This window comes from Bos mutus, chromosome 2 (assembly GCF_027580195.1).
Source record: "Bos mutus isolate GX-2022 chromosome 2, NWIPB_WYAK_1.1, whole genome shotgun sequence".
NCBI classification, from domain to species: Eukaryota; Metazoa; Chordata; class Mammalia; order Artiodactyla; family Bovidae; genus Bos; species Bos mutus.
The window spans coordinates 44,321,443-44,541,596 of record NC_091618.1 but is presented as its reverse complement, the minus strand read 5'-3'; the positions used below and the strand labels follow the sequence as shown (position 1 = coordinate 44,541,596).

General features: G+C 35.8%; 2 protein-coding genes across 7 annotated transcripts; both read left to right on the top strand.

The window, feature by feature from the left end:
- Positions 1–4,620: 4,620 nt before the first annotated feature.
- On the top strand, positions 4,621–167,850 carry NBEAL1 (neurobeachin like 1). Of its 6 annotated transcripts, none has more exons than XM_070387932.1 (57): positions 4,678–4,772; positions 5,084–5,314; positions 5,636–5,916; positions 26,577–26,668; positions 31,635–31,796; positions 40,873–40,954; positions 41,516–41,643; positions 48,152–48,234; positions 52,218–52,303; positions 54,934–55,240; positions 56,869–56,975; positions 63,708–63,794; positions 66,417–66,500; positions 68,346–68,444; positions 68,536–69,116; positions 70,013–70,145; positions 70,755–70,874; positions 71,824–72,127; positions 74,835–74,920; positions 75,707–75,796; positions 78,827–78,995; positions 79,423–79,556; positions 80,009–80,168; positions 80,272–80,374; positions 80,867–81,023; positions 82,340–82,498; positions 84,132–84,291; positions 86,959–87,047; positions 90,409–90,984; positions 91,322–91,497; positions 92,329–92,482; positions 92,772–92,900; positions 99,103–99,408; positions 99,507–99,656; positions 104,089–104,246; positions 108,521–108,645; positions 112,319–112,445; positions 118,198–118,346; positions 118,962–119,095; positions 121,439–121,540; positions 125,053–125,148; positions 125,545–125,669; positions 128,109–128,249; positions 131,213–131,343; positions 134,188–134,297; positions 138,785–138,902; positions 141,659–141,756; positions 144,268–144,384; positions 147,071–147,160; positions 148,483–148,592; positions 149,037–149,209; positions 150,221–150,315; positions 153,408–153,524; positions 153,896–154,057; positions 155,065–155,213; positions 157,803–157,938; positions 160,579–167,850. In XM_070387932.1, exons 3-57 carry the CDS (start codon positions 5,866–5,868, stop codon positions 160,678–160,680), a joined length of 8,169 nt encoding a protein of 2,722 aa, XP_070244033.1. In that variant the 5' UTR covers positions 4,678–4,772; positions 5,084–5,314; positions 5,636–5,865; the 3' UTR covers positions 160,681–167,850. The 6 variants fall into 6 exon arrangements, with proteins under 6 accessions (XP_070244038.1, XP_070244033.1, XP_070244056.1 ...); XM_070387955.1 differs by having other exon boundaries at positions 4,701–4,772; positions 5,242–5,314; XM_070387943.1 differs by having other exon boundaries at positions 4,754–4,772; positions 5,197–5,314.
- Positions 167,851–172,702: 4,852 nt separating this feature from the next.
- On the top strand, positions 172,703–216,888 carry CYP20A1 (cytochrome P450 family 20 subfamily A member 1). The gene is made up of 13 exons (XM_005904264.3): positions 172,703–173,064; positions 178,167–178,216; positions 178,829–178,995; positions 180,284–180,426; positions 193,580–193,747; positions 197,789–197,867; positions 200,190–200,305; positions 201,142–201,196; positions 204,065–204,185; positions 208,511–208,622; positions 209,703–209,767; positions 216,367–216,456; positions 216,631–216,888. The coding sequence occupies exons 1-13, from the start codon at positions 172,993–172,995 to the stop codon at positions 216,779–216,781; spliced, it is 1,389 nt and encodes a 462-aa protein (XP_005904326.1). The 5' UTR covers positions 172,703–172,992; the 3' UTR covers positions 216,782–216,888.
- Positions 216,889–220,154: the final 3,266 nt, after the last annotated feature.

The window sequence follows — 220,154 nt, the reverse complement described above, 5'->3', positions numbered from 1 at the left end:
GTCAGATGCTGCTAAGCATTCTTCAATGCACAGGAAAGCTCCCTAGGACAAAAAAGTACCTAGTACAAAATGTCAATAGTGCTGAGGCTGAGAAAATTTGCTCCAAACACATCAAGCTATGGACTCTGAAAAGGCAGCACACGATAGTCAAAAACAGCCTAGAATTAAGGAGTTCTGGGTTCTAGTTCTGTCAGCCATATGCAGTATGTTGCAGGGCTCGTCAACTCCTCCAGACCTCAATTTATTTTTAATATCATTTGACTTATTTCTCTATCCTCTGTGTTTTCTACAATGCAAATTAACTCTAGAGCTGCACTGTCCAACAGTAGCCACTAGCTACTTGTGACTAAGTTAAAAATAAACAAAAAATTCATTTCTCAGTTGCACAAGTCCCATTTCAATTGGTCAATGGCTGCATGTGGCCAGTGGCTACTGTACTAAATAGCACAGATGTAGAACATTTCCATCCTGGTGGAGATTTCTGTTGGACAGTGCTTGTCTACAGGCTTGGTTTGATCAGATTCAGGCCTTAATTTTTTAATATTTAAAATGAAGATATTGAATTACATGATCTCTAATGGTAACTTCCAGTTTTCTAGTTCTGTGATTCTAAAGGACAATACAATAATTCTCTTATTCTGAGTGAATAAAGTAATCAACTTTAATAAAAGAATTGTAAATGGGTGGAAAATTCTAGAAAAACCCATATTTCATGTATTTATGTACACCCATGTTCCAGTCAATGTAATCAGAATTAGAGTGTTTACATTAGCATGCCTGATCATAGTTTAGACAACTGTGTGGTACCTACTGAAAAGGTATGGGATAGGACTTCTAGTTTTTGGTTTAGCATGTAAGTATCTTGAAAACTGTCACTCCATCCTAACAACAGTAAACAATTGAACAAACTGAAAAACAATAATTCTTCCTAGCTCCGTGAGAGATGAGAGGTCACAGGGCAAACCATTACTTGCAAAACTGCAGTGACAGGTGAGTACAGAGAATCCCAAGTTACCAGAAGAGAAACCCTTAGCAGAATCCTCCATAGCAGTCCATACTGGGTTGGGGAAACTTGCCTGTAATTAACAAACCTCTGGAGGCTGAGTGGACAAGTCTGAGCATTAAAGGAGGTTCCAGCCATTGAGGCCCCAGCCTCCACTTTTATGAATTTTATTGCTAGGAGCTCAATGAGGTTGTCACAGTAAATACTGGAGAAAACTCTCATGTTGCTGGCAGAGGGAGGGTGAGAATAACCATTCTCAAATAACCAAAGGTCTGCCATCAGAGAAACTGTTTTACCAGAGCTGAAATTATTGGGGTTTTATCAGAGCCTAACTGATCTAGGGGATGTGAAATACCCAACTTTAGTACACTCTAGCCATCCTGTCCCTCTTAAGGGGCAGGGGAGTGACAAAGCACTTGTGAGGTACACAAGTCATAGACCTAAAAGACTGAGACCTAATCACAGGACTATAGAAAGCTTGCCCTCCTCTAATACAACACCATCATATTACTAAAGGTTTATTTATTGCAGTTCCTTTGCTCAGTATATCATGTCTGGCTATCATAAAATTACAGAGCATGTTGTTGTTTAGTTGCTCAGTCATGTCTTACTCTTCAGCCCCATGGACCGCAGCATGCCAGGCTTCCCTGTCCTTTACCATCTTCCGGAGTCTGCTCATATTAATGTCCACTGAGTTGGTGGTCCCATCCAACCATCTCATTACAGAGCATACTAAAAGGGAAAAAAATCACAATTTGAAGAGACCAAGCAAGCAACAGAACCAGACTTACATATGGCAAGAATGTTGAGAATTATCATACAGAAAAATTTAAATGGTTATGATGAATATGCTAACAGCTGTAGGAAATAAACAGCATGCAAGAAGAGAAGGTCAATGTAAACAGAGATGGAAATTCTAAGAACAAAGAAATGCTCCAAATCAAAAACATTGTAATAGAAAAGAAGCAGCCTTTGATGAACTCATTATTAGACTGACACAGCTGAAAAAAGCATCTTTGAGCTTGAGATATGTCAGAAGAAACTTCCAAGATGGAAAAACAAAAAGGAAAAAAGACTGAAAAAAAATAGAATATTTAAGAACTGTGGGACAACTATAAAAGATATGTGTATAATGGGAATACTAGAAACAAATGAAAGAAAGGAACAGAAGTAATATTTGAAGCAATAAATATTGAGAAATTTCCCAAAGTAGTGACAGACAAGATTTGGGAATCTCAAAGGACACCAAGCAAGATAAGTGCCAAAGGCTATACCTAGGCATATCATATTCACAGTTAGAAAATCAAAGAAAAATCTTGAAAGAAGTCAGAAGGGGGTGGGGGGGGAATCACTTTTCCTATAGAGGAACAGAGACAGAAACTTAAATCTGACTTATCTTCAGGAGTCATTCAAGCAAGTAGAGTGGAGTGAAATATTTAAAGTGCTGAGAGAAAACATGCACCTAGAATTCTGTACCCCATGAAATTACTCTTCAAAAGTGAAGGCGAAATAATTGGGGGTGGGGCACACAGCATGGCATGCAGGATTCTTAGTTCTCTGACCAGGGATAGAACAAGTGCCCCCAGCATTGGAACCGTGGAGTCCTAACCACCAGACTGATAGGGAATTTCCTGTAAAGACTTTCTTTGACAAAAAAAAAAAAAAAAAAAATTGAGGGAAATGGTTGCTAGTAGATCTGTCTTGCAAGGAATAGTAAAAGAAGTTCTTCAGAGAGAAGGGAAACAGTGCATCAATAGATTATATACTTGGAAACGAAAGGAAGAGCATCAGAGAAAAAATAAGTGAAAGTGCTTATTTTTTATTTTTTTAGGCCACACTGTGTGGCTTGTGGGATCTTAGTTCCCTGACTAAGGATGTAACCTGTGCCCCCTGCATTGGAAGCACAGAGTCTTAACCACTAGACCCAGGGGAGTCCCAAATAAGTGAAAGTAAAATTAAAATTTGTATTTTTCTTGATAGTTCAAAATAATATGTTCAACAGTGTATGCTTATGTATACTAAAGAGCCTCTTGATGAGGGTGAAAGAGGAGAGTGAAAAACTGGCTTAAAACTCAACACTGAAAAAATTAAGATCATGGCATCTGGTCCTGTCCCTAGTGTTATTTGCTCAGTTGTGTCTGACTCTTTGTGACTCCATAGACTGTGGCCCTCCAGCTCCTCTGTCCATGGAATTCTCCAGGCAAGAATATTGGAGTGGGTTGCCATTTTTTCTCCAGGGGATCTTCCCAACCCAGGGATTGAACCTGGATCTCCAGCATTGCAGGCAGATTTTTTACCATCTGAGCCACCAGGGAAGCCCCCACTTCATGGCAAATATAAGGGGGAAAAGTAGAAGCAGTGACAGATTTTATTTTCTTTACTGCAGATGGTGACTGCAGCCGTTGGTTGTTTTTTGGAAGGAAAGCTATGACAAACCTAGACAGCATATTAAAAAGCAAAGACATCACTTTGCCAACAAAGATCCATATAGTCAAATATATGGTTTTTCCAACAGTCATGTACAAATGTGAGAACTGGACCATAAAGAAGGCTGAGCATCAGAAGAATTGATGCTTTTAAATTGTGGTGTTGGAGAAGATTCTTGAGAGCCCCTTGGATAGCAAGGAGATCAACCCAGTCAATCCTAAAGGAAACCGGCCCTAATTACTCCTTGGAAGGGCTGATGCTGAAGCTGAAGGAAGCTCCAATACTTTCGTCAGCTGATGCGAAGAGCGGACCCATTAGAAAAGACCCTGATGCTGGGAAAGATCCAGGGCAGGAGGAGAAGGGGGCGACAGAGGGTGAGATGGATGGATGGTGTCACTGACTCAATGGACATGAGTTTGAGCAAACTCCAGGAGATGGTAAAGGACAGAAAACCTGGCAATGCTGCAGTGCATGGGGTCGCAAAGTCAGACACGACTCAGCGACTGAACAACAGCCACTACCAATCTCATGCGTCTTCCCCTCTCCTTTAAACCCCTCCAAACCCCATCCCGCGCAAAGTTATCTACCTATCTCTAGTGAATGCTGCCGTTTTCCTTTTGTTTCTTTTCTTCTAAGAGCAATACCCTTTTTGAAGCCTTAGTAGTTTTGCACTTGACACTCAGCGACAGCGAAAGTTTGACACGGGGTGGCACGAGGCTTTGGCACAAACACGATTAATGGAAAGGATTTTTGGGGGGTGTGGGAGCAGGTGTATGTTCTCACGACACACTGCCCTGACCAATCCCCTTTTTACAAACATAAATCAAAATGAAATCCCTTCAGTTATCACCGTAGGGTTCCCTGCCCTCAGATGACTCCCGGAAATGACGCCGACAGCCTTACGCTCCGTCTGCCAGTCGGCAGCAGCGGCGGGCCGTAGACGTAAGCACGTCTGTCCTCCAACGCGTCCAGCTCAGGGAAGTCTAGAGAGCTCCGCCGGGGACCGCCGCCGGGTCTTCAGGAGCCGGGTCGACTGAGGCTGCGCAGGTATGCAGGGGCGAGGCATCAGATAATCCCGCCCCTTCCAGCCTTTGCGGCCAATGAGCAGCTAGTGACCCGGGACGGGTAAAGCCTTAAAGGCCGGAATGATTAGCCGAAAGCGCAGTCCCGCCCCTGGCTCCTCCCAGCCCTCGCGCCCCGCCTAGACCCGTCACCGCCCCGCCTCCGTCTCCCGCCCGCCTGCCTAGCAGCGGGGTGACACGGGGCTTTGGCTTGAGAAGGGGGCGAGGGAAGCGAGTTAGACGTCGGCTTGGCGGCAGCGGCGGCGGCACAACCCCCCAATGTGAGCGCGGTGTTGGGTAGCGGGTCATAGGGAAACGAGGGCCGCGTGGCAGAAATGGGAGGGCCCCGGGTGCTTGGTGGCGAACGCGCTCTAGAGTGAGGGGCTGCCGAGAGGGGGCGAGGTTGACCGGGGCGTGTCCCTGTGCGGTCGGGAGGGCGTGGATAGCGGCTCGGGGGACGCCCTGCTCTTCTTGTCTCCTTTCCAAAGCTTCTCTTGGCAGCTTGGCACAAATTAAGTTTGCCTCCCTTTCGGTTGGCTGGGCGGCGAGGTGGAAATTTAAAGATCCCCAAAACACTTGGAGGCTTTCCCAGGGTGTTTTCCTTGCTGGTGCGTTTGTGCTCCTTTCTTCTGGCTGGATGGAGAGGTAGAGAGGCTAGGTGGGCTGGTCGACCTTTGCTGTCTGAGGATTGTTCAAACAAACCAGGAATTCTTCACCCTCCTCCCCACGCCCTGCCCTGCAAAACAACAGCAAACATTCCCAACAAGTTTTAAGAAGCCGACTGTAAAATTCTGAGGGATTCTATGTCTGCAATGTGTCTGTAGTAAGTTGTGCTCTTTCTTAAGTTTACAGAAAGTCTATGAGTGGCATTTTTGCTGCTTATTATCATTGGACAATTTTTTTTTGTTATAAGTACTCATCTTTGAGTTCTGTCCAAGGGGATTCTGACTTTATGTTGATATGAAATATTGCATTAGTTGTGATGTTTTCCTGAAACGAGTTTCTGTGAAATTCAGTCAGTTGTTAAAGCTTAGCCAGTTGTTCGTGGATGTGAGGTAGATAAATTTCTAGTTCAGATAAACCTGCAGTTACTATTATAGCCTCTTTTTAAAACAAATCCTTGGCATGTTTTTCTCTTTCACAGATTTTTATAATTATCCAACGACCACTGATGAAGATAGGTTGGAGTAACTGCTGAAACTGAATTTTGTTGACCAGAAGGCAGTCCATTTGTTCCACTTCTTTTTGTTTTCCTTACTGCTTTGAGCTTTACTGTAACGGCTGAAAAACTTGGAAAATAAAATGAACACTCTATGGTCTTGAACTTTTTTTTTTTTTTGGAGGAAAAATTAAAGTGCCAGAGTGAAAGCCAGAATGGCATCTAGAGAGAGACTCTTTGAACTTTGGATGCTTTATTGTTCAAAGGTAACTGCTTTCCTTTTTTATTTCTAATTTTAAAATACTTATAAAATTTTGTGACTTGCCTTATCAGCAATTTATTTAATTGATAATGGCATATTTATTCCCAGTATTGACTTTAAGAACACGAACTTTTCTTTTTTCCACTTCATCAGATTTGAACACAAACACAGTATTGGCATGCTATTGAAAACTGTAGGGTGTGGTTTTAATTTGACTTCAGTGATCCTAATTTACTTATGTAAATTTAAGTAAACTTAAGTAAAATTATGACCTTTGAGAAAAGTAAAATATTTGTACTTTTGTTTGTGCTAGTTTTTCCTCCCACACTTCGGAGTAAAAATAGAGATATTTTTATGAGAAGAGAATTAAGCATTTTTCTCATAATTAACCTCTTAAAAGGTTATTATATAAAAAGGCTATTGATTTGAAGTGGTTACTGTAAGCTTGCCCTGATGTTGGCACCATTGTCTCCCTTGATCCTCACAATAATTTTGGGAAATGTGTATTGTAATTACCCACTGCGCCCCCACTTTTTTTTTTTTTTTTTTTTTTATTAATGAGAACTGATGCAGAATTTAAAGAGGTTAGTGAGAAGCAGCCCCTTCTGCTTCTGAATATAGCTGGTAAGTCAGCACTGCCGATTCAAGTCTGTGCTCTTATCTATTATGACTCCTCAGTATTTTTACTTTAGTTGCTCAAAAATTATTTTTTCTCTCTTCATCTTTATGTGAAGTTTTACATGTTAGTTTTGATTGCATGTTATTAGAGGAGAAGGGTACTGCTTTAAAACATGTTTTTCAAGTGAGGAGCTACATTACTACTTTGAAGATATTGGCATGTGTTAGAGTAACATCTCTAATTCATTACTTAAATTACTTTAGGTCTCTGTGAAGGTCTCAGCTTCTGTTTCTGCATAATCCCTTAGGGCTCCCTTTCAATACTTTGAGCTCTTTAAAGAACAAGTTATTCTTTAACAGATGATCTCAATTATCTTAATATTAAATATTAGAGCTCACTCTGGAATTTTCTGTGACTTCCTGGTTTGGTATTTCTTACTGAAGGACATATACTTGAAATATTTAATATGGATTTTTGAAATAGTTTTTAGTCTTGTGTAATTTAATGCCAGAAATGAATTTTTAAAAATAGGCCACTCTTCCAATAAAAAAGGAATCCAATTCATTACTTTTGAAAATAGTCACTAACACATGTCAGCCGAAAGTTAAAATGTGTTTTACATTTTGGTATGTGTGCCCAGTAGTTTGAAAATGACTCCTTTAAAAATCCATCAAACTTAATAGGTTTTACACTTTAAGAATGACAAAAAAGTAAATGGAGTTACACTGTCTTACTAATTAGTCATGTTGTTTCTAGGTCGAGTTCATGTTTTATTCAAGGGACACTGTGCTTATTGAAAAGATAGTGCAATTTTGTTGACATACGCAGAATTTTGTTTTTAATGACTTAACATAAATGTGAATCCTTACTATATTATGAGAATGTTTGAGTAAATATTGAAGCCCCTTCGTGGTCAAATTTTGAAACTTATGCTTGGGCTGGAAGATCAATCCCATTTTTATATTTAAGATTTAAATCACTTGTGCTCTTAATAAGATTATGATTTTTTCAGCTGTTTTCATAAATCATTATTTAAAGTAATGATTTTATGTTTCAACAATTCATGAATAAGCTCTTATAAGCCAGACAACAACTGTCTTTTCGTTCAACACCTTGAATTCAAGTAGCTTCCAAATATGCATCATAGATTTAAGCCTTTTGCTTGCTAGTGAGGATGATTCCCTAATACCCAGTTCTTTGTGGTACTATCTTCTAGCCTCACCGCTCTCACTCTAGCACACAGCCCTTCAAACCACCTGGCTTTCTCTTTTTCTCTTGACTAACATTTAAGACTTTCTTTTTACACCTTTGATGGGTTTTCTGACTGCTTCAGGACTGCTCAGATCTTCTTTTAACTTGGCTTGGACTTAGACCCCTTTTTGGGCTTGCAGTTGTGGTGTCTAGTTTTGGCTCTGCTGCTTTGTTTTGCGACCTTGCTCAGGACTTATCTCTTTGGGTTCAGTTCTCTTATTTGTCAAGTAGTACTGTGTATACAAGGAGAATTCTTGTCTAACTCACTGTATGATTTTCAAATGATTTTCATTTGTTTTGACCTCTGGGACAAGGAGCTTTTTTAAATCCCTTTTCTGTGGATTATCATGTGATACTTTGTAGTTCATCTTTCTTTTTTAAACTTTTATTATGGGAAATTTCAAACCAGCACAAATAGAGAGGATACTGTAGTGAACACTTTGGTATCTGTTACTATGCTTCAATAACTATCAGTTCATATTCAATGATGTTTCAGCTATAACCCTTCCCTAACCCTTCTCCCCACCCCTGAATTATTTTAAAGGAAATCTTAGACAACGTATCTGATCCATCAATTTTTCTTAAATTTTTTAATTGAAGGACAATTGCTTTACTGAATTTTGTGGTTTTCTGTCATACATCAACAAGAATCAGCCATGGGTACACCTATGTCCCCTCCACCCCCAGCCTCCTTCTCTTCTCCCTTCCCATCCCACCCACCCTTCAGCCTGTCACAGAGCCCCTGTTTGAGGTCCCTGAGTCATAGAGCAAATTCCTATTGGCTATCTCTTTTACATATGGTATTGTAAATTTCCATGTTACTCTCTCCATACATCTCCCCTTGATCCGTAAATATTTAAAAATATATCTGTAAAGTAAGAACTCCTCTTAAAAACATAATCTCAATATAATTCTTTAAATTATCAAATATCTGGTCAGTTTTCAAACTTTCCTAAGCTTCATAAGTGTTATTTCCCTACTGTTTGACATAGTATTTAAACAAAACATGCTTGTATTTTGCTGAAAATTTATCTGTGAAGTCTTAATCTGTAGGTTCCCCCTCACCACACTTTTTATCCCTACTATTTGTTTGTTGAAGAAACCAGGTTTTGACATTAATTTTGCTGAAAATTTATCTGTGAAGTCTTAATCTGTAGGTTCCCCCTCACCACACTTTTTATCCCTACTATTTGTTTGTTGAAGAAACCAGGTTTTGACATTAAAATTTCCTCAGTTGGGTTTTGCACGTTGAATTCCCTTGAGTTTAATTGTTGGGCTTCCTTTGTGGCTCAGCTGGTAAAGAATCCGCCTGCAATGTGGGAGACCTAGGTTCAGTCCCTGGTTTGGGAAGATCCCCTGGAGAAGGGAATGGCTACCCACTCCAGTATTCTGGCCTGGAGAATTCCATGGACTGTACAGTCCATGGGGTTGCAAAGAGGCGGACAAAACTGAACAACTTTCACTTAATTGTTGCATCTGCTGGTGTTTGTGCACTGGCAGATCAGGAGGCTTCGTTGATTCACATTCTTTTTGGTGTGGGGAGGCTAGTATAATTCATGAGTATCTTGGCCATCAGTGACTTTTGCCTATACACATTAATTATTTCAGTAGGAGTGTGAAAAAACTATGATATCCCAATTTTATCTTTTATTTATTAGTAGAACATATATAGAAAAATGTCTCCTCATCAATTATTTGATGACAGTTCCTTAAAGGGAAGTCAGGCAGAATAAATGTTTGATTCTTTCTCTTTGTTTTCAGAATAATGCCTTGATTACTAGCATCCTCCCAAGGTGACCAGTTAATTTTCTTAACTATCAAGTTCATCTTAATGAGTAAAATTTAAACACTGTCTTCTGTTTTGCTGCCCTAGTTGGTATTCCATTCATATTAAACACTGTACACATACCTGACTAAAGAAGACTTTGAAGATTTATGAAGGTCTGCTTCAGGGCAGTATGTATGGTTAAGACATCTTCCCTGTTTGCCACACTGCAAACCTTGGCACAGATATTCCATGGTGTATTTGCAGTAAATGAATATTAAGATGCTGTCATACTGTTCTGTCTAAAGTGATGTATTAAAGGTTGCCATTGAGCATTATCTCCAGGCCAGAATACTTGAGTGGGTAGCCTTTCCCTTCTCCAGGGTATCTTCCCAACTCAGGGATCAAACCCAGGTCTCCCGCATTGTATGTGGATTCTTTAACAGCTGAGCCACAAGGGAAACCCAACAATACCTGAGTGGGTAGCCTATCCCTTCTCCAGGGGATGGTTCTGACGCAGGAATTGAACCAGGGTCTCCTGCATTGGCAGGTGGATTCTTTATCAATTGAGCTATTAGGGAAGCCCCAAAAGAACCTCATGAAAGTTTTATAGATGTTTAAATAGGACTTTTATCAGAAAGAACCATTGGGTAAATACTGCTTGGTCAAAGGAATACTAAAGAGATGTATAAAGATGTCTTCTTCCCATTAGTCTAGATTCAGTTGCAAGCCTAAATCCTAGTATTAAAGTTTTTAAAGTAGAATTAAGATAAATCCAGTGTTTGCCAGGTGGGTCTCACATATTAAACTCAATATTTCAGAAAAATTTGGCTAAAACACTTTGTAATTTGTTTTTTTTTTAACTAAAGTTTTCAGGTCTAACTTTTCACTTTCTCTTTCTAGGAATAGGATTTGATTGTTAAAAACATGCATCTTCCTTGCAGGTTATTTATTAACCTCATGTAGTTGTTTTTATATAATCGAGGCAGGATGATTTCTGATTACCCGACATGCCTGTTCTGTATAGAATCTTGCCCCAGTGTATAAGACTAGTAATTCAGTTATGTAGTCTGAACTTTTCTTGTCTCCAAACAGGCATCCCCACCCAGGGTCAAGGATTTCATCAACAATGCATTTCATATAGCTCTTGTAAGTTAAACATTAACTTGGAAACAGGTTTACTCTTGTTCCTGGATTTTAGTTGAGTGGTTAAGTACTTCTTGTCTGAGCATATTTTTCTGAAGTGTAGAAAGCAGCTTTATTTTTTAATATCTAAAGATTTTAGTTTATTTTATCTGTGTTAGGCACCCTCTTATTCCCTGTATCTTTTGACATTATTTCTTTCCTTAATGTGCTTATGGTAAGAGAGATGGTGCTGAGAACAATTTTGGTGTGTACATTATCATGCAACTTTTTGGAATTCATACATTGGGGAACAAGCATGTATGTATCCCTGTCACAACTGTTCCCCTTAGAGGGCCTAAGGATATATTTCTGTTCAACGTTTATTCTTTTGGAAGTCCTTCAGTTGGTCACCAAGTATGCAGAAGAGAAACTGAGTTCTCAGATTCTTTGATAAAGTTGGTTTTGGTCTATGTAGTGGAAAGTATCAACTGTATTAACTCAGTAAAAAGATACAAAGTGAGTAAAAAACATATGTTGAAAAGTGGCAATGTGAGTTGAAATTTCATGGTTCATTTTTGTCACTGGCCTTTTTTTTTTTTCCCCGAGATTCAATTTACACTGAAAAATTCTGTGAAACTTCAGAATTAGAGCCAAGATTTAGTCCCAGTTCTCTTTCTGATTTTAAGGACCCAGATCAGGTTATGTAATTTCTTTATGTTTCAGTTTTTTCGTCTGTCAAATGGAAAATAAAGCTATTGTGCATATCTTCCAAAGTTGTTGAGAACAAAACAAATTGACTGTATTTAAATGCATTTTAAGGGTAAGAAATATAAAATATCATCTTTATTAGTATTTAAAGAACACATATATGATCATGTGAGTATGTGTATCAAGATTACTTCCATTTTGTCTTTATATTGTATAATGATAGTGGGAAATATTCTCTTGTTTTAACCAGTAGTGATGAATGTGCTCATGAATGTCTAAATTTTTAATCTGTATTTATATTTGCTTTCAAGCTTAGTGCTTAATTATCCTAATAATGCTTCAGGATTTTTTTTTTTTTTTTTTTTACTCTAAACCAAGTTTGTTTTGGATCTTGGTGATGCTCCATTTCCTGCTGTTGCTCTTTGTCCTGCTAAATCTGGAATATGACTGAAATAGATAGTTTTGCAGTGAGCTCAGAGTAAACTTCCTTTTCAGAATAAAAGTTTTGCTTCATAAGGAAGGTAGAATTTAGAGGTATTTTATTTAGATAAAAAGGCAAATACCTCTTTTGATACATAGTTTTTGGAAAAAACAGATGAATGAATACTCTTCTAAATCAGAAAATTATAATTTATTTTTACAGGTTTAGTTATAATCATAAGTGAAGCTTTTGGCAGGATGTACCATATACATCAACCCTTATAATTTAGCTCATTTTTAATAAGTCTCTGGTATGTGCAAAATGTAGATAGAAATAGCTCTTAATTTTCTATGGCTTAATAAATGACTTTATATATAAGGAAAGTGTTGTTGTTTGACTGAGGCAAAACAAAATCATCAGCTTAGTAGTATTCGTTATCAATTGCATGTTTATTTTAGGAAGTTAGATGTGAAAGAAAGTAAGAAATGAGTACTTTTTGTTAATAGAGTTGCCCTTAGGAAAGGAATATTACTAGTTTTGTAGTTTGACTTGTGAACTTACACACTACACTAAAAAGTTGTTAAGATGCATGAAAATTTATTCTTTTCTTTTGAATACCATAATTTAAGTTTCCCTGGTAGAAGGTTGAATTGATAGCCTGTCAATGTGTAGATGTGGAGGAAGAGGGAAAAGAAAGAGCCTAAAATAATTTTCAGGTTTTACAAACTTAGTACTTGGTCATCCCATTCAGCAAGTTGACTAGGTTTTCAGGTGAACATGTGAATTTGCAGTGCCTGAGGGATGTCTAAGTAGAGAAACACCCCCACAAAATGGAGTTTAGAAGGTGATCTATGCTGGAAATAAAGATCTGAGAGTTGTCACAGTGGCAGTTATTGAAGAGTTACTTGAGAGTAAGAAGAAAAGAGGATCAGAGTCAGGGAGTCCTGATGAACATTATCATTTAAGAGGAGGATAGAGGAAGAAAAGTTAGGAGTTGGAATGGGAGGAGAACCAGGAATGAGTGGTTGCCTCTGAAAGTAGAGTAGTCAGTAGTATCCAATTCCACATAGCTTTGAAGTAAAGCATTATGGAGCATGTATTGGATTCCACAGTTAAGAGATTATTGGTGGCTTTAGCAAAGCAGTTCTAAAAAGAATGGAGAAAAAAGATGTTAAAAATACAAGTCCCTATTTTAAGTTGAATTCAACAGAATTAAAATTATGACAGACTGCCATTAAAGTTGTAAATGTTTACTCTTGATTTTTGTACTCTTCTACCTTTCAAACTTATTCTTAACTACATCTAAGGAATATCAGCATTTGCTTTGAATTTATGTATTTTGACTTATGTATTTTATGTAATTACTTATGTAATTTATGTGTTTTACCAGATTTAGACTGGTAAAATTACTCTTTGGTTGAACCAAAGCATTAACTGGTCCATGCATTTCACAGAGAAGTCATTCAAGCATTTCAAAACAGTTTGCCTCTTTAAAAAAAATAAGTGGTTTTGTTTGATGCATTTAATTTAACTACTACATAATCTTTCCTGATAATAAACATTAGAATAGTAGGAAAGATATGTACTGTTTCAGCTTATGCTGTCACTGTGAGGTGAGTTTATACTTTTTTAGTGAATAATTTTGACTTAGAATTTTTCTCAAAATATAAATTTAATTTTAAAATATAAAATTTCATTTTTCTAATAACTTCATTTGAAGGATAAAAATATATAGACTTTCTAATTTTGGTTATGCTCTAAGAAGAGTAGTAAAGATGTTTTACTGAGTTTTAAATTTTTTTAAGAAAAATTTAGTAAAATGCAGATATGCACAAAGTAAAAATTTCATTATTGAGAAATTTTTAGAGTACTTTTATGCATGTGATTGAAATCTATGTAAATTAGTTAGATTTGCTACTACAAAACATTAAGATACTAAATTTGAAAAACTTCTATCTGATGTGAAATTTGAACATTGTTTTAAGCTTCTAAGCCCCATTTAAAAAGTGTCAAAGTTATATTTATTTAATGCCTATGTAGCGATATCCTTTTCCTTTCTAAAGAATTTATTTTAGTCCAATTTAGCTAGTTTTATTGGATGCCTGGGACTTCCCTGTAGCTCAAACAGTAAAAAATCTGCCTGCAGTGCAGGGGACCCGGTTTGATCCCTGGGTAAGGAAGATCCTCTGGAGAAGGGAATGGCAGTCCTCTTCAGTACTTTTGCCTGGAGAATCCTATGGACAGAGAAGCCTAACAGGCAATAGTGTGTGGGATCACAAAGAGTCAGACACGGCTAAGTGACTAACACACACACAGTTATTTACTGTCATTTTATTTCTTGAATTTTATATTTTTCCTGTTTTCAGAAATTTGGTCATTTAAAAAAAGTAAATTATTTTTTTAGAGCAGTTTCAGGTTCACAGCAAATTGAACAGGAAGTTCCTATGTATCCCTTGTACATATATGTACAACCTTCCCTGTTATTGACATCCCACACCATAGTGGTAAATGACCACTTGACTGACTCCTGAAAACACTTGAATCAGGAATGTTTTTACCTGTTCACTCTGTGTGAAACTCCAAGAAGAACACAAAAAGTTAACAGGACATACCTAATATTCCAGCATTTAAGAGGTTGGTCTTTACAAGCTCTGCTAATATTAAATGATAATTTTCTATACTCTATTGATCAAATGTAGCATTTCATTAACCCTGCGTGTGGGTAGCTCAGTGGTAAAGAATCTGCCTGCCAATGCAAGAGACACTGGTTCGATCCTGGATTGGAAAGATCCGCTGGAGGAGGAAATGGAAACCTACTTCAATATTCTTGCCTGGAAAATTCCACGACAGAGAAACTGGTGGGCAATAGTTCATGGGGTTGCAAAGAGTTGGACATGACTGAGCATGCACACACAAATGAATAGTTACTTAAAATCTAAGAAATATCTAAAGTAAAAATTTACATCTTTCTCACTCGGGGTAAAGAGATGGGAATACTAGACCACCTGACCTGCCTCTTGAGAAATCTGTATGCAGGTCAGGATGCAACAGTTAGAACTGGACATGGAACAACAGACTGGTTTCAAATCTGTAAAGGAGTACGTCAAGGCTGTATATTATCACCCAACTTAATTAACTTATATGCAGCGTACATCATGAGAAATGCTGAGCTGGATGAAGCACAAGCTGGAATCAAGATTGCCAGGAGAAATATCAATAAACTCAGATATGCAGATGACACCGCCCTTATGGCAGAAAGTGAAGAGGAACTAAAGAGCCTCTTGATGAACATGAAAGAAGAGAGTGAAAAAGTTGGCTTAAAGCTCAACATTCAGAAAACAAAGATCATGGCATCTGGTCCCATCTCTTCATGTCAGATAGATGGGGAAACAGTGGAAACAGTGTCAGACTTTATTTTTTGGGGCTCTGAAATCACTGCAGGTGGTGATTGCAGCCATGCAATTAAAAGATGCTTACTCCTTGGAAGGAAAGTTATGACCAACCTAGATAGCATATTCAAAAGCAGAGACATTACTTTGCCAACAAAGGACCATCTAGTCAAGGCTATGGTTTTTCCAGTGGTCATGTATGGATGTGACAGTTGGACTGTGAACAAAGCTGAGTGCCAAAGAATTGATGCTTTTGAACTGTGGTGTTGGAGAAGACTTTTGAGAGTCCTTTGGACTGTAAGGAGATCCAGCCAGTCCATCCTAAAGGAGATCAGTCCTGGGTGTTCTTTGGAGGGACTGATGCTGAAGCTGAAAGTCCAATACTGTGGCCACCTCATGCGAAGTGTTGACTCATTGGAAAAGACCCTGATGCTGGGAGGTATTGGGGGCAGGAGAAGGGGACGACAGAGGATGAGATGGCTGGATGGCATCACTGACTCGATGGACATGAGTTTGAGTGAACTCCGGGAGTTGATGATAGACAGGGAGGCCTGGCGTGCTGCGATTCATGGTGTCGCAAAGAGTCCGACACGTCTTAGCAACTGAACTGAGGGGTTGGTATATTCTAGCTTATTTTTTATGCACAGGCCTCTTTTAGAATATAGCTTCTTTTGTTTGTGCTAAAATGGCTTCACACGACTGAGCAACTGAACTGAAAATCACTGCAAATGGTGACTGCAGCCGTGAAATAAAAAGACGCTTACACCTTGGAAGAAAAGTTATAACCAACCTAGACAGAATATTAAAAAACAGAGATGTTACTTTGCCAACAAAGGTCTGTCTAGTCAAAGCTATGGTTTTTCCAGTAGTCATGTATGCATATGAGAGTTGGAGTATAAAAAAAGCTGAGTGCCAAAGAATTGATGCTTTTGAACTGTGGTGTTGCAGAAGACTGTTGAGAGTCCCTTGGACAGCAAGGAAATCCAACCAGTCCATCCTAAAAGAAATCAGTCCTGAATATTCATTGGAAGGACTGATGCTGAAGCTGAAGCTCTAGTACTTTGGCCACTTGATGCAAAGAACTGACTCATTTGAAAACACTCTGATGCTGGGAAAGATTGAGGGCGGGAGGAGAAGGGGATGACAGAGAATGAGATGGTTGGATGGCATCATCAACTCAGTGAACATGAGTTTGAGTAAACTCCGGGAATTGATGATGGACAGGGATGCCTGGCGTGCTGCAGTCTATGGGGTTGCAAAGAGTCCGACACATCTGAGCAACTGAACTGAGGGGTTGGTATATTCTAGCTTATTTTTATGCACAGGCCTCTTTTAGAATATAGCTTCTTTTGTTTGTGCTAAAATGGCTTCCAAATCTTTCCTGGATGTAACTGGCTTTTTATCAGAATTTCCATCAAAATTTTGTATCTTTCATCTGTTTGATTGACTGTGACTTCATCTGAAGTCATGCTTTTCCAGTTGGAGTCAGTTTTCCTCTTAGATTGTAGATTGTGAGATCTAAGGAAGATGAATGAAGTCATCAGTGATCGCTTAGTTGAAGAGGTAGTATTTGATCAAGGTTTGATATTGAAACTGCTAGTGAAGTTTGCTCAGTTGTGTCCAACTCTGTATGACCCCATGGACTATACAGTCCATGGAATTCTCCAGGCCAGAATACTAGAGTGAGTAGCCTTTCCCTTCTCCAGGGAATCTTCCCAACCCAGGGACTGAACCCAGGTCTCCCACATTGCAGGCAGCTGATTCTTTACCAGCTGAGCCACAAGGGAAGCCCTAGAATACTAGAGTGGGTAGCCTGTCTCTTCTCCGGCAGATCTTCTTGACCCGGGAATTAAACCAGGATCTCCTGCTTTGGGGGCGGATTCTTTACCAACTGAGCTATGAGGGAAGCCCTAGTATTTTAATAGTCACAGAGGATATTCCAGACACACAAGGCATGACCAAAAGTACAAAGGAAAAGTGATCTTAATATAGATTTGCATCATTAATGTCATGTTGTACCCTGCTGCTCTGTTTTTGTGCATATCTCTACTGAATAGCTCCATTTTGCTACCTAATTTAGTATAATTTTTTGAAGATATTTTGAACAGCAGTTAATCTCAACATCAGCAGCAGTTGATGTTGGAGTATCAACCATGCACATACATCTAGTGAAAGAAGATCAGCGTGAACACCTGTGACTAGGGTTGCACAGGCTATGACAATTATGTCATAACAGCAGCCTTCCTGAGAGCAACTGTAAGATGCATTTTGATTTCAAAGATGCCAAAGTATAAAAAATTATGTTTTAGAATCAGAGAAATATAGTATACAAGTGACCTAGCACTTTTAAAAATGAATGTCTAGAAATAGAAAAGAAGATCCCAATATTGATAAAGACCAATAAAAAGGATATGAGTTTAGATAGCTGAAGAGAATTAGAGAGTTGGAATGAAGATCACAAGAATTCTTTTAGAATATATCCTAGAAAGTCAAGGAGTTGGAAAATATGGAAGACTGAATAATAATATGAGAAGATTTGACACATATTTAATTGGTCTCAAAAGAAGAGTAAAGAAAGCATGAAATGAATGTTAGTATTTGAAGAGATTGCAGGTGAGAGCTTTCCAGGATTGATGAAAGTCTAGTGAAACCCACAGAGAACGATTAAAGCAAATTCCATACCAATATACATCATAGTGAAACCCTAGTGGTTCTGCAGAAAACCAAAGCAAAAGAAAGAAAGCTTAAAAGCTACCAGAGGAAAAAAGAACTGTCTTCAAAGGGATTACAAGTTAACACCTGATTTTTCAATAATAATGATTGTGAGGAGAGGACAATGGATTGATATCTTTAAAGGAAAGACTAATGTAGAATTTCCAACCAAGTGATGTTTCTTCAAAGAGGAAAGTGAAATAAAGCCATTTTCAGCAAAACAAAAACAGTTCAATTCATCAAGAAAATATAACAATTCTTGGTACTATTGTTGTTTAGTTGCTAAGTCGTATTGGACTCTTTTGGGACCCCATGGACTGTAGCCTGCCTGGCTCATCTGTCCATAGGGTTTCCCAGGCAAGAATACTGAAAAGTGAAAAAGTGGAAGTGTTAAGTCCCTCAGCTGTGTCTGACTCTTTGCGACCCCATGGACTATAACCCACCAGGATCCTCTGTCCACAGGATTCTCTGGGCAAGAATACTGGAGTGGGTTGCCATTCCCTCCTCCAGGGGATTTTCCTACCCAGGGATTGAACCTGGGTCTCCCACATTGCAGGCAAATTCTTTGTGTTTTTTAAAATTTATTGATTTTTTAATTGAAGGATAATTGCTTTACAGAATTTTGTTTTCTGTCAAACCTCAACATAAATCAGCCATAGGTATACATACATATATCCCCTCCCTTTTGAACCTCTCTCCCATCTCCCTCCCATCCCACCCCTCTAGGTTGATACAGAGCCCCTATTTGAGTTTCCTGAGCCATATAGCAAATTCCTGTTGGCTATCTATTTTACATATGGTAATGTAAGTTTCCATGTTACTCTTTCCATACATCTCACCCTCTCCTCCCCTCTCCCCATGTCCACAAGTCTATGTTTGTTTCTCCATTGCTGCACTGTAAATAAATTCGTCAGTACCATTTTTCTAGAAAACATATGTATGCATTAGGCGGGCTGAATCTTTACTGTCTAAGCCACCAGGGAAGCAAGAATACTAGAGTGGGTTGCCATTTCCTTCTCCAGGACATCTTCTTGACCCAGGGATTGAACCTGCATGTCTTGCATCTCCCGCATTGCGGGTGGATTCTTTTCCGCTGAGCCACCAGGGAAGCACAGGAAACTGCAACAATTTTAAATTCATGTGCACCTCATAACATAGTCTCTAAAACAAGCATTGACAGCACTAGAGAGGAATAAACATATGACAGTCATGATAGGTTTTTTTTAACTTAACATAGGTTAGTAGTTTTTAAAAACATATTTTTCTCAGTAATTGATAGAATGAACAGACCAGAAAAAAAAATCAGTGAAGATACTGAAGACTTAAACAATGTATGTTTTATGTTAGTTGCTCAGTCTTGTCCAACTTTTTGGGATCCCATGGACTGTAGCCCACCTGGCTCCTCTGTGGAATTCTGGCAAGAATACTGAGGTGGGTTGCCATTTCCTTCTCCAGGGGATCTTCCCGACCCAGGGATTGATCCTTGGTCTCCCGCATTACAGGCAGATTCTTTACTGTCTGATCTACCAGGGATTGAAACAGTAGAGTTGACAAATTAAAAGGGACTTACGTAGAACATTATACCCATACATTCCTTTCAAGTACACATATTTACAAAAATGATGATATGACAGAACTTAAAGCAAGTTTCATCAAATTTCAGATTATTGAAATAATAGAATATGTTTTCTAATGAGAATGTAGTTAAGGGAGAAATGCAGCTAAGGAACAAATTGCAAAAGTATTTTTTAAAAAGTCATACAGTTTAAAACAAAGGTTTGATTAAAGAATAAGAAATAAAGGAAAATTGGAATTTTTGTGGGGGAGAACTGAATGATAAAATTACACATTTAGATCCTTTTGGGAAGTACCTACAGCATTACCTGGGAAAATTTGTGGCTATAAATGTGTTAGAGAAAAAAGCTAAAATGAAATGAACTAGTCATTTGTGGTAGCCAAGCCTTCAAGATCCCACCTTGTCATATGCGTGCCCTTTTACAGTCCTCCTACATTGTATTGGTTTGTCTATGATGTGTAGAATTTTTTGTTGTTGTTAATTTATTTATTTTTTAATTGAAGGATAATTGCTTTACAGAAGTGTGTTGTTTTCTGTCAAACATCAGCATGAATCAGCCATAGGTATACATATGTCCCCTCCCTCTCGAACCTCCCTCACATCTCTGTCCCATCCCACCCCTCGTCATTGTTACAGAGCCCCTGTTTCAGTTCCGAGTGATACAGCAAATTCCCATTGGCTGTCTACTTTATATATGGTAGTGTAAGTTTCCATGTTACTCTATCCCAATGCGTAGAATTTGGCAAAAGTGATGGTATATCGTTTCTGAAATTAGAAAAGACACTGTTTTTTCTACTGTTTCCATCTCAGTTGCTCTCTTTTTCCCTGTATCATTTGCTCTCTGGGAAACAAGCTGCTGTGTTATAAGTAGCCCTGTGTAGAACCCTATGTGAACAACCGAAACCTGGCCAACCACCACCTGAGTGAAGTTGAAAGTAGCTTCTCCAGCCAGTCAGTCTTTGGTGTGATTGCACTCTGGTTTCTATCTTCATCACAGGTTTGGGAGAAATGCTGAGCCAGAACCACCCAGCTAAGCTGTTTTTCAATTCTTGGCCCTAAAAATCTGAGATAATACTTGTTGTTCAAGCTCCTAAATTTAATTTGTTATGCAGGAATACATTAATATTATAGATAAATTTTCCATTTCAAGAAGACAATGAAAGAATAAAATAAGCCCAAAGTAGAGTGAAGGAAATTATAAGGTGTTTTTTTTTTTATGTAAAATTATGAACTTTATTATGTTTATTTTTCAGTTTTTCAGGGAGGTGTGCATAAGTAAGAAGATCAACAAACATTAAGGAATGATTAACTTTAATAAAAAATTATCCATTATTTAACACCTTGGCATGAGTAGCATAAACACAATCTGTATCTGGATATAATTTTAATTAAGAATCTGGAAGTGAGATCGGAGAAGGCAATGGCACCCCACTGCAGTATTCTTGCCTGGAAAATCCCATGGACGAGGAGCCTTGTGGGCTTCAGTCCATGGGGTCGCTAAGAGTCGGACATGACTAAGCGACTTCACTTTCACTTTTCACTTTCATGCATTGGAGAAGGAAATGGCAACCCACTCCAGTGTTCTTGCCTGGAGAATCCCAGGGACAGGGGAGCCTGGTGGGCTGCCGTCAATGGGGTCGCACAGAGTCGGACACGACTGAAGCGACTTAGCAGCAGCAGCAGCAAGTGAGATTGAAAGTAAATCAATAATAGCTCTTCATTCTGCAAATCTTTCTAGTAGTCCTGGTGATATCATAGGGGAATTATAAGGTTTATTATAGAAATTACTCATAATAAAATACTGAATCTAGGAAAAGATAATCAGTAGTTCCAACATCACAGAAGAGATAACTAGATATATATCTTCTGAAGGACATATATAACATACCTGTGTTGTATTTTTTGCCAGAAAACCCCTAAATCTGACAATCTCTAGATTTACTACTTCACAGAAAATACAGAGGACTGAGAAACATGTTAAATGACAGTCAGCAAAATCTCTAATGTGAGAAATATTAAATCACAAATGGCATAGTGTCTTCAGCAAATAAATTAGACAAAAAAGAAGTGTAATAGAAACCCATAGGTTTAAAAAGACTTAAAACATATACCAACAAATTGCAATATATGGACTTTCTTTGGGTCCTGACTTTATCAGACAGTTAAGAAAGGCATTTCTGAGCAAGTCAGGAAAATCTGAACATCAATGGGTGTTAAAGGGCTATTAATTTTTTCAGATTGATAGTATTGTCATATTTTAAAAGATGTATTTTATGGTTATGTATTGAAGTATTTGTGGTTGAAATATGATGTCTGGATTTGCTTAAAAGTAATTCATTAGAGGACGGGAATATAGGTGAAATATATGTGTGTATCTAAAAGTTTATAAAACTTAAAAGAATATATGTGTGTGCTTGTGCTCAGTCATGTCCGACTCTTTGCACCCCATGGACTATAACCTGCCAGGCTTCTCTGTTGATGGGATTTTCCAAGCAAGAATACTGGAATTGGATGCCATATCCTTCTCCAGGGGACTTTCCTCATCCAGGGATTGAACCCATGTCTCCTTCATTGTTCGTGGATTCTTTAACCACTGAGCCATCAGGGCTTGAAAGAATGTTAAAACCCAACTATTGTTATGTGGAGAAAGGAAGGTGTTCCCTCTATTCTTACCTGTAACCCTATCCCATAAGAACTTGGTGAAAGTACATGGCTCTCATAATCCTATTACTACTAAAGCTTCCCAGCAGTGGAGTGGATGTTATGAAAAAGTAAAAATTTCTCATGCTTGAATGTAATTTAAGTCATCACATTCAGCTAGTGGTCACTGCATTGGACAGTACCTCTCTAAGTGTTTAGATGTCATCCTCTGGTAATGAGGAGCCTTTGAATGTATTTGAGCAGAAGAGAAGATTATATTTAAATTGAACAAATCCCGTTAGTAGCTGTGTGTCCACTGGGAGAAATTGAAACTACAGAGACCTGTGGGGATCTACATAACAGTCCAAAATGAACAATTATTTTAATGGCAGATGATTGGATGGATATTTGAGTATAAAATCAATAAACTTGATTCTCAGTTATTTTATAATTGCTTATTTTATGACATTGGATCATGACCAACTTGATAGCAGAATCTGTGTCTTAATAATGGTAGCTGACATGTTTTGAGCATTTGCTAAATGTCAGGTATTGCCAAATGCCTTATATGTATTATCTCATTCGGTGCTTTCAACAGTGCTATAAAGAGAGTATTATCTTCATTTTATAAATCCAGAACAGATCAGAGAAATGAAGTTACCTGCTCACAGTCACACAGATAGTAAATGCAAACGGATGTGAAAGGAAAAGAATACAATTAAGATCATGTGGCACTGGGGATCATGAAATATTTAAGTATGCGTATGGGTAGCTTAGAACATTCTTGTTTGGGAGTGTTACCTAATTTAGGCACATAATAGGTTATAAAAATAACTATACTTAGCCTATACTATGTGCTAGGCATTGTTCTAAGCCGTTGACACTTACTAGGTTATTTCATTTTCACAACCCTGTAAAGAAAGGTGCTATGATTATCTTCATTTTTACAGAAGAAACTTGTGCATACGTAGAGTGACTTGTTCAAGAAAGTGCAGAGCGGGGATTAGTGTCCATTTAATTTGACCTCAGTGCTTCTGCAGTACTTAATACATTTGTGTTTTGTGTTAATAAATATTGTGCAACTGGGTAGATAGACCCTACTGTGTTATTTTATTGTACCACACTCTCATAACCATGAAAATGCCTAAGCTTGAGATTTAATTAATATTGTTTCTGGATGTGTGGACTTTTTTCCTTTTATGACCTTTGGCAGTTCAGTATAGATCATTTTAAGGGTTTTCTCAGGCTGTGTCGGATGTGGCTTTTATATGTGTTAAAATTGTTTATGGACCTGAATGTACTGATCCTGACTCAGTTCCTCTTTTCCTCTTTTTGCTCACAAAGCCAAAGCTCCATTTTATTCCTGCTCACAATTCAAAAATAGTGTAGTGTAGTGGAGAGGACACAGTTGGATTCATATATCTTTGCATTTTAATCCCTGCACTATCAATGACTAGCTGTATGACCATGGATAAGTTATATATCCTTAGAACTTTGCTTTTCTAACCTGTAAAATGAGAAAAATGAAACCCTCTCTCAGTGGTTGTAAGGAGTAAATGGGATACTGTATATTTTTAAAATAGCTGATGTAGTACTTGGACAGTCTTTTGGTGGGTTTCCCTGGTTGGTCAGTGGTAAAGAAGCTGCTTGCCAATGCAGGAGACTCAGGTTCTGTTGGAGAAGGAAAGGACCACCCACTCTAGTATTTGCTTGGGAATCCTATGGATAGAGGAGCCTGGCGGGATACAGTGAATGGGGTAGCAGAGAGCTGAATACAACTTAGTGACTAAATGACAACAATAGTACTTGGTACATTGCAAAATCTGAAAAGATTGTAACCGCTTCACTTCTTACTAAGTAAAACATTTCCAGGTTTAAATACCATTTCTTTCCTTATAGTTAGTTGTTCACTTCCTAAGAGAACTCTGTACTTAGCAAACACTTGATAGCCCTGACTTTCAGACTTTGAACTAGATACTGTAGAGTTTCTAAATAATCTATAAGGAGAAATACATTAATTCTTTATGGCATTATGAGCTGTTCTGTGTTGAACTTTTACACGGTTTATTAAAACTGCTCTGTTAAGAAAGAACTTCTTAATAGAGGCAGACTCCAGCTACTTGTATTTCTGGAGTCTTATCCTGAATGTTTGAATGAATGGATGATGTGCTGATTGGAAATGAAAAAAAACAAGTAATGAAATCCTTGAGAAGATTTCTCACAAGAGGTAGTTCTTTTTCTGAAGTATTTCCATCTTCTCAGTGATGATGTGGATTATAACAATTTATGATCTGATTTTGGAACAGTGTATTAATAGAAAAACAAATACACAAAAGGTCAGCTGTCTGCATATTCTGGGAACATTCTTTTAGGAATTCTCATTTGTGTGTAATGCTTTTATTTTAGGGAAATAAATTACTTGAGTTCTTGTTATCCAAGAGCAGTGCCTAACAAATGATAAATAAAACTCCTGAGGGTCATGTTTAAATTGACTGGAGTAAAAAAGTGTTAAGAACATGAAGGAAACATTTTGAGCACCATTTTTAATGATGCAATTTATATTTAAAAGAATTTATGAGGAATCATGGTTTTTTCCAAATCATCTTTGAGATATAACTTACCACAAAATGCACAGATTTTAAGTGTCAAATTTGATGAGTTTTGGTGCAGCAAACATTTGTGTAACTGCTGCCTAATAAAACAAATAGAAAATTTCTATTACCTGGGAAGATTTCCTCCATGCCCTTTTGTAGTCAGTCCTCTGAAAGACAGTCAGTGATCTAATTTCTGTCACCATAGGCTGCTCTAGAACTTTTATAATTGAAATCACAGTTTCAATATGCTTTAATGCCTGGCATGTTGCTCAGCATGTTTTTGAAATTTCTAACTGTTGTCATATCAGTGGTTTATTCATTGTTATTGTAAGCTAGCATTCCATTGTGTGACTATACCACAATTTATTAATTAACCTGTTGATGGAATTTTGGTTTATTTCCAGCTTAGGATTATTAAAAATAAATCTTCTATGAACATTTTGGTACAAGTGTTTTTTGTTTTTGTTTCTGCTTTTCTCTTGAGAGGAATGACTGGGCCATGTGGTAAATTTATGTTTAAAAGAAACTGCTAAACTGTTTTCCAAGTGATTGTACCATTTTATACTCCCACCAGAAATGTGAGTTCCAGTTATTCCACATTTTTACCAATACTTGATTTGGACAGTCTTTTAAATTTTAACCTTTTTAGTGGGTGTGTGATGGTATTCCATTTCATTTTAATTTGCATTTCCCTGGATAACTAGTGATATTGTAAATGTTTTTGCATGCTACTTGGCCATTTGTGTATTCTCTTTTGTGAAACATCTGAACCTTTTGCCCGTATTTAAATTGAGTTGTCCTTTTTATATTGATTCATCAGAGTTCTTTTTATATTCTTGGTACAAGTCTTTTGTCACATGTATGTACTGAGAATATTTTCAGCTGATATATGGCTTGCCTTCTCCTTTTCTTAATGGTGTGTTCTAATAAATAAAAGTTTTAAATTTTGAATAAGAACAATTATTATTTTTTCTTTTTTTTGGTTTGTGATTTTTGTGTTCAAGCTGAAAGATCTTTATGTGCCCCAAAGTTGCAAAAGGTATTCTCCTATATTTTCTTTTAGAAGATCTTTTAGTTTTTATGTTTAGGTTAATGACCCATCTCCAATTTTATTTTATTTATGTTTTTTATATTTTTCATTAATTCATTGGGTAAGTATTTGTTGAGTGCCAGGAACTGTTTCAGGCACTTGGTATCCGTTGGTAAACAGAAGAGTCACTTGTGGTGAGCCTTTAGATAGGCCCTATGATTGTGAAGTCCACAGTCTAGGGGCACTGACAGGTAATGAATAAATTCTAGAGTATGGGGGAAGGTGAGAAAGCACCATGAAGTGGGTCAACAGAATAGCGTATAAGGTAAATGTTGACTTGTAAGGCTTGTAATTTTAGGAAAACATGGTCAGAAGGCTTCTGATTTTAAGAAAGGGTAGTAAAATTTGGCTTCATTGAGAATAAGCCATTTAAAGAATGACTTGAAGAAGATGCAGGGGTTAGCCATTCAGCTATCTGGGAGAAGAGTGTTCTAGATAGAGAAAACAGCCATTGCAAAGGCCTCAGATGGGAACATGTCTGGCTTGTCCCAGTAACAGTCAGGAAGCCAGTACAGTACAGGGTGATGGAGAGGGCAACTTGTGTAGAATCTAACAGAGTATTGTTAAGACCGTAGCTCTTTGTGTGAGTCACATGGGATCATTATACTTAAATACACATTTTAAAACAGCTCCTATGTCTTCCTGAGTATCATTTAGAGATTTCATATTATTACTTCTTTAGATTATCAGTTTATATGTGCTCAATAGGAGTTAAAACCTTTTTGAAAAAAGACTCCTGACATACTTAATCTTACGATGATTTTCTTATTTCAGAAAGATCCAGATTACCTGAAGCTGTGGTTGGACAGTTTTGTTTCTAGCTATGAACAATTCTTAGATGTTGACTTTGAAAAGCTGCCTACCAGGTATGTAGAAACACTTGGTTTCCTACCCTTGGGTGAATTTGTTAATTCTTGTCATAAAAACCTCATTGATGACATATTAAAAGGATGGCAATTATACGACACACATGCCCCTCCTGCATAACCCTGCTTTCCTAGCAGACATTTCTGATTGATCACAGTCATCTTTCTTGCTGCCTTCTTTGCTTTGTTAAGGCACTGGCAACCGAGTGTCCTGCAGTTCGTTTCAGTTCTGATATTACCCAGAATTAGTGCTATATGCCACGAGTTAAGGGCAAATTCCTCTGAGAGACTGTCCTCACTTCAGTCATTATTAGCAAGTCTACGGAGAAGGCGATGGCACCCCACTCCTGTACTCTTGTCTGGAAAATCCCATGGATGGAGGAGCCTGGTGGGCTGCAGTCCATGGGGTAGTACAGAGTCGGACACGACTGAGTGACTTCACTTCCACTTTTCACTTTCATGCATTAGAGAAGGAAATGGCAAACCACTCCAGTGTTCTTGCCTGGAGAATCCCAGGGACAGGGGAGCCTGTTGGGTGGCCGTCTATGGGGTTGCACAGAGTCGGACACGACTGAAGTGACTTAGCAGCAGCAGCAGGGAGACCTTGACACTTCTGACCAACGGGCTACACATTTGGAGGTTGTCATGACTCCCTCACGTTCAGTAAGTTTGCTACAGTGACTTAGAAATCTCACTGAAAGTCCTGTATTTAGGATTACTGTATTATTATGAAGGATACACATAGGAACAGGGCTAGGGTCTGGGAGGGCCTGGATGCAGGGCTTTTTGCTGTCTCCCTGTGAAGTCAGGCTGTGTTGCTCTCCCTGAGCATCAGTGTGTTCAAAGAAGGAAGCTTTTTGAGCTTTGGTTTTCCAGAGTTTTGTTGGGTCTTATTACATCATTGACTGTTCGATCGACCTTAGTCTGTACTTCCTCTCCCCTCTCAGAAAGTTGGGGGGTGAGTCATTCAGATATGCCCAGCCCCTTTTTTGAAACTATCTAAGGGTCCACTGTGTGTCACTCCATTCATTTGCCTAAAATTTCTCTGCTATATGACAGGCATTGTAGTTGAAACTTATTTTTCCTGGCCTATAGTAGGGCCCTGGAAAACACCTTGAAGTAGGTCAAGTTTTCAGATTTTTAAAAACTGGATTTGAAAATCATAACATAGGGGAAAAACTAAAATCTTGGAGAAATGTATAAGTGAAAGTACAAATATTTTCTCCCATTCTTCTGCCTGCCACCATTTCCATAGTCTCACAGTTCCCAGGCCCACTTCCTTGATAAACTTTGTATTGTGTCTCAAGTCATCTTGTGGACCTAATCCTTGTTAGGCAGGAGAGGTTAGGTTGGCTGTGGTTAAAAGCTGGAGCAATGAGGAGATACTTTTAGCCACAAAAGGAAGTCAGTTTGTAGAGATGTATTTAGAGGGGAGGGGAGAAATGGCTGGTGGTTGATGATGAAAAAGATTATCTGGAGAATTGAGACTTTCCTGGTGGTCCTAGCTTCCCAGGTAGCGCAGTGGTAAATAAGCCGCCTGCCAATGCAGCAGCTGCAGGAGATGGAGTTCCATACCCAGGTTGGAAGATCCCCTGGACTCCAGTATTCTTGTCTGGAAAATTCCATGGATAGAAGAGCCTGTCGGGCTACAGTCCACGGGGTTGCAAAGAGTTAGACGTGAGTGAGCAGGCTGGTGGTTCAGTGGTTAAGGCCCCATGCTTCCACTGAAGGTGGTGGAGTTGTGATCCTTAGTTTCCAGGGAACAAAGATCCTGCATGACCTGCTGTGCAATCCTCACATTCCCCCGAAAAAAAGAGAATCTGGAAAATTAAAAATCTTCAGGAAGGAAAATGTTTGCAGTTTGGGGTAGAGAGAGGTAGGCACTGAGAGTGTGGCCCAGGTGAGTTGAATTTGGAGAATCAAATTGGAGCCAGATCATGAAATGCCGTGAATGTACTCCTCATCGACTTTGATTTTTTGTTATGGAAGATACAAGACTCTAGTAAGGAATTTTTTGTGTAAGAGTATCATGATCAAGTTTTTTTTTAAGTCATTTAGGTGTTTTTATGGAGGTTGGATTGGGAAGGGTTGAGATTGAAGGCAAAAAGCCCCATTAAGAGGTGATTTAATAATTCAGAGAAAGAAAATCATTTGAGTTTTTGGACCAAAGCATTGAACTTAAGAAATGATGTGGTTATGCCCAAAAAGCGCAAGTGCTTTACTGTTTATAAATGCAATTTCAGAGTTCTTCCCCATTAGATTATTTGTTACAAGTTTATAAAGGCTGAAAAATCAGTATTAAATTTTAACTCAAAATAAGATTATGTATTATTGATTCCTACTCATAAAAGAGTATTCTTTTAGTTTATATTACATGCATGCATGCATGCTCAGTTACTCAGTTGTGTCCAACCCTTTAAGACCCCATGGACTGTAGCCTGCCAGGCTCCTCTGTCCATGGGATATTCCAGGCAAGAATACTGGAGTGAGTTGCTATTTCTTTCTCCATGAGATCCTCCCAACCCAGGGATCGAACCTGGGTCTCCTTCATTGCAAGCAGATTCTTTACCATCTGAGCCACCAGGGAAATGAACCACCATTTATACTTAGAAGTGCTTTTGTTATCAAAACTTACAGCTCACTTTAAATCATGAATGTAAGAGTTTTTATGGAATCAGGATTTTGGCCTTTGAATGCTTGGTGTTTTGTGAGATGCACTTGTTATCATCCATCTGTTGTAAATGTCTCCTTTCTTCAGAGGTTATTTCTAAAAACAGTACGTAGAGTTATATTGCCACTACATTTAAAGTAAGATGAAGAATGCCAATAGTGTTTTTACTTGCGATTTAGTTTATTTAAAATTATTTTTCATATCTTTGTCAGAATATGGATTTAGATTTTGCTAGTAGTAAATTTTCCATTTTTCAAGTGAATAGTATATGTCAGATGTATAAAACTAGTTGTCATCTTAAAGCAGCTCACAGATAATCCTCATTTAAAGTATACTGACTTTATAAAATTTCCATGTTAGAGAATTCATAATACAAAGCAAGAGTTGCTTTTACCAGATTACAAAGCCTTGAAATTTAAGCTGGACTTTTTCCTGTGTTAGAACAATTGGCAGCTGTTTACAGGAGACATTGAGTAGGCGAACAGAGGAGTGGAAAAGATTTCTGGAGTTTGGGAAATTTCAGCAAAAGGAGCTTAGAATTTTGGCAAGAAAGTCTTAGAGGTGGGAACATACTTCTAAACTCTGAAATCTTTATCACATTAGGCCAAAAATTCCAACTTGGATTATAAACCATGTTCTAATTTTATGAGCGTCAGTTAAGAAAAAAGATTACTCTTTTAGAAGCTGATATTGTTTTCTGCCTAGGAAAATAAAAACATATGTAAATAGAAAAAGGGACAACTAAGGACAAAAGGAACTAGTTTTAAATAACTAGAATGAAATATTGGGAAATCTGATGTCGTCTTTCTTGCTGACTTACATTTTTGGAAAAGTGAGGAGGAATAGTTTTGCTTAGTCTTGAAAATCAGTTTTATTTAAATATTTGTTATTTTGAAGTTGCTCTGTTTTTTCTAATCACCTTTTTTAGCTTTTCAGAAAAAGTTAAATATAAAAATGAGTGTTTGTTTTGCCATCTGTAAATAAGAGAGAATTAAAGAATCCAAAGTTGCAAGTGAAATGATGCCCAGACTAAAACGAAGCATATTCTATAACACAGTTGTAGAATTAGGCAACCTTGGTGGTCTGCTTTGTGATTTGTATTTATTTTATAAAACACTTTATTAATTTATATTGTAGGGTGGTTCAGGAAGAGGCTAATATTTATCATGTGTTATTTATGTGACTGCTGCTGAGGTGCTTCAGATTTTTCTATCTACAATGAATGCCTTTTACTCAATGTAAAAATAGTACTAATACTTCATGTTAAGCATTATCTGAAAAAGAGACCATTATAAAGTATAATTGTCATTTAATCATATAAGTTCTTCACAGTGCTTCTTTATGATTTGAGCATTTTCCTAATAGAGATAGGAAAATTAGTATAATGACTTATGAAAAGATTCTTAGGCTTTAGAAATGTGTATTTAAAATGCATTACATTTTTAGAGTTCTTCACCTATTTTAAAGTGGAAAATGCACATTGACTACTTGGTTTCAGAGCCCAGTGAAATAGGACAGATATCTGATATTACAGTTTCATAGAGATATTACAGTTTCAGAGATGAGATTAAATGAATGCTTTATGTTACAAAGGTGGAATTTAGCATTCAGGCTTCTGACACTGAATCTAGGGGATTTTAATGTGAGAGGCACATGTAAGGAGTCACTTATATCTCGTGTTGGTTTTTGCCCTGTAGAATCAAATAGTTTTACACAGAAACCGCTTGTCACAAAATATTGATATATCACTTGAAAAGAGTCTTCTATTGATGTTTGTGCTTGGAGTTCTACATTCATCTCTTTCTCCTTTCCTCTTGCTAGTTATCTTCTCTCCCTCTTCTGATCAGATGGCTTAGGGAACCTTTAGGTAGGTGAATATTGTTTATTTAGTGAAGCAGTTAACAGATTAAACTAGTTATGGGTACTTCTTTTTTATTTGCTAGTTACTGTTTCTTTTTGAATTGGTATAGACACATATTTTATTTCTAAGTAATAGAAGGTGAACTAATATATTTTAAGTATGTTCTTTAAAAGTAGCACAGTTGAGAATACTAAATAGCATCTTTTTCTCTCTTTTCAGTAAGCCTCCTCTGAAGTGTTACTAATCACTCTGCTCTAACAGTCTTCTAAAATATCACTAATCATTTGGTGGTACCTTGCAGAGAGGAGGCACAGAATATGGGATCTAGAGGAGCTTCTTTAGGACTTGAACTGAAAATGTAGTTCCTTTAAAGTGCCAGAGATTTTCATCCTGTATTTAAACACACTTCTTATTTTGTTCCCTTTCTATTGTAGGGTGGATGATGTGCCTCCTGGAATATCTCTGCTTCCTGATAATATTCTGCAGGTTCTGAGGATCCAGCTTCTACAGTGTGTTCAGAAAATGGCTGATGGGTTAGAGGAAGAACAGCAAGCCTTGTCAATTTTGCTTGTCAAGTTCTTCATTATTCTTTGCAGGTATCTGGTGCAAATAATTTCTGTTTTAAATAATTAATAGCAAACTAATAATGTATTTATTGGTTATTAATGATGTTTGTTGTTCATGTGGTTAATAGCAAACTAATAATGCATTTATTGGTTATTAATGATGTTTGTTGTTCATGTGGAGTTCTTAAGGATGAGTGCAGCTTTTGAAGTAGATTTGTAGTTTGTTATTATATTGGAAAGCCTTTTAGTATACCTACGTAGAGAGATTCAGCCAAGATTAAAGAATAAGTGCTTTAGAGTTAAGACAACGACAAGAGTTGTTACTTAAGAATTTCTTGCACTAGTATTTTCTCTATGGTCCTCACCTGTAAACATGTACATACACATTTTTATACTATGCATTGCGATTTGAAAATGTATTTTTCTAGTCTTTCATTTTATAATTTAACCAAAGAAAGTATAATTATTCCATAGCTTATATTTCCAGATTTATAGATGATTGGGTCTATGGTACTTAAATTTGGTGTGTATAAATAACAATTGGGAAGCTTACTAGAAATGCAGAGTTTGAGCCTTATGTATGGAAATTCGGATCTAAAAGAGCTCATGCATTCTGATTTTCACCTATTCCATGTTAATCTGCATATAAAAATTTGAGAGCCATTGGGTTAGGAACATCATATGCTTCTTAAAATCTGTCTTCTTGTTCTTAGAGGAAGAACTTTTAGTCTTTTACCGTTAGTCTGATATTTGCTGTGAAATTATATATAGATTTTATTAAGTCGAGACAGTTTCCTTTTATTCCTAATTTGCAGAGTGTTGTTCTCAGGAAAGATTGTTGAATTTTCTCAAATGCTTTTTGTGCAGTTAAAATGCTTTTTAATTGAGATGATCAGGTGGATTTTTTTCCCTTTATTCTGTTGATGAAGCATATTACATTGGTCAGGTTTCATATGTTGAACCATCCTTTCATTTCAGGAATGAATTCCACTTAGTCATGGTATGTAATCCTTTTAATATGCTGTTGAATTCTCCTTACTGGAATTTTGTTGAAGTTCTTTGCATTAATGTTTATAAGGATTTTGGTCTGTAGTTTCCTCGGAATCTCTTGTCTGATTTGGTATCATGGTAATACTGGTATCATATAATGATTTATAAAGTGTTTCTTCTTCACTTTTTGGAAAGACGTTGAGAAGGATTGGCATCAGTTCTTCTTTAAATGTTTTGTAGAATTTGCCAGTGAAAATATCAGGTCTAGGGCTGCTTTGTTGAGAGAGTTTTGACTGCTGATTCAGTATCCTTATTAGTCAAAGATCTGTTCAGATTATTTATTTCATCACGGTTTAGTCTTGGGAGGTTTTGTGTTTCTAGGAATTTCTCCATTTCATCTATGTTATTAAATCTGTTGTACAGTCCTTCATAATACTGTAATAATTATTTTTATTTCTTTATAATCAGTACTGTATATCTTTTTATTTCTTTAATCAGTCACGTCCAACTCTTTGCAACCCCATGGACTGTAGCCCACCAGACTCCTCCATCCATGGAATTTTCTAGGCAAGAGTACTGGAGTGGGTTACCATTTCCTTCTCCAGGGGATCTTCCTGAACCAGGGATCAAACCCAGGTCTCCCGCATTGCAGAAGCAGATGCTTTACCATCTGAGCCACCAGGGAATCCCAATTGGAGAAGGTAATGGCAAACCACTTCAGTATTCCTGCCTTGAGAACCCCATGAACAGTATGAAAAGGCAAAAAGATAGGACACTGAAAGATGAACTCCCCAGGTCGTTAGGTGCCCAGTATGCTACTGGAGATCAGTGGAGAAATAGCTCCAGAAAAAATGAAGAGATGGAGCCAAAGCAAAAAAGTACCCAGTTGTGGATGGGACTGGTGATGGAAACAAGGTCCGATGCTGTAAAGAACAATATTACATAGGAACCTGGAATGTTAGGTCCATGAATCAAGGCAAATTGGAAGTGATCAAACAGGAGATGGCAAGAGTGAATGTCGACATTCTAGGAATCAGCGAGCAAAAATGGACTGGAATGGGTGAATTTAACTCAGATGACCATTATATCTACTACTGTGGGCAAGAATCCCTTAGAAGAAATGGAGTAGCCATCATGGTCAACAAAAGAGTCCGAAATGCAGTACTTGGATGCTGTCTCAAAAACGACAGAATGATCTCTGTTTGTTTCCAAGACAAACCATTCAATATCATGGAAATCCAAGAAAAGCAAGAGAGTTCCAGAAAAACATCTATTTCTGCTTTATTGACTATGCCAAAGCCTTTGACTGTGTGGATCACAATAAACTGTGGAAAATTCTTAAAGAGATGGGAATACCAGACCACCTGACCTGCCTCTTGAGAAATCTGAATGCAGGTCAGGAAGCAACTGTTAGAACTGGACCTGAAACAACAGACTGGTTCCAAATAGGAAAAGGAGTATGTCAAGGCTGTATATTGTCACCCTGCTTATTTAACTTATATGCAGAATACATCATGAGAAATGCTGGGCTGGATGAAGCACAAGCTGGAATCAAGATTGCCAGGAAAAATATCAAAAACCTCAGATATGCAGACGACACCACCCTTCTGGCAGAAAGTGAAGAGGAACTAAAAAGCCTCTTGATGAAAGTGAAAGAGGAGAGTGAAAAAGTTGGCTTAAAGCTCAACATTCAGAAAACTAAGATCATGGCATCTGGTCCCATCACTTCATGACAAATAGATGGAGAAACAGTGGAAACAGTGGCAGACTTTATTTTTTTGGGCTCCAAAATCACTACAGTTGGAAGAAAAGTTATGACCAACCTAGACAGCATATTAAAAAGCAGACACCTTACTTTGTCAACAAAGGTCTGTCTAGTCAAGGTTACGGTTTTTTCAGTAGTCATGTATGGATGTGAGAATTGGAGTATAAAAAAACCTGAGCGCCGAAGAATTGATGCTTTTGAACTGTGGTGTTGGAGAAAACTCTTGAGAGTCCCTCGGACAGTAAGGAGATCCAACCTGTCCATCCTAAGGGAAATCAGTCCTGAATGTTCATTGGACAGACTGATGTTGAAGCTGAAACTGCAATAGTTTGGCCACCTGATGCGAAGAGCTGGCTCATTTGAAAAGACCCTGATGCTGGGAAAGATTGAAGGCAATAAGAGAAGGGGATGACAGAAGATGGGATGGTTGGATGGCATCACAGATTCAATGGATATGAGTTTGAGTAAACTCTGGGAGTTGACGATGGACAGAAATGCGTGGCATGCTGCAATCCATGGGGTCGCAAAGAGTCAGACACTACTGAGCGACTTAATTGAACCGAATCAGGAGTAATGTCCACACTTTCTTTTCATAATCTGTCTTTTTTTTTTCCTTTGTCTGTCTTGCTAAAGATTTGTTAATATCTTTAAAGAACTAATTTTTGTTTCATTAATTTTCTCTGTTTTTAAGAATTTTTTGGTCTCTGCTCCGATCTTTATTGTTTCGTCTTTCTGCTAGCTTTGGGTTTAGTTTGTTCTCTCTTCTTGATTCCTTAAGTTAGGCAATTGAGTAGTTGGTTTCTTTTCTTTAGTGTAAGCACTTAATACCTATAACATTTTCCCTTTCACCACTTTCACTACCTCTCATAGGCTTTCATAAGTCGTATTTTTCTTTTCATTTATCTCAAGTATTTTCTAATTTCCCTCTTGGTGTCTTCTTCGATCCATTGATTGTTTAAAAGTCTTTTGGTTAATTTCCACAGTTTTGAGAATTTTTCAGTTTTCATTTTGATTTTAGCTTCATCCTGTTGTGGTTAGAGAAGATGCTTTGTATGATATCTGCCATTTTAAATCTGTTGAGACTTAATTTGTAACCTAACATAGTGTCTATCCTGTAAAATGTTCCAAGTGCACTTGTGAAGAATGTTCTATTGTTATTAGCTAGAGTGATCTGTGTATGTTTGTTAGATCTGTGGTTTACTGTGTTAATTAAATCCTCTGTTTCTTTACTTATCTTTTGTCTAGTTGGTTTTATTCATTATTGTGGAGGAGATATTGAATTCTCCAGCTATTATGGGAGAAATATATTTCTCTCTTCAGTTCTGTCAGTATTTGCTTCATATATTTTGATGGCCTCTCATTAGATATGTAAATATTTATAATTGTTGTATCTTCTTGCTAGTATTATACCTTTGTTATATTGCCTGTGCCTGCATGCTACGTGGTGTCTGACTCTTTGTGACTCTCTGAACTGTAGCCCACCAGGCTTCTCTGTCCATGACGTTTTCCAGGCAAGAATACTGAAGCAGGTTGCCATTTCCTTTTCCAGGAAATCTTCCTGACTCAGGGATCAAACCATGTCCCCTGTGTTTCCTGCATTGCAGGAGGATTCTTTACTCACTGAGCCAGCAGGGAAGCCCCTTGTTACATATATAATGTTATATATACCTTTATTATATTATGCTTTTTAAAGTATATAATGTCCTTGTCTCTTGTAACCTTTTTTTGACTTAAAGCATGTTGTATCTGATATTCATAGGTCAACCTCTGCTCTCTTTGAGTTATTCTTTGCATGGAGTATCTTTTTCTCTGCTTTCACTTTCAACCTGTTTGTTTCCTTGGACCTCAAGTAGGTAATATATAGTTGGATCATGTGTTTGTGTCAATTCTGCCAATCTTTGTCTTTGATTGGAAACTTTAATCCATTTACATTGAAAGTAACATTTCTGTTATTGTGCTATTTGTTTACTTTATGCCTTCAAACAAGATTTTGTGCCTTATTTCTTAATTACTGTCTTCCTTGACATTTTGTATCAAATGTTTAAATTCCTTTGTCATATTCTATTGTATATTCAGTTCAGTTGCTCAGTCGTGTCTGACTCTTTACAACTCCATGAACCATAGCAGACCAGGCCTCCCTATCCATCACCGACTCCCGCAGTTTACCCAAACTCATGTCCATTAAGTTGGTGATGCCATCCAACCATCTCATCCTCTGTCGTCCCCTTCTTATGCCTTCAATCTTTCCCAACATTAGGGTCTTTTCAAATGAGTCAGCTCTTCCCATCAGGTGGCCAAAATATTGGCGTTTCAGCTTCAACATCAGTCTTTCCAATGAACAACTAGGACTGATTTCCTTTAGGATGGACTGATTGGATCTCCTTGCAGTCCAAGGGACTCTCAAGAGTCTTCTCCAACACCACAGTTCAAAAGCATCAATTCTTCGGCGCTCAGTTTTCTTTATAGTCTTAACTCTCACATCCATACATGACTGCTGGAAAAGCCATAACCTTGACTAGACAGACCTTTGTTGACAAAGTAATGTCTGCTTTTTAATATGCTGTCTAGGTTGGTCATAACTTTCCTTCCAAGGAATAAGTGTCTTTTAATCTCATGGCTGCAGTTACCATCTGCAGTGATTTTAGAGCCCAAAAAATAAAGTCAGCCACTGTTTCCACTGTTTCCCCATCTATTTGCCAGGAAGTGATGGGACCAGATGCCACTATCTTAGTTTTCTGAATGTTGAGCTTTAAGCCAACTTTTTTACTCTCCTTTTTAACTTTCATCAAGAGGCTCTCTAGTTCTTTACTTTCTGCCATAAGGGTGGTGTCATCTGCATATCTGAGTTTATTGATATTTCTCCTGGCATATTCAATAGATATTTTCTTTTTGATCACCATTGGTATTACGTTTAACATTCTAAAGTTATCACACTCTAATTTGAATTTATACCACTCTAATGTCAATAACATACAGAAACTCTGCTCTTTTATGGCTCTCTCCCTACTCCTTTTGGTTTTGGTATCACAAAATTACATTTATACAGTGTTTTCCCCAAAGCATAAGCTAGTAATTATTTTAAATGTGTTAGTCTTGTAAATTATATAAAAATAAAATTTGGAGTTACAAACCAAAGTTACAGTAATTCTAGGTTTTACATGAACAGTATTTTTTTTCTTTAAATATGACCTCTTAAAATATATAAAAACAAAGAATGCAATTACAAATCATTGTTACAATAATTTTCTCTTTTATAATTGCCCACATATTTACCTTCATTAATATCTTTATTTTTTCATACAACTTTGAGTTGCTGTGTAGTGTCCTTAATTTGCACCTTGCAGGACACTGTTGAGCATTTTTTGCATGGTCGACCTAGTTGGCACAGACTCCATTACCTTTTATTTTCTAGAAATGTCTTTGTTTCTCCCTTACTTTTGAAGCAGTTTGTCAGATATTGGGTTGTTGGTTGATAGTTTTTTCTTTTAGCATTTTGAATATATTCTCTCACTGTCTTCTGACCTAAATTTGTTATTAGAAATCTGCTGATAATTGTATTGAAGATATCTTATATGTGATGAATTACTCCTCTCTTCCTGCTTTAAAGATTCTCTCTATGTCCTTTGAGAATTTGATGATAACTTTGTGTGTCTCAGTGTGGGTGTCTGTGAGTTCACCTTATTTAGAGTTTATTAAGCTTCTTGGCTGTTTATTTTCATGTCTTTCATCAAATTGGGAATGTTTTCACCCACTATTTCTTCAAGTATTCTCTGTTCCCCCTTTTCTTTCTCTTCTTTTTATGCAAATATTTTTATTTCTGTTATTTAGACTTGTTAGTTTCCAGTGTGCTATCTTCAGGTTCCCTGAGTCTTTCTTCTGCCTCTTCAAATCTGTCCTTGGATTCCTCTAGTATATTTTTCATTGTAATCGTTGTACTTTTCGGCACCAAAATTTCTTTTGGCTTCTTTTTAGTTTTTTAAATCTCTTTATTGATATTTCCATTTTGTTTACATATTAACTTCTTGATTTTCTCCACGCCTACCTTGAATACTTCGAGTGTCTTGAAGACAGTTAATTTGAAGTTTTTGTCCAATAAGTCTTTTTCACGAAGTTTCTGTTGATTTCTTTTTTTCTCTTAACTGGGCCATAGTTCTCTAGTTCTTTGTATACCTTCTGATTTTCTTGTTAATTGAATGCAGGACATTGAATCTAATAATGTAATGCTGAAAATCAGATTTACCTTCCTTCCAGTGGTTTACTGCTTTTTGTTGTTACTTTTGTTTATTGCTTTTATAATATTTTTTTTATTACAGATTGTCTTTGTGCTGAGAATCAACCTGAGTTGTAAACCTGAGGTCTGCTCAAATCTATTATGATTTTCCCTCAGCATATGTGGTCACTCTCTAATTTTCCCCATTTATGCCATCATTTTTGAATATCCTGGTCTTTAATATCTGTCTCCCAAAAGGGGAAAAAAATTAAAAAGATGAAGATGGGAAGGGAAATGACCCATTAAGTCCCGTGGAAATTATGTTGCCCATAGAGGGAAGAGTAATAACTGTCGGGGTAGGTGCAATAGCAGTGGCTGCCTGTCTGTTTCTGTGCACCTTTATAATCAGACGCAGCAGTCGGTGATCAGAGCACAGATCTCCAATATTTGGAGGACAGGGTCCTTTTTGCCCATAATGGTTCCTGTAAGCTTGCTTCCAAGCTGCTTCTGGAACATATGCACAGCTGTTTACCACATGTCTGGGATGGGGATTGGTAGCTGCTGCTGTGCTAATAGCTGAAATTTAAATTAATGTCCATAATGTAGGACATTAATTGCAATTTACCATCCAAATCTTCATCTGGAAGTTGCCAGCCTTCATTAGAGGCTCAAGGTTTCCAAAATACTTACATCAAACTGATTTTGACAGTGTATCTGTTTCTAGGTGGGGAGACAGATTCCTTGTGCTTCCTACTTGGCTGTCTTCCCAGAATCCTCCACAGGGGCTTTGAATGTTACCTCTGCCTTTACTCTCTGCTTTCTCAAAGATGTCCTGCCATTCTGACTTCTTAAGAAGTCTATTAATTCAGTTAATTTTTCCTGTTCTTTTAGCATCTACTGAATTTTAAGATACAGAGTATTTTTCAAGGTCACAATGTCTCAGAACTTAATAGAGTTTTTTGTCTTAATAGAATTTTTTTTTAATATGTAAAGAAAAACACTGCCAAGGTTAGGTAGAGTACACTTTAGCATTTTATGTGTCATGGGAAAAAAAAGTGCAAGTTTTAGTTGCTCAGTTGTGACCCTCTGGGCTGTAGCCCACCAGGCTCCTCTGTCCATGGAATTGTCCAGGCAAGAATACTGGAGTGGGTAGCCATTCCCTTGTCCAGCGGCTCTTCCCGACTCAGGGATTGAACCTGGGTCTCCTGCATTGCAGGTGGATTCTTTACCAGCTGAGCCACCAGGGAAGCCCTTTATGTGCTATACCTTGATCTTGTTAAAAATGGAATAAAAATGAGGGTCAAATTTTAACTGAATGCCATGCCCTTGTTAATCCATTGCTTTTACACAAGGCATGTACTCTGCTCTCTTGGAGTATGTATAGATATCCACCCTTCTCTCAGGCTTTTTAATACAATTGAAGAGATATATTATGAGTCTAAAGAAAGTGAAAGAAAGTGAAGTCGCTCAGTCGTGTCCGACTCTTTGCGACCCCATGGACTGTAGCCTACCAGGGCTCCTCCATTGATGGGATTTTTCAGGCAAGAATACTGGAGTGGGTTGCCATTTCCTTCTCCAGGAGATCTTCCTGACCCAGGGATTGAACCCAGGCCTCCCGCAATGTAGGCAGACGCTTTACCATCTGAGCCACCAGGGATGAGTCCAAAAGGGGAACCCAATTTCAGAAAGCAAGATGATAACTGTAAAACTACACAAAATGTCTTGTAAAGGCAATGAATGATATGTAAAAAAACCAAGCTAAGAATCTACAGAAGAAAATAGCAACTAATCTGGAAAGAAATAATGCACAATGTATCTATTTGCTAATGTTTGAGTTGTAAGAACATTAATGACTTTTACTCTTTCTACTTTGTGATATTTTCCAATTTTTCACAATAAGCAAATGCTAATTAACATGTATTTCTTATTCTCTATTTATAGTAGTTAAATAGTGCTTGAGGTGTGTTTTGCATTCTCAGTGGGAAAGCAATTATATAATCAAATTGATTTTGTTTTAATGAATATTATTTGTACTTCATTTGCCAACAAGTGTTCTGAAAATCAGTCTGAATATGAGCATGCATTTTTCTCACCATTCATATGCAGTAAATATATGGCTATTCTTTTTTTTTCTCTCACAGAAATCTATCTAATGTAGAAGAAATTGGGACCTGCTCATATATCAACCATGTTATCACTATGACAACACTCTATATTCAGCAAGTAGGTGTGAATTAATATATTTCTTTTTGTTGCTTTACTGAGAGTAATTAGTTTTTACTTTTTAAAATTTAGTAAAGTTAAATGTTTTCAGAGGAGGTATTAATTGAGAAGATCATTAAATTATCATTGGGTACATTATTGCAGGCATCTTATGCATATTATCTAAAAGTAGAAAAACAGTTATTAATACATTTTGTTATTTTAATTTAAAAATTGAAACATTTTGTAAGTGGCTTTTTAAAATGGCACAGTTTGTCATTTTATGTTTTTATTATTTATTCATCAAATAGCCCTCTTACTGAAAGCATCTTCATTTTTGGAAAAATGTTTGGCTGACAATTTGAAACCTTTCCTAGGAAATATTTAAAATTTGAGTGGTTATATGTAGTCCATATGATTAACTGACCTTCTGCAGATTCAAGTGGAACTTAGACTTATTTGAATAAAAATTATCTGTTATTATTAGATGACTGAAACACATTTATCTCTTAATGATATTGCACAGTATGTCATATGGCTTAATATTTTTAAGTGCATATAATTTTATATTTAAATTCTCAGTTAAAAAGCAAAAAAAAAGAGAAGGAATTGGCAGATCAGACATCTATTGAAGAATTTGTGATCCATGCATTGGCATTTTGTGAAAGTTTATATGATCCATATCGGAATTGGAGGCAACGGATTTCAGGGTATGTTTTATAAATCATAGTGTTCATTTGCACACTTAATGTCCTAGTGAATGTAATTCTTCAAAGCAGGTCTCGTTCTCTGTGAAAGCAACTGGTAAGTTGTGTTTGAGGCTCCATCTCTATCTCTGAAATAGAGAAGTACATTAGAGGTAATGAATTAGTGGTAAATGCCACTTCTGGATAATTAATTTACTCTGATCTTTTATTTTGTGATGCAATTGAATGCTAATAATCTGTGGTAAAAAATCTCAGAGCACAGTAACATCAAGTAGAGTATACATATTTTTCAAGGAAATTTCTTTTTATAAAAGCATATTTCATAATTTGTAAATGAATTTTAATAATGTTTTATGTATTAATGTTTATTTTAAATTGTGGACCTTGTGTCAGCCAAGGTCTAGTTAGGAAAACAGAAACCAGTGCTTTAAAAGAGAGAATATAGCAAAAGGAAAATTTTAAGTAGGTATTAGTGAAGTCGCTCAGTCGTGTCCAACTCTTTGCAACCCCATGGACTGTAGCCTGCCAGGCTTCTCAGTCCATGGGATTTTCCAGGGAAGAGCACTGGAGTGGGTTGCCATTTCCTTCTCCAGGGGATTTTCCTGGCCCAGGGATCAAACCCAGGTCTCCTGCATTATAGGCAGACGCTTTACCCTCTGAGCCTCCAGGGAAGCCAGGTATTAGAGGATTCAAAGAGCAAAAGGGGGGATACTAGTGTAATATAGAAATAGTGGCTTTAGGAAGCAGCTACTTCCCTGGGGCTGTGGGAACAAAGGGAAGAGTTTGGAGTTATCAGGAACTAGAAGTTTCAGAGAAGGGGTCCTGCAGTTCCTGGGTATGAGATTTCTGAGGAAAGAGCCCTAAGCCAGTGCTGATATCACTGAGCAGCCATGAAGAGCTTGTTCTGGGATTGCCGAAAATAAGCTGAAGACAGAAACCAACTGTGAATGCCATAGTTAAGAACTGTTGGCTGGTGAAAAAAAGAAAAGCAATAAAGAATCATTCCCCTTTCAACCATTCAGTCTTCCAGTCTCCATTTAGTACCAAGTGTTGATGAAACCAAGACTGAGGTACCTGGAGAAAAAGAAATATAGTTTGTAGCATGCGTATCCTGCATCACAAAGCAGATGAAATGTGGAATGATGGATTGGTAGCTTAGCAACAAAGGCATAATTACCAGTACACAGCTCAAAGAGTATAAAAAACTCAGATGACTTTCTTACCTTTGGGAAAAGAACAGGTATATTGTCACCTACAGTCAGATCTCTTTTTTCAATCTCCCTGTCTGCTGTACTTTCAATCTGAAGATGTTTTATATTCAGTGTAATTTGTCTTATTTATAAGCAATTCCTACTTCCTACAACATTTCGTTACTAGAATGTTTTGATTTTTTTTAAATAGGATTTTCAGGATTTCCAGGGTATGATACCCTCACTTTGAATAGCCACTGTTGAATAGTGGTTAAGAATTAATAACTGAAAAAAAAAAAAAAAAGAGTTAATAACTGAGAGAACATGTATATAGACTATGTGGTAGTACTTTGTATGTTCTATATAGTAATATTTTATTGAAATAACACATCTTTTAGCTAAAGCAAGAAGAGTCTAATAGAAATAATAGGAACAAATATTCCAGCTATTAAATATAACTGGCTTCCCAGGTAACTCAGTGGTAAAGAATCCACTTGCCAATTCAGGAGATGCAAGAGACACTGGTTCGATCCCCTGGGTCAGGGAGATCCCCTGGAGGAGGACGTGGCAACCCACTCCAATATTCTTGCCTGGAAAATTCCATAGATAGAGGAGCCTGGCAGGCTATAGTTTATGGGGTTGCAGAGTCAGAAATGACTGAATGACTTATCACTGCCATTAAATATAATGATCCTATCCACTTACACATTTGCTTTCCTTTATATGTTGAAATAAGTTGTCTTTAGTCATAAACCATGGAGGAAGAAAGGAATTCATAAGTCTGTACCAGTGATTGATCGATAAAGATTGGGAGAGAGAGAAAAATAAGGGAGTAGAGAGGGCTCTTGCTTCCATTAGAAGGTCAAATGACAATTAGGAATGTACAGGGGATGCTGATGTTTGAAAAGAATCAACATTTTGGACACATTATAGGAAAGTTAGGAATCCAAATCTACGGTGGTGAAAGTTTGGTAAGGAACATGGGTTTTGCATAATTTTAAAATGTTTCTCTACAGAATTACTTTCTTGTTGCAAAGTATAAATTAGTAATTATTTTGTATAGTACTGGATAGTACAGTGACTGGATAATCAAAATTAACGTCATCATTCAGAATCAGGTGGACACCCTGTGCCTACAGCTGTGATACTCTAAGAAGGACCCATCGTTGCATGTATAATATTCCAGCTAAGAATGCATAATCTGAATCTTAATTGTATGGAAACATCAAGCAAACTCCAAAGGGACAACATTTTAGTGAATAAAAGGAAGAGTTAGGAGACAGCATTCTTTAAAAGTATCATAGAGAAAAGCTGTGGAAATGTTTCAGATTAAAGAAGGTAAAAGAGGTGTGACTGCCAAATGCAATGCCTGACCCTGGATAGGAAACTGTACTTAGGGACGAGAAGGTGGGAATGCTTTAGAACACTGTTAGGTCAGTTGACATATTGGATTATAATAGTAGTTTCAATAAATGTATAACGTTAATGCTAAGTGTATTGAGATTTATAACAGTACTGTAATATTATATGTGACAGTATCCCTATTCCTAGGAATTATTCACTATCAAGTATTTAGAGGTAAAAGGGCATAATATTCATAATTTCCCTTAAATGTTCTGCAAAATTATAGGTCTCAATATGTGTACATATATAAATACACATCGGAGAAGGCAATGGCACCCCACTCCAGTACTCTTGCCTGGAAAATCCCATGGATCGAGGAGTCTGATAGGCTGTGGTCCATGGGGTCGCTAAGAGTCGGACGTGACTGAGCGACTTCACTTTCACTTTTCACTTTCACGCATTGGAGAAGGAAATGGCAACCCACTCCAGTGTTCTTGCCTGGAAAATCCCAGGGGCAGGGGAGCCTGGTGGGCTGCCGTCTGTGGGGTCACACAGAGTCGGACACGACTGAAGCGACTTAGCAGCAGCAGCATAAACACACACATATATAAATATATGTGCATATATATTTTGGGGGAAGAGTAAGCAAATTATAAAGCATTTAGGATAAGATTTTAAACAATGACCCTGAGTAAGCGCTTCTTGAAGTTCTTTATACTATTTTTATTCTGGCAGCTTTTGCCAGAGTTTAAATTTATTTCCGGATAAAAAGTTTAAAAATTGAGAATAAAAAACTTATGTTCTAGGTATGATGGGAACACAAAAAAAGCATAGAAAAATTGACCAGGGGACATAAACTTTAGAAAACTGAGATGCAAACAAACATTTTGCATCCCTCTCAGCAACCTGTTGCTGTGTATTGGCATCAGCTAGGTGCTAAATGCTTGGCCAGATACCAGTTAATAATGGAGCAACCAAATATACTATGTTTTAAAAATGATACATTATTAGCTGTTCTGTTTCAACCTGTTGAAAGCATGCAGTGTAAATTACTTATGCTCTGATACCTGTTATGATATAATTGTTTTCTCCTCTTTTAATTAAGCTTATTAAATTTTACCACAAGTATAATGGAAATTATTTATGTTTGTATGTCACATCTAATACAGGGCCTTTAGAATGAGTCATTAATCACAGATCACAAGAGTATATTTTTATTGTGTTAATCAAATGAGAATCTTTATTGTTTGCAGTACAGGATCTTTGGATAGGATATATATTCTATTAGTTAATATCATAATTAATAATGTGCAAAATGTAAATAATATTGTGGAAAAGCCTAACTGAAGCTAAATCAGATTTCATCCTTTTAAAATTAATTTTTCTACAACATGACTGATTTTTTATTTTTTTTATAGTTTGACTCAGTTTTTTATTTGAAACTAGTAATATTTGTATTGTTTAAAGACATGCACTAAAAACCCTGGTAAGGTCTTAATTAAACAGGAAGATCCAGTGATGTTCCAAGATGTTATGTTTGTAAATACAGAAGTATGATAATTCCTAAGCCCTCTGGAAAATGGAAATAGGCATAGATTTGGAAAACAGTGCAGTAACAAATGGTGTCTGATATGATTTCTAGTGAATCTCGATATTAGAGCTGAATCTTAGAACTTTTTATTCGATTAGTACTGAGTCCTATCCTGTTTGTCTTATTCTATGGTCAGTTGGCTTTTCTTACTTTACAGTTACAAGGAAAATAATTTCAATAACATAATGGAGTATTGTTCAGATTGTTAAGAAGAAGGCAGCTTAATGTAGTGCTTTATCAGTAATTCATATTTAAATATATGGGATTTCTTTGTAGTTGTCCTCCAAATATTTTCTATTTTGTTGGCTCTAACAGTGTTAAAAGCATGTTCAGGGGATGAGAAAAAAAGTATGTATATATATTTTTCTAATTTTTCAACAAGCCACCAGTTGCTGATGTATCATCATAACAGTAACCTTTGTTCCCTAAACCCCATATCCACCATGCCCATCTAAGATACACTTATTTTGTGTTGAATTAAAATGTTCTTGGTAAAAGCACATGCTGTTTGTGTTGGTCTTACCAAAGTCAGTAGAAATATTTCAGCCATCAAAACTACTGGAATTGTGATTCCAGCCCTCTAGATCAGTATCCTTCATTGTGAAGGAAGCCAGTAGTATGGAGTCTGTGTGTCCAAATAAAATTTCAGAAAGTGCCACAAAATAGCTTGATTTTAGTCGTGCTGTATAAACTACTGCCTTAGGTGTCAACTGGAAAGGTCAGTTTTCATTCCAATCCCAAAGAAAGGCAATGCCAGGTAATGCTCAAACTACCGCACAATTGTATTCATCTCACACGCTAGTAAAGTAATGCTCAAAATTCTCCACGCCAGGCTTCAGCAATATGTGAACCGTGAACTTCCAGATGTTCAAGCTGGTTTTAGAAAAGGCAGAGGAACCAGAGATCATATTACCAACATCCGCTGGATCATGGAAAAAGCAAGAGAGTTCCAGGAAAACATCTATTTCTGCTTTATTGACTATGCCAAAGTCTTTGACTGTGTGGATCACAATAAACTGTGGAAAATTCTGAAAGAGATGGGAATACCAGACCACCTGGTCTGCCTTTTGAGAAATTTGTATGCAGGTCAGGAAGCAACAGTTAGAACTGGACATGGAACAACAGACTGGTTCCAAATAGGAAAAGGAGTACATCAAGGCTGTATATTGTCACCCTGTTTATTTAACTTATATGCAGAGTACATCATGAGAAACGCTGGACTGGAAGAAACACAAACTGGAATCAAGATTGCCGGGAGAAATATTAATAACCTCAGATATGCAGATGACACCACCCTTCTGGCAGAAAGTGAAGAGGAACTCAAAAGCCTCTTGATGAAAGTGAAAGTGGAGAGTGAAAAAGTTGGCTTAAAGCTCAACATTCAGAAAATGAAGATCATGGCATCCGGTCCCACCACTTCATGGGGAATAAATGGGGAAACAGTGGAAACAGGGTCAGACTTTATTTTTCTGGGCTCCAAAATCACTACAGATGGTGACTGCAGTCATGAAATTAAAAGACGCTTACTCCTTGGAAGGAAAGTTATGACCAACCTAGATAGCATATTCAAAAGCAGAGACATTACTTTGCCAACAAAGGTTCGTCTAGTCAAGGCTATGGTTTTTCCCATGGTCATGTATGAATGTGAGAGTTGGACTGTGAAGAAGGCTGAGCGCCGAAGAATTGATGGTTTTGAACTGTGGTGTTGGAGAAGACTCTTGAGAGTCCCTTGGACTGCAAGGAGATCCAACCAGTCCATTCTGAAGGAGATCAGCCCTGGGATTTCTTTGGAAGGAATGATGCTAAAGCTGAAACTCCAGTACTTTGGCCACCTCATGCGAAGAGTTGACTTATTGGAAAAGACTCTGATGCTGGGAGGGACTGGGGGCAGGAGGAGAAGGGGACGACAGAGGATTAGAGGGCTGGATGGCATCACTGACTCGATGGACGTGAGTCTCAGTGAACTCCGGGAGTTGGTGATGGACAGGGAGGCCTGGTGTGCTGCGATTCATGGGGTCGCAAAGAGTCGGACACGACTGAGCGACTGATCTGATCTGATCTGATCTACTAAATTCTTTTACAGATTGGAAATTTTAAAAGGCTAGTTCCTTTTTCTATTTCCAGTTGTTATAAGACTTTTAATGTGGCTGCTATGTTTCACCAGTAACTGTTGTAAATTTTTTTGCACAATTCAAAAGAAAAAATCCTTTCAGTTGGTGAGCATTTAAATTATTGGCTAGACTTCCCTTTCAAGCTTATTCCAATTCTGGTGGTGTATTTTTAATATACAAATGAAAAGCAAAGTATTGTTTATCATTGTTTTTGCAATTGTGCCTTCTCCATTTGCCCATGTTGTAATATGCCATTAACTTCTTTTTAATGGTAGACGAATCTTTAGTACTGTGGAAAAGAGCAGACAGAAATATAAACCAGCTTCTCTCACAGTGGAGTTCGTCCCTTTCTTTTATCGTAAGTAACAGCTCTAATTTCTCTTGCTTTGATTCTGATGTTACTCTGATCATTCCTTATTCTTATTCTGATTCTGACCTTGTTTCAGCTTGTGTATTTATAAGATAAAGATTCTAAGAACCTGTTACTAGAGAAGTTGATTGTTATTTTGCTGTCATTATTCCTCTTGGTTTTATTTAATTTACTGTTCTCTGAGTGTTTTTATTTTGAGAAGAGCTGAATGTTTTAAAGACAGTAGTATATTTTGGAACTTCAGAACTTTTACTGAAAATAATCTTGAGAGAATTGGTTCCTATTTGTATGATCTATATGGACTCTAGTTTTCTTTCTTTAAAAAAATGATTATGCTGTATTTCAAGAATATAGAACATTTTGCAGAATGTAATAGCAACCTCCTGTGTTTCCCACTCAAATTTGTCAGATTTTAACATTTTGCCATTTTACCACATTTTTGTTCACCTTTTCCCCCTCTAAGAAATAAGACAGAAATAGTCCCTTGTAGGGCAATTAATCCTGCCTAAAATGTCTTCCCTCATGGCACAGACAGTAAAGAGTCTGCCTACAATGCAAGAGACCCAGGTTCGATCCCTGGGTTGGGGAGATCCCCTGGAGAAGGAAACGGCAACCCACTCCAGTATTCTTCCTGGAAAATCCCATGGTTGCGGGAGTCTGGTGGGCTTCAGTGCATGGGGTTGCAGACTCAGGCGCAACTGAGCAGATAACACAAAATGTACATAAAGACATTTGGTTCTATGCAGTTGGAAAGAGTCAGACATGACTTAGTGACTAAACAACAGCAAAATGTCCGTAAGACATTTGGCTATGCCAAAAGGTCCTTGAAATTTAGTCCTATCCAAAATGAGCATATTTGGTTCGTGCTGAATAGTTTTGGGTAGGACCAAATATCAAGGAGCTTTTGGCATGGACCAAATATCTTATGGACATTTTGCACCGGACCAAAGGTCTGCTTATCAATTAGTTCTTTGATTGCTTGGTGAAGATGAATGCAATACTTTGCTTGACCACCAGTAGTGATACTGGTTTTAGCTAGATAAGCAAGCTCATGTGTCCACACCGGGAAAGCCAGCATTCCAGGGAAACAGTGTAGGCATTTCTTTTCAGAAGGAGATCTCACAGCATTACTAGGGCTTTTCTTGGATTTTCCAAGTCAGGATATGAAACCAAACTGATGGGTGTGTGAGCCACCCTGGCTTTGAAGTGCAGTATCCCATAGAAGACATTTATACCATTATACCCGTGAATGTAACGTCTAAATCCTAGGAAAGGAAATGCCTAAATTATAATTTACACTGAAATCAGGGAAGCCCAGGGTTATAAGTTCCCATCAGGTTATTTATAGTCATCATAATCTTTCTAGATCAAGGGGCATTTTTACCATGAACAGTGTTGCCTGGTAACACGTTTGTCACGCATTGACTATCTACATTTGTCATATTTCCAGTGATTGAATTCTTGGTGCATTTTCTAATAGAGAAGGAAGAAGAGTTTTTCTTACCCTGCATAGAGTGAATATCTTATTTTTCAATACTTTTTCATTTAATATTTTTGCACTCATTGATGATACTTGCAGTTATTTCATTCAGGGTTGCAATATTATCTTCAGATCTCCATTCTTATACTTCCATAAGTTGTTATATTCTGTAAAAAGAATTTTCCCTCATCCATTGGAGATAAATTACAATTATTCCTAAAAAGGCTGCATAAAGTACTTAAATCTTTCTCTTTTACTGTTTTCAAAATGAGTTCAAATAATACTTAAGTGGGACAAAGGTTTTATTTCTCCCTTTTTTATGTATCACTGTGGACTCAGTCTTTTATTTACTCAGCATTTTAGAATCAGTTATAGGTTTTTTTTTAAAATACTTATTTTTATTTCTTTGGGTGTTCCGGGTCTTAGTTGCAGCACGTGGGATCTTTGACTTTTGTTGCACACCCAGGATCTTAGTTGCACCATGTAAAATCTAGTTTCTGACCCCAGATTTGAACCCTGGGCTACCTGCATTGGGAATGCAGAGTCTTAGTTACAGGACCACCAAGGAAGTCCCTCAGTTGTAGTTTTTGATGGTAAAATTATTCTAAACTTGATCACTGAGAATATTTTCTCCTAGAATGTTTATCTTTTCATTTGAGTCTTTTGAAACATAGAAATTTTAAATATGAGTGGAATCTAATTTATAAAATTTTTCTGATGATCTGTGGTTTTTGTGTCTTCCCAAAGAAATCTTACTAATTACCTCAAGGTCATGAAGATTTTCTCTTATGTTTTCTTCTATTAGGTCAGTTACCTGTTTTAAGTTGGTATTTTGTATCTAGCCTAAGGTTTCTCATTATTGTTCCAGCAATATTTGTTGAAGAAACTGTTCTTTTCTTCTTTTGAATTACCTTGGCACATTTGTCAGAAATTGGTTGACAGTAAAACATGGGTTGACTTCTGGCTTCTCCTTTTTTTTCCGTGTGTCTGCCTTTATGCTGTTTCTACACTGTACTGATTATTGTGAGTTGATACCAAGTCTTGAAGTCATTAAAACCTCCAGCTTTATTCTTCTTTCTCAAGGTGTTTCTGCTATTCTGGTTCCTTTGCATTTTAATATATGTTTTAGAATCTGTTTTTCAGTATTGTTACAAAAAAGCTTGCTGGGATTTTGATTGAGATTGTATTGAATCTCTGGGACTATTTGAGGAGAATTGCCACTTTAAGAATATTTAGACTTCCAACTCATGAGTCTGATGTATCTCATCAATTATTTGTATGTTACTTATTTTTTCAGTCAATTTTACATAGTTTTCAGCATGTAGATTGTGCACGTATTTGGTTAATTTATCCCAAAATATCTATCTCAAGTGTAGATGTACAGTCTGTAAAATAAACTATTGCAGATTTTTAAAAAAGTTGTATTTTCATGTCTCTTTCTATCCATGGTAATATTCTTTGCCTTGCCTTGATAATATTTCTTGCCTGTTTTGTCAGTGTCAGTATATTGCTGACACTCCAACAGTCTTATGATTAGAATTTACATAGTGTATCTTTTTTTACACCCTCTCTCTGTGTTTCCTGGCTGAATAGAACTCTGTCATGTGTGTGAAATCTCACAGTTCGGTTTACAACCTCTTGTAGGTTTTTGGCTGTCTGGTGGGATTTCATGGTTTAAATTAGGATTGGTACTTGGACTCAAAATGAGCCCTTTGCATATTTCTGGATTGCTTTTTCTGTATAGCTTCCTTCATTTTAGTACTGCTTTATGAATTCCGGTTTCCTAGGCCTCCCCCAACTTGTAATCTGTCTCCTATCTCTGGAAATAGCCATGTTCTTTTAGGGTTCCCCCTTTCTGTACATTTGTTCAGAAAATGTCTATAAACCGGAAACTGAGGTGATCCTTGAGTTCACTTTCAATTTCTAGAACCAAAAAAATCTCTAAAACCTATTTTGCCAAATTTTGTAGTAATTTATAGCAGGAAACCTTGTATAGTGAAATTATTCCAACATAGCTGAGATGTCTTAATGTTTTAAATTTATCAATACCTTTTAACTGAAAATTGTTTCTTTTTGGAATGTTTTTTGTGTCTAAAATTGGAAATCATTCTCGTGTTATAATCTTTCTTTGTGTATAGTGATGTATGTGAAAGGATATTTATTACTGGATTGTTAGCAGTATCAAAAGAAAGTGAAAAAGCATAAATGTTTATCAGTAGAGAACTAGTTAAGTAAATTAAGGTATGTCATTGTAGTGGAATGCTCTCTAGTCATAAAAATGAATAAGGCAGATGTATATGTTAAGATTGATGGTTTCTCTTTTTTTTCTATGAAAAATGCATATTAACCTTGCTTTTTAATAAATTTCAGCCTTTCACAAATAATTTTTAATATTTCCATTCAAACATTCCTTAGAAATCAATCAGTTGAAAGAAATCTTATGTGGTTATTTGAGAAATCTTATGTAGTTATTTGTGTATTGTATTCACAGAGTGTTTTCAAGAAAGTGAACATCTCAAGGAGAGTCTTAAGTGTTGCTTATTGCATCTCTTTGGAGCCATAGTAGCTGGTGGGCAGGTGAGGAACATGTTGAAAGTTAATCTGTAAAATGACGGTAAATACTACAAACAGTTTGCCATGGGTTATTTAATGAAGTCTTTGTCTTTTTGCAATTTAATGAACAAATATTTTTCTGAAGTTAAATCTTGTTTAAAACTAATTTACTTAGTTTTATTTATGAATTTCAAAAAAAACTCAAGAAATAATATTAGCATTAACTATAAAAGTACTGCATAAATAGTTAGATTTAACAGTTTTGGGTATATGAAGTTCTTAGCTGTATTGACTTTCAGCTTCCAGTTTTTGCTTTAGAATATAGAGGATAGTCATCTCTGATAGTTCACTTGATGAAATCAGACTTTCATTTCCTAGGACATATGAATTTAGTCACTTTTCTGTCTACTTATAATTATTAAGGGCATACATACATGGTTTATATTCATTTTTTCAACCACTCAACTTTTTAAAATTATTTACAGTAAAGAAGTTTGAGTAACGTTTATTTTTTTCAGTTGAATGTCTTAACAGCTGTGGTAAACTCTGAGTCTAACTGCTAGTTGAAAACAGGTTATAGTTCAGAAGGAACATTCTACTTGTTTTATTTAACCACAAATTTAGATCAGAGGTTTCTGACACATTTTGTACCACATACCCTTTGGCAGTCTGATATAGCCTCTTGTCAGAATGTTTTCACATACCTGAAAGAAAATACACACCATCACAAAGGAAACTATACTGAAATGCAGTTACTAAAATATTAATAAAACAAGTCTGTTACATAGTAATGGGCTTCTTTATAACATATCAAATTAAAAAATACAGCAGCAAGTCTAGTGACTAATGTAATTTCGAAGAAGAGATGAGCATAATTGATGTTTAAAGATACTGTAACTGTAATATATGAAAATTATATGATTTCTACTGATGACAAAATCATGGGTATTGCTAATAATACTGTTTGGATTTCCTAGTGGGTCACCTTGCCCCCTCCTCTTCACTCTCGTAGAAGATAAAGAGTCTCCGTTGTGAGAGGAATGGTGACCAGAATCTTATTTTTCACTTTATCTGCTTTTTCACTTTCCTTTATTAGCTAATATCCGTCTTTTGCTTCAGTTCGTCCCCATTTCCATCATTTCTCCACTACTAAGAATTAGTAAGTGTACAGGAACAAAATTGGAAATGGCATTCTTTTTGACTAGTGGAGAAGTTGGTTGGAGCCCATACCCTTTTTGAACAAATCCAGACTTGTTAATGCCTCCGGGTAATTGAACCTTAAGAGACTTCCAGTAATTAAAACTCACATGGAAATCAAATGGATATTTAAAGGCCAGTTTATTATTTTATATACTGAAAATAACTCAAAATCCTATAATTGGATCATAGCTATAATTACAACTATATTGAAATCATAAGACTGTTGAATATAGCCTCAGTACAGGGGTATTTAGATAAATTGAGGATCTAAAAGACATAATAATACCTTTATCATAAGGAGTTGAACATTTAAAGTCCAATGATTGGTCTCCCTTTCCTCAGCATCTTGCCTGGCTTCCTGCAAGCATATTTATGCTGTTTCATGCTATGTTAAGAGCAAGGGCTCTGGAGCCAGAGTTAATTCTACGTCATTTCTAACTATTTGTATGACCTTGGATAAACTATTTATGTGTGTTTTAGTTTCTTTATTTATAATGTGTAAATAACAACACACAAGGACCAAATGACTCATTATATATGTAAAGTACTTAACAAAGTGCTTGTGATTATAAGCACGAAGTATATCATGGGTGTATCAGATTTATAACTCCTTAAAAGTGAAAGTGAAAGTCATTCAGTCCTGTCCCAACTCTTTGCCACCCCATGGACTGTAGCCCCCCAGGCTCCTCTGTCCATGGGGATTCTCCAGGCAAGGATACTGGAGTGGGTTGCCATGCCCTATAGCAGTAAGTAGTAAAGTTCTAACAGCTTTAATTAGAAGTTTACCTTTTTCTCTCATTAAAAAGAAAAAAGCAGTAAACAGTCCAGAATGAATTTGGTGGCTTTAGGAGATCTTCGGGGACTTGGGTTCCTTTTTAATGTCAATATGTTATCCTTACTGTTATGTCTTATGCTACAAAATAGCTTCTGGAGTTCTGGCCATCGTGTCTGCGCTTTGGACACAAAGATAGGGGGTTAGTGAAGAAGGAGACAAATGGCAGGTGCCAATTACCTTTGAAGGAGATATTGAAAAGCTGACAGCATCTCATTTGCAAAACTCCATCAGATAGCTGCACAGTTGCAAAAGGTGAAAAGGCCAAGAGCCAAGGATCCTTCCCTCTTTTATTTGTAAAGTGATATCCTCTTCCTGGTCTACTGGCATGTATTCGTGACCAAGGACTACCCCTAGCTACAAGGGAGGGTGATGAGGAAGTTTTCTATATGAGCAGATTACTCTGAATAAAATTAGAATTCTATTAGTAGTGAAGAAAAGACTTAATATGTGTAATACACCAGCAGTGTCTGTCAGAGTATCCATGTAAAAAATTTGTAATGTTGGTTTTTAAAGAAAAAACTGTCTGCAGATATATTAAAGTCTCTTTGTTTTTGAAAATGTATAGCACTTCAGTTAGGTTTGGATTTCATTTTTTTTTTTTTTGTCTCTCATGTTTCAGAAGAATGCTTTGCAAGCAATTTCTCCAGCCACCATGGAAGTTCTTATGAGAGTTTTGGCTGACTGTGATTCTTGGGAGGATGGAAATCCTGAAGAAGTGGGTAGGAAGGTAGAACTTACTCTGAAGTGCCTTACAGAAGTAGTGCATATCCTTCTCACTAGTAGCTCCGATCAGCGTCAGGTGGAAACCAGCACTATTCTGGAGAACTATTTTAAATTGCTAAATTCAGATCATTCAGCTTTACCTAATCAAAGGAGGTCCAGACAGTGGGAAAACCGGTTCATAGCTCTTCAGATCAAAATGCTGAGTGAGTATTAGATGAAGTTTATTCTGTTTGGTTTTCTTTGAATCTACTTGTTTTACATTTATATTCTCCATTTTCATTTAGAATTCACGACCATTGTATAGAAAATAGTGAATGTTTAATTCAGACTTTGTGTGACTGTTTATAGATTTTGACTTTAAAATAATGTGGAATTGATTTGTCTTTCACGTATTTGCTTTAGCAGTGACAAAATTGAGCCGTTATATTCTCTTTTGAAAGTTGTAATCCTCTCAAAGCATCAGTGTTAAAAAAAAAGAAAATCAACTGTGATTTTGAAATTTTAGAAGTAAATTTTCAGGAAGTGCCATTTGTACATTTCTAACCTACAGCAAGGGGTCATATGTAATCAGTTTTGTATGTGCTTCTCTAAGATCTCTATGGCCATTGCTTCAGCATGGCCCTCCTCTTGAGAGTTTCTGGTTTCTTGTTTTGTTTTGATTCCTCAGATCCTCTGTGTGTGTGTCTTGCTTTTCTTTCTCTTTCTTTGTGTTGGTTGTTCTGTGTCCCTCTGTGCTTCTCTCTCCCCCTCCATTGCTTCCTCACCCAATTTCTTTCCCTCTCCTTCTCTCTGCTCCCTGCAGACTCCTTAACCAATATATGTGGTTTCTTTTTGTATTCTTATTAGATGAATAGGTATACTAATATTATTAACTGAGAGTTCTTTTTTATGGAAATAAAATATTTTCATTATAGCTAAACTAGAAAATTCAGAGAAGTTAAAAGGAAAAGGTTTTTATATGCTGCCATCTGACGTAACCAACACTAATGGTTTGTTGTATAACTTTAGAGACTTTAAAAATTGTGTGGGTATGTGTGGTGTCCAATTTAAAAAATACTGGACATCAAAATCTTAGTGAAACTTAATGATTCATTACAACAGTGTTTTGTATATAGATTCACCTTATATAGTTTGTATTCTATGTTATAAAATATAGTGTTTTAAAATTATAAATTTGAAGTTTATAAGGAAATTTGAGTCTCTATTGAATGGACTTCTTTTTTGTTACGAACTTTCATATTACCTATGTCAAATTCCCCTTGATTTCCAAGTGAGGACATTGTTTTTGGTAGGAAATAGGACCAAAGCATCATCACAAATAGATTAATTACGTAACTCTCATTTTCATGATGGCTATATGTTAATTTTATGCTGTATAAATGAAACTGTGTTGCCAAATATAATCAGGTGTTACTTATTCATAGCAAGTTGGGAACCACAGTTTGTTACACTTAAATTAATGGAAGAACACCTAAGTAAATCTCTGAAAAATATTTATAACTCATATATGCAAAAATAAATACTTTTTATAATAAAGTATAAAAATGTTCACTTTTCTTATGAAGAAATAAGTGCGTGAGTGAGAGTGAAAGTCGCTCAGTCGTGTCCTACTCTTTGCAATTCTCTAGGCCAGAATACTGGAGTCAGTAGCCTTTCCCTTCTCTAGAGAAGTACAGGATTTGTTTTCTACTCCACCTCCTTATTATTTCCTATTAATTTACATCTATTTGTCAGCTGAAATGCCTAAGTTAAATATACAGCTAGAGTGAATGTTTCTGTGATCCCAAATATTCCACTTTATTAATGGACGATTTTGTTTTTATTTTCCTAGATACCATCACAGCCATGTTAGACTGCACAGATAGACCTGTTCTTCAGGCTATTTTTCTTAACAGTAACTGCTTTGAACATCTCATACGACTGCTACAGAACTGCAAGGTATTTTTCTGTTATTACTATTATTATTGTCTTTAATTTTAAGCTATTATTTTATGTTTTGATTTTATCTCGAACATACTATAACCATAGCTAAATTTGTGGTAAATGCACATAACATAAAATTTACCATCTTAATCATTTTTTAAGTATATCATTCAGTGGTATTAAATACATTCTCATTGATGTTGCAACCATTACCACCATCCATTCCCCATAACTTTTCATCTTGTAAAACTGAAATTCTGTATCCATTAAACAATTTCACATTCTCCTGTCCTTTCAGCCCCTGGCAACTACTACAGTTTCTGTCTCTATAATTTTAACTACTCTTAAGTACCTCATATAGGTGGAATTATGCAGTGTTTGATTTTTATAACTGGCTTATTTCATTCAGCATAATACCTCAAGATTCATCCATGTTGTAGCATATTGCAGAATTTCCTTTCCTTTTAAGACTGAAGAGTAACTCATTGTATGGATATATATATATATATGCCACATATTATTTATTCAGTCATCTGTTGATGGACTCTTGAGTTGATCTTACCTTTTGGCTATCATGGATAATGTTGCTGTGAACATGAGTATTACAAATATCTCTTCCAGACCCTACTTTAAATTCTTTTCGGCATATGTTCAGAGTGGGCTTGCTAGATCACATAGTAATGAAACTTTTGATTTGTTGAGGTGCCTTACTGTTTTCCATAGTGGCAGCACCATTTTATGTTCCTGGCAACAATGTACAAGAATCCAGTTTCTCCCATATTCTCATCAACATTTGTTTTCTCCTTCCTCCTCCTCATTCTCCTCCTTTTCTTCTTCCTCTTCTTCCTCGCTTTTATTTTTGATAATAGCCGTCCTAATGGGTGTGAGGTGGTATCATCTCATTGTAGTCTGATTTGCTTTTCTCTAATGATTAGTGATACTGAGCATCTTTTCATGTGCTTATTGGCCATTTATATTGTCTTTAGAAAAATGTGAGGTTCTTGGTGCATTTCTAATTTTTTTTTTAGCTTTTTTGTTGTTAAGTTTTAAAATCTTTTTTTTTGTTACACTTATTAAAATTTGGTATGAGCATTTGATAAGCATATGTTTTTATACTTTTGTTTCATTTAAGATTATTTCATTAGCATTTTCTGGAGAAGGCAATGGCACCCCACTCCAGTACTCTTACCTGGAGAATCTCATGGACAGAGGAGCCTGGTAGGCTATAGTCCATGGGGTCACAAAGAGTCGGACACGACTGAAGCGACTTAGCAGCAGTAGCAGCAGCAGCATTAGCATTTTCATTTGTTATGATTTTAATATTTATATATTATTATATTAAGTGAATATATGACTTACTTAAATATTCCCTATTAGTTAAGTATAGTATTAGTTAAGTATATAGATATTTAACTTGTTTCCAGTTTTGTTTGCTATTACATAATTCTTTAAAATTTCATGGGACAGAATTCTATTTCTAGTACACTATTAGATCAAAGAGCATACATTTTTTAAAGCAGGGAGCACTGTATGGGAAAAACTTGTAAGTGGAAAATGTAGAAAAGTAGAAAAACAAGAATACTATTAGGGTTCTTGATGTATACCTCCAATTTGCTTATTTTTAAAAGTTTTTACTGATTTACACTTGTAGCAGATTTGCATATGAGTACATAATAACTGATATCTCTGATTATTATATATTTGCATAAATATCAAGATGCCACCAAAAACCTTTTAGAGAGCTTCGTGAAAATCCTTTGAAAATAAAACTACTTCATAGAGCTTTTACTTTCTATTTGAGGTATTCCTTTCATGAATTCCCTGTTGAAAAATACTAGGGGTTCATTCTGATTTTGTGAGAATATTCCAGAATAAAAATTTTAACGTCAGCTCCTTGAATTTTTCCACACAGTTAGGAGAGTATCTTTGAAAGCATTATGTCACTATGTTGCTTAACTTACAGTAAAACTATAAAGAATAGCATAAAATAGTAAACAATATATTGATAAAATAAGTCAGAATGAATACTTACGAAGTCAACACAAGTACCAAATTACCACTGAAGCGTCAAGATTTCTCTGTCCACCTTTTAAAAATCATTCTTGGGGAAGAAATCCGAGGGAGGTGAAAGCAACATAAGAGAAATATTTGTAAAACCTTCTCTGTGTTGTAAAAATGCAGTGTGGCTTTATGAATTATAATGATAACTTCAGTGATAGACAAGATCTCACATGTGTAGAGAAACTGTTAATCACATACTACAGAAGGATGAATCACTAGGATAAAATAATTTCTACTAAAATTTTTGGTATGCATTTATACAGTATGTGAAACTAAGATATAATTTTTAAAAATCTCTGTCATATGGTCAGCAGTACCTTTTTTTTAAGAATACAAAACTGTTTGTTTGACATAGCTGTCATGACAACAAGCTAATATTTACTCTTTCTACCATGTTAGAAGTCAAGGTTTCTTATAATTTAGATCTTGAAACTTGCTGATGGTCATAATGTTTTAAAATTTAATTATTTGACGGGCTTTCCTGGTGGCTCAGTGATAAAGAACCCTCTTGCAAGTGCAGGAAACACTGGTGTGATCCTTGATCCACATGCCGTGAAGCAGCTAAGGCCATTTGCTACACTCTTGGGCCTGTGAGTTGCAATTATCGAAGTCCACAGGCCCTAGAGTCCATGCTCCCTAGAGTCCGTGCTCCATAACAGGAGAAGCCACTGCAGTGAAAAACCCACACATTGCAACAATAGAGTAGCCTCTGCTCTCCACAAATAGAGAAAAAGCCTGTGCAGCAATGAAGACCCAGCACAGCCAAAATAAAAAATAAGTAAATAAATAAAATTTAATTATTTTATGCCATTTGGGCTTCCCTGATAGTTCAGTTGGTAAAGAATCTGCCTGCAGTGCAGGAGACCCTGGTTCTATTCCTGGGTCGGGAAGATCCCCTGGAGAAAGGATAGGCTCAGTTCAGTTCAGTCGCTCAGTCGTGTCTGACTTTTTTGCAACCCCATGGACTGCAGCATGCCAGGCTTCCCTGTCCATCACCAACTCCTGGAGTGTGCTCAAATTTTGGGTACCTATTCCAGTATTCTTAGGCTTTTCTTGTGGCTCAGCTCGTAAAGAATCCACCTGCAATGTGGGAGACCTGGGTTCAATCCCTGGGTTGGGAAGATCCCTTGGAGAAGGGAAAGGCTACCCACTCCAGTATTCTGGCCTGGAGAATTCCATGGACTGTATAGTCCATGGGGTCACAAAGAGTCGGACACGACTGACTGACTTTCAGTTTCACTTTGATGCTATTTATCACACATTTTGCTTTTGAGAAGAAACCCATTTTGGAGAGGAAAGCTAGGTTTTGGGACCTGAGCCTTTTGTCCTGGCAGTATTCTGTATTTGTGGAATATTCTAGTCAGAATCCCTGTAAATTCCTCACTAAACATTAGAGTTATTAAGTTTTTAAAAAAATTTTGTAAAAAGTAAATGGCTCATAGCTTCATTGAGTTAACCAAGCCCCTTCACCATGATAAGGCTATAATCCATGATGTATTGGGATATAGTCAATTGACAGTGTTGTGATAGTTTAAGGTGAAGAGCAAAAGGACTCAGCCATACATATACACGTATCCATTCTCCCCTAAATTCCTCTCCCATTCAGGCTGCCTCGTAACATTGAGCAAGGTTCAGTGCGCTCTACAGTAGGTCCTTGTTGGTTATCCATTTTAAATATAGCAGGGTATACATGTCTATCCCCAAAGGACTCATTAAGTTTTAAAAACAAAGGAGAACCTTGGAAATAAACTGTCCCAACTCTCTTATTATACAAATAAGGAAATATGTCCTAAGAGATTAACTGACCAGCCCAGGGTTAATGCTAATATATGATGGAGGTAGGATTTCTTACACAGGTATTCTGACCCTAAGCTCATTGTTATATGTGGTTTTTTAACTGTATTATTTGTACTTAAAGCCACTGTTTAGTCAGTAGAAGAATGTTTTCTGTGTATTAGGTATAAGAGAATTACAGGTTTTGTTCACTGTATATACAAACATTTGGTGGAGATAGGTGATATGATTTATGAATGTATAAAAATGTTTGACATATTGTGAAAACTTAAGTTCCTAAATGTGTAATAGGATGCTACAGATGTCTGATTTCTGTTAAAATTTTTTTTAAAAATAAGGAATGAATCATTTATTCTTTTATATAATAATACAGAATCAAGACAGTTGTCATCTAAATATTCATACCCATTTGAAGCATTGCCAACTAAAGTTTAAAGTATCATAAACAATTCATGAATTACATGGAAATCTTTAGGCTTTCTGCTGAAGTTTCTATGCTTTCTTTTTGCTCTTCTTGCGTGACATTCACCAACCAGTTTAAATACGCATTAATTTCCTTGAATATTTGTGTAAAAACTTTTGAGTTTCATCATACTATAGCATATTTTAAATATAGTTCCAAGGAATCATATATTTACTTTTGCCTAGAAAATCCCATGGACGGAGGAGCCTGGTAGGCTGCAGTCCACGGGGTCACTAAGAGTCGGACACGACTGAGCGACTTCACTTTCACTTTTCACTTTCATGCATTGGAGAAGGAAATGGCAACCCACTCCAGGGTTCTTGCCTGGAGAATCCCAGGGATGGGAAGCCTGGTGGGCTGCCGTCTATGGGTCGCACAGAGTTGGACACAACTGAAGCAACTTAGCAGCAGCAGCAGCAGCATGATGAACTTTAAATATTTAAGCATTATTTTGTTTTACTATATTAAATTTTGAAAGGGGAGATATGCTTTGAGTTAATGAAAAATTTTTTAAAGCTGTCCAAAAATATTTAAATTAATGTGAAGAAAATAACGGCAAGTTTTTAGCAGCAAAGAGGATTCAAAACCATTATGTTGACTTCAGTACTTTGCTGCTGCTGCTGCTAAGTCACTTCAGTTGTGTCCGACTCTGTGTGACCCCATAGACAGCAGCCCACCAGGCTCCCCGTCCCTGGGATTCTCCAGGCAAGAACACTGGAGTGGGTTGCCATTTCCTTCTCCATCAGTACTTTGCTAGTTGAAATCATTTTTTTAAAATATACATATGTATATAAAGTTTCATTTGAGGACTTAAAATTCTGGAAAGCTTTTGATGTTGTGGCCTTGCTCATCTAATTTGTTTTCTTTACTTTTTTCTCTTTCTTCTTTATATCTACTCTTTAAAATCAACTACCATAGAAATTCATCATCATGACAGTCTTAGTAGAAATGAGAATTTAGGAGAGGAACAACAAAAGAATACCTTATGGAAAAGAGTGTTAGGAATGAATAGACAGAATGGTAAAGTTGAAAGCCTGACTTTGGGAAGCACACCTCTGGACACACATTGCCATAGTGACTTTTGACATTGAACAAGTTTCTTTTTATTTTTTAAAATATAGATTTTTATTTACTTTGTAGAAAAATACAGTGTGGAGGTTTCAGAGGAAAAAGAAATATAAAAATATATTTTAAATATTTTTTACAATGCATATATATGTGCATAATATTTAAATTACTACAAAATATAATAACAATATTTATGTGTATATTTTTAATGTAGATGTATTTTCCTTTACAAAATTGGAATACTATGAGTGTTATTTTATTCTGCTTTTAAATATTTTATATCATGAGTCTTTCCATAGTCCATCATGTATTTTTTGAAAGATTACTTTTAATGACTGTAAATATTTCAACCCAGCAGTTCTCAAATCATGAGATCCCCAGGATCATTTTAGGGAGTCTTCGAAGTCTGATCTTAACCAAGTTTCTTTTTGAGGCTAATTTTCTTATTGAACTTTAACCAAAACAACATTATAAATGTCTGAATGCAGAAGCAAATAGGAGAGTTCATTTGTTTTCTCTTAAGCCAGACATTTAAAAAATGTGCAAAAAAATGTAAAAGCAGTGCCATCCTTATCAAAGCATATTTTGGAAAACAGTTATTTTTCATAAATATGTAATTTATAGATACTCCTAATCCCTGTTTCTAGTATACAAGATAGTATAAATTATGCTCAACTCTTGATAATTTGGGAGAGTACTGCTGTAAATTTTTAAAAATTTATTTTTAATTGGAAGATAATTGCTTTTACAGTGTTGTGTTGGTTTCTGCCATACATCAACATGAATCAACCCTGAGTTTTGAGAATATTGCTATAAAATTTTAAACAAAAATATGTGGTCATATAAATTTGGGAAATGCTACACACTGACCTCCCTTGTCAAAGTACATATTAGCATATTTGAGACTCTAAGAAGTATTGCTAGAAAGACCCCTTTTTTAAAGTTAAATAGTAATTCACAAGCATGCATGGCTACAGAACCATTACTACACATTATTTACTACAGTATCTTTAGTCTGTCTCAGTAGCAGTTTCCTTCTTTTCTGAGTCATTCTCTGCTGATTCTCGAAGAATTCAAGAACATTAACTAAGTATTCCTAATAATTATTTAATTATTGCTGTTGTTTCTTATTTTAGTAACTTTGAGTTTCAGAGAGGAATCAATAATAATTAATTATGTAGCATATGTTAGTTGGTCATTGAAAAAATGGATAGTTGATTGTCATTTTAAAGTGGTATACTTCATGAGTGGCTTCCTGGATTTATTTTCAAGAGACATGGCAATCCATTTAAGCTTCGCTTCTACTTATAGGTAACAATTTAATTTTCTTTCTCCATTATTCTTATCTCTGTTTTTAACAGCTATTTTTAAATGCTAACAGTAAGGTGGCAGACAAGAACGAGAAAGACCTTGCCAACAAATTACTGACAGAAATGAATGAGGACCAGGTATCTACAAAGCCTGCATCTTGTATCAGCTGAAGACCAAAATCAGTCAATGGGAGCACCTGTTCCTGTACTTTTCTTCTTATGTTTTAAAGTACACAAACCTTATCTATTTCTAATCTTGAGTAATTATTTTTGAAAATTATTTTAGAAATTAAAAATTGCTTCTATCTAAAAGATAAATATATTGAGATCTTGCTGAGGGATATGAACAGTCAACAGTATCCCATGCATGTATGTGTATTTTCTTTTCATTTTGAGACATAAAGTACAGGAATGGGATCCCAGTTTCAATGCTGTCCACCTGGTGATGACTCCGTATTTTGGGGGCTTCATTTTCTAAGCATTGTGGTGTATTGGGATCTAGGGCTTTGTTCGTGAATATGTTTGATCAATTTTAATATCTTGATTCTTTGCCTCTTGTTGATAAATAATGATTATAATTCAATGGACAACCCAAATCTTGGAGGAAGGGAAGAAGATGCCCAACTCTTTGAGTCATAATTTAGCATATTTTTCTTTTCTAAAAATTCAGCTCTATGTAGGTATCAGACAGAAATATAAAATTCATCTCGGTTTTAATTATGCATTATGTAATGTAGTTTGGAAAAATCTACCTATAAAAATTGCTTTCTTGTCTTTCCTAGAATGTCTGAGAGAGCTTACATACCCGATGTCTTTTATTAACATTATCTTAATGACCAGATGTATACACAGATCTACGGTATAAAAAGAGCCATGATAATCTATTATTTTTTCTTCTGGATGTGAAATATCAATTACAATCTGCTCTTCTGTATTTCTCTAACAGTTATAGTTATCTTTTTTAGAGGTTTACAATTAGTATTCCTGATTAAGGCACTGTGTGCCTAGTTCTCTTCTATAGAGTCTAGAAAAAATCTTAGTTGTATGAAATTCTTTGTGCTAGTAGTTTTCACACTTAGTTGTATGCAGAATGTTTAATGACTATGATATTTATTATACCTGTTACATGTTTTTTTTGTATAATAGTGTTTAATAAACAAACAACATCCACAAAAGTCAAAATACCAGCTTTAAATAGCTTGCCTGAAAGTGCTAGAGGTTAGCTTACAGTGACAAAGATCTAATCCTTGCCCTTTTATTCACATCATTTTTAGTGGGAGGAAAAGAGGGGAATTCTATTTGTGGGATAATGAGTTTCCAGTCATAGTAATATGTTACCCAAAAGTAGATTTTGTGGACTGGTAATTTTTACAACTTTCTAGTCCTCAAACTTGGAGAAGGCAATGGCACCCCACTCCAGTACTCTTGCCTGGAAAATCCCATGGGCGGAGGAGCCTGGTAGGCTGCAGTCCATGGGGTCGCTAAGAGTCGGACACGACTGAGCGACTTCACTTTCACTTTTCACTTTCATGCATTGGAGAAGGAAATGGCAACCTACTCCAGTGTTCTTGCCTGGAGAATCCCAGGAACGGGGGAGCCTGGTAGGCTGCCATCTATGGGGATCGCACAGAGTTGGACACGACTGAAGTGACTTAGCAGCAGCAGCAGCAGTCCTCAAACTATGCTTTGGTGGTCAACTAAGTCCAATGATTAACATTCATATTCAGTTTTTTTTTATATCATTGATATTCTATTTTGGTTTTGTTTTCATTTTGCTCTGAATGCACTACCCTGAAATTTAATACATCTCTTCTTATAGAGGCTTCCCTGATAGCTTAGTTGGTAAAGAATCCATCTGCAATGCAGGAGACCATGGTTCGATTACTGGGTCGGGAAGATCCCCTGGAGAAAGGATAGTCTACCCACTCCAGTATTCTTGGGCTTCCCTTGTGGCTCAGCTTGTAAAGAATCCGCCTGCAGTGCTGGAGGCCTGGATTCGATCCCTGGGTTGGGAACATCCCCTGGAGAAGGGAAAGGCTATCCACTCCAGTATTCTGGCCTGGAGAATTCCATGGACTGCATAGTCCATGGGGTTGCAAAGAGTCAGATGTGATTGAGTGACTTTCACTTTCTTCTTTTTGATGAAGCTTAAACAGACAAAATGGAGATGGTATTTATTTATTTTTCCTTACAGCTTTTGGCATTAAAGATTGCCATCTAAAAACATGACAGTGCTTATAGACACACACTTCATTTTCTGTTCTGCCTCAAATTCTGTTTTTTATGTACAAATAGATGTACATTGTTGTTTGCAAATGTGATTGATAGATTGGTATAGGCGTATACCAATTCATTTATAAGACTGTTTTATACACCTTATTATATATGCTAATGAAATTTTAACCTAGGAAGTTTCAAGGAAAATTAAGACATATCATGATAGCCTTCCCTCCCTTCCTTTTGAGATTGTCCATTACTTTTAAACAGCATGTATGAAGCTTGGTGTTTTTTTTCCCTTCCCAAAGCATTTTAATGTAATGAGTGAATGTAGCCTTATTCTCTTTGACACATGGCTTATTTTCTGTCAAGTATGTAACTCGTCTTACAGGTTTTGCTGTTTCAGAAATCCATTTCATTGGAAGAGGAATGTATTGCATGTTAAATAATTATTTTTTTTCAGGTTTTCAGAGAAAAGGTTTCCTAACAATATAAATCTTGAATACATTTGTTAATTTCTTTCTTTTTTTCCTTTTCTGGTAGGTGTTTCAGGGACAGTTGGACTGTTTGGCTGTATCAGCTATTCAGGCTTTGACAGCAGTAATGAACAAATCTCCAGCTGCTAAGGTAAAACATAAGTCCTCAAGCTCTAAAAGGTTGTCTTAGATATACCAGTTTTCACTATGTAATTCCCAAAGTAATATATGAAGTATATAATACATATATTTTCACATATAAAATGAAATAGTTCACACAATATCTCATTTTTGCATAAGAATCACTTTGCTGATAATTTAAAAGGCAGATACCTATGGGCAGTGCTTTTATTCACTGAGGACTGACTGCAAGCTCTGGAGCTTTACAGCATCAGTCAGTGATTGGGAAGAGAGCAGTGGGGTTAAAATGTTGAAAGCATAATTTTAATTGATTATTTGATTAATGCCTTTACAGACTTAAAATTTATATTCTAATTTTTGTTTATTAATAAAGTAATCACCCTTTGACTATTTGGTCAGTTTATGACTGCCTACAGTTTGAACACTTTTCATATGTGAATAGACCTATCAATTTGGGACTTGATTTTCCAGATGGCCTTGGAAATTCTGCTTCTTTGTTTGTAGTCACTGATCCTCAGAATTTTCTTTCCTTTTTCATTCACTACCACTGACTCTGCCCTGCAGCCCACTTACACTGATTTTGTGCTAGTAGTTTTCCCACTGAGTACTTTTAAGGATTAGTGGCATCTTCTATGTAAAATGGTAAGCAGAGTGCCAGGCACATGGTAAGTGCTTAATAAGTATAAATGTCTGTTTTTATTTTCACCATTTTACTTTCTTTTCTGCCACCTCTTATATATTTCATTCTTCTTAGAATCAGAAATGAATGATCCCTTGTTCCCTAAGCCATGCTTTGAGTCATATTTCTTACATTCCATTGGTTTTTGTTTGAAGACTAACTTTGTCCTGTAAGTGTTACTATAAATAACTCATGGTTAAATTACTACTGAATAGGTTTTGGCAACTATTAAGGCTGGCATGGGAATCTAATCTCCATTTATAATAGTTACTTAAGGGAAGAATTATTTTTAAGTTCTAAGTAATTGGTTTATGAGTATAATGGATTGCCTATACTGTATTATAAAATTTAAATCTGAAATGATGTCAAAGTCTTTTTTAAATATAATTTTTAAAACTATGTTATGCATTTCATGGTTTAAAATTGAAAGATTATTTTTTAAAATGCCTTTGGCAAAGAGATTTTCCTCCTGTCTTTGGCCCACAGTCAATGAATTCTCCTTTCTAGAGACTACTAACCAGTCATGCTTGTTTTGTTGAAATCTTTTGATTTTATGAAAAGTGTATATATTTTTGCCTAACTTACTGAACCAATTTATTATTGATAGGTTTTTTGGTTGTCTTTACATTTTACTTTATGACTTTGGGTGCCCACTAATTCAAAAATGCATGTGATTTAGAGCTTATTAAATTGAACTTCGTGCTCCAGATATTTCAGACCATTTAGATACAAAGAACAGAGAGAAAACCATACCCAGTGTTTTTCTGGCCACTACTCAAAATTGCCAGGAATCTTTAAAATAGTTCTTTGAGGCTGCTGACTCCTGTTATCCCTAAAATCTCCTCATTTTTTTCTCCATTTTTATTTTGACTTCAAGTAGTACTGTACTAATAACAAAGCACGTGAGGAAAATAAAGGGATCTGCAAGTAATAGAACAGTTTTATAACAATTTTTTCAATTCCAATTGTTTTACATATTTTATAACATTGTATTCCAGAAGGTATATGGAATCTTGATATTTAAGATGAAGACATCTGACTTAAGAAAACAGAAATACTGAACTCATGATCTTTTTAATATTATTAACTTAAATGAATATTATTCAACATCTTTAATATTTTAACAAATTCATTCTTAGAAAATCTGCTTTGATGTATTAATTTCTTCTCCCTTAGGAAGTATTTAAAGAACGAATTGGTTATACACATATGTTTGAAGTATTAAAATCACTGGGTCAGCCACCACTGGAGCTACTTAAAGAACTTATGAATATGGTGAGATTTTTTTTAGCTTTATTAAAAGAAGTTCCATTTTCTTTGTATCAAAGATGGTGTCTAATTTTTTGTTTCTTATGTTGCTTTACAGGCTGTAGAGGGTGACCACACTTCAGTGGGTATTTTGGGCATTAGTAATGTCCAGCCTCTCTTGCTTCTTATCCAGTGGCTTCCAGAGCTAGAATCCCATGACCTGCAAATCTTCATCTCAGATTGGCTGAAAAAAATTTGTTGTATTAACAGGCAGAGTCGAACTACTTGTGTCAACGCAAACATGGGAATTAGAATCATCGAAGCCCTTAATTCCCATTCTTGCCTCCATCGAACTTGTGCTGAGAACTTGATCGCTCTCCATGGTTCCTTGGGGAGTCAGTCAGTGAGCTCAGAAGAAATCCGCCAACTACTAAGATTGCTAAGAGTGGATGAATCTGAATCTGTTCACCCCTATACCACTCCTGTAACTCGAGCAATCCTGACAATGGCCCGAAAACAAAGTCTAGAGAGTGCTCTTCAGTATTTTAATTTGTCACATAGTATGGCAGGAATTTCTGTGCCTTCCATACAGAAATGGCCAGGGTCTGCCTTTTCTTTCAATGCTTGGTTTTGCTTAGATCAGGATCAGTTGACTCTTGGCAACGCTAACAAAGGAGGAAAAAGAAAACAATTATACAGGTACTGGTAAAAGTTATGGAATATAAATGGATCCTGTCCTAACAATATCTGCTGTGATTCTTCAATAGGAAAATGCTTTTCAAAGCTTCTACTTTTTATATGTACAACAATTTATCTGAAGCCTCTCCTTAGGATGTACACAGTTTAATTTTAAGCTTATTTCATAGTAATAATTGTACATTCAAACATTTTGCTAGTTCTGAAGCTAATTTGGACACAAAGTTCCTTCTTAAAATTATTGTAAAAGTGGAGGAAAAAGTAATAGTAAACTTGAAAGTGATTGGTGATTTCTCTGTTCAATTGAGGATGCTACTATACCTTTATATGAAGGACCTGAAAAACTATGTGCTTTCAAACTTGTTATTTCAGTAACTAATAATTTTTACTATGCCTTGTGATTTTTTTTTGGAAAGTTATACTTTTCTAAGAATTTGTCCATTTCTTCCAAGTTGTCCATTTTATTGACATGTAATTGCTCATAGGAGTTTCTTACAATCTTTTGTATTTCTGTGTTGTCTGTTGTAATATCTCCATTTTCATTTCTAATTTTATTGATTTGATTCTTCTCCCTTCCCTTGTGATTTTTTAAAGACCTTTATTCATGCTTTCTGAATCTTATTTGGAAGAATTTTGAAGATTTTAAAATTTATAGTTTTGTTAGCAATTGCTAATGGCATTCTGTGTCTAAGGCTACTTTTTATAATTAACTAAACCTGTGCCTAAGAAAGATTTAAAAATCATCTCTGAGGCAAGGTGGAATTGATGAGGTACGACAATAGAATGTCAGCTACAGTGTTTTGATAAAGGTATTCATGAGGAAGTTATGGTGTGTACCCCAGTGATGATAAAACTGGACAGCTGATTTCAAAAGTTCTGATAATACGTATTTTTGTTAGCTTTTTTACAGGAAGTGGTATGGGTTTTGAAGCTTTTATTACCCATTCAGGTATGTTGGTTGTGGCAGTGTGCACGAAAAGAGAATATGCGACAGTTATGCTTCCTGACCACAGTTTCTGTGATTCCCTCTGGGTAAGACTTTAGGGCATCACATTTAACTTCTTGGTTCTTTCCTTTAAAAAACACATTTTATGCATGTACATCAGGTGTTGTCATCTAGTTTTTGAGAGTTCATCTTAAATTTTACTTATACAGGAGTTAATACCATTTTTTATAATAATTATAATTTCAGCAGTAATAATTTTTCTGCTAAAAAATTACATTGAAATGTTACAATTTCTTTCAAGTTTTCTATAATCAAATTTGATTTTGAATTTCAATTTTAAATGAGAACAGAGGTTGTTAAAAATAATGCATTTCCATTGCTTTTCTTAAAAAATAAAAGGCTTCTCATTAGAAAAAATTATTCTAAAGAATACACACAGACTTGGAAAATGCAGAAAAGGTACTATGTTATAGTTGTGTATAGATTTTTTAGAATATTGAGAAGTGCTTTTATAGTACTTCAAGCAAAATTGTTATTTACTGTAACAACATCATTTTAATCAAAATTTAGTTATGCTTAAACTTACTCTTCTACTGTTCACACAAACTAGTTATGTAGTAATACTCTGAAAACATTTGTCATCCCAAGGACTTAATGCAATTTTTACTTTTTAAGTATATGTTTTACTTTACCAGCACAACATAACCATTGTTCACATGCCTGGAAAAAGGCCCTTTGGTCAGAGCCTTGTGTATATCTATGACAATGGACAGCAGAAGGTCTCTGCCCCGCTGAGATTTCCTGCCATGAATGAAGTAAGCACATCTAACCTACTCTTTATGCAACCAGTTGATTGTGAACTCTTGAACATTTTTCCAACTTAATATGTAAGGTTCTATTTATTCTAAATATGTGCCTCTAAGTTTTTGTATTTTCTATATACTAAGATACAATAAGTAATAATTCTATTTGCCTGTCATCAGTAGATGAAGTCAGACTAACGTATAATAAAGAAAAACAAGGACGAAACACATGTAATTAATGCTTAGAAGAAAAAAAGGCTCATGACAGGATAACCAAAGAAATTGACTAGACCAGGCTGAAGGATTGTTTAATAAAGCTCTCCAAGTATATGAAATAATTAGATGGTTATGATGGACTCTTTGCCATCAATGAATTTAAAACAGTGAAGAAACTTTAGATTTTTATATTGTAGTTAGGTAGAATTTATTTACTGAGAAGATTCTTATAGAACATTATAAAAGTTCTTTGAGAATTTTTGGATATTTTTGAAAGGGCCTTTTCTGAAGATAGTGGAATGGATTAGGTTATTTCCCAAGTCCTTCTAGGATTCCAGTAATTTCTTGTTGTTGTTTATGTCAGTGATCACTTCAGGATAACCTGTAATTAGCAGTATTAAACTGATGTGTAATTCTTTGTTTATAAATTTTAAGGGAGAAAGGTGGTTTTCTCTATTTTAGAATACAGCAAAAAATATTTTAAAAATACATTCATTAATATTCAAAATTTACAAAAGGATGTAAAGTGAGTTTTAAAAGTAATGCATCCAAATTCCACAGGCCAAATGTAACATCTGTAATGTTGTCTTATGTATACACACGCACACACATCATGATCCAGTAAAAATAAACCTTTGTTTTTTAGTGTGGTGCTAAATTTTATGTAGTTTCATTTTAAATATGAGGATGAAGTTTTACTTAAAATGTGTAATTTATTAAGTTTGTTTGCTTCTTAATATTTTAGCCTTTTATTTCTTGCTGCATTGGTTCGGCTGGGCAAAGAACCACCACTCCTCCACCATCCCAAATCCCAGATCCACCTTTTTCTTCTCCTATTACTCCTCATCGGACATCATTTGGTGGAATTTTGTCTTCAGCCTCCTGGGGAGGGACAACTGAAAAATCAAAATTGATTACCAAATTGATATCGGCTGGAACCCAAGACAGTGAATGGGGATGCCCCACATCTCTGGAGGGTCAGCTGGGGTCTGTTATCATCTTCTATGAAGCACTGCAGCCTCCTCAGGTGAAGGCATTATATTTAGCAGGTGAGCATGTGCCATCATACTGCCTAATTAAATTGAAATAGTTTTTTTCTATTGCCTATATTTATTCTGGAGAATATATTTGATCTGAAGAGTGTACAGTTGGCCCTTGAACAACTCTAGGATTAGGGGTGCCGACCTTTCATGCAGTTAGAAATCCAGCTATAACTTAGAATTGATCCTCTGTATATGTGGTTCCTTTGTGTGTGTGGTTTTGTATTGTAGATACAGAATTGTAGTACTGTAGTATTTACTACTGAAAACAATCGCGTTCAAACCCATATTATTTAAGGGTCAATTGTCCTTGTTTTGATTAAAGCTGAAAGGGAAAGAGAAGCCTATCGCACACCATACATTCATTCCCTTTGGCTTTATTGTGATTTTGACAATATAACGTAATGTTAAGGTATGCAATGTGCTGATTTGATACACATACATTGCAAAATGATTACCATAATAAAGTTAGTTAACATCTTCATCTCCTTCCATAATTACCATTTTTTAAGTGTGTTAATAACATTTAAGATTTACTCTCTTAACAACTTTCAAGTATATTGTACATCATAATTAATTACAGTGCACTTATTAGCAGCAGCAGCAGCAGTGGTAAAGAACCGCCTGCCAATGCAGGAGACTTAAGATATGCAGGTTTTATACCTGGGTCGGGAAGATCCCTTCTTGGAGGAGGACATGGCAACCCACTCAACTATTCTTGCCTTGAAAATCCCATGGACAGAGGAGTCTGGCAGTCTGCAGTCTATAGAGTCGCAAAGAGTAGGACATGACTGAAGCGACTTAGCATGCACGTACCTTTTTTGGTAGGCATAAATAAAGCAGACATTGGGAAATATTTCAGAGATCATCAGTAATACTGTTTGTATTATTCTGTTAGGTCTGCCATAACAAAATACCACAGACTGGATGTTTAAACACTGTTTTCTCACATTTCTAGAAGCTAGAATTCTAAGATCAGGTTTCGTCTGGCTTGGTTTCCTGAGAAGCCTCTATTCCTGGCTTGTAGGTGTCTGCCTTCTTGCTGTATCCTCACAGGGAGTATTTCCTCTTTTTATAACGGGCTCTATTAAATTAGGGTCTGACTCTTAGGGCGTCATTTGGCCTTAGTTACCCCTTAAAGTCCCTATCTTCAAATGCGGTCACATTGTGAAATTTTGGGCAGGAGGCGCATAATACAATCTATGGTACTGCCAGTACTTTTGACAGATTTTAGTACATTGATGAAACAAAATATAAGTCTGTCTGTATAAGAAATCACATAATTGATTCTAAAATCATGAGTCTTATTCAAGACTTGTCATTTTTTATAATTTATATCATAATAATCTGAAGAATTCATGAAGGCATTAGAATAAGGAGTCCTTTGATAAAATTACAAGCTGTTTTCGTTTTGGCCATTTTTTTCTTTTGGCTCTGATTTTAAAGATAAGTGCTGGTTGTTATTGGATCATAACTGTTTTCAAAATTATGTCTGTATTTTAGTAGAATGTTTAGGAGTTAAGCCTACAACTAGTTATGTGTATTAAATCAACAAATTAGCTTAGTATTTGTCAAAATATCTTTTTAGATTACATGGGGTTTTGAGATGAATGTCTCTGTCCACACTTAAACAGTTTGTATTAGAACCTTGTCATTATTTTAAAACTCATCAAAACATTTGAAGTTGATCTTTAATTTAAATAAATTCCAAGTTAATAATAAATCATTTAGTGTAGTCCTAACAGCTATATAGCTTAGATTTTGCTCTTAGTTTTTCTTACATCAAATTTTATTCCTATGAATAATAATTGTTTTATAGTATTCATTAAATAGTAATGTTTTATAGTAATCATTAAAAATGAGTATTTTTAATGGCTACATGATATTTCACTGAATTCACTATGTATGATTTAGATTGTTTATAATTTTCATATTGATAAAAGCATCAAATATTAAATATGATGAACTATTTTACCAATTTTTTTTCATGCTTTGGTGGATTTGCTTATGATAAGTTCCCAGGATAAATATTTAAAGTGGGTGAATATTTTTATGGCTCTTAATTCCATTTTACCTAATCAGTTTCCGTAAGGAATATACCAATTGACAATGTCTACCAGTAACAAAATCTACCAGACTCACCACTGCTGCATTAAGATGGAATGATTAATATTGTTTTCTCTATTTTTTGTGTAAAATGTAACCTTATTGTTTTTAATTTATTTTTTAATTGGAGAAAAATTGCTTTAGAATGTTGTATTGGTTTTGGAACCTTGTTTTAACTTTTTTTTTTTATTTTGTTAGTAAAGTCAATAATCTTTTTTTATTTGTAATTCTTATTCCACTCATTTGTTATTCCATTTCTATAATAACTATTCACATTATTGATTGGTTGTTTTGCCATTTTATCTTACAGTTTTGAATGTTTTACTTTCAATAAATATATAAGCTTTGTTATATTTTATATTAGTTTTTGATGCTATATAAAATTTCTTTTCTGTAGTAGACATTGATCAACCCTTTCCTGCAACTTTACTTGTATTGGATAAATTGGAGGTGATATAAAAATAAAGTACATTTTGGCTAGTGTGTTTTAACTGTATTATATAAGAAGTTTGAAACGGCTAATTAAAAATTTCTTTCTGATTACACACAACTGAGGAGGCCATATATATTCAATGATACGTGTGTGTTTGTGTGTGTGTATAATTTTTAGGTCCAAACTGTTTAAGCCCTTGGAAATTTCAAGAGTCTGACATGGCTGACCTGCCTGGTAACGTCCTTCTTCACTACACTGCAAAGGTCAGAGTAAATGTGTGGACTGTTCATGTAGCTATAACTATGTTGTGAACTAAAATTCCATTTTTATTCCTTTTGTCATTTCAATGGGTAATTGAGAAGAAGGGGCTTGAATTATCATTAAAAATTATAAATTTTTAAAAGAAAATAGGGAGCAGTAAAAATTATGTTGCAGCTCTCAACTAGGGTTCAGATGTTATGTCATTCCAGTATTATAAATGGGAATGCTTGTAGTGGGAATTTGTACTAATGAATCAACTTAAATGTGAAGTTCCCTGCTTTATAAACCTTAATGGAAATTAACAGATAACTTTAGCAGTTTCGAAAGTTGCAGAAAAACCTAATTTGAATATAACTAAAATTGTTGGTAATATAAGGGAAAATAGTGTCTTATGTCAGTGGTTTAACTTTCCTGTCATTATAATTTTTTGTACTAATGGGACTAAGATGTTGAATTTTTAAAAAAAGTAAAATATCTGTTTTGCACATACTGGTTTAGAATAGAAAGAATTTTAACTTATATGATTAGTGAATGATAAGTTCTGGCTCAAACTTATCTGTCAGATGACAAGCAGAAATGACCTGCATTTTATGAGTGAGTGTGTTAGAATCTAGTCCTTGATTCTTTTAAAAGACAGAGAATAGTAACACTAAACTTAATATTGTAGGCATCTTATCATTGAGTATACTATATACCTTTTAAAATTATGATGAAATATTCCATATATAAAGTTATGTTTTGTCTTAATTGTGCTTAGCTGTTTGCCATTCTTTTTCTTTTATTTTTAGGCCTGCAAAAATGCGATCTGTCTTGATTTATCTACTAATTGTTTCCATGGAAGGTTAACAGGAAACAAAGTAGTAAACTGGGACATTAAGGTAAGTTAATGGTGAACATTGGGCAGCATATTATCTAAGTGGACTGATCCTTTAAAAACATTTGTCTTTTGAGCAGCCCCAGATTGATCTGAGTAAATCCAGTTTAAAATATCTGCAGGTGAACAGTTTGAAGGATAGACAAATAAGTAGTTGAATGACTATTTAATTTTTTTGTAACTTAGTTATCTTTTTAAGTTATGCTGTCAGTTTTCATAAGAAAAATATGCTGCCCTCATTAATTGCTCCACTTTTAAGATATTTAATCCCTAAAACTATGTAACAGATTTCAAACCCTCAGAGACTTCACTGATTATCCCTTTTCTCCTATATCATACACTTCTTGTCTAGTCTCCTGTCCATCAGCTTTAAACAAACTTAGATTGTTCTTCTCTGAGGTTAAAGAGTAATTTTCCCTCTTCTCCAACACACTGTCTAGCTGTCACATCTGGTTTGCCTTTTTCCTGTGCCTCATATTTATGTCTCATCTGGATATATTTTTGCTTCTGTCTAAAGGCCTCTACTTATTTCCAAGTACTCTTCTTCTCATGAGTACTTGTACCAGTTTTTATTATTTCACTCATCATGAATAGTTTAACGATTTGCTTGCTTGATTCTCCAGTAGTCCTTAAGAACTTCAAAGGAGGGACCACTGCTTTTTCCACCAGTGCCTGGCGCCTGGGATATACAATAAGATCATTGACTGAGTGATTATAAATTAGTAAAGATTATTTGGGCTAATGTGAAAGTCAGAGACATCCTGTTTCTAAAATATAGAATTTCTTTAAAAGATATATTAAATAGAAACTATAGCCTAAGTACAATAAAAATAAAAGACATTTATGTTGGAACTTGCTGGTAAATCAGCAAAGAAAATAAAACCCTTTTATCTTCTAGTCATTTAATACCAATCATATAAGCTTATTGTTTCAATGAATAGAAATCATTAGGATAATTCTGCCTGGGCTAAAATGAATCCATCAATTTGTATTATTCTCATGGTATTCATGTGATATAAAGCTTTTTTCTCTTTGAGATAACACTTATTCTTACCTGTTAACATAGTAAGATTTATGACAGTTTGCCAGTTTATAAGTTACTTTTGATGACCTATAAGATTGATTTTATAAGGCCAGTTCTATGAATTACTTATATAGAGAAAGCTGATTATCTGTCATACATTATACTTGAAATTCAAAGCAGTCTTTGAGCCTTGAATATAGCTATGCAGAAGTCAAAAAGAAACAATTATCAAGAAAAAGACTATTGCTTTTTTATACTGCAGCAAAATCAAAGAAAAAAAAATTTAAATGACAACTGGAAAAAAATGCTTTCCATCCAAAATTCTAGTTTACTGATTACAAAGCCCTTAAAAATCAATATGAAAAACAAGCAAAGACTAGGAAGAAGTTGTTTACAGACTTAAGCTATGTATACATGGCAGTTCAGAACATTTTAGCAGTCTAATCTTATATAGCACCCCCTGTATGTCAGGCACTAAGCACTTTTCGTGTGTTAGCTTACCTCATCCTTGTAACAACTTTACAGAGTGGAAATTAATATTATCTTTATCTTACAGATGTGGAAACTGAGTCCTGGGAAATAACTTGTCTAAGATATTGAATATATCTGAATATATTTTGCTATCCACAATAGTCACTTTGAACTTAGGTTGAAGCCACTGACTCTACTTTTTTGTAAACTTAGAGGAGTCAGTCATATTTATAATGCAAATACATTCTGTTTTTTCATGACTTATTCTCCTGTTTGTTATGCCTTATTGCCTTGTGACAGTTGTTACTTCTTACATCATTAATGATAATGACATGTACTTAGAGGGTCATGTTTGGATTGCCTGTCTTTTGAATTTGTAAACTTTGGAAAACAGAGGTGCATTAAAAATGGTCTGGCCTGGCTAATAAACACAGGAAAAGATGTTCAGTATCACTTTTTATTAAGAGAATTGCAAATCAAAACTGCAATGAAATATCACCTCACACCAGTCAGAATGGCCATCATCAAAAAACCCGCAAACAAGTGCTAGAGAGGGTGTGGAGAAAAGGGAACCTTCTTGCACTGTTGGTGAGAATGTAAATGGATATAGCCAGTATGGAAAACAGTATGGAAATTCCTTAAAAAACTAAAAATAAAACTACCATACAACCCAGCAATCCTACCACTAGGCATATACCCTGAGGAAACCAAAACTGAAAAAGACACACGCACTCCAGTGTTCATGGCAGCACTGTTTACAGTAGCTAGGATGTGGAAGCATCCTAGATGTGCATTGACAGATGAATGGATAAACAAGCTGTTGGAATTTTACTTAGACATAAAAAGGAACACATTTGAGTCAGTTCTAATGAGATGGATGAACTAGAGCCTATTATACAGAGGGAAGTAAGTTAGAAAGAGAAAAACAAATATTGTATATTAATGCATATATATGGAATCTAGGAAGATGATATGATGAACCTATTTGCAGGGCAGCAGTGGAGACACAGACATAGAAAACAGATTTACGGACATGGAGTGGGAGAGGAAGGAGAGATGGATGAATGGAGACAGTGGCATGGAAACATATACACTACCATATGTAAAATAGATAGCCAATGGGAATTTGCTGTATGAAACGGAACTCAAACTGGGGGTGTGTAACAACCTAGAGGGGTGGCAAGGTGTGGGAGGTGGGAGGGGTGTTGAAGAAGGAGGGGCATATGTGTACCATGTGTGCCTAAGACAGATTAATGTTGATGCATGGAATAAACCAATGCAATATTGTAAAGCAATTTTTCTTCAATTAAATATAAATTTTAAAAAATCTGGCTTTGTCTCTCTTGAGTATTCATTATGGTGACCCTTGAGGCTGCCCTTAAAGCATATATATGCCCATACAAGGTTCCTTTAGCTTAGGCTGTTGTACACCTTGCTTAAAACTTTAGCAAATTATAACCTGATACATGCTGAATAGGTATTAAATGATAAAATTGCCCATGCATCTTAAGATTAATCAACTGTGGTTTCCTCTTTCAGGATGTTATAAATTGCATAGGTGGATTAAATGTACTCTTTCCTCTATTGGAACAAATCAGCCACTTTGGTGAAGGACAGATTCCTGAAGGATTGAATGAAAGCACAGTTTCTGAGTTGATAACACCTGTAGAAGGAGATTGGGTGGTATTGACCTCCACAAAGGCATCAGGTATTTAGCTGAATTAATGTGAAATGGTCATTGAGAAATGTGAGAATTAATTGGAAATGCCTTGCTACCATTTGTAGCTGAAGTGGTCCATTCCTAATTTTCCTAATGGAGTTCAGAAGATTCATAATACTTTGTTCAAAACACTTAGGATGTTGACTGTACTCTTGACTATCCTTAGTTTGTACTGTTAGCAGAAATCTGACAACACTATTAAATTTATGGTAGAGAAAATATTTACATGTGTATTTAAATGTATAATATGCAGTCACTGTTTTCTGTGATATTTATGTTCTGCAAGTGACCTTTAGGATGCAAATTCCTGAGCCCAATTCCTTGTTTGTTACAATATGCATTATGATGTAGAGCATCTGATATAAAAGTGATTAGAGTAATTATGATAATTAATGACTTGTTCACAATCCCACAGAGTCAAGACTCGAGAGAAATTTAATTGCAACATTTATCTTGATTGTGAAACACTTTATTCAAAGACATCCTATTAACCAGGACAACCTTATTCACTCCCATGGAGTTGCTGTTCTTGGAGCCTTACTTCAGAAGGTGAGCTAGTCTAATATTCTGCAGATATTTCTGATGATTGTAATTACCAGTTAGTATTGAGACTTTTTCTTTCCAGTAGATAAATATATTTTAAAACTTATACTATCATAACTTATATTAGTGAATATAATTTATTTCACAAGCAGCTTTTAAAAATTTCTATGAAATCACCTTATATAAGAACTACTTATCTTACATATAACAGTGTATAATCTTTGATATTCAGGACCTTATGTGTTAACTTTGGTATTTGGGTTATTTGATCATTTAAAGACTATTTTAGGAGTATGTTCTAGAGTTATATCAGAAAAATGGATGTTTAAATTGTTTATATTTTTCTAACCAAAATTTTTATATTTAGTAGATGTTCTGAATTAATCATTTCAAATTATAGCTTAATGACAATTGTTTAAACTGAACTTTACAAGAACCTTCTTCTGTTTGGATTTCAGGTGCCTAGTGCTTTGATGGATGTTAATGTATTGATGGCAATTCAGTTACTCATTGAACAGGTATCATTAGAGAAAAATATGCAGCTCCTGCAACAAATGTATCAGTATTTACTCTTTGACTTCCGTATTTGGAACCGTGGAGATTTTCCCTTTCGAATTGGTAAGCTCAGGCTGTCGGATAAAATTTTATAGTTGCTTTAGAAATTTATTACCACCTATGTGACTTTTATTTTAGGTATATAAGAGTAAACTTTCTATTTTAGGTCACATACAGTATCTTTCTACCATCATCAAAGACAGCAGGAGAGTTTTCCGAAAGAAGTATGGTGTACAATTTCTCCTGGATACACTTAGGATTTATTATGGGTACGATGTCCTTCTTCTCAGTTTGATAATGTGTCTGTTACTTGGTTGGAGCACTTAGATTGTTATATTTTCTAGAAGTTCTGATGCCTTTAACTTCAGAGAGCCAGGACATTGTGAAGGTTAAAATGATGAACAAGGGATCACATACAAGGGCAACTTGCTCAACTTTTCTGTGCTAAGGTTTTCTGCTTTGTGACAAGAACTGTATGATTTCCTATGTTTATTTTGAGGATTAAATTAAATGAAAAATTAATGTGTAAAGCACTTAAAATTGTGTCTGCTACATAATACATAAACTATTTTTAACAATTTATATCTTTATTATTGCAACTCCTAACTTAAAAAGGTTTTTCTTAAAAAGAAGCCAAAGATACTATGAATTCTAATAGTTACATGCAAACATCTTTTAAACTATGGATTCTTTTATATATAAAAGTACAAAGATGTAAAAGTTAAAAATTTCAGTTGTTTCTTGTTTATTTTCTGTTTTAGGAATGATTGTAAATATAATGAGCTGTCTCCCGATGATATTCGAACAATAAGGACTTCTTTGTATGGACTAATTAAATATTTTCTGAGCAAAGGCGGAACTCATGAAGAGATACAAAGTATTATGGGTTACATAGCTGCTATCAATGAAGAAGAACAGGTATTATGCTCTTGATAAACCTGTTAGTTTTAATAATTAAGTTGCTGTATCATAGGCTATGTATTGTATGTTTAACTATTAACAAAAGTTACTAGGTAGATTTCTCACATAAATTTTAGTATTTAATAGGTTCATAAAAATTTTACATAAAGAGTAAATTATAACTATTTCTATTTTTAAATTCTTTCACATACACTATTCATTTATACCTCAGAGCTACCCTTTAAGACAGTGGTTCTCAATATATGGACCCACTTACCTGAGAATGTTTTAGAAATCCAAATATATGTCCAAATCAAGCCCTCAAGGTGATTCTGATGTATGGTAGAATTTGACCACTGACATAAAATATGCAGACCAGTGATTACTCTTCCCATGTGTACATTTGAAAATATGTGCTCAGAGAGATTAGGTGACTCAACTTAAAAAGTCACACAGCTGATAAACCTGGAACTATATAACCATAGGTGTTTTTGTTGCTGTCTCTGTGTTCTTTTGTTATTATACCACTCTCAACACCAAATCTGAGCAGCCTTAATTTATGTTGACTGAAGAATTTTTTCCTCTATCATGAAATATGCATTGTGTAATTAGTGGTTATATGACTTTGTAGTTGGTATTATATAGATAAATTAACTTAGGCTATTTCCTTATAAGGTTGAACTACTTCAAAAGCTTCTCATTATTTAGAATAATGAATAATCATCTTATTTCATGATTGCTGTATTGTCACCTATGCTATGATTCATTGCTAATAATATTTTCTTGATCAATTTAGTCAAACATTTATTACATACTTAACTATATATTTATTGAATACTTACTATACATATACATAGAATAATACTAGGTATTGTAGGTATTTAATGATGAAAGAATTATCATTCTTGTTTTTAGCCTAATGAAGGCAGGGATTGATAAGAAAGGTTTATAAGTAATTATGAAAATAAAAAAGCATGATAATATCTGTAAGAGAAATGTGAAGTAACATGAGATTTCCATAGGAGAGTGTTAGATGTTGAGGAACCAGGCAAGACTTTTGTGGAAGAGATAGCTGTATGGAAGAGAAAGACTTTATGGAAGAGAAAGGTTCAGCAGATGAATGTGGGTAGTGAGAGGATGTGCAAAAGGAAATGGAATAAAACAAAAGCATAATGAAGGAAAAGGCAAGGCAGGTTCAGAAGACTTCTGATAATCTAGTTAAGCTAAAACATTAGAGGATATTGAATTTAGTTAAGTAACTGTGGTTTATGACTTTTATTTGTGTTTCTGTATATGAATGTGGTTATTTGTTTTCTGTTGCTTAATTTTAAAAGCTTCTTGGAATTTTGGACATACTCTTCAGTCTCCTACGTACCAGCCCAAATAGAGGTCAGCTTTTCTTACTGCTGTTTGAACCTGGAAATGCTGACATACTTTATGCCTTACTCTTAAATCAGAAGTACTCTGACAAACTAAGAGAAATCATTTTTAAGGTACAAACATGTCTTAAGCATCTTTATATTTGGGGACATTTGTGGGTATATGAATTTACTTGGAACATATCCATTCTATGAATGTTAATTCTTTTTTCACATCCCTACTTCTAATTTTAAATTGTTCGGTTTGTTTTGATATATATTTTTAATGTTTTTGCTGTTTGTGTATTTAAAAACTATATTATTATAATCTGATTAGTAATTTCAGTGGAAAATCCACTTTGTCATACTCAATAGAAAAACTCTTAACTCCTTTTGACTTCCAGTGGGTCTGTGTAGCCCATCATACTAAGCTTATTTAGCACCCACTATTTATCAAGCACTAAGCCCATTTTGTGGCTCAGACAGTAAAGCGTCTGCCTACAATGTGGGAGACCTGGGTTCAATCCCTGGGTTGGGAAGATCTTCTGGAGAAGGAAATGACAACCCACTCCAGTATTACTGCCTGGAAAATCCCATGAACGGAGAAGCCTGGTAGGCTATAGTCCGTGGGGTCACAAAGAGTCAGACACAACTGAGCAACTTCACTTTTACTTCTTTAAGCCCATTTTATGTATAGTTTATATAGTCCTTGCAGCAACTTTATGAAGTAGATATTATTATTATCATGTTACAGATGAAACTGAAGTCGAAAAATTAGTAACTTGTTAAAGGATGTAGGACATGTTTTATTAAGCTTTCCAGAATATCCCAGACTTTGAACTTGGACTGAAGCCACCCTCTCCACCTTTTTGGTTAACTACAATTTAAAAAGTCAGTCATATTTCTACTGCAAATGCATTTTTTTCATCCTTTGTTATGCCAAATTGCCTGTGACAGTTGTTTCCCCTACATCATTAGTGTGACATAAAGTCTACTTGTGGGGTTATGTTTGGATTGCCTTAATATGGAATTCCTAAATTTTGGAAAACAAAAGTACATTAATGATGGTCTGACATAGTCTCTCCTGAGTATTGGTTATGATGACCAATTTAAAGAAGCTATTCTTTAAAGCATGCACCCATACACGGTTCCTATATGGAGATTTAATGTCATTTCTTCAAAAATGGCCCCGCAGAGGTTGTTCATGATACTCTTTTGCCAAGATTACCCTTTCATAAAAGCTTTCAGTATGTCATTTTGTAAAATTATTGATTTACCTTCAAGATGTTTGAGGTTACTAATTTATTCTTCCATTTTAACATATGGATGAGGTGTTTCACAGTATTTCCTTGTTGTTGAAAATTATTTTGACAACTATCACATAAATAGATTACTAGATTGATCTAGAAGTATCTTTCTTATATTTCAGAGCACACGTTTGTTCTTCTTGCAAGCTACAGGATTTTTTCCCTCTACACTTTAGGCCATTAAAAGAAAATTTTAAATTATTTCTTTTATCTACTAAGAAATTGATATAAATCAGGGTTTGAAACATATTAATTATTCAAATGCAGTTGCTTTTAAGTTCATTTTTTAATTATAGCAAGATATGGAATAGTCTTCCCTATTAGTGCCATTTTTAAAAAATTCTTGAGGAATAAAATGATGCTTCAAAAACATTGTACACTAATATTTATTCAATGTTAACCTAAGTGACAACAGTTCTTAGTTTTCTATATTGAGATGAATATATTACCATTGTGCCCAGGTTATGGAACAGATGTTGAAATGCACAAATGTTTATGAACGAAGTAAACAACGTATTCGACTCAGAGAAGTTGGCTACTCAGGATTTGGACTCCTTCTTAATGAAGCACCTGTTAATACTTCTCTCATTAAAAGTCTCACCAATCAAATTATAAATACAGGTATGACCAAGGCTAAAAATACTGATGTATAGAAATGTTCTTCATCATCATATAATTCTACTTGATGGCTCTAAATTTTTTTTCTTCAGAAGGTTCTTTCCCCCTCTTTCCTCAGGTTGCTTTTAAAATTACCTGTTACTTGATTCAGCAAGGCTTTCATCGGATACTGTTTCAAATATACCTTTGTTGTTTTTCCCCAGAGCATAGCATGGAACCTTACTTGGCATGCCTTCAGTAGATGTTTATTGACTGAGTGATAAGCAAATAATTGACTATGTAAAAAGAAAAGGACATTAGAGAAAACGTGTACAAGATATTGTTTTTCTTTACAGAGCTTAAAATCTTAAAGGAAAAATGAAAACTAATTTTAGATATTCTTTTTTGTTTTTGATTTTTCTTTTATAAACCTTTGTGTTAGTACTTACTACAAACTATGGAATTTATATCAGATGCTAGAGATTCAGAAAGAGCTAAGATAAGCTTCTTTGTCTTGAGTGGTTTATCATTTTATTGATAAGACATATACATAAGAAGGTAATACAAGTATAACATCCAAGCAGTTTGGACAGTATGTTTAGGCAATCAAACAACAGCTATTTTGGGTTTACTGAGGAAGATGTTGAACGTTCTAAAACTATTGTCTTTGTAAAATTTAAACATATCTGTGATTCTTAACCAAAATGAAACAGTTATTTCGGCATTTATGTGACTATTATGTATCATTCTTTTTTTGAGAAAGCAGAACGCTGGAGGCATCATACTTTGGGATTTCAAACTATACTACAAAGTTGTAGTAATCAAAAGAGTGTGCTCCAGTATGCATAAAAATAGTCACACAAAAAAGTGAAACAGAATCAAGAGCCCAGAAATAAAACTACGCATGTACAGTAAACTAGTATTTGATAAGGGATCCCTGAACTCAATGGAGGGAAGATAGTCTCTTCAATAAACGTGGTTGGGAAAACTGAATATCCATTTATAAAAGAATGAGAATGGACCCATACACCACCCACAAAAATTAACTCATGTAGATTAAAGGGTTAAGTGTAAGAATTGAACTGTAAAAATACTAGAAGAAAACATAGGGGAAAAGCTGTTTGACCTTTGTTTTGGCAATGATTTTTTGCGTAAGACAACAAAAGTAATAAAAATCAAAATAAACCATGGGATTAGATCAAACCAGAAAACTTCTGCATAACAAAAGGAACCGTCAACAAAAGGAAAAGTCTTTTATACAAAAAGTATATACATACAGTCTATAGTATAGGAGAAAATGTTTATAAATCAAATCTTATAAGGAGTTAATATCTAAAATATATAAGGAAATCATACAACTCAATAGCAAAAAATCCAATTAAAATATGAGCAAAGGATGTGAATAGACATTTTTCCAAAGAAGATATACAAATGGCCAACAAATACATGAAAATATACTCAACATCCTTAATTCTAAGGGAAATGAAAATCAAAAACACAGTGAGATATCACCTCCCACCTGTTAGTTTGGCTGTTACCAAAAAGAGAAGAGATAAAAAGTGCTGGTGGTGAGGATATGGAGAAAAGGGAACCCTTGTGTGCTGTTGGTGGGAATGTGTTATAAATTGGTGCAGCCACTACTGTTGGTTTTCAGTCTCTTAATTGTGTCTAACTCCCTGCAGCCCCATAGACTGCAGCATGCCAGGCTCCTCTGCCCACTCTCTCCTGGATTTTGCTCAAATTCATGTCCAAATTCATGCCAGTGGACATGAGTTCATTAAATTTGAGCTGACTGTCCATTGAATTCACATCTAGTCAGCTCAGATTCAACGGATATGAATTCGCAGCCACTTTGGAAGGTTCTTAAAAAATTAAAAATAGAACTACCACATGATTCAGCAGTTCTTCTTCTGGGTATATATCTAAAGGAAATGAAATCATATCTCAAAGAGGTATGATCTGCACCGCTATGTTTATTATACCATCATTCTTGATGGTCAAGATACAGAAACAACCTAAGTGTCCATTGACAGATAAATCAGTAACAAAAGTCAGGCATGTATATATGTGTGAATATTGGCCATATAAAAGAAGGAAATCCTGCCATTTGCAACAACATGGAAAAGCCTAGAAGGCAATCTGGTAAGTGAAGTAAGTCAGGCAAAGAAGGACAAATGCCATGTGATCTCACTTAACCTATGGCGGGGGGAAAGTGAGAAACAGGGTAGACGAATGGTTGCCAGAGCTGGGGCAGTGAGGGAAATGGGTAAAGGTGCAAAGAGTGAAAACTTTCAGTTGTAAATTAAGTATGTTTTGTGGATCTAAGTTATAACATGGTGACTGTAGTTAACAATACAGTGTTGTGTATTTGTAAGTTGCTAAGACCTTAAATGTCCTCACCACAAAAAGAAATATGGTAACTATGTGAGATAATGGATGTGTTAAATAACTTTATTGTATAATCATTTCCCTATATATATATATATAAAATCATTGTGTTTTGCACCTTAAACCATGTTTTTATGTCAGTTATATCTTAATAAAGTTGGGGGTAAAAGGCATGTTTGTTGACAACAGGAAAAAAGTATAAATGAAATGAATATGTCAGCTTATATATAACTATTAACACATATCTTTCTTGTTTTTTCTCTAGTACTTAATTTTAACTGTTTTTTTTTTTTTCTATCGTAGATCCTGCTATTAATTTCAAAGATCTGTTATCTGTGGTATATATATCTCACAGAGCCTATATAAATGTCAGGGTGGTCATCTGCAGAAAGGTTAGTAAACTTTAAAAATATACTCTAAGAATTTCAGTATTATTGTGAATAACCTTTAGATTAAGTATTTTTCACCAGATATAAGTTCTAATATCTTTTATATGACATAATGTTATAGTTTACTTTTTTGAAGTGAATTAGGGGAGCCTAGTGGGCTGCTGTCTATGGGGTCACACAGTCGGACACGACTGAAGTGACTTAGCAGCAGCAGCAACTTTATGTAATAATAAGAAATATAGCATACAAATTTGTTCTTCTTCACCATACATGAGCTCCTGGAAATAATGCCCTTCCCAGAGTCAAAAATACATTCCCAGAGCGTATTTTCTGTATTAAGATCCTTCAGTTGTGACCTTTTCTAATTCATATACCATATTTTAGAGTTTCTGAATCTTTTGACCTTTATGGAAAGGGTTTTCTGTAGTTTATGAGTGTATTCCAACAATGATTTGCCTTCAGTCCACTTATTTAACCTTTAAGTTGATGAATGGTTATCCCATGTGTTTCTTCCTGCTTAAAACCTTTTCTACTGGCAACCAATGACCAGTCTGGTATTTAATTTGCTTCCTTGCTTTTCTTTTAAATTTTGTTCCCTAATTATGTCACAGTACTTTTCCGCCAGTAAATCTGGATATATATTTCTCCTTTTTTCTTTAATTTTTATTTTATTTATTATTTATTGATTGATTGCACTGGATCTTTGTTGCTCCACGCAGGTGTTCTCTAGTTTTGGTGAGCAAAAGGCTTCTCTTTGTTGTGGTGCGCGGGCTTCTCACTGCAGTGGCTTCTCTTGTTGTAGAGCGAGGGCTCTAGGTGCTTGGGGTTCAGTACTTGTGGCATGCAGACTCAGCAGTTGCAGCTCACGGGCTCTAGACATGATGAGCTCAGTAGTTGTGGTGCACAGGCTTAATTGCCCTGCAGCGTGTGGAATGTTCCTGGACTAGGGATCAAACCCATGTCTCCTGCATTGGCAGGTGGATTCTTATCCACTGTACCACAGGAAAGTTCCCATGTTTCTCTTTAACAGCTGCATAGTTTTTTATTCTATGACTGTTCTATGAAGTATAGTCTGGTTTCCTATTGATGGACATTTTAGATTGTTTCCTGTTTTACATGTTAACAAACTTCTGTTAGGAGCTTTTTTTTTTAACACAGATATTTACCTGTCTGTGGTAATACATATGTAGGACATAATTCATGAAATGTAATAGCTCTTCAAAGAGTTTTCATATTTTACATATTAATGGATTTTGCTATATTTTTCTTGAAGCAAGAAAAATGTAAATTTATCTTTTCCTCTCAGTGTGCAATTAGAAACCTCTCCCAGTGCAGCCTAGTTTTTATTCATTAGGTGTTTATAAAATAGCTGCACAATAAGTCTTATTTCATGGAAACTTTAAAATCATGAAAAGTTTTCTTTGCCCACCAAGATTTAGTATGTTTAAAGCTGACAGTTTGCACTGACAGAGGCATAGTAGCTCACTGATTGACAGCATTAAGTGAGGAAAGATACTTAACATGTCATTGTAACTCACTTTGACCCAACTGCTTTCTGTGCCAGCATCAGTGTACATAAGAACCATTAATTTTGAAGTCCACACTGATATAATTCATCTCCTGCTATGAAATTTGTCAGAGTTAGAAATTCTGATAAAGAGATACTGTATAAACACTGGGAGCTGAGTTCTTTCCATCTACTTAGAAGTTAATTTGCTTTGCGATTTAAATCTTAAAGATCCTAACAGCATTTCTTATAAATTTTTTTTTATTTTTTAAATAATTTTTTGAAATACAGTTGATTTACAATGTTGTATTTCTGCTATACAGCAAAGTGAATCAGTTATACATATATCCACTTTTAAATATTCTTTTCCCATATAGATCATTACAGAGTACTAAGTAGAGTTCTTTATGCTCTATGGTTGGGCTTTGCTCTTCCCCAGTACCCTTCCTATTCTCTACCAGAAGGCAGTGTGGTGTAGTGGGGAGCACTTGGGTTCTGGGGCCAGACCACTTTTAACAGCATTTCTGATACAGTGTTTGAAATTTTTTTTTTTATCCAAAAAATATGAAGTCATTTGGGATTCTAGAGATCATACACATTGTCAAGTCAATATCTACTCTTTAATTTCAGTTTCTTATTCTAGCTAAATAGCAGCATCCATCTCATTGGAAATAGTTTTCTGGAATTAAAGTTCAGTTTTTGTTTGTTTGCACCATATAGTTAATGAAAAAAAAATGTTTTTGCAAAAGCAACCCATTAACTTTGCTTTGGGGGGGAAATAATATGGGACATTATTCTTTGTGTACTTAGGGTCTTTCAAAGTTTCTTGTGTGTTCTAATGATTCCCCAAACCCTAGTGTTAGAACCGGAGAAGGCAATGGCACCCCACTCCAGTACTCTTGCCTGGAAAATCCCATGGACAGAGGAGCCTGGTAGGCTGCAGTGCATGAGGTCGCTAAAAGTCGGACACGACTGAGTGACTTCACTTTCACTTTTCACTTTCATGCCTTGGAGAAGGAAATGGCAACCCACTCCAGTGTTCTTGCCTGGAGAATCCCAGGGACAGAGGAGCCTGGTAGGAGGCCGTCTCTGGGGTTGCACAGAGTCGGACACGACTGAAGTGACAGCAGCAGCAGCAGCAGTGTCAGAACTGTGCGTGGTACATAGTTGTTGTTCATTTCTAAGTCATGTCTGACTCTCTGTGACTCTGTGGACTGCAGCACGCCAGGCTTCCCTGTCCTTCACCGTCTCCTGGAGCTTGCTCAAACTCATGTCCACTGAGTCGGTGATGCCATCCAACCATCTCATCCTCTGTTGTCACCTTCTCCTCCTGCCTTCAATCTTTCCCAGCATCAGGGTCTTTTCCAGTGAGTCAGCTCTTGGCAGTAGGTAGCCAAAGTCTCGGAACTATCCAGTACTTTGGCACATAGTTGATGTTCAGTATTTGCTAAACAAATATAGTAGGCTCATGGAGAGTATTTAGTTGAGAGGATATAACTTTATTACATTTTATATATGCCTTAAATCAGTTTATATTTTTTCTCTGACCAAATTAAGTTAGTAACATGAGTATGTTGGTATGTGCAGGATTATTTTATCTTTTTTCTTTTTTATCTTTCAGCAAATATTTGAATATATCCCTACTCTAGATATACAATGACTCATACTCAGATTAGTTGCGAACGCAGTGTCTGCCCTCCAAATAGTCTGTAATCTAGTTAAGAACATAATCTGTTGAAAATGTATCCTCCAAAGTTTTTATTAAATTACTTTGTCATGAAATAACTGAAACTGTTTCTGATGTAAAGTACCATTTTTACCTTTTGACAAATTTTTGCATTCTTAATCTCTTTGCAGATGCTACAGATTTTGCAGTCCCAGCCAGATGCAGCACATCAGATATCTCAACAAGTGGGCTGGCAAGACACCTTAGTTAAGCTTTTTTTAAAAGCAAATTTTGAAAATGGAAATACTCTTCATAAGCACAATAGGGCTATTATAGTGAAAGACAATGATAAAAATATATCAGTGGAAGATATGAAGAGGAACTTTGACGAAAAGACAGATGAAGAAAAAATTGCCTCTTTTGTCTCAGCTCATGTGTCTTCAGATGAGTGGAGTTTGGAGGATAGACATTCTCTAGACTCAAACATGCCATTATTTCAAGAAGATAGCTCGATGGGAGAATTATCTTTCAAATCAGAGAATCAAGAAGAATTCTGGCATAATAACCCTTCACCTCTGAGTTTAGATCTCAGTGGAATTGATTCATGTGAACTGAGTGATGGTGGAAGTCAAATGCCAGACAGCCTGCCTAGCACTCCTTCCCCAGTAGAGTCCATGAAGCCGTTTCCTGTACAGCCTGACAAAGAAAGCAGCGTCACAAATGATGTGGGTTTTAGTGATGACTTCTCTTTACTTGAAAACAAAGAGGTAAGATGCCTTATTTGTCCAAATGTGTTTTTATTTTTATATGTCTAACCGCAGAAATGTGTAATTGTTAATAGCTTCATATATTATTCATGTTCCAAGTCTCATGATTGAAGGTATTAGACACCTAGAAGTCCCACAGTGGTGAGTGTCTTGAGAGCAAAGCCAGTGTCTTATTTCTCTTTACATCTCTGGGGCCTTCCTAGTAAAGTTCTAGGTTCATCCAGACACCTTAAAAATATGTTAAATGATTATAATCTATAAACCTGATAGTTCTGTTTATGTGTTTTTAACAACCCTTCCCTCCAATAATTTAATATTATATTTATCTTTTTTATAGAGATGTGAGGAGGAGCTTATTCAGTTACTGACCAATATTTTGAGCTGTATAATGTGTAAGGGACTAGAAAAGTCTGATGATGATACTTGGATTGAACGGGGACAAGTGTTTTCAGCACTAACTAAACCAGGAATATCCAGTGAGCTACTTCGACCATCAGATGAAATAAAACTAGTGTAAGCATTCCGTTAGTGATATCCCCTCTGCTTTTGAAAGTGGGCAGGAATCTAAAATATTTGTTATTGAACATTTATTCCGTATTCACTGGGTAGGGAGAGAGAAAAGGGGAAGCTTTGTGCTCAGCCCTTTTCCTGTCTGTTGCCATTCTAGTGGGATCTAGAGAGAAATACAAAGCAAACTCCAATGTGAAGAGATTTAAATCTTACATTAATTTGGTTTGAGGTGATTATACACTCATTGTTTCAGTTGTTTCCTGTAGTGTCTAAGGACTTGGTGCTTTGTGTTCTATAGTCTAGCCCAGGTTTGAGTGCTTCCATGCTAAAGGAAGGGAGTAGTGTTTCCATGAAAATTACTCCTCTAAAGCTTTGAGTTCCAGGCATATGGTAGGACACTGTAACAGCAGCATACTGCAACAGAATTACTTCCTTGTTTTTGCACAGAGCTAGATTCTGTGTAAGGCATAAGGCTTTCTTCCCTAACATTTCCAAATTCAGCTTTAAAAGAAACTTTTAAATATCTCATGGCCAGAATGTCAATTATTTTCATAGCTTTTTTTTTTTTTTAAAGGTCAAGTAAAACCGGTAACTTTTACTCTGCCTTTTAGTATTAGGTTATATTTAAGATAGATACTCCAGAGATGAAAAAGTGGTTTCATTGTTACTAAAATCCATCCACAATGTCTTATGATACCTGCCAGTGAGAGTTTATCTTTGGAAATACACTCCTGTTAATAAATAGCTGGCTTTGCTGTTGCTGTTTTCTTTTCAATTTTTAATGACCTGTTATTTTTATAAGTATAAAGTGGTTTTACTTTGCTTTATACCTAGTTTGCTACAGAAGATGTTAGAATGGGCCGTCACAGAAAACAGAGAAGCAAAAATGAATCCAGTAACTGCTGAAAATGCTTTCCGACTCACACTGATCATACAGGACTTCCTGCAATCAGAGGGACTAGTCAATTCGAACATGTGGACTGAGAAGGTGCATAACATCTCTTTGAAATCATTTTTTTTTGGTAGTGAGAGACTTTATTCAAAGAAAGAAATTTTATATCCTCACTCAGCATTAATATTTAATCAGATGCAATAAATAATGGATAAACATAGTTACAGATTTTAACTATTGCTAGGATAATTCTTTTGTTTTTTACCAGCTGAATATTGAATCAGCCTTGAAATATTTATGATTTGTATTACTTTTGGGGGAAGCTCATCATAGATAGATTTAAAAATGGGAATATTTTTATTTCTCAATTTTTCCTTTGTGTTAGCTTTTAGAGGATTTGATGCTGCTCTTCGACAGTCTGTCAGTTTGGTATTCTGAAAGTCCAGTAGGGGTGAAACTCTCTCAGATTCAAATCCAATTGCTGCTTGGCTTCATTGGAAAGGGTAATTTGCAGGTTTGTCGCTTCTTTTACATTATTTTATATACTTACATGCAACATATGAATTTGTATAATAACTTAATGGCAATTATGTTTTCAGCACTTTAACTTTTTAGTTTCAAAAATACCATGATTTAACTCTGCTTTCCATTTTGTAGGATTAGAAACAAGCTTGAGAGGCAGCTGGTCAGTTATTTTTTCTCTGATGTTTGTGACTCTGTATAATTTATGGTTTTCTTTTAGAGCATTAATACATAGCTTATATTAGAGGGCGTTACTCACATCATCTGTATTTAGGTAGATTTAAATACAGTATAGCCTGCATAGACTTTTTGTACATGTGCAGTTTAGAGCTTGCATTTTTTTTGTTTGTTTTGATTTGTTTTGTTTTGTTTTTCTTTTTTTTATTGAAGGATAATTGGTTTACAGAATTTTGTTGTTTTCTGTCAACCCTCAACATGAATCAGCCATAGGTATACATATATCCCCTCCCTTTTGAATCTCCCTCCCACCTCCCTCCCTATCCCACCCGTCTAGGTTGATACAGAGCCCCTGTTTGAATTTCCTGAACCATACAGTAAATTCCCGTTGGCTATCTATTTTACATACGGTAATGTAAATTTTCGTGTTACTCTTTCCATACATCTCACCCTCTCCTCCCCTCTCCCCATGTCCATAAGTCTATTCTCTATATCTGTTTCTCCACTGTTGCCCTGTAAATAAATTTTTCTGTACCGTTTTTTGAGATTGTGTATATGTGGGTTAGAATATGATGTTTATCTTTCTCTTTCTGACTTACTTCACTCTGTGTAATAGGTTCTAGGTTCATCCACCTCATCAGAACTGACTCAAATGCATTCCTTTTTATGGCTGAATATTCCGTTGTGCATATATACCACAGCTTCTTTATCCATTCATTTGTCAATGGACATCTAGGTTGCTTCCATATTCTGGCTATTTCAATTGTGTCTTTTTCAATTAGGGCTTGCATTTTTGAGAAAATTATTTTTTAAATTGCTCCTGTCAAAATCTTTTTCTATACTAACACACGACTTCAGTTTTACATTTTTTCATTTTTTTCATTTATTAAGCACTTAGTGAAGACTAAGTGTTAGCTTTGTGCTACGTTTCTGTAATGAAGGTAAGTCAAAGATGGACACACAGAATATTTATTGTTTCTGTTTTAAATTAAAATGTTAAAGGTTAGAGAAGTTCCATGCAGATTTTAGTCTGTCATCTTTCCGTTTACTTGGTTGTTTGTGATTACCTGGGTTGAATTAGTCATGACATGTGTTCCATGGCTATTTCAGTTCAGTTCAGTACATTCACTTAGCTGTGTCCGGCTCTTTGTGACCCCATGAACTGCCTGCAGCACACCAGGCTTCCCTGTCCATCACCAACTCCTGGAGCTTGCTCAAACTCATGTCCATCAAATTGGTGATGCCATCCAATCATCTCATCCTCTGTTGTCCCCTTCTCCTCCTGCCCTCAATCTTGCCCAGCATCAGGGTCTTTTCCAGTGAGTCACTTCTTCATATCAGGTGGCCAAAGGATTGGAGTTTCCGCTTCAGCATCAGTCCTTCCAATGAACATTCAGGACTGATTTCACTGGATGGACTGGTTGAATCTCCTTGCTGTCCAAGGGACTCTCAAGAATCTTCTCCAACACCACAGTTCAAAAGCATCAATTCTTCAGCACTCAGCTTTCTTCACAGTCCAGCTCTCACATCCATACATGAGCACTGAAAAACCATAGCCTTGACAAGACGGACCTTTGTGGGCAAAGTAATGTCTCTGCTTTTCAATATGCTATCTAGGTTGGTCAAAACTTTCCTTCCAAGGAGTAAGCATCTTTTAATTTCATGGCTGCAGTCACCATCTGCAGTGATTTTGGAGCCCAAAAAAATAAAGTCTGACACTGTTTCCACTGTTTCCCCATCTATTTCCCATGAAGTGATGGGACCAGATGCCATGATGTTCGTTTTCTGAATGTTGAGCTTTTAAGCCAACTTTTTCACTCTCCTCTTTCACTTTCATCAAGAGGCTTTTTAGTTCCTTTTCACTTTCTGCCATAAGGGTGGTGTCATCTGCATATCTGAGCTTATTGATATTTCTCCCGGCAATCTTGATTCCAGCTTGTGCTATCGCTAGTTTGTTTCCTCCTGTCGCATAAGAGAGATAAAAACGTTGTGACACTTGCAGGCTATTTCTTCCGTTTGGAGACCCCTGTCCTTCCTGCCTGTTACCCTCTCAGTTTCAGTGTCTGCCCTCTGATGCCCTCTTGCAACACCTACTGTCTTACCTGGGTTTCTCTTACCTTGGACGTGGGTTATCTCTTCACGGCTGCTCCAGCAAAGCGCAGCCGCTGCCCTTACCTTGGACGAGGGGTATCTCCTCACGGCCGCCCCTGCTGACCTTGAACGTGGAGTAGCTCCTCTCAGCCCTCCTGCGCCCGTGCAGCCACCACTCCTTGGACGTGGGGTTGCTCCTCTCGGCTTCTGCCCCTGACCTTGGGCGTGGGTAAGCTCCTCTCCGCCACTCCTGCGCCTTCGCAGCCTGGCGCTCTCGGCTGCTGCCCCTGACCTCGGAAATGAGCCTGCTGGCTGTTAAAGCCCTTGGAGCCAGCATACTGGGTAGCTAATTGTTTTAGATGTTAGGACTCTGTTTTTTCCCAGTGATAATCACCCTCAGTGTTTTTCTCCTTGGTGAGATATCCAAGGAGAAATAACATGTGTGTTATAATATGTTCACCATTAAATATCCATTGCCTGTCCCATAGTAGGACTCTATGGGAGTCATATTAAATAAATACCTATTAAAGAAATGAAGAGTTGTAGCACCTACAGCTTAGACTTGATTCTATCAACCAGTGGTTAGTGATCTAGAACATTTCTCTCTAGCTGCTTGTTTAATTTCACTCTCTCAGGCTAAAAGCTGATTTCCCTGAAATCAGGTCATGTATGTTAAAAGATTGGGAAAGGAACCCCTTCCCTCATAGGGGTTTAAGCAGAATTGCCTGCAAAATGAAGCTGGCCAGCAAATTTGTTTTATTTGGCTCATTTATATTATTTAGTTCCCAGCATTTAATTATCAGGAGATTTCACATAAATGCCAAAATTTCCCAGCATGTCTTTAAAGCAGGACCAAGTAGCTGTTCATTTCTTTAGATGCTGCATATGGTCACCATTTTGTCTGGGTTTCTTCTCCCTCAGTGGTCTTAGCTCATCTAATGGTTCTCTTCACTAGCTGCACGTGAAGTCACCTAGAGGAGCTTTCTAAAAATTCCTTTGTGTGCTTTGTGTGGGGCGCCACTCAGTAATTAAGCAAGGAACTAGGGCATTGGTGTTTCTGTCATTTCTCAGGTAACCATAATATAGTACTCTTTATAATGTGAGGGCAGGGGGACCATATCTATGTGTGTGGGGGGTTGGGCAGTGGTATGTAAATCATTGTATTCACTAAAAGTGTCTTTATACTTTTTTTTTTTTTTAAACTTTACAATATTGTATTAGTTTTGCCAAATATCAAAATGAATCCGCCACAGGTATACCTGTGTTCCCCATCCTGAACCCACCTCCCTCCTCCCTCCCCATACCCTCCCTCTGGGTCGTCCCAGTGCACCAGCCCCAAGCATCCAGTATCGTGCATCGAACCTGGACTGGTGACTCGTTTCATACATGATATTATACATGTTTCAATGCCATTCTCCCAAATCTCCCCACTTTCTCCCTCTCCCACAGAGTCCACTTTAAATAAACATATAAACTTATAGTTATGTAATACTGTGACACTAGTTAAAAGTAGAGCACTGAATATTGAACTTTTTATGTAAACAGTGTTTTTAAAAACATGTAGCAAATAAGTCTAGAATATTAGCATTGGTGTTTCCCGGAAAATGAGATTTTATGACCTTTTGTCTCACATTTGTTGCCTTCTATCGGGTTTACGCTGCTTTAGTCAGATTCAAAGAGTAAAGTGAAGGGGTTTGGGGGAAACCTGAGGAGGGTAGAGATGCTTCACAAGTAGAAGCTTAAGTTAAAAGTAGAAAAGTTAAAATTTGAACCATCTTAGAGGTTATTTCCTCAAATGCTGTTTGCTTCTATAAGTCTTCTTTTACGGGAAGACTGCTTGAGATCCCTTATTGTTGCCTTGGCTTTCGAAGACCTGTGCATACAACTCAGATGAGTTTTCGGCACGCTTAATTCTTGAAGTCATGTTGGTTTCTAATACTTCCTTTTTTTCCCTCTTGCTTTTCTTTATTTTGAAAGTATTTTGATCCAAGATTGGGATATAGGTAAAGGGAAAAGGAGGCGCCTTTTTTTTTTTTTTTATCATTTGTCTTGTTATGGTTTTAAGACCTATATCTTTCTCTAGTCTCAATGAAAGGAGGCCCCTTTGTGACCTAATTTACCTTTCTGCAATGAAGTTTGAGGCCAGAGCTTAAGAGTAATATAGAGTATTACTTTGTGTGAGTTTGTGCCCTAAATGTGTATTTACCTTGGGGACTCTTCTTCCCAGGTGGCTCATTGGTAAAGAATCTGGCTACCAATGTAGATCCAAGAGTGTGAGATTTGATCCCTGGGTTGGGAAGATCTTGTGGAGAAGGAAATGGCAACCCACTCCAATATCCTTGCCTGGAGAATCCCATGAAGAGAGGAGCCTGGTGGGCTACAGTCCATGGGGTTGCAAAGAGGTGGACACAGCTTAGAGACTGAGCATGCATGCATGTGTCCTAAATGTGTATTTTCTTTGGGACCTTAACTTGGTATCCTATGTACTGTTCTTTATCTGTAAGAATGCTTGTAATTCCAAATAACAGAAATGTCAATACAAGATGAAGATTCATGTAGTTGAAAATTCCATTGTTAAGATGAGTTCAAGGCATGATTCAGTCAAGGCTCCGGTTGCATTTTTTTGCTGTTCTTGTAGCATTGCTTTCCATCCTGTGCCAGCTTGTTTTAAACTGGCTGCCGTTACCATCACAGAACGGCTGCCAGCAGAAGCTAAGGCTGCATGCTTGCTTGTCTATATTCAGAGAAAGAGAGTGGTTCTTCCTATAGTCCTAGTTGGTAGACATTTCTTCATGGATCTCTTGTGAATACAGACAGTGGATGCCTTTGTGATAAACTGTCTTTTTGACGATGCATGTATAGTAAACAGCTTGAGAAGACAGAGATCATATCTCCCTCCAGACTAAAAGGCAGGTCTTTTTTACTGTCCAGTGTGATAAAGATAGTATCTCCCTCCACGGCAATGTTCAGGCACCTTTTACTACCCAGGGTAGAAGATTTGGATTCCCTTTGCTTGGGGCTCCTCTCTTATAATGCAGCTGTTGCGTGTGCAGGCATCATCTCCTAATCATTTCTCACCATGGAATTAGTTTGGGAAACAGGGCAAATCCTGATATTCTGCTGCTGCTGCTGCTGCTGCTGCTAAGTTGTATCAGTCATGTCCGACTCTGTGCAACCCCATAGATGGCAGCCCATCAGGCTCCTCTATCCCAGGGATTCTCCAGGCAAGAACACTGGAGTGGGTCGTCATTTTCTTCTCCAGTGCATGAAAGTGAAAAGTGAAAATGAAGTCGCTCAGTTGTGTCCTACTCTTCACGACCCCATGGACTGTAGCCTACCAGGCTCCTCCATCCATGGGATTCTCCAGGCAAGAGTACTGGAGTGGGATGCCATTGCCTTCTCTGCCTGATATTCTGGTTATTGCTAATGCTGTAGATCATTGTTTCTGTTCCAGGAGTCTCATTCTTCTGCCTGCGTCTGTGAAACTGTGGTAAACTAACTTGTTAGCTTGAAGGTGAGGTAGTATCCAAGTCCTTTCACCGTTCTTTACAGTTACTGTATAAAAGTTCTGTCATTGCACTAATAAAGCTATACCTGACCTGAATGAATCTTTGTGACAAATAAAATGACATGAGTTGACTGAGAGATGAGTTACCTGAATCAGTCACTGTAGCAAGGGGTTGGATATTCTGTTTGGCTTATATCTTTTAGGGCCTAAGTTGGAACTAGAGATGGAATCATCCCCCACTTCTTACAAACTATAAGAAGGAGTAGAGTGGATGTTGGGGTGATTAATTGTCAACTTTTAACTTTTCTGTGTATTCCATGGGTTACTTTTATAATTTATTTTAAAAAACAACTTTCAAGAAGAGCCAAAGAACTTTGCTATCACTAAATATCTGCTTTATTTTACTGTTTTCCTCCAGGTTTGTGCAATGGCATCTGCTAAACTAAACACCCTTCTTCAGACCAAAGTGATTGAAAATCAGGATGAAGCATGTTACATTTTAGGGAAGCTGGAACATGTTCTAAGTCAGTCAATCAAGGAACAGACTGAAATATATTCATTTCTGATTCCCCTTGTCCGTACCCTAGTTTCTAAAATTTATGAACTTCTCTTCATGAACTTGCATCTGCCTTCTTTACCTTTGACTAATGGTAGCGCTTCATTTTTTGAAGATTTTCAAGAATATTGCAGTTCAAATGAATGGCAAGTTTACATTGAAAAATATGTAAGTTTTCTCTTTATTGAGTGAGGTTTTTGTCTACTAAAGTATCATTTTTATGGAAGCATATAGTAAATTTTGTGTATATATATTTTTTTTATAAGATTGTACCTTATATGAAGAAATATGAAACCCATACGTTTTATGATAGTCATGAGAGCATGGCACTTTATTGGAAGGATTGTTATGAAGCCTTAATGGTGAATATGCATAAGCGAGACCGGGACGGGGGAGAAAGCAAGCTCAAGTTTCAGGTAAAAATTATTAGATGTTTTAATATTTGGTTTTTTATGTTGATTTCAAGCAGTTAATGTTCAAATGAGAGTAATAACAAGCCTGAACTTTGAAAACAAACAGTATTTCTTACTGTTTGTGAGAAAATTATTTCAGAATTAGAAGAAAAAAACTGAAAAGTAGCAATTTAAAAATTAATATCAAAATGTTCTAAGCACAGTGATTATGTAAAATGTCTATTAAGCTGATAAGGTATCTCTAAGGAGGCTGAGTATATACCAGTGCTTAGAGGGTAATTTATAACACAAAGTACTTATACTAAAAAAGGAGAAAGACCTCAAATTAATAGGTTCTTTCCATCCTAAGAAACTTGAAAAAGTAAGGTAATCTACTGTTATTTTTTTTTCGCCTGTGCTGCACCTCTTGTAGGATCTCAGTTGCCCCACCAGGGACTTAATCCCCACCATCACAGTGAAAGCACCGAGTCCTAACCCGTGGACCAGCAAGGAATTCCCTACATTAGTTTTTAAATAAGAAATTATTAAAGAGCATAAAGTAATGAAAATGAAATCAGAAAAGCAATAGAGAAAGCCAATGAGACCAAAATCTGCTTCTTTAAAATATCAGTAAAATTGATAGACTTGTAGCCAAATTGAGGGGGGAAAAAAGGGGAAACAGTACTCCTACCAGAAATTAATCACCACTGACCTCACCGACATCAACATGCTAATTGGATTATTGCAGCCAATCTGTGCGCATAAATAAGATGCTTTAAATTTAATTGATCAGTTTTTTCACAAATACAAATTTCCAAAAATAATTCAATAATAAGTAGATAACCTGGATAGTCCTCTATCTCTTAAAGAAATTGAATTTATAGTTAAATAGCTTCCCTTGTGGCTCATCTGGTAAAGAATCCGCCAGCAATGCAGGAGACCTGGGTTTGATCCCTGGGTTGGGAAGATCCCCTGGAGAAGGGAATGGCTATCCACTCCAGTATTCTGGCCCGGAGAATTCCATGGTCTGTATAGTCCATGAAGTCGCAAAGAGCTGGACACGACTGAGCAACTTTCACTTCACTTCATCTTCCAAAACAGAAAACTCTAGACCCAGATGGTTTCACTGGCAAATTTTACCAAATATTTAATAGAGAAATTAGACGAGTTCTTCAGAGTCTGTTTAGAAAATAGAAAAGTGGCATAACTTCCCACCTCATTATATAACGGCAATATTACTCTCACATTGAAACCATACAAAAACAGTATAAGACAACGGAAGACAGTATCCCTTTTGAAACATAGATATAAACCAAATCTAGCAATGTATAATAAAATAACATCACGACTGGGATAGTTTATCTTATAAATGCAAGGCTGATTTCAACATTTGATAATCATTTGATAATCAGTCATATTAATAAACTTATCAAAAAAAGGCACATGATCATATCCGTAGATGCAACATTTGGCAGAATTCATCATCCATTTATGATCAGGTTTTAGCAAACTAGGAATAGAAGGGAAGACCCAAATCTCTACAAAAATCCTACAACTAGCTTCATATTTAATGATGAAGAACTGAGTGTTTTGCCCATTAAGGGTGAAATGTTCACTTCCATGCTTCTTTGTATTGTACTGTGAGAAGTAGCAAATTCAGTAAGAATAGAAAAAGAAATAAAAGACATATTGGGAAAGAAGAAATAAAACTATTTACGGATCTCATGATTGTCTGTGATCAATATACAAAATTTAATCATATTTCTATACAGTAGCAATGAGCAATTGGAAACTGAAATTTAAAAAAAAATACTATTTACAGTAAGACTAAAAAGAATAAGGTAGTTAGATACCAGTCTAACAAAATATGTACAGAATATATATGCTAAAAACTGAAAAACACAGATGAAACAAAGAAGATCAAATAAAAATAAAGCTTTATTTCATAACTTAAGCATAAAAAGAAACATTTTTAATCCACTACTACTAACATTTTGCTGTGTTATCTTTCCTGTGTTTTTATGTATATATTTGGTTTAAGTGAAATGATAGTTTCATTTGCTACTACTTTAACTTAAAATGTGTCATGAGTATTTTCCCATGCCATTAAATGGCTAATATTCTGTAATGTTATATATTAGAAAATTTAAACTTATTTCCTGGTTTTAGAAATTTCCTAATTTACGAATTTTTTCTTTATTATGGCTATTACTGATCATCTCTCTAGTCATATTTTTGTGTTTATCCAGAATGACTTCCCTAGAATAAGTGGAATTACTGGTGCATAGCAATTATGATCAGAGAAGGCAATGGCACCCCACTCCAGTACTCTTGCCTGGGAAATCCCATGGACGGAGAAGTCTAGTAGGCTGTAGTCCATGAGGTCGCTAGGAGTCAGGCACGACTGAGCAACTTCACTTTCACTTTTCACTTTCATGCATTGGAGAAGGAAATGGCAACCCACTCCAGTATTCTTGCCTGGAGAATCCCAGGGACAGAGGAGCTTAGTGGGCTGCCGTCTATGGGGTCGCACAGAGTCAGACACGACTGAAGCGACTTAGCAGCAGTAGCAGCAGCAGCAATTATGATAATAATTATTATTATATTTCCCTCATAGAAGTTCTACCAGTTATTATTCCAACCATTCTTTTCTCTGTAATTTCACCCTTTGCTTCTAGAAAAACCTAATTTATGTGCCCAAATATCCTCATGTGCTCAAATTGCAAAGCTGTGAAACTGATGTTTAATTATCATGGAATTCTCATGACTTCTTCAGTTGTCACAGCAATGATCTGTTTTAAATATTTGGTAACACTGTATCCCAAATCATTGATATCCTATAAATCTAGCAGTAATTACAGTAATAATTATAATAATAAGTAATTTATTGAAAGCTTGCTACTTTTCTTCTGCTGCTGCTGCTGCTGCTAAGTCGCTTCAGTCGTGTCCAACTCTGCCACCCCGTAGACAGCAGCCCACCAGGCTCCCCTGTCCCTGCGATTCTCCAGGCAAGAACACTGGAGTGGGTTGCCATTTCCTTCTCCAATGCAGGAAAGTGGAAAGTGAAGTCACTCAGTCGTGTCCGACTCTTCGCAACCCCATGGACTGCAGCCTACCAGGCTCCTCCATCCATGGGATTTTCCAGGCAAGAGTACTGGAGTGGGGTGCCATTGCCTTCTCCGTGCTACTTTTCTAGCACTATATTAAACACATGACAATTATTGTCAACCTCAACTTACAGGCAATGATACTGAGCCTCAGAGAATTAAGTAGGTAAGATTTGTACTGAGGTCTAGCTCCAAAGCTTGTATTCTCAACCATACAGTACAGTATTATCTCTTTAAAAGATGCTGGTAGGGACTTCCTTGATGGTCCAGTGGTTTAGGCTCTGTGCTTCCACTGCACAGGCTCAGGCTTGATCCCACATGGAAACTAAAATACCCCAAGTTGCGTAGCATTAACCAAAAAAAATAAATAAAAGATGTCTTTTAAATCCATTTCTTTAACCATTCGTTTTAATGTAATTCACTGTTGATTTGTTTGAAACAAGTTGAATAGTGTTTTAGTTCCTAATATTTCTTAATCAATGTCAGTGTGAGGTAGGTAAACCAGGCTTCCATGCTCAGTCGGTCAGTTGTGTCTGACTCTTTTCAACCAACCCCATGGAATGCCAGGCTCCTCTGTCCATAGCATTTTCCAGGCAAGAATACCGGAATGGGTTGCTATTTCTTCCTCCAGGAGATCTTCCGCACCCAGGGATCAAACCCATGTCTCCTGTATTGGCAGGCAGATTCTTTACCACTCTGCCACCTGGGAAGTCCTAAACCAGGCTTACCTCTTGTCTTCCTGAAAACTTTAGAATTTTAATTTCCGGGTTTAGAGTTATATCTTGGTAGAATTTATTACCAGAATCTTATTTTATCCTGAAAACTGGAATAGGTATGTGAATTCATTTGCTAGAGAGGATGCTATTCTAAGAGAAGCACTCCTGAATGATGGAATTTTTCATTGTGAGAGATTTACTCCTATAGGTGTCTTTTGTCTTCAGCACTGCCTTTCAGGCCATCAGTATGGAATGTGGTCCTCTTACTTTATTTGACTTGAGTCAGATTCCAGATGCCTTATAAATCAAAAGATCCCCAAAGAAAATCATTTTACTTGATGGGATACAGTTAATAATTCTAAGTCTTAAATAATCTGATTTTGAGACACTTTACAGTTTTGAAGTTCTTCACATATTTATTCTTGACTTGTTATTTTCTTATATTGAAAAAACAAGTATTATACCTAGTCATATTAATGATTCTAGTGGAATAAGAAAATCATGTTGGTTGCCAGCTTCTTTCTTTTCATTTTATGATTTTATTGAGTCAGATTTCTAAAATTATGACATTCAAATTTAAACATGCCTCTCAATACATGATTTGGTGCTCTTATTTATTGCTCTTTCTTTCAGGAGTTTTTTGTGGAGCCATTTAATCGAAAAGTACGCCAGGAGAACTTGAGGTATAATAACATGCTGAAACAACTTAGCAGTCAGCAGTTAGCCACTCTGAGACGCTGGAAGGCAGTGAAGCTTTATCTTACATGTGAAAGGGGACCTTGGGCAAAAAGGTAGGATTAGCTGTCATTCATTAAATGCCCTCTTCTTTACAACTCTGATCTAGAACTTCATGAACTCTCCAATGACCTCTCCAATCCAATTTTTACAAGATTGCTTTTAATTAATTTGCTTGTCTTTTATGAATTATAGGTTTGGTAAGTGTAGAGCTTTGTGTTTATATGTTTTTCACTTGGAGTTGTTTCCTTTACTGTTACCCTTTAGTGTAGAATTTGTTTTTTTTTTTTTTTTCTTTATTTTTAAAAAAAAATCACATGCTCCCCATCCTGAACCCTCCTCCCTCCCAACCTCCCCATACCATCCCCCTGGGCCTTCCCAGCGCACCAGCCCCAAGCATCCAGCATCGTGCACTGAACCTGGACTGGCATCTCGTTTCATACATGACATTTCACATGTTTCAATGACATTCTCCCAAATCTTCCCACCCTCTCCCACAGAGTCCATAAGACTGTTCTATACATCAGTGTCTCTTTTGCTGTCTCGTACACAGGGTTATCGTTACCATCTTTCTAAATTCCATATACATGCGTTAGTATACTGTATTTATGTTTTTCCTTCTGGCTTACTTCACTCTGTATAATAGTCTCCAGTTTCATCCACCTCATTAGAACTGATTCAAATGTATTCTTTTTAATGGCTGAGTAATACTCCATTGTGTATATGTACCACAGCTTTCTTATCCATTCATCTGCTGATGGACATCTAGGTTGCTTCCATGTCCTGGCTATTATAAACAGTGCTGCGATGAACATTGGGGTACACGTGTCTCTTTCCCTTCTGGTTTCCTCAGTGTGTATGCCCAGCAGTGGGATTGCTGGATCATAAGGCAGTTCTATTTCCAGTTTTTAAGGAATCTCCACACTGTTCTCCATAGTGGCTGTACTAATTTGCATTCCCACCAACAGTGTAAGAGGGTTCCCTTTTCTCCACACCCTCTCCAGCATTTATTATTTGTAGACTTTTGGATCGCAGCCATTCTGACTGGTGTGAAATGGTACCTCATAGTGGTTTTGATTTGCATTTCTCTGATAAAGAGTGATGTTGAACATCTTTTCAAGTGTTTGTTAGCCATCTGTATGTCTTCTTTGGAGAAATGTCTATTTAGATCTTTGGCCCATTTTTTGATTGGGTCATTTATTTTTCTGGAGTTGAGCTGTAGGAGTTGCTTGTATATTTTTGAGATTAGTTGTTTGTCGGTTGCTTCATTTGCTATTATTTTCTCCCATTCTGAAGGCTGTCTTTTCACCTTGCTAATAGTTTCCTTTGATGTGCAGAAGCTTTTAAGTTTAATTAGGTCCCATTTGTTTATTTTTGCTTTTATTTCCAATATTCTGGGAGGTGGGTCATAGAGGATCCTGCTGTGATGTATGTCAGAGAGTGTTTTGCCTATGTTCTCCTCTAGGAGTTTTATAGTTTCTGGTCTTATGTTGAGATCTTTAATCCATTTTGAGTTTATTTTTGTATATGGTGTTAGAAAGTGTTCTAGTTTCATTCTTTTACAAGTGGTTGACCAGATTTCCCAGCACCACTTGTTAAAGAGATTGTCTTTAATCCACTGTATATTCTTGCCTCCTTTGTCAAAGATAAGGTGTCCATATGTGCGTGGATTTATCTCTGGGCTTTCTATTTTGTTCCATTGATCTATATTTCTGTCTTTGTGCCAGTACCATACTGTCTTGATAACTGTGGCTTTGTAGTAGAGCCTGAAGTCAGGTAGGTTGATTCCTCCAGTTCCATTTTTCTTTCTCAAGATCGCTTTGGCTATTCGAGGTTTTTTGTATTTCCATACAAATTGTGAAATTATTTGTTCTAGCTCTGTGAAGAATACTGTTGGTAGCTTGATAGGGATTGCATTGAATCTATAAATTGCTTTGGGTAGTATACTCATTTTCACTATATTGATTCTTCCAATCCATGAACATGGTATATTTCTCCATCTATTAGTGTCCTCTTTGATTTCTTTCACCAGTGTTTTATAGTTTTCTATATATAGGTCTTTAGTTTCTTTAGGTAGATATATTCCTAAGTATTTTATTCTCTTCGTTGCAAACATTATCCTCAATGGTGAAAAATTGAAAGCATTTCCTCTAAAGTCAGGAACAAAACAAGGGTGCCCACTTTCACCATTACTATTCAACATAGTTTTGGAAGTTTTGGCTACAGCAATCAGAGCAGAAAAAGAAATAAAAGGAATCCAAATTGGAAAAGAAGAAGTAAAACTCTCACTATTTGCAGATGACATGATCCTCTACATAGAAAACCCTAAAGACTCCACCAGAAAATTACTAGAACTAATCAATGATTATAGTAAAGTTGCAGGATATAAAATCAACACACAGAAATCCCTTGCATTCCTATACACTAATAATGAGAAAACAGAAAGAGAAATTAAGAATTTGTTTTGAATCCGTTTACTTCTGTCTTCCTGACACTACCTCTTTGATCTAGGGTTAGTGATGCTGTGTGTTTAAATATTTTACTATTTCTTTACTTGATCAGTCATTTTTGTTTTGCTGAATTATATTACATACACATATTTTTAACAGCCCTTTTTTGTTCTAGTAAAATACACAATATAAAATTTTCTCTTTTAACTGCTTTAAAATGTATAATTTAGTGACAGTAAGTACATTTCTAATGTTGTGTAATCAGCTTGAGATGAGAGCACTGTCCAGCTTGAGAACCTTTTCATCACCTGAAAAAGAAACCCTGGAACCAGTAATAGTCACTGCCTGTTAACTCTTCCCCTGATCCCTGGTAACTGCTTGTCTGCTTTCTGTCTCTATGGATTGACCTATTCTGGGTATTTCATATAAGTGAAATGATACAATAGGTGGCCTTTTGTACCACTTCTTTCACTTAGCATAGTGTTTTCCTTTTGTTGTAGTATGTGTTAGTACTTCCTTTCCTTTTTATGACTGAATAATACTCCATTGTATGAAATGGATGATGGATATTTGGGTTGTTTTCTTTGTGGCTGTTGTGAATAGTGGGCTTTCCAGTTGCTCAGTGGTAAAGAATCTGCCAGGAGCCACTGGGGATACAGTTTCAATTCCTGGGTTGGGAAGATCCCCTGGAGGAGAGAATGGCAACCCACTGCAATATTCTTGCCAGGATAATCCCATGGGGTTGCAAAGAGTTGGACACATGTTGTGAATAGTATTGCTGTAAACGTTTGTGACCAAGTGTATGCTTCAACTCCCGTTTCTAGTTTTTTTGGTCGTATACCTGCAGGCAGCATTGCTATGTTAATTCTGTATTTAACTTACTGAAGAATTGCATAACAGTTTTTCATAGCAGCTGCCCGATTCCTATCAGCAGTGCTTGAAGGTTCCAGATTCTCTGCAACCTTACTATGATACTTGTCTTAAAAAAAATTTTTTTTTAATTATGGTCATCAATTGGTTATACCGTGGTATTTTATGATTTTGTTGCATTTCCCTAATGACTAATGACATTGATATCTTTTCATATATTTGTTGACCGTCTGTATATGTTCTTTAGAGAAATGTATAAGTCCTTTATTTTTTTTTCCTTTGTCTATTTTTAACTTGGATTGTTTGATTTTTTGTGGTTGAATTGTAAGAGTTCCTTTTATTTTCCCAATAATAGGCCTTTATTGCATATATTGTCTATAAATATGTAGGTTGTCTTTTCACTTTCCTGATAAGTGGTCTTTGGTGCACAAAGACTTGAAGTTTAAGTCAAGTTTATCTGTTTCTTTTGTTGCTTATGTTATTGATACCATATTTAAGAAACCATTTTCAAATCCAAAGTCATGAAGATTTACTCCTATGTTTCCCCTAAGAGCTTTAACTCATATTTAGATCTTTGATACATTTGTAATTATATTATCTTTATTTGTAGTAAAACTATTATTTTATTTTGAAAACTGTATTTTGAATAAACTCATATATAGCTAGTTAAGAAATTCCTTGTAACAGTGAAAGAGTAAAAAATATCAAGCTGTAAGTCTGAAGATTTCTGTTCAAATCTTATTTCTGATATCTGTAAACTCCATGGCATCTTAGGCAAATAATTTAGCCTATCTTAGATTCCTTAGGTATAAACTGTTGATATGCATACTAACATTGGTTTTTTTCCTCAGGATTGTTTGGGTCAAATGAGATACGAATGTGAATGCTTTTATAAAATGATGCCAAAGAAACATAAAATACATGTTACTTTTTTACTTTGTTTCAATCAGCTGACCTTTTGTAATTTTAAACTAAAATAATTTTATTTGTTTACTTATGAATATTCATAGGCAACAAAATCCAATTCACTGGAAACTAGCTAATGTAGAAAATTATTCCCGCATGAGACTTAAATTGGTGCCAAATTATAATTTCAAAACCCACGAAGAAGCTAGTGCTTTGAGAGATAATCTAGGTGAGTTTCAATGGCTGTTTAATTATCTATTGCAGATAATGAGAGTGGTGGTAGGGGTTGGTACTTGTTTTTATTAATTGTTTGAAAATGGTTTGTTCTTGAGAGAGGGTGATGTTTTATAATTGATATTTAAATGGCTGTCTATGTTGCCTTTGTCAAATCTTAGTCAAATCTAAAATGACTTCCAGTTTCAGTTGATTTTTGAAGGTTTTCAAAGAAAAATATAAACTCATAAAATTATACAGCAGTTGGTGTGAAATGTGTTGTCTCTGTATCCATTATGGTATAGTAAAATACGGTACTTTAACCTGAGCCTTTTGCCTTCTGAAACTGAAGCTAATCTTAAATATATTTCAAATTCTTAGCAACTCTTTAGGTCCTTCTTTTATGATGTATTCTTCTTATAGAACTCCAGACATTTTAGTATCTAGATGGGTCAATGCCTTTTTTTCTAGGAAACAAAAAGTGTTTAAAAATATGTAGCCTAGCAGTATATCAAAACAGATTTTAAAGAGTGTCTATAATTCTTTAGGAAGCCCTTCCTTTATAAGTCCTTCCTTTATAAGCCCTTCCTTTATGAGACTTGCCTGGTGGCTCAGACGGTAAAGTGTCTGCTTGCAATGCAGGAGACCTGGATTCGACCCCTGGGTTGGGAAGATCCCCTGGAGAAGGAAATGGCAACCCACTCCAGTACTCTTGCCTGGAAAATCCCATGGACAGAGGAGCCTGGTAGTCCATGGGGTCACAAAGAGTCCGACATGACTGAGCGACTTCACTTTGACTTTCCTTTATAACCATCTGACTTGACAAATCCTTTTCTTTTTGAAGAAGGGTCTCTGAAATACCCAAAATATTAAAAGTCATGTGTATACTAAATTGTAGTTACTTTACCAAAGCTAGTCGTGCATCTTGTGTTTAATGACTAAGTTATAGATAAAATGAGTACCAATTTTTTAATCTTATTTTTTTTAAATTGCTATAGTAAATTGGCCCATACAGTAAGTGCCATAAAAATAAGAGAGCTATCATGCCTGCCATTTCAAATCTTACATTCTGAAATAAATGAGACTCAGTAATTTTCCTTAATGTAAAATAATGGCCTTTTCCCTGGTACAAACACTAACTTTGAGAATCTGTTATATAGGAATGGTCACTTGCATATAAGCTTGTCTTCCCTGTTTGTGTCCTGAGACTATTATACTTTTCTACCTCTTGAAATTTTATACTTGTCACTCAGAAAACATCTTTTGGTGAATGACTTCAATTTAGTAACACTTAAGGAATAGTATTCTATATTTTTCTTCATTTTTGTCAGGAAATATCACTCCAGGAAATTCCTTGTCCCTTTCTTCTCCTTCTTCATCCCTCTTAACACATGTACACAGATATAATTTTGTTTCTTCTTCTTGGTCGCAGTTGTTTTAAGTTCAGGAAGACCAGTGTCCTTTCTCTTTCTCCATCTCTTTCTCTCTTTACTTAATTTTCAAAATTATCCAAGGTACAATGGTGATAATAAAATTGTACAGAAGTAAGAAATCATACATTTCAAAGTGAAATTGGTAATAGTAGAAAACCAGTGGTATCAGTCTTTAAAACTTTTAAAGTTCTCTGAAGCTTACTTCAGTGTTTTACCTACTCCATATGTTTGTCTATAAGTATTTTCATCTATATTATTCTGTTTATATCAGATTATCTAGACTTCTATCTGATCAAAGTGATCAAAGCAGATTTATAAAGGAAAAATGCAACTGCACATTAGGTTAATTCAGTTTGTGTGTCAGCAAGGATACCATTTGATAAATTGAGCAGTTTTGTTGTCTTTATAATGTTTTGTTATTTAGCATGAATTGTTTTTATTTTCTAAATATGAAATGCCTATGTACATAGTTAAACATATGAATTTTTTCTAGTCCTATCTATAAATTATGCATATATTTTCATTACTACTCTTATGCCACTCAGATAATTCAGAGGTAAATGTATAGTAAGGATAGCTACCGTTTATTTTATGTGTAATGTGATGTATCTCCATTTCACAGTTACAGAAACATAGGTTCAGAGGGGTCATGTGGTTAATAAATGGAAGTTGAATTTAGGTTTACCACTTCACAACCCATGTTCTTTCCATTGCACTAGCCCAGCCTTCTTACATAACGCATAGTTCATTACATTTGTGGCATATATATGTATCAGAATTATCTATTCTATGTACTCCAGAAAGGAACACTTCAGAATGGCCTATGTATTATCTTGCAGTCAATAATAATTTTTCACATTCTTTCTTAATATTTCTATAGTACAAATGCACAGTAAGGATAATTCTATTGAATTAATGTAGTGAGAATAACACTTACTTATTGGCATACTTTAGAAGTAAATATGGTTAAAGAGATTACTTGGCCTGTTTCTGAAACATAAATAATACCATCATTAAAAACAAATACCATTTTAAAAACATTTATTCCTTTTGTTATATGTATAATAATTTAAAAACATTGGTTAAGCAGCATCAGTTCAGTTTAGTTCAGTTGCTCAGTCGTGTCCGACTCTTTGCAACCCCATGAATCACAGCATGCCAGGCCTCCCTGTCCATCACCAACTCCCGGAGTTGACTCAGACTCACATCCATCAAGTCAGTGATGCCATCCAGCCATCTCATCTTTTGTTGTCCCCTTCTCCTCCTGCCCCCAACCCCTCCCAGCATCCAAATCTTTTCCAATGAGTCAACTCTTCGCATGAGGTGGCCAAAGTACTGGAGTTTCAGCTTTAGCATCATTCCTTCCAAAGAAATCCCAGGGCTGAACTCCTTCAGAATGGACTGGCTGGATCTCCTTGCAGTCCAAGGGACTCTCAAGAGTCTTCTCCAACACCACAGTTGAAAAGCATCAATTTTTCGACCCTCAGCCTTCTTCACAGTCCAACTCTCACATTTGTACATGACCACTGGAAAAACCATAGCCTTGACTAGACGGACCTTTGTTGGCAAAGTAATGTCTCTGCTTTTGAATATGCTATCTAGGTTGGTCATAACTTTCTTCCAAGGAGTAAGCGTCTTTTAATTTCATGGCTGCAGTCACCATCTGCAGTGATTTTGGAGCCCAGAAAAATAAAGTCTGACACTGTTTCCCCATCTATTTCCCATGAAGTGGTGGGACCAGATGCCATGAATGTTAGTTTTCTGAATGTTGAGCTTTAAGCCAACTTTTTCACTCTCTTCTTTCACTTTCATCAAGAGGCATTTTAGTTCCTCTTCACTTTCTGCCATAAGGCTGATGTTATCTGCATATCTGAGGTTATTGAGATTTCTCCCAGCAATCTTGATTCCAGCTTGTGCTTCTTCCAGCCCAGCGTTTCTCATGATGTACGCTGCATATAAGTTAAATAAGCAGGGTGACAATATATAGTCTTGACGTACTCCTTTTCCTCTTTGGAACCAGTCTGTTGTTCCATGTCCAATTCTAACTGTTACTTCCTAACCTGCATATAGGTTTCTCAAGAGGTAGGACAGATAACTCTAAATTATGTATAACAGCTTTTCTGTAGTAAATCACTTTTTTATGCTAGAAAATTTCAAGCACCTTCTTATAATCATACAATTAACAGTCAGAAATTACAGAAGGACTCTGATATGATTTTTCTACTTGTGTTTAACAGATATTTTATGTTTAAACAGGTATCCAACACTCACAGCCTTCCAGTGATTCATTGCTTTTGGAAGTGGTGAAACAAGTAAAAGTTAGTGATATGGAGGAGGATAAATTAGATCTTCCTGAAGAGGAAATAACATCCAGAGTAAATATGTATGTATCAGTACTTGAGAGAATTTAAAATTACTTTATTCTGAGAGATAGGATTGTAAAATTGTGGAAAATAGTTGCTTGAAATTGTAATACTATACATTTCCAGAATCCAATAGTTAATACTGTATCAACTGTTAGGAGTCTATCAGTGTCAACTGAAACTATTGAAGGCTTCTTAGAACTGGGTTAATTTGGAGCTGGACCTTGAGATTAGAAAGTATTTTGAGCTGAATGATAATAAAAACATTACCAAATTTATAGATACCACTGAGGTGTTTAGATGGTAAGTACAGGACGAAATATAAGCTCTTAAGCAAAAGGAAGAAATTATTATAAAGATAAAAGCAGAACTCCATGAAAGAGAAAACCAAACAACAAAAAGAAAAAGTGAAAAAAAGCTGGTCATTAAAAATCAGATAAGTGAACAATAAACCTCTAGTTAGACTATTTAAGAAGTATCGGAGAAGGCAATGGCACCCCACTCCAGTACTCTTGCCTGGAAAATCCCACGGATGGAGGAGTCTGGTAGGCTGCAGTCCATGGGGTCGCTAAGAGTTGGACACAACTGAGCGACTTCACTTTCCCTTTTCACTTTCATGCATTGGAGAAGGAAATGGCAACCCACTCCAGTGTTCTTGCCTGGAGAATCCCAGGGACGGGGGAGCTTGGTGGGCTGCCATCTACAGGGTCGCACAGAGTCAGACACGACTGAAGTGACTTAGCAGCAGCAGGAAGTAAAGACAGCATAAATTACCAGTATCAGGAATGAAGGAGGAGAAGATGATATTAAAATGATTAATGATGATATTAAAATGATTAAAAAGAAATACATTAAAATAATTAAAAGGAAATGACAACTTTATGCCAATAAATTTGACAATTTAAATGAAATGGACAAATTCCTTGAAAAATATAACTTATGAGACCTCTACCAGAAAAAAATATATATCCTGAATAGCCTTAGATATACTTAAAATTTTTGAATTTGTAGTTTAAAAACTTCCCCTGTGCTTTGTTGCTCAGTTGTATCCAACTCTGTGACCCTGTGGACTGTAGCCCACCAGGCTCCTCTGTCTGTGGGGATTCTGTAGGCAAGAATACTGAAGTGGGTTGCCATACCCACGTCCAAGAGATCTTCCCAATCCAGGCATCAAACCCAGGTCTCCCACATTGCAGGCGGATTCTTTCCCCTCTGAACCACCAGGGAAGCCCAAAAACTTCCCCTAAGCAAATGTAAAACATTTTCATTTCTCATATCTCCTTTGTTTTATTACCATAATATTAAATCTTTATATATTTTAAGCCCAACAGCACAGCTTATGCTGTTACTGTTTCATGCACTTGTCTTAAAATTGAGAAGAAAAAACTATGTAATTATGTTTTCATTTATATTTGCCTGCATAATTACCTACCTATATACTTTATTTCTTGGTGTACATTCATATTACCATCTGGTGCATTTCCTTTAAGCCTGAAGGACTCTCTTCAGTATTTCTTATAAGGAATGTCTGTAAGCCACAAATTATCTTAGTCTTTTGTCATCTGTAGAGGTTTTTAATTTGTCTTCATTTTTGGCTGCTTTTTTAAAAACTGAGATATATTTTTTGAAAATTGAGATTCACTTAGTATAAAATTTATCATTTTAAAGTGTACAGTTCAGTGGTTTTTTAGTCTGTTCACAGAGTTGTGCAGCATCACTACTATCTAGTCCAAGAACATTTCCATCACTTCAAAAGCAGATCTTCTACTTTGCAGTTCAGTTCAGTTCAGTCGCTTAGTCATGCCCGACTCTTTGAGACCCCATGAACTGCAGCACACCAGGCCTCCCTGTCCATTACCAACTCCCAGAATCAACCCAAACATGTGTCCATCGAGTCAGTGATGCCATCCAACCATCTCATCCTCTGTCTCCCCTTCTCCTCCTACCCTCAATCTTTCCCAGCATCAGGGTCTTTTCAAAGGAGTCAGCTCTTCGCATCAGGTGGCCAAAGTACTGGAGTTTCAGCATCAGTCTTTCCAATGAATATTCAGAACTGATTTCCTTTACAACTGACTGGTTTGATCTTGCAGTCCAAGGGACTCTCAAGAGTCTTCTCCAACACCACAGTTCAAAAGCATCAATTCTTTGGCGCTCAGCTTTCTTTATAGTCTAACTCTCACATCCCTACATGACCACTAGAAAAACAATAGCCTTGACTAGATGGACCTTTGTCGGCAAAGTAATGTCTCTGCTTTAGTAATCGGTCCCAATTTTCCCTCCCTGCATCCTCTAGCAATGGCTTATTGGCTTTCTTTCAGTATGAATTTGTCTGTTTTCAACATTTCATGTATTTCATATAATATGTTGCCTTTTGGTATAAATGGCTCAGGCGGTAAAGAATTTTCCTGCAATGCAGAAGACTTGGATTCAATCACTGGGATGGAGAGATCCCCTGGAGAAGGGAATGGCTACCCACTCCAGTATTCTTACCTGGAGAATCCCATGGACAGAGGAGCCTGGCAGGCTACAGTCCCTGAGGTCACAAAGAGTTCGACATGACTGAGCGACTAACAATTTTTACTTTTTTCCCCATAATATTTCCAGTATTTATCCAGGTCATTGCATCTAACAATATTTAATTAGTTTTTTTGGCTAAATAGTATTCCATTATATGAATATATTATTTTTGTTTATCTGTTCATCAGTTGATGGACATTTCTGTAGTCTCTAGTTTTATGATGATTATGAATAATACTGCCTTGAATATTCATGTATACATTTTTGTGTGAACTTATGTTTTTTAGTTATTTTCAGTATAAAAAAAACTTAGATTTGCTGATCATGTGCTAATTCTATGTTTAACCTTTTGAGGAATTATGAAACAGTTTTCAGAATGACTATGCCATTTTACATTTCAGCAATGTATGAAAGTTCTAATTTTCATATTAGATTCTCCAATCCATTCAAGTGTCTGTTATTCTCTCTCTTTTTTAAGTCTAAATTAATTTATTATTTTTGGCTGTATCTTTGTTGCTGCACAGGCTTTTTTCTCGTCGCATTGTGTGGGGGCTACTTTCTAGTTGTGCACAGGCTTCTCTTTGCAGTGGCTTCTTTTATTGCAGAGCGTGGGCTCTAGAGCACGAGAGCTTCAGTAGTTGTGGCACATGGGCTTAATGCTCTGCAGCATGTGGGATCTTCCTGGATCAGGAATTGAACACATATCTTCTGCATTAGCAGGCAGATTCTTTACCACTGAGCCACCTGGGAAGCCCTCTCTGTGTTTTTGTAAAATTTATTATATCATTCTAGAAGGTGGTGGGCTTCCCTGGTGGCTCAGATGGTAAAGTGTCTGCTTACAATGCAGGAGACCTGGCTTTGATCTCTGGGTCAAGAAGATCCCCTGGAGAAGGAAATGGCAACCCACTCCAGTATTCTTGCTTGGGAAATCCCATGGACAGAGGAGCATGACAGACTTTAGTCCATGGGGTCTCAAAGAGTTGGACACAACTGAGCAACTTCACTTTCAGAAGGTGGTATCTAGTGGTTTTAATTTGCAGTTCCCTAATGACTAGTGATGCTGAGCATCTTTTCATATGTTTCTTGGCCATTTATATGTCTTTTTTGGAGAAATCTTTATGAAGATCTTTTTTGCACTTTTTAATTGGGTTGTCTTTTTGTTACTGAGTTGTAAGTGTTCTTTATATATTTTAGCAACAAGTCCTTTATTAAATATAGGATTTACAAAAATGTTCTTTCCATTAAATTGGGTTTTTCACTTTTTTGTTGGTATTTTTAATTTTGATGAATTTCCTTTTATCTATTTTTTCCTAAGTTTTATATTTTATCTCTTATGTTAGGTCGTTGATCCATTTTGTGTTAATTTTTTTATGTGGAATGATGTAGATATCTGTATTAATTCTTTTGCATGTGATTCTAGTTGTCTGAGCACTGTTGCTTTCTCTTTGATGGGTAGTTTTGCTGGTTATAGAATTCTCGGTTGACAATTTATGTACTGTATTGTTATGCTTTAAAGTTATTCTTCTTGTCCTTAGCTTTTATCACATTGATTTTCTGTCCATGTATGGATATCTTTGTGTTTGTCCTCCTTGGAGTTCACTGAGCTTCTTGGATGTGTAGATTAAATTCTTTAATATTTGAGAAGTTGTTACCATTATTTTGTCAAATATATCTTGGCCTTTTTCTCTATTCTCTCCTTCTGGGTCTCCCTTTGCACTTATGTTGTTTTGCATAATAGAACCCTCTGAGGTTCTTTCATTCTGCTTGATTGTTTTTCTCTTTGTATTCTTCAGATTGGACAATTTCTTTTTGATCTATCTTCAAGAGCTCTGCTTCTTTCTCCTGCAAGTTCAGATATGCTGTTGAGTCTTTCTGGTGAATTTTTCATTTAGTTATTATATTTTTCAATTTCAGAATTTCTTATTTGGTTCCTTTTTATAAATATATGTATAATTACTATCTCTTTATTGTAATCTCTCTATGAATAGACATTTTTGCCATAATGCACTTTGGTTCTTTAAACATAGTTTTCTTTAGTTCTTTTCATGTATTTTTATGATAGCTGCCTTGATGTCTTTGTCTACTAAGTTGAACTTCTGAGGTCCTCCCTGAAATAGTTTCTTTTTACTTCTTTTAGGTTCATGGTCCATAGTTTCCTGTTTCTTGTTATGTCTCATAATCTTTGTGAAACCCATACATTAAAAAAAAAATTATATCCACTTTGGTTTCTGATCTCCTCCCTTGTTTTTGGTTGTTGTTATTGTATTTTTGTTTGTCTAATGACTTTGCTAGATTAAGTCTGTGGAATCTGTTTTACCTGTAGTGAATGTCATTGATGTCTGTATTTACTGGGTTTTTGTTCTGTTTTATTTTTAAAACTCTGCTTATTGGGGGTTGCCTCTGGATCAGCATAGCTTAGTGGTCAGCCAGTAATTAGTTTGTGCTTGTGTTAAACTCCTTGATCAGTAATACTGCCACTCTTTGCCAGTGGATCTGTAAGTGGTTTAGGGAATTCATTCAAATTTGGTGATTTACACATCTGTCCTGACTTTTATTATGATTGTAAAGCCTCACATTCAGCCAAGAATGATTAGCTAAGTCTCAAGTTTATAATTTATTCTGAGTATCACTTTGTTTAGGTTATAAACAACATATGGCAAATATTTCTTCAGAACTTATTTTAATATTACAAACTGACCAGATTCAATAATATCTTTTGTTAGTATAAGCAGGTTCTTTTGTTCATATAATTTTAATGATTTTAAAATATTTCCTTGATTATTTTTAGCAAACTGAGTAGACGTGGTTGTCTAGGGAGCTCTTTGATTTGGGTAGATTTTTTGGTCAGCGTTTTAATGGGGTTTTATTTTTTTTCTTCAATGATTAGTGAATTCAGTGGATGTCAGTCTCATTCACTTTCAAATGAAAAGCCAAAACTCCTTCTTTCATAGAATATAAATAAGCTACAGACTGTGTACTGCCTTAAGTTACTTATTTCTCAATTTCATCACTGTGAACTTTAGAATTTCACTATTTAGGAAAACATTCTTAGCTTTTTTTGAGCTTAGCTTTAAGGATTGCAGTATTACCTGTTAGGTTGGTGAAATATGCAGTGGAATGTTTTTTGTAGAAAATTCAAGTACCCTTACTTGGATAGTGATTTCACAGAAATGAGATTTGATTTTGAATATGATGTTCTTTTCCATTTACCCAGAATACATTGTTGGATCTTTTTTATTTGTTTTTTCCCTTCAGTGATGAGAAAGAAGAACAGAATCAAAAAGAAAAATTGGTGTTATCAGAAGACTGTGAACTCATTACAATAATTGATGTAATTCCTGGCAGATTAGAAATCACTACTCAACACATTTACTTCTATGATGGCAGCATTGAAAAAGAAGATGGTGAGGAGTTCTGGGGGAATAATTTCTGTTGTTCAATAGTTAAGTATCCAGTTTATCAATCATTAATGAGAAGAAAATAATAAGATGGGCCTGTAAAATTGTAGTCTTTCATGTAAAGGGAGAAATGGAAAGTCAGTATGGGATTAAATTCATTATTCAACAATGTACTGAGGGGAATGCTTCTTTTTATTATCAATGTTTTTTTTTAAAGGTTTGCCTAGTGGGGACTGCTATAAATTTAAGTTATAAATGCAATGTTTTATTTATATGTACTCTTGTTCCTATAGGCGTCTCACCTAATCTTTTATCTGAAAATAAAAAGATATTTAAATCTAAGCTGCTAACATAAAGAGAAAAAGGAAAATGTTTCTAAGATACAATATTCAGAGTTATTCTCTATTTCAATGGAAAGGAAGTATAAAAAGCTATAGAATTTTAAAATAGTTTTAAAAGAAATAGTTTAAACATGTAATACATTTAACAGATGGTTTTTATCATATAGAGGTTGAATTCTTTTTCCCTAAATGCTATTCTTGTCAGGAAATGGAGATATTTTCTGCATAGCGTATGTAACTTTATGTGGTCCACAGTCACAAGATTTTTTTCTGTTTTCAGGAGTAGGCTTTGATTTCAAGTGGCCTCACTCTCAAGTTCGAGAGATTCACCTACGACGGTACAATTTAAGGAGGTCAGCCCTTGAGATTTTTCATGTTGACCAATCCAACTACTTTCTCAATTTCAAAAAAGAGGTTTGTAAAAGGCTACCTTTCTCCTAGATTGTTAGCTTGAATTAATTTTCAAACTAGTAAGCTGTAATGAAACTTTACACTCTGCTTTTCCACTGAGTCAGAATATTAGAGAAAAAAGATACATACTTTGGGACTAAGCAGCATATGAATTTTTGTTGGAATTTATGTTTGAGTGTTTGGAGGATATCTTATATATAGATAGATAAAGAAGTTAGTAGAATTTGGGGTGTCAGCAAATAGATCTCACATTGTGAGATACTATGGTATATATATATATGATATAATTGGATTTATGAAATTTGGGTTGAATTCAACAATAATGGAGTATGTGTAATCAGAAAAAAAAATAATGGCGCATATGCTTCTTCTATGAATAGCGTAAATTCTTAAATAGTATAAGCAGTTAAGAGATTGCCACTGAATTCAGGTTCCCTGGATCCAAAACCATTCCACCACTAGCAGTGTAACCTTTGGCACGTTACTTGCTCTCAACCTTCCTTCCCTTTGGCATATACTTGAGGCCAGACTTGCATCACAGTTTGATAGCTTTCTTTTACCTTGCCTAGCTTTCTCTCCATTTTCTCTCTCTGGTATCTCTCCTAATAGAATCCTCCATGTTGAATTCTGTCTTAACATTTGCTTCTCAGATTACCTGGATTCAGTTCAGTTCAGTCGCTCAGTTGTGTCCAACTCTTTGCGACTCCATGGACTGCAGCATGCAAGGCCTCCCTGTCTATCACCAACTTCCAGAGTTTACTCAAACTCATGTCCATTGAGTCAGTGATGCCATCCAACCATCTCATCCTCTGTTGTCCCCTTTTCCTCCCGCCTTCATTTTTCCCCAGCATCAGGGTGTATTCCAATGAATCAGTTCTTCACATCAGGTATCCAAAGTACTGGAGTTTCAGCTTCAGCATCAGTCCTTCCAATGAATATTCAGGACTGATTTCCTTTAGGATTGTCTGGTTGGATCTCCTTGCTGTCAAGGGACTCTCAACAGTCTTCTCCAACACCATAGTTCAAGAGCATCAATTCTTTGGCGCTCAGCTTTCTTTATAGTCCAATTCTCACATCCATATATGACTACTGGAAAAACCATAGCTTTGACTAGATGAACCCTTGTTGGCAAAGTAGTGTCTCCACTTTTTAATATGCTGTCTAGGTTGGTCATAAATTTTCTTCCAAGGAGCAAGTGATTAGCAGAGTATAATTTTTCTTCCAAGGACCTGGATTAGCAGAGTCAATAACTAACTTTCTATTCACTTGAGATCCAGGTATATTTATAAATGAGATCCAGGTAAATTTATAAATTTTGAGGAACATTTTTCTATTTTTACAAAAGGGTAATTTTTCACTATTAAATATTCACCGATAGGAAAATACAATGTATGTGTTTTTTAGAAAGTTACTTTATGTAATTAAACTAAGCACACTCGTGTTGTATGTAGTTTTTTTTTTTTGTTTTTTTTTTTAATTTATTTTTTTTGGCTGCACCATATCTTAGTTGCAGCATGTGAACTCTTAGTTGTGGCATGTGGAATCTTGTTCTGTTACCAGGGATTAAATCTGGGCCACCTACCCTGGGAGCTCGGTGTCTTAGCCACTACACCACCAGGGAAGTCTCTTGTATATATAAACCATATTTATATGTGGTACCTAATCTTCATAACAGTCTTCAGATTAGATATGGAAAATTCCATTCCTTTTTTTTATAGATGAGGAAGCTGAAGTTCAAAGATTAATTTTATTTCTTTACATTTGCATAGCCCTGAACAATCCACAAAACTGTAAAGGGTAAAATTATTATATTGAATACACAAATGAGACTCAGTAAATTAATTGATTTGTCCAGATGATTAGTAAATGACAGAACTAGATTTGAACTGGAAGTGAGCTAGTTTTCTGATAAAATGTGTGATGATTACTCTATTAATATACTGTAGCATTCTAAAAAAAATGTATGTCATAAGTTTGTTAAGCCTAGTAAAATAAAGAAGTTAAAACTGTAATCTTCTGTTTAAGTGAAGTGTTCAGATTAGGCAAATCCATAGTAACAGAAAGTTTAGTTGTTGTCAGAGGACAAGAGGGAAATTGGGGAGTGATGGCTCATAAGTATGTAGTTTCTTTTGAGGATGACATAAATGTCCCAGAGTTAGATAATGTGAATAGTTGTACAACTCTGTGAATATTTTTTTAAAAAAGAGAAAAACCTCACTGAATTATATACTTTAAAAGGGTGAATTTATGGTATGTGAATTATATCTCAATAAATCTGTTAATAAAGCCATAATCCTGTTTTCTCTTATTCTATTTTTAACGCATAAAGTGCTGCTTTTTTAATAGGTTAGGAACAAAGTATATAGCAGACTGTTGTCACTTCATTCTCCAAATAGTTATGGAACCAGATCACCACAGGAGTTATTCAAAGCATCAGGACTGACACAGGTAGGAAATTTTAAGTCACTGTTTGGTGTTAATTTTGTATCTTAGACTTTTGCCTAGAAGTAAATCTTCTTTCTGACTGTTTTATTTTGATCATACAACTGCTGTTCTTCCATTCAGGTTGATCTTTTGAATTGTCTTTGAATCTTTCTGTTTCCCTCACACATAAGAGTTCCCTGTCCTCCAGCTCCCATTTTGTTCAGTTCATGGGCATGTCTTATAACTTCTTCTTTCATTATAATGTTCTTTTAAAAAAATAATGTGGGACTTTTCTTAATAATAAAAATCCATGCACAAGAAAAAATGAAAAAATACGAGACACCTTGGAATACAGGCAGAAGAAAGTTTCTCCAGTCTTTCTATCTGCCAAAACTAACTAATTCTTCCACGCATTTTATCCTCATATAATCCCAACATCTCTTGAATTTTCACTGTCAAAAGCCAAGGAAAGGCTCTTGTTTTTGCTCTCTGGTGTTGTTAGTAGTCTCCTAATTAGGTTCTCTGCCTCCTGACTCTCTCTTTCCTCCTACATATGTGTTAATCTTAATCTTTAAATGTTGCTCTTGTTCAAAAGCCATCAGCAATTCCTTCCTATTGTTTATGGAATAAGCTTTATTTAAAAGTACATTCCCTGCTTTCTGTGGTATAGACTTTATTCATTAAAGTACTGATTCCTCAATTTGACACATAAATATTATTGGACTTTCTGTATAGATAGATTCATTTCTTACCATTTCTACATGTCTTTTGCTTAAGGCACACTTTAAGTGAACTTACCAAATTCAGACTTAAATTGAAGAAAGTAGGGAAAACCACTAGACTATTCAGGTATGACCTAAATCAAATCCCTTATGATTATACAGTGGAAGTGAGAAATAGATTTAAGGGCCTCGATCTGGCAGATAGAGTGCCTGATGAACTGTGGAATGAGGTTTGTGACATTGCACAGGAGACAGGGATCAAGACCATCCCCATGGAAAAGAAATGCAAAAAAGCAAAATGGCTGTCTGGGGAGACCTTACAAATAGCTGTGAAAAGAAGAGAAGCGAAAAGCAAAGGAGAAAAGGAAAGATGTAAGCATCTGAATGCAGAGTTCCAAAGAATAGCAAGAAGAGATAAGAAAGCCTTCCTCAGCGATCAATGCAAAGAAGTAGAGGAAAACAACAGAATGGGAAAGACTAGAGATCTCTTCAAGAAAATTAGAGATACCAAGGGGACATTTCATGCAAAGATGGGCTCGATAAAGGACAGAAATGGTATGGACCTAACAGAAGCAGAAGATATTAAGAAGAGGTGGCAAGAATACACAGAAGAACTGTACAAAAAACATTTTCACGATCCAGGTAATCACGATGGTGTGATCACTCATCTAGAGCCAGACATCCTGGAATGTGAAGTCAAGTGGGCCTTAGAAAGCATCACTATGAACAAAGCTAGTGGAGGTGATAGAATTCCAGTTAAGCTATTTCAAATCCTGAAAGATGATGCTGTGAAAGTGCTGCACTCAATATGCCAGCACATTTGGAAAACTCAGCAGTGGCCACAGGACTGGAAAAGGTCAGTTTTCATTCCAATCCCAAAGAAAGGCAATGCCAGATAATGCTCAAACTACAGCACAATTGCACTCATCTCACACGCTAGTAAAGTAATGCTCAAAATTCTCCAAGCCAGGCTTCAGCAGTACGTGAACCATGAACTTCCTGATGTTCAAGCTGGTTTTAGAAAAGGCAGAAGAACCAGAGATCAAATTGCCAACATCCGCTGGATCATGGAAAAAGCAAGAGAGCTCCAGAAAAACATCTATTTCTGCTTTATTGACTATGCCAAAGCCTTTGACTGTGTGGATCACAATAAACTGTGGAAAATTCTGAAAGAGATGGGAATACCAGACCACACGACCGGCCTCTTGAGAAATCTGTATGCAGGTCAGGAAGCAACAGTTAGAACTGGACATGGAACAAAAGACTGGTTCCAAATAGGAAAAGGAGTACGTCAAGGCTGTATATTATCACCCTGCTTATTTAACTTATATGCAGAGTACCTCATGAGAAACGCTGGACTGGAAGAAACAAGCTGGAATCAAGATTGCCAGGAGAAATATCAATAACCTCAGACATGCAGATGACACCACCCTTATGGCAGAAAGTGAAGAGGAACTCAAAAGCCTCTTGATGAAAGTAAAAGTGGAGAGTGAAAAAGTTGGCTTAAAGCTCAACATTCAGAAAACTAACATCATGGCATCCGGTCCCATCACTTCATGGGAAATAGATGGGAAACAGTGGAAACAGTGTCAGACTTTATTTTTCTGGGCTCCAAAATCACTACAGATGGTGACTGCAGCCATGAAATTAAAAGACGCTTACTCCTTGGAAGGAAAGTTATGACCAACCTAGATAGCATATTCAAAAGCAGAGACATTACTTTGCCAACAAAGGTCCATCTAGTCAAGGGTATGGTTTTTCCTGTGGTCATGTATGGATGTGAGAGTTGGACTGTGAAGAAGGCTGAGGGTCGAAGAATTGATGCTTTTCAACTGTAGTGTTGGAGAAGACTCTTGAGAGTCCCTAGGACGGCAAGGAGATCCAGCCAGTCCATTCTGAAGGAGTTCAGCCCTGGGATTTCTTTGGAAGGAATGATGCTAAAGCTGAAACTCCAGTACTTTGGCCACCTCATGCGAAGAGTTGACTCATTGGAAAAGACTCTGATGCTGGGAGGGATTGGGGGCAGGAGAAGAAGGGGACGACAGAGGATGAGATGGCTGGATGGCGTCACTGACTCGATGGACGTGAGTCTGAGTGAACTCTGGGAGTTGGTGATGGACAGGGAGGCCTGGCATGCTGTGATTCATGGGGTTGCAAAGAGTCGGACACGACTAAGCGACTGAACTGAACTGAACTGAACTGAAAGGTGTATGTTAATCTGTCTTCAAAAAAAAATGCTTGAGCATATTCACACTGTGTAGAGTAGGCTAGATTTAACAAGGTGATTAAAAAAATAATGATTATGTCTTTCTTTAGAAAGTTTTATCTGTTATAGCAAAATCCCACCTACCTTTTCTGTATAAAGGAATTTTTCTGAGCAGAGATATAATAATATAATGTTATTTAAAATTTGTAGATCTGTTAAGTACATTGAGATACTGGTATTTTAATATATATACTTAGGAAGATTTCAGTTAATGACAAAAATTTAAAATTTGGGCACTCCTTCTAGAATTAAAGATTTTTATATTCAAATAATATATTTTTAACTAAAGAAAAGACTTAATTATTATAGGAGATCTTTTAGACTGCAGTGTGAGAACTTTCTTTTCTAAAGACCAGTTTTTAAAAGGAAGTGAACTTAGGAGAAGTATGTTGATTTTTCTCTCTGTTTAATCTTTTTTCAAAAACTTAACTTCTTTTACCAGAAAGATGATAGAGATAGTGGATGCAAGATTATTTTAGTACTGTCAGTAATAGTCATTGATTTCTAAGAGATGTAGACTAATTCTGATTTTTTTCTATGCTATCTAGAAATGGGTAAACAGAGAGATATCAAATTTTGACTACCTCATTCAGTTAAATACAATGGCAGGACGAACCTATAATGACCTTGCACAGTATCCTGTGGTGAGTTTTATAAAAATCCTGTAAATATACACTTGCCTTTCAATTTTATTATATACAAAAATATAAGTGGCTTATATCTAGTTTTTATTTTTAAAAAGATGTAAAAACTATTTTTCCTTTCTATTTATTTCTTACCCTGCTATTTTTAAGATGTATATAAATATTAAGGGCATTTTAAAAATGAAAGCCTTTTTTCTTTCCCTTCATTGAGAATATTTCAATGGAATTATAGGAGTTAATGCTTCTGGTTATTGAGCTAAAGATGAATAAACATTTGCAACCGGGAAAAAGTAAAGACTGTCCCTTTTTGTCTTTAGAAAAGTGTTTGATATTAGTTATCAAACTGGTAGCTTCCCTTGGAAAGAATGTCTAAATTGTAAATTGTGGCTGTTTTAGTTCCCCTGGATTTTACAAGATTATACTTCAGAAGAGTTGGATCTTAATAACCCATCTGTATTTCGAGATCTATCCAAACCAATTGGGGTAGTTAATGATAAGAATGCCAAAGCCACGAGAGAAAAGTAAGTGCCTTTCATCTGCTTTGATAGATATACCCATAGCAGTTTGAATTTGTATTGATTTCTCCTATGGCTAACCAAGTGTTACTTTTACTAATTAGAGTCTGATAATTCCTTCATTAAGTTTTCTTGATAATGTTATCAGTTGTCTTTCAAATATCTTGACTGTAGTCTGTGTCCCTTCATTACCAAATTTAAATTAATGTTGTTTAGAATTTCTTTTCTCCTTGTAATAAGAGAGTGAAGTCATAAAAAGAAAAACAAATATCATATATTAATACATATGTATGAAATCTAGAAAGGTGGTACAGATGAGCCTGTTCACAGGGCAGGAATAAAGATGCAGACATAGAGAACTGACATGTGGACACCAGCGGCAGGGGGTTGGGGTGGCAAAGTGTGGGATTAGTTGAGAGCGTAGCACTGACATGTAAACAGAACCTTGTGTAGCATAGACAGCTAGTGGGAAGCTGCTCGATAGCACAGGGACCTTAGCTCTGTGCTCTGTGATGACCTAGAGTGGTGGGATGGAGGGTTGGGGGGAAGGGAGGCTCAGCAGAGAGGGGATGTGTATATGTATAGCTGATTCACTTTGTTGTACAGCAGAAACTAAAACAACATTGCAAAACAATTATCTATCCAATTAAAAGACAAAAGTATGTGTGCAAGGGTGGAGTTCTTTATCCCTAAGTATTTTAGACTTAATAACCTACTAATCTAGCATTTACATCTGATGTACTATTTTGGTAGATATCAAATTAATAATACTAATCTTTTCAGTAATAATGTGAATAAAAAACAGTGAAATGTAAGAAAATTTAGAAAGTAACATTTGAAAGGAAAGAAAATATTTATAGTTATATATATTGATGATCATCCATCCTGTAAATGTCTCATTTTTTTTTTTTATTCAAAGCAAGTGGCTGACAAGTAAAAGAATAATTTTAATTTTCCTTTTTCTCCATGTGAACTTATGGATAACTTCCAGTAATAAAGACAAAGTGTTTGCAAACAAAAACTTAGTTGTAGATTTTTTTGAGAGTTGATAGTACATTATTTTTTTCCTTTTTATTTGCAAATCTTCCATAAGACCTTTTTGCAGTGTTTAATATTTGATTTACTAATGTAATTTTGCTGTATGTATATTACCTCACTGCTGTTAGTCAAACTACTAACACTGTTCCATAGGAAGTACATTTCATATAGGTTAACTTATTTTGTAGATAATGGAAGATACAATTTAATTTATGTTTCAATAATATATTTTTCTTCATAGGTACAAATGACTTTGGCCTAAAAACTCTCTTTATTCTCCTGAATATTAATGATTTCTATGTAAAAAGGAAATTAACCTTAGCTTGACAAATTGATTAGTATTTTGGTTTAAAATTTTAATGTGTATTGCTTCCAAAAAACTGTTCATTCTTATTTAGATTTTATACCCACTAACTCAGATGTCACCGTTCAGAACAATTACAACATTAGTGATAGTGCTTGAAGAGTTATTATATATATGCCCTTTGCTAGTAATCTGACTTAAGCCTTCTTTCTATTTCACTGTCTGTTTTTTTTATTTAATTTTATTGGAGTAGAGTTGATTTACAGTGTTGTGTTAGTTTCAGCTGTACAACAACATGATTCAGTAATACACACATATATTCATTCTTATTCAGATTTTTTCTCATATAGTTTATCACAGAATATTGAGTAGAGTTCCTTGTGCTATACACATCTATTTCCTTCTACCTTTGAATTATTAGACATTCATTTTCACAATTCTTGACTGACCCTCTATATTTTTTTCTATTACCTTGGCCGTACTATGATGTCTAATTATCACATTCTTAAAACAGCAGAAAAATAGAAACAACCTAACTATCTATAAATAAATAGTTAAATCGTTATATATTCTAAGATTTTGTAAAAAATTTTTATTGATATGTAGTTGATTTACGATGTGTTAGTTTCTGCTGTGCAGCAAAGTGAGTCACTTATATATTTTGTAAGATGTTAATAGAAAATTGTTAGATGAAAAAATAAGTTGTGAACAATATACTAGGTATAACAGTTTTATATTAAAATGTATTTTATATTAAAATATATATTAATGCATAATTGACAAATGTTTGCCAGAATGTTATTATTTATTATCTCTGGGAAGTACAATTTTAATTGATTTTAAATTTCTTTATTTTTGGTTTTCTGTGATTTCTAATCTATCTGTAGTGAAAATAATTATTGCATAATACAAAAGTATTCCAAACTCCACTATTAGTACTACTATATTGTTTAGAAAGTATTAGTAATTTTTTTCATTTATTATGTGTTGTGATGATATGAGTACATAGCCTCTTAATAAACTGTTTTCAGCAATACAATACAAGCATCTATCCTAAATTAATTTTGTTATTGTGATTATAAAACTTTAGTTTCTATTTTTAGATATGAAAATTTTGAGGATCCTATGGGAACTATTGACAAATTTCATTATGGTACTCACTATTCAAATTCTGCTGGAGTTATGCACTATCTTATTCGTACAGAACCATTCACCACCCTCCACATCCAGCTTCAGAGTGGAAGGTATGTTTCGGGTAAATAAACTGTTTTCTTAAGACTATATGATAGTGTTGAAAACTCTTTGCTTTCATGTCATGTACTGTTATAGGGTTCCCTGGTGGCTCAGATGGTAAAGAATCTGTCTACAATGCAGGAGATCTAGATTTGATCCCTGGGCCAGGAAGATCCCCTGGAGAAGAGAATGGCTACCCACTTCAGTGTTCTTGCCTGGAGAATTCCAGGGACAGAGGAGCCTGGTGGGCTACAGTTCATGGGATCACAGAAAGTCAAGCACAATTAAGCAACTAACACTTTCACTTTCATATACTATTATAACAGGACCTTACCTTTTTTATTCTCCTCTTTTTAGGTTTTGATTCATATAATAGCCCCTAGATAAAAGTAGCCAAACTAGTTTGATAACAGGGCACTCAAACTGACTTACACAAATGACTTTTAAGGCGAATTCCTCTTTACTGTTATCCAGTGTACTTTTGTTATTTTCAACTGGGTTTAGGAATCTACCAGAGATTCAGACTTAGAACTGATTTAGACCTTAATCCAAAACATCTACCAGAAATGTCTAACCAGTGCCTCTGTAGTCCTCCTAAAAATATTGATCAATAGGAATAAAAATAGAGAGGAATGAGAGCCCTTAGATTATTAATAGCAGCTCAAACAGGTCTGTGATGCCACCGTATTATTGTTATCACCTGTCTATATTATACCTTACCTAAGTTTCACATTTTCTTATTTATCCTAAAGAAAGAAACTTCTTCAAGAATGTCCCATTCCCCAGCGTATCCTCCAGGTGCCTCTCTACTTACTCTCATTTTGTCTCCCTGTTGCCTTATTCTTTAACATTATCCTCTTGCCTTTTCGGACCAATCAGAAACTATGTAAACATTGCCTGTTCTGCTCTCTTTCCATGTAATGTTTATCTCTCAAAATTAGCCTGGGTTCCTTATTCCTGTCTTTAGTTCACTGAGCCTTGTCTTTCAAGGAGAGGCTTAGATCACTACATATCTCCAAATGTTATGTTTGCCATGAAGTCAGGTAATTTTCCTTCCGGGAAAGCAAACCTGGGTCTCTTCAGCTTTTAGTGATTTTACAGCTTTTAAATGATTTTTTTAATAAGGCCTCAAAAATAGATTCTGTTTGTGCTTCAGAGGACCTCATCAAGAGAGTAAAAAGACAGCCAGTTCAGTTGGAGAAAACATTTGCAAATTATAGATCTGATAAAGGACTTGTATCTAGAATATATAAAAAAAATCCTTGCAATGCAACAGTAAAAAGACAAATGACTCAATTAAAAACTGAACAAAAGATCTAAATGGACATTTCTCCAAAGAAGATTACAAATGTCTGATAAACACGTGAAAAGTTGATCAACATCATTGGTTATCAGGGAAATTCAAATCAAAACCAAACTGAGATACCTCTTTACACTCATGAAGATAGCTGTAATAAAAAGATAGATAATACCTACCGTTGATGAGATGTTGAGAAATTGGAACAATTATGTACTGCCAGTGGAAATTTAAGATGATGCAGCCTCTGTGAAAAACAGTCTGGCAGTTCTTCAAAACATTAAACATAGTATTACCCATGACCCAGCAATTCCAGTCCTAGGTATAGACCCAAGATTATTGAACATGTATGTTTATGCAAACACTTTCACACAAATGGCCTTAACAGCTTTATTTGTAATAGTCCAAATATTTAAATAACCCAAATGCCCATAAACTGGTAAAGGAGTAAATGAAACGTGGTATACCCATGGTGTGGAATATTATTTAGCTATGAGTTAAGAGAAGGAGTGAAAGATTGATATATGCTACAACATGGATGAAACAGTAGTATGTTGAATGACATAAGCCAGGCACAAGATACCATATGTTATATATGATTTACATAAGGCGGCTAAAAAAAACAAATCCATGGAGACAGAAAGTAGATCAGTAATTGCCTAGGGCTAGAGGGAGGGTGAATGGAGAGTGACTGCTATTAGATACAGGATTTCTTTTTGGAGTGATGAAATGTTCTAAAATTGTTTATTGTGATGGCTGCACAGTTCTGAATATACTGAAAGCTATTGAATTGTTCGCTTAGAGTGAATTACATATATGTTAATTATATATCAGTTAAGCTGTTCTCCCTCCACCCAAACTAAAAGATTCTGCCGTTAAAGCTGTACCTTTCACTGAATTTGAATATATCATTCTTAGACTTTATTGATGACCCAGTCATTGACTATAGTTAAATTTAGAGTTCTGCTAAGTTCAGTTGTGCTTCAAAACAAGATTGCTAGGCACAAGAAGAGTCATATTAGTCATCAGTTGTCACTTAGAAGACATCATTTATGGGATAAAACTGGGAAAACAGTGTCAAAGGAGATGAAACAGAAGGGGTTTATGCTGTTTGTGATTAGCTAAAACATAATAAAAATTGCAGCATGACCACGTCTTTCAATTACTGTAGGCAAATGATGGAACTTGAAAATAAAGTTAAAATAAGATAATAGTATATGGGAGTAAAGTATAAAAGCTTTAGCTATAGAATTATTTCCCTAACTCACTATCTACTTTTTAGCCAAAGTTTGTAAAGATATTTTGTATCATAAATTAATCAGCAGCATTCCTATAGATCTGTTAACTATATCATAAATACTATAATACTTAGTGATATTTAAACTCTGTAATTTTAAAATATCCAAATAATATTTATTTACACTCTGTAATAAATTTTACTCAGCAGAATTATGCCATTTTCATCTAAGATGATACTAGTGATTAAAATTATAGTATTTACTTCCTGACAACAAAATAAAGATTGTCATAAGGAGAGCATATTTTGTTTTTAGATGTTAAAGAGAAAGGGTAAATAAAGAGAAACTAAACATGAGGCACCCTGAACAAAGTGTAATTTGTTTTAGCCTGTTGTTGCTCAGTCAGGACTCACTGCTCCCTTCCCATCTCCACATGTAGGTTCGACTGTGCTGATCGACAGTTCCATTCCATCCCTGCTACCTGGCAGGCTCTCATGGACAATCCATATGATGTGAAGGAACTTATTCCTGAATTCTTCTATTTCCCAGAGTTTTTGGAAAATCAAAATCGTAAGAAATAGTTTAAAAACTGGATTGACTAGGTCCCAATGTAAGATCTTGAAAAATATCTTTTAGGACATTTTTTGTGATGACCTATAGATTATTTGTTCTGTGTTTTTATTACTCAGTGACATGGCTTAACTTAATGTCCAGGTACTAGTCTTACCTTCTACAGAAATGCTACAGTGAATAAGATAAATGAGTGAAATATGAATTAGTAAGGGAATTTATCCGAGTACAGTGTTTACTAGTGAAGCAAAAAGTGGCTGCAAGCTATTTCAGCCGTACAGCTACATGAGTTAAAGTGTTTGAGTTAGATAAGATGAAGGTTTATATCAGGGGTCAGCAAACTATAGATTCATGGGCCAAATCTGAGCAAACTAGTATTTATCAATAAGGTTTTTTGGAATACAACTGGCCAATACATTTACATAAGCTGTGGCTGCTTTCACAGTGTAATAGCAGATTTGACTAGTTGCAGCAGAGACCATAGGTTCACAAAGCCCCAAATACTTATTCTTTGTCTCTTTGTAGAAGTTTGCTGACTTCTTTTAGAGTAGAAAACAGGAAGCAATTTGAAAATAATGACTGAGTTTAAGTTACCACAATATTTGAAAAACCATATTATTATTATGTTATTATTTTAAATTAATTTTTATTGGAGTATAGTTGCTTTATAGTGTTGTGGTTGTTTCTACTGTACAGCAAAGTGAATCAGCTATACGTATCATGTTATATTTTTGAAGAAAAGAATCATAGAAGGAAATATGGTCTTTTAAGAATATCCAAATACATTTTCGATGACTTGGTTTTAGATTTAAGTACAAATAAGAAAATGGCAAGATCGTTCCAATTTGTGTTCTTTAGGGAAATTCCAGAGTCAAGGGCTGTTAACTTCCTTTTCCTCCCCTAGCATGAAATGTTAATGTTTGACCCATTGCTTGCTCAGTAGAATTATTTGCCATGCTGGTGAGAGCATATCCAGGGTCTCATGACCTTGGATTGTGTGCTCTAGGACCGGTTGTTGGATCCAAGGCATCTGATTCTCAGAGAAAGGCAGTTCTAATTGGTCACCTTCAGAAAACTGAGTGAAACTGTTGACAAATCTGACCCTAGTCAACCAGAGGACTGGATCTTCTAGGGCAAGGTATCCAGGATAGAAGGGATGAGCAGATTAAATTTGGACCCAGAATTCAAGGTCTGCTTAGCAGCTTGACAATTTCTGACATTCACCAGAGCCAGAGCTAGTTGCTCTCTATTACTACTGTCCTGGTGGCCTCCATTTCTAATTATCCATTGCCAATTTATTCAAAATGAGCTGGGTGGGAGAAAACAAAGTATATTCATTAGAATGACAACAAATATTAATAAAAGCCACTCAAAATTGTATGAGGAAGAAAATGTTAGTATTTATTTTCCATAATAAAAATTCTGAGATATGGTAACTTAACAGCATCCTCAGAGTCAAGTTCCTTCTGTATCTTTTTACACTGCTGTTCTGAGTGTTTTAGATTTGTTCTTGGCCAGTTACTATCATGACTAAAAAATTCTAGACATCATAGGCAGATGCAACATTGTCTTAGAAACAATTGAAACTTTTAATTCTTTGTGTTGTTTCTTAAGAATGAAAAACCCTTTCTCATGATCTCCCTTCACTGTCCAGAGCTGGGTCATGTACCAATGCCTATGCCAGTCACCTGCAACAAGCATGAAATATAGGGCAGGATGCACACTTGAATAAAATAAAGTTTCTGCTATTAGATAAGGAAGGATGCCTGTCAGGTGGCCACCAGTATCTGCCATATAGTAGTTGAGTTAAGGCCACAGACCCTGCATCGTGATATTTTATGACCTTTAAACATCTCTGCAGCTTTAAGGAACACTGATATTTTTAGATAACTTCTTTAATGAAGGACTTCTGTGTTAACACTTTTCCTTTTCCATATGTATGAACAAGAAAATCTTATCTTTGGGACAGTTTTGTCAAAATACTGTCTTCTATCATAACTAGTATGAGCAAATATTTATTATGTCAATATCTATTTAAAATAGTGTTGTAGAAATATGTTGTCCTTCCATAAGGTAAACTTGAGTAAGTTTAAGGTGTAAGTTACACCCAAAAACTTTAAGTCACTGGGTTTTGTAAGTTAACCATTAGAGGAACTGTGTTAATTCTTTTTAATGTATGAAGAATGCTTACTGTTGCATTTTTGTTCAGGTTAAGATTTTGGTCATAATTATAATTTTCTCAGCAAAAAATAAACTATTAATTTGATTTATCTTCTAATAACTAATTGTAGTTTATTTTTTTCTAATAATTCATTTTAAATTATCTTATTTTCATTTTCTTTTTTGATCAAATGTTAAAGAAAATACATTCTAATAGATGAGTTATTTTTACCTGTTCAATAAATTTACTCAAGAAGGGAACTTAATAAGTGGGATTGACTGTGAGTTTGAAATTGACGTACATTCTGCTATATTTAAAATAGATAAGGACCTGCTGTGTAGCACAGAGAAGTGTGTACTCAATGCTCTGTAATAACCTAAATCAGGAAAGAATTTGAGAAAGAATAGATACACATCTATGCATGGCTGAGTCACTTTGCTCTGTACCTGCAGCTAACACGCCACTGTTGATCAACTGTACCCCAATATAAAATAAAAAATTTTTAATTGATTTTTTAAGTCAAATTTTATAAAAACTTGATTCTCATCTTTTACTTTTAAAAAACAAAACAAAACAAAAAAACAGAAAAAACCTAGTTTTGCTAAGGAATATACCCTTTTATTTGTTTTACTTGATTTATTTAAATCTAAAATGATATGATACATTTATTTTTTACATCTTAGAATTTAACTTGGGTCGTCTACAAGTTTCCAAAGAACTAGTAAATGATGTCGTTCTCCCCAAATGGGCTAAGTCTGCTGAAGATTTCATCTGTAAACATAGGAAAGCTCTGGTAAGATTTTTATGTTTAGTTATTAAGCAGATTAATAAGATAAAGATATATGTGTTTTCCAGAGAATGATAGAATAAAGTATAGCTAATATTTTTCTTCATTAATTTGTAATCTGTATTATATGCTATTTTAGAAAGTATAATATAGTAATTTATTTTGAAGTTATGAATCTTCTGATATAGTGAGACTATAGTAGTACTGTCCCTCAGATATATAGCAAAAAAAAAAATTCACTTCTGTAAGGCATCTGCCTGTTGTATGTATGTTTCAGTCACCAAGCTAGTGTAGTTTGATATATCATAGTTCCCTTATTTGTTTCAAATCTATCAAGGATAAGAACATTGTTTTTTCCTCTGAAGGAATTCAGTAAGTTTTTAATAAGATAGCTAAATGAATACTAAATACTACGTAAATGTTTTGCTAGTTTTAGCAAAATTTCCATTTTGGAGTTGAAGGACTAGTAAGATTTCATTTAATATCGCTGTTACGTTATTATCTTGAAGACACTGTTTCCGCCTCCGCACCCACAGAGCCCACCTAGCTTTCTATCTAAGCTGACATGTTTCAGATTCTAGAATTAAATGGCCAATACCTGGGAACGCTCCTTATTGTTAGTAGGTAGTTTGTCAAACTTCAAAATTCTGGATTAGTTTATAATTTGTTGTTGTTGGTGTTCAGTCACTAAGTAAAGTCCGACTCTTTGTGACCCCATGGACTGCAGCATGCCAGCCTTCCCTGGTCTTTACTGTCTCCTGGAGTTTGCTCAGATTCATGTCCATTGAGTGGGTCTGTCTCATCCTCTGTCACCATCTTATTTTGTCTTCAACCTTTCTCAGTATCAGGGTCTTTTCCAATGAGTCAGCTGTTCTCTTCTAGATTTATACTTGTAAACAATAACCCCATGCATGAATAGAGAATTGGGGGAAAAAGTAACACAACTCTGAAAGATAATCTATAACTTTTTAAGTAGGCAGAAACTTTTCAGAAGCTTCCTGTGAACTATCTGGTTTAAGCTGTGAACTGTCGCTGTACCACATATGCCTTCCTCTCTAATGGTTAAATAGTACAGGATCAGTGCAGATTCCAGAGGAAAGAAAGTAAACCCCATCTCTTAATGGTGGGAGTGAGAAAGAATTGCAACTATCTTTAATCCACCACACAGAGGCTGCCCTTTGGCCTCGAAGTGTTTACATTCCTTCTGCATGCAAAATGAGCATACTTCCTCTTAAGAGCTTCCCACAGTCCCACCTCATTAAGGCAGGGTTCTGCAGACCTTTTTTAAAGGACCAGGTAGTAAATATTTTTGTTAGCTCTAAATTTAGTGTGTGTTGAAATTCTGCCATTCTAGTGCAAAAGAAAATGGGATATGGCTGTCTTCTACTAATCTACAAATCTGAATGCCAGTAAGGTTTGGCCCACAAGCAGTAGTTTTGCTGACCCCCGCAGAAAGCCATGAGGCCTGAAGTCCAGAATCTTATTAGTCATCTACATCAAATCCATGTGTGGATGAAACTACTCCAGTGCATCTCCTCTTGGATCTGAAGACTGTGAAGTAGATACAAGTTAATCCCCCACGCAACAACAGTAGTGTAATAAGGACAGGAGAACTATAATAGACACTAACATTCGAAAGGGAGAGGGAAACCAGAGGCACCTAACTTCTTACTTTTTACTGTGAACTTCTGACTGTTTACAGCAGTTCAGAATTCTAGCCTGGACATGCTCTCAGTTCCTTTATCAGTTCAGTCACTCAGTCATGTCCGACTCTTTGCGACCCCATGAATTGCAGCACACCAGGCCTCCCTGTCCACTAACTCCCGGAGTTCACTCAGATTCATGTCCATCGAGTCAGTGATGCCATCCAGCCCTCTCATCCTCCGTCGTCCCCTTCTCCTCCTGCCCCCAATCCCTCCCAGCATCAGAGTTTTTTCCAATGAGTCAACTCTTCGTATGACGTGGCCAAAGTACTCGAGTTTCAGCTTTAGCATCATTCCTTCCAAAGAAATCCCAGGGCTGAACTCCTTCAGAATGGACTGGTTGGATCTCCTTGCAGTCCAAGGAACACTCAGGAGTCTTCTCCAACACCACAGTTCAAAAGCATCAATTCTTCGGCACTCAGCTTTCTTCAGTCCAACTCTCACATCCATACTTGACCACAGGAAAAACCATACCCTTGACTAGATGGACCTTTGTTGGCAAAGTAATGTCTCTGCTTTTGAATATGCTATCTAGGTTGGTCATAACTTTCCTTCCAAGGAGTAAGCGTCTTTTAATTTCATGGCTGCAGTCACCATCTGCAGTGATTTTGGAGCCCAGAAAAATAAAGTCTGACACTGTTTCCACTGTTTCCCCATCTATTTCCCATGAAGTGATGGGACCGGATGCCATGATGTTAGTTTTCTGAATGTTGAGCTTTAAGCCAACTTTTTCACTCTCCACTTTTACTTTCATCAAGAGGCTTTTGAGTTCCTCTTCACTTTCTGCCATAAGGGTGGTGTCATCTGCATATCTGAGGTTATTGATATTTCTCCCAGCAATCTTGATTCCAGTTTGTGCTTCTTCCAGCCCAGCGTTTCTCATGATATACTCTGCATATAAGTTAAATAAGCAGGGTGATAATATACAGCCTTGACGTACTCCTTTTCCTATTTGGAACCAGTCTTTTGTTCCATGTCCAGTTCTAACTGTTGCTTCCTGACCTGTATACAGATTTCTCAAGAGGCCGGTCGTGTGGTCTGGTATTCCCATCTCTTTCAGAATTTTCCACAGTTTATTGTGATCCACACAGTCAAAGGCTTTGGCATAGTCAATAAAGCAGAAATAGATGTTTTTCTGGAACTCTCTTGCTTTTTCCATGATCCAGCGGATGTTGGCAATTTGATCTCTGGTTCTTCTGCCTTTTCTAAAACCAGCTTGAACATCTGGAAGTTCACGGTTCACGTACTGCTGAAGCCTGGCTTGGAGAATTTTGAGCATTACTTTACTAGCGTGTGAGATGAGTGCAATTGTGCTGTAGTTTGAGCATTATCTGGCATTGCCTTTCTTTGGGATTGGAATGAAAACTGACCTTTTCCATCCTGTGGCCACTGCTGAGTTTTCCAAATGTGCTGGCATATTGAGTGCAGCACTTTCACAGCATCATCTTTCAGGATTTGAAATAGCTCAACTGGAATTCCATCACCTCCACTAGCTTTGTTCATAGTGATGCTTTCTAAGGCCCACTTGACTTCACGTTCCAGGATGTCTGGCTCTAGGTGAGTGATCACACCATCATGATTATCTTGGTCGTGAAGACCAGTTCTTTTATAGCCCACTGCTATTCCATGATAACTGGTTTTCCATGGATCATTTTGTTCTACCCTCAGGCATTTGGGCTTTTGCTCTGAGTTATTCTTTTCCATAAAAACTAAAACAAAAATATTTTTACAAGAGTATCTTTGCCAGCCTCTTTTCCTAATCGTAGTTAAGTTGGAAGCCAGTGGTAAAGAACCCATCTGCCAATGCAGGAGACTCAAGAAACGTGGGTTTGGTCCCGGGGTTGGGAAAATCCCCTGGAGAAGGGTATGGCAACCCACTATAGTATTCTTGCCTGGAGACTCTCATGGATAGAGGAGCCTGGTGGGCTATGGTTCATAGGGTCACAAAGAGTCAGACACGATCGAGCAACTTAACATGCCTCATAGTAAGTTGGAAGCCAAAAATCTTATTTTTTGAACAGTTTTTATCTTTCTCATGTTGAACTAATGCGATTTCTTTTAAAATGTTGTGGGTTTCTTATAAATCAACTCTATTGGGTAAAAAACAGTCCACAAACAAGATTGTCCATTATCTCCTTTGAGCTCAGGGGGAGGCTACAACAGGAAAATGTTCTTAACAATCTTAAGAGGCTCTATTTTCTAGTTAAATGGGTCTGTGACACACAACCTCAGATTTTTGACATCTCAGTAGATTGTCTTGTAGCCACACTTTTGATCTCCATGGCTCGGTGGTAACGAATCTGCCAGCAACGCAGGAAACACAGGAGACTCGGGGGTTGATTCCTGGGTCTGGAAGATCCCCTGAAGGAGGAAATGGCAACGCACTTCAGTATTCTTGCTTGGGAAATCCCATGGACAGAGGGAATTGAATTTCTAGACAAATATTTCAGTAGAAGTTTCACAATAAAAATGTATTCTACAGCTATCATTAATTTTTTTGTTGTTCATATTTGGGCTATTAGAATATATGTTATTTTTCCACCCAATAGTTAGGAGATATTTATGTAATAAATATTAGTAAATATGATATCTACATTTTCCTAGATAGAATATAGTCAATATTTGTAATAGATGTTAGATACATACTTAGTGTCATTTTGAGATAATTTTATTATAGCATTAATATTTGTATGTGGAAATATTTCAAATGCTCTTACTTTTTCAAAGGACCTATGTTTACAGTGTAGTCAAAGGTAACTATATTAACGATTAAATTTGTTCTCTTTCTAGGAGTCCGAATATGTTTCTGCTCATCTTCATGAATGGATAGATCTGATTTTTGGCTATAAACAGAGGGGGCCGGCTGCAGTGGAGGCACTCAATGTTTTCTATTACTGTAGTTACGAAGGTATAAGCCTATATTCTTTTTTCTTATATTATGTTGATAGAAAATATTATTAGAAATTCCCTGACTGTCCAGTGGTTAGAAATCTGTTCTTCCACTACAAGGGGCATGAATTTGATCCCTGGTAGGGAAATAAGATCCTGCATGCCACAGGAGTCCATCAAAAAAAGGGAAAATATTATTTAATATGTATTTATAAATGGTATTTTAGACATAACTATTTAACATGAGAAAGACTACATTTTAAAAATAGTTTTAGAGACTTCCCTGGTGGCCCAGTGGTTGAGAATCCATCTTACAATGCAGGGGACGTGGATTCCATCCCTCCTTGGGGAACTAGGATCCTACATGCTGTGGAACAACTGAACCTGTGTGCGGCAACTAGAGAAAGCCCATGCACCGCAATGAAGACCCTGCACAGCCAAAAGATTAAAAATAAATAGTTAATTAAAAGAAAACCAACCAACTACTTGTGGGGGGTTATCCAGATGGTGGAGTAGTAGGATGTGAAGCTCACTTCCTCCCACAAAAAAAATCCACAAAATTTTTAAAAAATAGCTTTAGTGGCCTTTTGTATTTGAAAGAGTGCTTTTTTAAAACAATAGTTTCATTTATCCCATCTCTAAATTTAAACATCCATTTGATCACGATTTGACTCAAAATATGGAGAATGAAATCTACTTGGCCTCAGTGGAAAAAAAATGTAATGAGTTGTCAGCACCAAATCTACTGTATATTATCTCTTACCATAGATTCATAGTAAACTTCATCTTAGTTTTAACATAGAAGATTGAACTTTTCTTTAAACTTGAGTGGAAAATATCTCCATAAAATATTTTAATGAAATAAATTCTGTCTTACATAAGGAGTTTGAGATGCTTTAAAGCTAGGAAGAGATGACAGAAATAACTACAATATTTTTCTTGAAGGGACACGTAGAATTTATGAACTATCATGGAATTATTATGTACCAAATGTGTACTAGAACTTCTGAACATGTTTTCTTTAGGATGAATGAAAATGAATGTAAAGGTTGAGATAATAGGGCCTCATATGTCTTTTAAGTGTGAGCAACCCCAACCCTTTTGGATAGTAACATCCTTGAGAAGCCTTGGTGAATCTGCTTCATCTTGATGCTATAAATAGTTGGGTTGAGTACTGATGGAAATAAGAGGTAAATGTTTACCATTGTTGCTGTGTTCATTGCTTAGTTGCTAAGTTGTGTCTGACTCTTGCTACCCCATGGACTGTAGCCTGCCAGGCTCCTCTGTCCATGGAATTTTCCAGGCAAGAATACTGGAGTGGGTTGCCATTTCCTTCTCCAGAGTGCTGCTTAAAAAAAAAAAAAAAAAAAGGTACATATATGCAAATCAAATTATAAGGATCAAATATTGGTGGCATTAAATATTTTGATCTCTGGCCATATGTGTCCTGTCCAGGAAAGTCTGAATATACAGTTTTAAATTGTTAACACACTTTATAGAAGACTTTTTAGAATAATGAATGAAATATTTTCCAGTGATAGTAAGATGACATTATTTGAGCAAACTCTGGAGACAGTGAAGAATAGAAGAGCCTAGTGTGCTGCAGTCCATGGGGTTGCAAAATCAGAGGTGACTTAGTGACTAAACAACATTCTGATGTCTAGCTCAGGATCAAGTGCATTTTCTGAAGGCTTTGAAAGGCTTAAGAAGAATTTCTGCTGTATAATATTTTTGTTTATTTTATTTTTGATTGTTCTGGGTCTTTGTTGCTTCACATAGTCTTTTTTAGTTGTTATGAGAGAGGTTACTCCTCGTTGTGGTGCATGGGCTTCTCAGCGCAGTGGCTTCTCTTGCGGAGCACACAGGCTCTGGGCGTATGGGCTTCAGTCTTGTGGCACACAGGCTTAGTTGCTCCGCTTCATGTGGAATCTTCACAGATCAGGAATAGAACTCATGTCACCTGCAGTGGCCGGTGGATTCTTATCCACTGTACTACCAGGGAAGTCCAGGAGTTCTTTTCTAATCCTTCCATAGAGCTAATACTTCTAAAGATCATGAATAGTATGAAGTTTTGTGAATTGAACAGAACCCACTTGACTTTTGGTAAATAGACAAGCTTGTTCTATCTTACCTTACTTGGTTCATTTGGTAACAGTTTTGTAGAGAGGTAGCATAACATGGTGGTTAGGAGCATAGATTTTGAAATCAGACTACCTACTTTGGTCAAATACTAGCCATGTAACAATCCATATTAAGTATGACTTGGTATAATCAGTTTGCCATGGTGGTTAGGAGCATAGATTTTGAAATCAGATTTTACCTACTTTGGTCAAATACTAGCCATGTAACAATCCCTATTAAGTATGACTTGGTATAATCAGTTTGCCAGAACATCACTTTTTCCAACTTTTATTAGATAGACAGTATAGCAGCGTTTTTGTGTGGTTTTTACACTTGTTTCAGCTTAACTATCATAAAGAAAGCAATCAGGTGTACAATGAGTATAGTCTATATTTTTCCAAGAGAAACTTTTATAGACTTTTATAGAAACTTTTATAGTTAACTTTTGGTTAAAGCCTTTTTAGTTGTAAATAGTGGGTGGAATTTATTTTTATGCATATTTAATATCTGAAGTGTTACTGATTTTTAAAAAATTTACTTATTTCCATTCAGAATATTTTGTTGAAAATATACTAATCAGTCTCTGGTATTTTAAACAGTTGCGTGGCTTACTGATTTGTTTTCACTGTTTCGGCTTATTTTTCTTGGTTTTAGGAGCTGTGGATCTGGATGCCTTAACAGATGAGAAGGAAAGAAAAGCCTTAGAAGGGATGATTAACAATTTTGGGCAAACACCTTGTCAACTGTTAAAGGTAAAGTGTAAAAGTTACTAATTACATAAGTCTAGAAGTTAATTGCTAAGGAATAGTACTACCATTATTTTCAATAATTTTAATGATTTAAAACTTTATTTCAGAATTATCTAGAATTTGGAAAAAAATTATACTGTGACTAAAAAAAAGTAAATTTAAATGATTCTTCCTATTTTGAATAACAAAATATTATAGTCGAAATCCACATATTCAGTCAATTTCTCTTGAGTCACAGAGGATTTATATTTACTCAAAAAGCCGATCACCTTTATTTAGTTATCTCCTGAGAGGAAAAGGTGAGGTTGAAGGTCCCTGTCAGGTGAGCTAGTATTCCCTCCTTTGTTTAAATGGAGAAAGAGAACTTCCCTGGTGATCCAGTGGTTAAGAATCTACACTGCCAGGACAGGGGCCACCGGTTCAATCCCTGTTTGTCCACACAGGGTAAAAAGGAGAGAGAGAGAAGGAAAAAAAAAATTATCATAGAGGTTAGTTTAATATTAGTTTGCAAAGACATTTTTATCTTTGTTAGTGTGAATTTAGAAATGAAGAATACATAATAGCATTTATTAAGTTGATACTGTCCTATGCTAGCACTGTGCTAAGTGATTTACCTAACCCTCACAGTAAATATTCAAAAATTAGCCTTATTTTTTTAGATGATAAAGCTCTATTTCATAGAAATTAATACCTAGCCTTAGAAAAGTCAAGTACTTTTTCCACCTTTACACAGCTAGAATGTGACTGGGGCAGAATTTGGATGCCTGATCATTTAACTCTGAAGCCTTTCTGCCATCCCGTGTTTCCTCTGAATTAATAGCTGTAAGCCCCCTTGTTGAACTTGTAGATCATTTTTCCAGTTCTTGTAGGTTGTTTACATCCTAATTATGACATTTTCTGACTTAGTTGTTTATTTATCCATCTGCATCACTATATTATAGCTATGTTAAAGTCCATAACCTTCTTTTAATCATTTTTGTATCTTTCTTGCATATAATTTGTGTGCAGTAAATATTTGTTGAATTGATATCTCCATAGCTATAATCGCAAAGGTATATCTAAATTCTGACTTATAGATGTTCTTCATTAATTCATTGATCAGACTGAGCTTTATAATTGTTACTGTTTATTAGCAACGATTTATTTGAAGTCTCCAATATTGATCTTTACAGAATATCCATATTTGAAATCAGTGCTTGCTGACAGTCAGAGGTAAAAGTAACAGAATAACAGAACACTTCATTGAACTTTAAAATAGATTCTATAGTAATTTTTCAGCAGCTTAACTTTTTTTTTTAACAAGGGTAGTGTGAATTAGTTTTTATAATAAAAAAAGTCATTAAAAATAAGCTTTTGATTTCAAATAAAGTGAATACTCTCATGGTTAATTGAGAGCTAAATATTGAATTAGAGCTGCCAAATCTATTTCCCATGATTTAATATTTTAGAGAACACTCTTGAGAGTCCCCTGGATTGCGAAGAGATCAGACCAGTCAGTCCTATAGGATATCAGCCCTGACTATTCAGGAAGGACTCATGATGAAGCTGAAGCTCCAGTATTTAGGTCACCTGATGCAAAGAATTGACTAATTGGAAAAGACCCTGATGTTGGGAAAGATTGAAGACAAAAGGAGACGGAAATGGCAGAGGATGATATGGTTAGATAGTATCACTGACTCAATGGACATGAATTTGAGCATACTCCAGGAAAAAGTGCTGCAGTCCATGGGGTTGCATAGAGGCAGACACAACTTAGTGACTGAACTACAACAGCAATATTTTACAATAGAGACAGAAGAATCCTCTTTAGATAGAGTTCTATTCTACATTTTAACTGTGGCATTGGAATAATAATTTGACTTGTAATTCTCTTATTTAAAAAGGTGATACTGTCTTTTTTCTGTGACATAAAATCTAAGAAATAATAATAATTTATTTGAAAAGCAATGCAGCAATATCTATAATTCAATTCCAGTAATATGGACATTCAGATCTTATTTCAGGAATTATAAAGATTCACCCATTTTATAAACTTTGATTTTTGAATAATCCATTTAAGTTTACCAGTATATATACATCAGTGTGTACCATATTTATGATACTCTTCTACATGGTTAAAATCTAAAACTGAATAAGATTTACTTTCTTACTTTAAGATATCTGTTGTCTAGTTGGAAAAGACCATAACCAACTATATATAAACCAACATAAAAAGAAATAAGTACTGAATAAAATGCTAAATAATGTAATGTGCAGAGGAAAATAATGAAAGAGAGTAATTAATTACTTCTGACTTAGAATTTCAAGGGAGATATCAATAAGAAAGACTGTAGAAGTAGGGTTTCTCTAGGAATGAAGAGAGCCAAACTCTGCTGAGGGAATTGTCTGAGCAGTTCAAGTTGTCAATAGTGCATAGAATGTAATCCATTGAATCTAGAGTCCAGTATGTATGAGGGAATATAGTGAGAGGTATTTTAATGTAATTATGAATTATTTTTCCTTAATTTTTTTAAGGAACCACACCCTTCTAGATTATCAGCAGAGGAAGCAGTGCAGAAGCAAGCCAAAACAGACACTTCAACCTTTAACCTATTTCAACACCTCCCTGAACTCAAGTCATTTTTTATAGAGGTAATCTCCAACTTGATAATATCAATGGATTTTCTCTATAAATTCTATTCACTTCCACATTCCTTTTATACCTTAATGGAGAGTATAGGTGTTAATCCAAAATAGTAAATAATTCTTCACTTTTATGTTCTTAGAATTTTTAAAACAACCTTGTTGAATGGTTTTGTTTGCTGCTGAACTTTTTCTCCTGGCTTTCTCTCTTCTAATTTCATGTTTTCCTGAAGGAAACATAAGAAGGAAGGATAATTTGATTTAAATGGCTTCTTGTGTCAGTTGAGATGATACATAGAGGAAATCTAAAATAACTTTTAGTTGTAGTGTCTATTCATGTATAAAACATGGCCCATGAGTCAACTTGTTAACTGCTAATATCAGAAGGAATAGTCAGTGAAGCAAGATAAGTAATTAATGCAGTTCTTGAAAGAGTATGTTCAAATTCAAATGTTTAAATATACATATTGAGTTACAGTTGATCCTTGAACAACACATGGTTGAACAGTGTGGGTATACTTATACATGGGTTTTTTTTCAATAGTAAATACTAGAGGTACTACATAATCTCTGGTTGGTTGAGTTTGTGGGGCCGAACTGCAGATAAGGAGGAACTGCAGGTACAGAGGGCTGACTACAAATTATATAATGCATGGAGAGTTGGCATCCCTAACCCTTGAGTTGCTGAAAGGTCAGCTGTTCTTTGAATAATTCAGAATGTGAATGTGAAATGCGTTCATACCTATAAATGTGGTTAGAACAGATAATATTAACTCTTTTGAAAGAAGAAAAATGATAAAAAGGTATCAAGAATAGATTGAACATGTACATAGAACGTGTAGTAACTCTTATGCAACATAACAGAGGTTGGTAAATGTTTTCTTAAAGGGCCAGATAGTAAATATTTTGGGTTTTGTACCTACATATAATTTGAAGGTGCTTAATTTCTTCCGGTAGTGAAATGGGACATGTTTTTGTGTCCCAGGGAAGCTCATTAGCGACTCAGTACCCAACATATTTATCGGGGGCTGGTCACTGAAGTACCCTCTGCCTAACACATTCCAAATTCTAGACTCTGCAAAGAAAAGCAGGTGTTTAGACGATTGTCTGCACAAACAGTCTAGACATAGTGAGCCATGTGCATCATTGAAGACAAGTTTTACATCTGTGTAAGGAAGTCTTTGCCTGCCAAGTTCCTTGATGCCAGCCAATGGCCAACCTTGCAAACAGCCTTCCTAAGGAGAGCAGTCTCAATTCTGCTATGTTATCTTTTTACTATACAGAGTAACCCATAAATTCCTGTTTGACCCCTAAGTTGATGGACATGTAAGACTATATTTATTATGTAATTCTGATAAGTATTTTAACTGCATCTAATCTGGGAGGGATTGGGGGCAGGAGGAGAAGGGAATGACAGAGGATGAGATGGCTGGATGGCATCACTGACTCGATGGACGTGAGTCTGAGTGAACTCCGGGAGTTGGTGATGGACAGGGAGGCCTGGCGTGCTGCAATTCATGGGGTCGCAAAGAGTTGGACACGACTGAGCGACTGATCTGATCTGATCTGAATCACTTATGGCATTTTCTGGATTCTATCTGCAATGCAGTGACATTTGCCCCTCTCTGCACCCAAGTTACATGGTAGCTTTCCTAGGGCCAGTATCTGGATTAGGATAAAGAATGCAATTGATATCCTTGGGTACCAGTAATTGTTAATCCCTTTTCATCATCATAAAAGAAGGTGTTTCCCACTCACTCATATGAAAAGAGAAGGCCTCTGTTAGGTCTCGTCAGATAATAAAATGGTGAAAAAAATTGATGTAGCAGTGAAAGCAAGAGCTTATTAAATAGATTCCTTCAGATATCATTTCCATTTATGCTTGTGTAAATGTCAGTTGTCTTCTCTTGATTAATTCACAGTATGAAGAGAAAAGATATATTCTAACTTCATATGGTTATAATTAATTATTTAGTTCATATAAAACTCTTAGAAAATCACCTGGCATGTAGTTTGTACCTAGTAATATTAGGTTATAGTTTACCTCATAAATGTTAACTGTAATTTATGAGCTATTGTCACATCAAGAAGCTTACTTCAAATCCTTGTTCTCTTTAACATTGTAATAAAATAATGGTAATATAATAATGGTAATAATGTAATAAAATAATAAAATTATGTTTCCCAAGGAGTGTCTTTATTTTCTGGTTCTTTTGTTGTGGCTTTCAGGAAGGGCCTCAGGTAATGGAACAGATCTATTTTTTGAAAGTTAAACCCAAAAGGAAAAGTCTGTAATATATAACTAGTTTTTCCATTTCACTTATTTGAGTAATGTTTCCTTATAAAGTCTATATTTTCTACTTTATATTCATGTCTGTATGCATGGGAAAAATAAATATTTTAAATCATTGGCTATTTTAGATGGTTGACACTCCTTGAAATCTACATCCTTGTTTAATGGCAGGATAGTGGAATATAAGAAAGTGATGGGTTTCAGAACTTTCAAGTATGCCATTCAAACACAATATAAAATTCCTTTCTTGTATTTTAAATTAACTGGTAATATGTTTTGGATAGAGTAAAATGCTATATTACAGGGTTTATCTTTATTTAAAGAAATAGAAGTTTTCAATAATTTGTATCTAATAAAGATAAGAGGAACCAGCCACTAAAACCTCTGTCCTTTATTTTATAGGGAATTAGTGACGGTATTCCGTTAGTAAAGGCAATTGTTCCCAAAAATCAGTCTCGTTCTTTTATGTCACAAGGAAGTCCTGAGTTACTGGTAAGTTGGTTTATACCTTTTTCACACTACCATGTCTATATCCATTACAACTTACTGAAAAAATTGAGAAAATAAATTTTTTTAAGTCTTTTAAAAAATTAATAGATAAGGGAATTCCCTAGCCATCCAGTGGTTAGTGCTTTATGCTTCCACTGCATGGGGGATGGGTTCCATCCCTGGTTGCCTGGTTGGAGAACCAAGATCCCACATGCCACTGAACATGACCAAAAAAAGAAAAAAAGATAAAATTTTTATAGAATTAATTTGACCAAGTATAAAAATGTATCTTTTATTTATATGGCTTTTAAGTAGTTCTGTAATTCTAAAGTTTGTTTGGAATAATAAATATGTGAAAAATACCAGGAAATTTTATATAAGAAAAGTATGCTATGGCATCTTATTAGATATTAAAATTTATCATAAAGCAGTGAAAATGAGATATAATACAGGATTGATAAAGGTCCGACCACCTGCAGGACATATTAGGAACTATGTGAATTTTGTCATTTACTCCTCCTAACAATCCTATGAGACAGGCACGATTATTATTATTTCCCTTTTACAGATAAGGATTAAACCTCAGAAGTCACTTGCTCAGAGTCACAAAGCTAGCAAGTAAGGGATCTGGGACCCTAGCAAGTTGACCAAACATAGGTCTGTCTTATTTTATCACTGAGAGATGATAAGAATTTGAGCATAGCACAGTGAACAGTAGAGATTTCAGAGTTAGACCTATGTTTCTAATTATGCATATTGTGTGTTTGCTTAGATAAAATGTCTTCAAAGATTAACAAAAATAATAAGTACTTTTTTTTAAAGTGGCAGAATTCTTAAGTTATCTGAATTTTTTTTTGGAAGTCTGTCACTTTCATCAAGGGGGAGTAAAACTTTCCATTTTTTAATGTAAGTATTTACTATTACTGTCCCTCCTAAAAGGAGACCTCTTTAACAGTTCTTCATAAATTCTACTTATGATTTATGTTCTAAATGATAAGTATCTTATTTTTGTGGTTAAGACTTGATCCTTAATTTCTTCTGACTGCCAACTAATAGATGCTAGTATTTGAGAAATTTTGAGGAAAATAATCTTACTAAAGGAGGATACATTGGGACAACTTTTTTTGTAGTATGATAACCATGAGCTTTTTAACCATTTGAATTATTTTAAGACTTTTTTAATGAGTCTCATGTTTTAAGTACATTATCCTGCATTATTCCCTAAGTGACAAAAGCTAATAACATTATGTGGGCATTTGGTTGTTTTTGAGTTGCTTTCTTTAATCTTTTCATTGAAGGTTTGTCCACATGTGTTTCTTTTCCAGATAACATTAAGCATGAATCATATTATTGGAACCCATGGGTGGCTGCCTTACGACAGAAACATTTCTAATTACTTTACATTCATCAGGGATCAAACTGTGACAAATCCTAAGTAAGTCAATGGACATTTAAAACAAAACAGGTACCTTTACTATCTTATTGCCAAGAAAAGCAAATAGATTAAAATTTCCAACTCCCAAGTTTCCTGTTCCTGACATCCCTTTATCTTGTCTTTATCCTTTGAGGCTATTTACAGAATTGACAGTCTTACTAAATTGGTTGTGAAAGTCAAGATTTAAATCTTTTTCACACCTTCACCAATCTCACTTTCTTTACACTCAATCCTCGAGACTATATTGTTATATATATTTTTGTTTAATTAATAATATTAATAAGGTTAATGTATTTTCTGAATGTATCATTTATTAATAGATATTTCAAATTGAACATTTGAACAGACTTGTTTTTTATTTCTTTTGGAAGAGATTAAAAAAATCATTGATATCAGTCTAAATGATCTTTTACAAAAGAGTCTAATATTTAATTGTGTTTACAGAACTCAGCGTAGTATGAATGGCCCTTTTGCTCCAGGGCTGGAGATCACTTCTAAGCTATTTATAGTATCACATGATGCGAAGTTGCTTTTTAGTGCTGGACACTGGGATAATAGCATTCAAGTGATGTCACTTACAAAAGGCAAACTTATTTCACACAATATCAGACATATGGGTAAGCATTAACTCCCCCCACCCAAATTTTTGTTTTTAATTTCTAACCGTGATAGTAGTACATGCCTCTTATATTATAAAAGGCATGAATTTTACCTTTGAAATTGAGTGAACTTTTTGATAGAGTGTTATGAATATTCTTTCTTTAAGAGTGTCTAATATATTTTGGGTATACTAAGCATCATATAAATTAAATACAGCTTCACAGTATTGGAAAGATGCTAAGGTAAGTCTTTGGAAAAATCGGTTGATAGAATCAGAATTTTATGACAAAATGGTAAAAAAAAAAAATCTCTCATAGAAGTCTCATAGGTCTCATAGATGACTTCTCATAAGAAGTCACCTGTTCTATTACTTTGTTAGTGGTAAAGCATGAAAGAGGTAAAATTGTTGAATATAGTTTAATCTGGTGCTTCCTAATATCTCAATCTTTTCAATGTAAGGATAAATCATTGAGTAGATTTTTTTTTCCCCAATAAAGCTGTTAAGAAAGGGAAATAGAGTCTGCTACTAATTTTGCACCAGTGACTGTCGCTTAGCTCAGGTTTTTTCAGTTTAGGAAAAATATATTTTATATTGTGAACTTATGGTGTAATATGTACTGTTTTGGTTAGGGACACATATTCAGTAGGATTGTAGTTCCAGTAGTAGTGGAAGGTAATAGGAGATGAGAGAGTGAGGGACAGAGAAGAGTATCGAAATAAGTGGGGATTTATTTAAAGCTACTTAAACTCATGCCAAGATTCTGACAGGCATATCTTGCCCTATGTCTAGTCATCACCCTTGAAGAAGGGTGGGCTCAAAGAAGGCTCTCCTAACATGATTTGAGTGACATCCTTTCCTGTGTCACTCTTTCCCAGTGCTTTTCCAGTGGCATTCCTACATTTCTCCCTGCTAGAACGACTGAGTTAGTGATAGTTTGAACATAACCTAAAATTGCCCCTGTATTTCTGTTTCAGTCAAACTATGCCATTTCATTTTTTTTTTTTTTTTACATTCTTTTTTCTTACAGATATTGTGACTTGTTTAGCTACAGATTACTGTGGAATACATTTGATTTCTGGTTCCAGAGATACTACATGTATGATATGGCAGATTACCCAACAGGTAGTCACACATTTAAATACTCTGGGTTTAGATCAGAAATTCTCCCTGGGGATACTACTGAGATGTCTTAATAGACAGTGAATTTTTCTCTGACGTTGAATGGTTATTTGAGCTCCTTTGCCATCTTTTACCCCTCATTCTGCTCTGTGTTAATCAGCACTTTTTTCCTAGGTTTATTGTCCTGATTCATGACCTTATCTTGTATTAATTTCCAAAGATAGCTCCTTGTTAACTTATTCTAGAAAAATGGTTATTTTTCTTGTCTTTGTTTACATAACATTCCTATTTTCAAGTGCAAAAACTAGAAATTATAAATTAGAATTTTCATCAACCTTGTTGTGTACTCTCACGATGGTGCAAGGAAGTGTCTTTCTCTTTATGGCTTTTGGATTTTCTACCTTGCTTAGAAAAATAAACAGGCTTTCTCTCACTCCAAATTTATGAAAATATCTAAAATATTTCTTGTAATACTTTTCTTATTTTTTTTATATTTCAATCTTTAATCCATTTTTAAATTTTATAATATAGAATATTTAATATTAGATGTATTAGTTATATAGATACATTATATATATTATATAACCATATAGCATATAAAAATACATGCTTTTATTTATTTGTGAGTAGAAAGTCATTTATGCCAACACAATTGATTACCCACTGAATTGGATCTTTTTCTAGATTTCCCTTTCTTCTATATCTATTCTGTGTCAACATCAAAATGACTTTATTTTAGCAGTTTTAATATTTGGTAAGGCAAATCCCCTCTCACTGTGTTTCCTTTATTAAAGATTCTCAGCTATTCTTTTATGAGTTTTTATTCTTCCATATGAACTTTCAAAATATTTTAACTGTCCTCAAAACATTTCATTTTAGTCTTAATGAAATTATATTTAATTTCTATATTAATTTAGTGTGGATTACCATTTTATAATTATTCATATTGCAAAAGAGGAAGTGTCTTTCTGTATTTGTTTCAGGTCTTTTTTCAATGTCTTTTGGTAAAATTTTTTAATAATTTTTTCCCCATTTTGGTCCTGTACTTTGTTATGTTTACTTTTAACTATCTTTTTTTTATGACTGCTTCAGTGGAATTTTAAAAATCGTTTTTATTTCTAACTGATGATTGCTAAAGAAGTTATTGATTTCTACACAGTTATCTTGTACCTAATCAGTTTACCAAATCCTTTTATCTAACTCATAATTATTAGTAGTATTTCTTGAATTTTCTGAAAACAGGGTAAATACACATTCATGTGATCTGAAAATAATAGTGATTTTCTTTACTTTTTCCAATATACTAATTACTTCATTTTCTTGCCCTATTACACTGTTAGTGAATACAATAAAGCACAAAAATTATAGTGAGCATTCCTGTCTTAATGTCTGATTTTGATGAACTTGCCTTCACTGTTGTACCATTTAGTATACTATTTGCTGTTAGGTTTCACTATTTGTGGGTTTTGTGGGTTTTTATTTTTTTTTATACTTCAGTAGTTACCTTCTTTTCTTTTTTGATAACTTTTTAGTTTTAATAAAATTTCAATTTACAGAAAAGATACAGAGCTAGTACATTTTTGCCATTTGCCTTAGCATTCTCTCCCTATCTTTTTCCCCTATCTTATTTTTTTTCCTGAACATTTTAAAAGCTGGAGGCTTTTTGTTCCTTTACAACTAAACACACCAGTGTGTCTTTTCTAAGAACAAAGACTTTCTTATATATAACCACAGTGCAATTATCAAAACTGAAACACTGAACATTTATACAATACCTTTATCTGATCCACAGTCTGTGTTCTAATTTTGTTAGTAGTCCTAATCATGTTCTTTTTAGCTGTTTTTCCCAGTTTCTCTTCCTTTTTTAATGTATAAGTTTTTCTTTTACTTTTTTTAAAAGTAATGTATTATGTTGGGAAATGTCCTAGTTTTGCACCATCCTTGAATTTCTATAATAAACCTTATACTTCATACTGTCTTGTTATATTTTACAGCAAGATTTTCTTTTCTAGTCCTTTATTTTTCTACTTATATGTGAAAGAAATCTGTTTTTATTCTATCTTTGTATGTTTAACATTGGGATATGCAACTTTTATAAAATGAATTTGGGAAGAATCCATCTTCTTTAAATAATATAGGAATTATTTGACTTTTAAAAATTAGATGGGAGTACAGTAAGCACTCAGACTGATACTCTTAGAGGAAGACAGATATGACCCAAGTAATAGAGTGTCAGGGAGAATTCATCTACATTGTGTAACAGAGGAAGAAAGTCTGGACATTTATCCATGGTAATCATAAATCAAACACCATGGCAACTACTCAAGCATTTGTATCATAGAAAGTACTGTACCAAACAAAGCATGCTACGAACAGATAAAGAAAATAACTTAGGTACAGAGAGATTGCCTGCAATAAGTTGTGCTATTAGAAGAATAGAATAATAATATTAACTGAATAAAATAGGACCTCAAAGATGAAATTATAAACTAGCATAATAAAATGAAAGGGAGATTGCAGAAGAATCAAACTGAGATTAAAATCAATACCATTACAATTATAAATAAACCCAAAGCAGAAAAAGCAAAGAACAAATTTAATGTGACTGAAAAATCAAATTATTAGCATGGAAGAAAGATTTAAGGTAATCAATGTAAATAGAAACAACAAAAGCAATTAGAAAAAGAATGATAGTTCTAGAAATCAGAGACAGGTCAGCATAAAGATAATTGATGTCCCTGAAATAGGACTCCAATAAATAAAAAAGAGAAAGTATTCAGAGATGTAATAGAAAAAGTTTCTTTGAAGTAAAGGAAGAATAATTCTGTAAAGGGCAAACAATACACTTGTTAAAATTAATCCAAAGCAAACTTTGAAACTCTTCATATTATTAGTATGTTTTTGAGGTTGAAAAGATTGAGAACCATTTGAGAATCCAAGGAGAAATCCAAGAACAAGTACTTCTGAGAATAGACTTAGTGGTAAGAACTAGTTGCAGGGTTGATTTGTGACTAGACAGTTAAACTACAGTATAAGTTTTTGTATAGAAAATAGTGTACGAGAAAGTGACCTTTGCTTTTCTGTTTTTATATTAGGGAGGTGTTCCCGTGGGCCTAGCATCTAAACCCTTTCAGATTCTGTATGGACACACTGATGAGGTGTTGAGTGTCGCCATCAGCACTGAGCTAGACATGGCAGTGTCAGGATCAAGGGTAAGATTGTACCTTTAAAAATACTGATTTTTTTTAATATAAATTCAGAGAAAATATTTATATTATATAGGAGAATTGGTAAAAGCATAGAAATTTTATGCTAAGTTTGTCCAGGACTTTGCAGAAGTAGAAAAATACAGCAAGAAAAAATTTAAAGAGACTGGATTCTATTTGTAGATTTTTATTAGTTAAAAGAAGGCCAGTTTATGAAATAAAATGCCATTTGAAATTTCAAGATTGGAATTTTTCCTAAGGTACATGTATTATTCCATGATGGAATAATCATTTTCTCAGGTCCTTTCCCATATTTCTTTCTCTTGCTCAGTTTTTTACTTTTTCTGTTCTTATTTTCTAATATCTTCTGTGTGTAGGATGGCACTGTGATTATACATACCATTCAGAAGGGTCAGTATATGCGGACTTTACGACCGCCTTGTGAGAGTTCTCTGCTCCTGACCGTTCCCAATTTGGCTATATCTTGGGAAGGACATATTGTCATGTACTCCAGCATTGAAGAAAGTACCTCTCTCAAGGTATGTAACAGTTTCATGCACTATGGCTAGACCATTAATGAGATTGTCTTCTCCTTTCCATGTTGTATACATTGTGTACACATGGGGCATTTTGAAAAGGGAAAGAGCTGCTGCCGCTGCTAAGTCACTTCAGTCGTGTCCGACTCTGCGCGACCCCATAGACGGCAGCCCACCAGGCTCTGCTGTCCCTGTGATTCTCCAGGCAAGAACACTGGAGTGGATTGCTGTTTCCTTCTCCAATGCATGAAAGTGGAAGTGAAGTCGCTCAGTCGTGTCTGACTGTTCGCAACCCCATGTACTGCAGCCTACCAGGCTCCTCCCTCCATGGGATTTTCCAGGCAAGAGTACTGGAGTGGGTTGCCATTGCCTTCTCCGAAGGAAAGAGCACAGTATTTTGAAAAGGGTATTTTCCTTCCATTATGCAATTTGTTCATTCCCTATCACAATATTAGCCTCATGTTTTGTTTTAGGGCTTTTTATAGGCTTTGGAGAAGGAGATGGCAACCCATTCCAGTATTCTTGCCTGGGAAATCCCATAGACAGAGGAGCCTGTCGGGCTACAGTCCGTGGGAGTCCCAAAGAGTTGGACACGACTGAGAAACTAACACTAACTAGCACTTTAGGCCTATATGATTTCAAAAATAATTTCTAATTGTGTGGCACTTCATAAGCTTAGATGGAAATTATTCTTTTTGCACAAGGCAGGGTATAAATAAACCATGAATTTTATATGTTTATTTCATTTCAGTGATAAGGCTTTTTAAAAATTACGAGAACTTTTAAAAATTATTTTGGAGGGGTGAGAGTTCTTGTTTAATATTTATTTACTTAGCAATCTGATTGAAATCACTTTAACAATGTTGTCTACATATTTTCTCTTTAAGTATAACATATGTTTTTTCCAGAATTTTAAACCCAGTCATCATTCTGTTATTAGTCATAGTTTTAATTAACAATTCTGAAACTGTTTTAATTTGAGATCATTAAATTTTCTTTAATCTTTGCAGGATAAGAATGCATTGCATTTGTTTTCTGTAAATGGCAAATATCTAGGGTCTCAAGTCCTGAAGGAACAAGTATCAGATATATGTATAATTGGAGAGCACATTGTCACAGGCAGCTTACAAGGATTCCTGTCCATAAGAGATCTCCACAGGTAAATAATAAGAATTACTGAAGTAACACTTAGGAAAAGACATTAGTATTTTCAGTGAGTAAAATCTGTAGTCTAAGATTTCTAATCTTTTTATCATTTATTATGAACATGTTTTTTTGGTAACTATAAAAAAGTTGGGGAAGCTAAATTATTTCTGGATTAGTAAATAAAATTTATATGTACATTTAAAAATATAGAAAATTTTATTTTGTATACATTTTACCACAATAACAACAATTTTTTTAAATAGCCAAAAAAAAAAAAAAACAGTTTTCAAAGTGCCAAGCCTGCATTATGGATTTGGGAATATGTCCAACTGTAGCTTCAATTTTTAGAAACTAAAGTTGGGTTGGGTTTTTTTTTAATTGAAGGAAAATTGCTTTACAATGTTGTGTTGGTTTCTGCTGTGCAGCAACGTGAATCAGTTATAGTTATACATATGGATCCCCTTGCCCTTGAGCCTTCCTCCCCTCCCTTCAGCCCACCCCTCTAGGTTATCACAGAGTGCCATGCTGGACTCCCTGTGTCATATAGCAAGTTCCCACTAGCTATCTGTTTTATTTATATATATATATATCTATCTTAACCTTAGTTCGTCCCACCTGCCCCTTCCCCTGCTGTGTCCACAAGTTCATTTTCTACATCTTCATCTCCATTCTTTCCCTGAAAATAGTTTCATCATTTTTCTAGATTTCATATATATATATATATATACACACACACATTAATACATGATATTTGTTTTTCTCTTTCTCACTTCATTCTGTATAACAAACTCTAGGTTCATTCACCTCACTATTGCTGACTCAAATTTATTCTTTTTTTTATGATTGAGTAATGTTCCATTGTGTATATGTACCGTATCTTCTATATCCATTAATCTGCTGATGTACATTTATTTACGTTGCTTCCATGTCCTGGCTATTGTAAATAGTGTTGCAGTGAACACTGGGGTACACATGTGTTTTAGAATTGTGATTTGCTCAGGGTATATGCCCATTAGTAGGATTGCTGGGTCATATGCTAAATTTAAGGACTTCCCTGATGGCTCAGACGGTAAAGCGTCTGTCTACAATGCGGGAGACCTGGGTTCAATCCCTGGGTTGGGAACATCCCTTGGAGAAGGAAATGGCAATCCACTCCAGTACTATTGCCTGGAAAATCCCATGGACAGAGGAGCCTGGTAGGCTACAGCCCATGGGGTCACAAAGAGTTGGACACGACTGAGCGACTTCACGTTCATGGTAGATTTATTTCTATTTCTTTAAGGAATCTCCATACTGTTCTCCATAATGGCCGTATCATTTTACATTCCCTTCAGCAGTGCAGGAGGGTTCCCTTTACTCCACATCCTCTCCAGCATTTATTGTTTGTAGATTTTTTGATGGTGGCCATTCTGACTGTATGAGGTGATACCTCATTATAGTTTTGATTTGCATTTCTCTAATGATGAGCAGTGTTGAGCATCTTTTCATGTGTTTATTGACCATCACTATGTCTTCTTGGTAGAGATTGTCTGTTTAGATCTTCTGCTCATTTTTTGATTGAGTTGTTTGTAAAGTTGGGTTTAAAATATTTTTTTCAGTTGTAATCAGATAAAGTCTTTTTCAGGCTAAGTCTAGCATATCTGTTCCTGTTATGTATGTGTGTGTTTAAAATTGGTGAAAGGCTTTTGTTATTTACCCAGTGAAGGAAAAAATCTTTGTAAAGTAAGTACGTTTTTAAGTTTGGTGTTCTTTATGTTTAGCAACTTATATTCACAAAGCACTGTTTTCCCTTGCATGCCCAAATACATTTTCTTTTCTTCTCTTAAAACACTTACTGTGACTTATTTATATACCTCTTAGTATCTTGGCCCCTCCCTAAACCCTTCCTTCTTAATAGTTTCCTGATCCAGAGTGTTCTCTTACTGCCTTCATATCAAAATCACTTCTGTATCAATATCACTTTTGATTTTTATATTTTCTTTCTCATTTTTGTCATTCTTTCCCATGTGGTAGAGCATTAAGTCTACATTTCAGTAATATCTTTCCAACATTTTGTATTACAACCCTGATTTTAGGGTATGGTTAGGAGAATCCCAAATTAGAAAAAATTAATGGAATCTTTTAGCAAGTTAGACTAGAGCATAGTGTGTACATCTTAAATTCTTCATTCTCTAATCATAAAAGCTGTGAACATTTATCATAATGGCATGTTATATTTTTATACCACATTATCTTTTAAAATATATATTACATCCTTTATGACAAAGCAAATATACCAATTTTATTAACCTTATTCCCCACCAGCACATAGTTTTTGGGCTTTTACCCTTTTGTTTATCCAACTTTCATTTGTTAATCATTTCGTGAGAGCACATATAAATGGTTAGAGTGCAAACAGATGTTGGAAATAGAGAAAAAGTGTATTAAGTATTTTGAGTCATGCTATAAATGTCGGCTCTTGTGTCACTCAGGTTTTCTGAACTTAAGTTCCCACATTTATAAAATTAGAATGTATAATTAAATGACTGTTAACTTCCAGTTATAAAGTTCTGTGAATCCATTGTATATCTGTGTAATTATGTGCTTTTTATTTCTCTTCTAGTTTGAATCTCTGCATCAGCCCATTAGCCATGCGATCGCCTATCCACTGTGTTTGTGTAACCAAAGAATATAGCCATATTCTTGTAGGATTAGAAGACGGCAAATTGATTGTAGTGGGTGTTGGCAGGCCAGCTGAGGTAAAACCTAGCATCACGGATGTAGTTTCCCGTACTTTTGGGGATTCCCTTGGTTCTTCTTTATTCCAGCTAAATCAGACGTCTCCATTATGGATAAACAAACTGAAAAACAAATTTGATTTTTCAAAGTACAGTAAATGAAAGCGAACAAAGCCAGTATTCAAGAATGATAGTTATATTATTATATTATTGAAATCACATGTTTAGCAGTTTTCATTTATAGCTCTAGATGAGTAAGAAAGTTCTTTTATTCTGTCTTTCCAAATCTAAATTTAAAACCACACACTTGCATTTTTAATACATATAAAAGCATTTATAAAAAATGAAATTAGACTAAATAACAAAACAGTTTATTATTCTTTTGTAAATTTGGCCATGCTGTGTGGCTTACAGGATCTTAGTTCCCTGAACAGGGATCCCACTTGAGCCCTGGCAGTGAAAGCACCGAGTCCTAGGCACTGGACTACCAGGGAATTCCCCAAACTATATTAATTTCAACAGATATTTAGCATGATTGTATATCAGTTGTACTTTTGTAAAAGCAGCTTTCTGTTTTTTACTTGGAACTACAAATATCCCCATATAACGTGCTAATTCTCAGTGTGTTTCCTATAGTTCCTATACATTTATTTGCCAGTGGCTTATTAATTACTGAATATTCAGATATCATAAATCTAAGACTATTCCTAAGAAAATGTAGCAGCTGTACTCCAAGTAATCTAGTGATTCTTTTAGAAAATTTATTTTGTTACATAGACTCATATTTAAGCATTATAAATTTTTATTGATATCATTGGTCTTTTCTGAGAAATCTAAAATATGACATCTGTGGGGGTTATTTCAAGAGAAGACATTATTGAATAACATACTGTCATTGGTTATAATAAATCCATTATAGATCATATGAACCTCTTTGCCAGATACTTTCTTCCAGGATATTAATAAAAGAGGTCTTACTAAAGTGACTACAACAACATTTAGTTTCAGGTCTAATGGTTCCCCCAATAATGTCAGCACGTCTATATTTCAATATTCCACTTACGTTTAAAGCATTATACACATTTTTACATTCAGTAATAGAGTTTCTTAATTAATATACTTACAAGTAATGATTTCCCTCCTGTCCTTTGCTAATGTGATGATTACTTGAGAACTCTGCTCAGATATTACTCTTTGAGTATGTTTGTTTTCACTGTGTGTGGTTTACTCACATGCCTTTAAATTTGCCTGTCCTCCAGCTCAGTAATTTGTTAGCGTACGATTTTACTGAAGTTTTAAAAACTGAAATGCCCTTGTGCACACACATTTTAAAAAAAATTAATTGGAAAAAAATACCTAAATAGCTTCATTTCATAGGCCTAATAAGGCAATGCTCTGTAATATTTACCAAATAAGTTTTTGGTCCCCATTGAAAGATTTATGTAGTCTGCAACAATAGAATTTGAATTATGTGTAGATTTTGATTAAAAGTATTTTTTATCTATTTTTACATCTTTGTGAAATTCATCTCCCATTAGCTGAATTATGGATCTACTTTAGTAAATAATATAATTGAATGCTTAGAATTCTGCATAATTAAAATATAATTTTATGTGAAATTTTCTATAATTTTATGTAGAAATTAAATAGATCAGTAGTTCTGAAGAGTTCTATTTCAACATCTATTTTTATCTAAAAGTAAAAAATGTTGGTTAATATGTATTTTTAAATCATGTATCAGTTTTATACATTATGCTGTTGTACAGAATCCATATTTGTAAATTAGATGTTAAACTGGAACTAGATGAATAGCAATGATGGTTTTGGAAATACGTCTGGAAATGAAAATGCAGAGCAAACATGCCAAAATGTCTTTGCTTGAGGCCTGTCTTTTATCTCTAATGAATGGACCCTAGAAAAGTAACCATTATAAAAGGGTAGCAGATAAAGCACCATTAAAAAGTAGATTGCTCTTGGGAAAGTAATTCCAACAAATCATATGGTTAGATAGAGAAATGTTATACTTTCAGAGGGGCATTAACCCACTGATTCAGTTAATTTTGATTAATAATTGTTATATGCCAAGAAGTGTGCTAAGTGGTAAAAAATTTAATGGTGGAAAAATGTGATTCTCACTTTCAAAGAGCTTATGCTGTTCTTTTTTTCTAAATTACTTTTTATCATTCTATTGATAAAGAATTTTTAAATTTCTTAGATCAAACTATTTAAAAATTACTTTCTTTTCATCAAAATGTTATTTTAATTTCTTATGATTGTGATTGTCATTAATAGTACTGTAATTAGGAGAAAAATCCTCAAAGCTATGTGTCTTATCGGCGAGATTAAGTATAATTTGAAATTATTTTAATGAAGTGAAATGTAGTTTTGTAAATACATAATGTAAGGGAGTCTTGTAATTTTGATATAACCGCACATTTAATTAAAAATTTATACATTGGTATTTGATCTTTCTCAACTAAAAGACAGTGTAGAAAAGCCTTTCTTTAATTATTATTAATTAAGAATCATTAAAATGTTAATGATTCTGCTAACCAAACCTATTTCTTTTACACTCTACAAAATCATTGTCTTATATATTAATTTCATTTTTTTCATACTTAATAACATTTATTCTTAATTTCTCTGGATTACTTTAAACAGATGCGCTCAGGTCAGCTTTCTCGAAAATTGTGGGGATCTAGCAAACGGCTCAGCCAGATCTCAGCTGGAGAAACTGAATATAATACTCAAGATTCCAAGTGATTGTTATTTCTACCTTCTGTCATGGATAACTGAAATTTGATTTATCACTTTGTCACTTTAACCACATCTCTCAACTATCTCAAATGCTTCAGGTCTGTTATCCCTGAAAATCATTCAGGATTTACCAAAATTTGGTATAAATTTGGCATATGTATAAATTTAGTCATAGATATTACTGTTATCCACTTAAAAATTTTCTGGTTAACATCATTGAATCTATCTTATTAACTAATTCTTAGTCTGTACTAAGATGAATTTGAGAAAAGACATTTGATTAGATTTAGTGGTTTATTCCTAAGGATAATTAGATCTTTTTTAAAAAATAAACTTCTAAAAATGAAGAAGTTAGATTCAACTCACTTATTATAAATAGCAAAAGTTGTATTTCTAATAAAAGAGTAGATAGAGATAATGGGACAGTTGAGAGATATGGCTTTTAATGCTTTCTTTAGTTAATCATTCTATTTACTGACCACCATATTTAAAAATACGATTTATTTATGGAACTTCTGATCAGAGGTAATATTTGAAAAGCATCCGTTGCATACTTGTATTTTTGAAACTGGTACATTGGCACATCCCACTACTACTTAGCATATTACTAATGAGAATTTATTGCAACATATTATCATCCTTAAATAATAAAGTTTGAGTAGGAATAAAAGAAACTAGAGATACATTTTACAGATATATTTCACTAGTAGTATAGTTAAGGAAAAATGCTAATTATGATTTTGACATTTGGGTCCTGTATAGCATTTGCAGCTCAATTTATATATGCAGAGTACAAAATTTCTTGGCTTTTTCTTTATTAAACACTGTGTTTTCCCTCAATAATTTTTGGAGTTAGAAATGATACCCAAATAATTATGTTTTTACTTATTTCATATGATTGATGAACTGAAAAGATATGCATAACTTAAACTAGTCATTTAGATATAGTAATTTTTAAAAATACACATTTCTGTTTCATGTTATGTATAATTTAGGATTACAATTAATTTTATTATACATAGCTAGATGTTACATTATGCTTTGCTATTCAAGATTTTAAAGTACTGATAGATTTATTTTAGAATTCAAAGAGATTGTTAAACCTTCTACTTTTGTAAGGTCATGTTTTGAGTAAGGTCAGAAAGCTTTTACAACTATTTGAGTGTCCTTAATCTGAGATTCCACGGGTTTGGTGAGGAAATTCTGTTTGTTAGCTGCTTTTTTTTTTTCCTAAGAGTGGGTGGTTGAGTGGCTTTCTAAACGGGGTCTGTGAAAAAAGAGGAGAAAAAGACTTTTTACAATGATACCTTTTAAAATAATAATATTTTTTTTATTCCACAAACTATAGAATTCCTTTTATCCAGTTGTCTTCTCAGTTGAATCTTTGAAGAATTTCCCCTTTGCAGTCCTCTCCTGTTGCCTGTTGCCCACAGTTGTCTACTACCCTTTTCTTTATAATCCTATGAGAGAGTAAAAAATACATGAGAAGTGAAGGATTCTATAATAGGGAAACTATTTGATAGATTTGATTGGCTTGTATAAGAACTAGCAAAAAGTTGTAGACGAATATTCTTTCCAGTCATTTAAAATCCTCTCTCTTATCAGTAAAAAACTTCTGTTTAGGTTAATCACACTGACATAAACTGATGCAGCATAAAGTAGAACATCCGTAAATGTGAAGGTTTCCTTTTTTGAGGACTTCAGTAATTTGTGGTAAAAATGCCTCAAAACAAGTCAGTAGAGATGATTATGATATATTAAGATTAATTTCTTCTATTAGTTTTTTCATTCTTATAAAATATTTCATTCTTATAAAATATTCATCAATATTTTCATTTTTCATCTTATAAAAGGTAGGTTACCCTCCAAAAGCTATTTTGTAGGTTTGAAGTCAAGAGAATCAAAATGATTGATTTTTGGTATTTTAAATGTTGAAGTTTTAAAAAAAATGTTTCTAAATCAAAACTTTGGAAATGTTTCTTTTGCCTATTTTAATCTAGGGATTTTGGTATAAGGATGCCTTTTTTATTTTTAAGGTTATTTAATACTGGTTTTGGAAGTTATTGGCTTTGGAAGTTACAGAAAAGTTTAACTTAGATTATTAGAGGGAAATTCCTAAATTTTTGGTACTTTGCTACTGTTTAGATGGAGTAACTAAAGAAGCAGGGTACATTTTATAGCACAAACATGAAGAAGCTTTGTTCACAGTAGATCTTCTATTTAGAACAATAGTAGATGTTCAGAGCACTAGAATTCATCCTTACATTTTCCAAAAAGTGAAAACCAAAATCTCAAAATTTTGAGAAAAGTGTTTGAGAATACTAGCAACAGTCTAGAAGAATGGAACTTAAAGTTTATTAAATAAGCAAATATAGTAGTAGCTTTGGCTGAATAGGGCTTCCCTGGTGGCTCAGCTGGTAAAGAATCTGCCTGCAATGCGTGAGACCCAGATTTGATTCCTGGGTTGGGAAGATCCCCTCGAGAAGGGAAAGGATACTTATTCCAGTATTCTGGCCTGGAGAATTCCATGGACTGTTCAGTCCATGGGGTCGCAAAGAGTCCGACATGACTGAGCGACTTTCACTTTTGGCTGAGCAGTTCCTCTTTTAAACAGTGTAGACCACTGAATTAAAAATTGCTAGGTAAAATCACTGAAAAGATATACTTTGAGGGATTCTGGTGTATTTAGATGTTATCCATACAAATTAGTTTTGTATTGTATATGGGAGAGATGAATAGGATCATTAGTGGAGTAACAGGTGGACATTTTAGACGATGAATATAATATCTCAACTTAGCTGTTGTATGAAATATGTTGTCTTTGAAGAACTTTTCTTCTGCTTTTGTTTCTTGACACAAATAAAATCTTTGCATCCTGATGATGCGGAGTGATTTATAGTAAGGGTCAAGTATTAAAACATATAATACAGGTACTACTCATTTAGAGAAAAAAGAAGCTTTGTAAGATTTTTTCAACTCCTCCCAAACAGTATTCTGTCATTACTTAGATAAAGTTGGAGAGAAGGGAAAAATAGAGCAGGGCATGAATGAGCTTGACCAGTTGTTTTAAAGTCTTTTTTTTTTTTCCCCCACCCCTTTCCCTGTTTTAAAGTCTTATAAGCCTGTGAAGCTCATGTCATTTATGAATCCATTTCTATTAATTTCCTTTAGTCACAGTGCTTTTTCAGGTCACATCCTTTTGTAGACGAGAAAATGTCAAGTATTTATTTGTCATTAACAAAGAACAACAGTGAGGCTTCCTTTTTTCTCTGTGTTAAGGTGTATAAAAATTATCCTTTAAGAACTAGTATTGAAAAGCACTTTTAACCTTCTGAAGGAGGAAACGTGCCCTCATAATTAATCAGAATTTAGATTTGAAAGTTGAATCTTAATCAAAGCTTAAATAGAAGTAGATAGAGGAAATTAACTTGAATACCCTATTTTTATTTAATGATGACACCATGACATGGCCTTTGCCTTTAAGTATATTAAGTATCTTGTTATTATTAAAAGAATCACTAATGGAAATCTCTTAATTGAATTTAAAGAGCTAACGTTCCTTTTATATATTTATTTTTATAAAGTGAATAGCATTGTCTTTATCACCTTTCCAATGAAAAGATGCAAGTACATGGACTATTTTAGATGTAAATATTACATAAATATTAAACAATATCATGTAACATGTAATATCATGTGTGGGTATATATATATGAAGGTTGGTCTCTTCAAATACATCATTAAATATGTCATCCATAAATAAATTCTTAAACCTGTCTTTAGGATATAGTTTTTGACTGAGTAAGAAATGAAATACATTCTTTTTTATTCCTAAATCTAATCTGTTGTTATCAGGCAGACTCAGCTTGTCCTAACTCCCATTTCTCTGATCAACTAAAACTGTCCTTTCCCAGTAAGTGACTAGTCTTAAACATTTTTATCACTCTAAGCAAATATTGTTCTCAGTATTCTTTTAGCTTTATTTATTTATCATGCATACATTTGATTTGCTTTTAAACTTGATCATCCAGAACATTGTTCTAGAGAGTTTTCCCATGTGAGAGTCCTTGTTGTCATCATTTCAGTATTATTGAAATGACAGTCATCATTTCAATATTATTAAAATATGGGCCACAGCTTTATTTAATTTGAATCTAGCATTTTTCAAGGCCATTGTTTCTTAACTGAGATTACAGGTAGACTTCTCTGTGAAGTTTTATAAATATACAGAAGTTTAGGCACTACTCTGGATATTTTGAACCTCTTTACTTGATATTCTTGGTATAAAAAAACTATGTCTCAGGGTTATTAAATCAAAATATTTTCTGCTATAGAAATTATATCCATTCATTTTTTATAAATCATATCTGGTATTCACAGGCTTATTTGAAATAGGTGTGATCATTATCCTTGAAGACATTTGTTTCTAAAATTTGCTTGGAATGGCTTTCTTATCTTTGTTTTGCATGCCACAGTAACAACTAAATTTCCTTTTCAGTTTGCATTATTCTTATCATAAACTCTCTTCAGACCTTTCATATTTGAAAATTGTGACTAATATCTGTCTCCAGAAAAGTGTTTGCTTGTATTAGTTCCTAGTGACTATCAGTGAATATTTTGCATATCTGAATTAGGTAATATTTTTAAGTGTTAATAAAATCATGAGTAACAAAATGCTAGATTTAAAACATTGATTTAGATCTCTTAAAGCTTTGAAGCTACTAATCAATAGTTTTCCTAATTAAAAGCATTGACTTAAATTCCCTAAGCACTTCTGAGGACTTTTGTAGGTGTAGCCTCTGTATGGAAGTACTTCTTAATTTTTCGTATGAAAAGTCCTAGTATTAAGAAAAAATAGAGCATTAACATTTAAGCCTGTATTGAGAACAATCAATTTTCTGCATTCAAAACATAGGGCCATCTTAGATTATAGAAATTATGATTTTCATCAGTATAAGAAAGTATGTAAAAGTGGCTATCTTACCAAGTACTTTTCTGATATATTGTAGTTAATTCATCAAATACATCTTCTTAGATTATCTCACTGACATTTGTCACATGTGGATGATTTTTAAAGACACTGTAGGATTTGGACCTATAAAGCTAATGGCTTTAGTGAAAAAAGGACAGAGATAAAGTTGTATTTACTTTTGTCTTAATGCCTTTAATCTTATGAATTGAAAATTCAAAGGAAAAGAACAAGTAGAAAGTCATTTGGTCAACATTTGTTTTCCTTGATTTAATTTTACTGTTTCCTTGGAAACTTATTTTGCAAATATTACCATAATAATAATACCACAATATTATCATTGAAAAGGTTACCAATTCTTTTTTTTTAAATTCCCATTCATTTTTCAAAGTTGACTGCTAGTGGACTCGGTATTTGTGTGTGTGTGTGTTTTCACTTAAAATGGCTGTCTCATTATTTAAAATTTATAACTATTTTTGAGTGTACAAACTGATTAGCTATTTATAATACTATTACAGTACAGCATTGTAATTTGAGAAAGAAAACAAGTTAGGATTTAGGTGGGATTGAAAAATAAAATTATATTTTATTGATTAAAATATAAACTTTTAAAAAGTCTTATTCCAATGGACCTTTTAAAATTTATTTTTGTAATAATATATTGTACTTAATGTGTATAAAATTAGAGGCTTTCTGGTAGCCAGTATTCCAAATAAATAGTTAATATTCAAATGCTATTTTTGTTGTTCCTTATCTTAGAAACATTTTCCCATAATATCTAAGCAATGTGTTTTAATATTTACTGGACTCAATCTACAGATTCAACAAATATTCCTCTTGCATTTTGGAGGAAAAAAAGCTTATCTATGATAACATATTTTTCTCTTTAGAATACTAAAATTATATTAATCAATAAACAATTTAGAGAGTAGTTCTGGTAAGACAATGTCAGGTGTCAGACTTAATTGAAAAAATTTCAGCCCCTTAGTTTCTTATATAGCTATTAAAGGGAATAATTTTATTCCTTTGGGATTTCAACTTTTTCATGGATAATTTTCAAAATATTTAATTACAATAGTTTCTACATTTCTTCCAAAATTATTACATATTTCAGTACATCTTACTGTTAAAGATCTTTTATACTTTTTATTTTTTTTTCCTATTGTACTTTTTACTGGTCTCTCCAATTCTTAAATACCATCACCAAAAAGTTTTTGTGGCTACTGTTTTACAGTTAGCTTTACAGAAAACCATATGGCTGGTTTGTTCTCTTCAGAAATTCCTAGTGGGTATTGCTTTCCTTTCCCCAACTGTTTGCTTTTATATGGATTTGTAGCAAAAATATGAGCAAACAATAATCATCTAACCAGTCATTTTCTGTCTGGTTCATTGTTATAGAAGTGAATTACATTAAGATTGAAAAATACTGAACACATATGATTTGCTTCTTACGTCAATCTTTCTGGGACCCAGATTAAATAGGAGTATTTCAGTGTTATCATAGAGGTGACAGTGATTTGAATGTGTGTGTGTATGTGTGTGTGTGTATATATATATATATATATATATATATACATGCACATAGTCAATTCAGAGGAGGATAGCTAAAAATTCAGAATTACTTGTTTAAAAAAGTACTTGCAAATTGTGCTGCTACTTAAATATTTAAGGAATTCAAAAAGTTATGTATTTATCATAAAGTGTTCCTTCTCATTTGTTCTACTGGAATTGACCATTAAAAAGAGAATATTAAGCCTTATTTATATCTGATTATTGACTGCAAACTGTGACTCAATGAATACTTGTATGCCAAAAAAAAAAAAAAGGTTTTAAAGTTGAGATAGTTTTAGACTTAATAAAGATGTGTAAATAATTTTGATTAGTATTCTCATTATAATGAAGTTACTGTTAATTTGGTGCAATACGTTCTTCCCTTTCTCATCCTTTTAAAATTAAATATATAAGATGTATGTTTTGTTTTGTTACATTGAATGTTTTAAAATTTTTCAGTGTGTGTATATGAGCTAGTTTGATTGTTTCTGTATAGCATGATTGAAGATAATTGAAAAATTTGCACATTTTTTAGTCATTTGGAAATTTGTAGTCTAACAGTTTTTAAGAATATGCATTTATTTTGTAAATAATAAATTAGCTTTGTATATGAAAATGAGTTTGAATCAAATAAAAAAGTAATGTTACTTTCTTCAGCTCATTTGTAATTCTCAATTTATATAGTCTGATTAGAACTTAACATTAGCTAAGCTATTTGAACTTAGCAAATTATAGACCTAAATGCAAAACCCGTAACTATCAACTTACAGATGAACCTAAAAGAATGCATTTCACACTCTTATGTCACAACTGAAGAATTTGAGTTTTGGAAAGCTGAATCTTTTATAATGGGCTGCAAACAAACCTTCCTGACCTTTGCCCTGGAGGGAAACATACTGATGAGTAAGCAAACCTGCCTTCTATTCCAGAAGGGGACTCTCTGCCTTCTAAGGTTGTTTGCTATACAGACGTCCTTTAAAAGACATGTCCAGAACAGAATGGCAGTTTATACCTTGCTCTTAACAGACTGTTTCCCAACACTACCTATCATCCGCTAAGTCTTGTCAGACCACCATGTCTTAAGGACCATAGGGAAGAGGGAAGCTACCTGAGCAAGGATCCCAGATCTCCAAAGTCTCCACCACTGTTGCACCAGTGCCCCTTCCTCAGCTAACACATTGGTTTACAAATCATCTTGTATGAGTAGATAAGAGGAGAAAAAAGACCAAAGTGCATTTACAGAGGGGATGGCTCAGTATGTGAGTAAAGACAAAAATGGATAGCAGGTGAGTTGAAGCCTTACTTACGGGTGGTCTTGAAAAACAGTGGCAAGGGAAAACCATCTTGGTGGGCAGATCTTTAGTGGTACACCATGTCATTTACTTTGGGTGGAAAGAGAAGGGGCCTAAGGTTAGACTATAGATAGGAATCATGGGCCATGATGAAAGACCTAGCCAGCTGATGAGAGGCATAAATGGAAAAAGATTTTTAAGACTGGGGACATGAAGGTGTCAGATACAAGTGTGTACATGGACATATGGGATTAGGAAAGAAGCATGAAAATCTTTGAGTCGAATATTAGCACTCATCGGGAGCATCCACCATGAAAGAGGCATTAAGCAATCAAGTGGATCAAACAAGCAATTCAGGTCATGTCAGGTGGCCCCTGCATTGGCCACTCTAGGGCCGGTACAATGGGGAATTACATGAACAAAGTGGCCACAATGGCAGAAATGGAGACTATCCATGGGCTTAATAGGATGAACCCTCCACTTCTCAAGGCTGACCTAGCTGTTGCCACCAATGAATGTCCAGATTACTAACAATGAAGATAAATGCTTAGTGCCCAAGCATTCCTCATTCCTCAATGGGCCACATGCTGGCAAGTTATGTATTTTGGGCCCCTTCCATTCTGGAAGGGCTAGAAGCTCATTCTTATAGGAATAGATATGTATTTTATGTACACGGTTTGCCTTTTATGTCTGCAGGGCCTTAGCCAGCACTATTACCTTAAGGACAGCGGAGTATTAATCCATTGGCAGTGAATTCCACATAACATGACCTTAGATCATAGGACCCACTTTACAGGAAATAAATGCTGGAGGGAGCCCATGACAACAGGATCACTTGTCCATTACCCACAAGCTGCATGCTGATAAAGCATCAGAATAGCTAGCTGATGTGAGGGGTAATTGACCCGGATAATTAGGGAGAGGGATAGCCGACACTACATAATGGAATATGTAATAGTGTAGAACCCAGGCGATCTCCTTGGGCACTACTTTGTACTTCTTTGCCCAAATGTGTCTGTAGATAGAGAAACCATAGTCTGAGAAGTACATGATCACCAGGGACTCGGGCAGTTCAGAATCATTCATTCATTCTTCCAGGCTGACTAAGCAAGCCTCAAGACTTGGTGAGTAGAGATTCTAGTATGGATAGAGGAGAAAGAAGACTGTAAGTATCAATTGTGGCCCTCGGAAAAACCACAGAGGCTAATTTCCAAGTTTTTTCTCAGGAAGAGAGTAAGGTGGGTACATAGAAAAAAGGCCCAGTAAAGCCCAATTATCGTTGTAATTCTCATCCCAAACTCCCCACTAGGTTGGTTTAGGAGTTATGGGGGCTGCATCATAATTCCACTTCCTCTGCCCAATCCAGGTTTCATCCTTCGCATGTATTAATCCCCACTAAATATCCAGCATTTTAAACGCCATCTCAGACTGCTGTTACAATATGCAAGTACTCCTGCCACTCAACCTGTAGGCACTTTATCACTATGCCAGACTCCTAAATAATTTTTGAGATTTCTCTTTGACTTTCTGGCATGTATTTTTTTTTAAGGCATCTAGGAATTTCTACTTTATGCTCACCAGGTCTCAATAGTATGTCATCAGACATACTACGGACAGACAAGATATTGTGTGGAATACCATTACAAACAAGTTAGAGGTATATGTGCTCACATTACAGAGGAGAAATGACAATGTCCAGGTGTATTACACTGAAGGTGTAATACTCTCTCTTCCAGTTAAAGGCAAACTGTATCTGATTACCCTTATTCATTAGAATTGAGAAAAAATATTTGCACCCACCAAATAGGCAAATTTGATGATGATAATTACCATGTGGATCAGAGTCCCAACAGGAAACAGATGGCATGCTGAAATTAAAAGAGTTCAAGAATGGAAACTTACGAAGATGTGGGAAGGGTTTAAGGAAACCACAGGGTTTCAGTGCCCCAAGACTAGCAACAGTGGTGAGCTGTCATTAACCCCAAGCCTGAAGTGAGTTCTAGCTCCTAGAAAGGGTATCTGTGTGGGGGCCTTATGACAGAAGCTGCACTCAACAGTGAGTCCACAGCATGAAAACCAGGAGAATGAATATCCAGACTTTCCTTTCATCCTAAGCTACTATTTCCTGTTGGCCAATCTAATCAGAAGTCTCCTTTTATACGGATAGTACTACCTATAAAACAGAGCAAGAGAGGCCCCTGCCCTGGGCCCCATGCTCGAGAGAAACCCACATATCACAAATCCATAAAAATGGTCAAATTTTTATGCCCACATGGGCAAATCAGTATTTGGCATTCAGTCAGGATTTAGTGGTTAATCAGGATTTTGTGGTCAACTGAACTTTTAATATCCACCCTCATAGCTAACACTGCTCAGGCTCTAGGGAAATACTTCATATCTCATGTTCTATATCTTTTAAATAAAATGGGACTGCATCTAAGTGCTGTAAGGGTTTGTAGGTTACGCTTTAAAGTTGGAGGAGACTATAACAGTGCAAACAGTATTTGAGCAAGTCGATAAAAATAGATAAATTAGCAATCTTTGTTCTCAGAATAAACACAATAGATTTTTGCCTAATTAAAAAACATTGAAAAGTGAAAGTGAAATCGCTCAGTCGTGTCCGACTCTTTGCGACCCCATGGACTGTAGCCTACCAGGCTCCCCTGTCCATGGGATTTTCCAGGCAATGGTACTGGAGTGGATTGCCATTTCCTTCTCCAGGGGATCTTCCCAAGCCAGGGATTGAACCCAGGCCTCCCGCATTGTAGACAGACGCTTTACTGTCTGAGCCACCAGGGAAAAACATTAGGGTTCCATTAATGGACTGGAAGCACTTGACAATTATTGTGGCAAACATGGTGGTTGCAACTGTCAGCTTAGGAACAGTTTTCCATATTAAATTCCTTTTAAAATAATATATATGTAGGTCTAGATATGATGTTGGAGAAGGCAATGGCACCCCACTCCAGTACTCTTGCCTGGAAAATTCCATGGACGGAGGAGCCTGGTGGGCTGCAGTCCATGGGGTCGCGAAGAGTCGGACACGACTGAACGACTTCACTTTCACTTTTCCCTTTCATGCATTGGAGAAGGAAATGGCAACCCACTCCAGTGTTCTTGCCTGGAGAATCCCAGGGACGGGGGAGCCTGGTGGGCCGCTGTCAATGGGGTCGCACAGAGTCGGACATGACTGAAGCGACTTAGCAGCAGCAGCAGATACGATGTAAAGTGTGATACCAATTCTTTACACTACCCTACAGATTTAGTTGTTGCTTTAAGAGATGGTGAGGGCTGCCCTGGTGCCTCAGAGGTTAAAGTGTCTGCCCGCAATGCGGGAGACCTGGGTTCGATCCCTGGGTCGGGAAGATTCTCTGGAGAAGGAAATGGCAACCCACTCCAGTATTCTTGCCTGGAGAATCCCATGGATGGAGGAGGCTGGTGGGCTACAGTCAATGGGGTTGCAAAGAGTCGGACAAGACTGAGCGACTTCAATTTCACTTTAAGAGACGGTGAGAATCAAAAATGATACAGTTGTTACCATAAATTTAAACTGTTTTACAATATTTGCTGTAATAACAATGGTACCATATGTAACAACTCCATTACAGTTGAACACCATAGATAAAAGTCAGTTCATTTCTGAAGCTAAATATTAACTATAAATTTTTATTGATAATTCCAGTTTCTACTGCCTGGAATTTTGCTAACAGAGCGAAATTTCTTCAATTTGAAAGTATTAAAACTATCCCATATATTAATTATATGACTATATTAATTATATGACTATAATTATATAATTATAATATATAATTATATAATTATATAAATTATATAATTTATAATTATATAAACCTGAAAAGATTGTTTTAAAATAGTCTATCAAAAAAAATCTTTTCAAGGACCACAATGACTGGGAACAGGATAATTTGGCATTTCTGCCAACAGAAGACAAATGATGTCAAAATCTTGATCATAAAAATATAGAGATCATGCTGAAATAAAGGGAAGACACATATTTCATGAAGTAAATACATAATAATTGTGAATTATGTGTCCATATATTTGATTAAAAAATCACTAGACTGTGGTAGAACATCCAGACGTGCAACAACAATGATTAACTTGAGCTATTTTTATTTTGATATATGTATTTTAAACCCACTTGGAAAACACTTGGTTAGGACGATAATTTCTAACGTTTTCTAGAAGGCGGGGTCCCTCTTTCTTCAGCAACTCGGTCCGGGAGTCGTGGGCGTGTTCGGAGTCGAATCCGCCGGAATCCCGCCTCGGGTCTCGCTGTTTCTCGCCGCCGGACCGCAGGGGTGACCACGGCACGCCCCCAGCGACCCAGGCCACGCCCACAGCGGCCCAGGCCACGCCCGGGCGACCTATTCGCTCGCAAGTCCCGCGGGCGCCCCGGCCCACCCCTCTGTCCCTCGGGTGCCGCCAGGCTGGGACGCTGCAGCGGAGCGCGGAACTGAGACGTGGTTCCCGGGCGGAGGCACCATGTTGGACTTCGCGATCTTCGCTGTTACCTTCCTGCTGGCGTTGGTGGGAGCGGTGCTCTACCTCTACCCGGTAACCTCCGACCCGGCCCTCACGGGCTCTGGCCGCCGCCCGCATCCACGTCGCGCAGCCCGCAGCGGGCGCAGGGAACGGGCCCGGGGGAGGGCTCCAGCTCCCGCTCCCGCCCTGCCCCGCTCCCGGAGCACGTGACCCCTAGCGGGCGCGCGCGGCTGGCGCTGAAGACTGAGCGGGGCAGGAGGCTTGACCACCCTCGGACGCCGAGAGCAGCACGGACGGAGGCTCGGTGGAGCGGGCGCGGCCGCAGGGGCCTGAGGGCTGGTTCGTGGGTCCGGCCTCCCTGTCCTCGCCGCGCCGCTGTGCAGGGCGGGTCCGAAGTGCTTCGGTGGCTTTCGAGCAGTAACTGTGCCCACCCCACTTCCATTTTCTAGCGTGTCTGAGAGGAAACTCCAGGCTGCTCGTCGCCTTTATCCATTCCCAAGGATTTTCCCCCAGTGTTTCTTTTGTCGCCTGCTTTCCCGTCTGTCTTTCGACTTTGATTCCTGAAATCTAAAGTCCTTAAGGTCCGGACCGGGTTTTGTTCGTCTTGGGCCTCACATGCTAAAGGGGTTGTGGAAGGAGCATACAGCCAAGTGCTGTATCTCTAAATCTCCTCCTGACCTTTCCTTCTCTGCTTACCTTCTTCAGCCTCAAAAGATGCTTCTGAAAACAAAGAAACTAATGGATGAGGAATCATCTACAAAGCAAGGTGGTTTTGTAGAAAAAGTTGTAAAGCAACAGAATAATGGCAAACACATCACTGATATTGACAGAACACCTTAAATATTCTTGCTGGTAAATGAATTTGATTGGAATGTTAGAACTACCCAATCTGGAACTTTCAGTGTGTCTTTATTTTCTGAGAAATAGCCTTCTAGGTCAGGAGAGTGAGGGAAAGGAGATTTCCAGGCAACTCACTTGAAATTCATGAAAATAAAATAAGACTAGGCAGCATGCTGTGTTTTTCCTCAGCTGTTTTCCTTCAACTATGTGGCATCAGGGCAGTTGACAGAATGTTGGATTTAATTAGGGTTCGTGTTTTGCTAGGTACTTTTGAGAAAAGGAAACAGGGCAAGAGACTGATTAAAAGGGACAATGGAATCTGAGCTGGATGGCTGGAAAATGAGTATAGGAGTAAGTGGATTAACAGTCTGTTTGGGGTAAAAATAGTTTTTGGAGTCAAGATATTAAAAATAGAAGGAGAAATAGGAGGTGCTTGGAGATTTGGAAGCTTGATGTTAAAACTCCAGGAATGGTAAAGTTACTGATAATGTCAAGGCCCAGTGCAACCATAGGAATGAACGGCTGAGATCAGGTGGGGTTTTGAGTTGGGGACAGATGGATCAGGAAAGAAGACAAACTTCTGTAGGAATAAAAAGTCTAGGGGATGAAGGAAGACCTGGGGATGGTAGTCTTGGGCTTAGTGTGGTGTCTAATGTATGTAAGGGAAAATGTCATAATAACAATCTGGATGGTCTCAAGGAAGATGATAGTGGTGAGGCTGTGATTATCAGAGAGATTAAAATTTTGCTGGGTTCTGCAAGGGGCATGCCAGGTGTGGGGATTGATCTCATTATTTTAGCTGTTTCAGAGTTGTGAATGTAGTGAAGCACAGGGGAGTGTTTTGCCTGGTATTTTGGGGCTCACTCTTCATTTCTCATGTTGAAACATGGAATCTGGTGTGGGAGCCATTTATCCAGAGCACACAGAGTTCTGAGGCTCTCTGCATGCCTGCTGTTGGAGCTGTAGACCTGTGATTAGGGCGGAGAGGAGCAGTTGTACTTAGTATTTGCATAGAGGTTCTTTACTTGTGCCTGTCAGTAGTTTGGGGCAAATATCTCAGCATTTCTGTCATAATGTTTTTCAGTGAGCTTGTTCAAATATTCAAAGACATCAGTTTAGTTTAGTCACTTGGTCACGTGCAACTCTTTCTGACCCCATGCACTGCAGCATACGAGGCTTCCCTGTCCATCACTAACTCCCGGAACTTACTCAAACTTATGTCCATTGCATCAGTGATGCCATCCAACCATCTCGTCTTCTGTCGTCCCCTTCTCCTCCTACCTTCAATCTTTCCCAGCATCAGGGTCTTTTCAAATGAGTCACTTCTTTGCATCAGGTGGCCAAAGGATTGGAGTTTTAGCTTCAACATCAGTCCTTCCAATGAATATTCAGGACTGATTTCCTTTAGGATGGACTGGTTGGATCTCCTTGCAGTCCAAGGGACTCTCAAGAGTCTTCTCCAACACCACAGTTCAAAAGCATCAATTTTTCGGTGCTCAGCTTTCTTTATCGTCCAAGTCTCACATCCATACATGACTACTGGAAAAATCATAGCTTTGACTAGATGGACCTTTGTTGGTAAAGTAATGTCTCTGCTTGTATTTATTTTTATGGGAAAAAAATTCAGAATTGATATTCTCTTTTCCTTTGTTTTATACCCTGTTTCCTGGGTGCTACATGAGTCTCTCTCTCTTTCTGTTTAAATTCTTTTATTTGCTGCAGTGCATCATTTTCCATAATTTCTTGAGGGAGTGTGCATGAAAATTTTTTCAAAATCTTGCTTTTTTGAAAATCTTATCTTTTCTAGCTTCACACTTGAATGATAGCTTGGCATGGTATAAAATTGTAGGTTGGGAAAAAAAAATTGTAGGTTGGAAACAGTTTTCGCTTAAGATTATTGGGGATGCCACCCACCAACCTGTTGTTCCTGAATCTGGAATCTTAAGGTATCTTTCCAGAAGGATGGCAGTTACAAGAATGATGTCTAATGGATCTGTATACTGACTTTTTGCTTATTGTTAAAGTCTTGCATCTTACTCTGCCTTTGTGGTTACAAGTACAAATATGATTGCTTCCTGTGGGAAGCAAAGGAGGATCCTGCAAAGGAAGATTCCTTTGCAGACCCCAGAGGAGGCCTCTCAAGGTCAACTAATCACTGCTCCAACAACTAACACTTCCAAGAAAACTGGTCAGATTATTCATCCACTGTTGCTTCCTCTCCCATTCTCTTTATCCTTATTTTGTCCTTTTTTATTTCTTCACTTTCATTTTGTGGGATTTCAGGAATAGATCACTGATGAGTGTTGTCAGTCTACCATATTTGAAGAGAAGTCAGGAACCTCGCTTCAGTCATTAATAACTTCAACCTAGAAAATAACAAGTAGGGTCTTTTTTGTTGTTGTTGTTTTTAGTATCACTGACTTTTATTATGGAGTTCCTTCCATTCTTTCCCCCACTTTTTATACATTAAACTTGACGAGTTTCCATTGTTGATGAGACTGTAGGACAAAATCTTACATTGTAGGTTTCGTTGTCATCAGTTAAAATGCAAGTTACACATACTATTGTCTAGATAGTATTCTTGTAGTATGTAGTAGAAACTGTAAAACTCCTTTGTTAGTACTGTTGAACTTAGTGTATCTCTTGGCATACATAATCCAAAGGAGGAAAAAGTAAAGTTTTACGGTGATTTTCATGGCACTACCTGTAATAATGAGAAAACGAAAGAAATAGCCTAGATGTTTTACAACCTATGGTAGGAACATGATTATACAATTCTGAATATGTAATGGAAGACAGTTTAAACTTTAAATGTTCAAATAAATATTTATTTATATAATGTTAACCACTCCAGTACTCTTGCCTGGAAAATCCCATGGACGGAGGAGCCTGATAGGCTGCAGTCCATGGGGTCGCTAAGAGTCAGACACGACTGAGCGACTTCACTTTGACTTTTCACTTTTATGCATTGGAGAAGGAACTGGCAACCCACTCCAGTATTCTTGCCTAGAGAATCCCAGGGACGGGGGAGCCTGGTGGGCTGCCATCTCTGGGGTCGCACAGAGTCGGACACGACTGAAGCGACTTAGCAGCAGCAGGGGGAGAAAGGGGCAGAATGCCAAACTATGATTAATAACTACTTAAAATATTAGACAAAATTCAGAATTGATTCTAAAGTTGAATATTTTAGATTATTTTTTCTATAGATATTTAGCTAATTTAAAAATTATAAGAAGTCTTATTTTAAAAGTGATATGCTTGTTTTAAAATAAAAATGCTCACCTCTAAATACAGTAACCATAAACCCAGTACAAAATTGTAAAAAAATTAAAATTCCCCCCAACTTTTTTATAGTTCATTCTTCAGAGGTTGTCACTTTAACAATTTGCTATAAATTATTTTGTTATTTATTTGTATACCAGGTGGTCTCTCTGACTGTATGACTCTGATAATGATAACTACATTAAACCAAAAGATAAATGTGTGTGTGAGCTTACTTGTGCAATCATGGAGACCCCGACTCTTTGTGACCCTGTGACTGTAGCCTGCCAGTCCCCTCTGTCCATGGAATTTTCCAGGCAAGAATACTGGAGTGGTTTGCTACTCCCTACTCTAGGGGGTCTTCCCAACCCAGGGATCAAACCTGAGTCTCCTGTGTCTCCTGGGTTGGCAGGTGGATTCCTTGAAAGTGAAAGTCACTCAGTCGTGTCCGACTCTTTGCAACCTCATGGACTAAACAGTCCATGGAATTCTCCAGGCCAAAATACTGGAGTGGGTAGTCTTTCCCTTCTCCAGGGGATCTTCCCAACCCAGGGATTGAACCCAGGTCTTCTGCATTGTAGGCGGATTCTTTACCAGCTGAGCCACAAGGGAAGCCCGGCGGATTCCTTACGACTACACTAACCTGGGAAGCCCTAAAAGATGAATATCACTTTGTATTTTGACAAATTCTTTGACTTGAAAGAGGAGAACTATTTTAGGAATGACACTATTATAATTATGACATTAAATTTTTTGAAAGCCGAGCCAGACGAGACCACTTATAGTCTCAGAACAAAGAAAAATGTACTTAGTTTTATATATTAATTGATATATAATGGATGTTAAATTTTTCAGACACCTTAGTTTAATTGACAGAGGGGAGGAATATTAGGATAATTCTTTTCAGTACAAAGAATCCAGTTTTTTTATTTTAATATAGAAATAATCTCTGAAATTCAACCAAATTGAATAACCATCATTTAAAGTCCTGCACATGTCTTGGCAAAACACATGTGACTTATGGGATATATGATCATTCATTATACTAAATTATTTAAATTTTTTTCTCTAAGGCTTCCAGACAAGCTGCAGGAATTCCAGGCATTACTCCAACAGAAGAAAAGTGAGTTGGTTTTTTGGCTTTTTTAAATCAGGTAAAGTCAGCTCTTAATTTTTGGATAAAAACTAAACCATATCTTTAGATTGCTCAGTTTATTTAGTCCCTTTGTTTTCTTTAAAGTTGTATTTGGGCATACCACCTAAACTTTGTTAATAAATGAAAGGAAGCCTGTATAAATCAAAGCCTTTAATTTCTTTCACTTCCCCTAGCCAGAGAGTGTTGAAAATAGAAAGATAGGATTAAGATGGAATAAGAAAAAATTGCCATAGCTGATTTAAATTCGCCTGTGATTTAATAGCCAGTGGTGGCATCCACTGCTGTCTCAGAATGAGGTGCTGCAAAATTGGATCGTTTTCCAGTGTCTAAGTCAGATGCTCCTTGTGCAGCTTTGTTGATGTGAAGTGTTATGAATTCTCAAAATATCAGACAAATGCATATCTAAATGTGGCTACTGAAAGTGAGAAGTCAAATATAATAGAGTTTTGGATTTTGCAGTAATTTGATTTTTATCTTTGTTTTCATCTGTTCACACAGTTAATTCAGATTCAACTAGTATTTTTGTTTTTCTGCTTCTTCCATATTAAATTATTTTGTCAAATATTGCTGATTTTTCAGAGATGGTAATCTTCCAGATATTGTGAACAGTGGAAGTTTGCACGAGTTCCTGGTTAATCTGCACGAGAGATACGGGCCTGTGGTCTCTTTCTGGTTTGGCAGGCGCCTTGTGGTTAGTTTGGGCACTGTTGATGTACTAAAGCAGCATATCAACCCCAATAAGACACGTAAGCCTGATTTTCTTTCTAATTAGCTGATCCTTATCTTTTAAGAATAGATGTCTGTAAATGAAGGTCCATACACTGCTCTTAGGAATAGCTAACATTTATTAAATACTTTGTATTATATGTCAGACATTGTGCTGAATCTTTATGTTAATCACCTCACTTCACTTAAGACAGTATTTTTAAATGATCGTGTTCTTCCTTCAATTTATAGACAGATGTGAAAAAAATCCCAGTGCAAATGCCAATAGGATTTTTTTTTTTGAACCTGAAAAAATAGTTCAAGGGTACATCTGAAAGAGTAAAGGTATAAGAGCATTCGGGCTTCCCAGGTGGCTCAGTGGTAAAGAATCCACCTGCTAATTTAGGAGATGTGGGTTTGATTCCTGGATGAGGAAGATTCCCTGGAGTAGAAAATGGCAACCCACTCCAGTATTCTTGCCTGGGACATGAAGCTAGGCTGTCTGGGTTGAGTCTGTGCTCTTAATCACTAAGTTTCCACAATGTGGAAGGCTGTTTCTGTTAGAAAATACAAAGATGAGTAAAACCAGACATGGCCTCTGCTCCTGTGGAATTTATAGTCCAGTGGTGGTGAGTTGGGAGCTTGTAAATGGTATTTGAATGATTAGAAGAGTAAACTGAGAGATGTACTCTGAAAGAAGGGACTGTAGTTCTTTGTAAAATCTGACAGATTTTTCTGTCTTTCACTGGTAAAAAAAATGTTAACAGCTGTTAAAAACAAAACAAAAACCTCAAATATTTAACAGTGAGTATCTCTTGTGTGGTGAGATTTAGATGAATTTATTTTCTTAGTATCTTACTGTGTTGTTTTAATTGTTTAAAATGACAGTGTATTTGTGTGTGTGTGAAAACAGTATAGTCATTGAAGAAACACATAAAAGTGAGTAAAGGAGAAAAGAAAAGGTTTTGGACTCAGCTAAATAGTTTTAACTGTAATACTCGACAATTACACATACAACATCAATTTTGTCTTAAAATTGGTGGAGTGAGTTCTTTTACAAAGATACATGCTGTCATGCAGTAGAAAATTTATTTGAGTATTAATGGTTTACTGTGGAATTCCCAATTTACCAGATTGTTTTGTTGGCAATTTTTATTGTCTCTTGAACTGTTCACATTTAGAAAAGACAAGGGAGTTATGGAAAAAAAGTTCCTGGCCTCTCTGCTATAGTCCCATACCTTTCTGATCTTTGTTCTTTTGCTGGAGGTTTTTTTTTTTTTTTTTGAGTGATTACTCTGACTTAGAAATGTTTACTCATGTCTGTTTCAGTGGACCCTTTTGAAACCATGCTGAAGTCATTATTAAGGTATCAGTCTGATAGTGGGAACGTGAGCGAAAACCACATGAGGAAAAAATTGTACGAAAATGGTGTGACTAATTGTCTGCGGAGTAATTTTGCTCTCCTTATAAAGGTAAACTAGTTTGACCTGGATTTCTGTTTTACAGATAATAGTATGTGGATCTTCCTTGATTTATAATGGGGTTATGTCCTGATAAACCCATCGTGAACTAAAAAAATATCATAAGGTGAAAATGTATTTAAATACACTTAACCTGCCGGACATCATAACTTAGTAGCCTAGCCTGCTTTGTATGCACTCAGAACACGTATGCTAGCCTGTAGTTGGGCAAAATCATCTAAAACTAAGCCTTGTTTTATAATAGAGTGTTGAATAGCTCATGTAGTTTATTGAATACTGTACAGAAAGTGAAAACCAGATGGTTGTCTGGGGACAGAATGTTTGTATGCTTAAGGGCTGTTCACTCTCATGATCACGAACGTGGCTGACTAAACTGGCTGCTGTTGCACCCAGCGTTATGAGAGTATTGCACCTCCTATCACTCACCCAGGAGAAGATCAAAATAAAAAAAAAATTCAGAGTATAGTTTCTTTTGAATGCCTATTGCTTTTCTGCCCTGTTGAAAGTTGAAAAATTGTAGGTTGGAGACCATCTGTGTATTTTGGCTCTTAGTGTTTCTTTGTCTTTGCTATTCTTACCTTCTTTCTCAGCTGATTTTTATTCTCCTAAAATTCTAAAACAGAAAAGCAAAACAATTTTAATACCTAGACTTACTTTGTAAGTTGGAATGATGGGAGTGAAGAGAAACTGAATAAGTTTTTTTTTAATTAAAACTTTATGTTTCTTTACTTTTTTTTTAATTATTTTTTAACTGAAGGATAATTGCTTTATAGAATGTTGTTTTCTGTCAAACCTCAACATGAATCAGCCACAGGTATACATATATCCTCCCTTTTAAATCTCCCTCCCATTTCCCTCCCCATCCCACATCTCTAGGTTGATACAGAGCCCCTATTTGAGTTTCCTGAGCCATACAGCAAATTCCCGTTGGCTGTCTATTTTATATATGGTAATATGCTGCTGCTGCTGCTGCTGCTAACTCACTTCAGTCATAATATAAGTTTCCATGTTACTCTTTCCATACATCTCACCCTCTCCTCCCCTCTCCCCATGTCCATAAGTCTGTTCTCTATGTCTGTTTTTCCATTGCTGCCCTGTAAATAAATTCTTCAGTACCATTTTTCTAGATTCCGTACATATGTGTTAGAATACGATATCTATCTTTCTCTTTCTGACTGACTTCATTCTGTATGATAGGAGAACCTGAAGAAATTTTTAGAGCAGTAGATTTGTATCAATAGATTTGTTCTTTGTTTTCAGACCCGACTCAAAACCAGCAGCACGTAGAATCTTTAGTTATGGCATGCAGACTCAGTGCATCTCAAAGTTATTTATTTTGTTGTATGTTTTATGTAGCTTCTTGGGAAATAGCAATATGGTATAGAGCAGAGACACTAAGCTTGGAGAAAAGGCTTTCAGTCTTATTTCTGTCATTTAGTATCTGCATGATTGACCTTTTTGAGTTTTTATTGCCTGCGCTGTGCAGTATATGGGATGTTAATTCCTTGACCAGGGATTGAACCCATGCCCCCTGCGTTAGAAGTGCAGTCTTAACCACTGGACCACCAAGAAAGTCCTATTGCCTTATCTTAAGTTGAGGATAATATTAATAGCATCCACATTACAAATTTGCTGTGAGGATTATATGAGATCATGATGTAAAATTCCAAACATCAAGTCTTACAACACAGTCAGTGCTCAAAAAAATACCTTTCCTGCCTCTGCTTGAGGTTTTCCTGCCATTTGTTTCCTGCTCCCCCCACTCCTTATATTTTTCCTGCTCCTCTGAAACTGTATCTCCTTGTTAATGTTTCCAGTTTATCTAATGTGTTACTTCTTTCATGCAGGGTTTTTATAGTTGATGGACCTTTATTGGTCCCATTTGGAAGGTTACATGGGAGTCCTTTCTGTTCTATATAGAGTAAACCCACATACACTCACAAGTACACAAATACATCCCACTGTCTCTCACATTACATAGAGTAAATAATTTAAAAAATCATGGAAATTTTAAATAAAAACAGAATACTATAACACACATCCATATTCTCATCACTAAACTTTTTTTAACAGTTATCAAATTTGATGCAGTCTTATTTTATCTTCCCCTACTTAACTCCCCTGTTTTCTTTCTGGATTGTATTTAAGCAGATTCCAGACATCACAATGAGGACATGCTTTTTCAAGAACTTAACAGGATTTAGCATGTAGCCGCTACTTGGTCAGTTTTCTTTGACCTTAACTATGTTCATTCCTTCTAAAAATGTTCAGACTGCACATTCTAAGCACTTTTGTGACTTTTTTGAGTTGTACAATAGTTGATAATTCTTAAGAGGATACCATTTTGATTCATCCTACAGTATCTACTTTTTAAAAATTATATTTGATAAATGCTTAATGCCATTTTCCCCCTTATTCTCCAATTCTGTTTGGAACTCACACTTTACATTCAAGATTTGAGACTGGCTTGAGTCTGGATCAAATCTCAAACTCACTGGCTTCCAAATGAGTTTACTAGAAACATTAATTAATATGTTGGCTCCTCTCTGCACAGTTTTACTTCCGAAAAGAAACTGAACAAGGCTTTTACTCATAGCTGCTGATTAGTCTTTCTCCTTTCCAGTTCCCTTTTCTCACTGATAGCCACTATTCACAGGGCCATCAGGAGATTTGTATATCAAATGTCTACCTTCTCATCGTTGTCAGTACTATTCTGTATTATTATGTTCTCTGGACCTCTCAGGCTGCCTGCTTGGGTTGTCATAGCTGGTCCTGTCACACCCGATTGTCCTCCTGAAAGCAGTTATGTTACCTTTGTCTAAGCATTCATGAGTCAGAATCTTTCTTTCTATCTGTTTAAATACCTTACATTTGTCCATAAGAATCTTGGTATATAATTGTATATCTCCAGGAAATTTTACCCATTTTCTCTTTGCTTTGCTTCCAGTGATTATGCTTTTCAGTACTTTTTATTGTTAAAAGCTTTAATTACTCTTTCTTTGCTTTAAACTAAGTAATTCAAATTTCTTTACTCTTTTATCATAGGCTCTATTTCCCAAATGTTCGATCTTTTTTATTGTTTATCTCTATTGTGTTTTTTTTCTTCTCCTGTCTGATCAAAGGCAAATCAAAGTGGAAATTATTTCCCAATTTTGACGTTTCTTACCATCATATGTTCAAGCTTTGGCGCATAGACTGTGTCCATACATGAGAAATGTGTTTCAGGCTTATATTGTCAACCCCTTAGCACAAGCCAGTTACTTAGCTTATTTATTAGTCAGAAATACCAATTAATATTTAATCATCAAGAACATGATTGAAGAGGACATAGTCTGAGCATCCTCCTCCTCCCTACTAATGGTTTTCTGTAGAAGAGGGGTGTTTACCAGAGTTACCACTCCAAAGTAAGTTAATTTCATACTGACACAACAAACCTTTTCCTTTTTTTTTTTTGATCCAGATCTGAGTTCTGTGTTTTGATTCTTCTCTAACCCTCTCAAACCTCATCCTGTAAGTTCTGGCTCCTTCCTGCCCTGACTGTCTCTGCTCCAAGGCTGTGTGTGAACCTGCACTCTAATTCTGTGAGTGTAATTTCTGTCTTCAGTGCTTCAACCCCATATGCTCCTATGACTTTTGAGTTAAACTATGACTTAACAAATATTTCTGGATCTTAGAATTTATGACAGTTTTACAGAATCCTCTTAGTTGACAGTTCAGTAGTCATATGTTAATAGCCAAAATTATTGAACTCATTGATTTAACACTTTCAGATGAAGCTCAACAGATTGTTAGCATTCCCATCTAATGTATATAACCAAGATTCATAAACCAAAATTCATAAACAAATTCAAGATTCATAAATGAGATGCACATAAGCTTCTAGCAGATGCACTAGCTTTGTGTCTAGAGTAAAAACCTATATGACTCATATCTAATATTTGCATTGTATTGTAGAATACTGTGCAAAACAAATGGATGAGCAGATCATAATACAGTTCTGTGATACAAATGAGAGTATTGATGATAAAATTTTTATGGCCATGGCTTAAAAGAGGGTAAAAAAAAGACTTTCCCAGCATAGATTGAAAGCATTTAATCTGTTCGTTACATAATCAGCAATGATCTGGTACTGGGGGGAGATATCCACAATTAAATTCTCTGGTAAGTTGCATGTTGTCCTGATAGGTTTTTAGGATACCATTTGGATCCCAGATTTGGTGTTTGGGAGTACCATTTTCAGGTTTTCTCTTATTTTAGTGTGTAATATTTCACAGAAGAAAGGTCACCAGAAAACTGTTGAGTACTCATCACTTAGAACTGAAGAAAGATATATCCTGGACTTCATTTAAAAACCAGCTAGGCACAAAGCTCTTTATAAAAAAAAAAAAAATATATATATATAAGCCCCAATAGAAACATGGCTAAAAAAGTAAACATGCAGTACTGCCGGGTCCAGCCCCGGTGGATCCAGGGGTTTCAAAGGAGAGACGGCTTCGGCAATCAGGAAACAACAGCTTACTTAAATGTTAATTAAAGATATAAAGAGTGGTTAAATAAGGATAGCTCAGTGAGGAAATTCAGTGGAGAAAAAGAGGCTGAATAATTCAGCCAGAAGGTGAGAGAAAGAACGACATGGGGAGACCAGCTTTCGTGAACAAGGCCCGTGACTTTATTTTCCAAAGTAGTTTTTATACCTTAAGTTATGCATAAAGGATAATGGGGGAAGGGGTAGAGTCCTGCAGTAAGCCAGGCTTTCTTCCTGCAAACTTATCATATGCAAAAGTTTAGGTAATTTGCATCATCTTCTGGCCCGGAGGCCTGTTAACATTTTAAGACCCTTTCTTCAGAAAACTTATTTTTCTCTAAAGGTGATTAGTCAGGTGCCACCCTCCAAAAGCATTAAAGTTGCATTCCTACAGAGCAAAGGTGTGGTGGGCTATAACAAGAAAAAGAATTAACTCAAGGGTCCAAGGTTACAAACATTAAAGCTACTACTAACACCAATCATATTAATCAATACACTGCCAGGGACACAGCAGGTAAGGGATATGGAGACTTAGCAGCAAACGTTGGCCCAACAAGTGAAAAACCCTTCACCAATACAATTTCTAATCAATCTTTTAACTGCTCAAAGGAATCTGTATTTAGACAGTTTAGAACATCTCATGCCTCTCACGGTTGGGAGGCTCTGAACAATCACATGTGGCCGGAAAAACCTATTCAGGCAGGCTAGAGGACTTCCAAAGGAGTTTGTAGGTTGAAACACTATCACACCCAGGAACTTTATTAACTGGAGCTGTAAGTTAACTCTTTTGTTCAGAGAGAGGTAGTGGGGACAGCCCCCCGTAAAGTCAGAGGTGTAGGTGAGAGCACAAAGCAGAAAGTAGGCAGACTCTGGTTTTGGGGGTAGATGCTCGAGAATTTCCAGGGGGACTCCTGAGGCTCGATCCCGCCTTTGCGTATGCCGAGCCTCCTTCCTCATGACCTTTGCCACAAGTGGAGCTCCTCACCGCCGGCTCCCGGCACAGTACTTTATGGGAAACATGTAGAGGGCCATTAAATTTGAAACTTATCCAGAGCCTATCAATAATTAGCATGAAATAAACCAATTAAAGCAGTGTTGGGATTTTTTTACCCGTTAGACCGACAGAGATTTTATAAAATGACCACACTTAGTACTGTCCAAGGTATGGGAAATGGGCATTTTGCTGATAAGCGTATAAGTTGATATATTCTTTCTCCAGTGCAGTGTGGTAAAAGCTTAAAAAACAACTTCTTAACTCAGAAATTTCATGTCAAAAGAAGCCAAATGGCAAAGATGACTATTGAAGCATTGTTTATTGAGGCAGAAATTAGAAAATACTTAAATGTCCAGTGGTAGAGAGAAAACGAAGATCATGGCATCTGGTCCCATCACTTCATGGGAAATAGATGGGGAAACAGTGGAAACAGTGTCAGACTTTATTTTTTTGGGCTCCAAAATCACTGCAGATGGTGACTGCAGCCATGAAATTAAAAGACGCTTACTCCTTAGAAGGAAAGTTATGACCAACCTAGATCGCATATTCAAAAGCAGAGACATTACTTTGCCAACAAAGGTCCGTCTAGTCAAGGCTATGGTTTTTCCAGTGGTCATGTATGGATGTGAGAGTTGGACTGCGAAGAAAGCTGAGCGCCGAAGAATTGATGCTTTTGAACTGTGGTGTTGGAGAGGACTCTTGCGAGTCCCTTGGACTGCAAGGAGATCCAACCAGTCCATTCTGAAGGAGATCAGCCCTGGGATTTCTTTGGAAGGAATGATGCTAAAGCTGAAACTCCAGTACTTTGGCCACCTCATGCGAAGAGTTGACTCATTGGAAAAGACTGATGCTGGGAGGGACTGGGGGCAGGAGGAGAAGGGGACGACAGAGGATAAGACGGCTGGATGGCATCACTGACTCGATGGACGTGAGTCTGGGTGAATTCCGGGAGTTGGTGATGGACAGGGAGGCCTGGCATGCTGCAATTCATGGGGTCGCAAAGAGTCGGACGTGACTGAGCAACTGAACTGAAGAGGATTATTTGAATCATAAATCTTTGCAATGGATGAGAATGAAAACATTAAGAAAGATGGCAAAGACATTTATTTACTGACATGGGGAGACAGCTTTAAGGTGATATATTAGTTTGCTATGGCTAGCATAACAACGGAGAAGGCAATGGCAACCCACTCCAGTACTCTTGCCTGGAAAATCCCATGGACGGAGGGGCCTGATGGGCTGGAGTCCATGGGGTCGCTAAGAGTTGGAACGACTGAGCGATTTCACTTTATTTTTTCACTTTCATGCATTGGAGAAGCAAATGGCAACCCACTCCAGTGTTCTTGCCTGGAGAATCCCAGGGACGGGGGAGCCTGGTGGGCTGCCGTCTGTGGGGTCGCACAGAGTCAGACACGACTGAAGTGACTTAGCAGCAGCAGCAGCGTAACAAAGTACCACAGACTTGTTGGCTTAAATGACAGAAATGTGTTGTCTCGCAGTTCTAGAGGCTGGCTGTTGGTCCAGGATTCCGGTGTCAGCAGAGTTGGTTCCTTCTGAGAGCCTCGAGGAAAAGTCTGTTTCATGCCTCGTTCCTAGTTGCTGGTAGTTTGCTGACCATTTGTACATTTATCACGTCAGTCTCTGCCTTCTTGTTTATAATGAGGTCTCCCTGTGTGTGTTTATGTTTGTGTGTGTGTGTGTGTGTGTGTGTGTTTCAGTGTCCAAATTTCCCCTTTTTATAAGGACATAGTCATATTATGTTAAGGCCTTAATGTGCACATCTTAAATTATCTGCAGAGAACCTATTCACAGGTACTAGGGGGTTAGAACTTCAGGATCTTTTTTTTTGAGGGGGGCACAGTTCAACCCATAACAGATGATAAGTGAAAAAACCCATATACAGAACAGTTTGTAGAGAATTACTACATTGTTCAAAGTATACCTCTATACACACATATATGTACACATATACATAGATACACTGTAGAAAAACATGAAAAGCTGTATAAAAAATGTTATCTGTAATTATCACTACTGGATTGTAGGGTGATTTAAATTAATTTCTGTATTTTCATTTATGTTATTTTTTATTAGTTATTATTTTCTACATATTTTCTTTTACACTAACCTGTGTTACTGTCCAAAAAAAAAACAGTGAACCTCTTGACTATCAGTGATAGTCTTAATATTCATTAAATTTTCATTAGAAACAGAGCTTAATAATATTGTTTTTGTTGTTCAATCTCTAAGTCATGTCTGACTTCTAGCGACCCTATGGACGACAGCACTCCAGACTTCCCTGTCCTTCATATCTCCTGGAGTTTGCTCAGATTCATGTCCATTGAGTCCATGATGCTATGTAACCATCTCATCCTCTGCCTCCCTCTTCTCCTCATGCCCCAGGGTCTTTCCCAGCCCCAGGGTCTTTTCCAATGAGTCGGCTCTTCAAATCAGGTGGCCAAAGTATGGGAACTTAAGCTTCAGCATCAGTCCTTACAATGAATATTCAGGGTTGATTTCCTTTAGGATTGGCTGGTTTGATATCCTTGCTGTCTAAGGAACTCTCAAGTGTCTTCTTCAGCACCACATTTCAAAAGCATCAATACTTCATGGTGAATAGAAAGGGAAAAAGTGGCAGAAGCAGTGACAGATTTTCTTTTCTTGTGCTCCAAAATCACTACAGTGATTGCAGCCATGAAATTAAAAGACACACCTTGGAAGGAAAGTTATATAAATCTAGAGAGCATATTTAAAACCAGAGACGTTACTTTGCCAACAAAGGTCAATATAGTCAAAGCTATGGTTTTTCCAGTGGTTATGTATGGATGTGAGAGGTGGACCATAAAAGAAGGTTGAGTACCAAAGAATTGATGCTTTCAGACTGTGGGGCTGGAGAAGACTCTTGAGAGTCCCTTGGACTGCAAGGAGCTCCAACCAGTCAATCCTACAGGAAATCAACCCTGGATATTCATTAGAAGGACTGATGCTGAAGTTGAAGCTCCCATACTTTGGCCACCTGATGCAAAGAGCTGACTGACTGGAAAAGACCCTGATACTGGGAAAGATTGAGGGCATGAGGAGAAGAGGGTAACAGAGGATGAGATGGTTGGGTGGCCTCACCAACTCAACGGACCTGAGTTTGAGCAAACTCGGGGAGATGGTAAAGAACAGGGAAGCCTGGCGTGCTGCAGTCATGAGGTTGCAGGGAGTTGAACGTGACTTAGTAACTGAACAAGTTCAACAAGCTTGTTTTGATGAACAGATTCTAATTTTAGCGTAGTCTGACTTTTTTCTTTTCTTTTTTGCTTTTATGTTTACTGCATTTTAATCTTATATAAAACGTCTTTAACCTATTGTCATGAACATATTCATTTAAGGTTTGTTCTCAGAGTTGTCATATTTATCTTTAAAACTCTGATGAACAGATATATGTATATTGTATATTTTATATATTATATATTATATACATAAATACATATATTATATAAAATATATATTATATAATATAATTATATATAATTATATGTAAATATAATTATATATATATAACCTGTTTAGTGTTTATTCTTGTGCAAAGAACGAGGAAGGGATTAACATTTTTTTTTTTCCCATATGATTATCCAGTTGATCCAGCATAACTTATTGAAAAGATCATCCTTTTTCCTTTGTACCGTAATATTCCCTTTATCATAAACCAGGCAACTATATAGGGCACTTGATGTATGTACAGTTTTGTTGGCTGGAGAAAAGTCTGCAACATAAAAATTGTGAGTTATATTTTATTTGGGGACCTTAGTGGGAACAGTAGCATGGGGAACAGCCTCTCAGATGGCTCTGAGGAACTGTTGTTTAAAAATTTTATTAATTTTATTTATTTCTCATTGTGCTGAGTCTTCATTGCTGCACTGTCCTTTCCTTAGTTGTGGAGAACGGGCTACTCTTTGAGTTCAGAGTGCAGGCTTCTCCCTGTGGTGGCTTCTCTTGTGAAGCGTGGGCTCTAGGGCATGTGCGCTCAGTAGCTGCAGCTCCCAGCTCTAGGGCACAGGCTCCATAGTTGTGTACGGGCTTAGCTACTTCCCAGCACATAGGATCTTCCTGGATCAGGGATTGAACCCCTATCTCCTGCTTTGCCAGACAGAATTGTCTGTAGAGGTAAAGGAAAAGCCAGGATATACTCCTGTGTATCCTGAGAAGACTGTGTAGTCAAACATCAAAAGACTACTGCTGATCACAAAAACAGGACTTCACAAATTAGTGACTTTAGTGCTTTTCTTCATATGAGAAATTTATTTAAAAGTCTGGGCTCGTTAAAATTATTCCTTAGATACATATCTACTTACCTAGGACCATCTAGTCAAGGCTATGGTTTTCCAGTGGTCATGTATGGATGTGAGAATTGGACTATAAAGAAAGCTGAGCACCGAAGAACTGATGCTTTTGAACTGTAATGTTGGAGAAGACTCTGTCCCTTGAACTGCAAGGAAGTCCAACCAGTCCATCCTAAAGGAAATTAGTCCTGAATATTAATTGGAAGGACTGATGCTGAAGCTGAAACTCCAGTACTTTGGCCACCTGATGCGAAGAGCTGACTCATTTGAAAAGACTCTGATGCTGGGAAAGATTGAAGGCGAGAGGAGAAAAGGACGACAGAGGATGAGATGATTGGATGGCATCACCAACTCAATGGATATGAGTTTGGGTAAACTTGGGGGGTTGATGATGGACAGGGAGGCCTGGCGTACTGTAGTCCATGGGGTCGCAAAGAGTCAGACACGATTGAGCGACTGAACTGAACTGAACCTAGGACCAGTATCCTGTTTTTCTTCATTCTGAATCCCCTCACCATACGCCATGTCGGGAGGAAGGGCTGCGGTGACTGATGGCTTGATGGCAACATGCCTCCTTGTTTATTGGAATGGTAAGCAACATACCTTGTCCACAATGTTATGGAATTTTCCAATCCATGAATATGGAAGGACATATTCCATATGTCCTTCCAGTGGTAGGACATTCCTTGTCCACAATGTCCTTCCAATGGTAGGACATTCCTTGTCCACAATGGTAGGACATTCCTCATCCACAATGGTAGGACATTCCTTGTCCACAATGTTACGGAATTTTCCAATCCATGAATATGGAAGAATACCCTCCCACTTTTTGGTTTTTAGTTTTGGTCTTTAGTTTTTCTCAATAATTTTTTCACTTTTAAGAGATCTTATATATCTTTTATTAAATTTACTCTTAGATAATTAGTAGTTTTAAAAAAATACTATCATAAATGGTACAGTTTTTAAATTTCATTTTTATTTGTTATATATATGATTAATTTCTGCATATTGATGTTATTTATAGTCATTAACTTTGCCAAATTCCCTTATTAACTCTAAAGGTTTATCATGATATCTGAGCTCTCATTCTCATAGATGTCTCTTCTCCCAGTCTCTTCCTTCCGTGTCTTCTTGGTCTGTTTATTGCTCGTCCCAGTTGTTTCATTCACCAGCTGTTGCAGCCTGTACCTGCATCTTTAAATGTTTTCAGCAGAAGTCACCTAGGAACCTGTCTTAGCTGTAGGAATGCTCAGAGTTGGGCAAGACAGGGATGGTCTTAATGGGAGTTTTCAGGTTGAGACTCACGGCCACAATTTTTTTACCAAAATGACTGTATTGCTCTCTAGCAATTTGCATCAGGAGCATGTCCTGCTGTTCTCTTAGCTGCTGCTTCTCTGGGATATGGGAATCAGAACCAGGTTGTTTAAAATGCCACAGTACTTCCTTACCTCAGAGGAGCTGCTGCTTTCTTCATCAAGCCTTCCCCTGATTGTTTTTTTACTGTATTCCAGAGTTTTTCGGAAGTTGATTCTGACAGCTTAGGAGCTCATTACTTAATTTTGGGGAGGGATAGAGCCTTGGAGTTCCCTAGTTGTCCATTTTCAGTGACCATTTTGGTCAGCAATGGTGATGGTGCTTTTACTAGAGCTGTTTTCTGCAATGCTACCATTGAGATGGGGAGAGAAAGGAAATCAAATAATGTTCAGTTGCTGCTGCTAAGTCGTTCAGTCGTGTCCGACTCTGTGCAACCCCATAGACGGCAGCCCACCAGGCTTCCCTGTCCCTGGGATTCTCCAGGCAAGAACACTGGAGTGGGTTGCCATTTCCTTCTCCAATGCATGAAAGTGAAAAATGAAAGTGAAGTTGCTCAGTCGTGTCCGACTCTAGGGACCCCATGGACTGCAGCCTACCAGGCTGCTCCGTCCATGGGATTTTCTAGGCAAAAGTACTGGAGTGGGGTGCCATTGCCTTCTCTGAATGTTAGGTTAAAAACATCAAAGACCTCACTGTCTTACAGTCCAGTTGTTCCTGTTGAATAGACACTTCACATTGGGTATTGAGTTTTGGTTAATTGCCTAAGTGCTAAAATGGTTAATGTTAGTTGTTTAGTGGTTTTGCACGTATTTTCATTGTTTTAGAGGCAGAATGAGATCACCAAAGTTTCACTCCACCATTCTGGAAGTCAGTCCCTCTTCTGGAACTTTTTGAAACAGAATTGTAATGGGAAATATAAAGATACAATAAATTTTCAAAATTTATGATAGTGGCATATGTGTGGATCAGTGAAGTCCTTTACCCTATGACAAAACTTTCATGGAGTTGATACAGCAGAGTAGCTTAAATTTGAGTTCCTAACATGAAAGTGTCTACATATATTTTACTTTACAAACCCAGTTACTGTGTTTTGTGATGTAAGTACGATTATCCCTATCACAGCAACCATGATAAGTAGGAGATATCATCCCTGTTTAACTTTTGAGACACCTGCACCTTGGAAAAGTCAAGAAAATTGCTCAAAGTTGCATTGCTTCTAAGTCACAGAGCCAGAAGGAAACCCAGGATTTTTTGACCCCAAAGCTTTTGATCTTTTTATTACACATTGTTGGGCTTCCATGGTGGCTCAGAGGTTAAAGCATCTGCCTGCAATTCGGGAGACCTGGGTTCAATCCCTGGGTTGGGAAGATCCCCTGGAGAAGGAAATGGCAACCCAATCCAGTATTCTTCCCTGGAGAATCCCATGGACGGTGGGCTACAGTTCACGGGGACGCAGAGTCAGACACAACTGAGCAACTTCACTTTCACTTTCTTTACACATTGTGTTTTGTTCCACAAGGGATTTGATAAAATATTCAGTGGATGAAGGAATGACAAAGAGACCCTGAGAGATTTCTGTCACTGACGCTTATCTAAGACTTTCACACATTTGTATACTTATTGTTTACTAGATCACAGGTACTCTGTGGTGAATCTTTACTATTTTTAATTTGATATTAAGACTCTAATATTGAAAGTTCCTTTAGGTTCAGGGTTTTCCCAGCCTTTAAATGACTTGTATTTTCTGTTCTTATTGTTGTGGTTGTTTTGTTTTACATATTGGCCCTTTGACAGAATCTGAACCTAAATTACTAGGGATGTAATTATTGTTAGAGTCAGTGTTAGTCTGACGGATCAAGTAAACACCTGAATGCTTGCCTTGGTTACAGAATTGAACTCTATGAAATGAATCTACTTGATGGAGTTCTCTAAGATTTAGTAGGAGGGAATAGAAAATCATTGTGGTTTTCTGTTCTGTTTCAGCTTTCAGAAGAATTACTGGATAAATGGCTATCGTACCCAGAGTCCCAGCATGTCCCCCTCTGCCAGCATATGCTTGGCTTTGCTATGAAGTCTGTTACACAGATGGTAATGGGCAGTACATTTGAAGATGAACAGGAAGTCATTCGCTTCCAGAAGAATCATGGCACAGTAAGTCTAGGGCCAAGTTTAAGTTTACTTTTTCATCAGATTGGATACTTGAGGAATGTAGACCTCGCCTCCTAAGAAGTTTTAAGATTCTGTAGAACAGAGTGTCCTTGTTTGTGGCTAAAAACAACAATGTAAGAAAGATAATTGTTGCCTTTTTAAGAAGTTTAAGAATTACCTTTTTAAGCAGTTACCTTTTGAAACTTAAAAAATGACTAAAAAAATTTTCTTGAATATTTAGCAAGTATGTCAGGAGTTCCCTGGTGGCCCAGTGGTTAGGATTCTGGGCTTCCACTGCTGTGGCCTGGATTCAGTCCCTGATTGAGGAACTGAGATCCTGCAAAAGTTGTGCGGTATGGTAGAAACAAAAACAAAAACCAAGTATGTTATAAAACAATGATAATTTCCAGGATAAAGAGAAAAACTGCACTTAGTAGAGCTAGACTGTATCCTCTACTGAAAGAAATTAAACTTGATGGAGCATTAACGTACTAATAAAATGAATATGATTTGAAAAAAGGATAATTCAATTGAAGATTGAGTTACTATTTGCCTTTTCTGGACTCTCATATGGACTTTATTATTCTCTATTTTTACCAGTCTCAACATTATATTAATTTGTTTTTAATTGTACTTAAGTCATTTATGTCACTGAAGTTTTGGATCTCTGATCAGTTATTCCTTATTTTCTTCAAATCTATAAAAACAGGTTAAATAATCAATGCAGTGCATGTAAAACAAAATCACTAGAAACTGTGGCTTAGTACTCTGTCACTGTTTAATATTATCCTTTTTCCCATTAAGATGGTTTTATTACTTGTGTTTGATGATTGAAAAATGTCCATTTCTTAGAAAATGTTCACATGTTTAGGAGTATAAAAATAAAACTGGAAAAAAATCACCCTAAATTCTACTTCCTAGAATAAACTGCTCAGGGTATCCAGGTAAAATAAATTGGCTAAAGGATTCGTAAAATGTTTTCCTATTTTAATGAAGAATCAATTTTTGACTCAGTTGTTGATGTCTGATTTTTTTTCATGTTGAGACAGCATTTTTAAAAAAGGAACTCCACTGTTATTTCTAGGATTTTATTCCAAGCTGCTGATCCCTGTTCCTATTCTGGGTATTTTTTTTAATGTTTTATATATTTATTACACATGCAGCATGTGGAATCTTAGTTCCCCAACCAGGGATTGAACTCATGCCCTCCATTGGGAGCTCAGAGTCTTAGCCACTGGACCACCAGGGCAGTCCCTATTCTCGGTATTTTTAAGCTGACATTTTCTTTACTTTTCTTTCCTTAGAATTTCAAAGTAGAAGTCATAATTTCAAATGTACAGAAAAGTAGCAACTAGTACTAGGAACTCCCATGATATCCTTCAGCTCTTGTTTACATTTTGCCCCATTTACTTTTTTCATTCAGTATCCATCTGTCTATCCATCCATCCTTCCATCCATTCCTCTCCTCCTTACCCAAAACATTTGAGAGTAGACAGTTTACTTCTTTCCCCCTAAATGGTTCAGTTTGTACATCACAAAAACAAGATTATTCTCTCATATAGCAACAAAATAGTTGTCAGACTTGGGAAATTTAGCTTTCATACCATATTTTTATCCAGAGCCCGTATTCAGATTTCTTTACTTTCAGTGGTCAAACCTCTTTAACATGAAATGGTTTTTCAGCTTTTCTTTGTTTCTTGATGTTGACTTTTTTTTTTGTAACTAAGTACAGGCCAGTTATTTTGTAAAATGTCCCTCATTTGGGTTTAATTTGACTAGATTCAAATTACATACTTTTGTGTGTGACTAGGTACAAATTCTCTATCTTTGGCAGGAATCTGTTTTTTTTTTTTTTTTTAATGTTACTGTAAGTTGTCAAAGAAAGGTTTTCAGACCATAATCATGACCTGAAATCCTGCCTTAAGTGATTTTTAATGTCCTTAATGTCTGATCTTTAATGTCTGAAACTCTAAGGGGTTGCTGTTGTCCAGCCGAGCCACCAGAAGTACTGACTGGTTGTGAATGCAGAGGCAGTGTTAGCTGCACCATGCCTGCTGCTTGGCTGGCCACACTTGGGAGATGTCATCGGCTCTAAGATGCGTTTCTGTTCACAGGTGTTAAAGTGAAAAAATGTACATCTCACACCCAGTTGCATACTGTGTTTCTGAAGTGCCCTCCAAAAACGTGGTCCTAGTTATTTTCCCACCAACATTAGTGTGCTCTTTCCTTGTGTTTTTGTCACAGTTATTTGTCTTTTAAATATTTGCCTATCTAGTAAGTAAAAAATGATCTTTCGTGATTAAAATTTGTAATTCTCTTCTTGTTTGTGAAGTTAAACATTGTTTAATATTTTTGCTGAGCAACTTGTATTTCTTTTTTATGGGATGCTTTCTCATGTCCTCTACCTGTATTTCAATCAATGTCTTTCTTCTTCTTACCAATCTGTAAGAGCTTTTAATTTTTTATCTCAATTTTCATTTGCTTTTACTTTTATTTATAGTGTGTTTTAAAAAAAGACTTTTTTTTTTTTAAAGCAATTTTAGGTTTACCATAAGCCTCTGTTTTTGACTGTCAGAGTTGTGTATAGTGAATCTCCAGCCGTTAGTCAATTTTAGTTCAGGTTCTTCTATGCCAGCACTGGTTCCTGAGGTAATTTCCACCTGTAAGTCTGCTACAGTAAGACACACCTCCACATTTTCACCTCTCTCTCCAGTCTTAGGGGCCTCAGTTTGCCTAGGGCCCTATTCTATCTCAGAGATCCAAGAAGAGCTGTTGATTTTTCAGTCTGTTCAGCTTTTTTTGTTGGGGTGGAATTAACTAATTAATTTAGCTAATTAATTAATTAGCTTTCAACGTTTTCATCATAAATCTTTACCCTGTGCTCTTTGTTGTACTTAGGCACTTCTTTCTCACTTAAAGGGTATTCCTAATATAAACATTTGCTGCATGTTTTTACAGTACATTTAGTAGTTTAATTTTTTACATTTAAATAGTCTGAAAGGCATATCTTTGTAAGGTAAGACTTGAGGACTCATAACTATGAATATTTTTTAAATACTTATTTATTTTCTTTTTTCCACAAGTTCTTTCAGAATTTCTCAATTATAAAGAAAATTTTTCGGGACTAAGTATCCAGTATTGAAATCCTATTGTTAACTCTCTCCAAACTTTAGACTAATTTTTAACCTTTTACTAGATCTTAGGTAGTGCTCACCAGTTATCATCTTAACTTTATCTTTGAGGTCCAGAACAGCAGGGAAGAGTGAAGTTGAGTGAAGTCAGTTGTGTATGACTGTTTGCAACCCCATGGACTGTAGTCCACCAGGCTCCTCCGTCCTTGGGATTTTCCAGGCAAGAATACTGGAGTGGGTGGCCATTTCCTTCTCCGGGGATCTTGCCGACCCAGGGATCCAACCCAGGTCTCCCACATTGCAGGCAGACTCTTTACCAACTGAGCCACTAGGGAATCCCTTCCAGTTATCATGGTGAAGTAAAAATTTGGAATTCGTCTCAGATGGTAAACAATCTGCCTGCAATGCAGGAGACCCGGGTTCAATGACTGGGTTGGGAAGATTCCCTGGAGAAGGGAATGACAACCCACTCCAATATTTTTGCCTGGAGAATCCAGTGGACAGAGGATCCTGGTAGGCTACAGTCCATCAGGTCGCAAGGAGTCAGACACAACTGAGCAACTTCCATTTTACCACTTTACAATGAATTTTATGTATCCACCAGTGCCATTGTAATAAAAAATTGAGAATTGACTCTGCTGCTATTTCCTCTTCCTTTTCATTCATATTCCTTTGAAAATAGGGCAACTTTGACTTTTTAGTTATAATTAGTTTGAAAGTACTTTGACTGAAATTAGTAAGATATATTTTGTGCCTCATCTTCAAAGACAATGGAGTAAATGATTTCCATGTGAAAGGGAGAGTTTAACAGTTCTGTTGGTGAGACAGAGGTTCTTCAGTTATTAGCTTAGATTCCTTGGTAGTATTTGGAAAATTTATGTACTAAATAATAGGTATACTTTCTTATTTTGAGGTTTGGTCTGAGATTGGAAAAGGCTTTCTGGATGGATCACTTGATAAAAGTACAACTCGGAAAAAACAATATGAAGATGGTAAGTTTTTTCACTCTTAATTTTTAGTAAAGACAAAAGGAAATGTGCCCAGTTTTAATAGGGTTATATCTGATTCATGAAGTTATAGGTCATGTGTTTTTTCTTCCTTTTACGTTTTTTCCTACATTTCCTATTATGAAAGTTTTTCTTAAATGAAAGAGAGGGAAAGGCTGTCAATTAGTCAATAAACTCTAGCACTTGTTCAGAATGAGAGTACTGTAGCTCTGGTAAACCCTACAGGATTAATGGAAAGTGCAAAGGTACAGTGCTGGGAAAGCAAGTTAAAAATACATGTTAAGTAAGAGTTACAAATAATGAGTGAAATTATCTAAAATAAGAAAATATTTGTGAATATCTTTGTAAGGATATTTCTACAAGTAGAAAAACAGAAGAAAGTCTAAATATCCAACAATATAGGAATTGCTAAGGAAATAATATCAACATGACAAATGTTATAAAAGAAATGTAACAAAATAAAAAATTCTTGCTATTATAATGTTGAGTAAAAAAAAATTTATATATTTTATAAATACATCCACATGACCAGGGGGAGAAAGAATATTCCATGTAGAGGAAAAGTAGTTGCAAAGTCCTTGAGGTAAGATTCTTCCTGATATATCTGAGGTACAACAGGGAACTCTATGGCTGGCGTGAAATGAGTTAGGAGAATAGAAGACCAGAAAGACTGATGGGAGTGGAGCAGATTTTGTCTGGCTTTGGGGTGACTGGGCTGCTGTCATCTCCGGGCTTAGAACAGAAGCAGCAAGACTAATTAGGAGGCTACTGCAGGGAACTGGGCAAGAAAAATAATGTGGCTTGGACTAGGTGGAAGGTAGCAGAAAATAGAATATTATTTTTAAAAAAGAATAAGGGAGAATAATTCTGTATTTTGAAAATTAGAACTGCCAACATTGATGGCCAGGTTAGATGTGAGGTATGAGAGAAGGAAATACCAAGGTTTCAGACCTGAGTAATTTGAAAATGAAATTGCTAGGAAATCAGATGGGACAGATACTATAGAAAGATCCAGTGTTGAGGAGATCAGATCAGATCAGATCAGATCAGTTGCTCAGTCGTGTCTGACTCTTTGCGACCCCATGAATCGCAGTACGCCGGGCCTCCCTGTCCATCACCAACTCCCGGAGTTCACTCAGACTCATGTCCATCGAGTCAGTGATGCCATCCAGCCATCTCATCCTCTGTCAGTTTTCGATATGTTATGTTTAGTATACTTCAGACATCTCAGTGGAGATGCTGAGTTGATTGTTTGATATGAGTCTGAAATTCAGGGGAAAGAGGTCCTAACTAGAAATATAAATTTGGGAGTATTCCATCTGTAGATTGTATTTAAAGCATGAAAATGGTTATCACCAAGGTAATGAGTATAAATAAAGATCTAAGAAAAGAAGTCCTTGACCTTGGGCATTCCATCATTAAGAAATTGGAGAGATGAAAAGGAACTGATAAAGAATCCTTAGAATGAGCAGGCAGGCAATGGCACCCTACTCCAGTACTCTTGCCTGGAAAATCCCATGGACGGAGGAGCCTGGTGGGCTGTAGTCCATGGGGTAGCTAAGAGTCGGACACGACTGAGCGACTTCCCTTTCACTTTTCACTTTCATGCATTCGAGAAGGAAATGGCAACCCACTCCAGTGTTCTTGCCTGGAGAATCCCAGGGACGAGGGAGCCTGGTGGGTTGCCATCTATGGGGTTGCACAGAGTCAGACGTGACTGAGGTGACTTGGCAGCAGGCAGCAGGCAAAGTGGGAGCAAAGCGTGAAGTCCAGGAGAGTGGGATCCTGGGAGCCAAATGAGAAAGTGTTTCCATCAGGTGCTGTGATAGGTTAAGTAAGATGGGGCCTGAGAAATGATCTCTGGATAATTTTCTCGGAAGTTGGATTAATCTTCTAGGCTTTAGAAATTTACTTTTCTGACTGTTTCACACTTGTTGGCGTCTCTAAATGAGTGATGCTTGATTTGGGAGAAGAATGGAATTAAGAGGACAGAATTTAGAAGAAAGGTGAATAATACCAGCAGAGGGGTACATGTGTAAAAGTCCTCTAAGGGGCTAGAATCATTCTACTTCTTGACCTGGGTGTTTGATTTAGTTATTTGTTACATTGTGCATATATGTTTTATGCATTTTGGTACATGTGTTAAAGTTAGCAAAAAGGAGAAATAATAGAGTTTAAATTAGCTTTAAAAATTATGTTATTATTCTCTTAACTGAAAGTTGTACTCTGCATGTAGGAACATTGTAGAAATACAAAAAACTGTTCAATCCTCACAAATGAAAATCTTTTTTGTTTTTCTTCTCTAAGCCCTTATGCAACTGGAATCTATTTTAAAGAAAATCATTAAGGAACGAAAAGGAAGGAACTTCAGTCAGCATATTTTCATTGACTCCTTAGTACAGGGGAATCTTAATGACCAACAGGTGATGTAATTCTTAAATGTTTATCAAACAAAGGATAATCAGACATGTATAGAGTGTGCTTTTTATTCACTTTAACCCAGATGCCTTCCTAGAATTCAATGGCTTTTTCCTTTTTTATTGTACATCATCTATAAATAGTATTTAGATTTGCTGTCCTGTTATTTAGCTCTTGGAAATAGCTATATAGTATCTAATATTTGAGTAAGCAGATATTGAACCAAAGTTTTGTGGTTGTTACAGAGGAGGGCTTGGGTGAGCCTTTTTCGACTAAACAGCCCTGCCCACATGACCAGATGTGGCAGTGTGGCTTGTTCCCAGTGTGGATTTGTCGCCCAGCACACTACTGGGCTACTGTGTGTGGAGGTGTCAGGCACGACAGGAGTGGAGCCATTGCTGCCACACCTGTTCACTGTAGGAATCTTCTGCCTCCTCTGTGGATGTAAGTCCACATAGACAAAAAGCGGTTTTATAGGTGTGTGTGGGTACAGAAATTAAATCGCGCTCCAGAACAGTGGCAGGCTCCTCACTCTTCCTGAGTCTTCATTGCTGCACTCAGCCAAGCTAGAAAGATAAGACTGAGCCGGTTTGTTTGCTGTATCATGAGCCAGTAATATTACTGGATAAAAGTTCACTGAATCAAAAATGCAGTGCAGTGTTTAGGTTGGCTTTTACATTATATAGATTTTATTCAAGTGAAAACGTCATAAAGGAATAACATACTTTGTTCCTTCTTAACTCCCAATTCTATACTCTAGATGATTTTACGGGGTCTAATACGGGGTCTAATACAGGCCACCTTACATGTGACACTGTCTAAACTTAGTTTTGTTTCCTAGATCCTAGAAGACACTATGATATTTTCTCTGGCCAGTTGCATGATAACTGCAAAATGTAAGTATAAATTGATTTCTTTTTGAGATAGATTATAAAATACAGAAAGATAAAGCTATTCTAAAATAAAGGAAACACTGTTTGCAAGATCTCTTGATAATTTCCCTTAGCTCTTATTTTTTATTCCTGTTGGAAAGGCTAGATTCACACTGTGCTCCTCCCCCGCCCCCCACCCCCACTTTTCTTAGCCCCAGGTGCTCTGTGCCACCTCTGAACATTGCCATAAATTTCCTGACACAGTTTATGGATTGTGAATTCTAGTTTGTGCCTTTAAAATGAACTGTTGTTGACACCTTTCCAACCAGAGCTGTAAGCTTTTCAGTTGCCTGCTGCGGCTTTTCACTTTGACTTCAATCCTGTCTGCTATTAATAAGATCTACCAGCAGTGAATATAGGCCACAGAAATCATGATTTAAAAGAACTTCTTGGTGAAATTAAAGGTGATTATTATTTAAAATTCTAAAATGGGTGATACATTTCTAAGCTTTCTTACTGGTTTTGAGTTTATCAGACTACCATTTATTTATACAGTTTTTAAGAATGTGTGTATCCATAAACTTGTGTTAACAAAAAATGCTAAAGTATTAAAACACAAGTTGAAAATCTAAAGAATTTATGTTTACTTAAAGGATTTTGTTCATAACTTTTTCTGTTTAAGAAAATTTAAAAAGGATGAGTACAAATGTGAAGTTCCTGTAAGTTTTTCTTCTTTGTATACTTTTTTGGTATCTAGAGATGTCCCAGATTTTATAGATTAAGTGGAATATAGGTAAGCATGTGTCAAAGATAATGTCTTGAACCTTTTAAAAAAATACTTGTTTAAAAAATGTATTACCGTTAAAATATATCTTTGCTGAAGACCTTCAAAAAATCTGAATCAGGGACTTCCCTGGTGGTCCAGTGGCTGGACTTCATGCTCCCAATATAAGGGGCCTGGGTTTGATCCCTGGTCGAGGAACTAGATCCCACATGCTGCAGCTAAGACTCAGCAAAGCCAAATAATTAAATAATAATAAATGTTTAAAAATCTGAATCAGTTGTACTCTGGATATTAAAAATCGATCATTTCCAAGGTTGACTTAATATTTTAATCTTTTTTGTAGTTTTGGGGGAAAATTTGAGTATTGCTGTTTTTTTGCATGTGGGTTGGTTGTTTTTTAAAGCACCTCTGAAATTTTGAGAGGCAAGATCAGCAGAAAACCTTAATTAAAGTCCCTCCTCTGCGACTTAGTAGCCTGAAGGAAGATACTGACCTCTACATTTTTTTCCTCTTCTAAAATAAGAATGACCTCCAAGGTTTCCAACTGTAAATTGGTGTCTTGATTCAACATTGTAATTAAAGAACATTAAGCGGCTTAAAATCACATTTTAAAGCTATACTCTCTGTCTTTTAATAGAGTTGTACAAAAAAAATAGTGTTTGAGGTTATTTTTAATAGAGTTGTATAAAAAAAACTGTTTGAGGTTATTAAACAGTTATATTAATTTTAAATGATAATGTAGTTAGTCAGGGTGTAGAGTGCCTACTGTATCCAAATCATTGTGCTAAATCTTTCAATGTTATATATTACTATATATTATTAGAAGATTGCATATGTGTACATATATACTGTCTGCATAAGTTTTCACATCACTTGTGAAATAGAAGTTCTGCAGTTCACTCACAAGCCATAGTAAGGAAACATATATAGAAAAAAAGTTAAAGTGAGTTACTCATATGCCTTTTATGAACTCTGGATGTGAATAAATTATCAAAATAATTGAGTACCAGGTAGCTATTGATTTTACTGATAATAATATTAAATGTAGAAAGTGAATTATGTATTTACATTGGATTTGGATAATATGTGACTTTGGCAAATATTTTTAAAAATTAACTTTAAGGCCAATTTAAGCTAGCCCTTTAGCTCAGGAAAGAGATAATAAGTAGAAGTAGAAATTAGTAAACACATTTGAAAAAGTACTTGACATAGAAAAGGTAGAGCTGTAGATAGAGTCATGTCAGGCTTAATCTAAGGAAAGAGATGCTGTTTGTCTGGATGGTTCCATTTGAACAGTTATAATCCCAGTGGATCTCTAAGGGAAATATAACTATATTTATTTTGTAATTAATTTTCTTACCTTTTGATTTCCTCAGTGATTACAATCCATAAGCCATTTTCAGAAAAAGTAATCCATAAGCCAGTGAACTCCAGTGTTGGCGTTCATCAGAATAATTGTGATATTTGTTAGAAATATAGATACCTTGGACACACCCTAAACCTACTAAGTCAGGATCTGTGGATGGTGGGATTGTGTCATCACACAGTCTCTGACTCCCAGGAGATTTTTGAGAACCACTGTCCTAAGCAATTAATCAGTTTCAGCTCTTGAACCAGTGTATTACAAGTAAAAACTTAGAAACACTGATTTATAGGTAAATCTCCTGCTATTTTTACTTGTGTGAATCATTTCATTAGGGCTCCTGAGGAAACTGACAAGTCAGCTGTTTTATTTTACATGGTCGAGTGAACCAAACAGTCCATCACAGTTGCCAGCATTTAACACTTTCCCAGATGTGGTTTATTTATTATCATTACTGTTTTGCTTAAGGTAAAATGCATCAAATGCCTTTGACTACTTGCCAATTTTATGAAAGAAATTTTCTAGATTTCACTGTCTTTGAGAATATTCTGTAAATGTTTATGTTCTGTTGAATGAAGCACAAATGTCATGAACAATCTTGTTTTATCTTCTGGTAGCATTTATGTATCTTCTGTATTGGGGGTGGGCGGGAGAAAATACCAAAAAATTGTAAGTTTGTTTTTTATTCAGCACCCAAACTATGAATTCGCTGCTTTCACTGTTATTAATATAAACTTTCACTTAGTGTGCACCTGGGCAGTCTGTTTTTTAACCACCTATGAGGAAATTCAGAAAAAACTATATGAAGAGATTGACCAAGTTTTGGGGAAGGGACCTATCACTTCAGAGAAAATTGAGGAGCTCAGGTAAGAACCTGAGGAAAGGGAGGGGCGGGGAGATCTTTAAAATTTGAATTGGTGTATCTTATTTAAAACTAATGCCAATATGGAGGAAAGCTATGTATTTTTACAGGACTTAAAGTATTTACATATAGATTTTAATAGATGACTTAATTTGCTTTTTAAAATCATAAGGTAGTCTTGGGAAACTTTTACATGGGCCTATATAAAATAGCATCAGTAATGTCTAATAAGTGGAACATTCATACATTGATGGTAGGAATGCAAAATGGTACAGTTCTGTTGTAAAACAATGTGGCAGGATCTTACAAAATTGTACAGTATGACCCAGCAGTTCTCCTAGGCATTTGCCGGACAGAAATGAAAACATGTCCACACAGTGACCTGTATGCAAACATTTATTGCAATATTATTCATAATAGCAAAAACCAGGAAGTAGTCCAAATATTCATCAACTGTTGAATAGATAAATTGTGTTATATCCATACAATGGAATAGTACCTAGTAATAAAAAGTAACATAAAATCAATACACAAAACAACATGGATAAATCTTATTATGCTAAGTGAAAAAAATCAAGCACAAAAACAGTCTACAATGTGTTTCATTTAGGTGACATTCTGGAAAAGGCAAAGCTATTGTGATAGAAAGTAGGGCAGTGATAGCTGGGGCCCGAAATGGGGAGGGGATCAACTGCAAAGAGGCATGAGGAAAGTTTTCTAGGGAGAGGGAACTGTTACATATCTTTCTTGTGGTTGTAGTCACACAGTCATATACGATGACTAAAATTCATCAAACTGTACAGGTAAAATAGATAACATTTTTATATGTAAGTAATACCTTAATGTAAAAGATTTTTAAAAATAGCAACTGTGACTTCTTAGGGGGTTGGAAGTCTGAGACTGGGTAGCAAGCAACCTTACTTTGGAGCATCTTTCAACTATAGAAAAGAAGATATGGATACAGCCAGTAGAAAACTTGAAACCATGGATTTCACAAGGAGACATTTGTTAGGGATTCTTTAAAATGTTGAAAGCTTTATTGATTACAATTTTAAAAAGTAATACATACTTGTTTTTTGAAGTTTTTATTATGCAGAAGTGTATGACATAGAAGGTGAATGTCCTTTGTAAATGAGGACAAGAAAGATAACAACTGTTAACTATCTATATTATTTTCCAGACATATATATGTATTTAAAACAAAAAATTTAAAAACATTTTAAATACAAAACATGTAACTCTTCCGTAAATTCCATGTTTTCTCTTAATGTGTTGTAGACAGTGTTCTATATGTAGTAACTCCACCACATCTAGTCAGTGAGTAAGTTTTGTTGATTTTGTTTTCCAAACAGCATTTAGCTAGAAGTTTAGTTTTAGTTCTTTCCATTGTCCCCCACCCCCACCCATGAGGAACACCACCAACTTGTTTGGGGCATTTCAACAGCCTTGTGTCTTTCTTCCTCCTATGAAAGTGAAAGTGAAACTCTCTCAGTCTTGTCTCTTTGTGACCCCATGGACTACACAGTCATTGGAATTTTCTAGGCCAAAATACTGCAGTGGGTAGCCTTTTGCTTCTCCAGGGGATCTTCCCAACTTAGGGATCAAACCCAGGTCTCCTGCATTGCAGGTGGTTCTTTGCCAGCTGAGCCACGAGGGAAACCCAAGAATACTGGAGTGGGTAGTATCCACTCCAGTAGAAGTAGAAGTATCCCTTCTCCGGTGGATCTTCCTGATTCAGGAATCGAACTGGGGTCTCAGCATTGCAGGCAAATTCTTTACCAACTGAGCTACTCCAGATTGCTCTTGGAGCCAGTGACTGTACACTAATCTCTTCAGGTGCTTTAAAATTATACCTAACCTGAGACTAATCCCAAACCAACAATCTCTGGGCATCAGAAAGTTTCAGAAGCTTCTCAGATGATTCTAATGTGTAGTTAAAGTTGAGAATCACTGTGCTAGTCATCTTTCTATATCTGGGGAGTTGTATCCGATCATGCTGCCGCTAAGTTGCTTCAGTTGTGTCCAACTCTGTGCGACGCCATAGATGGCAGCCCACCAGGCTCCCCTGTCCCTGGGATTCTCCAGGCAAGAACACTGGAGTGGGTTGCCATTTCCTTCTCCAATGCATGAAAGTGAAAAGTGAAAGTGAAGTTGCTCAGTCGTGTCAAACTCTTCGAGACCCCATGGACTGCAGCCTACCAGGCTTCTCTGTCCATGGGATTTTCCAGGCAAGAGTACTGGAGTGGGGTGCCATTGCCTTCTCTGGTATCTGATCATACTCCCCTGTTTAAAATCCTTCAGTGACTTCTGGTTGCCCTTAAGATAAAATTTATACCCACTAACTTGGCTTATGAGGCATTTCAGCTTTACTGAAATTCTTTTGTTTCTTCAAATGTGAAGCACTGTTTTTAATTTTCTGACTTTTGGCTACATTCTCTCTTCCTCTGTCCTCTAGCTGAGTCCAGTTTTTTCTTCAGGTCTCAGGCTAAGTGTTTATTCATCTGCAAAGTCCTTTCTCCAGTTGGGCGCTCCTGCCATGTGTTCCCCAACACCCTGAACTTCCTTTATCATAACAGTTACTGTGCCTTTTTAATTGTTCATCCTTGATGTTCCTCTGTCCTTTCCCCTGCCAGCTAGACTTTGAAATTCTTTGAGTGTTTTGTCTTGTTGACTGTTGTAGCTTAGTATCTGATGCAGTGCTTCTAATGTAGTAGGTACCTAAAAATAATTTGTTCAAAGAGGAAAGGATGTTTCCTTTTTTGTTTTTGATGTTTTTAGAAATTATATAAATCAATATTCCTGTGCTTACATCTTTGCAAATATTTCCAAATCTTTCTATTAATAAGGTCTGAGAAATGAGATAATTATTTAAGAATGTATGCAGTAGTGTAGTGTTTACAGTTAGGGGCTATGGGGTAACAGATTTGGGTTTGAATCCTGTCAATACCACTTACCTGCTGTGTGATTTTTTTTTTAATTAATTCATTACTAATTACTTTACAATATTGTGGTGGTTTTTGCTATACGTTGACATGAATCAGCCACGGGTGTACATCCCAAACTCCCCTCCCACCTTCCTCCTCCTCCCATCCCTCTGGGTTGTCTCAGTGCACCAGCTTTGAGTGCCCTCTTTCATCCTGCTGTGTGATCTTAAACAATTGCCTCATTTTTTAAATCTGTAAAATTAAAAACAATAATACCCATGAGTTTTTTATAAGGATTAAATGAAATACTGCATAGAAACTATTTAACAGAACTGGTGCATAGCAAGATTTCAATATATTTTAGCTTTTATTCCTCTTATTGTAATGCAAACTTTATATTTTCATATATATTGCCAAGCTATCCTTCATCAGAGCTTTTCTGGTGGCTCAGATGGTAAAGAATCTGCCCGCAATGCCGGAGACCTGGGTTCAATCCCTGGGTTGGGAAGATCTCCTGGAGGAGGGCGTGGCAACCCATTCCAGTATTCCTGCCTGGAGAATCCCCATGGACAGAGAAGCCTGGAAGGCTGGTCCATGGGGTCACAAATAGTCAGACATGACTGAGCGACTAAGCACAGCACAGCATCCTTCAGTAAGGTTGTACCAATTTATACTTCCCCCAAGTGAATATGAATGTCCATTTTCCTATTTTTTATTAGCATTTTCTGTGACAGTACTCTTGTTCATATTTGCTAATCTGGCAGGTAAAAAAATTTGCTTCTTTGGCAGTCTTTCCATTGTTAAGGAGGTTGAGTATCATTTATGTTTCCATGACATTTGCAATTTTTTTTCTTTTTTTGTGGATTGCTTTTATATTTTCTGTCCTTATTCCTGTTGGGATGTTTGATCATTTTAATTTGGAATTTTAAAGAGTTTTGATGCGTTAAGGATATATTTACAGTAAATAAGTTTTCTACTTGGCTTTTAATTTTACTTAATGATGAGTTCAAGTATTTAGAAATTTTTCCATAGTCATGTTGTTTTTCTTTATGATATCCATCATTGTTTCAATATTTTTTCTAATTTTGAAGTAGAAAAGTCTTATTAAAATTTTTATTAAATCCTTTATTAAAAATAAAGGATGCTTCTGCACACAAATTTTAAAAATATTGTTTTGAGTTTTCTTCTGGTACTTTTAAAGTTGTTTTCATTTGTTTAATTCTTACTCACCTAAACCTAAACTTTATATCCTTCTAGTATACACTGTGTTTTAAGCAAATAAGAATTATGATGACTATTTCATTAGGAAGGTTATTAAAATTGTTGAATGATACTTTAAAATGTATATACATTTCAAATTGATTCTCCCAAAATAAGGATCCTCAAAAAAAATTTTTTTAAACAGGTATTGTCGGCAAGTGCTTTGTGAAACTGTTCGGACTGCCAAACTGACCCCAGTTTCTGCCCGGCTTCAAGATATTGAAGGAAAGATTGACAAATTTATTATTCCTAGGGAGGTAGGAAACATTTGGTATGCTTAACCCATTCAGTTATTCTTTTCAACTCTTTTAGTGTGTATTTTTAAACTTTATTGTTTTAAGTATTATTGGATACTTTCCAATAAATGCTACCTATTGTTAAATAAAAGACAGTTATTTAAAATTACAAAATAATATATGCTTGTTTTAAGGTTCAAACAGCATAAAGACTCCTTTCTCCCTAGGTACTACTATGAATCGTTTAGTGTATATTTTGTAGGTGTTTTCCTGTGTATATGTATTACTCTATGTATATATACATATATATGTACGTATTTTAAAAACCTAATTTATATGTGAAAATATACTGTTTATATGTTGTTTTTAATTTTCTTCCTTTATTGAGGCAACTAATACAACTGGCACTTACTGTGGATCCAATTCATTATTTTTAATGGATGTATAGTACTGCCTTGTATGAATGGACCATAATTTAAGTGGTCCTCATTGATGAAAATTTAAATTGACATTAATTTTTTTCATTACTACAAATTGCCTCTCAAAGGCAATTTATATTTTGAGCAACAGTGTATGAGAATGCTTTTCCTCTCCATATTCTTTACTGCCTCTGGATTTATGAATCTTTTATGTATTATGTGAATCATATAAAAAATTATCTCATAATTTTAATTTGCTTCCTCTGATAATTGGAGAAATTGAACAGCTTTTCATACATATACTCACAGTTTGTATTTCTTCTGTGAATTATTTTCTTTCTAGTGAGTTTATATGTCTTTTTGTAGATTATACATATTCTGTCAGTTATATGGCAAATCTTTTTTTTCTGTCTGTTGTTTATCTTTTACTAGTTTTATGGTATGTTTTGTATTTACTGGATGCCGGTTTTAAATTTTCACATAGTGAAGTCTGTTATTCTTTTATGACTTCAGTATTTTGTGACGTGCTTAAGGGATACCTTCTCACTATGAGATCACCAAACTAATGGCCTGTGTTTTCTACTGTTATGTAATATTTTTATAAGTTGGCTTTCTGGGAGTCATTTTGTCTCTGTTAGACTTTTCATAGCCAGAGTATCCTTTTTTTTTTTTTTTTTTGCAGACCCTTGTCCTGTATGCCCTTGGAGTGGTGCTTCAGGATCCCGGTACTTGGTCATCTCCGTACAAGTAGGAAATTTCTGTCATTGTCTTTGCAGTTCTTAATTTTTATGTGTTTGCATGTGTTGTGTTCTCTTTCTATGTTTTGAGGAGAAATTCAGTATGTAACAGTAATATAAAAACAGAAAGCCACCACCTTCCCTGTATATCTTCTGCTCAATACTTTTTCTTTCATGAATCTGCTGTCTTCTACTCTTTATTTCTATTACCGCCTCTGTCCCAAGATCTATTTAATTACTTAATCTCTACATTCATCCTTTAATTTCAGTGGTATTTTGGAGTTCTGTTACTGGTAAATGGGTATTGCATATGCAGTTTCTTGTTTTCATTCTATTGGTCTCAGTTATTAAGCTCTTTGGTTGAATTTAGGAAATAGGTGTTGTGCGTATATTGTGTGTGAGAACAGCAAGGGAGGGGAAAGGTGAAGAACAAAGCTGATACTGTTTGCCTCCTCAGTAGGCATCTGGTAAAATCTGCCTTAAAGAAGTAGGTTAAGATCTACTGGCCTGAAAGAAGGTTATATGTTGAGTTGATGAGGGCTAAGACAGCTATGTGACAGGCAGTGGGCAGAGTTGATGGCATGGTTGAAGTAAAAGAAAAACCTACTTCAAGAGTATATGGCTGGGACATTTAAGCGTTAAGTAATTTTAGTTTTTCACGTTACAGTGATATTAAAGGGATATCTATTAAGAAATTAAATAACAATACTTCAAAATCTACTAAAAAATTAAGTAAATTTAATATTCCAAGGGGCTTTCATAGCAGAATTAAAGATATACATTTGTAAAATAAAAATGTTATAACTTATAGTCATAAAAAATTAAAATTTCACATTTCAAAATTTTTTTAAAAATCTCATGTGGAAAAATGCCAAATTTTTGATAAACTTTTAGATGTAATACAAAAAGCGTAAGAACTTTGCTAGAACTTTTGACACTATTCCTATCCTCAAAACACTCAGAGAATCAGGGTCACAGATTGAAGATACTGAAAGAAATATGTGCTAAAATATAGAAATCATTTTTAGGAATCAAATGCAGTCAAATTTAGGAAATGTTATTAGTAATGTTGTATGCCAGGGAAAAGCTTTCTTCAGTTGGATACCTCATCATCCATCCCTTGTGGAAACTCCAGAGATTAATTTGTGTCAGTGCCTTGAGATGATCCTTTAGAGACTGCGTCACACTAGCCAAAATGTACATAGGACTGAGGTAGACCCTATAGAGACAATTGATTAATTGCAGTTTAAATATAATTATCACACAGAGGAAGATGGAGAGATTGACTTTTTTCACTAAATTTAATGCTCTTGAGATCAACAAAGGGTATTGCATGTTTTTTATGGCTGAGTAGTAGTCTGCATGTGCAGAGTTTGTTCAGCTTCCACCCTCTGACCCACTGAAGGACATTTGGCTTGTTTCTAATATTTTGCTTATATAAATAAAGCTCTTATGAACATTTGTGTACAAGGTTTTGTGTGAACATGGCGTTTCATTTCTTAGGAAAAATGCCAAAGTATGATTGGTTATATGGTTAGTGCATACTTAATTTCACAAGAAACTATCGGACTATTTTTTATAGATTCTCAGCAGCAGTGTTTGAGAGATTTAGCTTCTCTGTAGCCTCAATAGCATTAACTATTGTTTCTATTTATTTTAGTTCTAATGGGTATGTGGTGATATTTCATTGTGGTTTTTAGAAGTTTTCTTTTCGAGTAGCTGACATTACCTTATTCTCCTTATAGAAAACTGTCTAGACATTTATTTATAGAAATAAATGCATTGTTGCTTTTATTGTATTGGCGGTGTCTCAGAGGAAGAAACCCTGACTCAAATTCTGTGATTTAAATTGATAATAATGTAAATGCATCACTGACTCAATGGACATGGGTTTGGGTAGACTCCAGGAGTTGATGATGGCCAGGGAGCCTGGCGTGCTGCGGTTCATGGGGTCGCAAAGAGTCGGACACGACTGAGCAACTGAACTGAACTGAACTCTAAACCAAATAATGAAATATTATCAACTTAAAAAAAAACAGACTGAAATAGAATTCTCAACTAAAAAAGAACTAAGGCAAACATTAAAATCCTTAGTATGGACTGAGACCAAGATGGTGATATAGCAGGTTCGTGAATTTCCTTCCTCACACAGATGCTCTGAATGTAGAGAAATTCCCTCTGAGAAAAATCCAGGAACTAGCTGAGTGACTCCTCCACATTTGGTAAATGAGAAAATACCCGCATTGAAACAGGTGGGAAAGGCTGAGACACATTCTTACCATAAACTCCACCCCCAGCACAGTGTCATACATCAGGAGGGAACATCCAACTCTCAGCTTCTCCCTGAGGATCCAAGGCTTTGAACCATACATTTTGTGCCCCAGTTTTAAATGCTCCCACCTGAGGGATGGGCTTCTAAAACATCTACTTCAAAAGCCATTTGAGCTTGTGTTCCTGAATCACACAGGACTGTAGCAAAGAAGCAGTTCTTAATGGGAGCATGTTGGGAGCACAAGCATTCACCATGGCTGTCCCCAGAGGGCTCAGCATAGAGGGAACAGGCAAAAAAGCCTATCTCCCAGTCTCTCCCTGAAAGGGGGTTGATTGCGTACTTTACAAGCTGCTGCCTGAAGATCCAGCTTCTTCATGAGCATGCATTTAGAAATACTGGCTGTGATCCGCTCCAGAGCCTGCGGGAGTCAGTGGACACACCCCCAACCTTCTTCTTCTTCTAGTTCACTCCAACCATAAAACCAAGTTGCCAGCATCTCCCTTTCACACACATCGAGTGTCCCAACTTTTATGGCTGCCATCGAGGGAGGGATATGCCCCAAATTTCCCTGCTCTGTTAACTGGCACGTCTTGCATTCATAAGTCCCACAAGATCATAGCAAACAAAGAAGCATATGTTAAGGGGAATGGAGGTACTGGCTGTGTTTAGCCCCCACATTTCAGCGCAGGGGGAGCAGCAAAATGCCTATTTCCCAATCCTTCTCTGGAAGGAGTTTGACTACATACCTAGAAAGTTTAGTGTATTTTCAAAATTCTGAAAACCTAGGATTTGGATGGAGAAGGCACTGGCACCCCACTCCAGTACTCTTGCCTGGAAAATCCCAGGGACAGGGGAGCCTGGTGGGCTGCCGTCTATGGGGTCGCACAGAGTCAGACACGACTGAAGTGACTTAGCAGCAGCAGTATTTGGGTAACGCTGTCATTTGCTACATATTTTATAATCGTGTTGTAAATTGAGTTAAATTCATGATGGAAAATAAAATTGGAATTACCTCTTAACTTGCAAATAAATAAACAAATAAAATAAGTATTATAGAAGTTTTTAAAAAAACCTCAGTACTTGAGATTAGGTTACCTATTCATTTTCATTTATTAATCCTTAAAATTATGAGATATTTAACAAAATAGTTGGATGTCTGTGTGTCTTTTTTGGAGAAATGTCTTTTTGGATCTTCTGCCCATTTTTTTATTGTGTTGTTTGTTTTTTTGATATTGAGCTACATGAGCTCTTTGTATCTTTTGGAGATTAATCCCTTGTCAGTCACATCATTTGCTAATATTTTGTCCCATTCTGTGTGTTGTCTTTTCACTTTGTTTGTGGTTTTCTTTTCGCTGTGCAAAAAAGTTTTTAGGTTTAGCTAGCTCCTATTTGTTAGTTCTTACTTTTATTTTCATTACTTTAGGAGGTGAACGCAAAATGATATTGTTGTGGTTTATGTCAAGGAGTGTTCGTCTGCCTGTGTTCTCCCGCAAGAGTTTTATGGTATCCGGTCTTAAAATATTTATATTTTTAATCCATCCTCAGTTTATTTATGTGTACAGTGTTAGAAAATGTTCTAATTTCATTCTTTTAACTGTAGCTGTCCAGTTTTTGGACACCACTTATTAAGATTGTCTGTTCTCCACTGTATAGTCTTGCCTCCTTTATCATAGATTAGTTGACCATAGGTGTGTGGGTTTATTTCTAGGCTTCCCATTGATCTCTGTCTTCAGGCCAAAATCATACTGTTTTGATCACTGTAGCTTTATAGTACAGAATGAAGTCAGGGAGCCTGATTCCTCCAGCTCTGTTTTTCTTTCTCTATATTGCTTTGGTCATTTGGGGTCTTTTGTGTTTCCATACAAATTTTAAGTTTTTTTGTTTTAGATCAGCAAGAAATGCCATTGATAATTTGATAGGGATTGTGTTGAATCTGTAGATTACTTTGTATAATATAGTCATTTTGAAATTGATTCTTTCAATCCAAGAATATGGTATATCATTCCTTCTGTGTCATCTTCGATTTCTTTCATCAGTGTCTTATAGTTTTTGGAGTATCAGTTTTTCACATCCTTAGGTAGGTTTATTCCCAGGTATTTTATTCTTTTTGATGTGATGGTAAATGAGATTGTTTCCTTAATTTCTCTTTTTCATCTTTAGTTGTTAGTGAATATGGCTTAAAACACATGAAAGATGCTCAGCATTACCAATTATTAGAGAAATGCAGATCAAAACTACAGTGAGGTATCACCTCACACTGGTCAGAATGGCCATCATTAAAAAATCTACAAGCAATAAATACTAGAAAGAGTGTGGAGAAAAAGGAGCCCTCCTACACAGTTGATAGGAATGTAAATTGCTATAGCCACTATGGAAAATAGTGTGGAGGTTTCTTAAGACTCTAAAAATCAAGCTACTATATGATCCATCAATCCCACTCCTGGGCACACATCTGGGGAAAACCATCATTCAAAAAGATACATGGACTCCAGTGTTGCTTGGAACACTATTTACAATAGTCAAGTCATGGCATCAACCTGTGTTCCTCAATAGAGAAATGGTTAAAGAAAATGTGATACATATATACAATGGAATATGTTGTTTAGTCACAAAGTCATATCTTGTTCTTGCAACCCATGAACTATAGCCCACTAGGCTCCTCTGAATCTTCCCCACCCAGGGATTGAACTTGTGTCTCCTGCATCGGCAGGTGAGTTCTTTACCACTGAGCCACCAGGGAAACCTGCAATTAAATATTACTCAGCCGTAAAAGAGAATGAAATAATCCCGTTTGCAGCAACATGGATGGACCTAGAGATTATCATATTAGGTGAAGTAAGCCAAATACAGAAAGACAAGTATCACATAATATCACTTGTATGTGGACTCTAAAAGAGTGATGCAAATGAACTTATTCACAAAACTGAGACAGACTCACAGACTTATAAAACTTTCAGTTACCAAAGGGGAAAAGTGTGAGAGTGAGGGATAAATTAGGAGATTTGGATTAACATATACACACTACTATATATAAAATAGATAATCAACAAGGACCAACTATATAGCACAGGGAACTCTGCTCAATATAATAACCTATATGGGAAAGAAACCAGAAAAAGAATAGATCTGTGTGTATGTATAACTGAATCATTTTGCTGTTCACTTGAAATAAATGCAACATTGTAAACCAACTATATTCCAATATAAAATAAAAAAATTTTTTTAAGTTGGAAAAATCTAGTTTCATTATCTTTTAACCTGGAAGCATAGATATCTTCAAGTAAACACTTAGGGTCCCAATTTTCAAGTTAGTTTACAAAAGGAAAAAGCTGATTATATTTGATATAGTCTTTCTATAGACGCTAATGTATATAGAGTATATTCCAAAAGTAAAAGATAATTTACACTCTTTAAAAAGACTATGAAAGCAAAATTCTCTTTTTTTTTTTCTCACAGTAGAGTTTAGATCTTTTAAAAACATTTGTTTTTGAGCGGAATTTTTATGCTCATTGGTGGGTTGATTATTTTGTTTTAATATATCCACTTCCCCATGACTCTTTACAGAGTAAAACTTTTTTTCTGTACAGTAAAAAATCCTTGGTGATGGTGGTTTAGTCACTAAGTCGTGTCCAACTCTTGGCGATCCTATGGACTGTAGCCTGCCAGGCTCATCTGTCCACGGGATTCTCCATGCAAGAATACTGGAGTGGGTTGCCATTTCCTTCACCACGGGATCTTCCCAACCCAGGAATTGAACCTGGGTCTCCTGGTTCAGAGGAGACAGATGCATTTACCAACATTTACCAGTCATTTCAGGTAGACAATTTACCAACATTTCCTTCACTTATTAATAAGTCTGGGTCTCATGTAATATAATTTTGATGTGTATAATTTTAAGTCTGGTGACTTCAATTTTAAGAAATGAAATTTAATTGAAAAGGCAGTGTAAAATGCTTTGCATATTGATTTGATGGTCTCATGCACTCTTAATGTAAATACTCACTGTGTTATTTTGTGTGATTTATCCTTAAATCTCATGTGATTTTGTGTGATTTATCCTTAAATCTCATAAATGGTATAAGTGCGTGTTATGCTTTTATTCCCTAATGGTTCTAGAGAAGTGTATTTTGCGCCTATTGTTTAGAAATAATAAAGTAAGCAAAAAGAGACATATATTCAGTAGTTTAGGAACATAAAAGGTCAAAATGAAATATAATATGACAGCAGTTTCTATCTTTACTAGTTTTTAAACTTTATTACATACCTGTGTTCTTATAGTGTAAATATATGCCATGCCAGTGGAGCTCTGTTTGACTGGCCCCAATTCTTCTTTTTAGGTTTGATCCAGAGCGTTTTGATGATGAATCTGTTATGAAAACTTTCTCCTTGCTTGGATTTTCAGGCACACGGGAATGCCCAGAGTTGAGGTGAGATGATAAAGGAAAATGAAAGGAAAGATGTCAGACTTTGTACTTAAAATTTTGATAATCACTGTTGAGGAGAATGAACAATCTGTATAAATTGTATAAATTAACTTTAAAAGTTAAATTGTATAAATAATCGTTAATCTTTGGTAACCATGTCACTCTCTTCCTGACTAGGTTTGCCTATATGGTGACTGCAGTGCTTTTGAGTGTTCTGCTGAGGAGACTGCACCTCCTTTCTGTGGAGGGACAAGTTATTGAAACTAAGTATGAACTGGTGACATCATCCAAAGAGGAAGCTTGGATCACTGTCTCAAAGAGATATTAAAATTGTATGCATTTAACTTTGTTGAAGAAAATGATCATTAAGAAATCTGTATTGAATCCTTTTAGAAACCAAGCATCATTGTGTAAAATAAACACCTATTAATACTTCATCATGTAAATTTGGATTTTTGTATACCAGAATTTCTTGATGCACCATATACACTTATATTCATTGCATCAGTATAGTGATCATTTTAATGGGAGGCCTTCTGCTTTTAACTTTTGTCTTATCACGTTCTATGCCATTATTTTCATTTTCTTAGCCTTGGTTTGATTTCTAAAATTAATATTCTTGAAGATAAATTATTTTGCACAGTAATATTTTCCAAATGTTCATAAAAAATAAAAATAATATTAACTCCTTTTCATAGTTATGGTAACTTTTCATAGTTATGATAAATCACCTTAAAGGGGAGGAAAAGGACTTTTCGTGATTTTATTTATTGGATTAATGTTTTTATTTTCCAAGTATAAATTAATTTGTGTTTAATTATTGTTATTAGGTTTGAGTAATTCAGTGAATAATGTACCTGGTATTTGCTATTGTTGTGCATTCCCAGACAACAGTGTTCATTTCATGACTTATACATTGCTCATCATTTTAAACAGTTCTGAATCATTTGGAAAATTATATAGTTGTTTTTGAATGTGTTTTGAAATGTCCCTCCTAAGTAGCAAATCAAGAATGAGGCTCCTCTGTCCATTTTTGCTGAAAATCTTAGTAGCACTATATTATTCCACTAATTCTCATTTGTGGAAAAAGCAATTCCTAAATTTATTTATTATGTTATATCCTAACCATAATGAACTTATGATTAAGAAATGAGAGAACATTAACTAAAAACCAAACCAAATTTTTAAAAAAAGAAAACAAATATGGGTGAAAATATTTGCAGTATATATGACAGAAAGGGATAATATCCCATATTACATATAAAAAGCTCATACAAGTTGGCAAGAAAACATGCAGGAGATAAATGGACAAAATAGCTTCTACTGGGAAACAGCTAATAAGCTTTTAGAAAAATGAACAATCTCATTAGTAAGAATTAATAAGCAATACTTCTTTATTGGAGCTTTTTAAAAAATATTTGAAGTATCATTCCAGATTTACATTTTAGTACTGACAAGTTTTATATTTAATACTTTTTTATTGACAGCATTGTATTTTAGTTTTGCTTTTTTTTTCTGGTTATATTGTTCTTGAAGAATTTCTTTTAAATAACGTTTTTAAAAATATAACTGTGAAAAAAAAAAAAAGAAAAAATATAACTGTGAAGGAAATATGCCAAGTGCCAATAGAGAGGAAAGGAAGAATAATGATAAATGTTTACAGATGGACTTTTTATTGAGACTGCTGAATTTCCCTTGTAATTTTAAGTTTCAAGAATGTACTCTGGTTAAAGAGTCCTTTTATGCTGTGTTTATGGTTATATAGCTAACATTTCAGACCTAATAATGAGTTGTTAAACATAGAAATTAAGTAATAACTAGATGCAGCCTTTATTTCTGTCAAAAATATTTAATTTATGGAATAATTTAAATTTGGAAACTTTAAGTGAAATGTCCTAGATCTTAGTATCATGTTGTTTTAATGAAGGCATGTTTTACATTTATTTCCTCTCACCTTCATTTTCTATGGCTTAGTGTATACAGAGCATCTTCCTTTATTATCTAAGTACCTTATTTGACTTTGAAAATGGCAGTGGAAGGTTAGAGGAGGCAGAAGATGTGTAAGCCAAGTGTCATTAAAATCAGGTAAGTGGAATTCTAGTGAGACGAGATCAGCAACAATAGGGGAGCTGAGCCAGAGTCAGGGTATTGCCATTATTGCCAATAAATGAAAAGAAACAGTGTTTAATAATGATTGGATTTGAGGAAAATAGAGGATAGAAGAATCAGGTACATAAGCATATTTTATCCAGAGTTACATAACTAATTTGCAACATTAAAAATAAGTCATCTTCTATAAGATTTTAAAAAAATACTCTTTATCATGTGTAAAATAAGTTATCCATTCACTGTTGTTCTTGGCCCTTTGACAAGCAACCTAAATTTTAGTAGCCTCAGTATCACTGATGCTTGTAACATGCCTCTGGCCAGACTCAAGTTTTATAGCTTTTTAAAATCTATCTCTTCACTGGTTTTGATCTGCATTCTTTTTGATAGTTCAGAAGTTTATTTTTAAAAACATCAACACAACACATTTCTTACGGCATGAAAGGGCTCTTCCATATTTTGTGCTAATAAAATTCAAAACAGAATTAGTTCTGTGCATGTGTTTGGGAAAAAAGAAAAACACATGTTGTCTGGCCCACAAATGTGCAGTTTTATTTATATATATGTAAATAGATTCTATCTTCTTTATAGATCCAATATCAAAATTTCATTTGTTTCTTTTGTATTAAAATAGTTTGTATTTTAAAGATAAAATGTTCTATTTTTATTAGAAAAATTATATGGGTTATTGTAGAAAAATCTAGGAAATATAGAAGCACAAAAATAGGAAAACTCCATCCCCACTATTTGAACTTAACCAGTGTTCAGCTTCTGAGGTTAATCTTTCTACTCTTTTATCCACATATACTTTTCATAGATATACATAAAGTTCTCTCATTTAATGTGTTGTTAACCAATAGTGTTTTCTACAACTGAAACATTACTATTCTCACTCAGAAGTAAATACAGACTTGCCAATTTTTTATTCCCCTCTTTCTCTTCTCAGGTATTGTTACTCTTTTCAGCTTTAAAAATGGCCTGCCTTCTCCATCCATTCTATCAAAACAGTTATATATTAATAAACTCAAGCTGCTTAAGTCAAAACATAATGTAGGTACTATAGTGAGCACTTAAAAAATGAAATTACTCCACTAGCCTAAGAAAAAATTTTGATATAAGTAAGTTGAAATTGGGGTGGCATTTTATGTTTTAAAAGGACATTTTAAGAATCTTTGTTGTCGTTTTTGGACTCTGAGGGAAACATTAACATTCTTCTCTGAAGACATCTTGATTTTTTTCTTCAGATCCATAAAAAGTACTGTCGCCTGTTATAAAATGTACTTTTTTTTTCACATGTGGTTATGTTGACAGATTGAAAATTGCTTAAAAAAGCATAATTCTACTGAGTGTATAAAAGTGAAGACATGGCCAGTACAATCAAAGAGTCGTTTGGGAGCTGCGAGAAGACAGCTACAAGAGAAATGGACACTATTTCAAGGGTGGATTTTGATAATGTCAATGAGATGATGCTAGTGACCTTGTTTTTCTTCTTTGCCAGTTTCCTAAGTTCCTAAGACCAATGATGAAGGTAGAAGGGGAGTAGTAGGGGGAGGGAGACTGACGACAAAGCTGTTACTATTACTGTAGAAGCCAGA

What these genes read in the sequence shown, in the direction of transcription:
- NBEAL1 (XM_070387937.1), top strand. Translation starts at nt 5,866, where the DNA reads ATGGCATCTAGAGAGAGACTCTTTGAACTTTGGATGCTTTATTGTTCA. An exon ending in CAACACTCTATATTCAGCAA is followed by an intron (nt 40,955 to 41,515) that starts GTAGGTGTGAAT and finishes TTAAATTCTCAG; the next exon opens with TTAAAAAGCAAAAAAAAAGA. An exon ending in AGATTTTCCCTTTCGAATTG is followed by an intron (nt 80,169 to 80,271) that starts GTAAGCTCAGGC and finishes TTTCTATTTTAG; the next exon opens with GTCACATACAGTATCTTTCT.
- CYP20A1 (XM_005904264.3), top strand. Translation starts at nt 172,993, where the DNA reads ATGTTGGACTTCGCGATCTTCGCTGTTACCTTCCTGCTGGCGTTGGTG. An exon ending in TATCAACCCCAATAAGACAC is followed by an intron (nt 178,996 to 180,283) that starts GTAAGCCTGATT and finishes TGTCTGTTTCAG; the next exon opens with TGGACCCTTTTGAAACCATG. An exon ending in CGGGAATGCCCAGAGTTGAG is followed by an intron (nt 216,457 to 216,630) that starts GTGAGATGATAA and finishes CTTCCTGACTAG; the next exon opens with GTTTGCCTATATGGTGACTG.